The sequence below is a fragment of the Odocoileus virginianus genome, chromosome 11, assembly GCF_023699985.2.
Source record: "Odocoileus virginianus isolate 20LAN1187 ecotype Illinois chromosome 11, Ovbor_1.2, whole genome shotgun sequence".
Taxonomy (NCBI): Eukaryota; Metazoa; Chordata; class Mammalia; order Artiodactyla; family Cervidae; genus Odocoileus; species Odocoileus virginianus.
In genome coordinates this window covers 49,054,166-49,342,523 of record NC_069684.1, presented here as the reverse complement: position 1 = coordinate 49,342,523, position 288,358 = coordinate 49,054,166, and the positions used below count along the sequence as shown (strand labels likewise).

Here is a 288,358-nt window from a genome sequence, read left to right as displayed (position 1 = left end):
GTCATGAAGATCTTTTTTGCATAGTTCTTCCATGTATTCTTGCCTCCTCTTCTCAATATCTTCTGCTTCTGTTAGGTCCAGCTCTTTTCAACCCCCTGAATTGCAGCACGTCAGGCTTCCCTGTCCTTCACCATCCCCCAGACCTTGCTCAAGCTCGTGTCCATCAAGTTGGTGATGCCATCCAACCATCTCATCCTCTGTTTTCCCCTTCTCCTCCTGCCTTCAATTTTTCCCAGTATCAGGGTCTTTTCTAATGGGTCAGCTCTTCGCATCAGGTGGTGCCCACTGGTATGTGAGCAGCACTCAAAAAAGTTCTGGGGAGTGAATGAAGAGATGGACAAACTCTTTAAGGTAGATACTATATTTTCTCTATTTTATAGGTAAGATATTGATGTCTAAGGAGGGCAAACAGTTCACTGGAGGTGGAGAACCAGCACATGGCAAATAAGATTTGAGTGCAAGTCAAAACTCCAACCCTTCCACCATCTCCCAAGTGTGAAGTCATGGCCCAATACCCATCCAGTGTCATTTACCTGTGTAAGCTGGACTTGCTCCTGGCATGGTCTCCAGGGAGGGGGATTGTGAGCCCAGTGTGAGATTTGTCACTGGATTTTCACTGGTCCCACTCTCCATGGACCAAGGAGAGAGAGAGTGTAAAGAGCTATGCTCACTAAAATTCTCTGATTCAAAGGAATCAACTTGGTTTCTTCCAAATGCTTAAAACAGAAACCTCAACTCAAAATGACCTAGACAATATTATTTCTTGTAATAGAGCAGTTTACAGCTCATTAGACTCTCGGGCTTGATTTCAGGGCTCTTTCTGTCTCTTACTGTGCTGTCCTGAGGGTCGGCAGCTCCAGCTGTGATGAGCAGATGCAATTACTGGGACTGGCTTAGACAAGTCATTTGAGTGGAATGAGTGTTGGCGCATCAACAACTATGTTTCCACATCATCCGTGCACAGGCAGCCCTGCTTTAGGATCTCTTTGGAAAGCACTGCAGAAAGAGGCTGTTGTTCCTTCTCTGCCACGGGCCACCGTCCAGCCTGGGCAGCCTGAGGAGTCCAGCATATCACCGCAGTAGCAGTGGCCTTGGGGGCAGTGGTCCCAGAAGCAGCAGCGATGCAGCTTCTCGATTCGTGGTAGTCAGCCAAGGCTTCAGCAGCAGCTATTGCTGGAGCAGCCTGCATCTGGAGAGGAAGGGAAAGCGACAGCCAGGACTTGTTCCTTAGCACACCTGAGGTGCCCCTGGAGAACAACAGAAATAACTGGGGTTTCTGAAGGTGGCTGGTATCTGAGCCTAACAGATGGGAGAGGGTGAGCTAGCTGAGCTCGGTTCTTCTTACCCAAGTGATCCTATGGCCTGCAGACACTGATTATGTGTACAGTGTCTGCGAGGGCGCCCACCATGCAGGCTCTCTGCAGCTCTACCTGGGAAGGAGTTATGACCGCTGGGACACACAGCCGGGGAGACCTTGAACAGGTGCTCGTGATCACCAGTGTTACCACTGGCTGTGGTGCCCGGACATTGGCGGATTTTTCTCTTCTTCTCATTTCCCTCTCCTCCTTTTATTTATTTTTTGGGGGGGGGGAGGGGTGTATTTTTCTATACTGCTAAATTTAAATTTTTTTTCATAGAATTTTTCAAATAGATGTTATATCTCATGATCCCAAACTAAGAAAATAATTAAGACTCCCATGGTGGTCCAGTGATTGAGAGTCTGCCTGCCAGTGCAGAGGACATGGGTTCAATCACTGGTCCAGGAAGATCCCACATGCCGTGGGGCAATGAGGCCCATGAGCCACAGCTACTGAGCCTGAACTCCACAGCATGGGAGCTGCAACAAGAGAAGCCACTGCAATTAGAAGCTTGTGCACGGCAACTAGAGAGTAGCCCCCACTTGTCAAAACTAGAGAAAGCCAGCATGTAGCAAAGAAGACCCGGCATAGCCAAAAGTAAATAAAAATCAGTAATGAGTCTTCATTATAGGTCCGTCTGCCAGTTTCCCTTCAGGTTCCTTCTCTTTTTCATTATATCTTTTGGTTTATCCTAATATATAACAACATGTATATACTTCTAGAGTTTCTTTATGCATATATAAGTAAATGAAAAAAAATTTTTTTAAATGTCTTCTTTTTTCATACATACATACTGCTCTGTACCTTACCTTCACATAAGAATATATCTCAGAGGTCTTTATCAGTACAAAGGGCATCCTCAGTGTTTGTATGGTTGCCCTGTGTTTTATAATGTATTTTAATATCTGGGAGGCCAGATTTAGAACATGATAATACCATGATTTTAAAAAAGTCTCCTATTGATAAGCCTTTAGATTGTGTCCAAACTTTTGCTATTCCGAATGATGTTGCAGTAAAAAGCCTTGTATATATATTATTTTGCATATGCATAAGTATTCCTATAGGATAAATTCCTGGAAGCATAATTGCTAGGTCAAGGAATAGGAAGCAGTGCTGTGCTTACTCACTGAGTCGTGTCCAACTCTTTGCGAACCCATGGACTGTAGCTCGCAAGGCTCCTCTATCCATGGGGACTGTCTAGGCAAGAATATTGGAGTGGGTTGCCATTTCTTTCTCCAGAGGGTCTTCCGCACCCAAGGATGAAACCTAGGCCTCCCGCATTGCAGGCAGATTCTCTACTGTCTGAGCTACTAGGGAAGCCCCATATGAAGTTGTAATTTTGATTAATTCAGCAAATTGCCATCTGTAGATGTTGTATTAATTAATACTGATAAGAGTGGTTTTCCTCTTGCCAACAGAATGTGTTATCAAATTTTTGGAATTTTGTCAATCTGATAGGTGCAGCATATCTCAGCATAGCTTTAAAATCTTTATTGGACCAGATTTTCATACATAAAATGGACTCATTTTAATTGTACCCTTTAAAGAGTTTTTTCCTGAATAGTTAACATCATTCTTTTAAAAAAATTATTTATTTATTTTATTTATGACTGCACTGGGTCTTCATTGCTGCACACTGTCCTTCTCTAGTTGTAGCGAACAGGGGCTAGTCTCCAGCAGTGGCGCATGGACTTCTTATTGTTGTGGCCTCCACTGTTTTGGAGAACGGGCTTTAGGGCCCGTGTGCTTAGTAGTTGTAGCTTGGAGGCTCCAGTGTTCAGGGTCAGTAGTTGTGGTACCCAGATTTAGTTGTCCTGTGGCATGTGGAATCCTCTCAGACCAGGGATCGAACCTGTGTCCCCTGCGTTGGTTGGCAAGCTCTCAGTCACTGGACCACCGGGGACGTCCCTTTTAAAGAGTTTTGACAAATGTATATACCTGTGAAATCAATACCTCAATCTGATATGTATCTTTGAGTTCTGTAGGAAGTAAGGCCCCCACCCAGGTAGAGGATGGAAAGGTGATGTTGACCTTTTCAGATCCTTGTGACCTCAGTCAACTAAAGCTTGGACTCTGTCAGCCTATTCTCCAATTCTGCGCTGAATTCTCCTCTGCTTACACTCCTTCATGAATACGACTGTTCCCTTGGCTTAAAGCTTCCCCAGTTGTGTTGTTGGGGAGACACTGCTTTGGGAAAGATCTTTGGAACTTTCCTTTCTTGTTCCAAGTAATAAATCCTTCTTTCTTCCAATCTTTGCCTTGGTTTTGTCTTTTTTTCTCAACAGCCACCAAGAGGTGAATTCAATTTTTTGGGTAACATCCCAGAGATGGAGATAGTGGCTGGGGAAGCAGGCTAGGGCATCAGTGGCCAGTGTTCTCCACACAGCCAATAGCCCAAGCCTGACAGGTGAATGAACTGGACTCAGGATGTGTAATTTTAAGGTTCCTTTTTTACTTTTATTTGAAAATTTGATCTATTTGGAATTTATCTTGGATGTATGCTGTTGTGTGGTGTGAGGCACAGCTCCTACTTAATTATTTTTTCCAGATGGCTACCTGGTTTTCCCTATTCCATTTTTTTAATAGTTCATCTTCTCTTCCATCAATTTGAGGGCCTCTTTTATCATATACAAAATTCCTATATTTTGGGGCCCGTTAAAAACTTTCATTCTGTTCCATTGGTCTGTGTGTTTGAGTTGTTTTAATTACTAAAGCTTTATGATATATTTTAATATCTGGGAGGCCTCGTTTCCCATCATTGCTTTTCTTCTTCAGCATTTTCCTAGATATTCTTTTTCATTTTTTTCATATAAACTCTAACCAGTTCGTCTGGTTAAAAATATTAGTATTTCTTTTTGTTGTTTTGTTATTTGTAATGGGTTGTCTCAATTTTCTAAACTAAATTTTGAAGAATTTACATTTTTTATTATGAGTCTTCCTATCTAAAAAATGGTATAATATTCTATTGGTTCCAGCCTTCCTTTGTGACCTTCCATATGTTTTGAGATTTTGCCCAACTCTTGTTACATTCATTTCTAGTTGCTGGCAGGTAGTAGGATTTTTTTGCCTATTTCTTTTTAACTTGAATTTGAAAGAAAAAAGTTGAATATATAAAATTTTTGATTAAAAGTAGAAATCATTAATCTGTAAAAAGAAAAGGAGAAAAAAAAGGAATACATTAAAAAAAATAAAAGCCCCAAACCAAAGCTGGACTCTGAGGCAGGCTGAGTTCTGGTGGCTAAAAGTACTGATGGAGGCCACGCTGCTGCCCTCTCCTTAGTGAGTTTGGTCCTGGGGCTCTGGAGTCCTGGTTAGTGCTCAGCCTGGAAGGGAAGGGTGGGGAGAGGGTTGGGGCTTCCATCCACTCAGCTAATTTGGAGTCTATACTTGCCTGAGGCTATTCCCATGGCAATGGCACCCCACTCCAGTACTCTTGCCTGGAAAATCCCATGAAGGCAGGAGCCTGGTAGGCTGCAGTCCATGGGGTCGCGAAGAGTTGGACACGACTGAATGACTTCACTTTCACTTTTCACTTTCATGCATTGGAGAAGGAAATGGCAACCCACTCCAGTGTTCATGCCTGGAGAATCCCAGAGACAGGGGAACCTGGTGGGCTGCTGTCTATGGGGTCGCACAGGGTCAGACATGACTGAAGCGACTTAGCAGCATTCCCATGGCAGAGAATCCACTTCACCCAAACTCCTAAGCTAAACAACCTCTCCTCCCTGAAAAATAAACACACTTACTTTCTTACTCTTTGAGAACTGAACCTTGTTCAGTGAAACTTGGTTCCATTCATGGGGTGGGAAGGCCCAGGTAGGGGCTCATGTGAAACTTTGCCCTGGGATCCATTTTTAATATCTGCACAACACTGTGTGAACCAATAACCTTGCCAGCTGAATACCAGTCACAAAGAAGCTGCTCTGGCCAGTGCAGCACGTTGATTGGTGATTGGTGGGGAGATGGCAGGAGGCAGGGAGAAGAAAGCTTGGGAAGCATCCTGAGCTCTGGGGCCACATAGCAAGTCAGCTTTGCTCTACAAGACCTCTGTTAACGTGTCTCCTCTCAACATCTTCTCTTCAGGCCAAGTGTCATGGTAGAATCCTGAGCTCCGGGGCCACATAGCAAGTCAGCTTTGCTCTACAAGACCTCTGTTAATGTGTCTCCTCTCAACGTCTTCTCTTCAGGCCAAGTGTCATGGTAGAATCCTGAGCTCTGGGGCCACATAGCAAGTCAGCTTTGCTCTACAAGACCTCTGTTAACGTGTCTCCTCTCAACGTCTTCTCTTCAGGCCAAGTGTCATGGTAGAATCAGGGGAAGCCCTCTGACTGTCATGTAAAGTCTCTCACTTAATGTTTTTATGAAATGGAAGTTTCTTCCCGTAATTGGCTTACATACAACCTATAGCCAACTTTGTTTTACCTAGTCCATTCTTCATTACAATATTTTAACTTAAAAATATTTATAATTAAATTTTATTAAAAGATATTTTGGTGAATATTTATATTTTACAATTTTGTTGCAGGAAGGGGGACCCTTTCCAGGGCCCTAGAGTGGGCTCTCATTTAACACTCAGACTTCCCTGGTGGTCCAGTGGCTAAGACTCTGCACTCCCAATACTGACTCTGAACTCCCTGGTTCAATACCCGGTCAAGGAACTAGATCCCACATGCCACAGCTTGGAGTTCAAATACCACAACTAAGGAACCCACGTACCACAACTAAGACCCAGCACAGCCAAATTTAAAAAAAAAGCAAATATAAAAAAACAAACAAACAAAAAATAGCATTCAGAAATGAATTGTCTGAGGAGACACACGCGCTGACAAAGTGAAAGACTTTATTGGGAAAGAGCACCCAGGCAGAGAGCATCACAGTAAGGGAATCCGGGAGAGCTGCTCTGCCATGTGGCTCACAGTCTGAGGTTTCAAGGTGATGGGATTAGTTTCTGGGTAGTCTCTGGCCAGACATCTTGCTTGGAACATATTTGGTCTGACTCAGGGTTCCTGGTGACACATGCTTCTCTCAGCCTTTGCACGCCAGTGCAAAGGATTCTAGGAGGGTGATAGGACAATATGATGGGCTGGTGTCTCCTCCTTCCTTTTGGCCCCTCCTGAATTTTGGTTAATTTTCAGAGGCAGCCCCATGTTCCTCGCAGGGACCTTCAGTTGTGAGACAACAAATGTGAGTGATTATCATTGCTCTTTGCCAAGACGGGCAGTTTGGGTCAATTGCTCCCTAATAACTTACAAGTGTACAAGTGAAAGTCACTCAGTCGTGTCTTTGTGGACTCTCTGGGGACTCTTTGCGACCCCATGTTCTATACAGTCTATGGGATTCTCCAGACCAGAATACCGGAGTGGGTAGCCATTCCCTTCTCCAGGGGATCTTCCCAACCCAGGTCTCTGGCACCAGTGGATTCTTTACCAGCTGAGCCACAGTCTTATCTAAGAAGGATGAGGCAGGAGTCAGATGAAGAGGGGAGGTTCTGGATGCCTTAGGGCTGTCTTTGGACAGCTTGTTTTGAATAATGTAACTCTTGGTTCCTCCACCACCCCACCCCACCCACCCCCTGAGCATCAGTACCTTAGGCCAGGCCTGGAGAAGACCCACCTACCCCACAGGCTCCCTGAAGCTTTCATTTGATAAACTGCTCTATGTAAAACTCTCAAACTCTCCCCTGCACCAGTCATATTATTTCACCTTTTCCTCCTTCCTCTTTCTCTTGGGTTTGGAGAGTCTTTATGAATAGGAGGAAGTAAAGTGTATGAGTTAACTAATTAGGGATCTGATTGCGAGGATACTACAATCCACCTACATTTGTTCAGCGTCTAATCAAAAGACTGTTAAAGGAGATGAGTTTATTGTACTCTGCCCCAGGATACCAAACAAACACTCCTGTCTCTCCAAATAATCCTCAAATGAGGAAATGGTTCAGTTAGTTTGCCTGTGGCTGCGAATAATAAAAAACATAGCTTGACTCACTTAAACAATAAGGACATCTACTGTCTGGCATACTCAAGTCCTAATCTGGGGTCAGTGTCAGGGGAGACACCATCCATAGCCTCTGGCTCTGTTGCTCTGTGAGCCTCTTATTCAGACCTCCTGTGGGTGCTGGTTTCATCTTCAGGCTGGTGTCCAAGATGAAGCCTCAAATTCAGCCTCACGGTCAAATAGGAGAATATTCATAGGAGGGAAGTGAAGCTAACTTCCCAGAAGCCGCCACTCATTGGCTTAGATTAGGTCACATGCTTTTGTTGAAACCAATCACTTCAAGGGAGATGTGGGTGCCTGGAGACTAATCAGACCTGCTCCTAAGTTCAGTTCATTTCAGTCGCTCAGTCGTGTCGGACTCTTTGCGACCCCATGGACTGCAACACGCCAGGCCTCTCTGTCCATCACCACCTTCTGGAGTTTACTCAAACTCATGTCCGTTGGGTCGGTGATGCCATCCAACCATCTAGTCCTCTGTCATCCCCTTCTCCTCCTGCCTTCAATCTTTCCCAGCATCAGGGTCTTTCCCAAGGAGTCAGTTCTTCACTTCAGGTGGCCAGAGTATTGGAGTTTGAGCTTCAGCATCAGTCCTTCCAATGAATATTCAGGACTGATTTCCCTTAGGATGGACTGGTTGGATCTCCTTGCAGTCCAAGGGACTCTCAAGAGTCTTCTCCAACATCACAGTTCTAAAGCACCAATTCTTCAGCGCTCAGCTTTCTTTATAGTCCAACTCTCACATCCATACATGACTACTGGAAAAACCATAGCTTTGACTAGACAGACCTTTGTTGGTAAAGTAATGTCTCTGCTTTTCAATATGCTGTCTAGGTTGGTCATCACTTTTCTTCCAAGGAGCAAGCATCTTTTAATTTCAAGGCTGCAGTCACCATCTGCAGTGATTTTAGAGCCCCCCAATATAAAGCCAGCCACTGTTCCCACTGTCTCCCCATCAATTTGCCGTGAAGTGATGGGACCAGATGCCATGATCTTAGTTTCCTGAATGTTGAGCTTTAAGCCAACTTTTTCACTCTCCTCTTTCACTTTCATCAAGTGGCTCTTTAGTTCTTCTTCACTTTCTGCCATAATGGTGGCGTCATCTGCATATCTGAGGTTATTGATATTTCTCCCGGCAATCTTGATTCCAGACTGCTTTATCCAGCCCAGCATTTCTCATTATGTACTTTGCATATAAGTTAAGAAAGCAGGGTGACAATATACAGCCTTGACATACTCCTTTCCCTATTTGGAACCAGTCTGTTGTTCTATGTCCAGTTCTAACTGTTGCTTCCTGACCTGTATACAGATTTCTCAGAAGGTGGGTCAGGTGGTCTGGTCTTCCCATCTCTTTAAGGATTTTCCACAGTCTGCTATGGTCCACAGAGTCAAAGGCTTTGGCATAGTCAGTAAAGCAGAAGTAGATGTTTTTCTGGAACTCTCTTGCCTTTTTGATGATCCAGCGGATGTTGGCAATTTGATCTCTGGTTCCTCTGCCTTTTCTAAATCCATCTTGAACATCTGGAAGTTTACGGTTCATGCACTGTTGAAGCTTGGCTTGGAGAATTTTGAGCATTCCTTTGCTAATGTGTAAGATGAGTACAATTGTGCTGTAGTTTGAGCATCCTTTGGCATTGCCCTTCTTTGGGATTGGAATAAAAACTGACCTTTTCCAGTCCGTAGCCACTGCTGAGTTTTCCAAATTTGCTGACATATTAAGTGCAGCACTTTAACAGCATCATCTTTTAGGATTTGAAATAGCTCAGCTGGAATTCCATTGCCTTCACTAGTTTTGTTTATAGTGATGCTTCCTAAGGCCCACTTGACTTCACATTTCAAGATATCTGGCTCTAGGGGAGTGATCACATCATCGTGGTAATCTGGGTCATAAAGATCTTTTCTGTATAGTTCTTCTGTGTGTTCTTGCCACCTCTTCTTAATATCTTCTGCTTCTGTTAGGTCCATACCATTTCAGTCCTTTATTTTAGTGCCCATCCTTGCATGAAATATTCCCTTGGTATCTCTGATTTTCTTGAAGAGATTTCTAGCCTTTCCCATTATATTGTTTTCCTCTATTTCTTTGCATTGATCATTGAGGAAGGCTTTCTTATTTCTCCTTGCTATTCTTTGGAACTTTGCATTCAAATGGGTATATCTTTCCTTTTCTCCTTTGACTTTAGCTTTTCTTCATTTCTCAGCTATTTGTAAGGCTTCCTCAGACAACCATTTTGCCTTCTTGGCATTTCTTTTTCTTGGGATGGTCTTGATCACTGCCTCCTGTACAATGTCACAAACCTCTGTCCATAGTTCTTCAGGCTATCAGATCTAATCCCTTGAATCTGTTTGTCACTTCCACTGTATAATCGTAAGGGATTTGATTTAGGTCATGCCTAAATGGTGTAGTGGTTTTCCTACTTTCTTCAATTTAAGTCTGAAGTTTGCAATAAAGAGTTCATGTTTTGAGCCACAGTTAGCTCCTAGTCCTAGAGCTGCTCCTAGAGCTGGTGATAGTTTAACTTCCCCTGAAGCACATGGCAATGCCAAAGAATGATCAAACTACTGCACGATTGCACTCATCTCACATGCTAGTAAAGTAATGCTCAAAATTCTCCAAGTTAGGCTTCAATAGTGCATGAACTGTGAACTTCCAGATGTTCAAGCTGGATTTAGAAAAGGCAGAGGAACCAGAGATCAAATTGCCAACATCCACTGGATCATCAAAAAGGCAAGAGAGTTCCAGAAAAACATCTACTTCTGCTTTACTGACTATGCCAAAGCCTTTGACTCTGTGGACCATAGCAGACTGTGGAAAATCCTTAAAGAGATGGGAAGACCAGACCACCTGACCCACCTTCTGAGAAATCTGTATACAGGTCAGGAAGCAACAGTTAGAACTGGACATAGAACAACAGACTGGTTCCAAATAGGGAAAGGAGTATGTCAAGGCTGTATATTGTCACCCTGCTTTCTTAACTTATATGCAAAGTACATAATGAGAAATGCTGGGCTGGATAAAGCAGTCTGGAATCAAGATTGCCGGGAGAAATATCAATAACCTCAGATATGCAGATGACGCCACCATTATGGCAGAAAGTGAAGAAGAACTAAAGAGTCACTTGATGAAAGTGAAAGAGGAGAGTGAAAAAGTTGGCTTAAAGCTCAACATTCAGGAAACTAAGATCATGGCATCTGGTCCCATCACTTCACGGCAAATTGATGGGGAGACAGTGGGAACAGTGGCTGGCTTTATATTGGGGGGCTCTAAAATCACTGCAGATGGTGACTGCAGCCTTGAAATTAAAAGATGCTTGCTCCTTGGAAGAAAAGTGATGACCAACCTAGACAGCATATTGAAAAGCAGAGACATTACTTTACCAACAAAGGTCTGTCTAGTCAAAGCTATGGTTTTTCCAGTAGTCATGTATGGATGTGAGAGTTGGACTATAAAGAAAGCTGAGCGCTGAAGAATTGGTGCTTTAGAACTGTGATGTTGGAGAAGACTCTTGAGAGTCCCTTGGACTGCAAGGAGATCCAACCAGTCCATCCTAAGGGAAATCAGTCCTGAATATTCATTGGAAGGACTGATGCTGAAGCTCAAACTCCAATACTCTGGCCACCTGAAGTGAAGAACTGACTCCTTGGGAAAGACCCTGATGCTGGGAAAGATTGAAGGCAGGAGGAGAAGGGGATGACAGAGGACTAGATGGTTGGATGGCATCACCGACCCAACGGACATGAGTTTGAGTAAACTCCAGAAGGTGGTGATGGACAGAGAGGCCTGGCGTGTTGCAGTCCATGGGGTTGCAAAGAGTTGGACACGACTGAGCGACTGAAATGAACTGAACTGAACTGAAGCACATGGGCTACATGGAATGAGCATGGCCCCAGAACTCAGTTGGAGTTTTGTTAGGAGGGTGGGGTAGGCAACCAGTAAAGTCCACCAGAGAAGCTTCTAGATTCTTTCCATTCCTGGTTACTTTCTTCTGAGTCTTTTATTGAAATTGGCCTTGAGTGATGAGAACAACTTCAATGCCCAGAGAAGAAGGGTAAGAGGGAACTGTTATATGAAAATGGAAGGATTTCTTAGGAAGTCTGTGGCTCCATCTATTAGAGAGTGTGCTCTGACCTGCGGAAATGACCCTCTGACAACTGGACAAACATGAGTCATCTGGTCATTCCAGCCTGAGGAACATAAACAGTATGACTATCCAAGGCCATTAGTCTCATTTCATGTTTATCCAGTGGCCTCCTTAATTCAATTTTTCAAGTACATTTTCTTGCCAAGAAGACAATGTTCAGAGTAGACAATGTAAGTTCTCCGATCTTGTCAATTAAATGTTAAATGTCATGTTTCTCATTCTAAATTAATAAATAGTCATTCTAGTTCCTCAAGTCATTTCTTTGGAACTCCAGTTAAGTCAAATTTGCCAAGCCCTGATCATTCATGCTGAATTGAGGACACTTGGGCCTCCTGAACTGAATAACCAGAACTTTTGGTTAGAATTCTAGGTTAGAGAAGTGTAGATGTGTAGTATTTTCATGATTGTGATTGTCATTGTTGGTGTTAGATTCTGGATGACCATAAAAGAGGGACAACAGGATGAGTGGGCCCATCCTAAAAATTATTTCCTGTTTTTAATCTGGCTATACATATCTGGTTGGTCAAGGTGGCAAAAGATACGTTTACAGGTAATACTATCAATTCTTATCACCAGGACTGTCCAGGAGACATTTGTACATTTTCTATGTATGTTTCGAAAGGGCATGGTGGGAGCTATGGTAACCTATAGCTCATGGAACTATGTCTTGTGCCCTGGCCCCACAGGAATTAGCTTGGATGCCTTGGAGGACAATTGTGGTTGTAGAAAAACTTCAGCTATTGTGTACACCCTATATTTGTAAGTCAGTGAACACTGATAAATGTTCTGTGAGCACCATGAGGAGGTATGAAAATAATAGCATGAATATATAGCCATTATATTATCGTGAATTCTGGGTTTGACAGAAAAAACAAACTTTCTTGTAAATAGAAATTCTATTTGCTAATATAACAGGGTTGCTGTCCCTTTCAGCACAGCTAGGTCCAGTTGCTCAAAGTTCTTTGGGACATTCTCTCTTTTCATGCAGCCAAGCTGATCCCTGCTCTTGTTACCTCATAGTGGGCACCATAGATGCTGGTTGCCGTGGACTCACATCCTCCTGATGTGGTGACTCCTGGTGAAGGAGAGTCTCTCCCAGGGTTCTTTCATTTCAGGGAAGCCTATGTGTGGTTCTAATTAGGTCACATGTTTCATTGCTATGGCAGGAAGATGAAGTATAATCATTGGCCTTTCTGGGTCAGCTTTATCAGTACACATGGGATTCTGGTAGAGCCATGTTTTGCCATTATCATCCCAAATCCTTTTGCATCCCTGTGTAGGGGATGTCATGCTAGGGAGGCCTGGCAGACATGGTCCCGGCACCCCAGATGTTTACAAGCTCAGTCTTTGGCTGGGGGGAGGGAAGGACTGATTAGCATCTGACTTCATTTCCCACTCATTGAGGAGCTTCCTGGGAAGGGGCAGTTTGAGAAGAACTAATGGGACTGCCCTTAGAATTTTGGTTCTATGCTAAGGGAGACAAGAGCACATTTGTGCAGAAAGTATGGATTGTGAGTCAACACCAACCCATGAAGGCTGCCAGCTTCCTATTATGCAGGCCATCTTATCCTATTTATATTAATATTTTTGGTTTCCCTTCTCAGGTGGCTATCGTGGTAAAGAAGCTGCCGGGAGCCAGCACACGAGATCCCACCCGTGACAAGGTTGTGCGGAGAAGACCTGACAGGCAAGACGGATCAGGACTTCAGGGGTTTTGAAAAGCTGCCCCGGTGCTCACCTTAAAGATGATCTCTGTCTTTCTGATGCTTGCTGTATTAGACTACTCCCTAATTTCTGTGACACGGGTAGAAGGCCTTCCCCGATCTCTCTCCAAACAGAATCAACTTAGAACTTTAATCAATATGTCCCCCGGACAGTGTTATCCTATAAGATTATCCAGGATGAAAGGAGTGTTTCAGTTTAGACCCCTTTGCTGGCATTCTAGCCTGCTTGGCAAATGCGTACTAGTGCACATGACTGCTCACAACACCTTAATCATAAACAGCATAAAGAACCTCATCACACAAAAGGCCTTAATAGGCACAGAGCCCTTCGGGGGTGAGGAAGCCCCATTAGAGAACACAAAATATATTATTCTAAAAGTGGTTAGAGTTAAAGATTTAGAAAAATAAGAGTTCAGAATTGTTAATTTTAACTAGGAATGCTAAACAGGGGCTGCCTCACCGGAGCTGCAGTCTTTGTGTGGTAAACCTTTTAGATAAATTTAACCAATAATTTCTGCAAAAGGACTGACCTTTGTGTTCATTAAAGAATAGATTACGGAAAACAGCTTTGCATTCACCTAGGTCAAAAATGTCAATAGGCTCCATGGCCAGAAGATAATGTACAAGACTCTCACAAAGAAGTATGCAGAAAACACCCTGGTTTCATGAAGGATAAGCTGATGTAATGTTAAACTATCTTCCCCTTAAAAATGTACTAACTTAGAATATAAAAGCTACAGTAAAAAATAAAGATTTGCCAGACTCTGCTGCACCCCCCCGTCTGGTCACTCTCTCTCTCTCTTTGTCTCTCTCTCTCTATCTTTCTCTCGCCGACGCCGTTCATCCTGAGGGTACCCCTGGATCCTTCTGAGGCTGGACCCCGGCAAGAAGCCACCTACCGATGCAGGGGACATAAGAGACATGAGTTTGATCCTTGGGTTGAGAACATCCCCTTTAGAAGGCAATGGCAACCCACTCCAGTATTCTTGCCTGGAAAATTCCACGGACAGAGGAGGAGCCTGACAGGCTACAGTCCATGGGGTCAAAAAGACTTAGACATGACTGAGAGACTGAGCACAGTTTGCATGTACATAAAACCTACAACCAGTCGGTTGACAGAGCCAGAGTGTCACTGAGGGACAGGCAGCACATGCAGCTACCAAACCTAGAATCAACGTAACTGACCTTTCTGTTTTTGCATATAATCCATTGTCACTGACAAAAGTCTTCATATGGGATTCAGTCCACAGGTCGGCCTAGACAGCTGCTGATGGGAAGAGAGTTTCCATTTTACAAGTTGACCAGCCATCGCAGAAACCCACCTGGAAGTTAAGGTACACATGGTCTTTTATCCCAACTCCAAAAAATGTGTGTGTTGCATAAAAAGAATTATTTTAGGTAATTTTATACTGGGTGATCTTTGTTATGTTGAATAAGCCTGTAACAAATAGAATTTGAAAAGTGCCTTGGGTTGGTTTCCACTGATTACATGAAAGCTGGTACTGGGGTTTCCTGTAGGTTGACCGATCCAGACCCACCCTGCTCTGTCTCAACTGGGGCCCCCATTACACACACTTGGCTGAGTAAGGGAGTGAAGAGGAGGAGGAAGACCCGTTCAGCAGGGCTGGAGTTCAGCCCCAGCACTGCGGGCGCCCACACTCCCCTCCTCAGAGGCCCAGCTACACCAAGGCCAAGCTGGTCTCTCCAGTTTTCCTGGAGACTGAGGGCAAATCTCCTCCCACACCTGCTTCCACACAACCACTGAAGACAGTCTGTAGCTCCAACAGCTTTTATTACTCTGCAGAGGTGGCTCAGAGTAGTAGGAGGCATTTAGTAGGACACCGTCCCATTTGTCTTCAAGGCAGGCCTCAGAGGAGGGTAGAAGGGCTGTCATTTCAGATCTGAGGCATCAAGGGTAGGGACAGGGCCTGGTTTCAGAGTTGATACCAAGCAGGGCCCTGTGGGGCTCCCAGACATGGAGGCCTTTATGTCCCCCATTTCTTACAGGCAAAACTCCAGCCTCCGTGACCTTTTCTGAGTTCCAAAGAGCAGATTTGAACAGTTGCCAATCAAGGAGCAGCCAGGATTAAAGGGACCGGAGAAGCTCATCAAAATTAGGACCACCTGAGATCCTGCACACACCCTAATCTTGTCAGTGAGTGCTAAGTCACTTCAGTCTGTTTGACTTTGCGATTCCAGGGATCAAGGCCATCCCCATGGAAAAGGAATGCACAAAGGCAAAATGGTTGTCTGAGGAGGCCTTACAAATAGCTGTGAAAAGAAGAGAAGCGAAAAGCATAGGAGAAAGAGAAAGACATTCCCATTTGAATGCAGAGTTCCAAAGAATAGCAAGGAGAGATAAGAAAGCCTTCCTCAACGATCAATGCAAAGAAATAGAGGAAAACAACAGAATGGGAAAGACTAGAGATCTCTTCAAGAAAATGAGATACCAAGGGAACATTTCATGCAAAGATGGGTTCGATAAAGGACCGAAATGGCATGGACCTAACAGAAACAGAAGATATTAATAGGTGGCAAGAATTCACAGAAGCACTGGACAAGAAAGATCTTCACGACCCAGATAATCACAATGGTGTGATGACTCACCTAGAGCCAGACATCCTGGAATGTGGAGTCAAGTGGGCCTTAGAAAACATCACTATTAACAAAGCTAGTGAAGGTGATGGAATTCCAGTTGAGCTATTTCAAATCCTGAAAGATGATGCTGTGAAAGTGTCACACTCAGTATGCCAGCAAATTTAGAAAACTCAGCAGTGGCCACAAGACTGGAAAAGGTCAGGTTTCATTCCAATCCCAAAGAAAGGCAATGCCAAAGAATGCTCAAACAACCGCACAATTGCACTCATCTCACAGGCTAGGAAAGTAATGCTCAAAATTCTCCAAGCCAGGATTCAGCAATATGTGAACTGTCAACTTCCAGATGTTCAGGCTGGTTTTAGAAAAGGCAGAGGAAACAGAGATCAAATTGCCAGCATTCACTGGATCATCGAAAAAGCAAGAGAGTTACAGAAAAACATCTATTTATGCTTTATTGACTATGCCAAAGCCTTTGACTGTGTGGGTCACAATAATCTGTGGAAAATTCTGAAAGAGATGGGAAGACCAGACCACCTGACCTGCCTCTTGAGAAACCTATATGCTGGTCAGGAAGCAACAGTTAGAACTGGACATGGAACAACAGACTGGTTCCAAATAGAAAAAGGAGTACGTCAAGGCTGTATATTGTCATCCTGCTTATTTAACTTATATGCAGAGTACATAATGAGAAATGCTGGGCTGGAAGAAGCACAATCTGGAATCAAGATTGCCAGGAGAAATATCAATAATCTCAGATGTGCAGATGACACCACCCTTATGGCAGAAAGTGAAGAGGAACTAAAAAGCCTCTTGATGAAAGTGAAAGAGGAGAGCGAAAAAGTTGGTTTAAAGCTCAACATTCAGAAAACTAAGATCATGGCATCTGGTCCCATTACTTCATGGGAAATAGATGGGGAAACAGTGGAAACAGTGTCAGACTTTATGTTTGGGGGCTCCAAAATCACTGCAGATGGTGACTGCAGCCATGAAATTAAAAGACGCTTACTCCTTGGAAGGAAAGTTATGACCAACCTAGATAGCATATTAAAAAGCAGAGACATTACTTTGCCAACAAAGGTCCGTCTAGTCAAGGCTATGGTTTTTCCAGTGGTCATGTATGGATGTGAGAGTTGGACTGTGAAGAAAGCTGGGCGCCGAAAAAACTGATGCTTTTGAACTGTGGTGTTGGAGAAGACTCTTGAGAGTCCCTTGGACTGCAAGGAGATCCAACCAGTCCATCCTAGAGGAGATCATTCCTGGGTGTTCACTGGAAGGACTGATGCTGAAGCTGAAACTCCAATACTTTGGCCACCTCATGCGAAGAGTTGACTCATTGGAAAAGACCCTGATGCTGGGAGGAATTGGGGGCAGGAGGAGAAGGGTACAACAGAGGATGAGTTGGTTGGATGGCATCACCGATTCGATGGACATGGGTTTGGGTAGACTCTGGGAGTTGGTGATGGACAGGGAGGCCTGGCGTGCTCCGATTCATGGGGTCACAAAGAGTTGGACATGACTGAGGGACTGAACTGAACTGAACTGAACTGGACTGCAGCCCACCAGTCTCCTCTGTTCATGGGATTTCCTAGGCAAGAATACTGGAGTGGGTGCCCTCCACTCTTGGGATGCCCTCATCCAGGGGATCTTCCTGACCCAGGGATTGGACCAGAGTCTTTTCCACTCTTGCATTAGCAGGCAGATTCTTTACCACTTAGCACCACCTGGGAAGTCTATTCAACCTTGATACAGGTGTAATCCTCTCAAATCTTTAGCCAAAATCTTGTGGAAGAGGGTGAGGGGATTATTAAGTCCTTGTGGAGTCTGACATAGCTCAAAAAATTCATGTTTGCAACCTTGTCAGTAACCCCACCCTTTTGAAATTTAGCAGAAGAAAAATGCAACACTGTTACTACCTTGATCCTTATCTCATAGCCCTGCCTGACTATACAACCTCTCCCTATTCACCGGGGAGTGGGGAAGCATTCTTGAGGTGCTAGCCTATTGTGTTCCCCTTTTGTCTGGCAAAGAAATAAAGCCACTTTTTCCTTCTCCTCCATAACTCTCTGTATTTCTGTTTGGCAGTGGTGCACCAGGAGCCAAGGTTTTGGCAGCACAGTCAGTCTTGGGCTGTGACTGGGTTAGAACACTGAGACATTCCAGGTTCATTACCACCTGCAGCAGACAGCCTTTTACAGAAGAACCTTAGAAGCTGAGAGGTTTCTGAAAAGCAGAGAAGAGCCTCCTGGCCTTGGCCATGCCCTCCACTCCGCCTGGGGGTCCAGGGAGGGAGTCTCTTTGAGCCCATTAGGAACACTTCCTGCCCTGATGCTGTGAGCTTATCCTAAAGAGGGCGACTATCAGTGAATTGCAGAGGGAAAGAAGCATGTACATTTCTGCTCCAAGAACCCCTTTTCTGTTTTCAATAGTATTAGGACTTAAAGAGGAGAGCGGAGCACCTTAGGGCTTATTGGCTCAGCTATTTTTACTTCTCCCTTGCTAGCTTTTAGGCCTGAAGAACATTTACCTTAATAATAGTCACAACAGTCCTGATACCAGTAGGCTGCCTGTGTGACGGCCTTTTCTTTTCGAGCAGCCTCACAGCTTTCATCTCATTTGAACAATCCTGGTAATCCTCGCAGAAGTCTCTCAAGGGCTTCTAGAGCCAGAACTTCTGAGGCACTTTGAGGCCCAGGAAACTGGGGGGTGAGGAGGGGGACACGGCGGGTAATTTGACAAGGGCAGAATCTTCCCTGGAACTTTCAACTCCAGCCCCCTGCGCCCGGCCTTCAGGCTGAAGGCAGGTTAACAAGCCAAGTTGTATTTTCTTCTTATGCCCTGTAGTCCTTCCGGGGATGGTTTGTGTGTTCTCCGCTTCACATTTTGTTTGGTGATGTATCTATTTTGGGGTTGGGTGCTATTAGCATGGAAGGCTGGCTTTGCAGTTCCAATGGGGATACTGTTGGTGAGGCTCCTGGGCTGGTGGGGGAGAGAGGTGAGGGGTCAGGGCAGGGCTGCCCTGCTGCCTCCCACCATCACTCTGCACTGGAGACTGGGCAACTACAGGGACAGATGGGCAGAGAAGTAACAAATTGAAATATTCTTTTTTTATTTTTACTGTGCTGCACCGCTTGCAGGATCTCAATTCCCTGACCAGAGATTGAACCCTAGGCCAGGGGAGGTAGTGTGAGTGGTAAAGGACACCCCCTGCCAATGAAGGAGGCACAGGATATCTAGGTTCAATACCAGGTTGGGAAGATACCCTGAAGGAGGGCATGGCAACCCACTCCAGTATCCTTGCCTGGGAAATCTCATGGAGAGACGAACCTGGTGGACTACAGTCCATGGAACTGCAAAGAGTTGGACACGACTGAAGCAACTGAACACAGCACAGCACAGTGAAGTGAAAGCCTGGTATTGTAACCACTATGCCACCAGGAAATCCTCTGGAGCCAGGCCTGGGCCAGACCCTTAAAGACGAGTCAAATGAACAAGTTCAATTAGGAGGAATAGAGGAAATCAGTGGAAAAATTCTTTAAGTGCTTTTTTATAAAGCAGGTAAGTGTAGGTGAGTGAGCAAGAAAACAGTGACAGGTTCAAATAAGGTGGCACTCCCCCAGACCCGTGACAGAATTCATGCTCAGAATCACAAAAGAGGCTGTTAGGCATGCAGGGACAAAGGTACACTTTTCCTGGGAAGGGTGGAAGGGTAGGTTTGAAGAGAGGCTGGGGAAGAAATATCAGTGACTCTCAAAGCCTGTGCAGAAATACTGCAGTCATGTATATCAGGTGCAGATAAACTTCCAATTTCGCTTCCCACCTGTCTTAACCCTGCGTCTGTCTGGAGGGGAGGTGCAGAAATGGCTCCTGCAACCTGTCAGTGTAAACCGGACAGTCAGCTGGGCTGAGCAGTTTTCCCAGAAAGTCTGCACTGGGTCAGCCAGGGCGCCATTCAGATTCTGTTCTGCTTTCCCATTTGACAGAGCGGCCCCAAAGGCAGGAGGGCGGACATGACCAGCCCCCCAAAGTAGGAGGGCTAACTTGACCATGGGCTCGTTTATACTGTCGCACCCTGGTACCTACAGCTCCAGTGCTCAGCTCATCAGGCCGAGCTGAATGGTGCCAGGAGCCCTCACATAGGAGTCAAATGAGGTGGGCTGAAGCCCCAGCCCCACCGTTTCTGAGGCTGGTCCCTCCTCTCTGAGTCTTAGTAGTTCAGGTAGAGCTAGAGAATGGTGAGTCATCATCCCCCCCCCACCCCCCACCCTCCGCTACCGATGATGACTCCCCGTGTAACTGTGAGGGAGAGGGACTAAAAATGCCTCCCTGGTCACCTCCCTTTCCCAGCTTTCAAGATTTGAGAAAGGTGGAACACACCCAAAGTTTCTTTGACAAGTGTTATTACATTTCCTTTGTCAATTTCATGTCTGTAAAGCACAGGAAATTAGTAATAAAGACAGTAGTAGTGACTTTCATTTAGAGAGGCTTTTTGCTTTCAGGGCTCTGCTACCCCTATTATCTCATTTGAAACGGCCACATGATTCTATAATATTTTGGGGAGAAGGAGTTGCAGTTTATGTGCGTGTGTGTGCTCAGTTGTGTTGGACTCTTTGGGCAAGAATACTGGAGTGGGTTGCCAATTCTTTCTCCAGGGAATCTTCCCAACCCAGGGATCGAACCAGGGTCTCTTGCATCTCCTGCATTGGCAGCTGGGTCCTTTACCACTGTGCCACCTGGGAAGCCCTGGAGCTTTACCTGGTCCCAGGTAATTGTGATGGTGCTTCACTTGTGTACTCATTGAAAATCTTTGCAGCCTCACACCTGGTCACCCTCTGATACTTGGCGTCAGGAGCCCGATTTGTCAGATGAAGAAAATAAGACTCAGGGAGCTTAAGTGCACTTCCTTGCTTCACTAATGGTCCTTTCTTGGTTGGTGGTTTTTGTTGTTGCAAAGAGGCAGATGTAAATTAGTCAGTGCTAAATGAAAGCTGCCTGCCCGTGGCCACCCTGTGGGCCGCTTGACCCCTTTGGTTCCGACTTGAAGCTGGGACACATGGGAAGAATCACTTACAGAAACAGGTTGTAAATAATTTCAGAGAAATCGCACCGTGTACTTGAATCTCTTGAAGGGCATCAAGGAGGAGCCTATGTTTAATTCCCAAGCGATCCTCCAGCAGGCTCTTTCCTTGCCTCCGGATTCCATCCCAGACTCTCCTGGACTCCACTCCCCTCCCAACCTTTGCTCTCACCCAACTCGGGTGGTTTTGCGCCCCCTTCCTCTTCTCTGTTTTGTATTCTTATTGTCATTTACTTTTAAATTTTGTACCTGCTCTAAGAGGTCTCTCAGACTTAGACTTATGGCAACCTGTTTCATACCCATTTATGATTAACACTCCTTAAAAAATGGGCATAGAAGCAACCTACCTCAACATATTAAAGGCCATATGTGATAAGCCTACAGAAAACATTATTCTCAATGGTGAAAAACTGAAAGCATTCCCCCTAAGAGCAGGAACAAGACAAGGTGGTCCACTTTCACCAGTATTATCCAACATAGTTCTGGAAGTCCTAGCTATGGCAATCAGAGAAGAAAAAGAAATAAAAGGAATCCAGGTCAGAAAAGAAGAAATAAAGATCTCACTGTTTGCAGATGACATGATACTATATGTAGAAAACCCTAAAGATAGTATCAGAAAATTACAAGAGCTAATCAGTGAATTTAGCAAAGTTGCAGGATACAAAATCAACACACAGAAATCACTTGCATTTCTATATACTAACAATGAAAAATCAGACAGAGAATTTAAGAAATCAATGCCATTCACCACTGCAACAAAAAGAATTAAATATCTAGGAACAAACTTACCTAAGGAGACAAAAGAACTGTACACAGAAACTATAAGACACTAATGAAAGAAATCAAAGATGACATAAACAATGGAGAGATATTCCATGTTCCTGGGTAGGAAGAATCAATATTGTGAAAATGACTATCCTACCAAATGTAATCTACAGATTCAATGCGATTCCTATCAAATTACCAATGGCATTTTTCACAGAACTAGAACCAGAAATTTCACAATTCATAAGGAAACACAAAAGACCCTGGATAGCCAAAGCAGTCTTGAGAAAGAAGAATGGAGCTGGAGGAATCAGCCTTCCTGACTTCAGACTATACTACAAAGCTACAGGCATCAAGACAGTATGGTACTGGCGCAAAAACAGAAATATAGACCAATGGAACAAGACAGAAAGCCCAGAAACAAACCCATGCACTTATGGGTACCCTATTTTTGACAAAGGAGGCAAGAATATACAATGGGGCAAAGACAGCCTCTTCAATAAATGGTGCTGAGAAAACTGAATAGCTACATGTAAAAGAATGAAATTAGAATACTTCCTAACAGCATACACAAAGATAAAATCAAAATGGTTCAAAGGACCTAAATGTAAGACCAGGAACTATAAAACTTATAGGAAAACATAGGCAGAACATTCGATGACATAAATCAAAGCAAGATCCTCTATGACCCACCTCCTAGGTTAATGAAAATAAAAACAAAAGTAAACAAGTGGGACCTGATTAAACTTAAAAGCTTTTGCACAGCAAAGGAAACTATAAGCAAGGTGAAAAGACAACCCTCAGAATGAGAGAAAATAATAGAAAATGAAACAACTGACAAAAGATTAATTTCCAAAATATATAAGCAGCTCATATAACTCAATGCCAGAAAAACAAACAATGCAATCAAAAAGTGGGAAAAAGACTTAAACAGACATTTCTCCAAAGAAGACATACAGATGGCTAACAAACACATGAAAAGATGCTCAACATCACTCATTATCAGAGAAATGCAAATCAAAACCACAATGAGGTACCATTACACTCCAGTCAGGATGGCTGCTATCCAAAAGTCTACAAGCAATAAATGCTAGAGAGGGTGTGGAGAAAAGGGAACCCTCTTACACTGTTGGTGGGAATGCAAACTAGTACAGCCACTATGAAGAACAGTGTGGAGATTTCTTAAAAAACTGGAAATAGAACTGCCATATGACCCAGCAATCCCACTTCTGGGCATACACACTGAGGAAACCAGATCTGAAAGAGACACATGCACCCCAGTGTTCATTGCAGCACTGTTTATAATAGCCAGGACATGGAAGCAACCTAGATGCCCATCAGCAGATGAATGGATAAGGAAGCTATGGTACATATACACCATGGAATATTACTCAGCCATTAAAAAGAATTCATTTGAATCAGTTCTAATGAGATGGATGGAACAGGAGCCCATTCAGACTTTTGGACTCTGTGGGAGAAGGCGAGGGTGGGATGTTCTGAGAGAATAGCATTGAAACAAGAATACTATCAAGGGTGAAGCAGATCACCAGCCCAGGCTGGATGCATGAGACAAGTGCTCAGGGCTGGTGCACTGGGAAGACCCAGAGGGATCAGATGGGGAGGGAGGCAGGAGGGGGGATCGGGAGGGGGAACACATGTAAATCCATGGCTGATTCATGTCGATGTATGGAAAAACCCACTACAATATTGTAAAGTAATTAGCCTCCAACTAATAAACATAAATGAAAAAAATAAAAAACAAAAATAAACAAGTGGGACCTGATTAAACTTAAAAGCTTTTGCACAGCAAAGGAAACTATAAGCAAGGTGAAAAGACAACCCTCAGAATGAGAGAAAATAATAGAAAATGAAACAACTGACAAAAGATTAATTTCCAAAATATACAAGCAGCTCATACAATTCAATGCCAGAAAAACAAACAATGTAATCAAAAAGTGGGAAAAAGACTTAAACAGACATTTCTCCAAAGAAGACATACAGATGGCTAACAAACATGAAAAGATGCTCAACATCGCTCATTATTAGAGACATGCAAATCAAAACTATAATGAGATATCACCTCACACCAGTCAGAATGGCCCTCATCAAAAAGTTTATAAACAATAAATGCTGGAGCAGTTGTGGAGAAAAAGGAACACTCTTGCAATGTTGGTGGGAATGTAAATTGATAGTCACTATAGAAGACAGTACAGAGATTCCTTTAAAAACTGGGAATAAAACCACCATATGACCCAGCAATCCTACTCCTAGGCATATACCTTGAGGAAGCCAAAATTGAAAAAGACACATGTATCCCATTGTTCATTGCAGCACTATTTACAATAGTCAGAACATGTAAGCAACCTAGATGTCCATCAACAGATGAATGGATAAAGAAGTTGTACATATACACAATAGAATATCACTCAGCCACTAAAAGGAACACCTTTGAGTCAGTTCTGATGAGGTGGATGAACCTAGAACCTATTATACAGAGTGAAGTGAGTCAGAAAGAGAAAGATAAATATCATATTCTAATGCTGCTGCTGCTGCTAAGTCACTTCAGTTGCGTCTGACTCTGTGTAATCCCATAGACGGCAGCCCACCAGGCTCCCCCGTCCCTGGGATTCTCCAGGCAAGAACACTGGAGTGGGTTGCCATTTCCTCCTCCAATGTGTGAAAGTGAAAAGTGAAACTGAAATCGCTCAATCGTGTCCGACTCTTAGCGATCCCATGGACCTCAGCCTACCAGGCTCCTCCATCCATGGGATTTTCCAGGCAAGTGTCCTGGAGTGGGGTGCCATTGCCTTCTCCAATTCTAACGCATATATACAGAATCTAGAAAACTGGTATTGAAGAATTTACTTACAGGGCAGCAATGGAGTAACAGACATAGAGAATAGACTTATGGACATGGGGAAAGGGTAGGAGAGGGTGAGATGTATGGAAAGAGTAACATGTGAGATGTATGGAAAGAGTAACATGAAAACTTGCATTACTGTATGTAAAATAGATAGTCAATGGGAATTTGCTGTATGGCTCAGGAAACTCAAACAGGGGCTCTGTATCAACCTATAGGGGTGGGATGAGTGGGAGATGGGAGGGAGGTTCAAAAGGGACAGGATATATGTGTACCTATGGCTGATTCATGTTGAGGTTTGACAGAAAACAACAAAATTCTATAAAGCAATTATCCTTCAATAAAAAATAAATTTAAAAAATTGAACATCATGTGAGATTTGTCCACACAAATGTGTAAAGCTGCTATTAATTTCCACTGTAGCCTATATTCTCTGTGCATTAGATGACCATTGAAGCTCTTCTCAGTGCTTTGCTATTGCAGATTATTTTGCCAAAAAGATTCTTGTGGTTTCTCCTGGAGCACATATGTGAAGGTTTCTCCAGGAGTGGAACTGCAGAAGATAGAAGCTTCCATGGGCTTCCCTGGTAGCTCAGCTGGTAAATAATCTGCAATGCAGGAGACCCTGGTTCAATTCCTGGGTTAGAAAGATCCCCTGGGGGAGGGCATGGCAACCCACTCAAGTATTCCTGCCTGGAGAATCCCATAGACAGAGGAGCCTGGTGGGCTACTGTCCATGGGATTGAAAAGAATCAGACACGACTGAGCGACTAAGCACACAGCACAGAACCTTCCATAGTGATGGAAACGTTTGATTCTCAGTGACTGGTTGTCACATGTGACTTTTGAACACTCAAAATGTGGTTTGTGCAACTGAGCAGTTGAATTTTAAACTTTATCTAATTTTAATTCATTTAGATTTAAATAGCCATTGATGGCTCATGACTGCTGTATTGGAGGAGCAGCTGTCTAGATAGAATTCCTCCTATTGCCAGCAAAGGCTGCTGGTGCTTCCTTCCTGCCCTGAATATCCTGAGGGAACACGAGTTCTGTTCTTGCTAAATCTGTGGATTGAATGTCTAGGTTCAGGGACTTTCACAGAGAAAGAAAGGAAAAGGAGGAAGAGGAGGGGTCATGTGGCGGGCTACAACCTTCAGGCTGTGACTTTCAGCCCTAGCCACCAAAGAGGACACAAACAGATGGAGAAATACACCGTGTTCATGGATTGGAAGAATCAATATTATCAAAAGGGCTATTCTGCCCAAAGCAATCTATAGATTCAATGCAATCCCTATTAAGCTACCAGCGGTATTTTTCACAGAACTAGAACAAATAATTTCACAGTTTGTATGGAAATATAAAAAACCTCAAATAGCCAAAGCAATCTTGAGAAAGAAGAATGGAACTGGAGGAATCAACCTGCCTGACTTCAGACTATACTACAGAGCCACAGTCATCAAGACAGTATGGTACTGGCACAAAGACAGAAATATAGATCAATGGAACAGAATAGAAAGCCCAGAGATAAATCCATGAACCTATGGACACCTTATCTTTGACAAAGGAGTCAAGGATATACAATGGAAAAAAGACAACCTCTTTAACAAGTGGTGCTGGGAAAACTGCTCAACCACTTGTAAAAGAATGAAACTAGAACACTTTCTAACACCATACACAAGAATAAACTCAAAATGGACTAAAGATCTAAATGTAAGACCAGAAATTATAAAACTCCTAGAGGAGAACATAGGCAAAACACTCTCCAACATAAATCACAGCAGGATCCTCCATGACCCATATCCCAGAATATTGGAAATAAAAGCAAAAATAAACAAATGGGACCTAATGAAACTTAAAAGCTTTTGCACAACAAAGGAAACTAAGCAAGGTGAAAAGACAACCCTCAGATTGGGAGAAAATAATAGCAAATGAAGCAACAGACAAAGGATTAATCTCAAAAATATACAAGCAACTCCTGCAGTTCAACTCCAGAAAAATAAATGACCCAATCAAAAAATGGGCCAAAGAACTAAACAGACATTTCTCCAAAGAAGACATACAGATGGCTAACAAACACATGAAAAGATGCTCAACATCACTCATCATCAGAGAAATGCAAATCAAAACCACAATGAGGTACCATTACACGCCAGTCAGGATGGCTGCTATCCAAAAGTCTACAAGCAATAAATGCTAGAGAGGGTGTGGAGAAAAGGGAACCCTCTTACACTGCTGGTGGGCATGCAAACTAGTACAGCCATTATGGAGAACAGTGTGGAGATTTCTTAAAAAACTAGAAATAGAACTGCCATATGACCCAGCAATCCCACTCCCAGGCATACACACTGAGGAAAGAAGATCTGAAAGAGACACGTCCACCCCAATGTTCATCGCAGCACTGTTTATAATAGCCAGGACATGGAAGCAACCTAGATGCCCATCAACAGACGAATGGATAAGGAAGCTGTGGTACATATACACCACGGAATATTACTCAGCCATTAAAAAGAATTCATTTGAATCAGTTCTAATGAGATGGATGAAACTGGAGCCCATTATTCAGAGTGAACTAAGCCAGAAAGATAAAGACCATTACAGCATACTAACACATATATATGGGATTTAGAAAGATGGTAATGATAACCCTATATGCAAGACAGAAAAAGAGACACAGATGTATAGAACAGACTTGTGGACTCTGTGGGAGAAGGCGAGGGTGGGATGTTTCGAGAGAACAGCATCAAAACATGTATATTATCTATGGTGAAACAGATCACCAGCCCAGGTTGGATGCATGAGACAAGTGCTCGAGCCTGGTGCACTGGGAAGACCCAGAGGGATCGGGTAGAGAGGGAGGTGGGAGGGGGGGATCAGGATGGGGAATACATGTAAATTCATGGCTGATTCATGTCAATGTGTGACAAGACCCACTGCGGTATTGTAAAGTGATTAGCCTCCAACTGATAAAAAATAAATGAAAAAAAAAAAAAAAAAAAAGCCAGAATGAGTTGAGGCCGGGGGACACTCCTGTGGTTCTGCTGAGCAGCGGTGCTGAGGTGGACTCTGCTTCACGTTGAATTTTGGGGTCTCAGACACAGCCGACATCACAGAATCCACTCTGAGGGCACACTAGACTGGGCAACATGGGATTTCAAACAGAAGACAGCATCCCATCACTTGTTATTTAGTTAAGCTGGGATGAGAGAGGGGGAATGGGTTCTTCAGGGACACTTATTTGAGCCCTGGTCCCCTCTTTGGCCTCCTGCTCTGATGTCAGAGGTCACTGTGTCCTCGGTCTCAGATGTCACAGTACCGAGATCTCCAGCCCTCGCTGCCGTACGTGCCTCCCTGATGGCTTCTGGGCTGCTCTCTCCACTACATTAGCCATGACATCACCTCTGTATCATGTTCTGGGAATACTGTCTGGGTCTGAAGTTCCTAAGAAAGAGCTAACCCTGATGCATCTCTCTTCTTTAAAAAAAAATTTATTGGGGTATAGTTGAGTTACAATGTCAGGTTAGTTTCTTCTATACAGTAAAGTGAATCAGTTATACACACACACACATCCACCCTTTTTTAGATTCTTTTCCCAAGTAGGTTATTACAATTAATGAGTATTGAGTAGAGTTCCCTGTTGGAAACATAAATTGCTATAGGATTACCATATGATCCAGCAATCCAACTCCTGGCATGCAATTGGAATTTGAAAGGATACTTGCACCCCAGTGCTCATTGCAGTACTGTTTACAATAGCCAGGACACAGATGCAGCCTGATAGATCTCTTTCTTGCTGAACCTGAACTAATTGTGTGACATCCTTGATGCCTCTGTGGAGGGACCGTGGTGGCTGCTCTGGGAGGGGGTGGTTGTGTGCTCTGTCTGCTGGGCCGCTGCAGCGTTTTTTCCTTTTGTCCCCTGGAGTGGGTCCACAGCTGGCTTCGTGCTGGAGGGAAGATGATTTGAGGGTTGGCTTGTCCCTTTCTTCCTCTTTCTTTCTTTATAGTGTTGTGTTAGTTTCACGGATATAACAGAGTGACTCAGTTACATATATATATATGTATATATATATAATTTTGTTTTTCTTTTTCATATTGTTTTCCACTGTGTTTGTTACAAGATACTGAGTATAGTTCCCAGCGCTAAACTCCTACTCCCTCTCACATTACCCGCCCTGTCCTGGGGGCAAAAGATTCTCCTCCTCACAGGAGTTCTGTCCGTCCCCCTCCTCTCCTTTCCTTCTAAGCCTGGGGCTGTCAAGAGTGGCTTGTGGTCACCATCCAGGCACAATTATCCACATGTCATAGCAACTCTTGCTGATCTGGATCAATGGCCCTCAAACACAGGTGTTCCTTTTTTTATTTTAATGTTTTTTTTTTTTAATTTTGGACATGTACATACTGCTTTATTTATATTTATTTATTTGTTTTCGGCTGCATTGGATCTTTCCTAACTCTGTACGGGCTTTCTCTAGTTGTAGAGGGGGTGGGGGGCTCCTCTCCAGGTACTATGCGAAAGCTTCTCATTGCAATGGCTTCTCTTATTGGGAGCGCAAGCTCTAGGCACCGGGGCTTCAGTAGTTGCACACAAGGGCTAATTAATTGTGGCTTGAGGGCCCTAGAGTATGCGGGCTTCAGTAGTTGCAGCTCGCGGGCTCTAGAGCTCTGGCTCAGAAGTTCTGGCGCCGGTCTTAGCTGCGCCAGGGAATAAACACAGCTGTTCTGGATCACGTTCCTCTGACAGCGCGGCCTCAGCTCCTCCCTGGACACGTTGGTCGCGCCCACTGCATGACCACGTTCATCCTCTGCGCCCTGGGGGACCTGCAGGGATACACATCTCTTATCCCTCAGCCTCCAACAGCTGCTCTCCTGGGCAGGGCATGGACCAACCCCCGCCCCGCATCCTCTCCCCACCCCACACAAGGCCTCCACCATAGCCCAGTCCTGAAGGGCAAGTGGGTATTTTTCCTTCTCTTTCTGCAGACGTCTTAAACCTCCCTCTTCCCGTCTGCCCCCTCTCCCAGGGCCTCTCTGGGCTTTCTTTGGCCCCTTCTCAGATTCCTTCTGCACCTCAGGAAGTCTTGGGTCAGATCTTTCATGGAGGATAATGATTTCAGTGAGCTATCCCAGGGCTCTCTTTGGGGCTTGGAGAGGGGGCTCAGTGAGGATTCCCTCCAGTTTCTGTGGGAATTTATTCAAACTCAGGCGCCTTTGATTTCAGCTGAAGGTCTCCTCGTTGCCCTCACTGCCCCGGTACTCAGGGAGCCCTGTGGTGTGCTCAGCGCCGGGCAGAGAGGGAAGAAAGGGAGACCGGGTTTGAGGGGAAAAAAGGGATCATTCTTATCTTGAGAACTTGCAGTCTAACTGGGAACCCTAGATGACCACACAATAAAAGAATACAAATAAGAGTAACCTTTCTGTTTGTTTAGCGCTTAGTGGTTTGCTGGGTATATCCACATGATGCAGCTTGTCTCAGCTATGCCCCAGGATGTGCCCCTAACGGCCCAAGCACGGGACGGCAGAGGATGGCGATTTGTTCTCAGGGGTCTGTGGTGCAGCCACATGTGGTCTGTATGCAGCTTTGAAATCTCTCCTAAGTCTGGTATCATCTTAAATCATCTGGAGATTTCTCATTCCATTCCGTACTAAGCCTGTGTTGACACCAATATAAAAACAACATGCTAACTGATTGTCCTTAGAGTAAAACAGAGGCACCTATTGATCCTGCCATTGGAGAGACAGGGACACTCCCAACTAACTTCAGCCCAACCTGGGGGATGCTCCCTGCTGTTGGAGAGGGAGATAGGGCTGGTGATCCCTACTCTAGGGGCTCCCTGGGCGAAGTGTGAACCCTCTCTTGTAAACAGACTGGCAGGATCAGCCCAGTTTCCTGGCTCAGAAGTGGTGGGGCTGTGACTTCATTCCAGCTCTTTGGACTCTCCTGATCTGAGGCTCTCTGCATGTGCAACCGCCCTGAACAGCAGCGAGCCAGAGGTACAAAGCAAGAGCACTCTTCTCTCTGCCTGACAGTGGGAGTGCATTTTTTTTTTTTTTTTTTGATGAGAGATGGGCAGTTAGTGACTTTTTCTTCCATGGTTAGAGCAGTTTGCAAAGACAAAGAACAAGCCCTCAGTAATTTAGTTTTGATCATATTGAGAGTTGCAAGTGGACATTTAAAAAAAAATAATTTTATAATTTATTTTTTCTGTGACTGTGCTGGATTAATTTTGAGCTTCCCAGCTGGCACAGTGGCAAAGAATCTGTCTGCTAATGCAGGAGACCCAGAGATTCGGGATAGATCCCTGAGTCAGATAGATCCCCTGGAGGGGAAAACGGCAACCCACTTCAGTGTTCTTGCCTGGAAAACTGTGCTGGGTCTTTGTTGCTATGTGGGCTTTTCTCTAGTCGCGGCAAGTGGGGGCTACTCTTTAGTTGTGGTGCAAAAGCTTTTCATTGCGGTGACTTCTCTTGTTTCAGAGCATGAGCTCTAGGGCACAAGGGCTTCAGTCATTTCAACTCTTGGCTCTAGGGCACAGGCTCAATAGTTGTGGCACAGGGATTTAGTTGCTCTGAGGCCTGTGCGATCTTCCCAGACCAGGGATTGAACCCATGTCTCCTGCATTGGCAGGCAGTTTTTTTACCACTGAGCCACCAAGGGAGTCTACCAGTGGACCTTTGGAGGCTTGAGTGACAGCTGCAGAAGGGCTTTCTTCCTCACTTCCCTCCCACCAGCTCTGATATCCTCATTTTTATCCATTCTAGTTAACCCCCAGCCTCTGAAACACAATACAGCTCTGGGAAAGCCTTGTGTAGGGCCCCCAGCCTGTGGGCCCTAATGCCCCAACTACACTGCCGGGGTCCCACAACTGCCTCAGGTATGCTCCCAAGGTGAGGATTTGTAGAGGCCTTCTTACTATCCTCTGCTTAGTTCACGCACCCAACTGACCATCACTCTCCACACCCTCTCCACCCACAACCCACCAGCACCCTGCACACTTGCTCCTGTGAGGGGAACCACTGATTGAAACCATATACCCTGGTCAGGCGCCACAGTAACTATTTGCAGGAGTTATCTTGCAATAGGAGGTCCATGGAACTAACAAGCTACCATCAGCTCAAATAATTCAGGCAAGGTTAAAAGGAGACCAGTTCACATGTCCTCCCAGAATCCTTCTTGCCGGAATCCATCTTGGCTAAGCCATGTGTGCACCACCAGGAAGGACCTTGAGCCAGATGATTGGCCAGAGACAATCCAGAAGCTAGTCCCATCACCAAGACTGCAAGTCACATGGCAGAGCAGTTCTTGTGGGTTCCCTTATCCTGCTGCTCTACACCCGGACACCTCTTCCCAATAAGTTCTCTTGCTCTGTCAGCACGTGTCTCCTCGGACAATTCATTTCCAAGCATTAGGCAAGAGCCCACTTTCACGCCCTGGAAAGGCCTTCCTGCAACACTTCCATAGTTGACATATAATTTTACTCAGAATTATTTGTGCCCAAACCAGATTGTGACGTGTTGCGGCACTTTGTTATTGTTTAGTCACTGAGTCCTGTCCAACTCTTTGCAACCTCATGGACTGCAGCACACCAGGCTTCCCTGTCCTTCACTATCTCCCAGAGTTTGCTCAAACTCAAATTCATGTCCACTGAGTCAGTGATGCTGTCCAACCATCTCATCCTGTGTCGCCCCCTTCTCCTGCCCTCAATCTTTCTCAGCATCAAGGTCTTTTCCAATGAGTTGGCTCTTCACATTAGGCAGCCAAAGTATTGGAGCTTCAGCTTTAGCATCAGTCCTTCCAATGAATATTCAGAGTTGATTTCCTTTTGGATGGATTGGTTTTATCTCCTTGCAGTCCAAGGGACTCTCAAGAGTCTTCTCCAGAACCACATAATTACTTAATTTGATTATTATGTAAACTGATAAAACCTAAGTGCAAAAGGTTTTCTTGGAAAACTAACCTAAATGCTTTGGAGGGATTTAATAAAGGCAAATCATATGAAACAATTTTAGATGGAGATGAGAAAAAAGATAGAGGGAAAGATATTGAAGAGCCAGGATTCTGAACTCAGATAGCCTCACAAGCATCTTTACCACTTCCCCTCACTTTAAAGAAGTGGAGACTGGAAATCCTCAGGGATGAATTACAGATATGCTTCCTGTGGGAAGGAAGACTCATAACTCCCAAGGGCAGATCTACAAGCACTGCCTTGACTCCATGGTAAAAAAAATGGAGGAATATTTATGCGATTTACATAAAAATAAAATGTTTAAGGACAATTCATTTTTAGTAATTTCACTCTTTGACTGTTTTGATTAACACAACAGCTTCCAGGTTTGAGTGTGTTGGATGAGAGAGCTCTGATTCACTGCAGTTATTGGAGGATGTGGGGGTGCTGACTTGCCAGATCCCTGGACTTCAGAGAGTGACTTGCACAGGAGCCTGTGGAGTCAGTGGTGCTGTGACTAAGTCTTAAAGGAAGCTCAGCTCTGGAGGCCACCATTCTCATAGAGCCACCTTCCTTTCCTTCCTGCTTTCATTGTGCAGGGTCTACTCCTCCCACTTGTGCATGAGCAGCATCAAAGCAGGGAGTAGGGATGGTTTTGCTCCCCATGGCATCTCCATAGTGCTAGATCCTCAGCTAACAATGACCCATGAATGAATACATGAAAGGGTCTCAGGAACACCACAGAAGTTCCTAGGTCACCTGCGTGTGTGTTTTAAGAAGGACTTTTTTTTTTTTAAGAGCAGTTTTTGGTTCACAGCAAAATGAGAGGAAGGTATGGAGGTTTCCCATACGTGTCTGCCACCCCGTAGGCTTAGTCACCTCCTACCTCTTTGTCAATATCCCCCGTAGAGTGGTGCATTTGTTACAAACAACTGTTGAACCTACATAGACACATCATCATCAACCAAAGTCCATAGTTTACATTAAGGTTCAGTCTTGGTGTTGTATATCCCATGGGTTTGAACCAACGTTTAATGACAGATACCCATCTGTATAGCATCATAAAGACAATTTTCGCTGCCTCAAAAACTCTCTGTACTCTGTCTCTTACTGCTCCTAACCCCTGACCACTACTGGTCTTACTGTCTCCACAGTTTTGCCTTTCCCAGAATGTCAGCGAGTTCAAATCATATAGTATGTAGCCTTTTCAGATGGGCTCTTTACAGTTAAAGTTCCTTTTTGTCCTTTCACAGCTCGATAGCTCCTTTTTTTTAAGTGTTGAATAATATTCCATTGTTTGGATGTTTATTTATGCATTCACCTACTGAAGGGCATCTTTGTTGCTTCCAGGTTTTGACAATTATAAATAAAGCTGCTATAAGCAGTTTTATAGTGCTATAAACAATATGCAAGTTTTTGTATGGGCATAAGTTTTCAACTCATTTGGGTAAATACCAAGGAGTGCAATTGCTAGATCATATGGTAAGAGTATGTTTAGTTTTGTAAGAAACTGCCAAGCTGTCTTCCAAAGTGGCTGTACCACTTTGCATACCCACCAGCGATGGATGAAATCATTCCTCTTGTTTTTATATTCTCACCAGTATTTGATGTTGTCAGAGTTTCAGATATTGGCCCTTCTAATAGGTATGTAGTGCTGTCTCATTATTTGTTTAATTTATGCTCCCCTGATGGCATGCGAGGTATAACATCTTTTTATATGCTCCTTTGCCATCTGTATATTTTCTATGGTGAGGTGTGCTTGTGCATGCAAAGTTGCTTCAGTTGTGTAAAATTCTTTTCAACCCTATAGACTGTAGCCTGCCAGGCTCCTCTGTCCATGGGATTCTCCAGGCAAGAGTACTGGAGTGGGTTGCCATGCCCTCCTCCATGGAATCCTCCCGATCCAGAGACTGAACCCTCGTCTCTTGTATCTCCTGCATTCGCAGGGCAGATTCTTTACCACTAGGGCCACCTAGCCATAGGAAACTTTGTACAATATGTAAATCAAATAGCACAGTGCCTGGATACAGAGAGTGTTTAGGAATCCAATAGATCTTGGTTTGTATTATCTCCCCATCTACTTGCTATGTGACTTTGGGTCAATTACTTAATCTCGGTATAAATCTTAAGTTTTTCACCTGCAAAATGGGTTTTTCGCAGTCTCACCGGATTATTGTGAGAATTAAATTAGAAAATATAAGTTGCTTAGGGTAGAGCAGAGTTTCCCAACCTTGGCACTATGAACATTTTGGGCTGGTTAATTCTGTATTGTAGGGGCAGTGCTGAGCATTCCAGGATGTTTAGCAGCATGCCTGAGCTTTACATACTCAGTGCTGTAGGACCCTCACACAGTGGTGAAAGCCAAAAATGTCTCCTGGACTTCCCTGGTGGTCAGGTGGTTAAGAATCCACCTGCCGATGCAGGGGACATGGGTTCGATCCCTGGTTCGGGAAGATCCCACATGCTGTGGGGCCACTAAGCCAGTGCACAACTACTGAACCCAGGAGCCAGCGACTGAAGCCTGGGCGCCCGAGAACCCGTGCTCCACAGCAAGAGAAGCCAGCACAATGAGAAGCCCACGCACCACAACTAGGGAGCAACTCCCCGCTCTCCACAACTAGAGAAAAGCCTGCGCAGCAGTGAAGACCCGGTGCAGCCAAAAAGAAAATAAACAAAAACTTTAAAAAATGACTCATTTTGGACTCACAGAAAGTGCTCAATAGACAGTAACTATTATTATTTGCTGAATGAGCGGGCTGTTTAGGAGGAAAGTGGAGCGTGGTGTTTAAGCGCATGGGCTGCGGCCTCAGACTCTCTTGAGTTCTGGTCCCAACTGTACCACCTACCAGCTCTGAGACCTCAAGCACATTATTTAACATCTCTATGCCTCTGTTTCTCATCTGTAAAAGAGGGAAAATGTTATCTACTCTATTGGGCTACTGTAAGAATTAGAGGAGATGATCTGGATCCAGCATTTAGAATAGAGTCTGTCATATCGTAAGCCTCAATAACAAGAATCAGAATAATCGCTATTTTTGTTTACTATCTCTGAACAAGCAGTTGGGAATCAGAGTGTGAACACGGCTTGGGCATACAGTCCTCAGCCAGCCACCCAAGAATGAGGCAGCTCTTCCTCATTTTACTGTGAATCCCAGCTCTGCAGGAAGTCTGTCCAGCTTGCCTCTTGTCTCAGTAGCTTCTCAGGGCCTTGCTCATGGCAAGTAATCGGTCACTGCATTTAGAAGGAGTCCATGTCATGGGCAGAATTTGCCCATACTGTTGTTTCCGTTCTGCCTGGTCAGCCGTCTGCAGTCCGGTCCTCCAGGCTTCTTGTATAGAGGTGCTTGAGACCAGACATATGGCCAAGGGGGCCAGGATTCCATGTTTAATAATAAAGATTGGGGCACCAAGTTTCCTGTGCAGGGTACTGACCTAGGCACTAAACTCATGCTGGGAACTGGAACTGCTTTCCTGTACCGCATCATCACATAGGAATACAGACAAGAAGATATGGACAAGTATTCACAGGACCGTGATCTCAGTAGGCTGATGGTGGAGGCACGGGTGCTTGGCACGCATCTAGGAAAGTAAATAACCCCATTCTGGGGCATGGTGTCTTAATCAGGGTCAGGTTCACCTGCATAAAACAATACAGTGAATCCCTACACATAAGTGAGTTCCACTCCGAGAGAGTGTGTTCTTAAGTCCAGCAAAGTGAGCCAAGGTACCCAACTAACACAACTGGAATTGTTGTTGTTGTTCAGTCACTAAGTCTTGTCCAACTCTTTGTGACCCCATGGACTATAGCCCGCCAGGTTCCTCTGTCTATGGAATTTTCCAGGCAAAAATACTGGAGTGGGTTGCTATATATTTCCTTCTGCAGGGGATCAAGGTGCAATTTCACTCACACCTGACATTGACAGAGTGCATATTCATATCTTTGAAAGTTCAAAACTTGAAGGTGAAGGGGATTTGCTGTATAGAAAATAATAGGGGCTCAGAAAATTTATTTCTCTCTTACTACAAAAGCAGTCTTGAGCTAGGCAGTCCAGGGTAACAGGATGTATCATCAGCTGTTAAGCCCCAGTTCATAGCTTAAGTTTCCTTAACCCCAGTCATTGCTTAAAAACTAAACTTAATCTTAACTGACTTGATTCCTATCCTAAACTTAACCCATAATTTCAACCCAACCCTAACCCTATTCCTACTCTGACCTGAATCCTAAGTGTATCCTTCATGCTAACCCTATCTCAGACTCAACCTGAACATCAACTCTAACCCCATCTTCCTCTTAACCCTAATCTCAACCTTAACTCTAACCCTGCCCTAATATTAACCCTAACTTTAACCTGAACCCCAATCACAACTCTAACCTTGTATTAGTCAGGTTCTCCAAAGAAAGTCAATTTGAGTGTGTATATACAAAGAAATTGTCAGGAATTGCTCACATGATTATGGAGGTTGGCAAGTCCAACATCTGCAGGCTGCAGACCCAGGAAGAGCCGATGTTGCAGCTCAAGTCCAAAGGCTGTCTGTTGGCAGAATTCTCTCTGGCTCAGGTGAGGTCAGTCTTGTTCTGGACAGACTGATTCGATGAGCCCTACCCACACTGGTGATTCCCAGGTGGCCCAGTCGTAAAGAATCTGCCTGACAATGCAGGAGACGAAAGAAAAGTGGCTTCGATCCCTGAGTCAGGAAGATCTGAAGTAGGAAATGGCACCCTACTCCAGTACTTTTGCCTGGAGAATCTCATGGGCAAAGGAGCCTGGCGGGCTACAGTTTCAAGAGGCTGCAGAGAATGGGACATGAGTTAGTGACTAAGCACAATGTACATATGATACAATACACCCACATTATGGAGAGCAATCTGTTTTACTAAAAGCCCCTGATTTAAACGTCAATCTCATGCAAAAACACCCTTACAGACACATTCAGGGTAATGTCTGACCATATACCTGGGCACCACCACCCAGCCAAGTTAACACATAAAATTAACCATCACAAACATCAACCCACATCCCAGACCTAACCCTAATCTCCTCTGTTAAGAGTCCGTTCTCCCTACCAAGCTGACTGTCTCTGCAATAGGCTAGATGACCAGACTCAAGGGGCCCACCCGGTGGGTGGAGTGGGTGGGAACACCACCGGCCTCATGCAGCCAGCTCGCCTTGGCACAGGGGATTATTAACAGCCAGTGGTAAGGGGAGGTGGGCAGAACCACAGCAGGAATGTTATGTTCTCAGACCCTGGGCCCAGCAGGCAGCATGAATATAGGTGGTATTTGCTGTACAGAGTGGTGTGACTTCAGAATGTTGTTTTACCATTTGGCCTTCATGTTGCATTTAAGTACAATTGTAGCAAATTATGCTGATTTCTATTTCATAGACTTAGATTTAATGGATTTTGAATATGTCTTCTCAATCTATGTAAATTATGTACTCTGGCCTCAAATCCAGCGATCTTTATAAGAGGACTCTGGTGGGGGTTTTTCTCTTTTGAGGACTGTGATTTCTGTAGGAGGATTTTATACCAGCTTCTGTTAGCACTGGTTCACTGGGCATGGACCCAAGAAAGATTCAAAGGAAGAATGAAAGAGCATTAGTGAAATTCATCAGAACAAGGGAACACTTTGTAGAGAGCAGAAGAAAAGCAATAGATGGCCCTGATTGCTTATGAGTCAACGCATGTGTTTTGGATACATGCAAAGAACCAGGATTGGCACTGCAGGAAATCAAATACAAGAGAGATGGTTACCAGGCATGGGGTGGGGAAACTGGAGAGGGGGCGGCAGGACCAACACACAAATTGCTTCCTCCTCCCTCATCCTGTGCTCTATCAGAAAAGCCTTCCCGTGCACTCTATGAAAAGAGGCAACTCTCCTGTATGAGTCTGGGTAGCCTGGGGAAACAGGAGGTCCATTCCATAGGGATTTTGAAGAGCATTAATGAAGAGTTAGGAGCAGGGAAAGGAAACTAACCAGTGACAGTGAGGCACCCAGGGGCGAGCATCCCTGCGAAGCAGTTCCCAATCCCAGGCCTGAAGCGGTGGTAGGAAGGAACGAGAGTATCAGCATCTCACTGGAGCTGGGGTGGCCCGAGAGGCACTGTTGTCTCGAGCTGCAGTCCAGTAGGGCATGCTGCAGCCCCTGCCAGGGCTGAGGACAAGAAGAAGCTAAGAAGATGCTCCCACACTTCCCTCTGCTCCCATCAATGGTGTGTTGAATCCAGTTAATATTTCAAGAGGGCCCACTGTATTCAACTCTTTTAAGCTCTAATATTAAGCTAGTTTGAAATCTCTCAAGGTGGAGTATTTGCACCACAGAAATGGGCCAATGCTACAAATCAGGATGTTTTTCTTTGGTGAGTTGGCCAATAAACATTTGCTAGACTCCACTGCCTCCTGCTTTCTCATCTCCTTTTTCAGCCTAAGCCAACAGGAAGGCAGAGGGTGGGGGAGCTTGGGTGAAAGAATCCCTATGGGCCAGTCCATGGGGCATGGAACAGGGTTGGGAGGGAGGGTGGTGCGGGAATTGTATGGGAGGAAGGGGCAGCAAACAGAGAATAAACAGCACATCCCACTGTCACTTAAAAAGATAAAATTGGCTGTGCGAGGTCTTCCTTGTGGGGTGAAGGGGCTTCTCTAGTTGCATCGCATGAGCTTAGTTGCCCCATGGCATGTGGAATCTTATTTCCCCAATCAGGGATAGAAAGAATTTGCATCCCTTGCATTAGAAGTTGGATTCTTAACCACTGGACCACCAGGGAAGTTCCTGCTGTCACTTTTGATCCTCTTGTATGCATGCGTGCATGCTAAGTCGATTCAATCATGTCCGACTCCTTGTGACCCTATAGACTGCAGCCCACTAGGCTTCTCTGTCCATGGGATTCTCCAGGCAAGAATATTGGAGTGTGTTGTCATGCCCTCCTCCAGGGGATCTTTCCAACCCAGGGATCAAACCTGTGTCTCCCCATTGGCAGGCAAATTCTTTACCACTAGTGCCACCTGGGAAGTCCATTGATCCTCTTATCCTGCTCTAATTGTTTTAAGAAACTCATCACCACCCGCCATATTGCAGGCTCACGTTGACCCCTCTGGCTCTCTCACTAGAAGGGAAGCTTTGGAGTGAAGGGAGGGACGCTCTTGGAGAGAAGGGACTTTGATTTCTTTTCTACCAAGTCTTTAGTACGTCAAACAGCTAGCAGATTCTCAATAACCTTTTAAAAAAATTTTCAGATTACTTATTAATCAGTGTAAACCCCAACACAATACACCAACATGATTTTGTGCATTTAAGGGGATCTATTCCCTGGCTAAGCAATAAATTGTGCAGATGGCTTCTGGAAGACCTTCATTCTAAGCAGCTTTATAGTGAAACATTTCATTTAGGAATCTGGACCTTCTATCTTCAGGTTGCTGTAATCTACATTAATTGGGTAGAACTTGTACTGATCATTGAGACCCAGTTTGTTCTAGGGCTCTGGGTTATTCTTTCTGTCCCAACTGACATCTGGATTGAGCAACGCCAGGCGCAGGATATCTGCTGCTGCTCCAGTACCTCCGGCTCCAGTAAATATGAGAAAGGGAATCAAACGAGGATGCTCCTTGGCCTGACCAATCATCTAAAGGTGAAAGTGAAAGTCACTCAGTTGTGTCCAACTCTTTGCGACCCCATGGACTTTACAGTCCTTGGAATTCCCCAGGCCAGAATACTGGAGTGGGTAGCCTTTCCCTTCTCCAGGGGATATTCTCAACCCAGGGGTCGAACCCAGGTCTCCCACATTGTAGGCGGATTCTTTACCAGCTGAGCCACAAGGGAAGCCCAAGAATACTGGAGTGGGTAGCCTTTCCCTTCTCCAGCAGATCTTCCCAACCCAGGAATCAAACTGGGGTCTCCTGCACTGCAGGCAGATTCTTTACCAACTTAGCTGTGAGAGAAGACCAATTATCTAGTGGAGTCAATAACTTTTGTTGAATGAAAGTGTACACGGCAGAATTTAAGTGACTTAAGAGAAGTGCTGAGCTGTGCAGAAGAGAGATTCCACTTAGTGTGGCATGTCAGGTACCTGGTCAACACCCAGGAGGAAAGGTCTAGCAGACAGTTGGAGAAACAGAGGTTGGAGTTGAAGATTTGTTGTTGTTGTTCAGGTGCTAAGTTGTGTCTGACTCTTTGTGACCCCATGGATTGCAACACACCAGGCTCCTCTGTCCTCCACTATCTCCGAGAGTTTGCTCAAATTCATGTCCATTGAGTTGGCAATGTTATCTAAGATACAACCTGATTATGTTCTATCAGATTGAGAGCCTAATCATGGAGGACACCAGTCTGCTGATATCACTGGAAGAATGTCAGAGAAGGGGACAGATGCCAACGACAAGCCTTGGAGAGGGGAAGGGAGAATGAAAGAAGCAGACACAGATAGCCCAGACAGGGAAACAGGAGAATGAGCATGAGGTGTGGAATCTAAGGAAGGGGCATGTCAGGGAGAAGGAGGTGAGTGAAGCCCATGGAAACTAGCATTCAGTTAATACTCAACCCATGTTTGTGCTGAATGAGGTCAAAGTGAAGCCTGAGAAATGGCTGCTAGACTGTATAATGAGGAATCACTTGTAGCCAACACATTTTAATAAAGTGATAGATTTAGAAGCCAGATTCCAGTGAGTTGAGGGATGAATGGATCATTTTAAAAATTCAGTGTATAATGCTACAACACAGATGAAACTTGAAAACATGCTAACTGAAAAATGTCAGTCATAAAAGACTATAAACTGTGTGATTGCATATCTCTATGAATATACCATTGAATTGTATACTTCAAATAGGTGAATGTATTGTATGTGAATTATATGTCAGTAGAGATGCTACTTTAAAATATGCTATGCTCATATAACTGAATATAAAAAAACAGAGCAAGCCAATCAAAATATGGGCAGAAGACCTAAATAGACATTTCTCCAAAGAAGACATACAGATGGCCAGTAGACACATGAAAAGATGCTCAACATCACCATTAGAGAAATGCAAATCAAAACTACAATGAGGTATTACCTCACACTGATCAGAATGGCCATCATCAAAATGTTTACAAATAATAAATACTGGAAAGGGTATGGAGAAAAGGGAACCCTCCTACACTACTGGTGCAGCCACTATGGAAAACAGTATGGAGGTTCCTTAAAAAACTTAAAATAGAGAGATGCCATATGATCCAGCATTCCCACTTCTGGGTCTGTATCTGGAGAAAACCCTACTTAGAAAAGATACACGTACCTCAGTGTTCATATCAGCACTATTTACAACAGCCAAAACATGGAGGCAACCCAAGTGTTTGAGAGGATAACAGGCAGGAAGGCCAGGGGTCTCCAAACAGAGGAAATAGGCTGCAAGCGTCAGACATTTTTTCTCTCCCTTAAGCGGCAGGAAGAAACAAACTGCAAGTGTCAGACTTTTTTTTTCCTTCTCCATACAAAATTAAAAGGAGGTTTCTCTATGGAAATGTTTTTCTTAAGCTATGTTCATGAAACTATGTATTTGCTATGGAATTTGTCTTTCTTCAAAATGGTTCCACCTAAGACTAACTTTTTTTCTTTTCTCAAACCTTGGGCTGATAATAGCTCAACAAGCCAGTATTCATATCAATTGTTTCATGGGTGGGGGATGACACACCTTGTACCATCCTATGTCAACAATGCATATTGTGGGAGAGGGGTCTGATGAAACGCTGTCAGCCTTGAGGCGTTTCTCTTATCTGATTAACAGCTTTCTAACAGACAGAAAACAGCTTGGGAAAGACCAGCAGTGGGGCACTCTCCGTCCCCCTTCTGATGTCTAAGTCAGAAGCTCTCTCTGTTCTTTTTCATACTTTAATAAAACTCTGCTACACAAAAGCTCTTGAGTGACCAAGTCTGGTCCCTGCTCCCAAAGCTAAATCTTCTTCGGAGATCACGAATCCAACATCGTTCACCATACGCTATCATGTTCATCAATAGATGATTGGATAAAGAAGATGTGACATATATATATATATTTATATATGCCATAAAAAATGAAATAATATCAAATGCAGCAACGTGGATGGACCTAGAGATTATCATACTAAGTAAAGTAAGTCAGACAGAAAAAACAAATATCATATGCTATCACTTACATGTGGAATCTAAAATATGATACAAATGAACCTATTTACAAAACAGAAACAGACTTACAGAGATAGAAAATAGATTTTTGGTTACCAAAGGGGAAAGGTGAGTGATAAAGAATAAACTAGGAGTTTAGGATTAGCAGATACAACAAGGACCTACTGTGTAGCACAGGCAACCATATTCAATATCTTGTAATAAACTATAATGGAAAAGAATATATACATACATACATACATACATACATATATATATATAACTACCTGAAACTAACACATCGTAAATCAACTATGAAGTGAAGTGAAGTGAAGTCGCTCAGTCCTGTCTGACTCTTCGCGACCCCGTGGACTGTGGTCTACCAAGCTCCTCCGTCCATGGAATTCTCCAGGCAAGAATATTGGAGTGGGTTGCCATTTCCTTCTCCAGGGGATCTTCCTGACCCAGGGATTGAACCTGGGTTTCCTGCATTGGAGGCAGACGCTTTAACCTCTGAGCAACCAGGGAAATCAACTATACTTCAATAAAAAATAAATAAAAATTTATTATGAAATATTTTTGCTTACATACCCTGTATCTCATCTACTCTTAGGCACCATCATCAGAAGTATCTTTTTTTTATTGGTCGTGCTGTGTCACATGCAGGATCTTAGTTCCCTGGACAGGATCTTAGTTCCCTGACCTGGGACTGAACCCATGCCCCCTGAAGTAGAAGCATGGAGTCTTAACCACTGGACATCCAGAGAAGTCCCAGAAGCATTATTGTTTTACACACCACAGAGAAAGATAACAGCCTACCATGTAAACTATGGCACAAAGATATTTTTCTTACCACATTGATTGTGAGATGCATTTTGATTTCAGAGAGATTAAATTTTTTAAGATGTGTGCTTTAGAACCCGTGAAATAAGGTACATAGTATACATGTGTGGTTGCAGAGGAGGCAGGCATATATAGGCAATATATATAGGCATATGTAGGCAGGCCGGATATAGGCAATGTACTAAACAAGTATAATAGTCTGAGTACCTGGGTACTTGCCCTTGGTACAGTTGTAGCCCTTTCTAGCCCTTTCTTTTTTCTCCTTCTGTAGTGCTCACCATCTTGTCTTTTGTTTTTGTTTATTTGTTTAATGTGGTACAATATACATAACATAAAAGTTTCCATTCTAATCATTTTTAAATGTACAATTCAGTGGCATTAAGAACATTCACATTGTTGTGCAACTATTATCAGTATCCATCTCCAGAACTTTATCATACTCCCAAACTAAAGTTAAATAAGCTGAGTTAAACAATACTTCTTCATTCTTCTCTCCCCCAGCCTTGGTAACCACTGTTTTACTTTCTTTCTCTATAAATTTGGCTACTCTAGGTATTTCACATAAGTAGATTCATACAATGTTTGTCCTTTGGTGACTGGTTTACGTTTACTCAGCATAATGTCATCCAGGTTCAATCTTGTTGTAGCCTGTGTCTTAATTTTCTACTTTTTAAAGGCTGAATAATATTCTATTGCATGTTTACATCTTATTTTACTATTTATTTATGTATTCATCCACTGAAGCATGTCTGGGTTGTTTTCACCTTTCACTATAGTTAAACAGTGCTGCTATGAACACTAGTACATAATGGTTGAGTCCCAGCATACCCAGAACTGAGAATTGCTGAATTAAATGTTATTCGACGTTTAATATTTTGAGGAATTGCTGTATGGTTTTCTGCAGTGGCTGCACCATTTTACATTTTCACCAGCAACACACAAGGGTACCAATTTCTCCACAGCCAACGTTTGTTTTTCTCCGTGTGCTTGTTTTAACAGCTATTCTACCGGGTATGACTTCCATCCTGATTTTGAGTGTGCAACTCTTTGGATCTTCTTTATCATCGTATTAAATACATCTACCTCTAAATAATACATTGCTCAGTTTTGCAAGTTTTAAAACTTCATTTCCAGAAGTCAGGCGGAGTAGGATGTAAATCACTGAGTGCAGGCCCCAGCGGCAGTGATTCCTGCCTTTTTGCAGGGAACTTGGGAGGGGTGGCTTTTGGGGGCAGGAGGCAGTAGGTGGTTCTCAGGATTCTCAGGTGGGGGCCTGAGAATCTTGCGCTTCTTAGCCCTGCAGCCTCACTCCCGGGGGCCTTTGTGGGATCTCCTGGAACTCAGAAAAGGCAGACCGTGAATGAAGACGCTCAGCTGCAGTGGGCTGAGGGATGCAGGCGAAGGGAAGTGGCGGCGTCCACAGCCGGAGTCTCTCACCACCGCGGAACACGACAGAGGAGCCGCTCCACCCACGCGTGCCATCTGCCGCGTGGTCACCCTTCCGCCTCGTTCTATTGATAGGCTCGGGGAGAGTGTTCCACCTCAGCACAAAACAAGTTGAGTCCAGTAAAAATCTGGACTCAAAAAATCTAGAGCTCATGGTACTCAGAGTCTTAGCAGTCAGGGCAGGAGTTAGGGCCAGGGCTTCCCGGCCCTTCCAGCGTGCCCCAGAGCCTAAGGCGTGGAGCTAGAAGGGAAGGTCAAAGGCATCCTGAGACCAGGTGCCCAGAGGGAAAACAGCACATGCAGTATAGCTCAGTGGAGGGAGTTCAAATCCTAACTCTTCCACTTACCTGCTGCGTGACCTGTGGCAAGGTACTTAACTTTTCTGAGCCTTGCTTGTCTCAGCTGTAAAGTGGAGATTCCCATTCTAGTTGCAGATCAATTTGAGGACTAAAAAAGATAATGCATGTGAATTCACCAGTACAGTTCCTGCTGTTTGTTGTTGTTTAGTCACTAAGTTATATCCAACTCTTTGCCACCCCCATGGATTATAGCCGGCCACGCTCCTCTGTCCATGAGATTCTTCAGGCAAGAATACTGGAGTGGGTTGCCATTTCCTTCTTCAGGGGATCTTCCTTTCTCAGGGATGGAGCCCCCATCTCCAGCTTTAGTAGGTGGATTCTTTACTGCTGAGCCACCAGAGAAGCCCTCCTGGTGTTTAGGAAGTACTTAATAAAAAATAATTATGTTCCTATAATGGAATGCCACTCAGTAATAAAAAGGTATAAACTATTAATACAAGCAGCAACCCTACTTCCTGGGAGACGCTCCCCCCCGAGTCCACCCATGGTTGAGGGACAGGCTGCAGGGTACTGAGGGGTATCATTGCACCCCTTTGATTTGGCAGTTTCAAGCAGGTGTGGGAGTTCTCTGGACCTCCTTGCAGCTGTGCTTCACTTCCTTTGTTTATGTTTTGACATACCTGTCATGACCATGGCCACCCTGCATTCACAGTGGTGGTCACTGAAGTCATGATTCTAAGGCAAGAGGGCATCAGAGAGGGTGGGAGGCAGAAGGGACCTATCTGATTCAAGGTCATTTTTGCTCAAGGGAGAAGAGGCCCAAGAAGTGGGGAGCCTCTCATGGTCCACGGCTGGCTCCTTCTGCTCCCTCCTCCAAGCAGAGGCTGAGCCCCCAGTGCTGTGCACGAGCGTGGACCCTGGGTTTCTTCCTTGAAGACTTTTGTGTGAACCCTTCTTTCCCTGGCTGGCCACTGTTCTCCCTGCATTGATCCTTGCCAGGTGAGAAGGACAGCTGGCCCCTTGTTGGGCTCAAGGGCTCATGTAAAGTCCCTGGAGTGCTTCCAGAGTCGTGTGTGTGTGTGTGTGTGTGTGTGTGTGTGTGTGTGTGTGTGTGTAGGGGTGTGGGACACAAGGAGGTTTGGAAGACTGTCACAACCATGTTCCTAATCCCCAGAAGTCACAGGATCCCTGGCACAGAGCTTTTGCCGAAATCTCCGGGGCTGAGCACGTAGGCCTGAGGGTGGCCCATGGACTGATTTCATCTGGTCCACGCAGCCATTGGTTTTTGTTCTAATTGCATTAGTTGCCAAATGGAAAAAAGGAGAGATTTTTAAACAAAACTCCAGATTTGCAGCTTCTTTGACAAACTGGTAAATCTAGCATCACTACATCTGCCTTGTTGAAGGACAGTGGTTGTCTGGGGTTGAGTCACAGCTGCTTCTCTAATAATAGTGATAATAATGCTGATGATGATCTTAATAATAATAACAATAACTAACACTTGGGGAGCTCTGCTGATGTGCCAGGCATACTTCGCATGCAATTCATTTATCACGTCCCCCAGGACCAACTTTGCCTATTTAGAGTCTTGGCCTGACGCCTACAGGCTTCAGTTTGCAGCCCTGCTCCAGAGGAGGAGGAAGAGCTTGGAGGGAGGAACCGGGGGCCCTACTGCATCTTTCAGGCTGCCGCCCTGGGCGAATGGGAGAGTGTATCTCCTCACCGCTGTTCCAGCCCCTTTCTGGGCCCATTTTAATCTCATTTCTGCCACTTGGCAGCAGCCATCACACTTCACACTACTTCGTCCCACTGCCCACTGTTGCTTCCAAACCCCACCAACCTTTTTGATTTGGTTTTCAGGAGGGTGGAGGAGTACCTTGATCTGGGCCAGGTCAACTTGCTAGATATAACAGCACAGAAGACTCAGGGAGGGGTGGGAAGGCTTGCTGGGTGTTGGTTTATTGTTTCGGGGAGCCTTGGGAGGTAAAGTTGCGATGAAATTTCTTGTTGGAATGCAGCCTTGATTTTTGCAAAGCATCTGATGAAATGCCTCAAGTCCTTACAGCCAAGCTGAAGAAATGTGGGCACGTTGATGGTGGACTAAGTGGATTTAAAAAAATATAGTTGATTTACAATGTTGTGTTAGTTTCAGGTAGGTGTACAGCAAAGTGAATCAGATATATATATATATATATATTGCAGGCAGAGTCTTTATCATCTGAGCCATCAGGGAAGTCTATGTATATTTATAGGTAGGAGACTGCCAGTGACTATCACTCTGATGGAGATCAAGTTCATCATGGTGCATTGTTATGGAGAAATGAAGTAAGAAGGCATAGTCTTTTCCCAGTTAAAACAGGTGTGTGCCCTTCTCATGGGCAAACACTAGACTCTGTTATCTCCTGGGTCAAAGGGAGATGGCAGGTGGAGGGTCACAGGGTCTCAGCCCCCCGTGGACACTCAGGGATGTGGCTAAAGCCAAGATCCCTGGATGAGGAGAAGAAAAGGAGAAACAATTGTGATGAAGGAAAACAACTGGAATTAGAGGAGGAAGGGGGCAGGCAAAGGTGATGTCGACTGAAAAGATGCACAATATGAGAGATGTGAGCTCAGTTGTATTTGGGGCAAAATGAGGACTGCAGCCTGGGAGATAGCACTTCAGATAGCTCTGAGAGTCTGCCCCAAAGAGGCAGTGGGGGAAGGTCAAAACATAAGATTTTGGTGAAAGGGGAGTTCAATGCACTCAATCGCTTACTTAACAAAAGATTTTCTGCTAGTCACGAGGAGCTGATGTCACCATGAAGGGATCCAGCGCTTTTCTAGATATGAAGAGATGCAAGGATTAGGATCATGAGATCAGTTCCCGAAAATATCTATCTGAAAACCTGTTCTACCAGTTTCCCTAAAGCACAGAGTGCCTCACTCTCCACCCTGAACTCCTTCGAAGGATGCTGAAGTTCAGCAGCTGCAGCAGCACAAGAATCAGTCTCTGCAGAAGCAGATGGCAAATGCCCTTGGCAAGCACCAATTTGTAGTTGACAGTGAGGGGCAGGGAATGAGGGAGGCATGGAGGGTCTCTCTAGCTTTGCCCTTTTATGGGGGGGGGAGGTCATCTTACAAGGTGACAAATGGGGACCTCCAGGGGGCTGGCAGTGTTCCAGAAGTGACTGCTGGGGCTGCAGAGGATGGAGTGGGTGACTGACAAGGGAAGCTGCGGCACTGCCCCTCACACCCACTGGAACGTAGAACTTAAACAGCAAACAATTCCCAAGCTCCCCAGCGTGGAGGTGGCTGCTGCCGGTGTTCTTCCTGCAGTCTGGGAGCAGCTCTGGCTCTGGCTGAAGGGGCTGGAAGCCCGTTTCTCTCCCGAGAGCTCAGGAGAACTGTGTGCCTGTTTACTCTCATATATTAAGAGGGGCAAGTGGAATATTTCTCTGGAGCTCCAGTCTCTGGGTTCTTGGTATGCAGCAGATGCTCAATAAGTGCTAAGAAAGGAAAAGAATGAAGCCTGAGTGGGAATAAGTACTGGCAGCTCAGAGGGACTTGGAAGCCTGTTCTGAAGGTCGAGAGGGCAGGAGGAGCCTCCCATGGAGCCAGCCTCACCCCTCGAACAGATCACACAGCCCTCTTAAACAGTTTCCCAGGTAATATGTGCACACGGTTAAAAAGATCAAGTGGTACACAAGGCTTAACATGAGAGCAATAGATCCCTGCCCTTTCCTGTCCCACTCCCCACTCCCCAGAGGCAACACTATCAGTAAAATGACCTCCCCTCAGACGTCATTTTAAAAAATATTTAGGAGTTACTTGGACTGCAAGGAGATCCAACCAGCTCATCCGAAAGGAAATCAGTCCTTAATATTCATTGAAAGGACTGATGGTAAAGCTGAAACTCCAATACTTTGGCCACCTGATGCAAAGAACTGACTTGTTTGAAAAGACCCTGGTGCTGGGAAAGATTGAAGGTGGGAGGAGAAGGGGACAACAGAGAATGAGACGGTTGGGTGGCATCACTGACTCAGTGGACATTAGTTTGAGTAAACTCTGGGAGTTGGTGATGGACAGGGAGGCCTGGCGTGTTGCAGTCCATGGGGTCACAAAGAGTCGGACACAACTGAGTGACTGAACTGAACTGAACTATTACTGTTTTCTCAGAGATGGCAGGAAATTCAGATTTGAGAGACTAGTGCCCCGTGCTCTTCTCCAGACAGGGATCGAAACTGTGTTCTATGGCAATGGATCAGCAGAAACCACCAGGGAAGTGCCTCAGAGATGTTATTGCAGCACTGCATAATGAAGCATTGAATGCCGAGCCATCATCAGTCATATTCTTTCACAGCAGAAACGTGAAGATCTCTATGACCTTTAAGGACTCAGGGTATATGAGCACTAAGCAGATACAGGTGCTGTTGAAGCTGTACCAGTTTACGCAAAGGAAATAAAGGTGTTTCGATTGTTCACCATTTTTAAACGCTAGGAAAGATGGTACATGAGTGGGTGAAGAGTGAGGTCAAGATGCTAGTGTGCACTTCTTAATGACACAGACACATGTCATTGTAATTAATGGAAAACTGCTTAACTTTGTTGCCTCAGGGAGATGGTGTTGCTTTAGGAAGGTGCAGAATTTCAATTCATCCTTTATGGAACCCTTTTTTAATTAATTAATTTTTGGCTGTGCTGGGTCTTCGTTGCTGAGCTCGGGCTTTCTCTAGGTGTGATGTGCTGGCTTCTCTCATCGCACAGCCGGGCTCTAGAGGGTTCAGGCCTCAGTAGCTGCAGCAGGAAGTCTCAGCAGTTGTGACGCAAGAGGGGCTCAGTTGCCCCTCAGCATGCGGGGTCTTCTCAGACCAGGGATCGAACCTGTGTCCCCTCTATTGGCAAGTGGATTCCTAGCCACTGAACCACCAGGGAAGTCCAGCCCTCAGAGATATTTATTGCAGCACTAGAAATATCTAACTTCACAATAGAAAAGCATTGGAAATGACCGAACCGTCCATCAAAGGGTCAATGAATGCTTTACCACAGCAGAAAAAACAGTGAAGAACCTCTTCATGTACCAATTTAAAATGATCTCAGGGTATATGAAGCATAAAGAGAGATACAGGTGTGTTTGTATAGCATGCTACCAGTTACGCAAAAAAGGGAAAAAAAGATATGTATGTATCATCATTTTTATAGAACGCTTAGGAAAGACCTGGTACATTTGAGTAAAGAGCTGAAAGAGTGAGGAATAAAGTATGCATGTGTGCACACTTTATATACACAGAATCATTTGTTAAGTTATGAGTGAAACTGATTATATTTGTTGCCTCCCAGGGAAGAGATGGTGTTGGCTAGGAAATGGGTGGAAGGCTTTCATTCATCCTCTTTTATGTAATCTGCATGACTTACTTATCAAAAAACATTTAAGGACCTCTTTGTGCCGTATAGAATTTAGGGTGATCCCAGTGGTCTCAGCCTGCTGGAGTTCACATCTCCTGCCTCCCATGGCAAGATGATGGGAGATTACTCCCATGATTATGCTGTGTTATATAAGACTCTTTCTTGGCAGCCTGGAGTCAGAGTCTCTCTCTATGGGTTTGATAGTCAGTGGCTATGTTGGAGAAGCCCTCATGGTAAGGAACTGTGGTCTCTAGGGATTTTAGGTGGCCTAGAAGCTTGAGGATGACTGCCAGCTAAGAGCCAATAAAAAGCAGGGGTTTTCGGTCATACAACCACAAGGAAATTAATGCTGCCAGCAACCTGAATGAGTTTGGAAGATGATTCTTTCTTAGTTAAGTTTCAGATAAAACACAGTTCCAGCTGATGCCTTGATTTCATCTTAGTGAGACTCTATACAAGATTCATGCCCAGACTCCTGACCCAAGGGAATTGTGAGATAACAAACATGTTGTTTTAAACTGTTAAGTTTATGGTGATTTGTTATGCAGCAATAGAAAACAAATATACTCTTTGAGATGTTTCTTCTGGTATTTATCTTCATATTTCTAAGTAATGTGCTTATATTTCTTTCCTTGATCTGCCAAATTTAGAATTTATTCACTGATGTTCTGATATGGCAAAGATTTCTTCTCTTCTCATGCCCTTCCTTCCCCTTGCAGGATAATGGCCTCGATACTTTCAATTAATATAGGTAGTCAGTGTTTAATTATTGTACTGTGTAAATATTGTTTATAGCAGATCAAGTAATATACATTGATTATATTTCCTATCTTTGTTTATCCCAGGATTAAAAATGATCTCATTTAAAAATTTTACCTAGTGCTTTTTTCGATGGAATGGCCACTCCAAGCGCTACAGTGAGAAGTGTCCTGGTTTGGCTGCCTTGGGCACCAAGGGCAGCTGCCCTGACTGCTCCGTAGGTTGCTTGGAGGTGAGAAACTATGCTTAATGGATATTCATTCATCATGGCTTAGAAAGATGGAATGTTTTCAGGCCATTCTTATTGGAAAAAGACAGTGAACCTTAAAGTCAGAAGTACAGACCCAGTTTCAGGTGGTACTACAGTTTTGTTTTATTCCCAAAGGTGATTTGACGAAGCAAGGTTGTTAAAGAAATTTAAAAGTATGTTTTTAAAAAGAAGCACAGTAAAATGTGCCACCCTAACTCAGGAAAGCCCTGTTTCCTGTCACTGGCCTAGACTGCAACACTTGGCATAGTTGGCCCCTGAGTATAGCTACATTCTGCTAGCCCAACTCCTGCCATGGGGATCAGCTGAGATTTATCTCTGGGATGCAAGGATAGTTTGTTGTTGTTGTCCAGTTACTCAGTCATGTCCGACTCTTTGCGACACTGTGGTCTGCAGCGTGCCAGGTTTCCCTGTCAGCTGCAGCACAGTTGGCTTCCCTGTTCTTCACTATCTCCTGGAGTTTGCTCAGACTCACGTCCATTGAGTCGATGATGCCATCCAACAATTTCATCCTCTGTCGCCCCCTTTTCTTCCTGCCCTCAATCTTTCCTAGCATCAGGATAGTTTAGCATACACGAATTAATCAATATGCCATGTTAACAAACTGAAGAATAAAAAACATATGAACATCTCAAGAGATGTATAAAAAGCTTTTGACAAAATTAACATCGATTTATAATAAAAATTCTCAACAACATGCATATAGAGGGAACATACCTCAACATAATAAAGTCTGTATAAGACAAGTACACAGTGACTACCATACTCAAAGGTGAACAGCTGAAGGCATTTTCTTTAAGATCAGGAACAAGACACAGATGCCTGCTCTCATCGCTTTTATTCAACATCATATTGAAAGTCCTAGTCACAGCAATCAGACAAGAGAAAGAAAGAGAAGGAATCCAAACTGGAAGGGAAAAAGCAGAACTGTCACTGTTTGTAGGTGGCATGATATTATATACAGAAAATCCTAGAGACATCACCAAAAAACTACTAGAACTCCTCAATTAATATGGTAAAGTTGCAGGATACAGAATTAATGTACATAACTCTGCTGTATTTCAATACTCTAGCAATGAACTGTCAGAAAGAGAAATTAAGGAAACAATCCCACTTATAAAATACTATATTATTAAAATAACTTTATTTTTGTAGTTATATTTTGAAATTAAGAAGTATGATTCCTCCTGCTGTATTCTTCTTTCTGAATATTACATTGTGTGTTCTGGGTCTTTTATGGTTTTATATGAGTTTTAACATTCATTTTTTAATTTCTGTAAAAATTGCCAGTATGGTTTTTGATGGAGATAGCATTGAATCACTTTGGGCAGTATGGACATTTTAATAGCATGAAGTTTTTTAATGCCTGAACACAGAATGTGTTTTCCTTTATTTCTGTCTCCTTACATTGCAGGGAAGATTGAAGCTGTAATTCTAGGGGGAAAAAATCTGGCCTTTTAGGTGACATAAATCTTACTCAAATCCCAGCTCTACCAGCTAGTATTTGTCAGTGAGTATTTGTCAGAGCTTGGGCCAACTCTCCTCTTAGTCGCAATTCTCCTTTTTGTAAAACAAGGATGATAATAACTAAAAAGGATTTAGAGGAATAAATTGAGATAATACTTGCCAATGCATGCAAAGTAGTATAGTGCTTGACATACAGCATGCAGTAGATATTATTATCATAGTTCAACAGATGTTTTCAATGCCATTTAGCTCTGTATAAATACTTGCTACTCAAAGTATGACCCACAGACAGCAGCATCCACCAGGGGACTTGTTTACAATGCAGTATCTCAGGTCCCACCCCAAAACTACTGAATCAGAGGCTATGTTTTATGCTAAATGTTTCATATGCATATTGAACTTGGATAAGCACTGGTCTAAACCACCTTAGATTACAAGTGGGGTTCATGTTTATATATTTATCTTTTCCCTTATAAAAAAATATCCATTTACCTTCTTTCTGTCATTCTGGACATGTAAATGCTTAGGACAATATTATCGGGTAAAAATGTTCATTTTGATGAAGAAGCATTCACCATGACTGTGAAGAAACTTGAATTTGTGGAATGAAATTGGATGGAAAATGTATAAATTGAGTGTAAATTAGCTGTCTGCCTCTATTAAAATATACCTGCTTTATTATCCACCCCCTAAAAAAAAATTCACCTACTTTTCTATGTACCTTGCTCCTTCAGTTCTGGCAAACGCTTAACAGCGTAATTTCTGACTGGTGAGACCTATCATTTAATGCATGGATCCCATTTTTCCCCCGGTGGTCTCCCTCCGGGAGCAGCTCTTCCTCCGACTCCATACCACAAGCTTGCTCTCCAGCCTGCCGCACAGCTGTCATCCAGGGCCTTGCATTCAATGCTTTTCTCAGTCCCAGCTCTGCTGTGTCCTTGGGCCCATACCTTCTTTCTTGATTTACAGCCTAGTTTCCAGCAGCTTCTTATGACAGGGTACATGGGAGGCCAATTTGGTTGAGGCTGTTTACATCTGAGAAATCTTTTTTTCCTGCCCTCCCACTCCCTGAGAGTGGCTGAACATAGAATCCAAGTTGAAAATAATCTTTCCACCCTGAGGATACTAAAGGCATTGTTTCCTTACCTCCTGGTTTCTAGTGCCGCTGAGAAATGGGTGCCATTCTGATTCCCGTTTCTGTTATTACTGTGTCCTATTTCAGCTTTCACGTCCAAACTTTTGGGATCCTCTCTTTATCTTTGGTGTTCTGACATTTCAAAATTGGTTGCAGGTATTTTTTTCACTTGTCATGGTAAACTCTCAAGTGGCCCTTTCAGTATGGCAATTCATGCCCTTCTGTTCTAGGAGTATTTGTATAGATATTTTAAAATTATTTCCTCCCACTTGTCTTCTTTATCACTTCTTTGATTCTTTAAATTTTTAGAAAGTCTCATTTGTCCAGTTTTCTCTCTTTGTCTTTTAGTTTTCTTTTCTGGAAAGTTTCCCTTTATTGAATTTTAATTTCAACTACTATATATATTTTTAATCTCCAAGAAGTCTTTCTTGTTTTCCGATTATTTCCTTTCCCATAAGGGCAATGTCTGCTCTTGCTTTTTAGAATTTTCACTAGAATTCGTTTTGAAATTGCCCTCTGGTCCTTGCCTCATCTCTGAGATGCTCTGATACCTACTGTAGGCCTGCTTTTGTTTTGATCTCTTTTTCATGTTGGAGTCTTTCCTCAATTCTTTCCTCCACTAATCCTTGATTATCTGTTCATATTTCCAAAAGGCTCTGTAAAGTGGATTGAAAGTTCTAAATGCTTGGGTGGAATGTGAAGACCAGTAGGGCTTTTTACATTGGAAATTGCCAAATGTCAGTATTTAGAGATCTTTTTCTCTGGGGTAGTTCAGCTACTCAGGAGGAGAATCCCCTAATCACTTGCCTGGGAGCAGGATGTATGTAGTAAGACCAGAAAATGGACCCAGAAACCCACTGTGCAGTGTTTAGACTGCAGTTCTGAGCCTCTCTCCACCCCTTGCCTTGCCTGGTCTCCCCAAATTTGGAAATTTCCCTCTGCTTCACCAGAGAGCAAGCCTTGGACATCTTGCTCGGGTAGGGGTGAACAAATCATGTGACCTGCCCAGTTGTACGGGGCAAAGGAGAGTATCTGGAGAGTCTTGCTCAGTGTAGATGCCCACACCAATCTCCTCTTCCCAACCCTACTCTTGTCCACAGCTTTCTGTCCCTGTTTTCTCCACGTGCTGAACATCCTCAGCTTTCTGCTGGGCAAATGTGTTCGCTTCTCATCTGGAACCTCCTTTGCAGGCATCTCAGCTTCTATTTCCTCTGCTAATTTTCCTTCTCCATCTGCTTTCTGTCTTCTAAACTTTGTCAAAAATCTGTCTATAATTGTCTCCTCTCAAATCCTCTAAGTCTTTGGGTTTATACTTTCAAAAAAATGCATTTGCTTTCATTTCAGTGGAGTTTTCAGAGAAAGACAGGATAAACATTTGTAGTCATGTTTGGGAGGCAACACATTTCTTGTTCCTTGGCCTGGGTTCCAGGGCTTCTCTGTCACCACCTGGTAGCTGAGCTCTTGGGGGGTCAGGATAGCTGCTGGCCCAGGACCAGAGTTCTTCCTTGCCTTCTGGATGGTATCCTGTCTTTGGAGTCTCATGTCAGAGTGTTAGAGCCTGTGGAAAATAAAATACCACCTCTGCTCCCACCCTGGGGACATTGTGACATTGTTTAGCAGAAGCCAGAAGCTTTTCTCTGTCAGGGCCACTTTTAGGTACACTTTTGTCCCACGGCAATAACAGGGTTGCTCAGAAATGTCCTAGTCTGGGCTTAGGGTGGCAGGTGGAGCTGGATGGGGGAAGATGGCCCCAGGGTAGGTGATGTGAGGGACCCTGGCAGCAGGTGGTAGCGAGGCTGGGGAGGCAGGAAGCTGACGGCCCTCAAACACTCAGTTGTCACAGGGAGACAGGGGTCCCAGGCAGCAGGCACTTGGTACGGAGTCAGGCACATACGGTAGCAGGCAGGGCCAGACGTTTGGGCTGACAGTTGTTCCCGACGAGGTCCAACCTCTGGGAGCCAGCTTAAGCTAGAGGACTGAGGTTTGAGTTGGGTGAAGTGGGATGCTTGTTCCCAGGGGATGGCTCAAGGCATGGATACTGAGGCAGATTGTGTTAACAGGGGGGACAGTTCTTGAGACTGAAGCTATAGGAAGGGGAGGGACAAGGGGACAAATGACAAGGGCCCTGGAATCTGAGCTGAAATAACAGCAAGTCAGGCAATCAGGTCTCCTTGGGACAGACCATTCCCGAGCACATGTCCGTCATGACCCTGGATGTGATGTCAGGTGGGCACAAGACCATGGGAGCCAGTAACTACAGAGGAGTCTCATTCACCAGCAGGACCTAGATGCAATAGAATTTGCCCCTCTCAGTGGACCATTCTCCAAGTGGGAGCAGACTTTGACCTCTCACTAGCTCCGCAGCAGAGCAAACAGGTGGGAGATGCACCGTCCTCTGCCTGTCAACCCCGAGAGCAAGCTCCCTGGGGTGGGCTTGAGCCCCGCCCCTCCCCACTGCACCCCCGGGGGCGGTCCCACCCAGGTCCTGCCACCTACCAGCTGCCCCAGTTACGGGGCTGAGCCCAGCCAAGTTCCACGATCTCACACTCTGTCTCCCTCTCCCCACAGACCCTTCCCTGTAACCACATGAGTCCTGGCAATACCCACGACTGCAGGACCCCCAAGCCATAATTTATAACCCCTTTCAGCAGGTTTTGCTGCCCTTAGGACCTCAGAGCAACAGAAAAGTAAAAGGATGATCCCCTTCAGCGATACCTGGATGATGGGAGGGAGACCCTGGGTTTCAGCTTTCCTGAGTTCAGTGGTGGCCCTGAGAGCCTGGCCCTGGCCCAGCCCACCACGTCTCCTACCTGTTGGGGGGGTGGCGAGTTGCCTCTGAAGCCCCCTCATGGGCACGAGCTGGGGGAGGAAGCCTCAAAGGGAAAGACTGAGAGGAACGTCATCACCAGGCCCTGCTGGGCGCTTCAGTACATCCTGCAATTCTAGAACCAGACCGGCTCTGTTATTTCCTTTGATTAAACTTCTGTTTTCCCTCAACCCACTGGATCCATCTTTCACTTATTTAATTCCAACTGTAATAAAAAATCTATTGAACTGCACACGAACACAATATGAGGCTGGGAAGCAAACAGCAGGCCTGTGAGGGTGGTAATGAGCAGAGAGGAATCCACAGGGCTTTGTCATCTTTACATGCTCTGGTGCAGAGCATATGAAGTCTGATTACACTTTGACTCAGAATGCGGGGATGGCAGATGCACTCAGTACAAGCTGGGGGCTTGGGGCGGGGGCAGGGGAGAGACCTTCGAGGACCTTGCTGATAGCAAAGTGTTCTTTTCCTTAGTCACAGCTCCCCTCCTTACAGCTTGGCTTGCGTCCAGGTCCTGGGCCTCCACCCAGCCTGCAGGCCACATACCAGTGCCATGTGAAACAGGCCTCAGGCCCCTTATAATATTGATATCGTTAGACTGAAATTACACGCTCTCATTGAGAGTCCCTTGGACAGCAAGGAGATCAAACCAGTCAATTTTAAAGGAAATCACCCCTGAATATTCATTGGAAGCACTGATGCTGAAGCTGAAACTTTAATACTTTGGCCACCTGATGTGAAGAGCCAACTTACTGGAAAGGACTCTGATACTGGGAAAGATTAAGGGTAGAAGAGAAGGGGGTGACAGAGGAAGACGGTTGGATGTCATCACTGACTCAATGGACATGACTTTGAGCAAACTCCAGGAGATAGTGAAGGACAGGGAAGGCTGGTGTGCTGTGGTCCACGGGGTCGCAGTCAGACACGACTGACCACTGAACAACGATGACAACAGCACGTGCTCTGACCCACCTCCCAAGCCTCTAACCGAGTTGTCCTTACTCTTCCAGCTTCTGTCTTTGAGGCTCGTTTCTCTGTCTGGCCTTGCCCCGCACCCACAGACCCACACTCACAGCTGATGCTCCAGCTTTGACTTCCTAAGTGGTTGGTCCCTTCTGGGCCACCATAGACTTCTTCCCTGGACCATTCTTCCAACCCTCCTGGTTCACCAGAATACCTCTGTTGGTTCAGGCATGCTTGACTGTTGCTCAACCTGGTTATGGGGGTCTCTGAAGGAGCGATGGCTGCCTTGGTCAACTCTTTACCTTGGGGGCCACCCTTCTGTGTTGGAGAGCCTGACACCCCGCCATCCCCCACCAGATGCAGCTTCCCTAGGGGAATTTGGGTAAGAAGGACTGTTTTATTGCAGGGGCCTAGGAGATGCTGAAGATGCCCTTTCAGACCAGCAGTTCCCAAGAGAGGACAGAATCCAAAGGAGAATTCCCAAATGATGAAAAGTGGTATGCACAGGAATGAACCCAGCATTGACCAAGCCCCAGTCCACCTCTGGAGTAGGACCTGGAGGCCCCATGCAGGGCCAGGCATTAATCCTGGGGTTGTGGGATCAGGGGAAGCTCCCGGGTTCCCATAGGGGCTCCTGAACCATCAGGGTGTTGGGGCCCAGGCAGAAGATATCAGCACAGAAGCTATTTGCCAACATATGTGAATGTATTTCAACATTTTACCAACAGGTACAGCTGTACCGGTGCACACCAGCTGGTTAGCAGTCCTGGTTGGTTCTGCTGAATGACAGTTGGGTAGAAAAACAGGCCTAAATTATAAGACTCCTTTGTGGAGGCAGATGCTTTGTCTGAAGCCTTGGAGCCACGTTCCCTCAAGGCTTCCCCAGGGAGTGGTTACGTTGCTGACCTCAGGTTTCTGGTCTTGCCCCTGTTTGTTTTTTTCTGAGAGGGGTGGGGGTGTGAAGGGAGAGGTACATCAGAGTCAGAAACTCAGGTTCTGGGCTCAGACTGCCCTGGGTTTGACAGCTATGTCATAAGCTGTGTGGCCTTGGGAAAGTTGCTTAACCCCTCTTAAGTCTAAAACATGAGACTTAGAATATCTTTCTTCCTAGTGGGTCCATAAGGGTTGATCATGTTAGAAGTCGGTATAGAGTCAGTGCTTGATTAATGGTAACTAATATTATTTTAGAAAAATTTTATTTATTTCTGGCTGCAGTCCTTGTTGCTGTGTGCAAGCTTTCTCTAGTTGTGGCGAGCAGGGGCTACTCTTGGTGGTAGCAGGGTGGTTTCCCACTGTAGTGGCTTCTCCTGTTGTGGAGCACGGGCTTAGTTGCCCCGAGGCACGTGGGAGCTTCCCATACCAGGGACTGAACTCACATCCTCTGCATTGGCAGGCCGATTCTTAACCACTGGACCACCAGGGAAGTCCAGTAACTAATACTATTGTTATTGATAGGACTCTGATGGATCAAGCTGACAGGTTACCCCCAGCCCACCTGATCATGCCTACATTCAGGCCCAGCAACTCCTGGGAACTTGCCACATGACATGCACTGTGCTAGACCTTAGGCTTCAGAAATGAACACTACAGGTTACATACTAAGTGCTATGTAGAGCTTAAATAAATGAACGAGGTACTGGCTATTCACCCCTCCCTCCCATCACACCAACCCCTCTGCTATCTTGCATTGGAATACCCCTACCTATTATGATTTATGACCCTCATTCCCACATAGAGGCCTAGAGGGAAGAGGACCCATGTCACACATGGCAGATACCTACACAAAAAGTCAAGGGCTTGTTGGCACAGAGGGGTCTTTGACCCTCCTCGAAGGTTATCCATCCTCAGGGAGAGGGCTCTTCATGGCTGAGGCAGGGGGTGGTACAGCAGGGTTCCTGAGCAAAAGCCAAGGATAGGTCACTAGTATTCGTGCAGGGTAGGGGCTAGCCTGGGGGTGGGGGTGAGCAGGCTCTCTCTGCCCTGAGGACAAGACGTCTATGGTTCTTTGGGTGACAGCCAGACATTCACTACATGGAACAGGTTCTGTCCCTGGGATTCTCCAGGCAAGAATACTGGAGTGGGTTGCCATTTACTCCTTCAGATCTTCCCAAGCCAGGGATCAAACCGGTGTTTTCTGTGTCTCCTGAATCGCAGGCGAATTCTTTACCTGCTGAGTCATGGGGGAAGCTGTTTCAAATGGACACTTACATTAGAGTTGATTTTTCTTCTTTTTTTAAAGAGTTTTTCAAATGCATGCACTTTAGTGGACCATCTCATTTGTCTTCCCATCTACTTACCTATCTAAGTTTCAAGTAGGGATCATGACTCAGATCTGGTCACCCTGCTGAAACTGACAGGGTACGATCTACCACGTCTGAAAGAATAAAAACCATATGCCTGGCAGCACTGCCCTTATAAACTCAATGTTGTTGTTCGTAATAGGGATGAGAAGACTTCTCGTACCTTTGAAATGGAGATAATTACTTGATTTTCTGATACTGATAATTTGTAAAACAAGATTTGTACTCACTGCGGGAGGCTGATGTCACAAGCTGACCACATCATTTTAGAGACGCCCTCATCACGGCCTGCCGGTCCACCTGTGTCCTTGGTGTGGTGCACCTGCAAGAAGGCAGGCCAGATGGCCCACACGTACACAGAGCCGGTCTGCTTCTCCCATGAGGAATGTAAATAGATGAGGCTGCATTTTCTACTTGTCAAGCACTAAAGCTTAATTGGGCCAGAAATACTCTCTTGGTTCTTGATTCTCGGAGACAGATCTCAGCCTTCACTAAGCATCTGTGGTGCCTGGAAGGGACGAGAGAAGTTCTGTGGGCTGGAGGCTTTGAGAAGGAGATTTTTACCTCTGTGCCAATTACGTGCATGGCGTTTGGTTTTCTTTGTCTGAACCATCACGTCTGAACCTCTGGCCCTGGGGCTGACGTTCTGTGTACATCTTAGTCCCCAGCACTGCTACTGCTGTGTCTCAAAGGGAAGCCAGTGATTGAAGCCTGGTCCTGCAGGCAGGCATTAGAGTGAAGGTGGGGTTCAGAGCTGGGGAGGCCTCCAGAGGCAGGTGAGGGGAGACTTGAAGAGGTGATGATCTTGGATCTTGCAGGGAGGTGGGGGCAACAGCGCAGCCATGGGCACTGAGGCACGGGGTTATCTGCTGTGTGTTGCAGTGATCGGGTGGACCCTGATCCTGCCATCTGAGAGGTGAGACAGGCGGACAGCAAACTCATAGACTTGGTGGTGTCCGGTGGTGAAGTGGGCTTTGGAGAAAAATAGAGGAAGGTAATGGGAGAGAGAGGGAGTAGGAGGCTGGTTTGGAGGGGGCAGAAATAGTGGCAGGCCTGAAGGGGGGCTGCCAAACTAGCAAGGTGTTTGGAGGACAGGGGAGGGGGCGGTTAGCAGGCTGCAGTTCTGGGAATGGGATATAGGCTGGAGAATTATGGGCTTGACGGGCAGTGTGGGGTACTTACTGATGTAACCCACAGGCCAGGGAGGGTGATGCCAGCTGTTTGGACCGAGCCCTCTACTCTGCAAAGGAACTGTTAACTTTATTCCACCCAAACCCTCCAAGTCAGCCCAGAGGTGTCCATCTGTGACAGCATCCAATGAGCTCACCACTATTTAATGGAGGAGGGACCTGAACCCAGAGAAGGGAGGTGACTCACCCAAGGCCACTGGCTCAGAGAGCTGCCCTTACCTGGGAGGAAAGGCGCTGCCGGCCTGACTCATCTGCTGAAGAAGGTGGGGAGCGAGGGGAGCGGCTGTCCCGGAGCCTGGGGACAGTTCTGGGTGGGGGTACAGCTTGGCGTCGCTTGGGGTGAGCTTCCCCACTGGACCAGAGGACCTTCCCCAGTCCCCTGCCCTCTGCCCTTTGCCTTCCTTAATTCTTGCATTTTCCTCTTCTCTCTAAAGGCTCTTCCTGAATTTCCCACCTGAGGGCCCATGGGTATGGTATGGTGGGTCCAACAGTGACTGGATTCCCTTGGCCCCTCTGTGAGGAAAGTCCCAGATTCTGGGACTTCTGAGGGGAGGGTCTGCCAGGAAACACCAGCCCCACCCTGGGCCAAGGAGGAGCCTGTCCCTGGCGAGTCTGCAGCCCTGCATGAATGGTACAGAGTTCCAGGGGTGTGCATATTCCCGGCAGGTAGAGGATCGGACTTTTTCCTCTTTATTAACTCCCATGGGGGCCATTGAACAGAAGACCTACTCTGGTAGAAATTGCCGGTGTCTTGAAGGGCCTATTAACGCCACATGCCAAAGGCAGGCGGCCACTGGCATTGTAGCTGCCCACTGGGGTGATCCTTCAATCCACATGAAAGTCACAAAGCCTCTCCTTCAAGACATTCATTAGCCTTCCATTAATGTAAGACAGAAGCTCACCCTGGAGTGAGCAGGGCTCACTCCAGGTCTGGAGCCTGTCCCTCACCCGCCTGCCAAGGGCCCAGAAAATCATGACGAGGTCTCAGTCCTTCCTTATCAAAACAGCCAGATAACTGAATGCCAAACTTAAAGGGCCTTTGGAGGTTCATTTACGTCTTAGGCTTGTCATCGGAGAGTCCTGTCACTGTGGGCCCAGCCGTGCCTCTGTCTTTATCCCCGCTCCTCACTGTGGCCTCACCCCAGCACACAGACAGCCCTCCTGTGCAGCAGCTCAGGGCTTTAATTAGCAGTTCTGGAACTAATTAACGCAATGGAGATGCAAGGTTTCCCTAAGAATGATCCTTAGCGGGTTGTACCAGGGTATCTGAGGCGAGCGGTGCTGTTGCGGTGACCCCTTTGACCCCAAGAAGAGGAACTTGCTGGCCAGTGCGGGAAGAGAAACCAAGATGTGGTTCCTAAGTGGGCTTCGCTCACACCACAGGCAGCCCTGGGGTTGTGAGTGGCTGGGGCACGGAACAATGAATCAAGTTGCTGTTGAGAAGGGCAGTCAGCCCTGCATGAAAATGACATCAGGGAGGCTGAGGCCGATGGCAGAGCCTCACACCACCTCTGCTCTGGGAGGACAGGGTGTAGTCGGCCAGCTCACTCAGCCCTTCTTTCTCTTTATCTCACCCCAGGACTGTGCTGTCAGGACTCTGGTCTCCCGGGGTGCAGGAAAGAGGGAGCAGGAGCCCGAGATTCTGTCTCCACTGTGGACAGAGGTGTAGCTCATGATCTTTCCCACCCACTCCCGCCCCAGCAACCCAGATGGAAGAGGCTGTGGGGCAGGAACAGGGCAGGGCCTCTAAACACTTTAATAGTTAAAGGCATAGAAGTGTGAATGGGAAAAAGGAAAAGGTCAGGACAATGAAAGGACAGGGTGTGTGTGAGACACCAGCCTCCCTCCCCTGACTCTCACTAGCACTCCAACACGCACACGCATGTCCCTGCGTACACACTGCATACACGGGTGTGCACACGCGCACACACTCAGATGCAGAGAGGGGGAAGGGAGGAGTGCGAAAAAAGACAGAGACAGGAGGAGGATGGAAGGCAGTATGACGGGATAAACACTCGTTCCTCAACAGTCACTCAAGCTCTAAAAACACAGCAAATGTGGCCCCTTTATCAGTGTTTTGAAATATGACTGTAGGTAGCGAACATCAAGAGTCTTCTAGGCTGGCCTGCTAAGAGCTGGGTAAAAGAGAGCTGCCCTGAAGCCATCTGAAGTCTCTCTGGGGAGAACTGTCCGTGGAGAGCTAAAGTAAGTCCTCTACATTCAAACAAGTTCCCATCTGAGTCCAACTTGTTTGTAAGTCCAACAAAGTTACCTTAGATACCCAACTAACACAATCTACTGTATAGTATGGAACTGTAATAGGTTTATAATCCTTTTCACACAAATAATACATAAAAACAAACATAAAAAATGAAGAAAACATTTTAAATTTTACAGCACAGTACCTTGAAAAGTACAGCACAGTACCAGTTACATCACTGATGCTTTCATGCTTGCTTCCAGACATCCTAGGCTTGAAATAAAGATACTGTACTCTATCCAATACTGTATAGTAAGGTACACAGAAGCACAGCCACTTGTAGAGGATGCATATGTGTGACAATGTACGCCAGACATGTGAATTAACTTACTAGACTGGACATGCATCTTTGAAAGTTCTCAACTTGAAGGTTCGTATGTAGGAAGTTTATTGTATGTACAATCCAGCCCATGGTGAGTGCTGAACAAGCGAGGCTTAATCAACTGAAAACATGACTTGTGCATTGAAAAATAGCTTGTCTGTTTGCATTTTAATATTTCTGGCATTTAGTTTTGAATTAGATTTATTTTTCAATTGAATTCTAAAGAAAGATTTGGGTTTAGATAGTTTTCTTGGGCTGGGAGGGCCTGGGTCATTTCCCTCATTATCATGACACTGTAGGCGTCTCAAAGCCAAGGACAGGGTGGGGGAGATTGGAGGGGGCTGGGCTGAGTGTTCCCTGTCACCACCTTTAGGGTTCAGGTCATTGGTGGCCCTAGAAGTTGAAAAGGGAAGGGGAATCACCTCATTTAGAATTACTTCCACTTTCTTTCATCTTGCACCCAGGTAATTTAATCCCCCCCAATTATTTCATCTCTTAGAATACTGTCAGCATGGGAATTCCAAACAGCTTCTCATCTTACAAATACAGATCCTGCAACACTTAGGCAACCAATCTCATTGCTCAGATGAGGTGTGCCAAATCTCTTCCGGGCTGACTGGAGGGCATTTCTACTCTTAAAAAAAATCTGGGAGTATGTAGTGATGCTGCATGTGCAAGAAGCTATGTGAATAAATCATAAGACATTGCAGATTACGAATGTAGTACAGATTAATACACACATTTTAAATAAATACAAATACATTTTATACAAATGCAATAAAACACGCTAGTTAAAACTAGGATTGAAACAAGTCTGTAGGGGACGCTCTCATGCCCCACCATGCATCCTCAATCATTCCAAACAGGAAGAGATGTACACTTACATGTCACACAGGAAGTTCTTGACTACTTTACTTTCTAGCAGAAAGAAGACAATTTCTCTTTATTGGAGGACAGTCAAGCCAATCAAAGACTGCAGCAGTCCAACCAATAAGAATCCTCCATACTTTGGACTCCTGGCTCCTCCAATGGACTCTGGTTATTACAGTCTCTTCGAAACTCCTTCCGCCTTCTGTATAAAAGCAAGTTCCCCTTCCTTGTTCTCTGGATTTGTATGTGGTCCGCCATAGTTTGTATATCTAAGTTCAAGTTCCTCTGGCTGTTTATGAATAAGCTCATTTTTCCTGCTGAAATAACTGGCTACTGTATTATTAAATGGGGCAAAAGCAATGCAACATTATTCTAATACATATTCAATGATATGTGTGTGTGTGTGTGAGCGTAATAGAAAATTTCACATATTTAGTTTAGTACTTTAACCCTCACCCTAGGGGTCATTTAGTCTCCGTCACAGGCTCCTGTCATGCCCTACCCTCTGGGCTTGATCTGTCTTGTTCTGGGTTGGGGCATGTCCAGAGCTTGGATGCCAGTGCAGGGACCCCCTCCAAATTGGATTTGGGTTCTGGAATGTGCCCCTGCTGTTCCTAAGCTTAGGAGTCTCTTGTAACGTGAGTTAGTAGTTAATTTTCATTATTGATGAAATTATCTGATGATGTTGTGTGGCAGTCCCAGGGCAGAAGCCTTTCTGTTTTTTCTTTTTTTTTTTAAATTAATTAATTTTTTTAATCGAGGATTAATTGCTTTACAGAATTTTGTTGTTTTCTGTCAAACCTCAACATGAATCAGCCATAGGTGTACATATGTCCCCTCACTTTTGAATGGGAGGAAGCCTTTCTTCACTATTGCCAGCCCCTTGTTTTGTCCTTAAACACCCCTCCTGCCCCCTCCTCAGGCCTGAGACCCTGCGGCCAGTGGAGGACAGGTTTCTTCCCCAAGGATGTCTGAATGTTGCCTTATTTCCTGGAGGCAACCCCATGCCTGTTCACCTACACCTATTTGCAGTGACATTATCTTCCGTTTCTTGCGATCTGCCTGTTTGCCTGGGCTCCTCTCTCTGCTCAGCAGCTGAGCTGGGCTTCTTTTCTCTGCCTGTGCTTTGACCACTGGGCCTAGTCCAGTCCTTTTGGTTGGTACCTGATCCAGCTTTTGCGAGTCCTTCTTTCCCAGAGAATCAGATGCCACCTTCCTCATGCTTCAGTCTGTAACTCAGGTCTGATGATGATAACGATGGCTGCTACCATTGTGCATACATCGATTCTTTTTTCATTCTCTTATGAAAAAAATTTTAAAAGAGAGAGACTAATGTAACAAGCAGCCGTGTGTCCATTACCTAACTTCAACAGTCATCAACTCGTGGATAGTCTTGTCTTTATTCTATTGACTTTGGTAGCTTCTTCATTTGTTTACTGGCATATTTTAAAACAAATCCTAGGAGTCATGACATTTCAGTCAGAAATAATTTTAGTCATTTTGAACTGACTTTATTTTTGTTCAGACATGAAGTTGTGTCTGACTCTTGTGACCCCCATGGACTGCAGCATGCCTGGCTTCCCTGTCCTCCACTATCTCCCACAGTTTGCTCAAATTCACGTCCATTGAGTCAGTGATGCTATCTAAACATGCCATCCTCTGCTGCCCTCTTCACCTCTTGCCTTCAATCTTTCCCAGCATCAGGATCTTTTCCAATGAGTTGTCTCTTTGCATCAGGTGGCCAAAGTATTGGAGCTTCAGCTTCAGCATCAGTCCTTCCAATGAATATTCAGGGTTGATTTCCTTTAAGATTGACTGGTTTGATCTTCTTGTAGTCCAAGGGACTCTCAAGAGTCTTCTCCAGCACCACAATTTGAAAGCACCAGTTCTTCGGTGCTCAGCTTTCCTTATGGTCTAATTCTCACATCTGTACATGACTATGGAAAAAGCACAGCTTTGACTATATGGATCTTTGTCAACAAAGTGATGTCTTTGCTTTTTAATATGCTGTCTAGGTTTGTCATAGCTTTCCTCACATAGCGTCTTTTAATTTCATGGCTGCAGTCAACATCCAGTTATTTTGGAACTCAAGAAAATAAAAGCTGTCACTGCTTCACTTTTTCTCTTTGCATTTTCCTTGAAGTGACGAGACCGGATGCCATGATCTTAGTTTTTTTAAAGAGATCATTATATAATATGAGACTTTATATATACATATAAAAATATATCCGTCATGTCCTTATCACAGCTAGCATAGTTAATTACCTTTCTACAATTATCTTTAACCAGTTGGTTTGTCCAAATCAGGAGCCACATGGTCTGCATATTCGTTCATTTAGCTAAGTCTCCTTAGATGCCTCCATTCCTCTGTCTGTAACAACCCCCCTTCCCTCCCTTCCATGCTTTTGATTTTCTAGAGAACCTGGGTGATTTGTTGAGTAGAATGCTCCTTATTCTAGATTGGGATGAATGCTTCCTTATGATGTCATTTAATTTGTTCTCCCATATTCTGTATTTTCTGTAAACTGTTATTTATGTCTAGAAACTTGATTCGTTTCAGGCAATGGTGTATCAAGGACAGAGAACCATTAGGAACAGACAGCTGGGAGGAAAGGGGTATTTTATCACTGACATTGTTTTGAATTGCTGGTGTCTGGCAGTAAAAAAAGCAGACTGATTTTTAGTTGGTTTATTATCGGTTTAAAATTCTCTTCAAAGTAACATTGCACACAGGTGGACACTTCCCTCTCCCAACCTCTTCTTTGACAGGCCACTGGATTCCTTGTTTTAGGCAAGAATATTTCAAAGGTGGTGCTCTACACTTAAAATTGCATGACTGCATTAAGGCATCCGGTCTGGTTTGTTTCCTTCTGTTACCTAGTGGGTTCAAGTGGTGCAGCCTGATTGTTGTAGCAACTCAGATTCATTATTTGTAAGGGTTGTGAAGTAGTAACTTTTCAATTTTATCATCTCTTCTGATTTATTATCTAATTGTTACCTTCTATAAAGAAGAATTTCTCTCCTTTCAGTCAGTTATCTGAGTAAGGAGTTGGTGCCTGGAAAGTGAATGTGTTAGTTGCTCAGTCCTGTCCTACTTCTTGTGATCCCATGGACAGTAACCCGCCAGACTCCTCTGTGCATGGAATTCTCCAGGCCAGAATACTGGAATGGGTAGCTGTTCCCTTTTCCAGGGGATCTTCCCAACCCAGAGATCAAACCTAGGTCTCCTGCATTGCAGGCGGATTCTTTACCATCTGAGCCACTAGTGATGCCCAAGAATACTGGAGTGGGTAGCCATGCCCTTCTCCAGGGGATCTTCTCGATTTAGGGATTGAACCCAGGTGACCTGCATTGCAGGCAGACTCTACCATCTGAGTCACCAGGAAAGCCCTATGCTGGATTAGAGAGGCAACAAACTCTTTGTTGCTCTCACCCTTGAGAGATGCAGTGTTCTCCCCCTCCCCTTAAACTTGAGTTGATCCTGTGACTGCCTTAACCAATAGAATGCAGGAGAAGCGACCCTCTGCCAGTTCTAGGCCTATGAGGACTGGCAGCTTTCATTTCCTCTTTGGCACATTTACCCTTGGGATTTAGGATTCAGGATTCAGTTGCCAAAATATAAGTCCAAGCCAGTTATGTGGAGATTGAGAAGTCCAAGCCTCTCATCATCCCTCCAACACACCAGACATATGCGTGAGTCATCTTGGACCATTCAGCTCAGCAGCCATTTGACTGTGGCAGCATGAGAGTCCACCTCTCCCCCCACCCCCAACCCAGGAAAAAATTACAGAAGAATCACTCAGTGAACTCAGATTCATGAGAGATAATCTAATGTTTGTTGATGTGTTAAACCATTAAGTTTTGGGAGGTTTTGTTGTACATTAGTAGATAACCTCCTTGGAAGGAAAGTTATGACCAACCTAGACAGAATATTAAAAAGCAGAGAAATTACTTTGCCAGCAAAGGTCCATCTAGTCAAGGCTATGGTTTTTCCAGTAGTCATGTATGAATGTGAGAATTGGGCCATAAAGAAAGCTGAGCGCCGAAGAATTGATGCTTTTGAACTGTGGTGTTGGAGGAGACTCTTGAGAGTCCCTTGGACTGCAAGGAGATCCAACCAGTCCATCCTAAAGGAGATCAGTCCTGGGTGTTCATTGGAAGGACTGATGTTGAAGCTGAAACTCCAATACTTTGGCCACCTGATTTCAAGAGCTGACTCATTTGAAAAGACCCTGATGCTGGGAAAGATTGAAGGTGGAAGGAGAAGGGGACAACAGAGGATGAGATGGTTGAATGGCATCACCAACTCAATAGACATGAGTTTGAGTAAACTCTAGGAGTTGGTGATGGACAGGGAAGCCTGGTGTGCTGCAGTCCATGGGGTCGCAAAGAGTCGGACATGACTGAGCGACTGAACTGAACTGAGTAGATAACCAAAATATCTTTTTCACACAGAGGAAGCATTCTAGCTATGCTACTTTGCACCTTGATTTAACCACTTACTGAATGCTGTGCCGGAGAAGGCAATGGCACCCCACTCCAGTACTCTTGCCTGGAAAATCCCATGGATGCAGGAGCCTGCTAGGCTGCAGTCCATGGGGTCGCTAAGAGTCAGACACAACTGAGCAACTTCACTTTTACTTTTCACTTTCATGCAGTGGAGAAGGAAATGGTAACCCACTCCAGTGTTCTTGCCTGGAGAATCCCAGGGATGGGAGAGCCTGGTGGGCTACTGTCGATGGGGTCGCACAGAGTTGGACACGACTGAAGCGACTTAGCAGCAGCAGAATGCTGTGCATGTGTGCTCAGTCGTTCAGTCGTGTCTGACTCTTTCTGACCCTATGGACTGTATCCCACCAGGCTCCTCTGTCCATGGGATTTCTCAGGCAAGAATACTGGAGTGGGTTGCCGTTCCCTTCTCCAGGGGATCTTCCCAACCCAGAGATCAAACCCGCATCTCCTGCATTGGCAGGTGGGTTCTTTACCACTAAGCCACCTGGGAAGCCCAATGAATGCTAGATATCACTATGTATCACTTACGTTGATTCTTATCTTTGTGATGACTCAGCTTGTGGATGGAAATCTGAGGTTCCGAAAGGGTGAGTGACTTGCCCAAGGCTGCACAACTGTTGTATTAGTTTGCTAGGGCTGCCATGGCAAAATACCCACCAGCCTGGGTGGCTAAACAACAGCAATTTATTTTCTCACAGTTCCAGAGGCTGGAAGCCCAAGTCTGAGGTGTCAGCAGGCTTGCTTTCTCCTGAGTACTCTCCCATTGCCTTGCAGATGGCTGCTTTCTCCCATGGTCTTTCCTGTGCGTGGGCACGTTTCTGGTGTCGGTGTGTGTCCAGACCTCCTCTTCTTACAAGGACATCAGTCATATTGGAGTTGGGCTTAAACTAATGACCTCATTATAACTGAATCACCACTTTAATGGCCCTGCCTCCAACACAGTTTCTTTCTGGGGAACTGGAGGTTAGGAATTCAACAGGTGAATTTTGGGGAGACATAAAAATCTGTCCCAGAATTTTTGACCATCTTCAATCTGCCACATTGGGTTTAACTTGCACATTTGCATAAGACCTGCTTTTCGTGAGGCTATTGGACATATTAGAGAATGAAATTGTAATCTCTCAAAGTAATATGATTATGATGAAAAAGAAGTCAAATATAAATAAAGAATTGATTTGGAAAGCATGGGAAGAGAGAGCGAGAGACTCTCCCCTCACCATATGATAATAGTTCAAGAGAATGAATTTCAGGGGAAACTTAGCTAGGAGGTTAAGAAGGATAGTTCTTTTACTAAGAATACCTCTATGTTGTGATAATTGCCATTTTACTTAACACCTATTTACCTCTAGCCTCTTAAACCAGAAGAAAGTAAAAGATGTTAAGTGAGGCATACGTGTTCCCAAAATGTTAATGTCAGTTGTCTCTGAGTAGTCAAACAATGGGTAAATTCTTTCTTTTTAAAACTTTCCTGTACATTGCCATGCTTTCTCTGAGTTAAGGGAAAAAAATAAACATCACAGACATGTTTTGAGATGGATGGGACCATTCCCTTTCCCTTTCTTTTGTGCTGATGAAGTCTGCTGAGAGACCCAAAAACAGCACCTGGCCCACAGCATATCAATAAAACCCCAGGGCAAGGCGTGGCTGTGGTGATGGGCAACCCTGGTCAGGAAACAGGGCCGTGATGGATGCTTTCATGGGGGGAGCTGGTCGCGCTCATCCAGCACAAAGCAGCCTCAAGGCTGTGTGCTCGGCCGTCCCAGGGAGGGTGTCCAGGGCCCCCCACTTTTTGGCAGCTCAGGGCGGCCCACGGCCAGGGTATGGCACGTCCACATAACATAACAAGCTGCCACATGTTAACTGGCTTCGACCCCCGCAGCCCGCTTGCCTTCCCACCCTCGGAGCTGCCTCAGTTTCCTTGCACTACCCTGACTCCTGAATCTACTTCCTGTTTTCATAGGAATTCAAGATGTGGTGTTTTATTTGCTTGATGTCTTCTCCCTCCCTTCCTTCTTTCCTTCCCTCCTTCCCCTTTTCCCATTCTCCTTTCTCCCTTTCTTCTTTCCTTCTAGTGGGGAAGGAGGGAAAGGGGGAAAGAGAATGGGCAAGCGGACAAAGCACCAACCCTTTCTCTGTAGGGAACGGGCCACCTAACCTTACGATCCCTCTGATCTGGTGCTCAGACATCCCTTAGGGTCTTGTAGAGAAAGTCTCCCTGTGTTTAATCCAGAGCAGGGCCTGGCTGGCCTGTCCAGCAGAAGGGGCCTCCTAGACTTTCCATGCAGGAGCCAGGAGGGGCCCCGTGTGATGGCGAGGCAGCCTGTCTGGCTCAGGCCTGTGCATCCAGAACAGGAAAGAAGCAAAGGCAGGGATGCTGTGCTGGGAGGCACCAGGCACACAGGATTTCTTACTTTTGAACTTCGCAGCTGGGGCTGCTGGAGCCCACCTGCTCACTGCCGGGAGCAACGGAGGAGCTGGGCTGGGAGGATGAGCAGAGCACACTGATGGAGGCGAGGACCTGCCGGAGGGGACAGCTGGCCACGAGACGCTCCTGCCAGCCGTGACAGTGATGCCTTGCTCCTGAGTGCTGCTGCCTGGCCACCAAGGGCTCTCACATTGGGCTGCCTGCCCAGAAGCAAATCTAGAAAGTTCTGTTTGAATGCCAACATGAGAGCACTCACCAGGAGCCTGCAACTCATGATGCCTTTGATGTAAAATTTTTCTAAGAAGCTTGGGAACTTCTTAGGCTGTGTAGAAAGCACATGTCACACATCTGCTGGCTCTTGCGCTTCTCTGGAGCCACATCCTGGGGCTTGAGGCAGGGTCATGGCAGCACAGGTGTGCTGGCGGCACTGTGGTCCAGGTCGTGAGGCAGGGTCATGGGGGCACAGGTGTGCTGGAGGCACCGTGGTCCAGGTCGTGAAGCAGAATTGCAGGGGCACAGGTGTGCTGGAAGCACCGTGGTCCGTGGACTCTGAGGAATGATAGCGAGCAGGGAAGGTGCTGGACAAACACATCCAGCTCTTTTTAAAGGGAACAGGATGGATTTTAACATCTACATTGAATACGATGTCAAGCCACAAGAAAATGCTATCAAATATTGCTTAGTTGATTTTTTTAAAGTATTTAGTGGTTAAAATCAGTCCTCTCTAGGTACCACTGATTAATAAAAATGAACTTTCAAAGATTTCTGTGTAAAGATATTTAACCCGGATTACAGCATCTTCCTCTTCCAAAACTGATACCAAAACCAAAGATTTTATCAGGAAAGAAAAGCATGGTCCCAATTCACTCATGAATACAGATACGAGAACACTAAACAAAATATTGGCAAATAAAATACCAGCAGGGCATTAAAAAATACCACATTTAGTTAGGTAAAATCCCAGATGTTGAGGATGTCTTTTTTACTAGAACATGGCCTGTACAATTTATCATATTAACAGATTAAAAGAGAAAAACCATCTAATCATCTCAAGGGGTGCAATAGATTTAGTTTCGATGAATTTGAGCACTATCATGCTAAAAATAGTTTCTAAAGTAAAGACAATTTTTTTCCTGAAAATAAATATCCATGAAAACTAAACAGATAAAATCCTAATACAGAATATAAAAGAAGCACTTCCTTTTAAATTGAAGTGTTGTTGATTTATAATGTGGTGTTAACTTCGGCTGTATAGCAAAGTCACCGAGTCCACTTCTTAAACATCTCTCAGAGCTGCCCTCCCCAGCTTCTCTGCCTTGCCCCTCCTACTCAGGGCTGTATCATCTTTTACCTGGATCCTGCAGGATTCCTTACCAGACTTCCTGGCCTCTAGTTTCTACCTTTACATTCTCTTCCCAGAATTGCCATCTGAACTTTAAAAAATGTTATTTTATTTTATTTACTTACTTGGCTCCATTGGGTCTTAGTTGCAGTTCATGGGGCCTTTGCTGCATCATCTCAGATCGTTTCTTGTGGTACATGGACTCTCTAGTTATGGCATGTGGGCTTAGTCGCTTTGAGGCATGTGGAATCTTTCCAGACCAGGGATCCAACCCTGGTCCCCTGCCTGACAATGTGGATTCGTAACCATTGGACCACCAGGGAGTCCCACCATCTGAATTTTTTAAAATGTGCATCTGGTTAAGGACCATCTGCATCTATGGAGTGGGGATTCATTGTCCCCAAAAGGGACAGGGAAACATGCTGGGAAAACACCACAGCAGAGGGAAGGAGTCCTATATATAATGGAATATTACTCAACCATAAAAAAAGAATGAAATAATGTTACTTGCAGTAACATGAGTGGACCCAGAGATTATCAAATTAAGTGAAGTAAATTAGAGAAAGACAAATATCATATGATGTCATTTATATGTGGAATTTTAAAAAATGGTACCAAAAAATGGTACATATTTACAGAACAGAAATAGACTCACAGACAGAAAAAAACATATGGTTGCCAAAGGGGAAATGGGGCAGGGAGGGATAAATTAAGGGTTCAGGATTAGCAGGTACACACTACTACATATATAGTAGATAAACAACAAGGACCTACTGTAAACCACAGGGAACTATACTCACTACCTTGTACTAACCTATAATGAGAAAAAAAGACATGCACAGATTGTCAATAGGGAGCTCTCAGAGACTGGAGACCCACGTGGAGGTGTGAAAGTCAAGGAGAAGCCTCCTGCTTGCATGATAAGTACAGAGAATGACCCATGATTTTATAATCCCTTCTTTTCTACCTCCCTCTTTACTATTTCCATCGGCTTCCTTGATGGCTCAGTGGCTAAAGAATCTGCCAGCAATGCAGGAGACACAGAGACGTGGGTTTGATCCCTGGATCGGGAAGACCCCCTGGAGAATGAAATGGCAACCCATTCCAGTATTCTTGCCTGGAAAATCCCACGGACAGAGGAACCTGGCAGGCTACAGCCCAAAGGATCTCAAAGAGTCTGACATGATTAAGCATGCAGGCACCGCTTTGCCCTTTGTTTCTGAGACATTCAATTCTAGTTAACCTTTCTGCTGGGTGAAGGGAAAGTGAGAAAAAGGGTGGGGAAAAAAAAGAATTAATTAAGATAAGTTAACCAGGATAACCATCATTAGAGGGGTTTTAGAAGAGTTACTATAGTGGCTGCTGCTGGATATGGAGAGCTGGGGGGTACCAGTTCCCTCTTTGCTGTGGACTCTGTGGCCACCAGATGTAAAGAGTCTACTTGTTGGGAAAGACCCCGATGCTGGAAAGATTGAAGGCAAAAGGAGAAGGAGTTGGCAGAGGATAAGATGGTTAGATAGCATCACTGACTCAATGGACGTGAATTTGAGCAAACTCTGGGACATAGTGGAGAGAGGAGCCTGGCATGCTGCAGTCCATGGGGTCACAAAAAGTTAGACAAGACTTCGCAACTGAACAACTACAACTGTGGTCTTAGGAGGGTGCTCATCCGTTCCTACGTCACCTCAGATACTCAGCACTTCCTGCTCATCAGTGAGTCCACGAGAAATGAGCATAGATGGCTGTTATAGTTTTCCTGTGAGGATGTTTTTGAAGCTTTACTTTCAAAAGCAAAGCATTTGGAAGAAAGTTTGACTCTTATTTTTTTAGTAAAAATATTGTAACATGCCTGGGGCTGGGACTCAGAAGAGAGAGTTGCTCACGGGGACCTTTTCCAGATAAGGACAATGTCCTAAAATCCAATTGTGGTGATGGTTGCACAACTGTTACTCAAAGACATTGAATACAATGCAAATGATACTTCAACAAAGCAGTTAAAAATGATGACAAAATTCTGGAAACATCTACCCTAAATAACCCAGTTGCCTTACAGATAAGGCAGTTTGTGGCAGGCATTCTGGGCAGGCAGTGCAAGCAGACTGTGAAAGAGCACCTGGTGACCCAGCTGGAACAGATAGGCCCAGAGTGGCCACGGGGAGGGTCACACAGTCCCTGGCCATTTGGAGTGCCTGCAAGGCTGGGCTTCAAAACAGGAGGGACCAACACAACATGCCTGCGTGCTAAGTTGCTTCAGTCGTGTCCAACTCTGCAACCCTATGGACTGTAGCCCACCAAGCTCCTTTGTCCATGGGAATCTCCAGGCTATAATACTGGAGTGAGTTGCCATGCCCTCCTCCAGGGGATCATCCCAACCCAGGGATCGAACTCACGTCCCTTATGTCTCCTGCATTGGCAGGCGGGTTCTTTACCACTAGCAGCACCTGGTAAGCCCAACCAATGTAACATTTTAAAGCAATTACCTTCCAATTAAAAAAAAAAAAAACTGGGGAGGATGAGGTTTTGCCACTTACTCACCAGCTGCTGCTGCTAATTCACTTCAGTTGTGTCCGACTGTGCGACCCCATAGATGGCAGCCCACCAGGCTCCCCCATCCCTGGGATTCTCAAGGCAAGAACACTGGAGTGGGTTGCCATTTCCTTCTCCAACGCATGAAAGTGAAAAGTGAAAGTGAAGTCACTCAGTCGTGTCTGACTCTTAGCGACCCCATGGACTGCAGCCTACCAGGCTCCTCTGTCCATGGGATTTTCCAGGCAAGAGTACTGGAGTGGGGTGCCATTGCCTTCACCACTCACCAGCTAGTAAGTGGCAAACCAGGATTTGGATTCTAGAAGTATGGTTCTTGCCCTTGGCCTTCAACCACAACCCCGTGTTGTCTGTCTTACTAGATAGGAGACCAAAGCTCAGAGAGGCTGATTGAGCTACCCAAGGTCACACAGTAGAAAGTGGTAGGACTGAGATCGAGTCCCAAGTCCTCCAGCCCCATTGCTGAGGCTGATCCCACTAGTCCCATCTTCCCCGTGCCAAGGGGGACATGAGAACTTGGCTCATCCTGCTTTCTCCCTGGCAGGACCATGGCTGCCTGAAGGGGGCCGTGGCGCCGAGGGGGAGGGTCATTCTTCCAGCTGCAGTCAGGGAGCTGGGGAGGGGGTGAAGAAACCCTTGTCAACATGGCTGTCTCTAAAGAGGAGACTTAAATCTCCTTCAAATACCCCTTTTGATGCGGTAGTCATTCTCCCAGCAGGAAATGGCTTGACAGGCACCTGTTCAGCATCTGAAAAGACTGCCAGCCGCCTGACCAAGAAGAGAGCCTAGGCTACTTCAACCAGGGAAAAGCTTTCCATTTTCCTCCTCCAGGCTGTCCTTTCTCTTATTTGCTTGAAGAATTCTCGTTCCCTTATTTAGCATGACAACACACATTGACTACATTCTAGAGTCAATGTTCAGTCATGGCTCGAGGTTCACACTTAGCCTGGAACTGGTGAGGGTTCCCAGCCAAGGGTACCAGCGTTAGGCACAGCATTCCCTTTCCTGGGGGTTCTGGGGAGACATAGGGCAGTGTGTGAGGAAGGCCTCGGACGACCCCACAGGGGTCCGGAGAGCAGTGTTATCACCCCCGCTTCATATGAGGGTCACGATTCGTCCCTTGCTCATCCTCATGTCCCTGGTACCTGACGCAGCACACCTGGAACCTCTATGAGTGAAGCAGAGTGGCCAATGGGAGAGGCTGGTTCAGCGAGATGCCCCCACCCCATTCATACTCCAGAGCAGATCAACAGCTGTCTCCTGGGCTACATACGCTGATCAGCTGGCACCAAAACAGAGAAAATTCATCCCTGCTCTCTGCATTCTAAAATCCTGCGTCGGGAGATGAAACTCAAAATGCAGGCCATTCAGTCCTCTACAGGGAAGTTTCCATGGTGACGGCAGTCCTTGCCGAGTCGGGGCAGCCTGCCTCACTGGAGCAGACCCTGTGATAACAAGGGCCCCCGCCCTCTCTCCACTAGGGCAGGTGTTCACCTGTTTCCAAGTCTCTCGTCTCCTACTCCACACGCTGAATAGCAGTTAAGACCCTGAGCTTCCCCACAGAGTCGAGAGCTTGGGAAAGGGTGGCACTAACCTTGAGGGACAGGCGTGCCGCCATGCACCCTAGACTCCCTTCAACACCATGTCAGCCGGGTGGAGCCAGGGGCTGTTCAGTGTTTTCTTCTGTGATGTGGTCTCAGGGAGATGTGTCAACATAATTGTCAATGTTTCTCACCTCTAGCCCACCCCTCTGGGATACGGGTGAGCTCTGTGGCCAAGAACTGGCCCTTTGGGGTCTGAATGGTCTCATCTGAACCCTGAAAGTGTCAGATGCAATGTTATTAAATTGTAATTACACTGTATTTCCATGTCTGCCAGCTCCCTCTCCCTCCCTTCCTCCCTCCTCTTCACTCTCCCCGCTTTCCCGTGCCCAACCTTCCTTCCCATCCCCCTTTCCTATCCTACTGGCTGCAGGTGGCCCAGACCTCCCAGTTCTGCCCACTAACCTCTCGGTCTCTCGGGAGTGAAGTCCTCTCGGGAGTCTCTTCGTCTTTTGTCTCTCTCCTCTTTCTCCCTAGTCCATCCTCAAATGAAGAAGAGGGTAAGGGAGGAAAGTGAACAGACCAGGCTGGTACCTGGCCAGGGTGCCCACCAAATTATAAAGAAATCTCTCAGGGTACCCGCCCCTCAACCCCAACTCAGCTGTGCCTCTTTCTCTTGCCTTTCCCCACCATCTCCTGTCACAACGTGCCCTGCCTGCAGGCTCTCTTGCTGGTCATTAGCCCCGCAGGGGCCAGCTCAGCACCCCTCTCTCAGGGATGTTTGTTCTGTGAGTCTGGGTGCTTTCGTTCCTGCCTTATATGGTCTAAGAAGGTTAAATGAGATGATGCTTATCTGGTGCCAGCTCAGGGCTAGGGAATGGAGCCTGGCACTCAGTGGGGAGGAGCTCTCACTATTTCGCATCCTCTTTACAGGTGGGTTTAAAGCTTTTGTGGAAAAGCGTGTCTCAGGCCACTCTGTCCCCCTACCCTCACAAGGGTCAGGAAGCCCCCCTTGAAGACCGTTTTGGGGGTGGAGGCTGAAAGAGAAGCGAAGGGCCATGGGGCTGGGGGGCAGGGGGCAAAGGCAGACACAGCCAGGATGCCCGAGATGGGCTTGAGCTGCTCTATCTCACCATGGCTCTGTGTGACCTCTTAGCCCTGTATCTTCTTCATCTGTAGAAAAAGCAGATAATACCTACTTCACATGGTTGTCTAGACAGAGACTTAACAAGATGACAATGAGAAAGCACCAGGCATAAAACCAATGTCTGATGTCCAGCTTTTAAACTTCTTCTCCGAGGGGAAGATTTCAGAGAAGACATGAGCCAGAGGACACCCTCAGGTGCTCAGCAATTTCTCCAGCCGCAGGGGATCCTCCAGCCCACGTGGAGACCCTGCACAAGAGAGAGTGGCAAAGCAAAGGCCAGTGGCCCTGAGTGAGGACCGGAGTGGCCCCCAACTTGGAAATTCACAGCCTCCCTCTCACGTCATGACTGCTCAGCGGTCTCTTGTTCAGGTCTTGTTCACTCTGTAATGATTGGCTGCTCCAGCCTCTCCCACTCTTATATCCCATTTCATAGCTGAGCAAACTGAGGCGCAGAGAAATTAAGTAACTTGCAACTAGTAATTGGCAGAGCTGGGATTCAACCAAGGCTGTCTGATTTCAGCACTGACGATCTTAACCACAATGATATTTTGCCTATGCTTAAAAAAAAAAAAAGGCTAAAAAGAAATCCCCTTTTCCCAGCTTCATCCTCGAGTCACCTTTCCTTCTCTGACTTTCTTGCTGGTTCTCTCAGCAGAGTCTGGCTGAACTTTCCCTCCTCCAGGCTTTGCAATTTGGGGATAATCCATGACTTCTGGAGAAGTATATGAGAACTTACTCCAGTATTCTTACCTGGAGAATCCCATGGGCAGAAGAGCTTGGGGGGCTATAGTCCACGGGGTCGCAAAGAATCGGACACGACTGAGTAACTGACGGCCAACAACCAACATGACTTTCCTGAATCAACTCCCTTGAAAACTCCTTTGATATCAACTCCTTTGATATTCAAAGTCTTTTAAAGTCTGCAAACTGTAAAACCCAATGGTTTTGCTCAGTTCTCATCCTTCCCAAGGAAGTGGCATCTTCTTTGCCTCACCCAGCATTGTGTAAAAGAGCTTGTTGGGCTCCGAGAACATGCCCACATGCTTTCTGGAATATTCTTGCTGCTATCCCCTCCCATGCATCCTCACTCTCTTCAGCATGGTGTTGTCTCTGGAGGACCATATCCTAAGAAGCCCTGCTTGCTCTGCCCTGCAGAGACCCCCCCGGCTGACCAGCAAGGACAGAATAAGTTGTGGTTCCCAGTGCCGGAGTGGAAAGCTGCTGCTCTTCCTGTTTCCATGACATCAGAGTCATCACAGACTAAGCTCCTTCTCCTCTTCATCCCCCTCCTCCTCCTCTTTCTTCTTTAGCATCTTGGGATATATTTACTCAGAACAGGGTGGTTTCTTTCTATCCTTATCTCCTCCATGAGTTTTCCCTTTCGTTTTTCAGTTTCGAAATAATGAATTGGTTTATTAGCATCCTCAGTGGATAACCAATGAGTGTCTCTTTTTAAAAAGATATCACTACAGACTCGAAGACTTAAATGTATTTTACCTGTTTCAATCTCTCAAGGTCACTATCCTTACTGATACACACTATTGTGTCTCTGGCCAAGGAGAGCCTTTCAGCCTGACTTCCAAGTCCTTCAGCCCTGGCTCTTGTGGTCTTTGATCCCTTCCTCGCTGTCTGCTGTGACAAGTTGCTCAAGGCTGCATCGTTTTCAGGGGCCTCCTCTGCCAGTGATGGTGGGAGGCACATAATTGAGTTTTCAAAAAAGATCCTTACAACATTCTTTCCCCCGGGGCAGGGAGAAAGGATTGAAAGGTTGGAAGAAAATCTCTTTTGTGACTGAAGCTTACTCCAGAGATTCAAGCTGAGTTCCTTTGGGTTGGAGGAGGGAGGGGCCAGAGCTGATGCTTGGAGGGGTTGGTCCAGAAGGAGGTGAGGAAGTTTCCCCAAGGAAGGTGAGGGACTGTGTTTGGGGATATCTGAGGGTGGCAGGGAGCAAGGCCTGCTCCCCTTGGAGTCTGGGCACTGTCAACCTCTGCAGGTGAGGCTCATGGTTGCAAGAGGCTATTGACAGTGAGCGGTGGACCTGGGCTCCTCCATGAGCGTCATTGTTCCCAGGCTTTGCTGGGCAGAAATGAAGCTGCCCATGGACCATGCCAGCCTGGCAGTGGGCATCTCAGATATGCTACCTCAATGGAAGGCTAGAATTCTTGCTGGTTTTCTGCAAGTTCTGATCTCTAATTTCTTGCCTCCCTTGGGAAAGGGAGGTTGATGACACGACCCTGGAAAAGGGCTCGCAGCCACACTGAATGCAGCTTAGGAGAAGTCATGAGGGCAGTCATCTGTGTCCAGGTCTCCAACTTTGAGACACACACTTTGACTTAGGACATTTTGTTTTTGAGAAATGGAACATTTCCTGCCATATCAGAAAACAAAGGGCATCACGTGTGTGTTTATGCTAAGTTGCTTTAATTGTGTCTGATTCTTTGTGACCCTATGGGTGCATCGGCAATTGCAGCCACCACAGAAGGTGAGCTGGTGAGCCGGGGTCGGGGCGGAACTCAGGAAGGAAAGAAGCCCTGTTATCTAGCAGCCATCAAACTGCAGCCATTCCCCAAGGCAAGTCCTGAGGAAGCTCAGAATGTGAAAATCACAGGATACTGGCCCCAGATAGCTGAGGTGCATATCAAAGGAATGACTTCAGTGAGTCCAGACTCTTGCATCTTCCATATCTGTTAGAACTTGTTATGCTGCAACAATAATGCCAATAAGTAGTTTGAATATGGCATTATTTCTCTTGTATGTGAAAGAAAGTACATGGGAGGCTACATGGGAGGCTCTCCAGGGTTGGCCCAGCTGCCTCACAGTTGTCAGCGGCCCAGACTCCTTTTAACTTTCCTCTCTACCATTCTCAGCTGTTGGTTTTCATCCTCAAGTTTGCTTGACGGTAAAAAAATGGCTGCTGGGATTCCAGCCATCAGGTACATGTTCTAGGCAGGTCCTAAGTGAGACAGAATTCCTTCCAAGAATCTGTATAAACTTCCATTTATATCTCATTATTAATTATTAGTGACAAGGGAGTGTTTTAGCTGGACACGTTGCCCATCATGACAAGGTGATAGTCTAATCATAAGGACGTGACAGATGGATATTGGACAGGAACTAGTAATCTTTTCTTTCTTTTTGTTCAGCTATTCTATTGACCCTTTGTTTTCAGCTTAGATAGAGCTTCTTTAGGAGTCAGGCTTCATCTAGGTGCTTCCCTAACCCCAACCTGTTACCACATCACAATGCATCTGCTGGTTCACCTGTCAGTCTTTCCCCTCGAACAGAAAGCTCTGGGAAGGCAGAGACTATAGATGCTCAAATAACGCTTATGGAGTGAATGCATGGAGGTTAAGGAAGTGTTTATTCTAGAACATTTTACACTGATTTTCCCTATTCAAAATGCTGTTATAATCCCCAATTGATCTTGCTGTTTTTTCCACTTCTAAGTCATTACCACAACATGTACCCAAATTGCTTTTTTTGAAAGAGAAGGCATTTCTTCCCAAACCACTGGGGATGGCACATGATTTGCACCTTCACAGCTTTGGAAAGAAACTGGCGTATCCAAAACAACATTCAAGCCGGGCTGGATGGTGGTTTGGAGGGTAATAAAATAAAAAGCAATTTATAAGTGGCAAAGAATTTGAGCCGAAACAGAATTCCATTTTCTGCAGAAAGCCAAGCTGTTCTGCATGATTTGTCATCCAGCCAGGGCTCTCTGACTTGCTCAAACCAAAGGCTCCTAATTCCTCCCCTTCTCTGACCGGTTCCTTCTAATTTAATTCCAAGTGGCAGGACTCCCAGTGTTCCCAGTGAAGATGCTTGTTATCTCCTAGCTGAGCCAGCTGGTCTCTGTTCTTTGTAAATGTCTGACCTGGGATGAAGACTCATGGCTATTCTATCTCAGAAACTTACTCCCAGAAAAAGCCTGTTGGTGGTTTTCAGTTACCTCTCACTGCATAACAACCGCTCCAAAAAGCAGTGGCTTAAAGGAATGAGTTATTATTTCTCACGGTTCTGTGGGTTGGCTAAGCCCAGCTGGGCAATGCTGCTCCATGTGTATTATTTAGGTCACTTGTGTGGTGGCACTTAGCTGGACGCCCACCTACGGCTGGAACATTCAAAATGGTGTCCTGTCCTCCAGAACTTCTCTCCTCACGGCCTCGCATCATTCAACAACCTATCTTATTCTTCCGTCAGCATGGTAGCTGGCTTCTAAGAAGGAACTTTGTAAGAAGGCAAGCCCCAATTTGCAAGCATTAATCAAGCCTCATGTGGCTAATATCTCAATTGGCCAAAGCAAGTCACATGGCCAATCTGAGAGTCAGTGAGACAAGATGTACAGGCCATGGATACTGGGAGACATGGTTCCTTGCGCCACCAATGTACCAGTCTATACAGAAGTCTCTGAGGAGAGTGGTGTAGGAGAGGAACAGACTGGCCTGAGTGAGCTATGTTTCTTTTAGTAAAGGTTACATAACTTATTCTTTGAGCTCCAGATGCAGGGCCATTGGGGGGAGTGGTACAGAGAGACCAACTGGAGTTTTAATAGGAGCTGCCCAACAGGGAGATGCCTGCTTTGTGAGAATAGTGAGCTTCCCATCAAGGGAGGTGTCCAAAGAGAGTCTGGCGGGGATGTATAGTGAATTCTTACCTGAGTTGGGAGCTGGATTAAGTAATCACATGCTTCCTTTCAACTCTGAATCTATTTAAAACTGTCCTTGGCAGGTCAGGAAGAACATTTGTCTCATAGGTAACAAGTTCAGGTGTCAGGCCACCTGTGAGGCAGGTGAGGGGACAGGGATCATAATCTTCCACATGAAAAATATCTTTTTTAAAAATTGAAGTATAGTTCATTTACAATGTTGTGTTAATTTCTGCTATATGGCAAAGTGATTCACTTGTATATGTGTGTGTATGCGTACATTCTTTTTTCATATTCTTTTCTATTATGGTTTATCCCAGGAGACTGGATATAGTTCCCTATGCTATACAGTAGGATCTTGTGTTTATCCATTCTAAATGTATTAGCTTGCATCTGCTAACCTCAAACTCCCAGTTCTGCCTTCTCCCTCCCTACTCCCCCTTGACAATCACAAGTCTGTTCTCTATGTTTGTGAGTCTGTTTCTGTTTTGTAGATATGTTCATTTTTGCCATATTTTAGATTTTACATATAAGTGATATCACATGGTATTTGTCTTTCTCTTCCTGACTTACTTCACTTAATATGATAATCTCTAGTTGCATCCATGTTGCTGCAAATGGCATTATTTTGTTCTTTTTTAGGTTGAGTAGTATCCCGTTGTATATGTATACTACCTCTTCTTTTCCATCCATTTGCTGATGGACATTTAGGCTGTTTCTATGTTCTGGCTGTTGTGAATAGTGGTGTTATGAACATAGGGTGCATGTATTTTTTTGAATTATAGTTTTGTCCAGGTATATGCCCAGAAGTCGGATTGCTGGCTTATATGGTAATTCTATTTTTAGTTTTCTGAGGAACCTCCAGAGTACTTTCCACAGTGGCTGTACCAACTTACATTCCCACCAGGTGGAAAATATCTTAGTGACTGTTTATTTAGGGACTCAGTCTTTATGGACTGGGAACGTTCTTTGTGTTTATAGATTGACAGTTGTGCTGGGGATAAGAGGGTGGAACTTCCTGTCCTGGCCAGCCCTGCAGAAGACAAACAGGAAGTCCTGACTGGGTCCTGGGCAGGAGGGTCTAAACAACCTTCCAAGAAGCACTTCAGCTGAAGCTGGGGAGGGGACAGGACTGTGCATGGCCTCTACCCACTCACCTCCCTTCACTTAACCAGACTTGCTCCACTTTTGTGTCCCTGCAGATTGAGATTTCTTGCATGATTTTGTGTATGTGTGTGAAGAAAGGATTCTAAGGCTAAGAAAATAAAAGCTTAAAAGTCACTCAGAGAGATTTCATCCATAAGAAATATGAAGTCAGGTCAAGGGCAATGTTGCCTGTGGGGACACAGGATGGGGTGGTGTCATATACAGGGTCCGGCATGGGAAGCAGGCTGCACAGGTCTTTGCCATGGAAGGAGGGAGGCAGACAGCTGAGGTGAGCAGGGTCCAGTGTCAGCTCCAGAACCAAGTGCTTGGCTACTTACCCAGGGGTGGCCTCGCGTCTACCTAAAGGTGGTGTGAGGTCTCAGGTGACAGAGCCCCAGGCCAGCAATGCTAGGATGACCACTCCCTGGGAGCATGGACACAGAGAGAGGCCCACTGGCCTGGGACCAGGTCTGACTTGGAGAATCTGTAGCTCCCCCTGAGCCCCAGCATCTCCCTCCCTGGGTTGGCCTGGCAGTGCAGGCATTCTACCTCAGAGCATTTGGCTTCCCCTCAGGGCAAGAGGTATTGGCAGTGTGACTCCAGGGGCCAATCTCCTCATAGCAGATTCAGGAAAGGGTCCTTAGCGGGCAGGCCACACAGACAGGGCCCCTTTTCACCTCAAGTCAAAAATAGAGTGGGGCCAGGAAGGTGATCAGGGTTGAATATTTTGGCCCAAGCAGGCACTTCTTGGAGTCTTACAGTTGGATGCTGTCTTCAGCTCCCAGACGTTTCCCTCCGTGATGTTAGTTTTCTGTTAACCATCACAGATCACACAAGTTTAACAAGATGAACAACACACACTATTCTATCACAATGTTCATGGCTCAGGAGTCTGCGTGTGGCCTTTCTGGGTCCTTTGCTCAGGGGCCCACTGGGCTGCAACCCAGGTGTTGGCTGGCCTCATTCTCCTATAGAGGATCAACTGGGGAAGAACCCACTTCCAAGTTCACTTGAGCTGTTGGCAAAGGTTTATTTCCTTGCAGTGATATGATCGAGACTTCCTGCTTTTTGCTGACTTTGCAGCCTGCAGGCCCTAGAAGGTCAGCTCCTGCCATGGCAGCCTCATCAACATGGTCACTGACTTTACCCCCAGGCTACAGGGAGAGCATCTCACCTCGGGCAGGGCCCAGTCCCCCTTTAAGGGTTTCCACCTGATGAAGTCAGGTTCACCCAGGACAATCCTCCTTTTATTCAAAATCAACTGATTTGGTACCTTAGTTCCATCTACAAAATCCCTTCACCTTTGCTTATACCTTGAGCTAGAATAAGTTACAGTTCTCATCCAGGCTCAGAGAGTGTCAACAGCAGGGGGCAGGAATCATGGCGGCCACCCTGGAGTGTGTCCCCTACACCCTCTTTTGGAAACCCCAGGCTCCATGACTTAGCTTGCTGGGACCCATACTCTCCCCACCCCCAATCCTCTCCCTGCCTCCCCCACCCCCCCTCCCCATGCCCAACTCCAGACCTGCTCTTCTCATCGGGTAATCAAAGACTCAACCCTCATCTTGGTTCAGCACAACTTTTCTCCCTGCTGCCCGACCAGGCATCAGTGATCAGATAAAAAATGAAAGGCCCCCAAAGATGACTCAAGGCCTTTTCTTTGTCCGGGGATCTGCCTTACCCCTAAGAAGTGACCTGTGATGGACATTTTAGGGACCCATGACTGGTGAGTGATAAAGATGGTTTATTGAGATGCCAGGAAGGTCACTCTTAATTATATTGCTTAGGTCACCACCTACTTTGCTACTTTATAGGGTTATCTCTTATAGGGTTCTAGGGTCATGTCTCCCTCCTCCCACCTCTCAAGAGGACAATGGGCATGATAAATCACCTGAACTTATGAGCTTGTATTTTGGAAATAGGATGACTAACACTAATTGGTATCCGTCCCTTCTAGAAAGTGTCAGTAGTGATAATAGTAATAAATACAATTTATCGAGCACTTGCTATGTGCAAGCGTTGTGCTAAGCCTTCTCTCTGCAGCTCTCGGGGCAACCTTATGAGGTGAATACTATCATTGGCTCCGTTTTACAGCTGCAGAAACAGAGTCTCTGAGAGTCTGTCTCTTGCTGCGAGTTGCAGAGTTGGTATGTGACAGAGGTAGGGTTGTCCCTCCCTGGAAGGTCCAACTCCAGAGCCCATGCAACAGTGCATCTCAGGGACCCTAGCATGTCCCCTCCTGGTATCTGGTGTGTGTGTGAGCCTCCCCTGGGGCTCTCCAAGGCTCCCCGGGGACCCTGGGAGGGTGGGGTGGGGAATGGGGCCCAGGCCTGAGGGCCTCCTGGGGGTGCTCTTTGTAGCATGATAGCCCCTACAGCCCTCTGAAGCCTCGGAGGCACTGCCATCAGTGCTGGGTGGTTTAGGGTGAAGCAAAGCAACCTACGCCCGGGAACGAAGTGCAGAGGGAGACCAGCCTGTGATGCCTGCCAGGACAACAGCCTCTTGTCCCCATGTGTCATCACAGGAAGTGTGAGACCAGGCAACTGCGAGAAGCAGCCTGGGCCCGGGGAGGGGCCCCTCGAAAGGGAAAAGCGGGCAGCGGGGAGCGGGAGCCAGCCAGCTGGGCTGCAGTGAGGGGCTGCTGGGCTCATCCTCCCTGCTTTAGGGCTGAGGGAATTCAGTTGATGGGCACGGAAGCAGCTCAGTAGAAGACACAGGTCTCTGCCTGGTATCTAGTGTGCGTGGTTTGAGGGTGTCCAGGGCTGATATGCTTGCCTGCTAGGTTGGCTGGACTTTGGGGTTGTGTTCTTCTGTTTGTTTTCTAGTCTGTTACTCTCTTAGTTGTGAGTATAAGGGCACACGATTCACCCTTTGCCCTGGCTCAGGTCACCTTTTAGGTGAAAGGCAATATCTCTCCATCTCTGTCTCACCTTTCCTCTCCCAAACCCTCCTCTCTCTTTCTTTCTCTCTCTTCTTCCCTTTTTCTCTTTTGATTCCCCCTGGTTTCTCATCCTGTATCGAGTCATCAGTCCTAGGACTCCCACTGCTTCCGAAAAGACATCAGTGAATTGGGGGATGTCTGGGACAGCTGAATAATAAAAACTGCATGTGGATATATGAGTTGATCAGCGCCTGAATGAGTAGGCGATTCAATTCACATTGATTGAACACCCAGGATGCGCCAGCCTCTGTGTATGGGGGTGGGAGGGTATTGCAAGGAAGAGGAGTTGCGGGTTGGCGAGCGGGGCAGGGGAGGTGAAGGCCACAGAAGTCTAAGTTTGATGGTGAGGAACCTCACAGGAGCGTGAGAAGAAAGGTCAGCATCCCTGCCTGGACCAAGTGCTCTAGCACCAACCCCACTTGGGCCCCTGGAAAGAAAGGAGAGGCAGATGGGTTTTCAGTTTCCAAGGCATTTCCACCACCTGTCATCCTAGCACCCCTCCCCCATCTTTGGTCTCCACTGTCACGTGCCCTGCTGCCTACCATCTCCTTCTGATTCTGTCAAAAATAGCCAAAATCAAGAGAGTTTCCAGACGAGTTATGGGATTGACACTTCTCAAAAAGACCCCCTCTCTCCCACTTCTTTACACAAGTGGAGGGAGAGAAACCCCAGGAAACTAGAGGAGGGAGAAATCACCCAGACCCACAGGAGGAGAGAGGATGCGTAGTAAGATGAGAGCTCTGGAAGATTCTGGCCCATCTTGGAGACCCCTTTTCTCCTGTGACCTTCAGGATCTTGACCTCCAGCCCGAGGTCAGAGTCTGGTCTGGCCCTCAGCAACGAAGCAGGTCATCTGTGGTTGGGGCCTGGCCGGACAAACCACAGGAGAGGAGATGCAAGGTGTTTTGAGGTAACCCCATTTTTTCTGTCAGTCAGTTTGATTCATTGCTCAGGTCTTCAGCTATAATTACAGAGAAATGCAAACCTAATCCCCACCAGGTTTCCTCAGGAGAGCTGATATATAGATTGATTACAACTTAACAGATTTATTAGGAGCTGAGTGAAGCCAGGCTGTTACACTGGGAGACAGAAAAGAATAACCGCCTAAAATGCAGGGGAGGGAAGATGGGTTAGGCTGGGAAGAGAGAGAGAGAGGCAGAGAAGAGAATCTGAGGAGAAGGAGAGACTTGGGCTGAGGGTGTGGGGGGAAGAGGAAGAAGCAGGTGAAATTTAGTGACTATGGGGAGAAAGCTTTCAGGACCAATCTAGTCCAGCTCATTATTTAACTTTCCTGAGTCACAATGTCTTCATCTGTCATATAGGTACAATTAATACCTCCCTCACAAGGCGGCTGTGATGGTAAAATGAGATTGTGTATGTGAAATTGGGGCATATGGGGCCCGCTGCATAGAAGGGGGTGCCACAGGGAGTGGGGTAGAAGGAGGAGGGAGGAAACAGGAAAGTATCAGGATGGAGAACAGAGAGAAGGGTTACAAGAAAGAGAAAACTAGAAGAAATGGATTTCAGGGCCACATCTGCCATGGAAGAGATGGCTGCATGCCCCCAACATCCACTCCTTCTCCCATAAGAATAAACTTCTAATTTTTGACCGGAATAAAATTTCCCAGCTTCCCTTGTAGTTAGGTGAGGCCATGAGGAAAAATGGGGCCAATGGATTAAGTGGAAGTGATCGATGCTGGCTGAGGTGATGCCTTTGAAAGGAGCAGGGATGCTCACCCCCACTCCTCTTCCCCGGCTGGGGCACCAGCCTCAACCCTGTGGACCAGGAAACACCCTGCTGCGGCAGAACATCAAGATGGAAGGATCCTGGATCCCTGACTATGTGGACACCACATGAGTGTAACCAGTCTTGATGACTCTGGGTAACGGAGCTACTTTATTGACATAGAATTTTATAAAAGAGGGAAGTAAACTAATATCTTGGTGTTGCATCTTTTAAACATACAGCTCAATCCTATTCTAACTCAATGCTGTCCAAACTTTCTGGGATGAGAAAATGTTCTCTAGCCACATCATCCAGGTGGCCATCGGGCACCTGAAAGGAGACTAGTGCAGCTGAGAAACTGAAGTTTAAGTTTTGCTGAATTTTAACTAGCTTTAAGTAGCCACAGGTAGCTACAGCTCCTATTTGAGCAGGATGTTAGCTTTTTTGTGTCTGAGGTGGTTGCTCAGGTTGCTCAGTCCTCTCTGGAGAAAACTTTTTTACCTTTACAACTACTTCCCCATGTATAGAAGAGGCCCCTGGGGTAGGGCTCTCTCCACCTCTTGTGGTTCAGAATTTGGTCCATTCTTCAGTGTGCAGGAATCTAGGAGTGCTTGGTTATTAAGAGGGTGTAGATCTGCCTACTTTTAGATCAGAAAGCCCTTTGCTAGCTCTTCTTGTTTCTCTTAACAGCATTCTGCACTTTTCTTAGTAACCTGGCCTGCAGTACAGCCTGACCAACTTTAGGAAACTGTGAAAGTGTTTGCACAAGAAGCAGGACTTGCCAAGGTAAAGCTCTAGCTACAAGTGTCTGCTGAGGACTCTTAAAGAGATAGAGCAGTCTCCTTAGGACTTCCTTGGTGGCGCAGTAGTTGGAACTCCACGCTTCCAATGCAAAGAGTATAGGTTTGATTCCTGGTGGGGGAAATAAGATCCAACATGCTGTGTAGTGTGGCCAATTTTTTTTTTTAAAGAGAGATAGCAGTCTGTCCCCTCCCCAAGTCTTGCTTGAGTTCATCTTAACATGTTTGTTTATTTGTTTGTTTCAGATCATCGAGACTCTAAATTCAATATGATAATAATTCTTCCCTTGATCCTTAAAGACAGTGTAGGGCAAGCAGCAAGATTGTTTAATAGTAATTCTGACTTCCAGGTCCTTCTTTCCCCACTTGGGGATGCTGTACCCAAGCTCACTTTCCTACCTGGGGGATAGGTAGCTTCTGCCATGCTTTATCCTTCCCTATGAGAGGGTGACTTCCTAAGAGCACTAGTTTCCAAATTCTGTAAACAGTCTCAAATCTAAACAGCCTGGTCTGGTTATCCCTTCATGGTCAAAGTTGCTACCGTTACCCTACTAAATAAAAAAGAATACCTGTGATGGAGAGGACCCCTCCACTAGAACAAGAACCCTCACTGGAGTCCAGCAGAGAACACTGCTTCCAGCATGGCAAGATGGGAGAGTGGGGAAGCCCATACCTCCACTTCTCTGTTTGACCTTGGCATTATAAACATTCCTTTTCTCTCATTATATTCCTCTGCAAACATTATACCATATGGCTTCAGGGGAGGAGTAGGGAGGGCAAATGTCACTTTAGGAAGGAGGATGAGAAGTTCATCTACAGAGGAAGCAGGGAAGTGATCCACCTGATCCCAAGACTTGAAATAATACTACAGTTCTAATGTATGATTTAGGTTCACATGCCTGGTCTTTTAGAATAGAAAATTCCTATTCAATAAATGGGTAAATGGAGGCACAGAGAGATGACTTGCTCTGATTGACAGCACACAGTTGGCTAGAAGTGCAGTTATGAGTAGAAGCCAGGCTGGGTCCTGTCTTTAAGACCACACTTCACAGGAGTGTATTGTGCCTGGGAAAAGCAACAAGAAGTGTCAGTGGAAGTCCGCGTGTGGATGGAAGTTCAAACACATGACTCGTGCAGATCAAGATCCGTGATTTAGAAGGCTCATCACCAAGAATTCCACCAACCGTCTTTGTGGTAGACTGTGGTCACTACAGCTATGTTTGTCTAATAGGCATCCCCAGACACCTGTTCTGGTTACAGTAGCGCCATTTTACGGGGAGGTGCTTCTACCCACTCTTTAAGGCTTGCTGGGGGCTGTCAATCACAGAATCCTACCTCTCACAAGCCTGGTCAAATTTAACACAGTATCCTGGCAACAGTGACTAATTCAAGAGATGGGCCAATCAGAACCCCTTTTCTGTAGGAAAGAAAGAAGTCTCTTTCTGCTTGGCTTGATTGGGAAGATGTGAATCTAAAGTGTTCAGAGGCCATCTTCCTCACCACATGGGAAGCACCAGCCTACAGAATGAAGCCACCACACACAGAGGGAAGCAGAGCTGAGAGATGGAGGGAGGTGGGAAATTGATTTGATGACTCATTGTTATAGTTTGAGCCCTTCCCTGGACTTCCCCGACTCACAATCCCATTGTATCAATTGGGGTTCAACCAGAGAAGTAGAACCAGCAGAATCATAGATGATTGATAGATTAAGGATGTAAATATGGATTTATTGCAAGGAATTGGCTTGCACAGCTGTAGGGACTGGCTAAACAAATCTGGTAGATGCAGGTTCAACCCCTGGGTCGGGAAGATCCCCTCGAGGAAGAAATGGCAACCCACTCCAGTATTTTTGCCTAGGAAATCCCTTGGGCAGAGACTGGCAGGCTACAGTCCATACAGTTGCAAAGAGTGGGACATGACTGAGCACACACACAAGCAAATCTAAAGTCCAGGCAGACAGGGTGAGAAGATCACAAGCAAGAGCTGAACCTTGATGTTCACAGGTTTCAGTCACAGAGGAAGATCTAGAAGGAAGGGAGCGCAGTTGCTGACCTAACAGTCACTGTGAGTTTCTCCTTCAGATAAGCCCTTAAAGCACTTGTAATTGATGAAGTCAGGCCCACCCGGGATACTCTCTCATAGATTAACTTAAGGTTGACTGATTAGGGACTTTAATCACATATGCAGAATTCCTTTATCACAACACCTAGATTAACATTTGATGAAATACCACAAAGAAGGTGCGTGTATGGTATAAAGTGGCCACTGACTGCTGCTGTCCTTCAATTCTTGAGAGAGATCATCACCTTCAGTCCACTCTAAATGGAAACAAATTAGAAAGAGAATTCTGGAAGCCGAAATTCAGCTTTGCCAAATTCATATATCAAAAAGCCATCATACCCATAAATTCCTTGTCTTCCCTGTAAGCTAAATTTGAGTTAGGACTTTCTATTTTTGCTGTTTAGTGGCTAAGGCATGTCTGACTCTTTGTGACCCCATGGGCTGTAGCCTGCCAGGCTCCTGTGTCCATGGGATTTCCCAGGCAAGAATACTGGAATGAGTTACCCTTTCCTTTTCTAGGGGATCTTCCCAATCCAGGGATTGAACCCTTGTCAGCTTGGCAGGCAGATTCTTTACTGTTGAGCCACCAGATTACTCCTGGGAATGAAAGTCTCCTGACTCAGTGGCCATTTATTGAGTAGCTTGCACATATTTTCTCCCTTAATCCTGACACATACACCAATGAGATAAGTATTATTTACAATTCTGGAGACCGAGGCTCAAAGAGGTTAAGAAATCATTCAGACACAGAGCTCCAAATAAGGTGTTTCTCTACTGCCAAAGCTACAATATAATCTTTGCCAAAAGGAGCCATCCTGGTTGATATATGAATTCCTTGTACAGTTTGGAAGCTGACTTAAGCAAAAAAAAAAAAAATTTTGGCTAAAAAGAGGTCCAAAGCTGAAGTACTTTATTCAGCTGATGACAGAACAAGGCCAAACCACAGATTTTATCTTTATGACCCAATGCCTGGCCCAGATATATTTGGCTGATGCAATCAACGATTTGATTTTTTTCTGTTGTTATATTTGTATCTGATTTTGGGGGGGAGATAATTTTTTAAGGTTTTAACCTTTTTGGAGACCTCTTCCTATGTGAAATAACTTAGATCTTAAACTCTGCTTCAAATACCAGTTGTGGTCACAATGTCAAGCAGAAAAATCCCTTGCAAGAGGGATTAAGAAGAAAGAGAAAGCACAAATATCAGGACTGAAAGAGGAGACATCATCACAGATTTCACAGACATTAAAAAGACAATAAAAGGATATTATGAATAATTTTATCCTAGCAAATTCAACAGTTTAGATGAAATGGACAAATTCCTTGAAAACAGACACAGTGGGTGAGATGTCTGAGTTGGGATTCCAGGGAGTGGAACCTCCTAACTGCCAAACCCCATAGGTAATTTTGAGGCCTTCCTTGGTCCTTCCATGGCATTTGACACTGCTGACCACTCCTCCTTAAAAATCTTCCTCTTTGACTTCCATGAAACATTCCTAGTGTTTCTTCTTTAAAACCTCCTCCTTCCTCCTTCCTTTCTGCTTAATTTCAGTAACTTCTGATGGCTCTCCTGGGCCCTCCACTGTTCTTAGTCCATGTCTGTTTTACTCCACAGGGCTTTAACTGTTATTCATACGCTGATAGCTCCCAAAGCTGCAGCCCAAATTGCTTTACTGAGCCTCACAATGACTGACAGTCAAGACAGCTGGTTATTTAATCAGCAAGTGCCCACCACCCCTTGGCTGCCCTCAGTCCTTCACACTCAACTTTTCCTTTTGGTCTGTTAATGAAAACTACCCCTGCCTTGTTCCCCATAGTGGGAGGTCAGGAAGAGGTTCCCCTCTCATGAGACCTAATTTTACACAGTCAAGTGAAAAAAAAAAAAGAACCTCAACCAACCAACCAAACAACAACAACAAACAAAATAAAAAACTGCACAACCTGAAAGTTGAGTTATGTTGTATTAGGGGACTTTCCTGAGGACTAAAGCCTAGGAAATAGCCTCTCAGATAACTCTGAAGAACTGTTCCAAAGAGGTAAGGAAGGAGCAATGATAAATAGGATTTTTGGCTAAATAAATAGGTGTAGTTGAATATCAAAAGATTATGGCAAATCACAAAAAACAGGCATCTGGAGTTAATAATGGAGTTAATAATTTTAGTGCTTATCTATGTATGGAAGATGCAAGAGTCTGGGCTCGTTGAAATTATTCCCTTGTTATGCATCTTAACTACCCAGGGCCAGTATCTCACTTTTTCTTGATCCTGAACCCTCAGGGCGCACCATCAGGTGGCTGCAGTAGCTGACCACTTGATGGAGATCAGAGTTTGTTGTTGACTGAAATGGCAGGCAACATTTTTTTTTTTTGTCCACAACCTCCTAGAATCCATCCTCCACATGGTTGACTGAGCAGTCCTTCCAACAAACCATATCTCATTTGTTACTGTTGTTGTTTAGTTGCTAAGTCGGGTCTGACTCTTTGGCCTGCAGCACGCCAGGCTTTCCTATCCTTCACTATCTCCTGGAGTTTATTCAAACTCATCTCTGCTGAGTCAGTGATGCTATAAAACCATCTTACCCTCTGCTGCTCCCTTCTTCTACCCTCAATCTTTCCCAGCGTTGGAGTTTTTTCCAATGAGTCAGCTCTTCACATTAGGTGGCCAAAGTATTGGAGCTTCAGCTTCAGCAACAGTCCTTCTAATGAATATTCAGGGTTGATTTCCTTTAGGATGGACTGGTTTGATCTCCTTGCTGTCCAAGGGACTCTCAAGAGTCTTCTCCAGCACCACAGTTCTAAAGCATCAATTCTTTGGCACTCAGCCTTCTTTATTGTCCCACTCTCACATCCATACATGACTACTGGAAAAACCATAGCTTTGACTAGACAGACCTTCGTCAGCATATCTCATTAGGATGGTTTTAAAATCAGGGCTCAAATTCTTGACATTACTCCGTTGAGAGGTGGGGTGTCCTCCATTTGAATCTAAGCAAGTTTGTGACAGCCTCGACTAATAGAGCCCACAGAACTGACACTGTATGACTTCTGATGTTAGGGCAGAAGGTTCATGCAGCTTCCTCTGGTCCTGCCATGGCCTCTTTGGGGAAGTTTCCTCTCAGAAACCAGCCTGCACATTGTGAAAAGTCCAAGTCATGTAGAAAGGCCCTGTGTAGGGGCTCTACAGAACAGTCCCAGTGGAGCCAGCTGTCAAGTTATCCCAGTCAAGATATCAGAGTTGAGGATCCTTTTGGAAGTGGATCCTTTAGCCACAGCTATTCCAGCTGTCACTGTTTGAGTCCTCTCAGCTCCAGACATATTTTAAAGCAATGAAGACCTGTCTCAGCTGTGTTCTGTCCAATCTGACCCAAAGAATCTGTCATCTTAATAAAATAGCTATGTCTGGGGGTAGTTTGTTATATAGTAACTGTAACACTCAGGTCATGCCACATGCCTGCTTAGAATGTTGCACTGATTCCATACAATCAAATTGTTCCCAGATCATTACTTAGTTCTTGCCCATCCCACCACCACCATCTCCAGCCCCAGCCCACATCAGTCCTAGTCCTGCCATACTTCTATTTCTGGACTGTTCCTACAAGTCTAGGTTTCCATGCCTTTGTATATGCTGTTGCTCTATCTATATATCTTTCTGATATCCAGATATTAAGCACATCATTTAGAAAATTGGAAGATGTAAATCCATTTCTCTCCCTGAAATCCTTTCAGTGGCCCTGAAACCATTTAGGTTCTCCGTGAAAGCATGTTCAGAGAATGCTTACTTAACCTCTCTGTGCACCCATGGCCCCACTGGTAAAATGGGGTAATGAATAATACAGGATAGAGTGTGGTAAGGCTTAAATGAGTTAAAATGTGTAAAGTGCTTAGTGGCTGGCACAGTGCTTGGATAAATTGTGTTTATTTAAAATAAAATAAATGTCCTGCAACCAATTAACTGCAGTCATTTTGCAAGTCTCATTCACTATCACCTTCTTTGGGAGACCTTCTGATGCCTCCCCTCTCGAGGTGGTTTCACAGATGGGTCCATGTTCTCTCTGCACTTTCTGCTTACTGCAGCTACAGCATTCATCACCATCTATAATTCTGTCCTTGTAGTTGTTAGTATCTGTCAGTTCATCTATTAGACCCTTGAAGTCAGGGACTGAGTTTTACCTCTCTCCAGAATCCAAGTCATATTAGACCTCTGATAAATGCATATTAAACTGAATATTGATTTGAATCACAGTAACTCAAGCCCATAAAAGGCTTGATGAGTTCTTTTGAGTCATACAGGTAGTTCGTGGTCAGACAGAGACAAGTATTTCAGTTTTGTTTACTTATGACTGCCAGGCCTAACTAGTTACTAGTATGTGCTCATTAGTATCACCATTATCCCCTGCTGACCATCTACTTTTAAAATTATTCTATTCGGGGACTTCCCTGTTGGTGGTCCAGTGGCTAACACTCCTCCTTCCCAATGCAGGGGGCCCGGGTTCCCTCCTTGGTCAGAGAACTACAGTCCATACTCCTCAACTTAAGATCCGCTCCACCAGCCCTCCCCACCACCCCTCCCAACCCCCACTCCCCCCCCCCATCCACACCCCACTGCAACTAAGACCTGCCCCAACCAAATATTTTTTTAAAAATAAAATAAAATAAAATAATTTAATTCAGATACCCCCAAAATAATACACGGTTTTTTAGTATCCTTCCCCAGAGTCTCTGGGCTGTTTGGGGATTATTCAATCACCATTGGAGAAAGAGGGTTGCTGGGAAAGGAAGTGGGTTTGCATCCTTCCAATTATTCAGACGATTTGCTGAATATCAGGATAATTCTGATGCCTTGAATCCCTCCCTAACGTAAGTAGTGGTTGCTTTGATCCCTTCACTTTTTCCAGATGTGGAGGTGAAGGCGGCGTTATTCAGAAAATCTGATTAAATATGGGGCCTCCTGTTGACCGCTTGCACTCGGCTAGCCAAATCCTTCTGCGTCTACCAACTGCGGCATCATCAACAGCAGAGGGCGCTGTGTCTTCGTTGGCTTCTTCACCAGGCCAGCTCACAAAAAACCCAGGTTTTCCCCAGAAGTGCTCGGGGACAGTTCCGAACAGCCCCCCTTCCGAGCAACAGGCTCATTTCTTTTAGTTTTCGCGTCTCTCTCGCTCTCTGTCTCTCTCTCTCTGTCTGTCTGTGTGTGTAAGGAAGGGTTCCATTTTAACTAGCTTCATGAAGACCTGTTTGAATAGCTGGGTCTCCTGCTTTCAGCCCGATCGATCCTAAAATCGCTTTTTCACTGACTTGAAATCCATTCAAATCAGAATGAATTTAAAGCACACGAGGCAGCAGGCGCGGCTGCCTCCATCTCCCTAGCGTTAAAACGCAACCTCCAGATTAGAAGACTCAGTCTCGAAGCCTTTCCCCTCGGTGCGAGCCAAACGCACGCTCCCAATTCACTGTCCGCGGCGGAGGTCCCCGGCCGGTTCACCTGTCTGGGGCGTGAGAGGTGTGTCCGTGCCTCCCAGTATCTGGACAGCCAGCTCCCTCCGCGGTCCTCTTCTGCTGGCTTCCCTCCGCCCAGGTTTGTAAGTGGTATTTGCGGGGCGGGGGGACGTGGGGGAGCGGAAAGGAGGGCGGGGAAGGGGCCTCGCGGGGAGGGGCGTCGGAGCGCTGTCACCGGGTGTCACGCCGCCCTCCCCGCCCCTCCGCCGGGGGTGTGGGAGCGCAGCCGAGCGCGCGGCAGAGGGCCGGGCGCGTGGGGACGCGGGCGTGCGGGGTTCCGGGCGAGCCGCGCCGCACCCGGAGCGCGCTGGCCGCCTGAGCTCGGCGCGGATCCCAGTGCCCAGAAAGCCGCCCGCCACCCGCCCCCTGTGCATTGGGCGGCAGCCCCGGCCGCGGCAGCCCGGCTCCCGGGGAGGGGAGCGCGCCCGGCCATGGAGCCTTCGCACAAGGACGCCGAGACGGCGGCGGCGGCGGCGGCCGTGGCGGCGGCGGAGCGGGGGGCGTCCTCGTCCAGCGGGGTGGTGGTGCAAGTCCGCGAGAAGAAGGGCCCCCTGCGCGCCGCCATCCCCTACATGCCCTTCCCGGTGGCCGTCATCTGCCTCTTCCTCAACACTTTCGTGCCGGGACTGGGTAAGACGCGACGGCCGCGACCCTTGCGCCCCGGGAGCTGAGGGCGGCAGCGGAGGGGTTAGGGAGGGGCCCAAGGGCCGCGCCCACGGGCTGCAAGTCCCGCGCCGGCGCTCCTAGCGCCCTCTGGCAGGTGGCAGAAGCGCGTGGAGGGGGCGCCAGGAGGGAGGAGCAGGGCTCCCTGACACGCCTTTCACCTTCTCCGACCTGGGAGCCAGGTGATCCGGCCTCGAGGAGCCGGAAACTTTGACGCGAATGTTGGAGTCTGCCCGCAAGCCGCCCGGGCGGCTCTCTCGGCCCGGGCTAATCCTGCCTCTTCTCTCCGCCGCGCGCGCCCTCCCACGAGCTCCATCCTCCGAGGGGCGCGGGGCCCCAGCAAGACCAGCGTTGGGGCCGCGGGTGGGGATGACCAAGCTCCTGGGCATTGGAGAAGTCTGGTCGAGCTGGGGAAAAAAGGGAGATGAGTTGGGACAGAAGACACCCCTCAGCCCCGCCTGCCTTCGCGCGGTGAGGGGCGTGTGGGGGCGAGAGCTCTTTAGCCAGAGTCTCCTCCACCGCCTTCCGGCGTCCGGGCGATTCCACCAGCACCCCCGCAGGACACAGAGGCGAAGAGGGACGATTTTATTAGTTCAGATGCCTGTGGCTTTGAACCGCACTTGGCCAGAACTGACCCCATAACTCCCCCCATCGCTTTCGTTCCTGAGAACATGGAGCGCCCGCGGGTGTCGGGCTTTGGACGGTCTCTGATGGCACCAGTGTCCCAAATTTTAAAACAGAGGCCAATCATAGAGATAGGAGTGCCCAGTGGGGGCATAAAGGGAGGAAATGCGAAGTTTTCTTGACCCTCCCTCTCCTAACCCCACACCCAAATCTGTCTGCATCCCCTCCCCGCTCACTCCCAGCTTGCCAACTTGGCACCGGCTGTTCTTCCGAGCTAAGAGCACCCCACCCTCCAATTCTGCGCGGGACTGGAGAGGCAGGCACCTCTGTGCCCAGGAGAAAAGCTTGCCGCTGCAAGGCTCCAAGTTCCCAAGAACAGAGGTCAGCTAGAAGTGGCTTTCTGTTTTGCTTTGGCCTTTCTCACGGCCCCGCTCTTAACCAGCTTTGCAGGGGTTTCTGGGGTGCTGATAGCGAAGATCACACCCACCCACACCGGTCGGGTTCACTTTCCCCTTCCTGCTCATCTTTCTGCCCCCGAGGGGGAGTTGGAGGGGATGCTGCTGGAGAAGCGTATGTGTCTGAGCAGACAGCTAGGTGGCCTTCAGTTGGGCGTCCCCTGGTCGGTGCCTTCAGCGGCCTGGTTGGTGTCGTCAGGCCGGCTCTCTGTGCACGTGCAGACCCTGTGAGAAGGCAAGCCGAGGCTAATTTAGCTGTGCCAGAAAGTCCTACCTGCTGGAGTGAAGAACACACTGCCAGTCCATCTCTCTGGGGCTGTGAAGATCACTGGCAGGGCTGTGTCTTGATTCTCCTTTTCTTTAAGTGGTGAGGTAAATGCCATCTTATGGTCTTTGAGGAAAGAAGCCCATTGGTGCCAGGTGGGCAGAGCTACATCGAGTCTCTGCTGGGTCAGGCCACAGCCCTGTTCATCTGGGCCCCTCCTGGGTCTGCCTCACTAGGTCCCCTTCCCACCCTTAGGCCCGCTGCCACACCCCCTGCCCTCCTGCCAACTCCTCCCCCCTTTCTCCCAGTTTTTCTCTCTTTACATAGGTGGCTGGGTGATAAAAAATCTTGCCTACCAATGCAGAAGGCACAGTAGATGAGGTTGCATCCCGGGGTTGGAAAGATATACCCTGGAGGAGGAAATGGCAACCCACTCCAGAATTCTTGACTAGAGAATTCCATGGACAGAGGACCCTGGCTGGCTACAGTCCAGAGGGTCACAAAGAGTCAGACATGACTGAGCATGCATGCTCGTGCCCTTGATAACATTTTTTTACTGTTATTGTTAGATCAGAATCCTATGGGATTCTTAGAAACCTTTCTAAGAAGCCAGAATAAAAGAAAGAGAGAGAGAGGAAAAAAGCAAACTACAAAAGTAATAAAACAGGCTGAGGTGAGCCATGGGTACACAGACTTCTGAATTTTCAGTGACTGAAAATCCAGGCATTTTATTGTTTTGTATTGGCTGTCATTGTACAACTAACTGGGTGCATGGGTCCCTGCCTCCCCCCCCACCCCCCCCACCCCCACCCCCACACACTGAAGGGAATTCTTGATCTTTGCTGGTATTTCTCATCTGTCAGTCAGGGATGCCTGTCCCTCTGGGATGCTGGGAGGATGAAATGAGATTACATAAAGCTTGGGGGCTGGCCATTAGAGAGTGTTCTGGAGACCGTGGGTCCCTCTTGCTCTTTGACCCTCTGCAGAGCTGAGCACTGCCCCCATCTCTGGTGTATGAGGGGGGGCGGTGCCCTCTGGGACCTTTCTTCTGAATATTTATTGACCTCTCTGCTTCCCTTGACCTGCAGTGGAATCCTGGACAACAAAACAGCACAGGCAAAATCTCCAGGCTTTTTTTTTTGCCACCCCCCCCCCCCCCCCCCAACTGACCCTGTTGGGGTTTGAATGGCCCCAGCGCTTAGAAAATTTTCCCTTAGCTCAGATCCATTTTTCCAGGTCCTCCAGCTTATCTGATGCTCCTGTGAAAACTGAATATTCATGTCTGGCCCTGCCCTTTGAGGAAATGAAGTTTCTTTTAATCTGTTCACTCTTTCATTCGACAAACACAGAGCACCCACCAGTGCGTGCCTGGCACTGGGGATGTGATGATGAATAAATCAGTCAAGATGTCATAGATTGTTGAGGAAAACTGATGCAAACGTTGTTTAAATTTGTTATTGCTATAATGGCAGCAGGAACAGTATTTGAGCAGTAATTGATTCTTCCAGGGCTGGGATGGGAGTTCAGAGGATGCCTTCCAAAAGGAGTAGTATTAGGTTAGACCCTGCTAAGAGTTTCCATCATGTGGCTCCAAGCACTTGCCATCCTCACATCACTCCTGCTCTCTGGAAACTGGTAGCAGCACGGGCCTGAAGAGCTGTTCTTTTTTCTGGAAACTTCCTTACCTGCAAGTGTTCTCCTCATTCGCAAATAGGATGGGTGTGCCAGTGCTGGGCTGAATGAAGTCACCATTTTTCTCTGACAGCATTTCAGGTTCATCCAGTCTGCAGGGCCCACCATGGAGAAGCCCAGTCCTTACAATTTCCTGGTGTTGCCTTGGTTCAAGCAGAAGGGCTGTTGGGGTAAAATACATCAGAGGGATGTTTCCTCTCTTGGGGAGTCAATGGGAAGGGGAAGTGATTTATGATGATTCTGGATCCTCATTGGAACAATGCAAAATGAATTTGAAAAATGGATGATGGTAGTTTCCTGTTCAGTGAAACTCTACTAACAAAGACCATGGCCAATACTTTCATAGTCCAACAGGTATAGCATTTATAAGTATACACAATTGCTCATACATGTAGTGGAAGTTCACTGTTATGCCCCAAAGTGTTTGTTTATGAGAAAAACTATACTAGACTTTCATATTTGAAAATTGTTTCTATCTTGATTGACTTGGTGAAATGAAAATGTTGATAACTCTGTGGCAGGGAAAGTGGGACAGAGGAGAACTTCACTGACTGTTAACTATTCCATCAGGTTAATGTTGGCTATTAATCTACTGTTGAATATTCATAAATAATTAATGCCCCCCTAATATACTGCCTGCTCTTTGGCACTCAGCTAAGATCTCCTTTTCCTGGTCAGCGCATCACAGGCTGGCTCAGCTTCTTTCTCTTTCCTTTCAGTCTGAGCCTCTAGTTGATGATGAATCATGCCCTGCCTTGTGGCATCTTTTGCATTGTTACCTTTTTATTACTGTTACAAGAGTTTATTCTTTGTCTATCCAAGTAGATTATAAGTTCCTTAGCACAAAAACCATTTAAAGTCTCTCCTTGATATAGTATACTATTTATAGAATGCACACTGACCAACCAGAATTATGTTCCTTGAATAGGCATTAGAGATCGTCTGGTCCAAGGCCTTTATTTTATATAGAAGTGAGGCAGTCCCAAGAGTGAAAGAACCAAGGAAGTTTACATCCTAGTCAATCTTTTTAAGGAAATCATTTGAGGATGTATCTCAGCAAAACAAGAGAGTAAACCAAAAAAGAAGGTGTGAAAAAAAAAAAAAAAAAAAGGTATGAGATCCAGGGAACAGTGCATCCAGTTGAGAGCAGACATGAAAAACAACCCAGGATAAAATTGTTCAGCAAGCCTGGAGGGCAGTCCATCTTTGTTGCTGTAGGAGAGCAGAAAGCTCCAGGAATGAGGTTTCTGAGGAAGATGGGAGAAGGGGACATTCCACAGAATAGAGAGCATCATTGGTACACTGTCAGAGATTAAAGTGGTGATACAAAACAGAAAGCAAGAAAAACAGAAGGCAATTAGTAACTGCAGTAAAGACAAAAAGCTATGTAAAAGTATTAAGATCTCCAAATGAAGCAATCTACCCAATTATATCAGGAAGTCAGTAGGCTTCAAAAAGAATAGAGGATTCCAAACACGAAATGAGAAAGAGTTTGAGGACATTAGGGATATGATGTAGAAGGCAGATGTTTCTTCTATCAACAATTAAAAAAAAAAGAAAAAATAACAACTTTGGGAAAAATAAAAAACACTGTATTAAAGGTATAACTTAAATAGGAAGCAAATCAAACTGTGACCTGGTTTTAGGCAAGTGGTGGAATATAAGAAAGGTTCTTTTAAGTGCATAGAATCTGTCTGTGAACAGTAGTGCACAATATGGGTCTCTTTGATTCTGTAGTGAAGAATATTTGCTTAGTCATAATGATATAAATGCATCTCAGTGGTTTTTAACTTCTAAAACCAACCACAGGCAAAGCTCTGAAGGCTACTTAATAATAGCTATAAAGGTGGATGTAAGATTTTTTCCCTTGGCAATATAAAATTTAAAAAAAAAACAGCTTATAGAAATTGACAGGTAAACTGTGATAGAATAAATTGTTATTTCCATTTATCCACTGAAAGATAAGCTGTGACTTTATGGATAAGCTATGACCAACCTAGACAGCCTATTAAAAAGCAGAGACATTACTTTACCAACAAAGGTCCATCTAGTCAAAGCTATGGTTTTTCCATTAGTCATGTATGGATGTGAGAGTTGGACTATATAGAAAGCTGAGTGCTGAAGAATTGGTGCTTTAGAACTGTGGTGTTGGAGAAGACTCTTGAGAGTCCCTTGGACTGCAAGGAGATCCAACCAATCAATCCTAACGGAAATTGGTCCTAAATATTCAATGGAAGGACTGATGCTGAAGCTGAAACTCCAGTGCTTTGACCACCTGATGTGAAGAACTGACTCATTGGAAAAGACCTTGATGCTGGGAAAGACTGAAGGTGGGAGGAGAAGGGGATAACAGAGGATGAGATGGTTGGACAGCATCACCGACTCAATGGACGTGAATTTGAGTAGACTCTGGGAACTGGTGATGGAGAAGGAAGCCTGCTGTGCTGCAGTTCATGGGGTCTCAAAGAGTCGGACAAAACTGAGTGACTGAACTGAAAGATGATGTCACATACCCACTTAATGCCATAATTCCTGTGGGAGGAGACTATTTCCTTCCCTGCCCAATGTTATCAGGCTTGGCCATGTGACTCACTTTGGCCAACTGAGTGAGTGGAAGTGACACATGCTGGGCCTGAGCAGACATTTTCAGAGGCATTGTGAGGTTCTGCCATTGTTCTGTTCTTTCTCTCATGAGAATGGCAGGTCTCAGATGTGCTCTTCTACCTGGTTCTCAGAATAAAGAAGACAACGGAAGCAGGGCATGACCTGTCACACGAGTGAGAAATAAACCTGAGTCACTGAGATTTTTCTGCTGTTGTGTTAATGTTATTTCCCAACACAACCTACCACAACTGACTAATGTGTCGAGGGTAGGGTAGAGGTGTGAATACCCTCATAGGAAGAAAGTGATAAAGACATGCTGTCTGAATTTGATAGACCAAGAAATAAAGGCTACCAAGGAAATCAGCAGATGCACTGAAATAGTAATGTATCAGGACAATGGGGTCATGTTGAGATAAGAGTGGAAAGGAATAAGGAATGATAAAAGTAAGCTAGCTCTTACGCATCATAGCAGGAAGTCAATAAATGACATCTATAGTTGTCAAGACAGAAAATGCAATGTAAGCATACTTTGGAGATTAGGAAAACACCAGAAGAGTTGCCACTCTTTCTGATATCATCCATTTTCTTTTGTTGAATGACTCATTCTTAGCACATATACATACTGAAATTGTCTCTCATCTTTTTAAAATAGGCTCTCTTGATCCTACCCTCACCTCTGCCCATTGCCCACCTCTCTGTTCCCCTTTATGGTGCAGTTCCCTGGAAGGGTTGTCTAAATTTGTTGTCATCAATCCCCCTTTAACCCCCTCTAAGCATGTTTTTACCTCCATCACTTGCCTGAACTGTGCTTATCAGGATCACCAGTCTCCTCCAAATTTGCTGAATCCAGTGGTCATTTCTGTCTTCATCTTCCCACACTTTGCAGTTGCATTGGACACAGTTGCTCACTCCCTCCTTGAAAACACTGTCTTTACTTGGCTTCTGGAACACGACACTCCCTAGTTTTCTTTATACCTTGTGAATCCGTCTCCGTTTCCTTTGCTCATCTCATCAGCTTTTAAACTTGGGAGATCCCCAGGCACTCGATCTTCTTGATCTTGATTTTCTCTTTGATCTTGTTCTCTTTTCCACCCCCACTCACCCCTCTGATGTTCTCGCTCAGTCTCCTGGCTTTAAATTAAATCCTCGTGATGATAACTCCCAGATCCAGATCTCCAGCTCAGACTCTCCCCTGACCTCCAGACTCATATCCACCTGACTTCTCAACATCTCTCCTTGGAAACCAAAGGGCATCATAGACTTAACTCATCCAAAACCAGCCTTCTGATTTTCTTCCCCAAATCTACTTCTCCCTCATCTTTCTCCGTCTCAGCAATGGCATCCTTCCAGTAGCTCAGGCCAGAGTCTGGGATTCATCCTTGACTCCTCTTTTTCTCATACCCCACACCCAGTCTGTCAGGAAATACTTGGCTCTGCTTTCAAAATATAGTCAGTATCTGATCACTTCTGCCTACCTTGTGTCTGCCTTGCTGGACCAGTCCTCCATCTTCTCCGGAATGCAATGGCCTCTTAATGGGCTGCTTGCCTTTACTGACCTTGTTCATAGTCTGTCCTCAATACGGCAGTAACAGCGATCCTTTTAAAAATCCAAATGAATCAGATCCTGTCACTTGGAAACCCTCCAATGGCTCTCATATCATTCAAGTAAAAGCTCATGTCCTCATCATGAGCCACCAGACCTTAGGCCAGAAATTTTCAAAAGAAATACAACATGATCCACAAGTATAATCTAAAATTTTCTAGTACCTATGTTATAAAAAAGAAAAAGGTGAAATTATTAGTATACTGTACTTAACTGTATCCAAAGTTTTATCCTTCAATGCGTATCAATATAAAAATTATTGACAAGATATTTTATGCTTCTTTTTTTGTGTGTACTAGGTTCTCAAAAATCTGTTGTGAATTTTACACTGGCGTTGAATCTCAGTTTGGACTAACCCCATTCAAGTGCCTACTAGCCACAGTGGCCATCATATTGGATAAGACAGCACCATTGTGGTGTGGGGGACAGCATCTCTCCCACTGTCTTTCTCATTTCATCTCCTCTCCTTCTTGCTTACTGTACTCCAGCCCACTGGCCTCTTCATTATTTCCCGACTACGTCGGAAGCATCTTCTCACCTCAAGGCTTTTGCATTTGTTGGAGTACTTGTTCTACAGACATCTATGTGGATTCCTTGTTCATATCCTCTATCTTTGCTCAAATGTCACCAGCTCACTGAGGCCTGTAATGGTTTGTTCAGGCTGCCATAACGCATACCATGGACCAGGTGGCTTAAAGAAGAGAAACTGTCAAAGATCAAGGTGTTAGCAGCACTGGTTTCTCCTGAGTTCTCTCTCCTTGGCTTGTAGGTGACCACTTTTTCCGTGTGTCTTCACAGGATCTTCCTTTTGTGTGTCTTTGTGTCCACATCTCTCTTCTTACAAGGATACCAGTCATACTGAGTTAGAGCCCATCCTAAAAACCTCGATTTCAGTTATTTACCTCTTTAAAGACCTTATCTCCAAACACAGTCACGTTCAGAGGCACTGGGAGTTAGGACTTCAGAGGGGACACAGTTTATCCCATAACACCTTCCAGATGATCTTATTAAGAGTGTGGCTTTCTCTGTCCTCCCCAGACTTCCTTTCTTTGGTGAGTTTGTGTTTCTTAAGAGCACTGTCTCTATCAAACATACAGTGTACAGGGACCTCATCCCCGTTGACTTTGCATCTCAGCTGAAGCACAGACCTGCCAACAGCAGGAGGGGCATGCTGTAGAAGGCACCAAGTCAGTTCTCCTCTGCTAGGCACACTCCTGGGTCTACACTTGAGCCTAACACAAACTTCCTCAGGATCACCTGCTGGCTGACCATGTCTGCTCCCCACAGCAGCTCCGATTCTTGCAACATCTCAGAAGAAACATGGATGCAATTCATGTTATTGAACCTGACCTGGTCACTCCTCAAAGTGTCATTTCCCAGGCTGTGACCCCACCCACGAATGGATATGTCCCACGGGAGACTTGCTGAACAGGTGTCACTTGACACAGTGACTTTTATACATTGGCTTGTAAGTGGTCCTGCAATGTACAGGTCAAGGGGAAGGGTAAATACAGCGGGTGACCTGGAGGGCACTGGACTTAGTCACATCTCTAGTGCGTCAGATTCACAAAGCCCCGGGGAGTTAGGAGGCCCCAGGGCTAGATCTGGTTCTTCATGTGTGTGTAGTTCTGAGCCCCTTCCTGTCTGAGCCTGTTTCCCCATCTGTGAAATGGAAATAACCTCTACTCTACCATCTCACAAGGCTATTGTGTTCTGTTTAACCACGAAGCAATCCATGGTCAGAAAGGGGGTTATCACTACCAGTTAACATGAACAAAATTTCCTTTGTTTCCAAGATCAGTCCTGGAGTTTTCCTTTCAGTGTCATTAGGGCGGGCAGCCGAGCCCTAAGCAGGGCAGGCTTTATCAACCTCTGGTCCCAGGTAGCTCAGAGCCAAGACCTGGGACCTCCTGCTGGGCCCTGCCCATCTCACACACTTGACATGCTGGAGGCGAGGGAGGAACAGTGCCTGGCCCCTAGGGCTTGGTTTGCTATTTATGAGAAGGTTCTGCCATTATAACCCCCAAACCCTGGGCCTCTGCAAGGCACATGTCTCTGAGGACAACTTTACCATTTGCTAAGAGGCTGTGGGAGCATCAGGTTGGTGTGTGAGTGTGCATGCAAGTGTGTGCACACACACAGGCGCACACACAAAAACCCCATAAGTTTTACCTGATTATCTTACTATAGAAGTTGGGCAGTTCTTAGGTTTGTGCTTAAACTTCCCAGTTCATGAGTCCAAGGAAACCATTCATTCATCTTGGAGGCCATATTGGTGGTTTGTAGCCTTGAAACCCCATCACCTGGGCAAGAGGTAGGCTTGGCCTTGGGAGAGTGTATTTTTATTGAAGTATAGTAGATTTATAATATTAGTTTCAGGTATGCAAAATAGTGATTCAGCACATTTATAGATTATACTCCATTTAAAGTTATTGCAAAGTGTTGGCTGTATTCCCTGTGCTGTACAATACATCCTTGTAGCTTATTTTATACATAGTAGTTTGTATCTCTTAATCCCCTACCCCCGTCTTGCCCCTCTCCCGTTCCCTCTCTCCACTGATAACCACTAGTTTGTTCCCTCTGTGTTTCTGTTTTGTTATGTTCATTTCTTTTTTTAGATTTCACATATAAGTGATAATGTTACAGTATTTATCTTTGACATTTCACTAAGCATAATAACCTTCAGGTCAATCCACACTGTTGAAAATGACAGAATTTCATTTTTAAAATTAATTTTATTGAAGTAAAATTGATTTACAATGTTGTGTGAATTTCTGCTGTACAGAAAAATGATTCCCATTCTTTTCCATTATGGTTTATCAGAAGATACTGAATATAGTTCTCTGTGCTATTCAGTAGGACCTTGCCGTTTATCCATCCTATATTTAATAGTTTGTATCTGCTAATCCCAAATTCCCAAGCCTCTGCACACCCCCCATGAAACCACAAGTCTGTTCTCTGTCTGGTGGATATGTTTGATAGATATGTTCATTTGTGTTGTATTTTAGATTCCACATATTAGTGATATCATATGGTATTTGTTTTTCTCTTTTTTACCTACTTCGCTTAGTATGATAGTCTTTAGGTCCATCCATGTTGCTGCAAATGGCATATTTCATTCTTTTCTTATGTCTGAGTAACATTCCATCATATATATATATACCACATCTTCATCCATTTGTCTGTTGATGGATACTTTATATGCGTTTATTTTATGAAAAGTCTTAAGTTCATTGAATAAGTCATTTTTCTTGAAAAGAATAAAATGACATGAGACTAGGGCTGTCCTAGAACCTGGAATGTGTAGGGTCCATGGCCAGGCCTTCTGTAGGCTTTGATCTTTACTGAATGAGTTTAACCCTGAAGCCGAGAGTGATTTGGTGTTTGCGGAGAAGAGCCTGTCACTTGTCCTGAAACTACAATAAAGAAAATGGTCCACCTTTCCCAGGGTCAGGAAGCTTTAGGGCCATCTGACCACTTCAGTTTACAGAGGACAGGCCTCCTCCAGGACCCAAGGCTTTTACCCACAACCTCACATCACTTTCCCCAGCCCCAGGCCTTCCTGCCCACCTTGGTGCCTGGTGCGCGTGTGTGTATGTGTGTGTGTGTGTGTGTGAGCTCACATGTGTGCTCAGTTGTGTCCAACTTTTTGCAGCCCCATGGACTATAACCTGCCAGACTCCTTTGTCTATGGAATTTTCCAGGCAAGAATACTAGAGTGGGTTGTCATTTCCTTTTCCAGGAGATCTCAACCCAGGGATCGAACACACGTCTCCAGAGTCTCCTGCATCGGCAGACAAATTCTTTACCACCATACCTGGGAAGCCCTATACTAGAGGGTTAATTACTTATTTGTCAAATTAAACGAGTGTGCAGGTATTATAAAGACTTGATGAGGGCTGCAGGGGACAACACATGACTCGTCAGTGACCACATCCAGTCCCATCACCTGGAGTCCCTTCTTCTCACTGCCCCAGCCTTTCCCCCTCGTGAGCTTTACTGAGATATAGCTACATACCATAACTATCCCTTTCAGCATGGGCAGCTCAGTGGTTTTTTAGCAAATTCAGAGCCTCTTGCTCCTTTCCCTGCCCTGCCTTCCAGTCTCACCACTTGGAACTTTCTGTTTAGAACCTCGGAAGCTTCCTATGACAGGAACACCTTCAGGCAGGTGCTTCTGAGGAAGGGAGATTGTTGGGGCACCTTTTGGTCATGACGGCCTCCAAGTTCTGCTAGTCAGGGATCCGCGTCTCAGAAGGCGAGGGCCAGATGGGCGAGACGCAAGCCACCTGGAGGCTTCCGGAACAAACATTGTTTGGGAGGTTGTCATGTTTTATTTTCTGTTTTGTTTAAAAAAGAAACATCTCACCAAGAAGGAAAACTTTCTCAGTGAAAACACAAAAACACCGCACCGGTGGTAGAAATTGAAACGTGGGCCGTTTCTGAGGTGGAAATGTCCCCTCTCCCTGGGGACACATGGGCTCTGGCCCTGGTCATGGATGTTGCACGGGCCTGAGAAGAGTCACCCTTCGGCCAGGCGGCAGAAAGGCACGCCCATAGCACCTCAGATGGATGTGGGTCTTCCTGGGCTACAGCCCAGTGCGCCTGTGGTTTTAATAGGATTTCTATGTTAGCAGATTAAGCCCATCCCTGCCCATAGCTCAGCTCTGCCCATTTCCTTCTGCTTCTCTGAAACCTGCAATAGCTCTCTATTGTCCACGGACCAAGTTCACATTCCACCTTGGACCCACCAGGATTCAACAAACTTCACTTCTTCTTTCCCTCCCTTTAATTTAGTCAAACTGAACCACATGGTTTTATGGTGCCCCTCTGTACCCCTGCCTGGAGCATCCTCCCACACCATCAGGTCTAAATCCTGCCCACCTCCCAGGCCCATCTCCAATGCCCTGCTCTTCCAAGCCCTTCTTGACCATTCCCATGTGGGGTGCTCCTCCTTCCTGGGACTGTCAGGCCATTTAGGACATTTCTCTTGTTTTCCTTAAATTCTTTTCTTCTGTTGTCTTAATCTTTGTACCTGAATCATCTCCCTGAAGGGTGGGGCCATGCTGTATCGCCTTCCACCTCCCACAGCACCTGGCAGGGTCCAGTAGGCACTTGTCGGAGGGGAGATGTGTGTGCGGCTGACTTCTGGGTGTGAGGTGGGGTCGAGAGCACATCCTCACTCCCTCAACCTGGTAACTGTGTCCCTTACCCAAGGGACACGGGCGTTCATGTCAGTTCTTAGCCTTCCTGGCTCAGAAGGAAGGGATTCAGTTCCCAGGTCTGAGACAGGACTAGAGGAGGGCTGTGCCACAGCAAGTGTGTCTCTTGAGGGTCCTTGGTGTTCCAGCTACTCAGGAGAGGGATGTGGGGCAGAGGCAGGATGTTGGCCTCCCCATCACTGGGCCAGAGGGCTTGCTCTGGCGGATTCGTTGAGGACAGCCACCATGGGACTGGGATGAGCCGGGTCAGCAGCCAACCATGGCTACGTGTAGGTGGGGAGGGAGGGGGGAGCAGGGGAGGCAATTAATCTTAGTAAACCATTTTAATAAAGATTTGTTTGGGCAATAGCCATCAAATTAAATCTAGGGGGATATTTTGATGAGAAGCAGGATATCTGCATGATCTTAGAGTGCTTCTCTACAGAGTGCTTCTTAATTGCAAGAGGAAGAATCATAGTGGAGAAACCAGACAGCCTCTTGGCTGGGTGAACAAAATAACATTACCTGGACCTTGAAAACCTGCTGGATGAAAGAAGCCAGTCACAAAAGACCATACACTATGTGATTCCATTTGCATGATATGTCCAGAATAGGCCAATCCGTAGAGACAGGAAATAGTTGTGGGGGAGGAGTGATGTGGTTGGGAGGTCAGGGGCAATAATTGGTAATGAGTATAGGGTTTCTTTTGGGAGTGACAAAAACATTCTAAAATTGATCAGTGGTGGTGGTGGCACCACCTGAATATGCTGAAAGCCATTGCGTGATTAAATGGGTGAATGCCACGGCATGTGACTTACATCTCCATAAAGCTGTTTAAAAATCTAGCATCATCAAGGATGGACAGACAGACATTGCATGCCTCTGGACGTGATATCCTGAGAGGGACGCAACATTACTTTTGTGGTATTCTAATCAGGGGTGCATAATCTGAATCTATTCATGAGGAAATATCAGATAAGCCCCAAATTGAGGGACATTCTACAAAATACCTGTCATGTGGTATTTCACAATATCATCATTGTGAAAGATTATAGGATACAAAAAAGCATGATCATTAAATATAAGGTATAATTTTAAGGGTATTGGGTTCTGTACTGGAGGGAAAAAGAATACCAATAAGGACATTACTGGGACAATTGACAAAATTGGAATATGGACTGTAGATTAGAAGAAAACATTGTATCCATATTATGTTCCTAAAATTGGTAATAGTGCTGTGGAAACTCAAGCGAATACTTTGTCTTTGGAAACACACTAAAGTATTAAGGAATAAAAAACCATGATGTATGCAGCCTGTTTACAAATGGTTCAGAAAAAGAGATAATAAAATGTAAAGATAAAGAGAGAGAAGGACAAAACAAATCTAGTCCAGTGTTAAAAAAAACTGGTAATCTGGGTAAAGAGTAGACAAGATTTTTCTGTATTATTCTTGAAACTTTTCTGTTAGGTTTGAAAGTATTTTAAAATAAGAAGTTAAAAATTATACGGTTAAAAGTCGAACGTTCTGAACTCATATAGTTTAGGTATAGCAGCTGCACCTAAAGCCAGGTGGCTACACCCAGTGTGAGTGCTTTCCTTCACTTGAGGTCTACCAGCTCTGCCTCGGTCAGGGGCCACCTGGGGCCATGGGAAAAAAAAGTCATGGTTCAAGGTGGCATTGGCTTGCAGGCCCGGGACCCCCAAGAGGGATTTTCTCAGGAATGCCAAACATTAAAACCCCAAGGTGGTGCAGAAGCTTACTGCAGCCATTTGGAAGTGTGAGTCATTTCTCTGCTCCACCAGCACATCAATCAGGAAATACAGGCTTGGTTATAACAAAGTGAGTTTCTGGGGAGGCTGGGGCCAGTGGGCAGTGCACATAACTGGCCTGCCCTGCAGTGGCTGGTTGAGACTGACCGGCTGCCTTCCCAGCCTTCCCTGGGGGCCCATCAGGCATCTGAGTGCTTCAGCCAGAGCTGGAGTAGGTCCCAATGCTGCAGAGCTATTTTGGAGAAGTCCCTCTGGTATTGGTAATTCCTCTTTTTGACATCTCAGTGTGAAGTCCAAGAATCACTTGTGGACCTCAAAGAAACCAGCCTCAAGCCAGCAATCAATGATTGCACCACGCTAGGAGGGCATGGGAGAGCCGCCTTTCGCCCTTCAGCCTGGGCTACTCTGAGAGGTCATATGGATTGAACGTAGAAGTGGAATCTTTCCAGGGATCGCGCTGTGGCCTGACTCAGGAAGAGAAAAATAAACATAACCATCTTAGGCCCTACAGCTGAGGTTCTGTGTTTCAAGGCAGAAAGGGGGACAGTGGCTGATGTACAAAAATTCCCAGGTTGGGCGTGGTCAGGTTTCCAAGGTCTGGGGCCTCAGTGCCTGTGGTCTCTGGACTCTTGAGTCCATTCTGAGGAGAGGTGCGTCACCCTGGGGCTTGGGAATTGATTTAGGGTAAAGAAAAGCAAAGAAAAGCCATGACCTTGGCAAGATGCCTGATTGCTTGGGCCCACACTTGGGTGGGATGGCTGTGTGTTTTATTTTCCCTGCCGGCTTCTCCTCTGAGCTTAATGCAGAACCTCCCACAAGGTACCATCAGTGTTCTTGTGTGGGTTCCCCTGAGGACTAAGAGCTGGTCTGCCCCATGCCAGGATGTAAGGACTTGGAGGTAGACTCACGCACTCCTTAAAGGAAGACCCAGGAAGAAAGGAGTGAGCAGTTACGTCTCCCCAGGGCTGTTTGCGTCCCATCGTTTCATATTCTGCATGGAGTCCATCACCCACCACCCCTAGGCGTCAGGGCATTGGCACTATCACCAACCATGGGGGAGATGCACGTGGTTCTTAGTGTAAGTTTGAAGATGGTCAACACAGACTGGAGGGAGAGGATAGGTTTGCCGGGTAGAATATGCATTAAAATCGAGAATTTATTTACTCTTTTGGACTACCTGGCCTACCCATCACTCAGACTTTGGGTTTTTTAATCTATCACATGCTGACATAGTCAAAGCTGTGGTTTTTCCAGTGGTCATGTATAGATGTAAGAGTTGGACCGTAAAGAAGGCTGAGTGCTGAAGAATTGATGCTTTCAAACTGTGGTATTGGAGAAGACTCTTGAGAGTCCCTTGGACTGCAAGGACATCCAATCAGTCAATCCTAAAGAAAGTCAACCCTGAATATTCATTGGAAGGACTGATGCTGAAGTTGAAGCTCCAATATTTGGCCACCTGATGTGAAGAACTGACTTGTTGGAAAAGACCCTGATGCTGGGAGAGATTGAGGATGAGATAGTTAAACAGCATCACTGACTCAATGGACATGAATTTGAGCAAACTCTGAGAGATAGTGGAAGACAGAGGAGCCTGGCGTGCTGCAGTCCATGGGGTCACAGAGTCAGACATGACTTAGCGATTGAACACCAACAAATCTATCACATGGGTTAGTCTTGTCTCCTCAACTCCTCCTCTCTTACGTCCCCTGGAGTGTGGCCCAGCCCACAGCATGGGGCAGGATCCCAGCCACACCTGCTGACTGATAATGAGCTGGGAAGGAGCATGGCCCCTGCCAGGCTGCGATCCCAAATCCTGGCTTCTGGTTCCAGATCTGTGTAACAGCACCCTTGGCCCAATGGTGTTCCCCCCACCCCCACCACCATGGGCCCCACTTTGTACTCATCCAAAGGAAAGTGATTATTGTTCTTGCCTCCTTGTTTGTGCCGAGATAGTTAATGAAATAAGATCAAGCTCCCACGACCATGTCCCTGTCAGTCAGGAAGTCTCACTGCTGCCACCTGGTTCATCTCCTGCTTTCATGCTCGGGGGGCCTGAGTGAGGCTTGCCCTTTCCGAGGTGGGCAGGACAGGAGGCTACCCCCTCCTTTTCCCCCAGCCGCCACCCATTCTCCACTCATCCCTGGCTTTGAGGCTGACCTCCATGTGACCTCACCTGCTCAGGTGTGTCGGCCAATGGGAGGCACTGGCAGGGGTCAGGGGAGGAAAGCGGTTGGGTGTTGGCCCTTCCAGCGCCCTCTGGCTTGGCTGTGACTGCAGCTTCAGTCCAGCACTCCCTCTGCCTGTACCCAGCCCTCTCCAGACTCAGAGAACACCCCCCTTCTCATCCTTCTGTTGCAAAACAGCAGCATTTCACTCTCCCTGTTGGTCCTCCTGGTCCTGCCCAGACCTCTGTCAATGGGCCCTGACCCCGACTGGCAGAGACCCCCCACCCGGGCTGTGGGAACCTGAGCCACTAGCTTGACACCACTACCGCCTCTGTCCACACCCCGCTCCCCCCGCAGCCCAGTTTTGCTAAGAAGTTGGTTTCTGACACAGTCTTCCTCCTGGAAGCTCTGGAACAGCCAGTACACGAAGCCAGAAAAGCGTGGGCGTCCAGCTTCCAAATGGCTCTCGTGCTCGTGAGATGCCACATTCCTGAGAGTGTCGGGGGGAGGGGGTGGGCCAGGGAGGGGGTGTTGACACGGTGCTGAGCGGCACCCCCACCCCCCACCCCGGGGCCAGGAATCTGCCTTCTGTGTTTTCCTTTATGGGTTTTCATCAACAGACAGCAGTCCCAGCTCCTCCCTGGACAGTCACGGAACCTGGCTCAGAGATCTCTGGGCTGCCCCGCCTTCCCCAGCAGCAGAAGCCATGGTTCTACCTTCCCCTCACCCCCACCTCCCACCGCTCCCCGCCTTTGGTCCCCTCCTCAGACTCTGATTGCTGGAAGCATCATCGCTGCCTCGGGAACCACCACCCTCCTTCACCCTGGAGCCTGTTGGCCACTCAGCCCACTCTCTCTCTCTCCCTCTTTCCCTGATGTGAGTCTGAATACTGTTCGCCTTTTAAGAACTAGCTCTCCATTCACAAGCAACTGTTTGCTGTTTCTCCATCTTTATGATCACTTTGGAAGATGCAGCATCAGGCCAGGCTGTTGGAACAGCTATTCTACCTTACTGTCCTGTGTCCTGTGAAAGTTGCTCAGTCATGTCCGACTGTTTGTGACCTCATGGACGGGTAGCCCACCAGGTTCCTCTGTCCATGGAATTCTCCAGGCCAGAATACTGGAGTGGGTATCGGTTCCCTTCTCCACCTTTCGCTTCCGGCTATAAGTGCAAGACACGGAGAGCAAATCATCACTTGAATCCAGTGTGTGTTCTGCTCTGGAGGACCCATCATTTTGCTTTTTGCACCGCCCCCAACTCACAATTTCATTTGTCTATCCCTGCTCCCCTCCACCACACTTTGGAGGATGAGACCAGCTAAAGAAAGAAGTTGTCAGGTACATGGTTTGATTATTCTTCCTCCACTCTCAAAAAGAACCTCCACTGTTTGAGTTGTTAAAACCCTCAATGATTCCTTGTTATGAGAAGAGTCATCAAAATACGCCTATTGCGTTTTAAGTCTTTACAAAAGTCACCAAAAATTAATGCATCATCTACTTAAAAGGATCCCCTTTGATAGCCATACCAATTACATTTTTAAAAAGAAAAAAGGTTTTGGTTGGATACCTCTGAATCTGGTTTTTTTTTTTTTCCTCCTCCTCTGTGATTTGTGTGCAGACTTTTGAGAAGCAGGTTTTATAATAGAGATTCAGCCAGGCTAAATCACAGCAGCAGAAGCTTATGCAACTGTTAAAAACCTATGAGTTAAAAATGGAATAGTCTTGCAGAGTGGGGAAGGTAATAATATCAGTGATGTGAAAATAGAAAGTAAGAAATTAGTATTTCAGCAATTCAGATCTGTTTCCCATATTTTTCTGCACCAGAAGATCTTGGTGTTATTTTCTAGAATATATCCAAGGTGCAACCTCTTATTAGAAAAATCAAACTTTGCTCTCACAGATCCAACCCTCTGTCCTCAGTTAATCCAAGATCAGGAGCACTTTTTACAGACATTCGGCCATCATGTCACAAAACACAGTTGGTATTTGTTAGAATCTGTGTGTTCACTAATGCCCATAAAGGAACAGATTTTAGATTTTTATGAGTGGGTTTTGTTAATTTGCTATTTTAAAAATACTTGTGAGACCTTTACAGTTGCCATGGCGATATAATTTCCATAAACATGATTTTTGTGGAGATTTTTGCACATTGAAGGCTGAGGTTGATATGGCTGGGGGAAAGTAGGAGGTGAATTTGGCAGCCACCAGTGGCTGCTCCCTCAAATGTTACAAATCTGATTCCAAGAATCCATGTGATGGCAGAGACCTGGGTCTCTAAACAATGCAATTGACTTGAGAGGCTTCTGGGAAGTGGACGTGGTTAGCGGAAAAGCAGGCCAGTCTGCTCTCCAGATGAAACCAGTGCAGTGCTGGACTGTGGGCGTGGTCTCCGCTGGTTAATGGTCCTGTCCGGGTCGCGCTGACCTGAAGTCTCTCTAAATGTGGATTTCATGAAACCTTTAAGAACTGGACACTCTGGAGCTGCCCAAAGAATGGTGAAGAGCCTGAGGGCTTTTATTCCTTTTATAAAATCAGATTTGTTAAAAATAAAAAATCCCATTTAATGCACAATACTGTTAAAATGCTGAAGTCTGTAATGGAAAATAATAGAAAGTCAAAACAAAGCAATATTCCTGTTAAACAAAAGAAGAACATATTGAACCAGAAATAGTTTTATAGTCATCTTGAACACTAGCAGTTAAGGAAAAGCAGATTTAATTAGAAGAAGAGGTAGAGGGTCCCAGTGGCACCCAACTTTTTACCAGTAATGCTAGATATTTGCTCAGCTCACAAATGGAGGGGCTTCTCAGTGAAACTTCATCTCCCAGAAAATGAAATATACAAAGCCATCAAGGGAGAAGCAGAATGAATAAGAGAGGATTTTCTAGAAACTAAAAATATTTTGGAAGAGAAATGACCAGTGAGAGGAGTTAAAAGTGGAAGTGTGTCAGCGTGAGATGAATTCCACTGAGGGCTCTCTAGTGAGCAGGCTGGGCACTCGGTGCCAGGAACTGCCTAATCGAGCACCTGGACACAGCCGAGGGGTTTGAATCACACAGAATTATGAATCATAAGGAATTATGAATTACTAGAAAGCCATTGTGTTGACTGTTATTATTTGTGTAGCCCCGGAAATACGAACAGGGCCACCCAGGGGACGTGCCAGACTCCCTGTCTGGCAGAGTGCTGATCTCCATTCCTTGAAAGTCGAACTGTGATGCCCGGAGCGGGCTGTGTCTGCTCATCCAGTGTGTGCACACGTGAGCCTGCACGGGGGTGCCCCCAGTGTGCAGAGGACAAGGGCATGTTCAGTTTGCATAGGCTGGGAAGGTGCAGAACCCCAGCCACACCACCCATCGTCTCCCCCTCACCCAGCGGGCTGTCTGTGTGCAGACTGGAGACAGCAACCGCTGCTACCTTGTTGTTAAGGGTGTTTATTGAAAAAGAGTGTGAAGGAGAGATGTGAAGCGCCCTTTGGTGCTTCTAGAGTAAGCGAGGCTTGGGGCAAGGCTCATTCTGGGGGGCGACTTGGGCTGGGTCCACTTGTGGATGCCAGGCGGAGAGCTGGCACTTTTGTGGCTGGGACTTCCCTGTCGGGTGCCTGGGATGTGCCTAGCCATCAACCGTGGGTGGAGTGACTTGTTTAGGACCAGGGGACCCTCCTGCAGTGATGCCTTCCAGGACTGCTCAGAGGGCTTCCCAGGCATTCTTATTTGCCCTGAAATAGCCCAGAGGAATTTGGCATGGAGAGCTGCTGGAAAGTGGCTCACTGCCCTGTCCAGAGTAGGAATCAGAACCAGGACGGTGCCTGGAGCACTGTTCCAGCCTCTTCCCTTAGCACATATTTAATTTAGAGGGTTTTTTCCCCACTCTTTTCTTTTAACAATGCATCAGTAGCAGGCAGCATGGCAGGGGCTGGTGGGCGGCTTGGAGAGGATAGGAGCCTGCTGAGCCAAGAACGCAGCAGCCGCGGGACCGGAGCCTTTCTGCCCCTGGCCCCCTCTAGCGGCCGCTGCCCTGCTGTGGGGCGGAGGCCCAGGTGCGCACTGCGGTGGGGAGCTTTGCCCTAGGGCATTGCCATCTGAGATGCTCAGGGTGCAGGAAGGCCAGGCTGGCCCTTACTCTCCCTGCCAGGAATGGGAAGATTTCACTCTCAGAGTGCGAAAAATAAATTAGAAGCAGAACCACCTGCTGCACTGCCCAGAAATGGGGGTGTGGGAGGGAGAGGCCCCTTTGGGTTCGGGAACAAGAAAGGCATTTGATGATGGGGAGTTGGGGATCCCCAATTTTTTGTGTGTGCTTTCCCGAATCCTGGTGATCTTTTTCAGGATATTGCTTCTTTATTTTGCTGAGGGCCAAGATTCCACTCTACCATGTGATAGCTGTGTGACATTGAGCAAGTTACTTAACGGCTTGTGCCTCAGTTTCTTCATCTGCAAAGTGGGAATAATAATAGTACCTACTTCGTAGAAGATGAAATGAGCTATTACACATAAAGTCTTAGAACTGTGCTTGGAACACAGTGAGGATTACATTTTCCCCCAAGCTATAAAGAGATTAATGTTTTTTTACCTCTCCTTTTCTCCTATGTCCCAGCCTTGGTAACTTGGTAACTACCATTCTCCTCTCTTACTAGGAATTTAGTTTTTAGTTTTTTTATGATTCTGTGCATATGTGAGACCACACAATATTTGCTTTCCTGTGTCTGTCTCACTCAGCATAGTGCCTTCATGTTCCATTCATGTTGTCACAAATGGCAGGATTTCCTTCTTTTTTAAAGGCTCAATAACATTCATATATATGTGAATATATATATGACATTTTCTCATCCATTCACTCATTGACAGACATTTAGGCTATTTTCATATCTTGACTATAATACTGTGATGAATATGAGAATGCAGCTATCTCTTTGAGATAATGATTTTGTTTCCTTCAGATAAAAACACCGAAGTGGAATTGCTGGATCATATCGTAGTTCTATTTTTAATTTTTTGAGGAACCTTCATACTGTTATCCATAGTGACTGCACCAATTTATATTCTGACCAAGAATGATCAAGGGTTCCCTTTTCTTCACACCCTCTCCAACACTTGTTATCTCTTGTCTTCTTGATAACAGCCATTCTGACAGGTGTGAGGTGATATATCATTGATTTACACTTTCCTGATAATTAGGGATTTCAGCACTTTTTGCTGTACCTGCTGGCCATTTGTTTGTCTTCTTTGGAGAAATCTCTAGGGTTTTTTTTTTTTTTTGCCTATTTTTAAATTGCTTAACAAAATAAATATTATCATCCTTGGAATTTGTACTGGGATGAAGCCAATCCTCCCATTCCAGCTCTGAGAGGACCGATGCTGTGTGAGCCAGCAGGGCCTCTAGACTGAGCGCCTACTGAACACAGGACCCGTCTTCACTCAGCTCTGCCCTCTGGGGCTGGTATAATGCCTGGCTCCCAGCAGGTCCTCAGTAATTTAATATCAGAACAGCCAGCTGGCGACATGGCTGGTGCATGGTCTTACACGGTGGTTCTTCAACCTCAGGGTGTATCAGAAACCCTGGAAAGCTTGTGAGCTGTCACATCCCAACTCTTGTCCCCAGAGAGTTTGTGTTAGTATTAGTAGGAGTTGGGTGGGGCTGGGGAAGTTGCATTTTTAAAACAGAACCCCATTTGATAAACTCCTGGGCAGCCTCAGTCCGTGGTGTCCCTGGAGCCAGGCCTTGGGGGGGAAGACGGGAACTGGGGCGACCACTACCAGCAGGGCCTGCCTGCAGGACCTCCTGCCTTTGGGGCTGGGAGGGGAAGGTGGTGTCGTCCCTGTCTGGAGCCCTTGCTCTGCGCTGGCTGGTGGACACACCGGGGAAGACTGGAGCCTTCCAGGGAGAGAGGTTGTGGTTGAACTCTGTCTAAAGCCTGTTTAAGCTTGGAACCGCTCTGCAGGAAGTGGTGAGGTCAGGGGTTTCTAGAAATCCTAAAAGGAGCCCCCAGGATGTAGGTGGGTACATGGGTTCCTCAAGGCGTTTCTGCACTCAGGGCCCTGTTCATCCCCTCAACCTGTGCCGGTCCCTCCAAGGAGACCTTCCTTCACCAGCCACCAGCTTGGAGTCTGCAGGCAGCTTTGGCCAGGGTGGTGCCCTCCTTTCTGCCCGGGGCCACCACCCCAAGCACTGAAAGCGGCTCCCCTGTTTGGGTCATTGGAACAGTTCAAAGGGTTATCCTTGAGGCTCAAAATGAGGCCTTTGGAAAACAGCTGCTAGTTGAACCTAAGCGGCCCCGAGAAGAGACACCCTGGAGTTGAGCGAGGAGGAATGTGCTTTTATGGGGCTGTGTGTTGAAAGATACCTCTGGGGTTTGTTTCTTAGCAACAGGGCTCATCCAGAACATGCTGGCAGTGTCGGAACATCCAACAATGCCCACAAGCACCGTAGAAAACACAATAAAAATCTGTAGAGTATGCGAGGAAAGTCTGAGCGTAGCGCCTCCAGTGGGTAGAGAAACTCAGAGCCCAGAACAGATGCAGCAGCCCTTGGTTTCCATTGGAGAGCTCCGAGGAAAAAAAGTTCCTACCCAGGGACACCAAGCCACCTTCCTCCAGGCGGCTTCATTCCGGGCAGTGAATCAAACATCACCTGGAAGGCTCTCCCCTCCTCACACCTCCCTCCTTCCCCGCCACCTGGAGACCCAGCATCCAATCAAATGGCCTTCTATAGTTTGTAATCGGAGAGTGGCAGATTTGTGCCTGGAGGGGGATATTAGACCCAGATCCAGGGGTTCTGAAGCCGTTGGACCCTTTAGCAGTCTGGTAAAAGGTTCAATTCCTTCTTAAAATGATTGTAATACACTTTTAGTACACAGACTTATAAAGAAGACTATCATATTAAAAAACAGTTATCAAAATATTAAAAACAAATCTGTGTAGAGAAACAGCATGCTTCTGTATTAATACCCTAAATAAGAAGATCCAGCAGTGAGTCTAATAAGGGCTATAACTTTGAAATAGTAATAACTGTCAGTGATAGTTTGAGAAATCTACTTCTCAGCCTCAGTGTGGTATGGAAATATCCATGATTTTGATTGATGATGAAGACCAGGTTCTGCTAATATTATTGTAGCTGTCATCTACATTTATAACGAAAGGAAATGCTAAAATTAAGTTGAAGGTTAGTGAAAATAAAGAAGTAAGTTTTTCCAGTCCTAGTTCATGGATCCCCAGAGGGTTTGTAGCCCCCAGTTCACCCTTGAGAACCTCTTCCCTTTCTAATCTTCCTACTTTGCACTTCTGTGTACAAGCAGCAAGACACTGTTGAACAAACAGTCAATAAGTAAGTGTTGATGTCCTGGCGGTGTTAGGGTTGCTGTGAGAACCTGTGACCTGTGTCATCCAGGAGGCTGGTGCCCTCACTTTCCTCTGCCGGGGGGCATTTACAACCCAGTTGTCCCGGGTCAAGGTCATTGAGATGTAATTTGACCTTGGAAAGAGAAGAGCTTTTGACTATGAGATTCTTGAGGGACAGGTATGGGGCTTTTTCAGTTTTCTCTAATATTTACTATATGCATTTAACAGTTTTGAATATGTGTGTATGAAGTGCCAAAAATTTAGTCACTCAAATAAATCCTGGGTCTGCAGTGCTGGTCTCATGAAGCTGGGTTTCAGTCCTCCAGGGGATCTTCTCCAGTGAATCCTCCTGACTCAGGGATCAAACCTGTGTCTCTTGCATTGGCAGTGGGTTCTTCACCAGCTGAGCCTTTGGGGAGGCCTCTGGGTTTCAGTGGAAAACAGGAAAATCAAGGTGGGGAGGTTGACGGAGCTGTGCGGCCAGGTGCCACCAGGAGATGGAGGACAGAGCCAGTCGGGAGGCACCAGGAGCAGATCCCCCCACGGCAGAGCCCCCGAGACCGGGGGGTCAGAGGGGGAGATGCTCTTTCTTGAGCCGTGCCCAGTGCACAGGTCTGCAGGCGGATTAGGCGGGCAGGGAAACCTCTGTGTTCCCAGTGTCCCTGAGTCAGTCACTGGGCAGAGTTCCTGGGGCCCAAGCACTCTCTGCCAGCTACAGGGAAAACCTATCTGTAGATGACCCCACCAACATCTGAGCAAATGTGCAAAAGCACCCCTCCCCATCCCAGTGGTTCTGCCGCATCGCTGAGCGGGAAAGTCGTGGGCCCCATGGTGTCAGTTCTGCCAGAATGGCTTTCTTCAGTTTCACAGGACCAGGGTCACCAAAAGTTAGACCTGAAAGGGCTCTTGAGAACATGCCGTCCAAGCATCTCAATTTACAGACTCAGACACCAAGGTTCAGAGGTGAAAGGGACTCTTCCAGGCTGTGGGGCAGTGGCAGGAGGCAGGGGGAGAGCCCAAGTCTCCTGACTGCGAGCCCTGAGCAGTGAGGTGTGACCACATCTTCCTTCTCTCGCCCTACAGGGATGCAGGATGGAGGTCACGCCTGAGTCCTGAACCTGTTGCAGGTTATAAAGTTCAGCTTGCTGTTTTAATACAACTATCTGAAAGTCAGTTCAGTACCTGCAGTTCAGTACCTGTTCAGTACCTGTTCAGTACCTTACATGGACTGTTCTGATAAGATTATCTGGATTGCCCCCTTGGTTACTTATTGCAGACTGAGGTTCTCCCAAGTGGTGCTTCAGCCCCCCACTCCTGACTCTGCTCTTCTTAACCTCATGCAGGTCACTTAAGTTCTTTGTGCCTCAGTTCAAACAACTTGATGTTACTAGTACCTACTTCATAGGCTTAGTGTCATACGTGAGTTAATACACATAGAGCTCTTGGAACATATGGTGGTGGGTTACTGTCTTTCAATCAGAAATATCAAAAAGCCAATTCAACTGGCTTAAGAAGAAGAGAAAATGTATTGCCTTGTAGAACTGTGGAATCTTGTGGTACAGTGGGTTTCAGGCCTTGTTGGATCCAGGTGCTCAAAGATGTTCTCAGGACTCAGTTTCTCTTCCCCACTCTTGGCCCTAATTCCATTCCTCTATGTTTGATTTTTAGGTGGGTTCTTTCTCCACGGTGGCTCCCAGGTGTTCCGTGTTGATGTCTTTTGCACTAGCAAGTCCAGTCAAAAGAGGATCTGTTTCCTCCCAGTTGGTAGTAATCTCCTGGAACTGAATCTCATAGACCTGGTTTGAGTCATGTGCCCATCTCTGTGGCCCAGGGAGTAGAATGTCTGGATGGTCCAGGTCTGTATCACGCTTCTGCCTTGGGAGTTGGGAGGGGTAGTCAAGGTTAGTCCCATCCTAACTTCAAGGCCTGACTGTGGGAGAGAGGAAGGTCCCAGAGGAAGCAACAGGCACTGTTTCCAGAAGAACTGATACGAAGCAGGTAAAAATTACAGATAAGCGGACAGGTGAGGGATGTGGTGACCTCGCAGAAACATGTCCATCTAGGGTGCGAGAGTGGGGACATCACCACCTGAAACACTCAGAATGAAGGGAGCTGAGTGGAGGAAGGGGCCACAGGGGCTGCAGCCGACTTGCAGGCCAAGCCAAAGGACAAAGTATTAGAGAAATTGCCCCTGATGTAAACCCGAGGCAAGGTCAAGGGGTTTCCTTGGGGATTTACTCATGTTAGTAGATTTGGGTCCATAAGTCCAGTTCCTGTCTACCAGTCTGTGCCCTGTGTGACAGGAAGCACCTTTCTGGAGGAGCTGTGGAGCAGGCAGCCGGTGAGGTGTGCTTCAGAAATCTGTTATGGAGTCTGAAGACTAAACATCCCCAGGGCTGCACCTCAGCTGGGGCTGTGAGAGGACTCCTGAAGCCTGGAGTGGGTAGGAGTCAGGCTCTGACAGTGAAATGGAAGGGGGCACCAGGCTGGGTCTCAGGGGACCCTGGGGCTGCAGACCTCATCACCCTCCAGGGGAAGGCCTGCCGGGCACTCACAGGGGACAAGCTCACAGAACAGATATGGACTGTCACCCCCCACCCCATCCCATGTTATAAGCAGAGTGGAGAGTGTGCCAGGCCTGGCACAGGTGAGCCCCAGGTGAAGGTGAGCACTGTGCCCTACCCCATTGCGCACAGGATGGGGAGATGCAGGAAGGGGAGCAGGAAGCTAGCAAACACCCCAGCTGGGAGCTGAGGGTTCTTAGAGAGACGGATTGGCCTGGCCTGGGTCTCTCACAGGCCACTCTCCAGCCCCCACCCCAGCAGAGCATCCAGGGTGGGTAGCATGAGAGAGAGGCAGGACAGAAGAGAGCCAGGCCCCTGAGCTCAGCAGCCAGGCCTGGCTGGCCCTTGGGTAGCAAAGTAGGGGATGGCTAAGAGGCAACAGGGAAGTTTGGGGCAGCGGCCCTGGGCCAGCCTCTGCCTACACCACCCCTGCTGGGGAGAACAGAATGGGGATTCCTGGGAGTCCATCACATACAAGGTTTCCCAAAGTGCTAGTTCCAAAGTTAAAAAGCAACCAGCTGTTTCTACAGAACTGTATGCCTTACCCACTCACCCGTGTTCCAGTCCCCTTTTAGGTGACTGGGACGCACAGTGGCTAGTTTGAACTTCCAAAATATCAGAGGCAATAGCATAGTGACCACAGATTCGGCTTTTCACATCTGCAGAGCCTTCTTGCCCTAATAGGCAATGTCTGGTGGTGAGCTGTCCCCAGAGCCCGCCTGGGAGCTGGCCTGGGGCCGAGTCCCGCCCCCCCAGCTCCTGGGCTGCCCACTCCATCATTCTTCTGCTTGTTTAGACTGGGAAAGAGAACCTTCTGCTGAGGATGCAAAGCCCCACATAAGACTCCCTCCATGTGATGACTTCTGCTCCCAGAAATCCATGAGCTGCAGAAGCAACTCTGTCTGACCCTGTGCTTTTCTCCTGGCTCGGTAGTCAGACGGGGATCACCAGAAAAGAACACGACTCCTCTCCCAGCTGCCTCTGGCAGGTAGATTGATGGTCTCTTCTTGCTCCAGGTCTCAGAAGCACCTCATTAAAGGGAGTGACATACCATCTCCTGGAGCCTCTGAGTAGGGTGACTGCAGGGGAAGAGTTAGAGGGACTGAGCTATACTAGGGGGCAGGGGGCAGGCTGTGTGTTCTGGGGTCCCCAAGCTGTGAGTGCCCTTATCTAGGGGCCCTCATTTTGGCATTCACATGCTGCCTCCCTGTGGGTTGGGCCTCATTAATCAGCATGGCATTCAAATCAGAGAAGAAAAGGGGATTCTTCCTGTATGCCCAAAGGCGTGATGAAGTTAAATTGTGGTGGGATTACAGAGGATTCCAAGTGGTTGCTCTGTGGGGTGTGAACGTCCCTGGTAAAGACTCAATTTTCACTAAGGCTGCCAGCGACTAGTGAATTAGTAGACATCCAGAGCGAACTTTTCTTGTTCTGGTAAAATGTCCATAACATAAGATTGACCATATTAACTGTTTTTACATGTACAACCTTGCGGCGGTAAGTATATTCACGATGCCGTGCAACCTTCACCGCTCTCCATCTTTAGAACTTTATCATCTGAAAGCGAAACTCAGTCTCCATTCAGCAGCTCCTCCTCATTCCCGCTCCCTTATCCCCTGGTAACCTCTGTTCTACTCTCTGTCTCTGCGTGAAATCATACCATATTTGTCCTTTTGCGACTGGGCTTCCTTGGTGGCCCAGACGGTAAAGAATCTGCCTGGAATGCAGAAGACCCAGGTTCGATCCCTGGGTCAGAAAGTTCCCCTGGAGAAGGGAATGGCTACCCACTCCATTGTTCTTGCCTGGAGAATCCCATGGACAGAGGAGCCTGGCAGGCTGTAGTCCACGGGGGTCACCAAGAGTTGGACACCACTGAGCAACTAACACTTATTCAGGTTAGCATAATGTCGTCGAGGTTTATCCATGTCATATCACGTGTCAGCATTTCCTTCCCTTTTAAGATTGAATAACATTCCACTGTAAATATTCCACATTTTGTGCCTCCCTTCATCAGTGATGGACACTTGGGCAGGACATGTTTGAAATGCAGTGGTTGTTCTGAGGGACTCTCTAGACGTCTGGCTGTGACATTGCACCCCGGTGGTCTCTGGGGTTGATTTGGAGCACCTGGCTGTCTAGGAGGAGGTGTGCCCAGAGGTGAAGAGGAGAGAGGCCCACTGCTCCCAGGTAAAGGCCTTGTGTGATGGGCAGGGAGGTTGACCCCCAGCATCCTTTCCACCAAGATGACTCATTCAAGCCAGTTTTGTGACTCCAACCTCGTATGGGTGACTGGTTCAGAAATTGACAGGTGACTCATTGATCATTAATCAGGGAAATGTTTCCTCATGCCTGAAACAGGGCTGCAGGAAGAGGCTCTCTTTATTTTTGCAGACATTGTCATGTCTGGATTGAGATTCCTGGAGCTGCTGCAGCCGTCTGGATATGGCCTTGGGTTGAAGTGTGGGCGTGCAGAGATGGGTAGAGCCTTGGGGGCACAATTGAACTGCTTTGGACTTCTCATTTGTGATGATGTCACTCAGGCTAGTTTGAGTTGGCTTTGTGTCACATTCAGCCCAAAGCAAATCAAGAGGTACCATCTCTGGTATATGAGATGTTCCCCAACTAGACTTTCCAAGTGGTTATCTTTGGAAACAAAGCATACAGGGAAATTTACAAGCCTCAAGAATGACATGAGCCTGCCATTAACTGTAGGCATAGATATACTGTGACAAATAACCACTTGTGGTTGGTACCTCAGCCCGTTGCACTGTCCACCCACTGTGATATCCCCAGGACCTTGGCTGATGTGACTGCCATTCTGTCAGCCAGGATTCATTCCCTGGGTCAAGAAGATCCCCTGAAGGGGATGGCTACCTACTCCAGTATTCTTACCTGGAGAATTCCATGGACAGAGGAGCCTGGCGGTTTTCTCTCCATTTGCATCTGCTTCTTCCAGCCCTGCAGAGGTGGGCTGGATCACTGCAACAGGTAATGTCCTGGGTCTCGGAGTGCAGGATAAACCTGACTCTGTGCTGATCTCATCTCTAGAGATGAGGTTGGTGATGCTGAAGTTGGCAACTGCCCTTCAGTATCCAAATGTCCAGGCATTTATCTCCACTGATGAAGCACAGGAAAGGGACAATAAGGGAACAAGACTGCATTTTTAACCAACACTTTGTGCTCTGCTTTGGGACACCGTTGCCTGTGAGGGGGTGGCTGGGAAATGAAATAAGTTCTCCTCTGTTTATGGGTGATTCTCTTGTCCTCCATGTCATCGGTCTCTGAGGGGTGGCTGCTGCTCAGAACAAGCTCATCCCCAGGGATCTGCTCTTAAGGTCAGCAGCACATTATTATTATTATTTAATTTCAAATCACTCCCAGAAAGCACACTCAAAGAGGGTGAAATTCATTTCTGGAAAGAGCCAATTTGCAGCCAAGTGAAGAAGTGAATAAAGTGGGTGATGGAGCCGAGTATTCTGACTTCTAGCAGGGTGAACCAGAACCCGTGAGTCTGAATCCTGATGTGGGTTCTGGGGGGCTGCTGCTTCAGATTTCATGCCCTGACAGTGTGGGTGCAAGAGTCACAGCCTTGCAGGGAAAGAAGCATGTACTTTGGGTCTACTGTCTGTGTGGATTGGTTGTTACATATCTTGAAATGTTCCTGGCATTTCATTGCAGGGAGGGAGCTGTAGCCCCCTAAACCCTTTAAGGACATTTTCCCTGATGTGTGCTTGGATCTGTTTGTGTTCACTTTGGGGGTGTGGGGTGCTCTGGGACACAGTCCTTATGCAGTTCACGTAGCTCCTTCTCAACAGGACTTTGGTCTCTTGTTGTCAGGCTGTCCCCCAAGGGCTTCTGTCCTTTCCCTGTCCTGTTCTCAGACCCTGATGGGTCTGCGGGAAGAATGGGAAGATACTTCGTGAACTGCACATCCCCTCCCAAGAAGCTGGGTCATTTCCATTTCAGAAGGCAAAGTGATTAAGTATCCTGGGGACTGAATCCTGCAGGTGCCAAAGACAAGAACATCAATAATAATAACCACCCCGAGAGTGGAAGGGTGCTCAGAAAGGGGAAGTGCTGGCCGAGGTCCCGCAGTGAGTGCTAAGTGCTCAAGCCGGGCCGGAAGGCCACAGTGTGACTCTGCTCTCCTTTACCACTCGGCCTTTCCTAGGGAGTTTGGAGCACTTGTAGGCAGCTGCTTTGTCTTCCCAGGACCTCAGCCTGTCTCTTATCCATAGGGGCTGTGAAAAGCAGATCTGTCTCCTCAGCTTGTATAACCATCAGCTTCTCAGCTAAGGTGGTCCCACGAGGGCTCTGCTTTAATGTGAGCTGTGTACAGACTGCAGAAGCGGGTCAGGGCATGGGATGGGAGCCCAATGGAGATGGACTTACCTGTAAGCTAACCACCCAGGCTTGCCCTCAAGCAGCTCATGGTTCATTCAAGGTCAACCACGTGATCCCTGAGAAAAGACAGGAGGGCAGCAGAAACAGCAGAAACCCACAAACACACCTTGCCCAGTTCTATAGACACACGTCTTTGGGCCTTAGCTGATGCCTCTGTGGAGATCTATTTATATAATAAACTCTTACTAAAGGCCTGCCACATGCCAGGCATTGTAGCGGTGCCTGGAAGATACAGGGGAGAAAAATGCAAACCCTATTTCTAATGTACTGATAGTTACAGCACTTTCATAGCACTTGCTGGGAGCACCAAAGAATTGATGCTTTCAAACTGTGGTGTTGGAGAAGACTCTTGAGAGCTCCTTGGACAGCAAGGAGATCCAACCAGTCAATCCTAAAGGAAATCAACCCTGAATATTCATTGGAAGGACTGATGCTGAAGCTGAAATGCCAGTACTTTGGCCACCTGATGCGAAGAACTGACTCATTGGAAAAGACCCTGATGCTGGGAAAGATTGAAGGCAGGAGGAGAAGGGGGAGACAGAGGATGAGATGGTTGGATGGCATCACTGACTCAATGGACATGGGTTTGAGCAAACTCTGGGAAATAGTAAAGGATAAGAAAGCCTGGCGTGCTGCAGTTCATGGTGTCTCAAAGAGTCACACATGACTAAATGACTGAACAACAATAATGAGTGGGTGCCCTGCACTGTTCTAAGCACCGAACGCTTCCTGTAAAGTTGATGACAACATAGGAGAGGTAGGGATTATTGCTCTCATTCTCAGATGAAGAAACTGAGGCCCAGAGAGGTTGAGAGATTGTCCAAGGTCACACAGGTGGTAAGGGGCAGAGCCATGGCTCAGACCCAGGGAGGCTGTGTTCAGAGTCAGCTTTCTTACCTTTTGGCTACACCCTTCAAAATGCTCGTAGCTTGTGCAGGGGGAGAGTGTACCTTCTTAGGACCACTCTCCACCCAGGAATTGTCCTCCATTCAGCTTCATCAGATACTTGAGTGCCTCCTATGAGCCAGTTATGCTTCTAGGCAGTGTAGAGACCTCGAAGGTGGACCAGACGAGGCTGGGGCCCCTGAAAGCCTTCCACTGTGGCGAGAGAGCTGCGTGCAAGTAGTACATAGTGGCGATCAGAGGCCTGTGGGGGCCCCAGTGGAGCGTGGGCTGGCAGCCCTGGGCTCCGAGCTGGAGTGCCTGGGGAGGTTGTACAGCGAGAGGGAGTGTAAGCAGAGAAGACGGTGGGGGAGGACGGACAGCGAGCTAGTGGGCGGGCGAAGAATAGGAAACCAGCAAAATCAGGTGAGAAGAGGGGGCCTGTGGGTAGGAAGCACAGCATGTGGGGAGGAGCCAGTGCTGCAGGGCTTGCCACCCATTAGTGAGTTCCCTCCTGAGCCTGGCCTGGCCCCCTCCGGTCACAGTGGCTTGGGCAGAGCCTTCTCTGGACTGATCATGGCCAGTCTCCTGGTTGGTAACACAGACGTCCCCTCCACAGCTGAGGTTTCTCTGAGATTCCACTGAAATCTCATTTCCATTTTCAACCCCCTAGCCTTTCCTGCCTTTCCCTCCCTCCCCACTCATGTGTCTGCCCCATTGAGCATCACAGCTTCCGCGTCCCTTCCCCGTGGCCCCCTCGGCTGAGTCAGCCTACAATCACCATAGAAGTTCCCAGCCTTCTCTTGGAAGCTCTGGTCCCAGGGGTGCCCCTGCAACCCCACTGATACCAAGGCTGCAGTTGGGACGACTGTGTGATCCCATGTACTGTAGGGGTCAGGTCCAAGCCTCCCAGACCTACAGGAAGGCCTCCATCAGGCCAGCTGGTTTAAATTCTTGGCCCTTTCCTGAATTAAGTTGATTTATTAAATCCATTGTGCTCTTTGCCCCTTTAAGAAACTAGCAAGCAAAAAAAGAAAGAAAGAAAGAAAGAAACTAGCAAGTGGTGCAAAGTGCAGTGCCAGAGGTGGTCTCTCTAGAGAACAATCCATGGGGAGCCAGACCAATTCTGTCTGGCTCCTGTTTTCTGGAAAAGCTTTCTCAGGTCCTAGGAGAGGGTTTGAAGCCAAACCTGGGTCCATCCCCTCCCTCCTGTTCTCTTCATGGAGCGGAGAGTCTCCAGTCCTCCAGCCTCTCATTCCCCTTTCCTGGTGGCCACCGGGTTTCCGAAAACAGGTCCAGTTGGTGTTTAGCTAGCTTTTGCTGTGTAACAAACCTCCCCTAGATGTAGTGGCTTAAAATAGCAGGCTGTGGGTTGCGATGTGGGCTGGGTTCAGGAGGGCTGCACGGCTGGAGCCTCCTCCATGTGGTTGCATCCCCCAACAGATGGCCTGGGCCTGTTCATGTGGTGCCTGGACAGAGCTATATGAGAGCAAGTGCAGGCACCTGTGGTTCTTGCTCTTGGCTCGAAACTGGTATGATGCCACTTCTAGCACATGTATCAGCCCGTGAAAGTCACAAGGCCAGTCTGGATTCAAAGGGTGGGGAAACAGGTTCTTTTCATGGGAGGAGTTGCAAAGCACATTGCAAAGAACATGGGTTCAGAGAGAACTGGGGCCCCTCCACAGCTGCTGAGGTTTATCTGAGATTCCACTGAAGTCTCATTTCCATTTCCAACCCCCTGGCTCCTGCCTTCTGCAATTGATTACAGTTGGTTGTGTGTGTGTTAGTTGCTCAGTAGTATCTGATTCTTTGCGACTCCATGGACTATAGCCCACCGGGCTCCTCTGTCCAAGGAATTCTCCAGGCAAGAATGCTGGAATGAGTTGCCATTCCCTTTGCCAGGGGATCTTCCCAACCCAGGGATCAAACCTAGGTCACCTGCATTGCAGACAAATTCTTTACTCTCTGAACTACCAGGGAAGCCCGACTACAGTTGGTCAATTCGACTTTAGGTCCTGTCTGCTAAATGAGGATAAAGATGTGGATTGTTGTGGAAAGCTGGTGAGGTAATACAGTAAAATGTTAATCTTTAATGCATGCTTGATACATTATAGATCCATCATCAGAGCTGTTAGTAATGAGTGTTGGAGGGTTGGGAAGGGATCTGTCTTTAGACATCAAGCACACATGTCTGGCCAAAAGGAAAGTAGAGGCATTTCTCCCTTCTTCCTCCCCAGTGCTTATTAGTCTGTCCCTGTCCACTTGGAGTGGTATCAGGGAGACCCTCCTCACTGGCCCCTTCATCTGTCTTTCCCATGGCCTTGTGGTCACCATAGTCCTGCTCTCTGTCTCTGACTCAGCCTGTCATCCCTCAATGGGAGGTGGGGCAAGAGACATTGGTTCTGTGCCCAGAGGCACAGAAGTCAGATGGCCCTGCTACAGGGCCAATGAGCCTTTCTCATCCTAGGCTGCTGCCTCCAGTTGTGTGGGTCAAAGGTGACACCACATGTGGCTGGCACCTTTATGCTTTGATAATAACATGTTCTGTTGGCCAGCCACAGAGCACAGTTTAAGATGAAGGAATGTAGACCTCCACCCCTTGATGGAAGAGTGTCAAAGAATTTGGGGCTACCTTTTGAAATCACACCTTCATTTTTAAAAAGATGGTCCAATTTGTCATTTCTCTGCTAGATTTTGTAACACATTTCTCCTCTGTTAGTGAACATCATGGACAATTTACCAGCCTCATATTACCCTCTTTTCACTCCCCGCCCCCAAACTAAGATTTTCACTCAGGAATCCACACCCCAATGCAATCTGGGCATTATAAAGAAAGCTGACCCTACTTCTGGCTCCAGGGGTGAGCCCAATTGCTTAAGACAGTAAGTACCTTCCATCTTCTGCCAAATCGTTGATTCAAAGGTGGGAATGTGACAGTCCACTCTGGGTAAATTTCAAGACTCTTGATTGGAATACTAGGACAGAAATGTCCTGTCTTCTCTGGGCAAGTGGTATGTGGATGTGAAAACTGGCACTGCTACCATCATTTTGTCACCATAAGAGAAGTTGGTCTTGCGGTAAAGTTGATGCCATGGAAGACAGAGAGGTGGAAGACATTGGGTCTGTGTTGAATCACTGAGTCATGGAATCAAACTAATCCTGAATTCTTTAATAATAATACAGTGAACAGTGGTTAAGGACTCAGTGTGTTCCAGGCACTTTAAATGCATAATTTCTATTATGTGTTACCAAGAGCCTGGATAAGGGTATTATTATAACTCCTACCTTACAGATGAAGAAATAGGTCAACAAATTTTTGATTAGGAGATAGGCCTCTGGAGGCAGAGTAATTTGCCCACGTCCCCACAGCCAGTAAACAATAATCAGGAATCGCGCTCAGCGGTCTGACCCTCAAGCCCACTTTTTCTAACCACTGCTCACACTGCCTTTCTGAACTTTTCCAATTATGTAAGCCAATGACTCCCTTTGTCATTTGAGCCTATTGAGTTGCTTACTTCCAAAATGAAGAACCGCAGCAGACACCCCCTCTCTGCAGGCGTAGCATGCTCCCATGACATGAGCTGCAACGTCAGCCCTGCGTGGGGAGAGCTGACCTGAGCCCAGCCTCAGTAGCTCCAGCAGGAAGCTGTCCCTGGCATGAAGCACGCATTGGGGCCACTCCGCAAGGCCCAGCTCCAGGAAGGAGCAGGTGTGTCTGATGGCCGGCCCTACAGGGAGGCCCCCGCCAGACAGGGCGCATCTGAGCACCAACCCCAAACAGGCCTCCTGCTGCTCTCCCTCGGCCTCCCTGGCCCTCTGGGAGGCTGGGGCACCAGCTCCGCTTTTCCACTGTTACTGTTGTGTGACTGCGGAATCCACTGTGGCTTCTCCAGGTCTCTTGGGACTGGAGTCCTTTCCTGGCTTCCAAACAGGAGCCCTCAGCTTCCTCCTTCTCCTCCCACCTCCAACAGGTGAGCCTGACCCTACCATCTAAGAGCCCGGCTTTGCCAGCTTCACTGGGAAAGATGCTCTAGGACTGGGGGCTGCATTCCAGAGATGTTTCTGGATGTTCAGGGGCTTTTGTCACAGCCCAGGTGTGGTCACACAGCATCATTTCTTTTCTGTGTTAGGTGTCTGCGTGCCATCTGTCCTCTGGTTTAATTGACTGCAACATGATTTTCCCTGTCACCAATCATGTTACCGAAAGGAATATGTGAAATCTGGTTGCTTGCTGCTCAAAAGCCAAGAAATAGGCCAGGTTGGTGGAAGGGAAAGTTTGCTTTACTTCAGATGCCGACAACTGAGGAGGGGCTAGAGGATGGTGGACATCTGTCCAAAGGCCGATTCTCCCTGCACACCACCCTCCCGCCACCTGCCGCAGCAACCAGCAGGGCAAGAGCTTTTGTAGACAGAAGTAGGAGGGGAGACTACACGCAGAAACAATACAGCCATCTCTGACCATCATCTTCAGATTGATCGTCAGTGGTCTGACCAGTGTCATCTTGATTGTTTTAGATACAGTTAATCTTCAGTTCCAGGGTCCATTTGTTCCCATTTCTCTGAGGCCAGTTCTCAGAATTGTGACAGCTTATGTCATGAGTACAGTCTGGTCGTCATGCAGTTCACTTCTCCTCCTGGTGTTTTAGTGTCTGTAAGCCAGCTCACAGGATATGGCTCAGAACATTAGCTATAGCCCTTGAGAACTGAAGGTCCTTGACTGTGCTTAATGACTGTGTTATTATTATCTAGTCTCCTTTGAATGTTTTCTTTGTTCCGTATTTCTCACTTCTCTGGTTAAACTTACTCTTTTGACTTAAGTGTTCCACAGACAAAAGGCAAGCAGAGGACATGGAGGGGGTGCAGGGACCATAGGGTCCTGCTCCGTTTCAGTAAGACACTGTTTTGGTGGGCAACAGAGTCAGATCTTAACAGCTGCCTGAAACTTTTTCTAACTGAAAAAAGGATTTGTTTTTATTTATTTATTTTGTCTGTGCTAGATTTTCTTTGCTGTGCGTGGGCTTTTCTCTAGTTGCAGCAACCAGAGGCTATTCTTCATTGAGGGGCTCCAACTTCTCATTGTGTGACTTCTCTTTTGCTTCAAAGCACAGACTCTAGGCGTGCGGGCTTCAGTAGCTACAGCACATGGGCTCGGGAGTTGTGGAATCTTCCCGTACCAGGAATCCAACCTGGGTCCTCTGCAGCGGCAGGCAGCTTCTTATCCACTGAGCCACCAGGGAAGTCCCAAGAGAATTTGTTTCTGAAAATAGAGAAAAAGTTACCTCAAATTCTTCCATGTGCTTTCTTGGTGGCTCAGATGGTAAAGAATCCACTTGCAATGCGGGAGACCTGGGTTCAATCTCTGGGTTGAGAAGATCCCCTGGAGGAGGGCATGGCAACCCACTCCAGTAGTCTTGCCTGGAAAATCCCCATGGACAGAGGAGCCTAGTGGGCTGCAGTCCATGGGGTCTCAAAGAGTCGGACACGACTGAGCGACTAAGCACAGTTCTGCCACGGCAAAACAATTTCCATCTGCTTAATACGCTTCAATCCTTGTCCACAGATGTAAATATTTTAAAATAGACCACTGTACAGTGTACATACTATTTTTGTAGTTTCACTTAAAGCACTTGTGTGGCTTGCTGCAGAGTCATCATGATTGTAATTTTACTGGCCGCTTAGTACTGTGACATATGGATGCATACAGAGCCTCCGTCTCCATGAGGTTGACATCGTGAACTCAGCAGTTATAATAAATCGTGTTTTAAGGTGGAATGAAGAGTAGTACCATTGGCTGCAAGCCACTAGGAGGGCAGGATTCTTTGAGATTTTCAGCTTCACTCATGTTCAAGAATAACTCTTTGTTCATCAGGATTCTGCTCTGGCATCACCTCCTGGGGAAGATTCTCTGGGTCTCCCTGCTTGGGGTGAAGGTTCTCCCCTTGCTCCTTGTTCCATGTACTTTATATGCTCGAATTCAGTCCTCACATCCCTATGAGGCAGGCTACTATCATTACTTAACTTCAGATGGGGAAACTGAAGCCTAAAGAGGTTCAGTCACTTGTCAGGATCTCATGGCTTCTGCGGGGGGGTGGGGGGGTGGGGTGCAACCATTTTTGACTCCAGAGTCCCTTTTATAATGTGGGGTTCTCCTCCCTCTGCCCTGTCCCCCAGGACTGACCTCACGGATTGTGTCCATGACTTCTGTCTCTTACCACCTTGTGAGATTCGTCAGGGTTGGGACACTCCTGTTTGGTGCATGTGGTTTTAGCCCAGTTCTTGGCACCCAGCAGGTGCTTCATAAATGCTGCCTGAATCCATGGAGGAAATGAGTGGATGAAATGAATCGGTATGATTTTGAGGAAGGGGCGACTTTGCACCCGAGAATTCGTGCCTCCAGGCCTGGGTGTCCTGATGGGGGGAGTTCCACCACACCTGTGGTGCACAGGTCAGGGGTCTCTGAGGTCTCTGCTGCCGAGGGCTTCAGGCAGGATGCCAGGCCGAGCTGTCCTCCATCCCGCCCCGTCTGGGGGACCACCTCGGGGCACCTGGGTCAGCTCCCCCAGCATCACAGCGCCCTCGGGTGCTGGCACACCTGGCTTTCTGCTCACTTGGGTGCCACAGGCCCAGGACAGCCTTGTCCCCTCACTTGACTCAATGAGGAGAGAGTGACTCCAGTTCAACGATCTCAATGCAAGCAGATGGCAGCCGCCACAAAGATGTTATTTGTCATTTGGGTGATCGAATGAGGGTCAACCGTGAGCCCAGAGGCCTTGCCCATGTGGATGAGATGCCCATTGAGTTCAGGGGTGGATGCCGGGCTCGAGTTCCCGAGTCTGTTGCTTCAGCAGTGTCCTCGGAGCAGCGCCTCAGGTTTCACCTCATTGCAGGTTCTCACCGCGGTGATCTCAGAAGGGCTCCCCGGCAGCTGTGACCCTGGGCAGAGTCCCTCTCTGTTTCTAATCTCAGTGTCTACCCATCCGTGGAAATTGCATCTTGTCAGGTTGCAAATTCTGAAGAGATGGAAGCTGTGTTGTCTCCTCCAGCAAATGTCACTGCTGCTGCCCTTGCCCATCCGTCCACCTGACTGACCACCCTGAACGCGGGTCCTGCTGGAAGGCAGGAGGGATGAAGCTCGGTCCCCTGGGGCCTCCGTGCCAGCCCGGGCTCCTTGCCCTGGTCAGTACACCGCTGCCCTCCTGGTCCCATCCCCACTTCCTTGGTTTATCCTCTGCCATTTAAGTCAGAATGTGTTGTGACAGGGCTCAAAACTGAGGAACTGAGAAATTTGCACGTGGTTACATTTCTGCTCAGGCTGAAGATCTTAGGGAAAGCCTGGGGCCCCCGAGAGTCCAAGGGGTCCAGTTCAGTCCTGCAGCTTGTCCAGGGCTGGGAGTGTGTCTTGGAGCACGTCAGGGATCTGGCAGGGGAGGCTGAGGGCAGAGGAGATTTGCTAACAAGCACAGAGAGGCTGATGCAGTGCCCAGCGCCATTAAAATTAATTGTCAGTTGCAGTCAACCTGCCCCCTCACTCCCATCAGCTTGATGTCACGGTGACAGCAGTAAGAAGGACAGAGGAGGGAGCTGGTCTCGTTTTCTCTGTCCTCAAAGGAAGGATGACAGATTTATTAGTGGTAGACGTGGGGGCTCCCTGTCCTCCTTCCTTTAAACCATGGAGCCTTTTCCATTGGAAAATCTAAGGCCCCATAGTGGCTGTAGTCTCGAGCCAGGACTGTTACCTACGGAAGTCTCGCTTGTAAACCCCCTTATCCACCCGAAGGCTTCTTCCTGGCTGCCTTTCCCCGAGTTCCTCAATCCTCAAGTTCCCCAGTGACTCCTCAGCGTTTGCCTGAGGCCCAGGGAGGAATACAGAGTGGTGTCCTAGTCCTTTCTGACTAGGGAGAGGGGAGAGGAGGGGGACCCGGGTGTGGGGTAGCAGCTGGGGCTAAGGGCAAAGTGGTCCTGGGTACCTTACACCTTCTCTTTACTGGGGGGACTGAAAGCTCACCTGTTCACCCTTCATTATTTTTCTTCCTTGAAACTGATGCTCGGAAAGGTTGTAATAAACTCATTTTCCCATCTCTAATTGGTCAGAGATGGATAGAATGTCATCTGAGAGCTGCTGACAACAGGAGCAAACACCCCATTACCGCACTGAAATGATTAGCTTCCAACTTATAAGCCACCTTCTGATGAACTGTTGCCACCTCATTAGGGGTGGAATGGTGAGAACAGTTCACAAAGCCTTTTGCCACAAGTCCAGGATCGATGGGGCAAAGACACTGGCAGATTTTTTTTTAATGCATTTTTATTTCGGTTGTATTGAGATATAACTGACATACAGTATTGTATAATGATATGACTTACACACATCATGAAATGAATGTCCATCCTCTCATAAAGAAACAAAATTAAAGAAATAGAAAAAAAATATCCTTTGTGATAAGAACTCTTAGGATTTATTCTCTCAACAACTTTCATATATAACATGTTGTTGTTGTTTAGTTGCTAAGTTGTGTCCAACTCTACAATCCCATGGATTGTAGCCCACCAGGCTCCTCTGTCCATGGGATTTTCCAGGCAAGAATACTGGAGTGGGTTGCCATTTCCTTCTCCAGGGGAGCTTCCTGACCTGAAAATGAAACCTCCTTCTCCTGCATCTCCTGCATTGGCAGGTGGGTTTTTTACCACTGAGCCACCTGGGAAGCCCCATGTATAGCATAGGTCAGGGTTAATTATATTTATCACATTGTACATTGCATCCCTAATACTTATTTATCTTATAACTGACTGGAATTTGGTACCTTTTAACTACCTTCATCCAGTTCCACCTTCTCCCACTCTGTCTCTGGTAACCACAAATCTCTTTTCTTGTGAATGTGTTTGTTTTTGAAGTATAATTGACCTATAACACTATATTAGTTCCCGTTACACAACATAGTGATTTGATATTTCTTACATTTCAAAATGATCATGATAAGTCTAGTTATCATCTGTTGCCATATAAAGATATTATATACTTATTGATTGTATTACCCACAACGTACATTTCATACCAATGACTCATTTATTTTGCAACTGGAAGTTTGTACCTCTTAATTTCCCTCACCTATTTCTCTCCTCCCCCTCTGGCAACCACCAGTTTGTTCTCTGTGTTTTTGACTCTGTTTCTGTTTTGTTATGTTTGTTCATTTGCTTTGTTTTTTTAAGATTCTACATATAAGCGAAATCACACAGTATTTGGCTTTCTCTGACTTATTTCACTTAGCATTAATACCCTCTAGGTTTATTCATATTGTTGCAAATGGCAAGATTTCATTCTCTTTTTATGGCTGAGTAGAATTCAATTTATCCATTCCTTATCCATTCATTTGTTGGTGGACACCTAGGTTCCTTCTTTACCTTGGCTATTGTAAATAATGCTGCAATGAACATAGACTATATCTTTTCTAATTAGTGTTTTCATTTTCTTCAGATAAATACTCATAAGTAGAAATGCTAGCTCATATGGTAGTTCTATTTTAAATTCGTTGAGGATCTTCCATACTGTCTTTCACAGTGGTTGCACCAACTTGCATTCTCCCAAGGAAGAGTTCATGAGCGTTTCCTTTTCTCCACATCCTCACCAGCACTTTTTTTTTTTTTCTGATGATAGCCATTCTGACAGGTGTGAGGTGATATCTCATTGTGGTTTTGATTTGCATTTCCCTGATGGTTAGTGATGTTGAACATCTTTCTGTGTGCCTATTGGCCATCTGTATATCTTCTTTGGAATTCAGTCTGTCCAGAAATTTCCCAGATAAGAATACTAAAGTGGGTTGCCATTTCCTGACCCAGGGATCGAACCCACATCTCCTGCATTGGCAGGTGGATTCTTTATCACTGAGCCACCAGGGAAGCCCTACTTAGGCCACGGGCACTTTGAAACTATCTTGATTCTGTCTTCCTAGGGCTTTTGTCCAGAATCGTTTATGAACTTCGGTCACTTGGTCACTTCTTTTTCCTTTCCTTTTCCATTTCCAGTTGCAATGATTGCATAATGATGAAAACTTGATGACCAGACCAGCTGAATTAGAATCTCAGTGTGGTTTGACCCAGGAAGATGTATTTTTAGCACAATTTCCATTGCTTCTTATGCTGCCCCCCCCCACCCGGTTTGAGAAATGGAATCTTATAGAACTGGGTTTGACTGTGAACGTGATCTCCCATTTATCTCATTCTGGCTCTGAGTTGGACACGGTCAGCAGTGGGCTGTGTTCTGTAGGGTGTGGCTTGTCCTTTCACTAGGCTGTGAAGTCCAGACCAAGGCTTCCCTTACATTTCTTTCTTGAGGCTCACATTCAAAGTTTTGCTGAGAAAGAGCCGTGCTCAACCAACCCTCCCTGGAGGAGTGATGGAGGGCATCCAGATGTAAGTCTCAGCCACTGGGAGCGGCACATCTTAATGACCACAGAGCCAGCTGCAGGTGATGCCTGGAATCCAACTGGACTTCCTGGCCTCCGTCCCAGAGGAGCACATTTTCTTGGGAGCAGCTGCTTCGGAGGAAATCTTTACCCTTCTCCCCGTTGTGACCCTCCCCATTGCCCCACCCAGCTGCTTTAAGCTCAGAACCTTCCACCACCCCCTTGTGAGTCATGAGAAAACCTGAGCCTGATGGGACTCCTGAAGGATAATTTCAGCTCCCAGGCTCCATCCTGATGGGAGACTGCCAGCTCGCTTTGCCTTGCTTCTCCTCCTCCTGTCCCCACCACCTCCCCAGGACCCTATGGGACATTCAGGGTGGAAGTGAAAGAACCCTTCCCCTCCCACTGCCCACTCCTGGAGCCTCAGCCCGAGCTCCTTGGGGAAGCCAGTGATCTCAGCAGAGCCCTGATGGCCAGAGAGGACTGTGGCCGCAAAGCCCTCTGGCTGCAAAGCCCTCTGGCGTCTTTGCTGTAAGTCTCTATGGGCTGGGGGCAGGGTCCTCCTCAGGCTTCTCCACCCATCTGTCTCCATGTAGGACACAGAATGCATATGTCTGCACCTAGCTTCCAGGTGTCTTTCAGCAAACTGATTATTGTAGTTGACAGTTCAGTTCGTTACCATCATTTTCCTTTGTGCCAGTTAGTGTTTGGCTGGACCTTGTTGCTGTTTAATCAGTCAGTCATGTCCAACTCTTTGTGAAGTCATGGATTATAGCCAGCCAGGCTCCTCTGTTCTATGAGATTCTCCAGGCAAGGGAATACTAGAGTTGGTTGCCATTTCCTTCTGGGAATCTTCCCAACCCATGGATTGAAACTGCATCACCTACATTACATGTGGGTTCTTTACCACTGAGCCCCCAGGGAAGCCCTGATTGGACCTTGGCCCCTGCCAGCAACACTGTGGCCAGGCTCCTGCCTCTGCTGTGGAGGACAGCTTCCCTGACTGAGATCTGAGTCTTGTGGGGGATGCTTTGGGACAGAGTTAAAGGCCAGAATTGTGGGCTAATTTCCTACCAGGTTGTGTGGTTCTCTGGTTCTCTATCTGGGAGGTCAGTCTCTCCACCTATCAGGGAAGAATTCTCAAGCCTGATTGTGTGTTGGAATCAGCTGGGGGAATGCTTCTTTTCTGATCGCAAACAAGCAGTCCCTGGACCCATCCCTGTGCCTCTGGTGGCCTGGAGGCACCCTGCAGGCACTCTGCAACCTGCGTTTGTATAAACCTCAGTTCAGTTCAGCTCAGTCACTCCGTCGTGTCCGAATCTTTGTGATCCCATGGACTGCAGCATGCCCGGCTTCCCTGTCCATCACCAACTCCCAGAGCTTGCTCAAACTCATGTCCATTGAGTTGGTGATGCCATCCAACCATCTCATCCTCTGTCACCCCCTTCTCCTCCTGCCTTCAGTCTTTCCCAGCATCAAGGTCTTTTCCAATGAGTCAGTTCTTCACATCATGTGGCCAAAGTATTGGAGTTTCAGCTTCAGCCTCAGTCCTTCCAGTGAGTATTCAGGACTGATTTCCTTTAGGATGGACTGGCTGGATCTCCTTGCAGTCTAAGGGACTCTCAAGAGTCTTCTCCAACCCCACAGTTCAAAAGCAACAGTTCTTTGGCGCTCAGCTTTCTTTATAGTCCAACTCTCACATCCACACATGACTACTGGAAAAACCATAGCTTTGACTAGATGGGCCTTTTTCGGCAAAATAATGTCTCTGCTTTTTAATATTCTGTCTAGGTTGATCATAGCTTTTCTTCCAAGGAGCAAGCATCTTTTAATTTCATGGCTGCAGTCACCATCTGCAGTGGTTTTGGAGCCCCAAAAAATAAAGTCTCCCACTGTTTCCATTGTTTCCCCATCTATTTTCCATGAGGTGATGGGACTGGATGCCATGATCTTAGTTTTCTGAATGTTGAGTTTTAAGCCAACTTTTCCACTCTCCTCTTTCACTTTCATTAAGAGGCTCTTTAGTTCTTCTTTGCTTTCTGCCATAAGGGTGGTGTCATCTGCATATCTGAGGTTATTGATATTTCTCCCAGCAATCTTGATTCCAGCTTGTGCTTCATCCAGCCCAGCATTTCACATGTTGTACTCTGCATAGAAGTTAAATAAGCAGGGTGACAATATACAGCCTTGACATACTCCTTTCCCAATTGGGAAATAAATTTCCATTTGGAAATAAATAAACCTCAGTTGGAGAATCCTAATGTGTGAACCAGTTTGGAAAATCTGCAGTAGATCCCCCCCCAACTCACCTTTTCACCTGGTCAAAAACCTTGCTACCTGCTTCTCTGGTCTGGTTATATCCTCATCCTCTCCCTCCCCGCCAGCTTCTCCTCAGCAGCCATACAAGCTTGAGTTTATCCCAAGGACTTTGGAGAGAGGGGTCCTCTCCCATGTTCTCGAATCCTCACCTCTTTTTCTCCCTGAAACTCTGATATCCTGCTCCCTGCTCTCAGCCCCTCAGCTTCTCAGACTCTCCCTGAGGCCACTGGTGACTTAATTCGACTCGGGACCCACCTGTCCCCACTCCATCTCTGCAGCAGGTGACCCTGTCCACCAGCTCCTCTTCCTTGAGACTCCTCTGTGTCTGGGACACACACTCTCACCTCTCTCTGATCAGCCCCCCTCTGTCCCCTTTGTGGTCTTGATGTCCCCTGGGTCTTTCCTTGAATTCCACCCCCTCCTGGGTGACCCTATTCATTTTGATGACTTCTGCTACCCTCAGGCGACCCTCCTGAGCCTGTCTCCAGCTCGGCTCTGGTCAGCCCATGGGTACCGCCCTCACTGGGCTCCCCCCCCTCCCCGGTTTATGGCTCCACACTCACCACATAGTGTGGGAGACCAGACCCCCAGACCCGACTGTGCCCCCTTCTCCCTTCTCTGAAATGAACAGGCCCCTCAATCCCCAGGACACCCCCTCCTCCTCCTGGGGGTCCTTCTCTTGCCTGCACCCACTACCGTGCCTCCCTGCCCACCTCATCTCACCTCACCTCCCAGACTCTGCCTTTTCCCTTCTGCCCTGTCCTCCCCTTGGGGGTCTCAACCCTGACCTGTGATTCCCCACTGAAACCAGCCTTCCCAGGGGCTGCCTGGTTGCCTGGAAGAGGAAGCCAGGCCCCATAGCAAGGCCCTCAGGGCCCCCTCCAGTCTGACAGCTGCCCACCTCCAGCCCCGTTTTTCATCCCTGCCTGGCACGCGGCACCCTGTGCTCAGTGCCCTATACCCTCAAAGTCCCCTGCCACCCTCTGGGCTTCTGGACAGACATGCTAGGTTGTCTCTGGGGTATTCTTCCCCTCCTCCCCTTGACTCTTTCCCGTTGGCTTTCTAGACCTTTCCCCTCATCACGTTTTCTTCTGTGACGTCTTTCCTGATAAACCAAACTTGATTCGTCACTGTTCTTTCTGGAACCCAGTGTCCCCACCAGAGCGTGAGCTCCCTGCAAGGGACCCAGGCAGCCTCCAGCACCAGCCTGCACTCTCTGTTCCAGGGCCTGGCACTGGCTCGGGGTTGGTGCTCATGGAATAAACTAGAACTAACTGGTTGCTGTTGGGAGTGGGGGGCTCTTTCTTTAGCAAAAGACTCATTTAAATAATACCTCTTCATATGCAGTTGTGCTAAACTCATTCTTTTAATTTCCTGTTGAGTAGATTAAAATGATGTTTGTATGTTGAAAATCCATTCGCTTAATGCTTACCTTCTATGGCATGTGCATGCGTGTGTGCTAAGTCGCTTCAGTCGTGTCCAACTCTGCAGCACTATGGACTGTAGCCCACCAGGCTCCTCTGTCCATGGGATTCTCCAGGCAAGAATACTGGAGTGGGTTGTCATGCCCTCCTCTGGGGCATCTTCCCAACCCAGGGATCCAACCCACATCTCTTGTCTCCTACATTGGCAGGTGGATTCTTTACCACTAGTGCCACCTGAGAAGCCCTTCTGTGGCATATGTTACCTTATATGGCAAAAGGGGTGACATCACCAACTCAATGGACATGAGTCTGAGCAAACTCCATGAGATGGTGAGGGACAGGGCAGCCTGGTGTGCTGGCAGTCCAGGGGGTCACAAAGTGTTGGACATGACTGAGTGACTGAACAAAAACAACAAATGGCTAAAGGGACCTACCATCATTGTTTCCTAGTAAATGAAATTATTTATCCAAATTAATAATTTATCCAAATTGATGCAACTGCAGGTAATATATGTACATATTGTACAAGTTGGTATGTGAATAATGTGCTCTTATTTTTATACATGTCTTAGTTTGTCAATGTGGGTAAAAGAATAGTGCCTGAAAGTCCCTCCCACACCACACCTGTGTTGTCTTTTAAATAAAATGTGGGTCAGCCCAGCTTCCCCAGCAGATAAGCCTTCCTTTTTGCTGATGTTGCTTGTCCCCAGAGCAGCAGGCTGGCTAGACCTCCCTGCCTCCGTGGCAAGCAACTAGATGCATGAAGAGGCTCACTGGCTTCTAATCCGTTTGGTAATTCTGGTGAGATTCCATTTTTTGGCAGAGGATGGATTAGATGACCTTTTAACTAAGAATCTCTGAGTTCAGGGGTTTCCTTATGCTCAAATTTTTCATATCAGATACATGTTAGGCTGAGCCATATGAAATTTCTGTTATTCAGCTACTCTGACCTACAAAGATGGTGATTTCTTATGGTTCAGTCTAGCAAAAACTTGTTCCCATTTCCTAGGCAGGACGACCATGGCGAGGCCACAGCTATAAAGATACGGGGTCACCGAACCTCAGCCAGATCCCACTGAGTCAGGACACTGTTGGCCAGAGTCAGGGCACCGTCTGCTTCCATGAAGGACATTGGCCGGGGCAGGGGTCGGGGCATGTGGAGAGGTTCAAGAATATTTTGAAAATCACTGAGGATAAAGTTTCTTTCCTTTTCCCCTCCAATTCTTTTTATTGTAGTAAACTACACAGAATGTGAAATTTGCCATCTTATCCATTCTTAAGTGCACAATTCAGGGGCATTAGGCACATTCAAATTGCTGTGCACCCATTACCACCATCTGTCTCCAGAACTCTTTTATCTTACAATACTGAGACTCTGTACACATTAAACAATAGCTCCTCATACCTCCTCCCCCAGACCTTGGCAACCAGCATCCTATTTCCTATTCCTATGATTCTGACTACTCTAGGTAACTCATATAAGTGAAATAATACATTTGTCTTTTTGTAACTGGCTTATTTCACTTTAGCATAATGTCATCAGGGCTCATCTATGTTGTAGCACGTGTCAGAATTTCCTCCCTTTTTAAGGATGTATACTATTCCATGATATGCATAGATCATGTTCTGCTTGTCCATTCATCCATCTATAGACATTTGGGTTGCCTCCATGTTTCAGCTATTGTGAATAATACTGCAATGAACACAGGCATACTAATATCTCTTTGAGACCTTACTTTCAATTCTTTTGGGTATATACCCGGAAGTGGAATTCCTGGTTATGTGGCAACTCTATTTTTAATTTTATTGAGGAAGGGCCATACTGTTTTCCATAACTTTCCTTAATTTTTAATGTAAGGCTGGAACATCCTAGACTGAAAAGAGCTCAGGCTTCCACTGTGGACAAATCTGGGTTTAAATCTGGGTTCTACTCTGTGGACAAGTCATTTAGCCTCTTTGATCTTTGGTTTCCCCATCTGGAAAGTGTGGATAATAATAACCATCAGGAACTGTCATAAGACTTAGAGGTAGTGTGGGTCGGAGAGGGTGGTAGCATGTTGTAATGCCCTATAGGGATGCATTAAATGACACCTGTGTTAATTTTACTTAGTATTTCCCCCACATGCTCCTGTTCACCCTCTACCATATTGCCACTTTGGCTGTGTTTCTTTAATGGTGTCATCTAGTGTTTATCTCATGTCTCACAGCATGATACATAAGCAGAGGCAATGGATGGTGACATATACATTCTAATGGTCCCTACATCCTATTTCCTTCCATGTCCACTACTAAGCCCTGCATTCATGTCCCCATCACTTTTCAGTTCTCCTTTCTCCAAGTTTGTCTTTCTCATCAGACAGTGGTGGGGTCAATGCCTACCCATGTGTGAGACCTTGGACAAGATACTTAATCCTCTTTTTAAAATTAATTAATTTATTTATTTTTGGTTGTGCAGGCTCTTTCACTAGTTGTGGCGAGTGGGAGCTACTCTTTGGTTGTGGTGCACAGGCTTCTCATTGTGGTGGCTTCTCTTGTTGTGGAGCACTCCGGCTCTGGAGCACTCAGGCTCAGTAATTGTGGGGCCCGGGCTTTGTTGCTCCAAGGCATGTGGGATCTTCCCAGACCAGGAAGCAAACCTGTGTCTTCTGCATTGGCTGGAGAATTCTTAACCACTGGACCACCAGGGAAGTCTGAGATGCTTAATTCTTGACTCTGAGTGTGTGTGCGCACTTTAAAATGTAGGTTTTGTTACTATTAATAGTGAGGTATGGTGAGGCCAACAGATCAGGAAATGACAGTCATTGGAAAGATAGTTTGTTACTCACAGTTCCTAAGAGGAGAGGGCGTACCACACTTTGGAGGTACACATGTGGAAGGACCAGAGACCATTAGGAGGCAGAGGAAGTTAGGGGGAGACTTGGGCAGGAAATTTTGCTGTGATTTCCATGGGAAGGAATGTCAAGACAGGTCAAGCAGGCGTAGGATGGGCTGGTGTTCACCAGGGTGTAGGGACACCCTGAGCTGTCTGGTGCCTGGCTCTGAGTGATTAGGACAGAGAAGAGTGACCCCGAGGGTGAGGGTCTATAAAAGAGCAGTCTGGGTGTGCATTCTCAATTGTTCGTCTTGCATAAGAAAGTCATTTGCTATCGCTAGTAATTGGCTAGCCCTGGGAGGGGATCTCTACAGAGTCAGCCAGTCTCCAGATACCAAAGCATCAGAAACTCCAGGTTAATGCAATATGTAAGATAGTGTGATAGACAGAATGATGCCCACCCCCAGAGATATCCATATCCTGATCCCAGAACCTGCAAAGATGCTACCTTACATAAAAAGGAAGGACTTTTCAGATGTGACTAATTTGAGGATCTTAAAAATATGGGGCTTACCCTGGATTATCCAGTGGGCCCAGGATAATCAGAAGGGTCCCTATAAGAGGGAGACAGGAGGATCATAGTCAGAGAGAGAAGATGTAAGGATGGAAGCTGAGGTCTGAGAGGAGAGATGTACAGCTCCTGGCTTTGATGACGAAGGAAGGGGCCATGAGCCAAGGAATGTGGGCAACCTTGAGAAAATGGAAAAGGCAAGGAAACCATTGTCCCCCAGAGCCTCCAGAAAGGACCCAGCCCTGAGGACCCATTTCAGACTTCTGATCTCCAGCATTGTGTTGCTTTAAGCCACTAAGTTTGCAGTAACTTGTTACGGCAGCCATAGGGAACTCACATAGATAGGAGGAAGGCCAACTAACTTGCAGGGTTATTACAAGGCTCAGAGCCCTTGTAGAAAAGAGCCTGGCTTGAGAGAAGTGTCAGTAAAAATGTAGCGATATTATTAATACCTGCAGGGCTCTGTGAAATGTGGGATGAGGTAAGGACCATGGACACACCCACCACGTTGCTTTGTGCCTTGTGGCTGCTCAGAAAATCTCGGGCTCTCTGTCCCTCCTCTTACAGGTCTGGGGTGTCTGGGAGAGCCCCTTGAAGGAAGGGTTCTCCCCCGCCCTCTGACCACCACCGGCCCCAGCCCCCCAAAAAAGAGGCTCAACAGGAAGGGTTCTGGGAGATGCACCTTGGCCTGAGCTTACTCCCCTCTGCAAGCACCGTGGTCAGTGTGTGTGCTGGGGGTCGTTTCCTGAATTTACCCTCTGGGTGGCTTCCCTGTCCCCCCAATGACTCCAGCTCCTACCTCTGAACTCTTAGGCCCTAAGCATCTTTGCCACACGAGGTTGGTGTCCCTTCCACCTGTTGCCTGTTGTCCTTTCAAGGGGCTGCACTGTGGCTCCTTAAAGGCAGGGATGGATTGTTAGGTGACATCTGTGTTCCCCTGAGGCCTCAGGACTATGCTGGGTCCTTGGCCAGCCAAGGTCATGCCTCCTCCAGTTTGGTACATTGGCATCTCTAGCATGGGCACCAGTGGTCTGAGCAGCAAAGTGCTGGACGTGAGCTGTTCCTCTCGGAGCTCCCAGAGGGCGAGCCGCTGGGGCCCCAGCTCATGACGGGCACATGTGCCGCTGTGTCTCCCAGCGCCCTCCAAAGGCTGTCCCCTCTGGCCTCTCACAGGGACGTTCGTCTCGGCCTTCACCGTGCTGTGTGGCGCCCGCACGGACCTCCCGGACAGGCACGTGTGCTGTGTCTTCTGGCTGAACATCGCTGCGGCCCTCATCCAGATCCTCACGGCCATCGTCATGGTGGGCTGGATCATGAGCATCTTCTGGGGCATGGACATGGTCATCCTCGCCAGTGAGTAGCTGTTGGTGCCCCACCTCCCTGTGGGGCTGGGGCTGGGCCGGGATGCGGGGAGCAGGGCTGGAGGAGGGGCGGGGGCTGGTTGTTTGTTTGTGATCCTGTTGGGGGGCAGGTGGGGGCTTCGCAGGGAGATCTGCATGGCTGGGCCTGCTCCTCCCCCAAGGGCTCACTGGTGTCCGTGGCCGCCTGGCCTAGGGGACTCTCCCCGCATTCCCAGCCCTGGGGCCTGCAGGGTATCATGAGAGCACCAGGCAGAGACCTGAGCCAGAGGGCATGAATAAGGGAGGGAGAGAGTGCCTGTTCAGCTCAGACACACCAGGCATCACGTTTGTCAAGGAAACAGCCCGCTTGACAACACTGGGGTAGCAAGGGTGTGGCCCATGTGAGCTCCGTCCCTTGTGCCTCCATCATGCCATTTCCAGAAAGAAGGAACAGGCCACCGGGCCTACTTGTGCTCAGGAAACCCTGTAACTGCTTTTTACTTAGCAGCCAGAACAGCATAATTTCAACTTCTTTTAAAGTAAGCTCTTTGTTCCTTGATGCCAAAGCCTTCCTCTTCCTGATTTGTATTCAGTGGACCTTCACCAGTCACTTAACACAAACTTGATCCCGACACAAAACTGCCAAAGAAGTCTTGATTAACATTTTAAAAATAACCCAGCGAGATCTTAAGACAGACACACCTATTTTAAGCAGCCGCTCTCCTCACCCCGTGCCCCCGTGCGGGTCCCTGTGTTTTCACATGTTCTGTCTACCTCATTAGGCCGAAGCTCCTCACTCATATGGAGCACGTCCTTGCAGGCCCTTGGCCCTTCTTCCCACAGCCCATGCTCCTCCTGTGCCCCACACCTGACAAGAGCATTTGCAGGTGGAGTGCCTGTGCCAGAGGTGAGCTGTGTCGGGGAAGAACAGCGGGGGCAAACCACCAGGCCGGAGAAAAGGCAGGTCCCTGAGCCTGAGCAAGCCCAGCAGAGCTGGTGGACTGGTTAGACTGGCTGGTGGAAGCATCTCCTTTCCCCCTTGGGGTGCTGGACTGCCAGGGCATCTCAGAAGTAGAGCTGGGAGACAGGGGCAGCCAGAGAACAGGGAGATGAACACTGGGCAGTGGGGACACCCGGGGAAGCTGAGGAACAGTTGGAAGATGTCCAATCCCTCCTGGGGAGAGCTGCTCCCAGGGCAGGGGCTGCCCATCAGCAAGGGGGTCGGTGAGCCTACAGAGAGGCAGGCGCGTCCAGCTCCCTCAGGGGAGCCCCGCCCTGGGGGCAGGTCCACGGACCACTTCCATTTGTTGGGGTTGGGGCGGAGCATTGCTGATAAGACAGGCATGCCGCCAATCATCCTGTGAGTCTGGAGAAGCCAAGTCTGACCATTTCCCAGAGGGTGTTTGGTGCTTCCCTGAGAGGCCTGTTCCCATCTGTAACCTGGAAGGGGCCCTCTGCTCTCAGAGGCTTCCTCAGTGGCTGATGGAAAGCCTGGGAAGGCTGCCCCGTCTCCGCCCAGTATGAGCCCCGGACCCCTCTTACTGAGTCAGTCATCTCATCACTCAGCTGTTGGGCCAGGCACCCGGGCATGTTAGTGAGGAGACTTTCTGTTACAGTGGCACAAAGCTATGTCACAATAATTGTATTGATGCCTAACCTGGTGCCTAGAGCTTTCTGGCATTCTCTTTTTGGGTCACGCTTGATACTAGACCCCACAGGGTCTGGGTCTTAGAGATAGCTTCAAGAACTCCCCTTTATCACCTCCTAGAGGAGGAAGCAGAGACCCGAGAAGGGCAGATGGGAACCTATCGCTTCCTCACCTTCTACCACTCTAGCTGTTGACTCAGCATCACCCCCTCTCTCATGGCTGGTGTGGGGGCCATAGCTGGGCTGCAGGCTACTCAAGTGCTGGAACCCACCACCGCTCCCTTCCTGCCCTCTTCCTCCCAGCCCACACCTTCACGGTGGGTCACCTCCTTGGTTCCAGGAATGCTGTCTTTGTGTCAGACTTTTTAGAACACTGGGGGATGGACTTGAGGGCTGCACCAGAAAACCCACCACCCCTCACTGCTACCCACTTATCCCACTTAGGCACCAGACTCGCTCACCCATCTCAGCAACAGGTGCCTCTGCCCCTTTTTCCAGAAAGTTAACCCACCTGCAAAGGATCAGTAATTGCCACTGTTGAGATGGTGCTGTGGGCTGAGATCACCCCAAGCAACAGTGGAGTGTGCACGTCTCAGGAATACTGCATTGAAAAGAATAGTCACAATGGACTGTCTTGGCACAATGTCTGCCCTAGTAGATAGTTGGATAAGTGGCTGTTATTTCTCATGTCACTCCACCTTCTTCCTGTAAAAATGAAGGAGACTTTCCAATTGTCACAACACAGGGTAATTTTTTTACCTAGCATTTCGTGAGTGTCCCCAAGAAACGTACCATGGGAAAGGATAGATTGGGAGTTTGGAACTGACATGTACATACTACTAAATTTAAAATAGATTACCAACAAGGACCTACTATAAAGAATTTATTAATTAATTAAAACAATAACAACAAAAGAAACACACCATCAAGAAAAACCTCCTACTGGAAATCAGAGAACTCTAAATCAAAGTAGCAGTTAAAATTAGGAACTTGCGAGGCTATTGCTCTGTTTATATTAATAAAAATAATCAATAACAGTTAACAGTAGCCTGTATTGGTTGTGGGTCAATAAATACTTGATAATTGTACAGGAGCCTTTTTCAGCTGCCATACCCATGGCTGCTGCTGCTGCTAAGTCACTTCAGTCGTGTCCAACTCTGTGATCCCATAGACAGCAACCCACCAGGCTCCCCCGTCCCTGGGATTCTCCAGGCGAGAACACTGGGGAGGGTTGCCATTTCCTTCTCCAATGTGTGAAAGTGAGAAGTGAAAGTGAAGTCGCTCAGTCGTGTCCGACTCTTAGCGACCCCATGGACCGCAGTCTACCAGGCTCCTCCATCCATGGGATTTTCCAGGCAAGAGTACTGGAGTGGGATGCCATTGCCTTCTCCAATACCCATGGCAGACATTGGTAATCTATCCTGACACTTTCTGCTGAATAGTCTTACCCATTTTCAACACAGGGCTTCAGGCAGTCACTACTAATGGATCCAAGATGTCTACAAGATAAAAGTCTGTCTGTCATTCCCTGCCTGAGTCTTTCCCAAAGCATTAGGTTTTATACATGTGACTCCTGTCCACATAAAAGGTGAACCCCATGGCTTAGACAGGGGCCAGGATGGGTCACTTCAACAGCAGGCTGTCACAGTCAAACCTGTCCTGGAGCTGTCCCTCCTTGGAACCATCCAGAATTCGTCTCGCGGCAAACATGGGTTGGGGGCAGAAGAAGAGTAAGGGGTAGGAGGTGAGCAGAAGAGTGACCTTGGCTGAGATTCGGAGGGAAGAGGAGAGAGCTCCTTGGTGGTGTCTCATGGAGTGTGACTCCCAGGGAGGGGAGAATGCTCACTCTGACTCCTGCCCACACACCCTCTGGGGCTGCCCACTGGCCGCAGTGGCTGGTCACTGTGGATGCAGACTGCAGCCCTCTTCCATCTCCCAGTCCCCACCATGCAGCCTCTCCCTTTAAAAATTTCAGGCCGTCCCTCTGTTACCGACCAGGGTTCTTGGCCTCCTTAATCAGTAGAAACTGGTAAGAAGCCAGATGAGAAATCAGGCAAGGTTTTACTGGGGGCCCCTGTTGCAGTAGAGGAGAGTGAGAACAAATAATAGGTTCCTTTGGTCGCTTCCTGAGCAGAAAGGTGAACTGATTCCTTACGCGGGATGAAGGTAGGGGCAGGTCCAGGGGTCTGGCTGGAGGGGTGGCTTAGGTGGTGGTGTGTGCAGAGGACATGCATGATACCCTGCTTTTGCTCCATGCTCTTCAGAAGAGACAGTTGGTTCTTTTGGTCTTTTTGTATCTTCTTGTCCATAATTTGCCCCTACTGCTCACGCACATGCGCGCAGTTATTTTTGATCCCTCATAGTGTCTTTGCATTTTGTTGCTCAAAGAGAGTTTGTCCAGGTGCCAGCACTGCAGTAAAGGTCCCAGGTGCCAGGTCCCAGCTTGTCTCATGTCTGGCCTCTTTTTTTAGACTGTTTTCTCTTTCTCTTTTTCTCCTCTTCCTCATGCTGCCTCATATTCCTGTGTTTCTCTGAAGTTTCCCAAGGTGAGTCTATTGGGGTATGCACAGGTCTCATGCCTGGGCTGCCTGGACCCTCCCCTTCACTGCCCTTCCCTCACCTCACACTGCTACCCTCCTAGTCCCCTGCCTACCCCCCACTCCCCGCACACAAACACCCCCTCTCCCAGTTGGTCAACAAGCTTCCATTTTTAGTTTTTTATTTTGGAAAATATTTAATCATAGACACAAATAGAAGGCCTAGTATAGTGAATCTCTAAATGCCTATACCAGCTTCGACCATCATCCACTCATGGCCACTCTGTTTTCATCTATTACTGCCTGTGTCTGTCTCCACCCCAACACCTTAACTTAACCAGTAACCTGGTAAATAAAGAGAGAGGGAAAAAAAAACAAGTCCTCTGATGCTCCTCTGTGGGCTGAGTTACCAGCTAATAGTTACTCAGCAAACCCAGATGAAAATTTCACCCTTAAATATCCCAGTAGATGTCTTTAAAAAAAAAAAAGGAACCACAGTACCTTTTCATGCTCAAATAAACTAGCATCAGTTCCTTAATATCAACAGTGATCAAGTTTTTCTCATGTCCTCATAGTCACCACCGAGGCTTTAAAAGGCTCGAAGCCAGCAGTCACCTTGGCCTGTGTCACCGATGTCCAGCTGATGGAGCACGCCGGCTTGGCTCCTCCCTTCTCTATGCTGTCTTCCTTTTCTCTTCCTTCCTCTTTTCCGTCCACACGTACCAGATGCCCATCACTTGGGGAAGTCTTCCTGGCACCTTCTCCCAAGGCACCGCGTTAGGAAATGGCAGCAGGCCAGTTGGCCGGGGCCACGTTTGAGCAGTGGCTTCAGGGGTGTGGATTCAGGAGCACATTGATAACCTTTCAACCCCCAGCAGGTCTGTAACAGAAACCCTTCTCTCATGTCTCCCCCACTAAACCCCAAAATCCACTCTCTCCACTCATCCCCTTGTTCCCCATTAAGAAGCCAACACCCTTGGGAAAAGCTGGACCTTGGCTGTAGCAGTCATTCACGCGTCTGTGTGAATAAGTTCTAGCATATTCGAGTCCGGGGGCACCGCCTGGAGAAATGGTGGGGGAAGTGGGTGTCTGACCATCTCTCCTCTGCTTCTCCCTCACAGGCTACAAGGAGCAGGGCATCCCACAGCAGCTGTGAGCCCGGGCGAGCCGCTGAGAAGCCCGGTGCCCAGGAGGGCCACGTCAGGCAGCGGCCGGCCCGGGGTCTTCACGTGTTCTCTTCTGCCGCTTCCTGGGTTTGGAGTGGAAAGAAGGGGATTTGAGAATACTATTTATTTTGAAAACGCACCTGCTTTTCTCAGCAGGCTCTGAGAGCTGCCAGCTCCTCCTGCTGCTCCAGAGAGTCTTGTAGCGCAGACGCCCAGAGGGCATCTGGGCTGGGTGGGGAGTCGGGTGGAGGTGGGAATGCTGATGCAAGAAGCTGGAGCACCCCAGGCTCAGGCCACCTCGCCTCGTCTGCTGCCCACCGTGCGGGCGTGCGGGGTGGCCAGGCCAGGCAGCAGTGACCCCGTCCAGGCGAGCAGGGCTCGTCAAGGGGCAGGACTGCAGGGGACACCTCCTCCGGGCCCCTGTGGGAGTGGTCTCCTGGGGGCAACACCGGGGTGTGAGTAAGGATAGACAGATTCCTGCCCGGTGTGGAAAAGCCTGCTGTGCCCTCAGCTGTACGCAGGGACGGGTCCCTACAGGTGTCTGCTGGCCCCATGGCCGCTCCATCTCCTCACCACTGAAGTCTCCAGGTCTGGGCGGATCTGACCTTTGTTTCCCTGGGAAGGAAGGCAGTGGCTCCATTCCTGGGACAAAACTGCTGGAATTGCCAGATGTTCATGTACACGTTCACCAACCCAGGTCCGCGTGGGCAGCCTTCCCCGTTATACTCAACACTGTCTGGGGCCCGCAGTCCTTTCTCTGAAATCCTTAGGGCTGACAGGTCTCTGACTTCACACGTTTTAGATCTGAGGAAGAGAGGAAGAAATGTTTGCCATCTATTTCGTGACAGCCCAGCGGAGTATAGACCTGCTCACACCATGAAACACGGGACCATTTCTGCAGAGGAGCATGTGAATAATCAGACTTATTAGGATCAATAAAACTGTAAATAGCTTCGCCTCAGTACAGGTCAGATTTTGCCACTAAATACGTAAGGGGAGAAAACTCACCATTTGAGAGTTTTAGGGGTTTTAGAATTGCAAAAAAAATAATAATAATTGCAGGGGGTGGTGGATCCCTCTCTGAAAAGCCTTCTTCTGCAAAAATCCTGCAAACAGAGGCATTCAGGCGACCTCGCTGGTGTTACACGGGGATTCCTCCTGTCGCAAAGGGATGATCGGGCCCTTTGTGACACCTAAGTGATTGTTACAGAGCCACAACCACCAGAAGATGTCTGACTCAAGATCAATCAGCAGTTAAGAGAAAGGAGATCTAAATGACAGTGACAAGGTAGACATTCACATGCCTGCTTTCTTGTCATTTTTATTCTAACGTAGGGGTTGTTAAAATGTGGGACTGGCCCAAAGCCAAGTTTCTGGCCTCACTGGACTTTGTGCCATTGGGTGTGTTTCTCTGCAAGGGGCTTTTCCTATCTATCAGGGACTCAGTCAGAATTTGGCCAGGGATGGAAGAGTGGCCTGTGGCACTAGTGGTAAAGAATCCACTTGCCAATGCAGGAGACAGAGACGCAGTTTCGATCCCTGAGCTGGGAGAATCCCCTGGAGGAGGACACAGCACCTACTCCAGTATTCTTGCCTGGAGAATCCCATGGACAGAGGAGCCTGGGGGCTGTGGTCCATAGGGGCCACAGAGATTCGGACATGACTGAAGCAAAGCAGCACAGAAGAGAGGCCTTTTCTGGTCGTTTTCCCCTTAATGGATGGGAAGGCTTGGGGAACCGGCAGCTGGGCAGGCCCCTCGCTCCGCCATGAGCCCCTTTGGGGGCCACTGCATGCCTAGTCTCTGTTCCTGAACTCTCCACCTGGGGCAGTGGCCCACCCACCCCATCCACTGAACTTTCTAGTTATAGTCCTGCTGGGAGGTGGGTCTCGGGCTCCCTGTGGCCTGGACAGCAAACTGGCATCCTTGAAGAAATGGAATTCCCTCAGCCACTTGCTGCTCCCCACCTCCATCCCGGGCCCCGACTCAGAGGTGGGCTCTCCGCTTCTGGGCCTGATCCTACCCGCCTCCCACCTCCCCATCCATCCCTTACTTCCTTCCGGTGAGCTGCCTGGGGCCAGGTTACATGTCCTGGACGCCTGGCAGTGTCTGTCTCTTACCCCTCCTTTCTTCCTGGCCCCAACCCAAGCCTTTGCAGCTTCTTTCACGTTTGGAAGCGTCTGTGTGGTCAAGGCGTGGGCTCGGATTTGGCTTTATCCAGAAAGTCAGAACCTTCCGCTGTGAGAAGACAGCATCCCCTGGGCCAAGAGGAGAGCAGGCTGGTGGCTGGTTGCTCTCGAGGAAGCGGCATCGGCGCGTGGAGCCTCCCCTGAAGTCAGATAAAAACAGCTCCAGTGGAGTGAAGGGAGGCCAGCCCACAGCCCGTCACCCCCAGACAGCTCCCCTGAGTTTGCAATGACAGATGTCAGGTGGGGGCAGCACCCACAGGGAGAGGAGGGTCTTATTTTCCTGGCATGGCTGGGGGTGGCTGCTGAGGGGGGCAGAGAAGAGCTAGCAATTTATGTCTCGTGTTTAGTGACACAATTCAGACACGGCGGTGGGGGGGGTGCGTTTTCTTGAGTGACAGGTGTCACCACGAGTCCCAGTGTGGGCTGGCTTCAAGCAGGGGTGTGTGTGCCTGGAAGGACATCTCCCGTCCTATGCCCCCTTGCCCAGATCCTTCCCTCACCTGTGGCTGCTTCTCCCAACTTGAGAACACGGCAACCTCAGCAGGCAGGCCTTTTCCAGGTAGATCCCCGCCCATCTTCTGAACAATGAGTCTGTGAAGACTGCCTGGCAGGCGGATCAGTGCAAAATAGCTTCTTTCTAAGTGAGACCACAGTCTCAGCATCATGTTGTCGTTAGATAAGGACAGTGGCCAGTGTACTCCGAGTCCGCTGAGCTGGCCGCTCAGGTTGTTAGCCTGTCCAGTCGCCAAGTTGTGTCTGACTCTTTGCAGCCTTGTGGACTGCAACACGCCAGGCTTCCCTGTCCTTCACCATCTCCCCGAGTTTGCTCAAAGTCATGTCCACTGGCTGTTAGATTAGATGGCCGGAGTTAATCTATGAAGCACTTGCCAGCTGAAACGCAGGAACCTTGTATGAGCCAGTGCTTGGTTGACGCCCAACACTCTGGTTGGGTCTTGTCTCAAGGATGATGGTCCAAAAACCCCAGGGTGCATTTCAGGTCCAGCCGTCAATCTGTCAGAATTCCGTAGGACATTCCTAGGCCATGGGTGCTCGGGACAGGGATCACAGGCACACAGAGAACCTCAAAGTGAATGAGAAACTTGGATCACAGCGGCAATTCCCTCGGGCCAGAGCAGGATCCTACAGCCAGCATGAGCCATCTGGCAGCCTGGGAGTGTCTTGTGGACAGCGGAGACAGTCCACCTGGATCTTAAGATCTGAGTCCCAGACAAGACTTCGGGAAGGGCGGGGTTCCTGTGGGAGCTGCAGGGACAGATGGCTCCTGGCTCTGGTCCAGCACCCCTCCTGCCTTCTGTGGTGCTGGGGTAACAGGCAGGAGCTACCCCACTGTGGCCTCGAAGCCAGCCTCTTGGCTGCATGTGAGGGGACGGGAGGAGGGGACACAGGGCCCTCCCCTGCTGCCCTGGACCCACATGTCTGTCCCCTTGGCAAGGACAGCCTCCAGACACTGGGCCCTTGCCAGGCACTGTGTGCTGGGTTTTCAAATGTCAGAACTGAGGCACCAAGAGAGGAGGCCATGGGTCCCCCATCACACGCTCATGGCACGGAGCTGACTTCAGTGGCTAAGAGGGAGTCCTCGGCAGGGGGTGGGTGGTGCCTGGCCCACTCAGCAGTAACAGGGCGCCAGCCTGCCGTCAGCATCTCAGCTGGCCCTCAGACCCACGCTCCTCGTTGAAGGCAGACCCGAAGGGCGCCCCAAATGGCAGTGTAAGAGAACGGCGGACCTGATATGAGGGGCTGCCTGGTCCTAACATGCAGGACCACTTCAGTTTTGTCGCTATTCAGCTTGTCTGAGTCCCTGGGCCTGAGCTGGGGCGGATCCCCTCCTGGGGGAGAGCAGGCCCACCTCGGGATTTAATGACACCAGCTGTTTTTATCGTGTTAGTGATATTGGCAAAGAAAGCCTCTTGCACTGTGTGAACCGCTTGGGGATATAGAATTTAGATGTAAATTCTCCAGTTGGTGTCTGCAGGAGCTGTTCACTGTTGTTATTCCTCCCTGTTGCTGGTTGGTTTAGAGGATTTTCAACAGGCAGGCTGGAGGTGGCTGAGCCCTTTTTTGCTATGTTTTTTAAAATTTATTTATTTTTAATTGGAGGATAATTGCTTTACAATATTGTGTTGGTTTCTGCCAAACATCAACATGAATCAGCCACAGGTATACCTATGTCCCCTCCCTCTTGAACCTTCTCCCACCGCCCTCCCCATCCCAAGGTGGCAGAGCACTTTTAAAGGACCAGTCCCCGCTCCCCACAGACCATGTCCTCGTCTCTGGGATGAGCAATTTGAAGCAGTTGCTGACCATTTGCTGACACACGCTCCTCCATGGAACCCAGCCTTTGTCTCCACAGGCTCCCTGTGCCAGCTTCCTGCAGTCCTATGTGTGGGGGCTCCCTGTTTTGCTTTTGTGCATCAGCAAGCCCTCAGTAGGCACCAAATGGACCAAGTAGGTCCTGAGCGTGGCTTTAGAGAAGCTGATCAAAGGTGCTGTCTTCCTGGTGAGCAGCATCCCAGGTGGGATGGCAAGGTGAGTGGAGGTCAGAGAGGGGAGATGCTCGCCAAGGCCTAGGGCTGAGCCCCGAGAGAGTTTGGCGTGTGCTAGAGGAGATAGGAAACCAGGCTGTCAGCAGAAGGGAGGCTGAGGTCAGCCTGAGTAGGTGGTGATGCTTGGGGGCCTGTATTTTTCATCACTTTTGTTCCCTTCAGATTCTTAGAGCGTCAGAAAGTTCTTGAACTCACAGAGTGTGAAGGATTATGCTCAGATTTTCATGGATCCACCCCAAATCCCATGTGGAGAGAGGATGAGCCCCTCTGGTGATGGGTGGGGAAAACCCCAAACCAAGGTGACCCCAAATGCCCCGCAAGCCTGGAGAGGGTGAGTTCCACCCTCAGCACTCTGTCTCTCCTACTGTCTTGTGCCTCGGTTTAACCATCTGTAGCTTGGGTACAAGGAGGGGCTGGGCAGCTGTCGTTCTTCCCGTTTCTTTCAGAGCAAAGGGCTTGGAGGATGAGCCTTGCCAGGTGAGGGACAGGGAGAGGGAGCAGCAGGCCCCATGGACTCTTCCTAGTAAAACCAAAATACTGCCCCCCCTCCAATTCCACTCTCCCTTCCTGATCCTGTCCAGGGCAGGGAGGGGGGAGGTTGACTACAGGGTCCCACTCGTGCATCCTGATTTCTGGTACTAGTTGTCTCTCGCCTTGGATCTAGCTGTGAAATCTCCATTCCCCACCCCTCTTCCTCCTTTCCTGGATTTGTTGAAATGCCAGTCACCCAGGCTGGTCCAGACTCCACGATCTGCCTCCGCACCTGCACTTTCACCCTGGAGCGAGCAGACGCACCCACACAAGCACACCCCCGCCTGTGCACACACTCACACCCACACACAGCACACATGTGCACACACAGCTCCCTTCAGGCTGGGAGGAGGCAGGCCAGGGTCTGTCTGGAGACTCAGGGTTGGGAATTAATGTCTCCAGAGGAGCCCGGTGCCCCATCCGGGGGCCATCTCCCTCCAGCGTGGGCTCTGGTGGATGGCACATTTGTCCTCATCACCCCCATCCCATGCCCAGATACCTACGCTATTTCTTCTCTCTGCAGGACCCCTGGTCTTGGATCTTTTCCTCCCAGGGCCCGCGGGCTCGGCATCCCCACCTTACCAAACCCGGCCCTGCCCATGCCCTCACTCAGTTTGGCCTCCTGCAGGAAGGGGAATCTGCTCAGAGAGGAGGAGACAATGGTCTCTTTCCCGGCTCTTGTAGGGCTGCATACAACCCTCTCTTCTAAGGTCTTTTTCTGTTCCCACCGACCCCCCGCCAGCAGCCCGGGTACAGGAACCAGTAAGAAGAGAAGGGGGACAGAGGTCACATCTGCCCCCACTTTCTGGGTTAGCACTTGACCCCTGTTCCAAGCGGGGAGAGAGTGTTTGTGGTTGTAAGTGGCCTGGACACCCTGTGGGAGCATATGACTGCCCCCCTACAGGCTAGGCTCCATACCGCTGTACATGATACCATCTTTAAAAAAAAGCAACATACATAGAAAAAAGACTGGTCTGTGTGTCTCGGCAGAATTCATATTTGAATAAGTGTTGTATTTGATTTGTAATTTCTGATACCAAGATTGGCTTTGTTTGGGTCTCTCTTCTTTATGTTAGATGAATCACCGTACATTTCTATTGTTCTCCAGCAAGACCCACTCTCTGATCTCCCAGGGCTTTCTTGTCTCACTTCTGCCCAGACCACTGGGAGCCCATCCCCCCACCACAGACTTCCCCTGGGATCCAGTGCTCCTATATTTTCCAGCCCACTGCACAGCCTTCCTCCCTTCTGAGAGAGGAAGAAAGCTTTAATGTCACAGACCTAGGGACGTTTCCAGACTTACCTTGGCCCAAACCTTGCAGCCTGGGTCCCAGCCCTGCCTGCAGCTTAGCTCCCTCATATCCTCACAACCCTGCCTCCCTCCCCCACGCCCACCTTGGCGGGCCTGCCTGACCTGGCTGAGTCTCCCCAGCACCCTCTAGGCACTCACTGAAGAGGGTTCCAATTTCTTCAGCCTTCTCCCGGCTTCAAATGCGTCCTTCAAGCTCCATTACTGTACATGTATTGAAAAATACCATGTATGACAATAAAAACTTGTGTACATATCTCCATGTACATATTTATATAGTCCTATTATAAATACAGATAGCATGGCATCTCTTTGACATTCCAAGTTTGTGTGTGTTTTTTTAATCCCAGAGTTACGGCTTTGGAAGCCTTTTCTTCCTTTCCTTCTTTTCTATGTAATAAACATTCATGTGACCTTTGATGGCTTCTCACCTGCCTGTGTCCTCTCGAGCTCAGAACTGGACAGATCTCTGGCCCTTGAGTGCCTCCCTCCCATTCCCTCAGCAGTGTTTGCTGCTGGCGTCCTTCCTGCTGTGAAGGTTGCCCTTCTCCAAGGTGGGTCTTGCCTTCCTTCAGACTTCTTCCTCAACCCCTTCTCCTGGGAGGCTTGGGCAAGTTAGTTCTCAAAGGCCCACATGTTTGGTAATCTGATTGCTTTGCAACCACAAGTTGGTGAGTTAAATTGAGCCTGGGACCCAGACCGGGTTCACCAAGAATAAGGGCACAGATGAAACTCATTTCCTTCCCTTGATTGGAGACTGGTTGATGAAGGACGTGTGTGTGGCATACTCATTCGTCCAAGTCTCCTATATAAATGAGAAGCAGAGTAGGGGTGGTTAGGAGAACTTACAACTCACTGTTGAGCTGTAGCAAGGGACTGGTTGAACTGATGTTACTTACCTTGGAGGGAATTTAAGGGCATGGCCGGTGGCCCTGCCTATGTTCTCTTTAATAATTGGATGAAGACCTGGAGAGCTTATCAAATTTATGGATGAAGGGAACTAAATCTATTAGACAAATCAGAATTCAAAAAGCTCTTGGCAGGCAGAGGCCATATAACAAGATGAAATCTAATAATGTTAAATGAAGAAGTCGTGCTTGGAATTAAGAAAGCTCCAGACTCTCCCTGGTGCTCAGGGAGGCATACGACAGGTGGCGTGACATTCAGGAGCACTGAGTGTGGATGATGGAACAGACGGTCTGATTTCATATGCCTTAGGAGCAGCAGGCTGGGGTCCAGAGAGAGCCTGCATCTGCAGTGCTGCATTCAGTCCCAGAGGCCATGGGAGGCGAGTCTCCAGGTGTCACCCCAGTACTCACACCCAAGGGCAAGGCCTTGCCTCTCACTCTTTCCTCACATCACTCCAGGACCCTAGGGGTCGCCAGTCTGGTCCTGGTCCACTGGCTGCAGCTATTCTTGTGTGTCCACCGAGAGATACTGCCATCTCAGGGCCTTGGTGCTGCTGTTGCCCCAAAGAGTGAATCTGCTGCAAAATACAACTTTGCAAGGAGACAGCAGGCTCAACCTCAGGGACCCTTCAAGGCCCCAGAAATGGCATCTGAGTCTAAGGGTTGATTTTTGTTTATTTTTTTTTATTTTTGTTTATTGCTGTTTAGTCACTAAGTCATGTCTTTGCAACCCCCTAGACTGTAGCCCACCAAGTTCCTCTGTCCATGGGATTTTTCAGGCAAGAGTATTGGAGCAGGTTATTATTTCCTTCTCCAGGGGAATCTTCTTGACCCAGGGATCGAACCCATGTCTTCTGTATTGGCAGGCAGATTCTTTACCACTGAGCCACCTGGGAAATAAAAGGGTTGACTTTACTCACTGCTAAAACCAGGATGCAAAGCCTGAGGCAATATAATGACCCAAGATACATCATGGTCACCCAGATCCCGCCCAGGGAGCATTTCTTGACCATGTGCATCTTCCGGTAATTACTACGCTCAGCTTATGCCAGGAATGTTCTTGGCCAGAGACTTCTTCCTGCAGAGGGTTCCGGCTTCAGATGGGCTGTCGGGAAGGAACAGTGGAGATGAAGCTAGCAGCACCCTCCAGCCCTGCTGCATCATCACAGGAAAGAACCCTCAGGGGGCACTGAGATCTCTCCCCTCCCAGCCCCCATCTGTTCATGTTCAGGAGGGGTGAGCTGGTCGAAGCCTCCAGCGCTTCTCCTGCAGGGTGAGGAAAGGGATCTCCCACAGAGACAGTCCTCCTCAGACCCAGAGGAAAGGGGCTGTGACAAACACAAAGGCAACCGCTCCCCAGAAATCTCCGCACTCGCAGACCGCAGGCTCTGAGACAGGTTTGTGGTTGCTGCGGTCAGTCCCAGCAGGGGATGTGGGAAGAGGCGCTGGGGACTGGTGGGGTGGGAGGGCCATGGCTGGGTTTGTAGACTGGGTTTCGGATCTATTCTGAAGATGCGTGACCTACAGAGCCAGAAGGGAGCAGAAACCTAGGGCAGGGTGTCCTGGGAACAAGGACTTGGCTAAGATTTGTTATTACCGGTAAGAGGGACTCCACTTAAATCAGTTTATGGGAAAGGAGAGTGGGGGGAGGGAGGGAGGGTGGAAAGCAGCAGGCCTGGGCAGCTCCTTGAGTAGGAAGATGTGTCCTAAATGCACAGCTCCTCTCAGTCACCACCAGCTGGCCAGTGGCCTGAGGTGCTGGAGGATGGCTGCCAGCTGGGTCACTGAGACCTTCTCACACAGCGACATAAATTGGGCATTACTGAAATGGTCACTTGGCTGGTAGGAGGAGGAGAAGCGGGAACTTCCCTCCAAGAAAGGAGACAGAGCGATGTCTGGCCCTGTGAGTGGGGTACTCTTTCAGGGTAGCCCCTTGTCCTGGGCTCAGGACACCCCGGGCACTTCTGGTGTCCACCCACTTCCTGGTTCCTCCAGGGCACAGCGGTGCAGCCGCTCCTGTGGCCTTGTGGCTCTGAGGTCCTTGTGGAAAGCCTGGAAACCTGAATGGGCCCTTGGCTAGTGCTGCCTCCAGCCACAAGTCTGAGTCCAGGCCCCCTGATGGGTTCTGGCTGGCTCTGTGGAGGGTAATGGGGGTGGGGGCTGTGCTAAGAGCTGGAGCCGGCAGCTGTCTCTCCAGTCAGCCTGGTGGATATTTATACTTTCGTCAAAAATAGCTACGTGGAAAAAAAAAAAAAGACTCTAGAAAGCAAAGAAACTTTTAAAACTAGGAATGTTGTCAGTGGAGGAAATAAGCACTTTCCAAACACTTAGAAGCTGTCTCCATCTCCTGAGGTTCCAGGCCAGGAGGGGAACCCAGCAGTCAGGGGAAAGAGCATTCGCTTCTGCTGTGGGTTTCAAGTTTCTGGGGAAACCTGACACATGTCCAGAATCTTTGGAAGGAGTGGAGGTGGTGATATATAGATTTTATTGTGAAGAGATCAGTGCTGTGGCTTTGGGCATGGCGGTGCCCCTAGAGTCTGCAGCCTGCTCCCTCTCCTCAAGCGCAGAGCAGCCCTCCTCCCCTCTCCATTCAAATCCTCCCTGGCTCTCAGGGCCCAGCGCAGGCACCGCATCCATTGTGGTGAGGATGCAAGACTGGGATCTTGTTTGATCTGCTGTCCACCTGCCCTTCCCAGGGGCCAGCTCCTCTCCTGCTTGGCCCATGGGATTCTGGGAAAGATGTTCACTCACAAAATCCACCCCACCCCAGACAGGCCTGTCCTGCGGGTTAGGGATAGGCTGTGGTGGACTAATCCGCAGAGATCCGGGTCCTTCCTGCCTGGGGCCCTCGGCAGTGAAAGGGCGGAGTTCTAACCACTGGACCATTGGAGAATCCCCCTGAGATCTTCCTAACTAGAATATGGGAAAGCTTTTTTCCCTCTCTGGTCTTCAGGTGGTGGTTCATCAGCCCAAAGCGACCGATGGCCAAGGTCCCCCACCCCCTCCCCCAACATGGAGTCATGAGAATGAAGCAAGACATCAGCAGCAAGGGGAAGAGCAGAGATGAGAGAGGGAGGGAGGGTGTCACCTCCATCACCCCCAGGCAGCAGCAGCCCTGTCCGTAGTACAGCTTAAATGCGGGAGCCATCTGTGAGCTCCTCCCAGATGAGGAGAGTGAGCTCCTCCCCCTTCCCCTCCCCCACTCCTGGCATTTTTTTTCCTTTCTTCCTTTCCATAAACGGGTTCAAGCTGAAGTTCTCTAACAAGAAAAAAACCCTAAGTAAATATTTGTTCCCAAAGCCTCGTGTGACTCATCCTGTCCTCACTGATCTTCCCACCCATGAAGAGCCACCACCTACTGCGCTTCTACAACGTGTCACACACAGACAAAATCCTTACGTATGTCACACGTTCACACACACACACACACACGTGAGCCCACACCAGGCCTGAGCACACGTGTGGTTGCTTCCTACTTGTGACAAGTGATGCGTCTAGCTCTTTCGTGTTTCAGGTTTTCATCTCTTCCAGCCCCGTCCTCCCAGCCCCTGACCCTGCCTTATCTCAACAGTGACAGAGAACGGTCTTTAGAAGAAAAAAATGTAGGTGTATATATGCACATGATTTTAATGAAAACTTTTTCATGTCAATGAAAAGTTCCAGGAAATTCCCTGGTGGCCCAATGGCTAGGGCTTGGTGCTTTTACTTCTAGGATTCAGGTTCAAGCCCTGGTCAGGGAACTAAGATCCTGCAAAAATCGAGGTGCTGCCGAATCAATCAGTCAACAAATAAAAATTAAAAGTTCCAGAAAAGGTTAACATACATGCAAAAAACCCCTTTCTCTTCCCACCTAGAAAAGATTGTAAGTGTGGCACCTCTGGGTGGGTGTAGGGCCTTTGAGCATGTGACGAGGCACCAAAACCATGCTGGGAGTTGCTATCTGGCTAGCAAGAGGCCAGTTAAGGAATAAGAAACTAAGGCTGAAGGCTCAGGACTTAGGTCTAATTTCTTCCTTATTAGCCCTTCTGAAAACTGAACACAGAGGTTAGTTTTCCAAAGTCCCTGGGAATTCTCTGCGATTGTAGACCCTCAGCTAGTATCATGCCGTCCAGCCCCACTAAACTCTCCACAAAGCAAAGCCAGTGGCCCAAGTCACTTCACAGAGGGAACTAGGTTTCTCAGACATGACACTCTCCCCCAAATAGCACCAGCTCCAATAATATTTTTATTTCCCGCATGCCATCTCTGGCCCTGTTCCAGGGAAATTTCTTTGCTTGGGGAAGGTGGAATTAGAAGCAGCAAGTTGCTAATTGACATGAGGCACACCTGCATATTGGCCCCCTCTTCCCACCTCCTACCTTCTACCTAAAAAGGGAAATATTCTGTGCCAAAGATCCTCTCAGAACCCAGTACAGAAGCAAAGTTTGTGTCCATTGGCTTCCTGCCCATCTGAAGTGCTGGATACTAGCCATGAAAATAAGAACAAACCAATAGGCCTAGGGGCTCAAAGAATTTCATTTGGACAGGAAAGAATCGAGACAGAAAGACAGTGAACACATGGAAGAAGGTCAACAGCCAAGCATCAGGAAGTGGTGGTGGCCTGACTTCAGAGAAAGCAGTAACCTGCAAACTCTGTTCTCTCTCTGTCGTGAGACCCAAGAGGCATTGTTTTCTGTGGCCAAACAGCAGCCCCGAGTCGTGAGGCCCCAAGTCACTTGGAGGTGAGTCTGGGAGCTTCTAAGGGAGTCACACTTTGCACAGGTGGGGAGCGCTGCGTGTGCCAAGGACCACAAAAGAAGATCGCTGGCCTCGCCTGCTGCCTTGGCCTCGAGGTCTCAGCCTGGGAATGGGTCTGGCCTGCCCCGAGGAGGAGGCCTGCCCTGAGCACCCAGTTGGAATGATCTAATTCTCTACTGACAGTAGTGTGGTTTGAGTGGTGAAAGTCAAGACCATCCCATTCAGTCTTCCCTGGTGGCACAGTGGATAAGAATGTGCCTGCCAATGCAAGGGACACGGGTTTGATCCCTGGTCCAGGAAGATTCCGCATGCCTCAGTGCAGCTAAGCCCATGAGCCACAATTACTTAGCCTGTGTGCTGCAATTACTGAAGCTCACTCGCCTAGAGCCTGTGCTCCATAACAAGAGAAGACACCCCAATGAGAAGCCTGCGCACCGCCATGAAGCATATCCCCTGCTCACTACAACTGGAGAAAGTCCGATGAAAGTAACGGAGGCCCAGCACAACCAAAAATCAAATAAATGAAATTTTTTAAAAAGACCATCCTATTCAAAATCCACATCCCCAGATTGCTTTCCAGATTGACTTCTTGTCAGTCACTCCATTATCACATCCTCCTCAGAACCCAGGCAGCCCAGTTGGTTTTGCAGGATGTAGAAAACTTGAACCTTTAAATGTATCTTTTTCAGTACAAAGCAGGTAACATAAAAGCATATTTGTTAGTTGAAAACCATGAATGTCAAGTGGCTCTTCATAAAATCTTAGAGTTGGGAAGGAGCTTGGAGGTCATGGTACCCAATTCCCTACCTCTTTAAGAATTCCTGCCTCCCGTCTGCCAGATGATTGGTCAAGGGACTTTTATGTAAATTCCTCTAATGACCAGGGACTCACTAGCTTGTTCCTCTGTGGGGCGGAAAGAGTTGGTTGAGTCGTAACCTATTTCCATGTAACTTCTCCCCATCAGTCCCAGTGGTCCCTCCAGAACTAAAGAATGAGGATGAGATGGGATGCAGGAGTTCCTCTCCCTCTTCAACGAGACAGGCAGCCCCTCAGTCATCTCGGGGTGTGTCTCTTGTCTCTATCTCCCCTTCTCTTCTCTTCTCTTCTGCAGAGTGTATGCCTTAGGTACTTTCAACCATCACCCATGTGACCTGGATTTCTGGACATGCCCATGTTTTAGATAAGAAATCCTAGTTCCTCAAAAAATGTGTTTTGGGCTTCGCTGGTGGCTCAGGGGTAAAGAATTCTCTTGCCAATGCAGGAGACAGGATTTTGATCCCTGACCCAAGAAGATCCCACATACCTTGGAGCAAAAAAGTCTGTGCGCCACAGCTATTGAGCCTGTGCTCTGAAGCCCAGGAGCTGCAACTACTGAGCTCATGTGCCATAACTACTGAAGCCTGCATGTCCTAGAGCCTGGGCTCCACAACAGGAGAAGTCACTGCAGTGAGAATTCTGCTCACTGAAACTAGGGGTACCCCCGCTCGCTGCAACTAGAGAAAAGCCCAAGAAGCAACGAAGACCCTGCACAGACCCCCGGAAACAAATAAATTAACTTATTTCTTTTAAATGTGTTTTGATGAGCATATGTATGTGTGTGTGGGGGGGTGTGTACGGATTGGGTACCCGCAGCTCTGTCCTTACAACTCACCTCACTGCCCAACACAGGTTTAGATAGGCCCACAAAATAATGAGTCCCTGGCACCCACCTTGGCCTCCCTTCCTGAGTGATCACAGCCCCAGTGCAAAGCAGGTGCAGGTCTAAGACCCGACACACGCCCCAACACCCCCAGCTCTGAGGAGCTTGAGCCTGCAGATGCTAGAACTTTCAGCCCTGCCACTTCTGGAATCTTCACTTTGTTCTCTCCTGGGTGAACCGGTCAAGAGAAGGAGCCTCTTCCACAGCCACTGTCGCCTGCCAGAGGCGGGTGAGAAAAGAGCGATGGTGGAGGAGGGGGATGACGGTCGGGAGGACTCCAGGTCGTCTCTGGAAGGCCCTGCTGCGGGAAAGTCCTCAGCTGTTTCACCAGAGGAGGGGCTCTAGTCAATCTAGTGCAGGGGGAGCCAGACACTGGGTGGGGAGAAGGGAGGAAGAAGCTTAAAAGAAAGAAGGGGCCCCAGAGAGAGAATTCACAGCCAGGGATTTTGCAGAGGAAATAGGGTAGGAGGGAGGGAGGGAATGTCCAGGATCCTATTCCTTTCTTTTTTAAACTGAGAAGCAAGTCAAAATGTTCCTTTCTAATAATCTGAAAGAGAAGACAGGTTGAGGTGTGAGTGAGGTGAGAAATCTGGGACTAAACTCCCTGAATTAGATTATCTCCACTTCACGGGAGAGAAATGCTAGTACCTCCTTACCGGCTCCAAGGTAATTCTGACGTCAAATCTAGAAAAGGAGCTTGAGGGGGAAAAATTGATGTATTCAGGCATTCATTGCAGACAGATATGCCCAATTCTCAACTACAGAATTGTGTAATATTTTAACAATTTAAACGTAATTCATTTAAATAAATAAAAAAAGGAGGCATATACAAAACAAACAAAACCCCCAAATGTTCTTCTCTCCTGTCTCTGATTGGGGTAAAGCAGTGGGAAAGAGCAGGACCCATGAGCTACTAACTTGCTGAGTAAACTGATGCCTGTCTGTGACGTCTCTGAGTATTGGTGTGTCTTTCAGACGTACCAACCAGAGAAGCAGAACCAGTGGGACACACAGGTAGCAAGGAATTGGTTCAGGCAATTGTGGCAAATCCCATAATTTCGGGGCAGGCTACCAGAAAGGACAGGCTAGAACTCTTGGTCATGAGCAGAAACTCCCAGGTACAGGTGACATTTCTTTCCTGGAGTCTCAGATCTGCTTCTTCGGCCTGTCAACTGATTGAAACTGGCCCTCCCAGGTTATCCCAGGAGGAGCACATGGCAACCCACTCCAGTATTCTTGCCTGGAGAATCCCCAGGCACAGAGGAGACTGGCGGGCTGCAGTCCACGGGGTGACAGAGTCAGGTATGACTGAGGCAACATCACACACCCAGGTTATCGAGGATAGTCTTCCTTACCTTAAAGTTAACTGATGATGGACTTTAAACACATCTATAAAATACCTTCACAGAAACATGAGGTGGGCTCACAGAATATGGTTTCTGTAATTAATAACCATGTTTAAGGATGAATGAAATAACATGTGCACAATACCTAGCACAGAGCTGATATAGAGCAGGCACAAAAAAGAATGTAGAAAGAGTTAGTGCAAGACACTAACAGTGATACTGGGTGATTTATTTATGTTTCATGTGTTTTTTATTCATAAGGGAAATCAATTAATTTTTCATTCAGGTTTTTTGAGAAATAACTTACATAATTCACCCTTTGTAGCAAATAATTCTATATACAAGCCTATGTACCATTTGTCAAACACATACAGCTATACAGTTTTTACATTTCCAGGATGTTATATCACGAGAGTCACGTGTGCCTGCTACAACCCTTGTCGCGTCCGACTCTTCATGATCCCAAGGGCTGTAGTCGCCAGGCTCCTCTCTCCATGGGGATTCTCCAGGCAAGAATACTGGAGTGGGTTGCCATGTGCTCCTCTAGGGGATCTTCCCAAACCAGGGATTGAACCCACATCTTTTATGTCTCCTGCATTGGCAGATGTGTTCTTTACCACTAGAGCAACTTGGGAAGTTCATATATAATTATAACTAGAATCATGGTTGCTTTCACTTAGCATAATGCATTTCTTTTTTTTTTTTTAAAGTATTGAATCTGTTACAATATTGCTTCTGGTGTTTTGGTTTTTTTTTTTTTTTTTTTTTTAAATATTTTGGCTTTTTCATCCTGAGGCATGGAGGATCTTAGCTCCCCAACCAGAGATCAAATCCACACCCCCTGCATTGGAAAGCAAAGCCTTAGCCCCTAGACTGCCAGGGAAGTCCCAGCACAATGCATTTCTGCTTTATCCAGGTTGTTGCCTGCACCAGTACTTTGTTCCTGTTCACTGCTGAGTAGTATACCACTGTAAGGATAACCACATTTTTCACGTATTCACAAATTGAAGGAGATTTGCACAGTTTTCAGGTTCTTATGATAATGAATAAAGCTGTTATACGCATTTGAGAATGTTTTTATGTGAACATAAAATGTTCATTTCTTGTGGGTAGATACCTAGGATTGTGGAATTGTTGGATTGTACAATAAGCATATGTTTAATTTCTTTTTTTTTTGCATATGTTTAATTTCATATGAAGTTCTCTTCACTTTCACTGTTTTCTAGAGTTACCATGTTATTCTCTTCAGCAGTGAGTCAGAGTCCCCCTTGCTCTGTACCCTCACCAGCACTTGCTATCATAGTTTTTTTTTAAGCCTATCATTCTAATACGTGAGTAGTAGCAGCTCACTGTGGTTTTAATTTGCATTTTCCTTATGACTAATGATGTTAAGTATCTTTTATGTACTTATTTCCTGTCTTATTTTGTGAGATGTTTGTTCAGATGTTTTGCCCATTTGGTGGAAGGTTGTTTTCTTACTGGTCAGTTTCAAGAGTTTCTGATGTCTATCAATGGATAAATGGACAAAGAAAACATGGAATATACATGCAGTGGAATAGTATTCAGTCTGAAAAAGTAGGAAATCCTGTCATGTGCTATAACATGAATGAAACTTGAGTACATTTTGCTAAGTAAAATAAGCCAATCACAGACTGACAAATACTGCATGATTCCACTTACACGTGGTATCTTAAGTAGTCAGACTCACAGAAGCAGAGCATAGAACGGTGGTTACAAAGGGCTGTATGGAGAAGGAAATGGGAATTGTTTAATGAATATAGATGTTCAGTCATGCAAGATGAAAAACTTCTAGAGTTTGTTGTACAACAATGTGCATAGAGTTAACAACAGTATAATGTAACATTTAAAATTTTGTTAAGAGGGTAGATTTCATGTTATGTGGCTTTTTTACCACAATTGAAAAAACATGTTTGGATATAGTGGTTGCATCCTTTGTCAGATATGTGTTTTGCAAATATTTTTTCTCAATTTGTGGCTTGTTTTTTCATTTTCTTAACAAAGTTGTTAAAATAGCAGAAGCTTTAAATTTTAGGGAAGTCCAATGTATCATATTTTTCTTTTATGGTGACATATCCAAGAAAATCTCTGCCTAACCTTAAATCACAAAGATGTTATCCCATATTTTCTTCTGGAAGTTTTATAATTTTAGGTTTTACTTGAGTTCAGTTTACATGAGTTAGTTTTTGTATGTGATGCAAAATTTGAGTCAAAGTTCAGTTTATTTTGTATATGGATGTCCAATTGTTCCAGCACCTTTTGTTGAAAACACTGTCCCTTCTTCATGGAATTACTTTTGCATTTTTTTTTTGTTGAAAAAGAATTCGTGACGTGTATAGATCTCTTTCTGAACTCTCTCGTGTCCTATTGCATTGCGTCTATTCCTTTTTGTCTATTTTTAATTGAAGTATGGTTGATTTACAATGTTGTGTTAATTTCTGCTATACAGAAAAATGATTCATATATACATACATATATATACAGCTTCCCAGCTGGTGCTAGTAGTAAAGAACCTGCTGGTCAATGCAGGAGACATAAGAGATGCAGGTTCTATCCCTAAGTCGGGAAGATCCCCTGGAGGAGGGCCTGGCAACCCACTCCAGTATTCTTTCCTGGAGAATCCCATGGACAGAGGAGCCTGGTGGGCTGCAGTCCATAGAGAGGCAAAGAGTCCGACACGACTGAGGTGAGTGTGTATATATATGCACACTCTTTAAAATGCTTTTCCATTCTGGTTTACCAGAGGCTATTAAAGATAGTTCCCTGTGCTGTACAGTAGGATCTTGTTGTTTATCCATTTTAAACATGATAGTTTGCATCTACTAATCTCAAATTCCCAGTTCATTCCCCTCCCAGCCACCCCCATCCCCATGGCAATCACAACTCTGTTCTATATGTCTGTGAGTCTGTTTCTGTTTCATAGATAGGTTCATTTGCATAATATTTAACAGCTGCATTGGAAAGGGCTCGTTTAGCCTGGCCCCACAATGACATGGAAGGCATTTGTAATCTTTGGCTGTCCTGGATTGAATTTTCCTGTGCCAGTGTGATCGGACATATGGGCTATGGTATCTGTAAATAAATACCTGGACAGTTTTGCTCAGTCAGCGGATATGTGCTTTAAAAAGTTGAGACTATTTACTGCCAAACTGTCCTCTATAAAATTAGTCTTGCTTTTTATGAGCTCATTTATGAACTAATATATTATTCATTGCTGATCCTTATAATTAATACTAGCATTTCATGAGCATTTACAAATAGTTAGATTTTTTTCTTTATAAACAGATTTTGCCAAGGATTGAGAGCTCTATGACTAGCAAGTTCCTGTCCCCTGCCTAGCCTAAGATCCTGCAGGCACTTTCAGGGCTCCTGGGGGCCCCTGGTCTTGTCTGGCCGTCTGGGTACATGATTTGTGGTAGGCCTTCTAAGTTTCTTTTTCCATTCATGCAAGACTTCTCATTCTGCCTCTATGTGCCAGGCTCTGGACTGGAGCTGAGGACCCCAGGGTAACGAGGACTCAGGCTCTCCCACAGGTGAACAAATATAACAGTGTGTGATAAGCGCCCAAAGAGCAGGGCTGGGGGGCTCGGAAGGGGACACCCACCCCTGCCGGGAGGGTTACAGACATTTTGGTTTCAGAGGTAGTGACTAAAAACAAAACACATTGTTGTTCATTTGCTAAGTTGTGTCCAGTTCTTTGTGACCCCAAAATACATACACACATACTTATTTTTGATTATGAAAGCAAATTATGTCTGCTGGGAAATTTTTTATTAAACTGAAAACTGTAAGGAAGGAAATACAAAACACAATCCCATCACTCAAAAAAAGCACTGTGAGTAATCTGAGGTTTTCCTTTTAACTCTAAAACTTGGGCCAAATAGCATATACAATTCTGAATTCTGCTTTTGTCAGTTAACACGATATTGTGAATGTTCTCCCCGCTCCAGCCTCCTTGGGGAAGCCCACAGTCTATTCCCATGACTCCAGAAGCCCGTGCCTCACCCAGGCCTGCTCTTGAACTCCAGGCCCGTGGGTGCAGCTGCCGGCCGACGGCTCCATCTGCAAATGTCGCCCAGGTACCTCTGCCTCAAGTCATCCAAACTAAACTCACCTTCTCCCCTCCTCACCCACCCCCTTCCTGCTTCTCCTCCTGACTTTCCCCTGCCCCAGTCTACCAGCTGGTCACCCTTGGGCACCCAGGCCCAGCCCTCCCACAGCCATGTGTGGATGGGCACCCACACCACGCCTCTCACATTTCTTCAGTCCATGGTCTCCACCTCTTTCCAGGACCCTCTGGCTTATCCTCACCTCCTATTGAGTTCCCTCACCTCGTCTGTCCCCTCCACTCTCCCCCAAGGCACAGGCAGCCAGAGCCATCTACCACTACAAATGTGATCTCATCACGTCCTGGCATAAAAGCCTCTGGGCGGTGGGAGAAAGTCCGCACACTGCACCAGAGTTGTGCCTGGCCCTGCCCTTCTCCCATCCTATCCTCTCGTGTTCCCCCCATCCCCACCCCGGGCTCCATACAGACCCTCTGCTCCTGCCGCCTGGAGTGACAGCTGACCCGTGTCCTCCTGTGTGCCTCGTGGCTCCGCAGGTTCTATTCCATCTGCCCCCAAGCCTTCCGGATAATTCCTACTAGGTCTGTCAGCCGACCTTGGGTGGCCTCCTCTGCAAAGCCTCTGTCCTGCGGCCTCCTTGCCCCTCTCCTGGAGCAGGGGCCCTCTCTGTGTGCTGGCAGAGCCCCATGCGTTCCCCTGCACGGCCCTCTTCACACTGCATTGCACGCGCCCGCTCACCTGCCCACCTGCATGCCTCGCTTTACACCTGGCTCTGGTATTTTCTTGCCGTATAATCTTGGTCAAATTATCTAGCTTCTCTTAAGCCTCAGTTTTCTGATTTAGACAACATGGGCAATAATACTAATAGTACCTCCCTCAGCTGGGTGTTTCAAGGATTAAGTGAGGCAATGTATACACCATGCTCACCATCATGCCCCCCAACCGGCCCCAGCAAACCCTCTGTGATGGCCACTGGTGATTCCTTCATCACTGCCATGGCCACTGTGTCCGCGTTAGTTAAAGACATAACTAGGCTGGAAGAATAATGGAAACAGTGAGAGACTTTATTTTCTTGGGCTCCAAAACCACTGCAGATGGTGACTGTAGCCATGAAATTAAAAGATGTTTGCTCCTTGGAAGAAAAGCTATGACCAACCTAGACAGCATATTAAAAAGCAGAGACATTACTTCGCCAACAAAAGTCCATCTATTCAGTGGCAGCTTCTTGTTCCATAGGGTTAAGGAAGATTTTGAGGAAATAAAAGTTGTTTGGAAAACTCCAGGTGTAGTTGCTTTGTATGTTGTGATGGGTAGAAAGGATGAAGTGAAGTGTGAATGCCCCTCACACCCTCCATCTTGCCTCAGACTATGAATAGGGCCCAGTATAGGGGCTACTTTGTTTTCTACTCCCTCCCCCCAATATAAAAAAATATATATTTATTTTTTAAAAGTTCATCTAGGCAAAGCTATGATTTTTCCAGTAGTTATGCATGGATGTGAGAGTTGGACCATAAAGAAAGCTGAACGCTGAAGAATTGATGCTTTTGAACTGTGGTGCTGGAGAAGACTCTTGAGAGGCCCTTGGACTGCAAGGAGATCCAACCAGTCCATCCTAAAGGAGATCAGTCCTGGGTGTTCATTGGAAGGACTGACGTTGAAGCTGAAACTCCAATACTTTGGCCACCTGATGCGAAGAGCTGACTCATTTGAAAAGACCCTGATGCTGGGAAAGATTGAAAGCAGGAGGCGAAGGGGACAACAGAGGATGAGATGGTTGTATGGCATCACTGACTCAATGGACATGAGTTTGAGCAAGCTCCGGGAGTTGATAATGGACAGGGAAGCCTGGCATGCTGCAGTCCATGGGGTCACAAAGAGCTCAGCACGACTGAGCAACTGAACTGAACTAAGGCTGGAAGAAGCCATGAAAGGAAGGGAACTTTCTCTTCTCCAGGGCATTCCTGGAGGAAGGAGGCTCGCTGAGCAGCTGGGCTCCCAGACCTGTGGGTTAAGTGAACTCCCCACCTATCTTCCATCATCTCCATTTCTTCCTGTACATTGTAATGCACATGTCTGTCCAGAAGGAGGCACCCTCCTCTGACTGCTCTCTACTTCAGGAGCCTCTGTAGGCTGCAGTCTTTATTTCACTCTAGCACGTGTTCTCTAAAGCATGACTAAACTTGGGCATTTTCTCCCATTGAAATAAAACAGGGCTGCTGTCAACAGCAAATTGTCTCAGTAAGATACTGCCTGTCCATGATTTGCAGAAACTATTTTTAAAATAACCCAAATACATGTTGCCACATTGCAAACCACAGAAATTAGCATTGCATGCCCAGTCACTACCCCTCAAATTGCTTTATTAATTCACGAGTTTGGAAGGCTCGGGACTGGAAGGTGGAGTTGGAAATAGCCCCAGGTGTTAGGTAGCACAGGGGCTCTGTTATGGACTGAATGTTTGTGTGTTTCCACCCCCCACACCCCCTCTCACAGCACCCCTACCCCACCCCATTTATATGCCGAAGCCCTAACCCCCAATGTGACTGTATTTGGAAATGGGGCCTATGAGGACCTGATAAAGGTTATGTGAGGTCATAATGGTGGGGACCTCATCAGATAGGGTTGGTGCCTTTAGAAGGCGAGAAAGAGACACAAGAGCTGACTCCTCCCCACCTGCTGCTCGGGTGAGGACACAGAGAGAAGGCAGCTGTCTGCAAGCCGGGAAGCGAGCTCACCCCAGACACCAGTCCCTGCCAGACCTTCATCCCGGACTTCCAGAACTTGGATAAACTCCTGTTGTTGAAGCCGCCCTGTGTATGGCTTTGGGTTATGCTTTGAGACAGGCACCTACCCAGGGAAGCCCTTCCCTTTCTTATGTTATCATTGTTGTTAGTATTATATCAAGCTAGTTATTTTCTCATTGGAAAAAGATAACCTCAAGCCCTCACCTTTTGCTAAAGTGTGAAAGCCCTCTTCTCACTCAGCACTTTCCACTGCCTCCCTGATTTCTCGGCTGAATATGTCATCTCAGGCCTCTGTGTGTCACGCTGAAGCCAGGAGCGGGCCAACGCCATCACAGTAAAGAGAAAAAAAATGACACATGAGCGGTGTCCTGGTGTTTTCAAAAGTTAGGATGCATTTTCTGTTTTTCTGTGGAAAGGCCCCCTGTGAGCCAGCACAGGCACTTGGCCCTGCACAGGCTACTGGGGTGGGGTGGGCTGAGCAGTGATGTCATGCTGCTGCGTAGGCTGCGCTTCCCTGAAGGGTCACCTAGAATCTAGAACAAACAGTGCCTCATCAGACAGCTCCTGATCCAGGGACCCCCGCCAACCCCCTAAGGCTGGCTGGAGACCAGGTGCAGCCTCTTGTTCTTGGGGGCTCTGCAGCTCAGCACCCACCCCTAGGAGAAGCCGTGCTTGGGATGAACATCCCCAGGGCCTGGTCAGGTTTATAGTCACCGACACCAGGACTCATGGCTTGACAACAAGCCATCCCAGCACTCCTGTGATGCAGCCAGTGTGGGGACAAATGTGGCTGCTTGGGAGGCTCGGGCATGTAGGGTCATGGAAAGATCTAGAGCTTTAGTTCAAAGGCTGATTCAACTGCGTGACCTTAGGTAAGTTATCCACCCTCTCTGTGCCTCTTGTGTACAAAATGGGATTAACAAAGCCCATTTTGTGAAGTTTTTATAAGTTTTTAGGTAGCCTTAAGTCACCTGATATGGTGCCTGACAGGTGGCAATTTTTCACCACAAGCGTTGGAGGACGTTTTGGTGAAGGGCCAGATAGTAAATATTTTAGGTTTTGCAGCTGTTCAGTCTCTGGCAACTACTCAACTCTGCTGTTTGGTACGAAAGCAGCCATATGCAGTACATGAAGGAGCGGGCATGGCTGTTTCCCATAAAGCTCTGCTTAGAGACAGGTGGGCTGCAGTTCTAAGATGACGCCTGTTTAGAAGGTCTCCTGGTTAAAGGAGAGGATGGAGGGGGTACAGAGGCCGGGCAAGTCTCCCATGCAGAGACGTCCTTGCAGTGAGGGGAGGGGTGGGACACATGTCCATGATGTATTGTTGGGAAGGGCAATTACAGTGCAAGAGTTCTTAAGCCAGGGCCCACGTACTATCTGGGAATTTCTCAAGGGGCTTTGTGGAGTGTCTGGAAGTCCCTGCATTCATATATAAATTTGTCTGTGCATTTGCTTATGGAAATTTTTCTGAGAAGAGGGTTCATAGCTCCCTCTAGATCAGGGGTCCCTAACCTCTGGGCCATAGACCCTTACCTCCTGTTAGATCAATGGCGGCATTAGATTAAAGTGCACAATAAACGCAACGCACTTGAATCATCCTGAAACACCACCCCCCGAAGTCCAACCGCACCCCAAGTCCCTGGAAAAATTGGCTTCCACAAAAACTGGTCCCTGGTGCCAAAAACATTAAGAGTCCACTGCTCTAGATTATCTCAGGCATCCATGATCCTCAAAAGGTGAAAAGCCAGTGTTAAGCCACATGACTCCCCTGATTTCAGTGGCATTCTTGGGGAGACCCCAGGGCCATGTCAGATGTGGGAAGGGAGGTCCCTTGGCTAAGCAGGCCGCATCTGCTTAGGGGGCCTACAACCCCCAAGAACTCCCCCTAACTGCTGGGCCCCATACTATCTCAAGGAGGTGTCCTGCTGGTCTCTGGGGCAGAGACAGCCTCCATGTTGTCCAGACAGCTGAGAACTCTCCAGCCGGCCCTCTGGAGACTCTCAGAGAGCGCTGTTCTTTTCAACCTCTCTCGCCTCCCCAGACCTGGAACATCTGCAGGGCCGTTTGACACGTCCAGCTTCCTGCCCAGCTGGGTGTGGGGGTAAGTCCCTCAGCCAGGGAAATGCAAGAGAAAGAAGAGAGGATTGTCAAATGGGAGCTGCCCTGCTGGTGTTTATGGAAAAAAAGCTCCTCACCAGACTTAGTTCCCACAGCACCCTAGAAACTGGAGCAACCCAGCAAAGTCCTGTGTTGCCCCCCACAGTGCAGGATCCACGACGTCCCCCGGCCCCCACTCCTACCCAGCGTTGACCCAGCACGGGCACCTGTGCTCAGGTTGCTGAAGGAGCTGGAGTGTCATCCCAGAGATGCACACAGACAACCATTGGGAATATCCATTCCTTCCTGCCCCCCAGGACCGACCCCTGACCCTAGCGTGAAGGCCTCTGTAAGCTTCCCTCCTGTCCACGTTGCCCTCATCCCTGCCTCGATTACCCCACCCCCACCTTTGCCCTCAGGGACTGCTCTTCTTAATGAAGTGTCAGCGCATCAGCCTTTACCTTGGCGTCTGTGTTTCAGGGAAGCCAGCCAAAGCAGCTGGTATCACAAGTGGTTCTGGGAAGTGGCAGGGTGACTGACCTTCCAGTTCCCCACCACACAGGTCCCCGACAGCTGGTCGCCCTTAGGAAGCAGAACCTCAGGGTGGGGTGGTGATATCAGCTTGCCCACCAGGCCATGTCTGTGCCCAGGGCTCTCCCACTTTGTTCCGGTCGAGTGCGGGTGGAAGGTGAGCAGGGGCAGGCCCGTGACTGGCCGAGGTACGTGAGCTGACTTAGTTCTGGAAGGGTCCATACTTACTTGCTGCGCCAAGGTCAAACCCCCCTGAGGCACTGGAGTGATCCCCACCACCCCACTGCCGCCTCATCCTGTCTCCACCTATGAAGTGTGTGGCCTGCTGGTAGCAGGGTCCCTGAGCTCCACTGGTTCACGTGCTGACTCTCCTTCCCCAGGACAGGCAGGGTTTGACGGGCCACCTTGGCCACTGAAGCTTGTCTGAAGCAGGCAGAAAGACCCAAGATCCCACTAACTGAGTCAGAGGATGGCTATTCCCCACCCAGGGGCACATGTACCCTGGTGGTACACATGCTTGTCTAAAAGTGTCCCCACGGCCTGGGGTCTGGTCCTTTCTCTGTGGCCCAAGCCTCTAGGGGACACGTAGGGTCCACTCCAAGTCAGCAGGATGAGGAGTGCAGAAGCTGAGAAGGCCTGGATGCTCCTGGTCCCCTGACCGCAGAGCTGAGAGGAGCCCCGGTCGAGTGGGTGGCCCAGGTCCCAGGCAGGGGGTAGGGATGGCACCTCTGGTGGGTTGTAGCGATGTCTCCATCAGTCTATGCAGGAGACACAGGAGGCTGAGTAGGGAGACCAGGTGGACACAAAAGGCCAGGGTTTCACGGCCACAGGAGCTGCACATGGGTTGGGAGTGATCACAAAGCCTGGTGGGGGGAGGGGTGATGATGGTGAGGAGAGGGAGTGACACTCATCCGTCCCAGAAAGTGCTTGTTGAGGGCCTTCATTGTTGTTCTTTAGTCTCTCAGTCCTGTCCGGCTCTGCAACCCCATGGACTAGAGCCAGCCAGGCTCCTCTCTGTCCGTGGGACTTCCCAGGCAAGAATACTGGAGTATTCTCCATGAGTGCCTCTACTGGGCAATTATTGGCAACGGCAAAATCTAAAGAAAGACACTGAGAACGGATGGCTGAAGGAGGCACAGACAAGAAGGCAGGAGAGGGTGGAGGCCAGGTAATCCATGCCAGCTGGGAGCAGCTCTTCTCCCGCCCAAGGAGGGGCATCTGTGTCCCCGACAGCCATGGTCACTGGGGGTGCTCAGGGACCCCATCAACATTGCCTGAGCACCTGCCGTGTCTGGCCCTGCAAAACGTCATTAAAAGGTCAAGTCTCTGCTCTCGGAATGGAGGAGACAGACCCCAAGTCCTGTAGACGGTCTGGAGCACTGCGCAGCGTGCGGGAGATGAGTGTGGCTGGGATACACTTGCTTTAGCCAGGGGTTCAGAGACTTTTCCAAGGAGTTAACATGGGAGCCAAGAGCTAAAGGATGCTATCTCTGCTGAAGTTCCCCGGAGAGCAAAGCCTGAGGAGGAGGCTTGTTTCCTGCTTCTTCGTCAGAATGAAGCCCCACTGGATCCTCCAACTTACAAAGATGCCCTTGCCCCCACCCCCAGACACCCCTCAAGGACGTGGGGTGGGAAGGACAGCACACACAGCACCCAGCACCATGGTCTCCAGGGCCTTTATTCAGGAAGGTACAGAGCCTGTGAAGTCTGTGTGACAGGCACGGTGCAGGGGTCTGGAACAGCTCACTTTTCTCCAGTGAAGCTTCTGTGTCAGAATGAAGACCAGCGCTGGTCTCATCTAATAGGACCTTTGGTTAGCTGCATCCGTCAGGCAGGTGGGTGTGTGGTGCAGGAGCAGGGACCCAGTGACCTGTTCCTGTCTCCCATTGGGGAAAGGTTTGTACCTCAGGGACAAGGGGTGTTAAATTCCCCTGACTTCAGAGTTATACAGGCACAGGCCTGGGCACGTCCCAGGGAAGGAAGGGCAGGAAGCAGGTGGGATGAACCTGGTTGGAGCCCCACGAAGCCAGTGCGGGGCATGGACAGGAAGGAGATCCAGGTGTGAGAATGAGCAGTCACCACGGGGTAACCTGGGGAGAGCAGTCCAGGGACAGAAGGTGCACAGGCACTGTGGCTTTTTGTGCTTCTGTCCTGTCACTTTTCAAAATGATAACGAAGGATGAACCAGCCCCCTGGATACAGAATGCTGGGTTCTGCAAATGAAGCTGCCAGCAATCCAGAGCTGGGAGGGGCCTAAGGGAAGGGCATGGCGAATCCTTGATGCGCTGCCGGGGCTCCTGCTCTCAGTGGTCTTCCTCAGCCAACCCAGCCACACGGCCATTCGTTAGCCCACCAAACCCTCGCTGGGCAGCTATTATGTGCCAGGCTTGGTGCTCAGTGCCTGGGATGCATGGCAAAGATAAGACAAGCTCTCTGTCCTCCAGATGTCCTCCCAGGGAGGGAGGAAGACAGAACTGGTTTTGAAAACAGGCAAATTCTGGATCTGAATCCCTGCTTCCCACTTATTACCCAGGACAAGGTGCTTGTTCTAAGCCTCAGTTTCCCCACTGGTAGACTATACAGCCTTACTCATGGAGCCGATACCAGGATCCAAGGGGACTGGAGACGCGAGCATCCAGAGCCAGGCTCTGTAAGCAAAGGCTGCTGGCAGCTCTGCCAGCTCCGGGGCAGAGCAGACTGTGGCTTCGTCCCTGAGTTACTATGTGAAGTTTTCATGGGAAGAGTAGAAAAGAGTTTTGAAAAGCATTTAAAATCCTTTGCCGATTAAAATATTACCCAATCTGACACCCCACACCTGGGAGTTGTCATAGCCCCACTGGATCCTCCAACTTACAAAGATACCCTTGCCCCCGCCCCCAGACACCCCTCAAGGACATGGGGAGGGAAGGACAGCACACACAGATGGCACCCAGCACCATGGTCTCCAGGGCCTTTATTCAGGAAGGTACAGAGCGTGTGAAGTCTGTGTGACAGGCACGGTGCGGGGGTCTGTAACAGCTTTTCTCCAAAGGTGTGGCGAGGAGAGGGGTGCAGAGGGAAGGAGGACACCCGGGGGAGTCGTCTTCTCCAGAAAAAGGCACTGGCAGGGGGTGAGCACCTCGCCTCTTCCCAAGCAAGGGCCTGGGTTATATACACACGGGGGTTGACCAGACGCAGAGAAACTCCAAGCTAAATACAGCTAACGGTGGAAAGAGTTCATGGGGAGTGGGGAGGGGAGGGGCACAGTGGCCAAGGCTACATCCGGGTTCTTTCCACTGGGTGGGAAAAGGCGTTCAGAAAGAAGGCAGAGCTTTAAAGGAGAAGTAGCATCCAGCCTCTCAGACTTAGTGTTCTGTGCAATTGAAAAACCCACAAAATAAATATAACTTAAAAACCTCTTACATGACACTAAAAGCACATTTGGGACAAGCAGTTGAGAACCCCCCTCCACTGCTGAGCAGTGCTGAACCCCAGGAGCCCCGGGGCCCCACGGGGCCACCCACTCACTCGTATGCAGGTGTGCACACCTCATCCCTCCCTCCTGACACCTGCAGGGCCAGGACCGGGCTGGCTGGGGGAGGTTTCCAGACTGCCTGAATCCCACTCCAGGATCCATCCATCCCACTTGGACAACGGAGGAGTGGGGGACAGCGGGGAGAATGGGGTGAGAGAGGAGCTGTGCAGCAGAACTAGCATGGGAAATACAAAACCCTCAAACCCCTAAGTAATAGAATAACCCCACAGATATACCACTTTCTACCATTCACATATATACTTGTAACCCAAAGCAAAGAATTGCCAAGAGGAGGCCCTCTGGGGCACCTTTAATGAACAAATCACTTGTATATTAGCACATTGTTTGCAAACAACTGGTGTCTGCTTAAAGTGCTTGGAAAGTTTGTTCTCTTCAATCGGTTAAGCTGGTCCCCTGTAATTTTTGTTCATAGCATTATTATTTTGCTTTAGCAAACTTTTTTTCATAGATAGAATGAGGGTAACTTGGCCAGCCCCTAGTGGCGCTTTACATCTGAATTCATGATGTCCCAGAACCCCCCCACCCCCACCCCAGACAGTTGCAGCACAGACCCCGGGGGTCCCTTCTGACCTAGCTGACCACAGCTCCCAGACCCCAAGCTGACTTTGGCGCTTCTGCCTTCTGGGGTCACGTGGTGTCACGAGCTCTCTAGTGCTCAGCCAGGCGGGGGTGCGACCTTTAGCAAGTCTGCCCACACTGGAGCTCACTGCTGTTTTGAACAAGAGCCAGGAAGTTGAAAAGTGATTTCCTTTTTTAAAATCTGTACTTACACATCCTCGTGTGTCCCACCCTCCACCCCCACCAACTGTCACTCACCCAAGATGAAAAGGGAAATGTAAGTCATGCGGGCAAGTTGACAGTACCCCCAGAGACCCAGGGGTGACAGGGGGCAGCCCAAGAAGCCCTCCCTGTGGACTGGTCCTCCAGGCACACACACCTGGGGACACATCCTCTCCACATGTCCCCGGAGCATCTCCCTGCAGAGCAATGGGCCCAACCTCCTGCAGCACAGGTGAGCACCTGGGGCACAGCACCAAATGGCCAGAGAGCTGGAGTTTTGTTCTTTAAAAGTCATGCGAGATCTACATCCTTCTCAGTAATACAGACCTACTTGCTTTACAACTAAAATAAGGCTTACAACCCTAACCCTAACCCTATGAATCTTCAAGCAACCTAGCAACCCCAGGAAGAGATGCCTGGCACCTTCCACACATTCAGGAAGTTGCCCCCACCACATTTGGGAAATGGGTCTAAGCCCTCCAGGCTACTAAGAGTATTTCAGGGGGAAAATGATGCCAGTGAGCCAATGTCCTGCTTCCTCCTTGCTCAGCACTGGCCCGAGGCTCTGCCCCCTAACTGCTGGGCACTCTGGGTTTCACGAGAGCCCCGGGTGTGCATCAGGGGGGGCAGCTGGCACTAGGAAGTGGGGAGGCGAGAGAACAGGAGAGGAATGTCCTCTGCAGGTTCCTTCTCCCCGTGACGCTGCCTGGGCCCTGGCCCGCTGCCCTCCAGCCCTCACGACCTCTCAAAGTAAGGTGGGAAGTGGGAGGCGCAGGTGGGAGGCCCCAGGGGTCAGGGGACATCTCTGAAAGCTCAGGTTTGCAGAGTGTCCCCCTGAATTCATGCCAAGACCACAGAAGGAAGAACAAAGCTCCTGCCTGCGCCCTCCCGGGAAGGTCAATGTCAGAGAGCTCAGTCAAGTGGGATCTGGGACCTTTGGATCCTGGGTCTATCCCAGTGCTGGGGCGTTGCAATACCCAATGGGAGGGGTCCCTGCTTTGGCAGACCTACAAAGGCCACCAGGGCATCTCTGGGAGTCCCTCGGCTGATAAACAGAGCATCTTTTATTCACAACTGACATTCTGTTCCCAGTAGTTTTGTGCCCCAAATACCAGAAAGCCTGGCAGCAGGTCGCCACGTCCAGAGAAACAGTGGACCCATCCCCTTAAAGGGTAAGGCAGAAGTGGGCTACACCTAACAGTGCCATCACAGGCACCAGCCACCAGGGGGCAGCAGGCCCCCACAGGTAACCTGCCCAGAGGCTGGGGGGCTCTTCTGCTAGGGTCCCCTCTGGAGCCAGGAACCCCATGGCTGCCTAAGCCTCCCTCCAGCTCTAGACCCTACTGGCCTCCCAGCAGGCAGCCAAGCCTGGGTTTGGGCATTTCTCTGCTAGTAGGAGACCCTACTGACAAAGAAAGTGGAAACCCCAGCTTCAAGCCCTTCAATAAGGAAGTAACTAGAAAATCTCATCTCTTCTACAAAGTGTCTTGTAGTGCCGATCGACCAGGAGGGTCAGTGCTGGGGCTTCCACCCAGCGGGGGAGTGAAGGAAAAATTCAGAAGGAGAAGGAAAGCAAGGAGGCAAAGAGGCCAGGGCGGTGGTGAGGCGGGGCAGAGGGTGGCCTCAGGCGAGCGGGGCACTGGGGCACATTTCCGTCAGGATGTCGATGAGGTTGTTCAGGCCCGAGAGGTAACCGTCCTCCCGGTTCCCTTCCTGCCACGGGATGTCATGCTGCAGGGTCTGGCCCTCGGGCAGGGGCGTGGTTTTCCCAAAGTCGATCATCCACACCTTGGCCTGTTCCTTCTTGTCGTGGATGAAGAGGAGGGAGCTGCCGATGACCTGGAGGGGAGCAGGGAGATGAGGCCGGGAAGGGCCAGGCCCCGCCCTGACCTCCCCCTGCTGCAGACCAGGCTCGGGAAAGCCGGAGACCTCAGTGTGAGGTGGGCAGAGCTGCACTCAGGTGAGGCCCAGAGCCCACGGCTCCATTCCCGCATTCTCTCCTGGGCAGCAGAGCCCAGGAGGGTGGCCATGCCCAGGGCAGAGTGCATGGGATCCAGAACAAGACCACCCACAGTGTGAACAGAGCCACGGAGGAATGTCCAGGGTGGCAGACCCTGTGCATGTGTGTGCATGTTCTCACGTGGGCCTGGGCTCCCCAGCAAGTCAGGGTCTCATGAGCCCCTCTGGGTACTGCTGTCAATCCCCAAATCCTCTCTCTCTCAGGCTCCTTGCGTGCTGCTCTCTGCCCGCAGAGAAAGGCAGGAGCCCTGCTCCAGAGTGGTACCCTGAGACCTGCCTGCCCTTCCTAAAGATCTCGGGGTGGTGATGGAGGGCTACCTGGCTACTCCAGAGGCTCAGGGAGCCTCCGGTGTGGGAGACACAAGTCTGCCACAGCCACTCAGAACGGCGGAGCCCCCGCGGCCGGGAGGGAGAGGGAGGAGAGGGCGACGGGACCACAGCTCAGTCCCCGTGGCCGTCCCGGGGAACCTGGCAGATGGCTGCAGTGTGGTTCGTGCGTGGAGTGAGGGGCCTGACCCGGCTGCAGTCAGCCTAAGGATGGCCCCCAGGCTTCAGGAGCAGGTCTGCTGGCGTGGGGGGCAGGCCCACAACTCAGGCAGGTGCGCCCCGAGGCCATGGCCCACCACACAGAGCACAGGTCTCCACCCCTGAGGACAAACGCCTGACACCTACCTCGTGGCACTTAAAGAAGGGAGAGATTTCCAGGGTGGCCCGGATGTCCTTCAGCCGGTCCCGGTAGGCAATCTGAGAACAGAAAGATGCCCAGATTTTTAAATATATCGGGGTGGGGGGTGTGGTGGCTAGGTGTCATTTAGCCCGTTAAGAGTTGCTGACGTCAGCATGAGAGGGTCCTTACACTCTGATTATTTCAACCTCCTCATCTAGAAATGAAGAAACTGAGGCGCCATGAGGGCACGGCAGCCGGGGCCCTGATCCCACGCTCCCTCTACTCCACACTGCCTCGTGACAGGAGGTGCCGGGGTGGAGGGGAGTCAGCTCCAGACGCCCCTCGCACAGGGGTTAAGTCTATTCTGGAATGCCAGCAGTGTGGAGGCAGCACCCAGAGAGCCCGGTTGCCATGGTGCGAACTTCCTGACACAAACTTAAGTGCCCTGAACTTTTGAAAAGAACAGCATAGAAGAGCCAAAGCCACAAATCCCTCTTCCAGTGGCTTCTCCGCAGAGCTGTGCTGGCCCTGGGGTGTCCAGACTCCTGGGGGGCTGCGAGAAGGGAAGCCCGCTGCACACAAGCACTTAGGGTCCCCTCGACGCCCATGTGGAGCAGCGCCAGCCTGGGGCTGAGCGCCAGCAACAAACCCTCCTTGTCCGGGCGCGGGCACAGTGCACTCTGCAGCAGCTCTACTGAGCTGGGGCACCTGTCCCACGCCTGAAGCCTCAGCTCTTACCACGGGCCAAAGTCTCTCGGCTGGAGAAGGCAAGAGGGAGATGCCCCAGTACCAGCTGGTGCCAAGTCTCCTTGGAGAAGGGCTGTCTGGGTCCAGCCCTCTAGCTCAGCAGTCCTGGGGAGCCCGTGCAGGAGAAGGCACCTCTCAAGCGGGATCCAGGGCCCACCTCCCTGGTGTAGTCAAGTCCTTGACGGTCACAGGGTGCCCTGTAATTGGGGTGTGGGGGCTCAACACGCCCTATCTCACATGATCCCAGGGCTCAGAGCATCTGTCCAGCCTGCCTACAGCAAATGAAGTCATCTGTCACGAACTTCTGCCACCCACACCTCCAGGCGCAGAGAGCCCGTCAGTTCTTGCAGGGGAGCATGATGTGACATCTCAGCCCCAACCCCCGCACACTTCCGTCACTCCGTCTCAGCCTGGTGGAGGGCTGGCCAGGCCTAGAAGTGCAGGGACCAGCAGGCCGCCGGCCCACTGGGTGTGTGCCCCACCTCCTCCGCTTTCCTAGCTGCGTGCCCTTGACCACTCAGTCTCCTCATCTGGAAAATGGGGACAAGGATGCCGAGCCGCTGCAGGCGGCTGCTGTGAGGGTTTGGTGAGCACTTGGCGTAATACTTGGCAGGCAGTGGGCAGGGGGGCGGGGGGGAGGCTAGGGGAACACAGTGTTGGAAAGGACTGCTCTGAAGGGGATGGAGACGTTTTGGGGAGCTGAGTTTCTGGCGAAGGGAAAAAACGAGCACATGTTCACCTGCAGACAGGCTGACAACCACACCACCTCCCTCTCTACCTTCCAAGCAGAAGTTTGAGGCCAGGGTTTTCTGCATGGGTACCACGGCTCAGTCTTGGGCTGGGCAAGAACCCCCAGAGAGGGCCCAGCCCCTTTGCGGGGGGCACCTGACTCACCAGGATGTTTGGGTTTCCTTTAGTGAATTCTCTGAAGGCCTCAATCACCTGCTCCCTCGTTTTGGTCTTCTTGAAGTCCCGGTTCACAGAGCCGTCTTCTTTCTGAGGAGAACGACACCCACCCGGGAGGCAGGTCAGCAGACAGCCCACAGGTGGGCACTGCACTCATTCCCCCGCCCCGTGCTTCAGAGCCAGGAGCCCCAAACTGACCCCCAGGCAGTGAGGTGCCCGCGTGCAGCACCAGGAGGCAGGCGCCGGACTGACCGGGCACAGGGCGGTTAATCGGACGCACAGCAGAGGGTGCCTGGCCTGGGTCCTGGCTGAGGAGGAGTGGATGGCACCAGCGTCTCAGGCAGAGGAAGAGCATTAGGAAGGCCTGGAGGCCTGAGGGGCGCTTGGGCCAAGATGGGGGAGCAAGGCCGTGACAGTTGCCCATCCTGAGGATCCCGAGTGTGAGCAGCGGGGTTCTGAGGGAGCCGCACGGGCCTCCGCTGCCCCTAGAGGCCGGGATCCTGGAACCGGGGTGCCAGAAGGTCCCTGCTGCCCAGGGACACCCTTGCTCACCACAGGAGAGAGGCGCCCCTTGCCCCACGTTCAGATTCCCTTTGTAACTACAGGTATCTGACTTAGGTTCCCTGAAAGCTGAGGTTTAACAGCCCACCCGGCTCCCAGCCCCGCCCAGCACACAAAATGGGTCCATTTCCTGAGCCCGGTGCTAAGTCTGTTCCAGGAAGACCAGGCAACTCGTGGGGCTTATTTAGCACCTCCATGAGGAAATCTGTTCCTTAAGATCAAAGAGTGAGCAAGGATGGCTCCCCTAGGAGCCCCCAGACGTGGGTCTGTGCACCCCAGGAGCTGAGCTTAAGGCACTGTGGCTGCCTCTGCAAGAACAGGCAGGACCCTGGGCAGCGTGAGACAGCTGTGGGCTGGGCCTTCCCCACCCCACAGAGGGTCTCTGCGGGGGCCCTTTCCTGGACTAAGGGAGGGGAGAGGCTGGCGGAGAGCTGGTGAAGGCAGCTGGCTTCTCTCAGAGCCCGAGAAGACGGGCTGCGGGCTGCTCCCACACAGCTGGATGACAGAGACCAGAAGACCCAGCTTGAGATGGAGAGAGAGGTGAAGGGGAAAGCAGACTGCCTCAGACAGATCCAGAAAGGAAAAGGAGCGCTGAGAGGGAGAGGATGTGCATATAACAACACTGGACGCAGAGCACAGCATAAGCTGATTTCAGAAGACAAGGGAGGGGCAAGTGGCTTTCTCAGCTCGTAAAGCAGCTGTCCTGGGGGCCACTGCCCAGCAGAAACTTCCACCCAATGCCATCTGCAAGGAAGCTGCCCTGGTTTCACTCACTCGGGACTCACGCCCTACTCTGGGCAAGGGCCGGCCAACATGAGCCAAGAATGGACAGAGCAGAGACACCCAAGAACGCTCAGGGACTGTCCTCCACTGACAGGGATGGCTGCCTGAGACCTAGGGGCCAGCACCTCACACCATGCTGCTTGAGGCGAAACACACGTCTGAGCTGACCCCCAGATCCAACAGCAAGGGCGGCGTCTAGGAGCCAGGGTCTGGGGAAAGCATTCTCAGGCCCTACTCAGATGAGTGAAAGGGAAAGAAAGGAGAATGAGGTGGCTCGGAAGTTGGGAGGTGGCCTCGGTGCAGGCTCCCCAGAGGTGTTTGGTGACTTGGACGGAACAGTGCCTAGTCCTGCCCGCCTGGGCAGATGACTCGGATGTCAAAGCAGCTAGCAGGCTCCCTCCCTTGCCTGCATCTCACTGTAAGTCCTCATTTTGGGACCCTGGGGAGAATGAGCCAGCTCCCAGCCCTGATATCCAGGCAGGGACCTCCTGGGTGGGTACTCAGGGCAGGGCATGGTCTAGACTGAAGGCAGGGTCATTTGTAGAGAGCTTACTGCTGGGCAGGGCTAGAAGCTACCCCTGCTCCAAGGCCCCAGCCCCCTCCATGGCCATCCTACCCGGACTCAGATCAAGGAGTAGGCCAATTTCCCCAAACGTCTGCCCCTGGGGTTGGCTGCCCATGCCCTGGGTCTATACTGGGAGGAATCTTACAGCCTCTGAAGGACTAACCCCTGGGGTGAATGTTGGTAGGATCTAAGGACCCAGTCCTTTCCCATCCAGGAGCTGGGCAGCTCAGGCAGCTTCAGGCCCCACCGGGCCGTCCTCACCTTGATGCCCTCGATCCTGAACCCGAGGGTGGCCGTGGAGCTGATGGTTTCCCTCCACTGCATGTACCGCGGCTTGGTCACGGCCCGCTGGGCTTTCTCCTCCTCGGTCGGGGCCTCTGGGTCCACCTCAATCATCTTCTGGTACATGTCCTTCCGGAGGCTGGGCTTCTTCCGGGCCTTGGTGAGCTCCTCCTCCAGGTAGGTCCTGCGAGGGAAGGGAGGCCTCATGAGGGCCACTGGCTGGACCGAGGCCCACTGGCGCCTTGCCAGAGGGCTGCAGTCAGCTTGGCCAAGCCAGGCTCACCCAGGGCGGGCACATGTTGGGTTGGGCTGGGCCTGGCTCTTTACAGAGACCGGGGCAGCCGTGCCTAATGGGGGCAACTTCATTCTGAGACCACTGGGATGGCCTGACAAAGCCCAAGGAGCCCTTCCTTCTTGGGGAAGCTCAAAGGATCTGCGGGGGAGGAGGAGGCAGGGCAGCTTGGGAGCTCGTCCTGCTGGGGTGAGGATGGGGAGGGGGCTGAGGGCAGGTCCATTCAGGGCCCAGCCTCCCCGCCCCCCATGGCTGCCTGGGACGCTCCCAAGAAGCGAGGGCTTCGGAAGCCAGCACCTGTGTGGGTCTGGAAGCATGTTCTGTCCCTCTACCCTGCCCATCTCCCTGGTGCTCTTGAGGGCTCTCTCTGAAGAGAGAACACTTTCTTGAGTAAAAAGGCCAGGCCAGAAGGCGGTCTCTGAAGGAGCCACAGTGCTGGAGGGAGAAGCATGATGGAGGGGAGGAGAGGGGAGCCTTGGGGCTCCTTTTGCTACAGAAGAGACATGCTGGGCTTTTCCTGACTCTCAGACACCAGGCCTCGAGAAGATGCAGTTAGGCAAACTGTTCGCCGCCGCGCCCTCTGCACAGGTGCTGGGGGCGGGGCAGCGCGGGTCAGGGGGGTACCTGCAGGACCAACTGGCAGGGGTTCCCTAGAAATCAGCAGACGTTACAGAAGCGGGGATGGTACAGACTCTGAGCAGCCTGGCACTGAATTCCTGGCCCCAGGCTGCTTCCCTGACCCCCAGGGCCAACGGGGTGAGTCACCCCCCTGCTGCACACCCCAGGGCCAACGGGGTGAGTCACCCCCCTGCTGCACACCCCAGGGCCAACGGGGTGAGTCAACTCTCCTGCTGCATATCAGACGCCCACCCTCCTCCCTGCTACTATTTCAAACTCCCCGTCACCCCCGACAATGAGTTCAGCAGCTGTCTGTGACCCTTCTTGAAACAGAAACCTGCAGCGTCAGTTAAGCAGACGGAAGTTTTCTCCCTGGGCCGGTGTGGGTGGGCATTGCCCACACAGTGGCCTGTGACAACCGGCCTGGCCTCCACCTGCCATCTGTCCCCAGGGGCTTTGCTCCACTGACACCCACCACACCTCCAACCGGCCAGCGTGGGACTCAGAACACACTAGTCAAATCTACATCTATTAAAAAGTTTCCAGAACCACTGGACCAACTCTTAACAAGAAAAAAGCAAATCTCTGGGTGTGAACTTGGGCCTGGTCATTTAGGACCTTCCAGGGAGTGACGAGGGCTTCCTAGGTAGCTCCGCTGGTAAAGAATCCGCCTGCAACGCAGGAAAGCCCGGTTCGGGAAGTTCCTATGGAAAAGGGATGGGCTACCCACTCTAGTATTCTTGGGCTTCCCAGGCGGCTCAGACGGTAAAGAAGTCACTGCAATGTGGGAGACTTGGGTTTGATCCCTGGGTTGGGAAGATCCCCTGGAGGAGGGCATGGCAATCCACTCCAGAATTCTTGCGTGGAGAATCCCATGCACGGAGGAGCCTGGCGGGCTACAGTCCCTGGGATCGCAGAAAGTCGGACACAACTGAGCGACTAAGCGCAGCACAGCACAGGGAATGATGACCAGAAGGAGGCAGTCTGCCTCAGTTGTGTCTACACACACACACATGCATGCACACACCACTATATGTACGCCCGTGCACACACACACCACCGTGTGCAGAGCCAGGTCAGTGATGATGACAGCTTCAGGGCAGAGGCTGTGGGCAGGCGGCTTCTGCGTGGACTTGCGTCATGCCCGTGTTGTGTATTTGTGTGTGTGGTGTGGAAGGGGCTGCCATCCCAATGCTCCTGAGAGCACTGCAGAGGCCTGCAGTGGATGCACTTCTGCAAAGGTTTCTCAGTAGCTCCTTAAACAGGAAGCAAGCCTCAACGTCAAATCCCTCTCCACATGGGGCTTTCTCCAAAAAGAGGCCCGCGTAGCTCAGTTTGGGCAGAGTTGCTCACCTTTCAGGGAGGAAAGGGGCTGGGCAGATGCCTATAAGGGTCACAAGCTGGATGGTGGGGTCAGGGGTCCACTGGGAAGTGTCCTGACACTGGCCCAGCCCACCTCGTCCACCCCTGTGGGAAGGTCACGCCTCCCTGTCATGTGGAGGAGCAGAGGCCCAGGGGCGAAGTCACAAGATGAAACAGAGGGAGGGCGCCTCTCAGGAAGGCAGCTGGCTCATGGGGAGCCAACAGGTGACACACCAAAGTCACCCATGCCCACCACCCTCCCCAACCTGCTTCCACAAGGGCAGAGGTGCTAAGGCAGCTCGGTCTCTGCCTGCCAGCCCCTGGCCCGAACGTCAGGAAGACACTCCTGAGTTTCCAGACACAGAGTTACAGGTTAAATCAAAGAAAACTCCCTAGAGCAAAGCAGGCTGATGTCCTTGTGGAACCGGGGTCCCAAGAATGCCCCTCGTTAGGACACCACAGGTGCCTCCATCACCCTTTCCTCAGGCCCCACCGTGACTGAGGCTCAGTCTGCTGACCAGCCCTTCCACCACAGTGACGAGTCTGTGACGAATCTGAACCCGTCCTGCTTGGGATGCAGGGTCTGTGGTGGCCCCGGCTCTGGCCTCCTCCCTCTGACAACCAGAGCCCCTGGGAAGGGCCAAGCTGCAGCCCAGGCTAGACTGGCAGTCAGAGGCCGGCTGCAGAGGTGGGCGGTGTGTCTGTCTGGCTGCGTGGCCCTGGTGAATCTCTTAGGCTCTGGTGGCCGAGGCCTACTGCCTCAGACTGGCCTGAGGCCCATCTGCCAGGACGGCTGGAAGAAGTCCCCAACACTCGGAGCACAGAAGGGCCCTCCACGCTCAGGACCCAGGAGACAGGGAAGGTGGGGCTGGAGGGGGACTGGTTTGGGGGAGACTTATCCCTTTCCCTCCACTCGGGCCCTCACTTGCCCACACTTTCAGTCTCCAAGCTCTGCCCAGGACTGAGCTAACTGTGTCTCAGCCCTGCTGGTGGCTCCCGAGAGCCCTGAGTACAATGGGACAGAGGCTCCAGGTGGCAGGGGGAAGGGGAAGCCTTGGTGAGAGGGGAGGCTCCTGTCCCCCCAGCCTGCCAGGGAACAAGACAGGCACACCGGCAGCCTTTCGGAACTGACTAGCCAGGCATTCTTCCCACGGGGTGTACTTTTTTTTGGCCGTGGTCTGACTGTACAGTGGGTGGGATGGAAGAGCAGTGGCCAAGTGGTGGCTGAAGGGACGTTCTGTCTCCTCCCTGGTGGACTGGAGATGGTGAGACCCCTGGATGGAGGGAGGAGAAGGCTGGGGACAGTGCCACAGCAAAGACTAGGACCTATACTTACCCACCAATTCGTCCCCGCCCTCGGGGCAATGCCAAGGGGACACAGCGGGCCAGCTTGCAGGGTCTGATTTTATGACACAACTCCCAGGAGGAATGAAGAGGGAAAGAAAACTGACCAGCTTGCCTGCTTCTCTCCTGCACGGACGCACACACGCACGCATGCACACACTCTCACACACACTCCTCTTTCTCAATCTCCTCTTTTAAGAAATAAAACTGCTTAAACCATCCAAAGCAAACACAGGCTCCAGCTGTGAGCTCTGCGGCTGGGAGCCTGGTCTCCCCAGCGGGCAGCGGGTGGGATGGAGGAGCCGGCGTCTGGCCGCCTCCTCTCGGCACCTGCAGCGGGGCGGCTCTCTGAGGCCTGCGGGGACTTCCCCACCCGCTGCCCTGCTGGGGAGAAGGAGTTACCCTGTGACTCCTGAGGTGAGATGGTCAGAGTCTGAGAGATGAGAAAACCCGACCAGCAAAGCAGGGACGGCGGCCAGGTCTCAGGCCCTCTGGGCTCTGCTCGCCACCTTGTCTCCTCCAGCCCACTCTTCCTGTCTCCTTCCCTCCTGGGTCCTGTCTGGGCAGAGTCTGGGATGCGGTGGGGGGCCCCGATTCCACACACAGGCCGCCCACATACACATCTGGCCATGTGTCCTGCCCCTGACCCGGGAACATGCAGCTGCCAGGCTGGGGCCACCACCAGCCCCAGTCCAGAAGGCAGAAAGCTGGTGCCTGCTGTCAGGGGGCAGGGGCGGGAGAATGGGATAACAAGAGCCTCCCTCCCGTCGCCCCTCTTGTAGCCCGTGTAACAGGAAGCCACCCCCCTGCTCGCCCCAGCAATCCCGCCTGACCAAACGTGCTGCCCTCTCCGTGGGGAGGCTCCACACTCCTCCAGGTCCCCTCGGCCCCTGGCTCACTGGAGAAGGAAAGGTGTCGTCCTGGGCAGAGCCAGCCTCCCTGTCCCCTCCACACATATGCAAGATGACCGGGGTTGGGGTCCACCCAGACCCCTGGCCTCTCCTTGCACACATGAGGCCTCAGGGACCACCCAGAAAGCCTCGCCTCCTGGGATCCCTGAGCGCCGCCGTGCCCAGGATCTGCTGCCCGGCCAGCTGGGTGCCGAGGAGCGGGCGGGCCCCGTCCCAGAAGCCTGGCTCACCTGACGCCCATCTTGCAGTCCATCACACACGGCGAGTCGAAGTCAGCCAGCAGGTCGTCCATCTGGTTGTAGCGCTCTCCATCCTTGACCACGTCCCCGTGGTAGGCAGGCACGAAGGGCTTCAGCACGTCGCCCATCAGCCTGTCCAGGCAACGCTGCTCCGACTCGCAGTGCTTCTTCAGGATCCTGCCGTTGGCAGCCGCCTTGAAGCTCCCTGCGGAGCAAGGTGGAGGAGACCCTGGGTCTCTGGCCCGGGCCCTCCCCGCCCTGACCTCCCCCTGTGGCACACACGCCCCTCCATCACAGGGGATGCTGCGGGGTTGGCTAAGCATAGGGCTCAGGGTGTGCCCAGGTCCCCGCTGGCGGAACGAGCCCTTTAAGGGGACTGGGGGCAAGTCCCAGTCTCCCCTACACCCAGATGGGAACTCTGGGCTGGTTCTCCGACTTCCCAGACCCCAGGCTCCTCCTCTGAGGTTGGGAACAGAGCAGTGCTCACAGCTGGAGGGTGAGCAAGACTAGCAGAGGTTCTGGGCAGGACCTACGCACCCCACTCTATGCAATTTCTACCCCCCACCCCACCATCAACCCTTACCAGCCACGAAGGTGTCTCCACTCTCAGTGGAGAAGCCCTGATAGGATGGGACTTAGTGCCAGGACAGGGAGAAAACTTGGGGACTCCACATTTCTGAGCCACACCCTCAGGCAAGTACTGAGGAAGGATGTCCATCGGCCTGCCTTGAGCTAGGCCAACGTGGTTGAGGATATAAAAAAAAATGTCAGACCTTGCGCTGCCCTGAAGTCCACAGGCAGCCACTGAAAACCCCCCTGATGATGGATGGATCATCATTACAAAGGACGATGCATGACAAAGGGCCACGGCTAGTGGGCTAGACAGCTCTAGATGTCCTCCCCTGTCACTGAGGGCCACCTGGAGACCTCACAGCTAGCCCAGGGCCTGGCCACTGCAACCAGCACTCCACACCATCTAACACTCGTGGAGTGACCTGCCCGTCTCTCCCACCAGCTACGAGTCTCCGCTGGGGCAGACACTGTATCTGCATTTGTGCTGTTACCCCGAGGAGCACGGTGAGGTGAGCATAAAACAGGCACTCAGGGAAGCACTTAGCTCTGTCTCTTTGTCCAGGGTGACAAATGGCAGGCGAGCTAAAAAGACGGAGGACTTTGTTTTATTGAGTTAAAATGAAAGCTAGATTGAGAGAAAGAGATTGAAAGAGACAGAGTCTGAAGGGAGAGATGTGTGATCTGTGAAGGGGTGACGTAGACTAGGGAGAGGGCGATTGTCATGTGCATTTTCAAGGCAGTGTTAGGGCCCTTCTCTTGGAGAGCATCTCTGTTCGGAACCTTGAACTCTCAGAATATCCAGGGCCACCCCCGACACGTGTTGGTCGCCTCCCCAGAGAGCCAGATGTCCCAGGAGAGCCGCAGCTACCTGCGTGTCCTGCCAGCTGGATCCAGGGGTACTTCTTCTTGAAGGACATGACAAAGGGAGACCAGTGCACCATGTTTTTTATTTTCCTCCATGATTTGCTCTAGAAACAAGCAAACGAAAAACTCTAAGTTAGACAGAGTTTAACTCTACGTTAGACAGCAGAACTACTACTTTCTGGTGAGGATGAATTCAAAGCCAGGTAAGCTCTGGCCACAGGATGAGAGGTGAGTGCCACACCCCAAAGCAGGCAGCTCTGAGGAACTCACCTCCAACATCTATGTGGCATGTATCTAGGTGGCTTTGCCCCCTTGTACTAACAGGCTGAGCAAAACACCCCGAATCAAGGGGACAGGCTCTGAGGCACTGTGAGGACAGGACAGGGAGAGCAGAGGTTCTCCCTCCAGGGCTGACCCCATCCCACGCCAGTCCCCTATCAGGGGACAGCTAAACCAATACTGCTGTTCTTCATGCCGCTCTCGGGGCTTCAGTTTCTTCATCTGTCTAGGGAGGGTTTAGCTGCTCCCCAGGCTCTTTGGATCAGTGGACACTCTAGGACTCTGGGAAATGACCTCTCTCATCCCAAGAGCAAGGGCTCGTAAGGGGAAGACCAGCGAGCCTGTGGTCGCCCCACGGCAGCATGCCATCTCACTCCGCGCTGGCAGAGGCGGCGGCAGCAAAGGCAGCTCTCGCCTGTGAGAAGGATGAGGCGACTTTAAAGGGAATTCCCCGGGACTGCAGTGCCCCCAAGGCTCTGGTGCACACCGGGGTGAGCAAGCCCGTGAGACTCCTTCTCCACTGTACTTCTCCTTCTCAGGACGCTTCTTAAATGAAAACTGTGTGTGTGTCTCTGTGTGTGTGTGTATAGGAGGGGCTCCTTGGGCAGAAAAGAGAACTAACCTTTATTGAGCACCTTATTTTATTTTCTCAGCAAGCACGGTAATCATTGTCATTTCGATTTGCAGAACCCCAGCCTCAGACAAGTAAGTAACACAGCAGCATTTAAACTCTCACCTACATGACTACTTTAAAAAAAAAATCCTTTTTATCCCCAGAAATAAACATTTCTCTGTATAAAAATATCTCTAAGTGAACTTTAATAAGAATGGGTTGTAGACCTGAAGATCAAGTGTCCCCAGACTAGAGCCCCTGAAGGGGGTGATGAGAAATGAACTGAGAAACATTTCAACTTCCTGAGAAGCGGATCCCTGAACCAGCAAAATCACAGACAGTAAACCCCCAAGACTCTGTGCTGGGAAGGGGAAGCTGGGAATTCTGCAGAAGAGGGAGTCCTGCCTGGACAGGGCACCCTGGAGAGGCAGCTCCTCCTTCCCCGTCCTGCACCGTCTGCCAGCAGCCGCCCAGAGGATGCTGAACGGACTCCCCAAGGTTAAATCAAGGTTAAATTGGTCTCCTTTGTTTTTTTTCTCCATGGTGAGACTCAGCTACTTCTGTTGTCAAGTTTTCAAGTTGAAATCTGTTTAAGGAGAAAAATTCCTCCCTACGTGAACCTGGTAATGTTTGCCCCATCCCAGAAACCCTGGCTCTACCGTCAAGACCTACTCTATCCTTAAGTGAGGGCAGTGCTCTGCCAGGCCACATGACAAAGGGCTGGCCTCATCAACAAGGGTGTTTTTCCTAGATTCTTTTGATGGAGATCACCAAAGAAGGCTAAGGAAAGTCAGTGTTTCTTATCTAAGCACCCAGAAGGCTGCATAAACACTCAGGGCAGACAATGCATGAGGGCAGCAATGGTAAAATCTAGTTACATGAGACAACCAACCAAGTGATGGCCTGTTTGACCCAGGGGGAAGACATTTAGGTGGGTCCAAAAGAAAAGTGCAAGTGATCACCATCCTCTGGTCACACTCCTGCAACAAAGCTCAGAGGGGACGAGGGTCCCACAGGTTCAGAGCCGGGTCGGAGGCAGAAGGTAGAGTGCTCTCCATCCAGGGCTGAGCTGACCCCATCCCACACCACTTACTCATAAGGGGTCAACTAAACCCGCACTGACCTTTTTCTTTTTTGGCCTTGCGGGTTTAGTTGCTCCATGGCATGTGGGATCTTAGTTCCCTGACCAGGGATCGAACCTGCATCTCTCATACTGAGAGTTGGGTTCTTAACCACTGGACCACCAGGGAAGTCCCCCCACATTGCCCTTCTTCACGAACCCTCTTGGGGCCTCAGTTTTCTCATCTGTCTAGGGAGAGATGGACAACTGGTCCCCCATGCTCTTTGGTCCTGTGGACACTCTAGCAGTTCCCTGAAAAACGACCCCTCTCACATCCCAAGATCAAGGGGCCCTCAGAGGAAGACGAGAGGCCCCGATCACCCCACTGCAGCGTGTCATCTCATGCTAGATTTGCAGATGTGGAGATAGCAGAGGACCCAGGGAGGACTGTCAGCTGCCAGGGTGGGGCTGGAGGTGGGGGGATGCAAAGACTGAGGCCTGCTGGGAAGGAAGGCTGTGACGGAGGCTGACCCCCAGAGGCGGTCTGGGGCAGACTCGAGGGGGCAGAAGACTCCTGCAGGCAGCGGAGCCTGCGGGAACAGAGGCCTAGGACTGAGATTTAGAGCAACTGGGCCATGTGTGCTGGAAACAAGAGCTGGAAGCAGTGGTTGATAAGCATGAGTGAGGGCTGAGATGGCTGGACTCAGGGGACTGTGGTATGGGGGAGACAGGCTGCCCTGGGCCTGAGTCCTGGCTCCATCCAGTCCTCACTGACCTGGGACATGTTCTGGACCCTCCCTGAGGCCCTATTATCTCACCTGTAAAATGGGAATAACACATAGCTTCCTTTGACCCCAGGAGGTAAAGCCATTAGAAGTTCACAGGCACAGAGGTGTTTGTGGAAGAGTCTTAGCGGTCTGAGTTCAAGGAAGAGTGTCCTTGAAGTCACCCCAGGAATAGTCAGTCTGGAGCTAAGTTTACTAAAGAATAAAGGCCATGGAGCTGGGGCTGGGCCAGACCCACCCAGTTGGGAGGCAGCTCTTTGGGGACCCACTGGGACCCACTGGGCAGTGGGCCTGGGATGCAGGAGACAGGAGGGAACTGATGCTGGCTGAGAAAAGCCAGGCTCCGGCCCAGCAGAGGCATCTGAGCTGTGAATCCTCTAGGTCCAGGGGTCCAAAAAGGAGAAGGGTGCTCCAGGGCAGGGGTCCTCTGACAGCTTATGGGACCCAAGAGCTTCCCAGCATGACCGAGCTCTGAGTAAACGGGGCCTTTTTCTGGGTAGCTTCCCTTTTCCCACACCTCCTCCACAAGGAAGCAATTCTTCAACGTGAAAATGGGCCCCACGTGGCCAAGGCCAGAGAGCCCGCCCCTTCCAAGGTGGAATATTCCACTGGGCCGAGTGTGCACACCAGGGGATTTCTCAACTGCGCTGGCAGCAGCATGCAGGGGATTTTCCTGTGGTTTTAAATAGCAGCACCCAGGCCGTGCCTAAGGTCGCTGCCAAACATTAAACAGAAAAGCAGATCCCGGTCGAGGCCCAGGAAAGGAGGCTGCAGGGTGATCATGGCGCCCCCCCACCCCCAGCCCATAGGAGAGGAGAGAACAGAAAGGTGGGAGGTCGCAGAGAATTGGTTCCCCTACGATGATGCCAGAGACCCCAGCACCCATCCAGGAACCACCTGCTCCAGGTAGAAGCCATGTCCCAGGCAGCCAGTTCCAGAAGGCAGGCGGGGGGGCTAGCAGTCTCCCTCCGAGCCCCTTGCTGGAGGAAGCCACAGTCCTCAGAAGTGGAGGCCAGGCCTCTCCCCCAAACCAAGACAGGAGGCCAGCAAGACAGGAGAACAGCCCGACAATCTGGAAGAATTTCATCTCGAGGAGTTGATCACCTTTTCTCTCCGGGGAGAGCCTCAAGAGCATCAGTCGCTGGAATCAGACCACAGCCCCAAGTCTCGAGTTTCTTGAGCCCAGCTTTGTCAGACACACAGGCAGCCCTCACAGGCCTTGAAGGTGGTGTGGCCAAGCGCGCCTGGTCCCTCCTCCAGGGCAGCGCTGCCTGCCTGCTCATCTTGCTGGTCCCGGTCCTCCATCACCTCCCAGTCACCAGGACTATCTGGACACCCTCTGCTGACCTTCCTTGGAACGCCCCCAAAGCTCCACCTGCCTGACACGCCCCCTGACCTCTCTGGGCGGCGGGGTCCTCATATGTCAATCTGAGGAGTCCGCTAGCTGACTCAGGCAAGCTCAGCTCTAATGCACTCCTTACTCACACACGGATCTGGAACTGGCTTAACTAAACGGATAAGCCAGGGTGTTCCTTGCCAGTCTGCTGAGCATGACAGAGCAAAGGGGGCGGCTCTCAGAAACTGCCTGCAAGCTGGCATCGTCTGTCACCTCACCAGGAGGGCTCATTTCCCTAGACGTGCAACAGGATGGGTGCCAGCTGCCCCAGCACTGGGCCTGGTGTGCGCATTCCTGACTCATCACTTATGGGCTCTCACTATGTGACAGGAGCTGGGCCGGGCACTTTATGGCCTCATTTCTCATCTTCAAACCACCCCATGGTGGACAGGAGTCTTTCCTCTGGAAGATGAAGAATCTTACTAGTTGAATTGTTTCCCAGTCATTCCAATCTCCTCCCAGCCCACAGGTGCCAGTTCACCCTGGGAACCTCACAGCAAGCTACCAACAGCGGTGTCTATCCACAAGTAGGGCCCCTTCCAGCCCAGAGCATTCTGGACAAGGTGACGGGGATAGAAAACTGGGCAGGAAGGACAAGATTTCTACACGGCGGTTCCCCTGGGTGGCCAAGGCACAAGGCTGCTCAGGGGGACGGGTTGTTCAGGCTGCTTCTTCAACAAAGGGGTCCAGAGTCTTTGGGAGACGCTCCACGACCGGCCACCAAAACCCCAGACAGGTCTCATTCCGGAGCTGGGCAGGGGCCACTTCCAGCTCAGCCAGCAGGTGACCAGGGGCTCGCCCATGAGTCAGATCAGACTGGCTAATCATTCCTAGACTGTGGCTAGGATTCTGTACTGGGGGTGTTCTTGGGCAGCATTCCAAGGGGAAATTAAGCCCCACAAAGCTGATGGCCTGTCAAGCAGGGTGGCAGAGGGGCGGGGGGAGGGGGGTGGAGCGGGGGCGCAGAGGCGCACATCTCTCACCTTGAATCTGTGCTGGATATAAGTCAACTGCAGACCGGAAGTAAGGTTTTTTGTAGGCTTGGACAACCTGGCTCCACAAATCCCTAGATGACTGCCTGCACGCCTGGGCTAAATAAGCTCTGGTCTGGGTTTTGCTCTGTTTTCTTACCTGTGTGCAGGGCAGGAAGGCCTCCCACTGATGTTTGCTACAGCCCTGACCTCGCTCTGTGAGAGGTGGGGTCTTGTTCTCTACTCTGGCTGCATGGGAAAAGGCGTGGATCCCTAATGCACTCAGAGAAGTCCAGAAGGATCGGGAAACAGCCAGCCCCAGCGGGCAGATGCTGGTCCTTTAAGACTCAAGAGATGTGTGGTGCTCTGACACTGCTCTGGCCAGTTCCCTCCTTTCATACCTGATTTGACAGGAGCTCAAATATTCAGAGAATGTGGAGAGGGATTTGCAGCGGGATAAAAAAAAACCCAACAACAACAAAACCCCAACCCTCTTCAAGCTTGAGGTGTCAGAAGTCACCCGGAAAGGGAGTTTCAGAACCTGGCAGACACGCACCAAGCCCTCTCCAGCCACTAGGTGCCTTTGGAAGGCTCGGGGCCTAACACATTCCGTCTCATTTTTCCCTCCGCATCTTTGCCCAAAGGTTCCAGGCCTCAGGGCAGATGTGAGTTTACTCCCTATAAGCGACTCCTCCACCCAACACACGGAGCCTCAGAGCACCCAGGGCAGCCGTGGCCAGGAAAGCTGCTCCTCACCCCCACTCTGGCCTGGACTCGAATCACCCGGAGCCCTTGAGAGCCCAGTGCAGAAACGATCCACTGGCTGGTGGGGCTGCTGGGGCCCCAGGGAGGAAGCCTGGGCAGCGTCTCTGATTCTGTGTTTATCTTAACAAGACTCCAAGCTTCCCAGTGATGCTAATGGCTCCTGGGCAAATGCTGCCCTCTGGCTGGTTCCCCCAGCCAGTTATCCGCCTTGTGCTGCATGGAACATCGCCGTAAGACAAATAAAAGGGCTAAATGGGATGACCTCAAAGCCGGGCCATCAAACAGGCAAAAAGGACTGGTGGAGATGAGGAGGAGGAAGATGAAGGCAGGAAAGCAGGGACCCAGAGCCGAGGTTAGGGGATGAGGGGGCCTCTGGCCACCCCACCCACAGCTGCCGTCAAGATCGGCTGTATGATACACAGGGCTCAGTGCAAAGTAAAATTCAGGCCCTGGGTCCAGAACTTGTTAAGAATATCAGGATGGGGAGGCAGAGCATGTAGCAAGCGTAGGGCCCCTTTGAGGGCCCTCGGGGGCTGCATGCTCTCACTCCCCCCGGGAAGCCGGCCCTGCCTCCTGGAGTGGAAAACGCCCCTGCTGTTAGGCGGCAGGTGACTTGGGGCTTACAAGGCCTTCCAGCTCCTGACCTGCTCCCTCTCTGCCAATGACCACAGACTGCTGGGAGGGGAGGGCTGGAGATTGAAGGTGTCTAATGTTCTCCTTGGGGGGCTCCCAGCAGTACACCCCAAAAATCTCAGAAGGGGAGTGATGTCCTCAGCTCCCCCTTCATTCACCCTCTGCACATTCCTCAGGGCCTGGCCTTGCTCTCTCCTTCCTCGTGGCCTCTTTCTCGTCCACTGAGGGGGGAGTGGGCCCGGTAGCGGCGTCGGAGCCGAGTACCAGTCCAGCGCCTGCTACAGGAGGGCGGGCTGCCCAGGATCAACACCATCTTCTCCTCAGCTTGGCCCACACTGCCCTCTGGGGCCTGCTTCCTGTCTTCTTTCGAGCCACCGCCTGCCCCTCCAAACCAACGTTGTGTCTCTCCACAGAAGTTGGGGTGAGTGGAGGAAAACAGGGTAGTGACCTGGGGGAGCAGATACCCTTTTGCTAGAGGGCTGCCTCACACGTAGCAGGAGGTTTCCAGGCCTGGTGCCCCTCCCCCACTCACACATGGAGGTATCTGCAGGTCACTAAACAGCTTCGGGCTTTGCTGGTGGCTAAGATGGTAAATAATCTGCAATGCAGACCTGGATTCCATCCCTGGGTTGAAAAGATCCCCTGGAGAAGGGAATGGCAACCCACTCCAGTTACCTGGAAAATCCCAGACAGAGGAGCCTGATGGGCTACAGTCATAGGGTCACAAAGAGTCAGACACGACGGAGTCACTAAACATACACACACACAAACTCACCTTCTCCCAGGACCGTGAGATTCTGCAGGCAACTCCTGGCTCCATAAATCCCTCCCCACCCGCCCTCAACACTTTCAGCCACCAGGGATTTTTCACAAGCATGGGTGCAGAAGCAAAGGACTCCGCTAACACCTAGGCAGCTCAGAGACCCCTTTCCCCAGAGGCTGTTCCTCTGAGTGGGATGTTCCCAAGGTGCCCTGGGCACACCTGCTCCCCACTTTTCCTCTGGGTGAGTGTAACCCTCCAGAGACCCAGGAGCCCCTGCACCTAGCTCCTCCAGATACTCAGCCAATGCTTGCTGAGCGGGTCCCCAGAGAGGGCACCACCATTAGCTAGGTCTGCAGCTGCAAGAGGTCCCCCATGGCTCAGGAGGAGGGTGACCACATCCAACGTCACCCATCAGAAACCTAGTCAAAGTCGCTCGAAGCAAGATGAAGTTGCAGGCTGCTGAGCGCTCTGCTCGCCTCCTGATAGCCGCAGCAAAGCCTGGACTGTCTCAGACAAGCTGGCCTCCTGAAGACAGCTCCTCACAACCCCACTTCATCCACGGCAGCTGGCCTTCCTGCAGCTTCCCTTCCCGTTGGCCCTGCTACGCCTGCCGCTGTTTCTGCTCCGCAGATTCTCTGTACTCCCTCCCTCCACCTTGAGTCTGTCCTAAGTCCTCTGCCTCTGAGGCAGCCCACAGCATTGGATTTTGTTTCCAAAAGGCACACGACCTAGGTTTTGGAGCTAGAATGATCCCTTGCTCTGCCACTTCCCAGCTGCAGCTGTGAGCAAGTCTTCAAACCTCCCCTGCCTCAGTGTTCTCATCTGTAAACTGGACATGATAACCTCTCACTGGCCACCCCACCAGGTTAGAGAGAGAACTGATGAAGCGGTAACACATACACATGGGTGCTCTGTATACTGTCATCGAACAGGTGAACCTTAGATGTTCACTTTGTTTGTACTTCTGTGTACAAGCTTTTTTCTTTCTTTCCTTTTTAAAAAAAAAATGAATGGTTTTCTCCTCCGAGGCATAAGAGACTGGAAGAAAATCCACTGGGCACTTCTAGAGGGTCAATCATTGCCAGTGGCAAGAAGATGAGCTAACTGTGTGATTAATTGCTTACAACGCCTCCCTTTGGATGTTCGAGGTAGCTGGGAACCCGCAGGGCGGCTCCCGGGGCCTCTGAGCTCCATGACTCGGGGAGCAGAGGCGGCCAGCGCCCAGGTGTCTTGACACCAGTTTCTGGTTCAGAAAGTCAGTAACATTGCTAAAAAGAGAAAGAAGAGCTTCCCAAAGAACCCACTTCACACATGTGTAACTCTGCCAGGCTCCAATGAAGAAAATAATAAACAGTGAGACTGCTGAACGGATTTCATTTTATACTGGGGTTTACACACTCTGTTTAACCCCTTTCCCAACTGAGTTGTTCCCTCAATAGTCTACTCTTTCCTCTAGCACTTCCCTTTCCATTTAAGTAGATCACTTGGCTAATTTTTATTTTCAGATAATTATAAACAGTATCCTTTTCTTTCTTCCCTGATTGAAAGAGATGAAGGGAAATCTCTAAAATATCAGAAAAAGGAAATTATCTCTGTACCCCATGACTCTCCAAAGCAATACTGCTAGAATCCTTTGCCTTGCTGCACATGTGTGTGTGCAAGTATGCCTGTGTATATGTGTGTTGGTTAGTGAGGATAACCTGGCTTGTCCGGGAAAAGAGGCAGAGAAATCACCTATTAAATGCCTAACATGTCATTAGGTACCATGCTAATATTTCATGTAATCCTCACTCACTACATGCATCTAGTTATCTCCATCTGCAAATGGTGCAACATGTTCAGAGAGGTTAAGTAACTTGCCCAAGGTCACACAGCTTCCCGGTGTGTTCCAAGGATCTCGTTTTGTTTCAGCCAACAGGATAACTGGGCCCCCATCGTCCCTCCTCCAGTTAAAAAACAATCTCGGATAAACAGCAAGTGCTTTGTCAGAAGAGTGACCTTTCAGATGAAGCAGGTCTGAATAAAGACCTGCTTTGCCCTCCTTTCCAAGCTGTTCCCAGAACAGCCTCCCTGACACACACTGCGGGAAGGCACAGCGACAAAGCGCTGAAAGTGGGTGAAGACGCCCCTGCCCCGGGAGGTTCGTTCTGTGTGAGCGCCTCTGTTCTGCTCTTGCAGAAGTCTGAGCGAAAGGCATTGAGTTGTCCATGTTTGGAAAAAATGCTTTTTTCTTCTTTCTTCTTTTGGTCTTTCTAAAAAAGCAGCTTGGGTTTCCCTAGTGATCATTCTTTCCTCCGCTGGGGAAAAGCCTGAGCTTCTCCCAGGCGGCAGAGCTGAGGCCAGCCAACTTTGTTCATTGTACTTGCCTGGCAGAGCCTGCCTGTGACGGCAGCTGGGTGCAGGCCCAGGCAGGTAGGGGCCCCTGGCTCAACAGCTCCGTCCCGAAGCCCTGGTTAGAAACCTGACTGGGGCCAAAAGCGAAACCCGCCCCTGCCAAAGGGAGCTGGGAGCCTGGAGGGGAGGAGGGAAGGCCTTTCAAAACCTAGACACCAAGGATCGGAAAAATGAAGCCCAAAGACTTGGCAGGGCAGGTAGCTCCGGCTGAAAATAAGGATCTGCATTTGAAGACTAACCGTCTTCCTCCTTTAACAAACAAGACAACTCCCCTAAAAGCCAAATGCAAAAACACTTTTTGAGAAAGATCCGAGTAGAGTTGACTTCAATCTGTACTCCCTCCTCCTGCCCCTACATGATGCTCCCACAAGCTGGGTGGTTCAGAACACCTTTCACAGGGTCTATGCCTGGCACGCTGTTGCCTCACCTGTCCTGCAAAAAGCCCACAGCAGAGAGTGAGAATCACGCTGAGGGGTGGCGTGGGTGGAGTACCTCCCCCAGAACCAACGGCTGCTCTAGGGCAGGACGCCGAGAACAGCTGGCCCTCGCCAGCCCCGGCAGGCCCGGACCCCTCGGCTCCGGCAAGCCCGAGAGGCGGGCTCTGGCTCCATGTTCTCAGGGGCAGTGCTCTGTCCTCTCCACTCCTGGTCGGATTCGAGGGCTGCTCTGCTCCGGGTCTGGAGGGCAGGACCTGCTCAGGACCCAGAGCTCCTGACAGGAGTGTGCAGCTCAGCCTGGCCCTCCCTGAGGGAGGTCCACCTCCGTCGGTCAACTCCTAGTGGCACGTTCTGGCCAAAGCCAGGAAAACCCTGAGCAGCGGCCCAGATGTTCTCTCCGGAGCAACAGCCTTTGTCGTGTTGCAACCGGAAGCCCAGATTTGGGGACGAGGGTAGCACCTGGTATGGCACACAGGGTCCTCCCTCACAGCCACTCTCCTTCCTCGAGCATCACCCAGAGTCCCTGCCCGAGGAGGCTGCCCAGGCCCAGCTGGCCAGGGCAGGTCCCACCGAGCGCTCCCTGAACACCTGCAGGCAGGATCCAGGCCCCACAGGCACACGCGGCCCCCCAGACACCTGTGCGCCCTCCTTGCCCACACTCACGCTCTTTGCCGCCCTCTCTGATTCCCCAGGGCCATCTTCTCGTCCCACGACTGCTCCACCCCCAGGTCCTCGCTCATGCAGGTGCTCTGCCTGCAAAGCCCTCTGCCCTCCTTTCCTTGATCCACATTTGACCTCTGGCTGCAGCCGACAGTGCTAGAATCTGTGAGCCGGCTTTATCTTCTCCATAAAGCTTCCCAGACCAGCCACGTACTATTCCTGGAAGCCTCTCCCTAGCAGGATAGGTTTTGAGAGCTTCGGGATTCTTGTGGGCTGCACAGAGGGTATCAGAGGGTACGCTTCTGGAGAACCGGGAGTGTGTCCTCACACTGCTAGACAGCCCCCAGGCTAGAGAGAGTGGAGTACAATACAACCAACCATATGACTGATGAGAAAAGTTTACAGACCCAGCCACATGGCAAGGGCTGAGGCTCTGCTACATCCTACCTCCTAGAAACTACATGCATGCATGCTAAGTCACTTCAGTCGTGTCCGATTCTTTGCAACCCTATGGACTGTAGCCCGCCAGGCTCCTCTGTCCATGGGATACTCCCGGCAAGAATACTGGAGTGGGTTGCGGTGCCCTCCTCCACGGGATCTTCCCGACCCAGGGATCGAATGTGCGTCTGTCTCCTGTGGCTCTCGCACTGCAGGCAGATTCTTTCCCACTGAACGACTGGGGAAGTCCCATAGGAGCTGAGACCTAAACCAGCTCCTACCTCTTTACACTCACGTGCTTGACCTTGGATCTTCCCAGAGACATCTCCGGGGGGTATACTTGTGGGGATTTCCTGTCCCATCTGCCTGGGGTTCACCACACACCGCTAGGCTCCAGCACGGCAGACCCGGCCCCGGGGCCTTTTCACATGCACTCCTGAGGGTCTGGAGGCTGTTCTTTCGCTCTGGTTCCTGAAGAACTTCTACCAATAATTGTTCCAGATCCACCCTCTTCCCCTCTTCCTAACTTTACAGGAGCTGGCAATCAAGGGGCTCACAATCCTGCCAAACCAGCCTTCTTTTTTTGGTTTGTTACCCAGGAATGGAGGTATCCTTCACCCAAAATGGAAATGCTCCGAACACTCCCTACCAGGCAGCCCCGGCAAATGCTCTATCTCTGATAGAGAAGGTCACGGGCTTGGCTCCTCCTTCCTCCTCCCTCCTGGACTTCATCCTCTTAAGAACTAAAAATAATGGAGCGCTAGAGGAAAGAGGCAAGACGGGGGAAGCAGCTGAAAGCATAGGAAATGCTTTGGTGCGCAAGGGCCTAGCCCACCTCTCCCACCAGGAGCCTGCTGGGGCCGCAGGAGCAGAGGCTGGGGGGGAGCCAACAATTGCAGGAAACAGGGAGTGGTCAGGGGGCAGGCGAAGAGCCCTGGGGGTGGGGGTAGCAGCTTCTAGCAGCTGACTTCCTAATGGACAAAGCTCAGAGGACAGAAAGGTTCAGCCTTTCCTCTGGGAAAGGGCACCCGGGGCCCTGCCCAGCTCGTGGGGGCCGCCCCTCAACACACACCAGGTCCCTTCCCTCCCGTCGTCTCGTCCACCCCTCCCCAGAGATTTTATTTTTACTTTGGTTAAAATGCAAAAAAAAAGTTGCAGAGGGTGGAAATTTACTGAGGTCTTTACTGGTCAACAGACAATTGGCACTGAAGGCTGAGCACCCCCAGTGCCCCTCCCGGAGCCACTTCCTCACAGGGACCAGTTAGGACAACCGCAGCTCCAACACACCTCCTTCAGCCCGGTCCCTCCTTCTCAGCTTCTGGGATGTAAGGCTGGGCAGGCAGTGGGGTGGAGCCAAGAGCACACAGAAATACGTGGTATGTCTCCAGTGTTTAGGCTTCCCAGGTGGCTCAGTGGTAAAAGAATACTCCTGCCAATGCGGGCGACACAGGAGATGCTAGTTCGATCCCTGGGTGGAGAAGATCCCCTGGAGGGGGAATGGCAACTCACTCCAGTACTCTTCCCCAGAAAATCCCGTGGACAGAGGAGGCTGGTGGGCTACAGTCCATGGGGCTGCAAAGAGTCAGATATGACTGAGCACGCACGCATGTATGCTCGTGTGTTTACTATAGCTAGACACACTGCTAAGTGCTTCCTAAGTATCGTGTATACATAATACGTGTATCTCAACCTGTCACCTAGTTCATTTCATTAGCCCAATTTACAGTTGGGGAAACTGAGAAACAGAGATTAAGCAACTTGCCCAAGACTGCAACTTGCCCAATTACAAATGGTACTTGGCAAAGCTAAAATTTGAACCCAGGCAGTCTGGCTTCAGGGTCCAAGCTGTCCATCCCTCTGCTAGGCTGCCTCATTGGTCATCTGTAACATGTACCATTATTCCAGATAAACCCAGGTTTAGGTCCTGTTATTCCTGGCTAGGGGTATTAGGCCAGTTATCAAACCTCTCTGAGCTTCAGTTGCCTCCTCATTTGTAAAATGGGAATACCACCTACCGGCAGGGTTATTTTCAGGATTAAAGTCTCTCTACACAGTGCCTGCTACAGAAGAAGGCCTCAGTAGAGGTAGTACTGCAGACCTCTCGTGTGTCCAGTCTGGTCTGTGAGCCTCCTGAGGACAGGAGCCCATCCATGGGATGAAGCACATGGAAAGGGGTTCTGCACAGATCAGCAGGGTCTGATCACCTCCTTCTCTACCCCAGCCCTGGCCTTCGAAAGCCACCTTTCCAAGAGGAAAGTGCAGAGGGTGAAGGCCACAGACATCAGGCAGTGGATCCCCAGGAACAGGTCGATTCTTTCCTTCAGCAGAGACTTCCTGGAAGTCCAGAACTCCCAGGAGCCCTTCTAGGACAGGTAATGAGAGGCAGCCTTGCCCAGCAACCACCAGCAGTTCCTCTATTTACTGCTGACCCTCCCCTCCCACCACCCCAGTCTTCCCCCAGGGACCCAAGGTGTGAAAGAAGTCACTCTGCCTGTTCCCAGGCAACAGGCCCCAGGCAGCTCTGACAGGTGGCCCATGTGGAACAGACTTCTTCACCCCATGCTTTCTTGCTCCGTTGCTAAGTCGTGTTTGACTCTTTGCAACCCATGGACTAAAGCACGCCAGGCTCCCCTGTTCTTCACTATCTCCCAGAGTTTGCTCAGATTCATGTCCATTGAGTCAATGATGCCATCTAACCATCTCATGCTCGGTTGCCCCCTTCTCCTTTCTGCGTGCTAAGTCACTTCAGTCATGTCCGACTCTGTGTGACCCTGTGGACTGTAGCCTAGCAGCCTCCTCTGTCCATGGGATCTCTCCAGGCAAAAACACTGAAGTGGATTGCCATGCCCTCCTCCAGGGGATCTTCCCAATCCAGGGATCGAACCTGAGTCTCTTAGGTCTTCTGCACTGGCAGGCGGGTTCTTTACCACTAGCGCCACCTGGGAAGCCCCTTCTCCTTTCTAGAAGATGACATTTAAAAGGCCAGGAATCTGAAAGGAAGTTTTCTGCAAAATGTGGAAGAATGGAGAATGTCCTCTTCTCTCCCTCCAGAGCTCACAAGCACAACAGCGCTGCTCATGGAAACAAGCTTCTCCTGCGTCAGCAGCTCACATTTTCCCTGTATTTTCTCAAAGATGCTCTGAGACTGAAATCTTCTGGTTATAAACTTAAGAACCCAAGGATCCTACTGTGTACATTGTATTAATAGAAGAGACAAGGACTCCTCACTCCTCGGCTTGATAAAAGTTTTCTTCTCTAGGGAAGAACATTCACAAATTAAAAACTACCGTTTAAATAGTTTCTGAGACCCCAGAAAGCACTTGTAAGGGTGTTGGTAAGAAAGAGGATACTCTGGACTGACTCCAAAGTCAGATTTTGGGGGAACTCCCACCGAAGGCATTTCTAACAAGGAAACTTTTCAGGAAGAGCGTGAATACCACATGAGAACAAATCATGTGCAGTATCAAATATTTAGCTATATTTAGAAAATATTTCCAAGCAAGACACACGGGTGCAATTCATGTTTCTGACAGATGACACTGATTTGCCTGTGGCTGAACGGCGCTCAGCAAATAGGAAGGCGGGCTTGCAGAGGCTCGGAACTCAACTGCGGCGGCCCTGCCCACCAGAGCTGAGGCAGAGCTCTGAGTCACCCAGCCTGCCTCTCCCGACCAGGGCTGTTCTGGGTAGAGGCCTGTCTCAGTGAGGCAGTCATGCATTTGTTCACGTGCAGACTGCTGGAGGCACAGGAAATGGGTTGCCAGAAAGACACACCAGTGAACCCCCAAGTATGAGCAAGACTTGTCAGCTATCAGAGGTGCAGCTGTCCCCCGGGTCATCCTGACGTCTGTCGGTATGTGTGATTTTCATAAACAGATTGACTCATCGCCCGTCCCCATGCCTCTCTGTCAACTGGGGCCCTGAGTGCTTACTTGGCACTTTACTGCATAACAGGAGCCTCCCAGGGCACCTCTCATTCCCTGAGCAGCCTCCAGGGGCCAAGGGGTTCAGCCAGGCTCAGATCCCAATCAGGGGACAGACCTGGGGCTCCTGCCCCAACTCCCATCCCTGGCAGCCCACATGCCCAACTGCAGGGGGGTCTCCCACACACCCCACGACCGTTTCCTTCACTTTTCTGCTTTAGGCTACAATGCATTAATGTTTATCTCACACTGAAGTATTTTCAGCAGCTCTTGGGATAATTAAGTTACTCAGGGAACGGATCCTAACACCGCCTTGGGGATCTGCCGTGTTAAGACACGGGCAGTTGGTGATGGACAGGGAAACCAGGTGTGCTGGAGTCCATGGGGTCCCAAAGAGTCGGACACAACTGAGTGACTGAACTGAACTGAAAGCCAACTTCTGCCACAGTCTCTCCCAGCTTCTCCCTCAGATGTATAGAGGAGCTAACCCACAACCCAGCATCAGCACCTGCATATGGATGGTAAAGGGTTTTCTACATAAGGGACACCCCACCCTCTGCCTCAAAGCTTGACCTACAAAACTCCCCCCTCTTGCCAACATGGCTTACAGAATGCTTCTGATTCCCTTAGACGTGTTTCCAGCCCCTTCCAACTAAGTTGGGGGAAGTGAAACATTATTGAGAGATGCAAGTGGGTTGTCTGGAAAACGTATTCTCAAGATGGCAGAAGCTGAGGAACAGGCTTAATGACCAAGGGTCCTTCCAGCCAGCGGGCCTGAGCCAAAGCAACCAGAGAGACCCTTGGAAGACTGGCTGCTCCAGACAGACTGGGCTTAGGTCTCGCCAAGTTCCAAGCCTCTGGGCACAGGGAAAAGGCAGGAGTTGAGAAAGCGCTCTGTCTGCCAATCCACGCCAAGTGCAAACCTCCGTTGCACCGTCCACCTGCCATGTGCCGGGAGCCCAGCAGCTGAGCTGGGTGCCCGGACGAGGCGTGAGAGCTTCCCTCCAGGGTAAACACAGTCGCAGGGACTCCATCCCAGAGAGGGGGGCACTCCGGAGTCTCATGGTTACCCCGGCCCTGTCACAGGCTCTGCCTCCACCCCAGGTCCCTGGGGACAGCCCACATTTGGGAACTGTAACATAACTTCTAGGGAACAGAACCAGCTGGCTCATCTATCCCCCTCGACTTTCGATGCTATTATTAGGGCACATCTGTCTCCGAGTGAGGTCACCAAGGAAAAACCCAAATGGAGAAAATATTTTCAAGCCGCCGTCATTTCAATCTTTGGAAAAGGAAGCGAGGCAATAAACTGCCAGAGAACCCCAGAATTCATGGTGACCCAAGAGGAAAATGGAAAGTATTTGCCCTGGGAATGCAAGCGGATGAGCTATTTACAGGGTGCTTGGCCAGCAGGGCGCGGATGGACCGGCAGCTCCTGGGACAGTTTCCTCTTCCCCGACTTCCCAAACCCTTGGCTGGGGAAGTCAGGCGGCGGAGTTCCCCCTCAGCCCCAAACCAGACCCAGAGGAAAGCCACGAGCAGCTGGAGGACGCAGGACCGAGCTTCCAGCCAGTGGCCAGCAGACTCGCTTTCTTTGCCAACAATTTGTTTTGTTCGAAACTAGCTGCCAACATTTAAAAATCAGGACATTTCACACAAACATCCAGATTTCCAGCTTTCTTTGAAATACTGTGCTTCACACCGCGCCCCCACCCCCCGCCCCAATTTGGGGTGATGACCGTCTGTGGGCAGGAGCTAAACTTTACACCTTGAGATGGGCCTCCTGTCACCTGTCACTGGGTGTTCACCTGCGTTACCTGCCTGGCCTCCGACAGCATTCAAGCTGAGTTTCTAGATGACAGACAAAGGGGATCAGGCTCCAAGGATGCCTTAGGACCTTAACTGGTTGTAAGAGAACTACTCATTGCCATGTAAAATGGTCAAGTCACCTACTCCCCGAGTGTCTATTTCTCCATCTGCAGACAGTGCAGAGCACCACCCTGCCTCTCGGACTGTAGGAAGGATGATGTGGGAGAATGAGGGGAATGCTTTGAACACCTGCCCACCCCACAGGCAAGGTGAGACATGGCCATTTAAGTCTAAAGGATAAAATGAAACACTCAAAGAAAGGTGCCCTCTCTGATTAGATTAGTAGCCAGGGAGACGGAGGCAAGAGGTGGGCTCAGTGGTTACTTAGGGAAGCTGAAGGAGAACCCAAGACTTCTGAGCCACACAACCAGGCCCAGCCTCCTCACCAGAGAGGTGCGGCATCACTGGGTCATGGCTGAAAAGAACAGGCTCTGATGGGCTTCAAATCAGAGCAGAATTTAGAAATAGGGGTGCCCAGCACTTGGGATTGCCAGCTATGGCCCAGCCTTGGGGAGGAGACGTTCACCATGGCATCACCATGGTGGGTCAGGAGGAAGCTTAATAGCTTAGCCACAAAACTTAACACTCAAAATGCTAGGGGAATCCAAAAAAAGTGGGGATATATGTATAGCTGATTCACTTTGCTGTACAGTAGAAAGCAACACAACTTTGTAAAGCTTTTGAACTGTGGTGTTGGAGAAGACTCCTGAGAGTCCCTTGGACTGCAAGGAAATCCAACCAGTCCACCCTAAAGGAAATCAGTCCTAAATATTCATTGGAAGGGCTGATGCTGAAGCTGAAACTTCAATACTTTGGCCACCTGATGCGAAGAACTGACTCACTGGAAAAGGCCCTGATGCTGGGAAAGATTGAAGGTGGAAGGAGAAGGGGACAACAGAGGATGAGATGGTTGGATGGCATCACCGACTCGATGGACATGAGTTTGAGTAAGCTCCAAGAACTGGTGATGGACAGGGAAGCCTGGAGTGCTGCAGTCCGTGGGGTCACAAAGAGTCAGACACAACTGAGTGACTGAACTGAAATGAAAGCAACTATATTCCGATTAAGCATGGGCGTCACTGGTGGCTCAGATGGTAAAGAATCCACCTGCAATGCAGGAGATCTGGGTTCAATCCCTGGGTTGGGGAGATCCTCTGGAGAAGGGAATGGCTACCCACTCCAGTATTCTTGCCTGAAGAATCAAGGAACAGAGGAGCCTGGCGGGCTACAGTCCATGGGGTCACAAAAATTCAGACACGACTCAGCAACTAATGCACACATAGATACTCCAATTAAAGTTTTAAAAAAAGAATGCTAGGAGAAACCAGAGGGTCCCATGGCCTCTGATTATTTCACAGGGCAGTGCCAGCTGCACTTTTAGGTGTAGACCCACACCAGAGCCAAAGCTCCTGCCCAACCTCTCTCTCTTCCCCTAAACCTGGTAAAAATGAGAAAAAAATGATAAACTGGATGGTAGAGGGCCAGCCACCAAGGGGCTTCTCCTGGACAAGGAGAGGTGTGAGTGATAAATGCCTTGGTCTCATGTCCACCCTGCAGTCCTCCCGAAGGTGATGCATAAAGCATAGGCTATCTGCAGGGAAGGCTGGTGAGAGACTGGCTATGAAACAAGAAGAGCAGGGACCACCGGATGGGATCCTGTGGCCAGAGCGCCTGTGGTTGGGGGCTGGGGATGCCGAGGTGACCAAGCCACCCAATCAGGGTGCCTCCCCCAAAGCCAGAGGCTCTCAGAAGCCAGAGCCCAACTGCTCACTGCTCCCAAGACAACCAGCTCCTTCAGAGAGCATCAAGAAGATAGGAGTCCCACTGTTTGTCCACATACCTAACTGATTTCCTGGTGGCTGGGGACTTAAGGGGCTTTGGGCAGAGTCCTGTCCTGACACCCGTTCAGCAGGCCTGACAGGAACTAATGAGGATCACAAACTATGTGGGAGACCTAGGGATCTCCCCTCAGGGGAGCTAAGGAGACTCTGGCCTGGTGTTTTCAGGACATTCAGCAGATGGTCCAAGGCCCCCGATTTTATCTCCCTTACAGCTCTCCCATCCTTATCTGCACCACCCTGTGCTTATCCCATCTTACCTGGATTAGACGGCCTTCCCTTTCTCCAGGTGTGCCTTCCTCCAATTCCCCCTCTGCATCTCTTTCTACAATGTAAAGCTCATCTTGCCAATTTCAGCAGACCCCTGCCTGCTTTAAACCCTCAACAGCTTCCCCAAAGTCTTCAGAACAGAGACCAAACTCCTTCAGAGGGGCTCTTGAGAGCTCTGGCCCGGCCACACCCCTTCATCCCCTGTGCTGAAGAAGAAAATCTGACCTTTCCGCCAAGACACATCGTGTGGCTTCATGCTTCTGAGCCTTTCATGCTGTTCCCTCTGGCTGGAGAGCCACCCTCCTAACTTGCCCAGACAGCTGGTCTCTATTCTCCCAAACCCTGCTCACTTATCACCTCCTCTCTGCCCTTCCCCAGACCCCCACGTCCCCTTGCCCAACACATGAAGAAGCTCATCACTTTCTTCCCTGGAGAACTGCTCCTCCACACCCTGCACATTCATTTATGGCTCCCTTTAGAGTACAATCAAATTATCTGGTTGTACCACGGGTGTCACTCAAACTACAGCGAGCAATCCGTGAGGTCAGAGAACGGCTGAAAGCCTAGGCCCTATAGCTCATGACTTTCCCAGAGTCAAGAAGCAATCAGTGCCCATTACACTAAAGGGCTAGTGCCCTCCGAGACTCTGAGGCTGCTTGGGAAGGCAAGAGGGGGGCTTCTCCAGAAGCCCCAGTCCTCACTGTGGAGTCTGGCTGAAAGCTGTGATTCCGGAAGCAGGAGGAGGAGCCTCACACACACCCAGAAGTCAAGATCCAGAGGTGGCAGCCTCTGAGGCCTTCATGAGGTCCTGCCGCCAGGGCCAGCCCCTCAGGGAGAACCCCAGACCCAGGACCCAGGCAGGTCACCCTGAGCGGGCTCCCTGGCCTCTCCCATCCCCATCAGAGGCTGGTCCAGGCTGCACACAACTCCCAGAAGGGGTTGGCTTCCTCCCACAGACCCAGAGCACGGCTGGCCAGGGACCTGGACACAAAAGGGAGGCGGAGCCCCTAAAGGCACCTAAAGTTCACCTTGTGAACGCTGGCGCAAGAAGCAGCTAGAGTTCAGGCCACTCTGTGCAGGCCCCTCACTGCAGAGAATGCCCAGAGCGAAGGGACCTGCCCAGATCCCAAACTCAACAGAGAAGAATCCAGGTTTCTACAAACCCAGGCCAAAGCTGGTTCCACAAGTGTGCCCCCTCCCTTTGTCAGCTGTCCTCTCCAGAAGCTTCTATCCTGACTGAGAGCAAACAGTCCAGCTTTGCTCTCTCCTTGGCCCTGTCCCGACAAAAAACAGCCTCCACTCACCTCCCCTGCTTGTGAAATCCAAAATCCTGTGATCTCTCCTGCCTATCCCTCCTCGTTTTGCCCTCTACCACCCAGGACAGTTTGTACTCATTCCAATTCAGCAAGGTACACCAACCCTAATAGTATGTCCTAGGTTCAGTGCTGAGTCCTTTATGGGGGATAAAAAACTACATTAGAGGATAGAAAATGTTGGTGATTTTACAGAGGTTCAGATATGGGCTATAGGAAGTTAGCTTAGTTGGGAATCAGGGGAAGTACATTAAGGAAGCTCTATAGGAAAGGTGGCATTTAGGCTACGTCCTGGAAGATGAGGATGGTGCAGAGGGTGTGTGTGTGTTTCAGGTAAGATTTCAGCCCTGGGAAAAACATAAGCAAAACAGAGAAATAAAAGCACATACAGAACAGCAAGCAGTTTAGCTCAACACCAAACCCAGGCGAAGGGGGGCAGTTTGCCTCAGAGGCAAGCAATTAAGAGGGTTAACGGTCTGCTGGGAATTTACAACAATAATAAAACTGATCAGCTTTTTATTATCACCACAAGCTGGCAACTCCGATTGAACATATTCCTGACCTAACATTTTGTCTAATTCCTCCAAGCCTCTTATATCTAACTCTAAACAACTGAGCACATGACCGTTTAATTTTTAATAACATATGTAAGCTTCAAATTCACTGATTTATTACTTATCCTTTACCCTCTGAGCCACCAAGCAAGCCCCAAGAAGACTGGAGTAGGTAGCCATTCCCTTCTCCAGGGGATCGTCCTGACCCAGGGGATCGAACCTGGGTCTTCCACACTGCAGGCAGATTCTTTACTGTCTGAGCCGCCAGGGAAGCCCATTACTTATCCTTTAATAAATTTATTGTATTCTACACAGAAGTTGGCTTCCTTGTGACTCAGATGGTAAGGAATCCGCCTGCAGTGCAGGAGACCCAGGTTCCATCCCTGGGTCGGGAAGATCCCCTGGAGAAGGGAATGCAACCCACTCCAGTATTCTTGCCTGGAGAATCCCATGGACAGAGGAGCCTGGCGGGTTACAGTCCATACGATAACAAAGAGTTGAGCACAACAGAACAACTAGTGCACACAGAAGTTAAATCAGAGAACTCGTAGTGACACAGTCAGCCTCAACACACATTCCAAGGGCAAGTTCACAGGATTCAGAATCATTCCAGCTCAATGTGGGACAAAGTTTGTGTCCCCAAATCCTGTGGAACTACAGGTTCCTAAGAGCAGCTCAGAAATCAATGATGGTAGCACAGGAAAGAGACAAAGAAATAGAACCTGGGCTACCTGCATCTTGTCATTCTGTTAAGACCACCTGTGGAGGGTTGTTTTTTTTTTTAATGTTTAAATTTTTTCAACAGCAGAGACATATAATCAACCCCAAAGATAGGGCAGTCTTACAGTTTCTGGATTTACTGTGAAATGGGAAATTGGTGAATTTCTGCCAAACATATCTTTATGTTTAAGATTTTTGTATACCTGACATTTCAATTGAAAAAACTTTCAAAATTAAAATGAATAAAGTTCTCTACAACCAACTACAAGCGAAGACAGATGAAGAAATCTGACTCTGTCTACCTAACATGAATATGCAAAGGAGGTCAGTTTTTATGAAGTCTGACAAATTTATACAAGCCTCAGAAATAGAAGACTTCCCCAGTAGCTCAGCGATAAAAAATCCACCCACCAGTGCAGGAGATGAGGGTTCAATCCCTGGGTCAGGAAGGTCCCCTGAAGAAGCAAATGGCAATCCACTCCGGTATTCTTGCCTGGGGAATACCAGACACAGAGGAACCTGGCAGGCTACAGTCCATGAGGTCGCAAAAGAATCTGATACGACTTAGCAACTAAACAACAACAGCAACAGAAATAGAAGCTATAATGTTCTTAGTCATTACAGCTACAGACCAATATGTAAGTGCAAATTTTTCCTTTTTCCCAAAGGATGCATTAATGTCTTTAACAAGTACTAAATCCACTACTCATCTCTGCCTCTACCCTCCACCCCCCACCACCACCACCACACACAGTTTTTACTGACTGGCATGATCATATATACAAAATTCAATAATAGAAAAGTTTTATTGTCTGCAAATCTTTCCTGGCCATTTTTATTATTTATTTCTTTATTATCATTGAAAATAACTTTGTCATACAGAAGAGTGTTTAAAAAAAAAATCCATGCCAGATGCCAACTATGCTAGATATGCCACTGGTTAGCTTTCTGATAAGACGGTTTCAAGAGAAGAAGAGAAGGTGAGGCTTTGGGAGAGGAAAACAAACCAAGATCACTAAGACCTGGACTGCTGGGCTAATGAACTTGGACTATAGTCTCTAGGGAAATGGGTAGAAATGACAGAGGAAATGAACAGAGCTTTGACTATCCCGAATATAAAACTTCCAAGTATTAAGAGCAAAGCAACCCCCAAATGTAAGTAAAAGTCAGACTGGAAATAATATTTTACAGAATACATTATGATGGAAGGGTTGACACATTTTGTACATAAAGAACTCACAGAAATAGGTGAAAAAAACCTCTAAGATGCCAATAGATAACTTGGCAACATAAATTCAACCAACACATAATGAAAAAAAACAATATAAGATTTCCCCATTAAGTTAGCAAAAAACAGAGACATAATCAATACAAGTGCTTGTGAGGAGCAGTGCACAGTGGGAGGCTGCTGGAGACACCCCAAGTGTGTAGGATCTTGAGGGAAATCAGTTCACAAATAGGATTTAAAGGCCATAAAAAATGTCTGAAGCTTTCATTAGTTATTTTACCTCTGGAAATCTACTTAAGGAAATACTCTAAAATATGGAAAAACTTACAAGCACAAAGATGTTAATTAGGCCATTGTTTATTTAACAATAGCATTGAAAATAACCCAAGATCTAACAATAGAGGAATGATTAAATAAATTAGGGGTACGTCCTTGGGATTCATCATTCCGTGTTGAACAATAACAGTTAAAAGGAAACATGGAAAATTTGGTATAGTGTTAAGTAGTGGCAGGAGGGAAAGCAGAAGAGTCTATGAAGAATGTGCATAATTAAAAGGCCAGGAGGAAATACATGAATTTACATGAATAGTTACATTAATATGCATTTCTGCATATTGTTTATATTGACTTCCATAAACCTATTTAAGCCTTTGTTCTGATTTCTTAGTTATTTATTATATTCTATTGTACTACATATAAGCTTGTAAGCATCCTCAAACCTCTTCGAATTAAGATGAAATGCAGGGATTTGCCTGTTGGTCCAGTGGTTAAGAATCCACCTTGCCATAAAGGGAACACTGGCTTGATCCCTGGGCAGGGAACTAAGATGCCACATACCCTGGAGCCTGGGCAGGGAACTAAGATCCAATATACCTTGGGGCAGCTAAGTCCACATGCTAAGTTGCCCCAAAGGTAAGCTCCAACTAAGACCTGATGCAGCTAAATAAATTGTTTTTAAAAAAGAAGATGGAATATAAATTAATCAATTAATTAATAATCAACAAATCAATAGACTTAGTTAAAATTTTAGGGTTATGATGATAGCAGGGTTATAGGTTCTTTAACTTTATTTCTAAAATGTCTGTGACACAGTTCGTTGGCTTTTACAATTTTAAAAATGTACAGATCACAAGCAAGCTAAGTCGTATCTGACTCTTTGCGACCCCATGGACTGCAGCCCGCCAGGCTTCTTCTGTCCATAGGATTCTCCAGGCAAGAATACTAGAGTAGGTTGCCATGCACCTTCTCCAGGGGATCTTCCCAATCCAGGGATCAAACCCGCGTCTCACGTCTCCTGCATTGGCAGGCAGGTTCTTTACCACTAGCACCACTTGGGAAGCCCAGATCACACACACACACAACAGGCGACATGCATACCCTGCTGTTCTGTCTCCTCCAGCACCTTCAGTGCTTCTCCTCGCATTTGATCCAAGAACACAGCCGCCTCCAAAATACCCCTTCATCTGAGGGAGAAGCAGCCTTCCTTCCCCTCTGGGTAGGCTCCTCAAGGTCCAGACTGGATACTGTTCCCTGAATGGGGCCCCGTGGAACTCTGGAAGCCCAGGAACATTAGAGGAGGATAACAGCTAGAATAACAGGGTAAGTGGCCTCTCCTATACTCAGAAAGTGCAGGTAGGAGCAGTAGTGAGGGACAGTTATGTGTCCCAAAGAGAAGAGATCAAGATGGTGCAAGCAGGACCATGAGAGTCATCTTTGTACCCCTTGCCACAAACACGGTGCCCAATCAAGAGCTCAATAAATGCTGCTGCTGGTGGGTTCATTTCTCTGCTGGCCTTTGGACAAATATTTATAGAGTATCTGCCACATGCTGTGTCCGAGGCACAGCGGCCACAGCGGTGAACACAGCAGAGCCCCTCCCTTCCCAGTGGAAAAAGGCATAAATATATAAAGGGTACATCATATAAATAAATACCGGGTACATCGGATGGCAGTGAGTGTTTTGAAGAAAGATAAAGGGAGGCAGAGGAAAGGGTGTGGCTCAAGGCAGGGGGAGGGTTTGCTATCTGGGCCAGGCGCTCAGGGAAGGCCTTCCTGCAGGAAGTGAGGAGCTAAGCCCTGCACACAGCCTGGTCCTGGCCAAGGTCAAGAGAGCAGCCGAGTTCCGGGGCCTGAGACACAGTGAGCTGGGCAGGATCGAAGGTCAGCAAGAGCTACAAGAGGCCGAATGGAACGAGCAAAGGGGGATGGCGAAAGAAACCAGGTCCATTCGGGCAGCACTCCTCAGCCTGCCTTGAGGATCTTGGCTTCTACTTGAGGGATATGGGAAGGCAGTGGGGGTTCTGGGAGAGGAGCATTGTGATCAGCTTTGGGTTTTAAAGATCTCATTCAGCCTGTGTGAAGAGCAGACCTGGGGAAGAGAAAGCAGGGCAGAGAAGAGAGATCAGTTTTGAGGTTGTGTGATCATCCAGGTAAGAGAGGAAGATGGACTAAAAAACAAACACCCAACACTCTCTGCTTTGGACCATGACTGTTTTATCTCTGGGTATGAGAGCACGACTCTTTCACATGCCCACTCCAGCCTGGAGGCAAGATCCCTGTTCACAGGAAGTGCTTGCAAAGGCCTTGGGATCCTGACAACATGGAAACTGGAAGGAATTCTGGACCAGAGATAAGAACCTGTCTGTGGGCTGATGAGGGGTGCTGCCCTGGGTGTGCCTCTGAGGGAGGCGAAAGGAATTTCAGGTTTGATGAGGGGGTGTAGATATCCCTGGTGGCTGAGACGGTAAAGCGTCTGTCTACAATGCAGGAGACCCAGGTTCAAACCCTAGCTCGGGAAGATCTCCTGGAGAAGGAAATGGTAACCCACTCCAGTATTCTTGCCTGGAAAATCCCATGGACGGAGGAGCCTGGTAGGCTACAGTCCACGGGGTCGCAAAGAGTCGGACACGACTGAGCGACTTCACTTTCACTTTGTAGATATCTCGCTCCAGACTGCAGCTCCTGATGAGAGGTGTGAACTCGGGCAGACAAACAGGAAGACGGTCTAGGGGACAGAGCTTGCACTTGGTTTCTGCCCCCCAATTCCACTGATTAGAAATACCCACTACCCTCAGGACACTGGTCCTTGCTAACCAGAAACCTGCTTCTGACAAGTGGAGAACATGGAGAACGTGCTTTAAATTGTGCCAAGTGTATGGCAAGAATGTTCTTCTAGATATTCCTGTTTTAAAAAAGGGAAGCACTGGAGCAATTGTGAAAACACCTTCAGTCTTATTGAGAAGTAGGGATGACATGAAGAAGACCAACACAGAGACCTCGGCAGTCTAAACACAGTCACAGGAACTGTGACTCCAGCCAACTCCCAACCTGCAGCTGGAGTCTCAACTCTTACCTATCAAGGGATCCTTCTAAATTCTCAAGATGTATGGAAATTTTGATAGATCTTTGGCGCCTATAGAGTACAGAATATAGCACAGCATAGACTGATACATAATGCACGTCATATACATGAGATATATGTCATATATTTCTATTTCTTGGCCTTTCAGCTTTTTTATCTATCTGCACAAAGTGGGAAATATTACAAGCCTGTGTGCAATTTAAGTTTCTATATCTGGATGTCCTGCAAACTCGCCCGAGTTGCAGGAAGCTCCCGCTTGTTCTGCTGAGATCTCTCTTCCAGATAGGCTCAGAGACCTGCTCTTTTATTGTTCTGTTTAATAATGGATAAAGATTAAGCACAAATTCACAAAGAGTGGTTTTACTTTTTCCCCTTCTTTGGCTCAGTCACTGCATAACTGGAGGACAGAGTCAGGAGGTTTTATGGCTCAAACATGCCTCAAGCTCACCCACATGCCACTCCACCTCAGCTGCTGCCCTCCAAAGTTGGCGTGATCAGCTCTACATCACGAGCATTTTCTGGGGGTGGGATTCCATGGTCTTCAAGGCTCTACGAAGGACTGGGGTGGATTCAGAAGTTCTTGTACCAAGTGTATGGCAAACCAGCAATTATAAATATATTTTTTTAAGTATTAGTTTTAAAATATCTAAAATCAACAGCCCCTCTTCAAACACCTTACTCATTCTTTACTGATCCCTTCCTTATATCCCCCACACTCTTTTCATTTCTCTAGAATCCCTATTTGCTTCCTTTTCATCGTTACATAACCACCAAGTCCTGCTCTACTCCCCTGAAAATCTTCAAAAAAACCCTGCAGGGTCTGTTCCTTTTCATTCCTAGCAACCTGATGCAGTGTGCTCCCCCCAACTCCTGATAATTAACGGCTCCGTATTCCTACTAGGTGGAACGCCAACCCAGTTTCCTCCAAAATGAAGCAGGATGACAAAGCACCTTGGGAGACCTGCAGTTGACCTGCATGTGGGTTTTCTGTATTCCCCAAGCCCTGTATCAGAGGGGAAGGAGACCTATCCTTCAGACCCTGTGTGTATTACAAGACAAGAGGAAAAAAAGGAACCCTGCTCTCGGAAGGGAATACTCTGCTCTACTGGTGTTTACCACGTTCCACTGGGTGCTGAGAAGGAAGTGGTTACTATAACCCCAAGGGGGAAATGCTCGCTTGAAACAGGAAAATGGAACTCTTACTACTTTCCACTAGCAGTGTGCAAGAAGCCCGGCCACACTTGGAAATGCTTGCACAGCACTCTCCGGAGAAGAGTGTCTAGAGCTCAGCCCCATTACCCCCAAAAAGCACAGATCAGGATCCAGATACAGGTCCACTCCTTTCCAGAAACATCTCAGCATTGGAAAACTTCTCACTATCGCTTCCCTTACCTCTAAGCAGACAGATGGTCAGGAGCCCCTGAGCAGCTGAGGGGAGGAAGAGGGGGAAGAGGCTGGATGGATGGTGGATTAGAAAAAATACTCAACTGAGCAAGGGTCGGACAACCTGGGCTCTGGGCCCAGCTCTGCCATTTACTAGCTGTGGAACTTTGGGCAAATTACTCAACCTTCCTGCTTCTCGCTTTCTACTTCCCCTATAAAACGGGGATATTATTAACTGCTCTGCTCACATCTTTGGTTGTGAGAGTGATACGGAGTAAGTCATAAAGGTGAAGGTTCTCAGGACACTCCAAAGTGCCATGCAAATGCAGGCTTTTACCATCAACAAAAATCAAGTCCGTACAAAGCTTTCTTGAGCACTGAACTCTGGCTCCTCCAGTTTATCCCCTCAGCTATATTTCCACTTGAGTACTTCCCCAACTCATCCTTCTGAGCCTTGTTTATTATTACTGCCCACAGTTCTGCAGGATTTTGGTAGAATATTCTGTAAAGTCTGGCCAGAGGAATCTAAGCAAGACCAAACAGAAGAAGTGGGGAGAAATAAACAGAACTACCTGACCCTGGGCCCCCTGGCTCCCACATCCTCTACAATCGATCCAAAGACAAAGACTTTACCCTCAAGGGCTAATTTGCCTGCCTGGAGGGTCAGAGTGGCCCCAGTTCTGAGTCATATTTTCCATTTATTAAAATGAACATCTGGCTGCTGCCTGATGCCTTTTGTGTACCGTCTTTTAACTCACGATTACCTGCCGGGCAATTTTGATGTGTAAAGCAATGCAGAAAGGAGAATCATGGACACGCCCATGCTAATTCATGCCATTGTGCACAGTCTGACACAAAGTCAGCCATCTTGGCTTACCTGCAAATTCTAATGAAGCAAAAAAGTAGCCACAACCAGCCAGTCCATACACTCATAAAGAAGAACTATGAATTAATTTAATCTAAGAACATTCCCCCTAACTCCATCCCCCCACACCCCAAATCTTGGGTCCCAGGAACCATCCTGCTATTTCATCTCAGTGGGAAGTAGGCCAATTAAGAGAAGTCTGAGCTCTAGGGCCCTCTCCACCCCTGTGTGACCTTGAGCAGGCCACTCAACCTTCCAAAACCATGGCTTCCTCATCTGTGAAACAAGGATAATAACAAGACATGCCCTGCCTGGTTCCCAAGGTTATTGTGACAGCTAAGTGAGAAAACAGATGTGAAAGTGCTTTGCAAACCACAAAACATCATCCAAGTGCAAGGTATCTAGCAAAAGTGCCTGGAGAATAACCCCCAAGTCTGGAAGTGTTTCATTTATTCCATTAATGGACAGATATCCTACCTTGAAATTTAAAAAGAATTTAAGGTAGTTGCCCAGACGGGTGCTGAAACAATTTCTAAAGAAGTTTATACAAGCAAGTTACAAGAACTATCTACTGCATTGGGTAGGTAGGCTTTGGGGATTCTTGCTTGTTTTTAATAGGAAAACTGTAGATCTTTTACTTTTCTTCTTTCACTCTGATTTCTGCTCTGGAGCCTTGAAAAGGATAAGCATATCGTGTTGCCTTATAGGTAGATCTAAGAAGAGTAGCCATCTTGCAGTGTCCCTTCCCAGCCCCCAGATGGCCTGGAAGTCTAGGGCTGTTGGAAACCAGGTTTCCCTAAGATTTCTAGGCCAAAGGCATCCCCATCACCCTTCCAGGAGGGTGCTGCCCTCAGGGAGGGATGGCAGAAGTTTCTAGGACACACAAAGGCTTATTCTGCTCACAAGGGCTATTTCCCAAGTCAGCCCTGCCCGTTTGCCAGGATCACGGTGAAAGAGCAGAGCTGGGACGGTCTCCTGAATGCACTGCCTGGCAGACTTACTCCTGTCTATTATTAGCACCCAGGCAAGACGCCACCTGGCTGGGGAGAGACCTGTGCATCCAGGTGGAGAAGGCAGGAAGAGGTGCATGTGCAAGAGGAAGCACAAGGAGCTGTCTGAGGTTTGAGGGGGGAGGGAGGGGGGGTTAAGGCAGTCTCTCCTTCCTCTTCAGTCCTCTAACTTCATTTGAATCTCACACAAGCCCAGCCCCAGGATCAGAAGGCCTGGAACTCAGACCCAGACTCACTCTGACTACTGCTCATGGTTGGGGAAGAGAACTCCACCTGCCTTCTGGGCCTGGCTGGGGGTTCCCAGGAGCAGCTGCCCACTCAAGCTCTGGGCTGTACCATAGGCTGCAAGACAGAGGAGACTGGAGAAACTGAGCGAGCAGGAAAGTTGATGAACCCTTCTTTCCATGGCAAAAACACAACTTACTGCAGCCAGAACGGAGGTATGTTCCCAACACATAATAACTACCATTTTATTTGCTTATGTCATTGAAATATAATAGTTGACTTACAATGTTTCAGGTGCACTAACAAAGTGATTCAGTTATACACACACACACACACACACACACACACACACACACATATATAATTTCCTTTTCACACTCTTTTCCATTATAGGTTATTAGAAGATATTGATTACAGTTCCCTGAACTATACAATAGGTCCTTGCTATCTATTTTATATATAGTAGATTGTATCTGCTAATCCCAAACTCCTAATTTATCCCCCTTACCCCCACTTTCACCCCACTTTTCAATGTGTATTAGTCACTCAGTCATGTCCAACTGTTTACGACCCTGTGGACTGTAGACCACCAGACTCCTCTGTCCATAGAATTCTCCAGGTAAGAATACTGGAGTGGGTTTCCATTTCCTTCTCCAGGGGATCTTCCCAACCCAGGGATCAAACCTAGGTCTCCTTCATTGCAGGCAGATTCTTTACTGTCTGTGACACCAGAGAAGCCAGTTTTCCCCTGGGGTAATCATAAATTTGTTTTCTATGTCTGTGAGTCTATTTCTGTTTTGTAAATAAGATCCTTTGTATCATTCTTTTAGGTTCCGCAAACAACTACCATTTAAAGAGAACCTTCTACATAAATTACGCTCAGTCCTCTACAAAATGGGGCATCATCCTTGTGTTACTGATAAGAAAACAAGCTTGGAGAGGCCAAGTAAACTGCCCAGTAGAAGAAAGTATCTAACAGTGATTAAGAGGGACAGAGCTGAAGCAGGAGATGACCAACTTCACTTCTCTACATCTTGTATTATCCCACCTGTATGGGTATTTCACTTATATCACAAGCTATATCAAGCTTGTATAAGCATTACTTGAACAGTATGAAAAACATCAAACGAAGGAATTTTTTAAAAAGATATGTTGCTGGTCACTGGTAGGATTTATATTTAAACAGATCTGTCCAATCCCGTAACACACTCTCTCTGGTCACACATTTGCACTTGTCCAAACCCAAACTAGGACATGGAAGCTAACGAAGATTATTTTTCTAACATTATTGGTATGAAAAGTTTTACAAAAGTTACTCAGTGACAAATTAGTTCTTAAACATGACAAAAACATCCTATGGAAAAGAAAACAAAATGACACAAAATGAAAACTGCTGCCACATAAACTTAGGACAGGACATAGAACAAAGGCTTCTAACTTAGTGTTGGAAAGATCACAGCGTCTGGCTCAGGAAAGAAGAAAAGAAAATCCCTGTGCAGCTGGTTGAGACCTCTTCTAGCATACTGCCCCTCGGGGAAAGGGCTGAGCCCATAAAGGAAATCAATTCGCCTAGTCTGATGGTTAGAAATACCATCTCTGGAGCCAGGCGTGTGAGCTCTGGCTCTGCCATTCACTAGCTCTATGACTTCAGGTAAGCCTGTCTGTGCCTCATCCATTGCTTTATCTATGAAATGAGCTTGGGACATGGTGAGATAGCATTAAACGCTCTCTAGGTGTTGTAGGAAAAAACAAGGCACGAGACGATGGTCACGTTCCAGGTCTCATGTGGGTCCTCGGCATGGGACTCCAAGTGCAGTCTCTTTGGCTTCGTGCAGGAAAAAATTTAAGAGTGACCCACAGTAAAGGGAAAACAGTCTTATTTAGTGAGATACCCACTCCATAGAGAGAGAAAGGGCCACCAGAGAAGGGAAGAGCTGTAGCCCCAGGATAGTGGGTCCAGGCCTCTTAAAAGGCACTGGGTGAAACACATTCCATAGACAGAATGCTGTCTGGTCTGACTTAAAAGGCCCGATGTGTGGGGGTGGTAAGTTTTTATGGGCTGGGTAATTTCACAGGCTCATGAGTGGGAGGAATATTCTAGCAAGTCATTTAATATATGCTAATATATTATAGTGAGCGTATAATGAGGCTCAAGGTCCACTGGAAAGCAAATTTTCCACCATCTTGGGCCTAGGAGGTTCTAACCAGTTTTTGTGGTATCCTGTTCTTCTTAATGGTTGTGTCATTTTTTTTAATCCTTGTGCTTTGCCCCCTTCCTTCCTGTCTCTTAGGTGTTCACTTGTATTATCATTACAGTCCCAGTCTGGGAGAAAAAGAGTGAGTTATCTATTCCAAAAAAAGCAACTTTGGGCTTTGGTCAGGTTTTCACATGGTCTTGAGAACCCTACTCACATTAGGCTTACTCTAGGCTGCTGTGTGAAGAGCAGGCCTCCCAGGAAGTGGCAAGGAGTCGTCAATTAACACTCCCAGCAGGAGAAACGGGGGGCTGAGGAACAGTCCTAGTGGAGGTACTAAAAATGGAGGAAGGAAGAACGGCGGCTGCCCAGCAGAAGGCATTGTCAAGACTTACAGAACAGACTCTTGGACTCTGTGGGAAGAGGAAAGGATGGGATGATCTGAGAGAACAGCACTGAAACACATACATTACCATATGTGAAACAGACAATCTGTGCCAGTTTGATGCACGAAGCAGGGCACCCAGAGGCAGTGAGTGCTCTGTGACAACCTGGAGGGATGGGTTGGGGAGGAAGGTAGGAGGGGAGTTCAGGAGGGAGGAGACACATGTATACCTATGGTTGATTCATACTGATACATGGCAAAAAACCATCACAATACTGTAAAGTAATTATCCTCCAATTAAAATAAATTTTTTAAAAAGTCTTAGGCTGGAGGAGATCGGGACTGACTTCTTCCCAGATTGGTCCATGTATCCCAAAGAAACGCGTGCCTCTCTAAGACAGCACCCTCTGCCTCTCTATGTATCTGTCTCCTTGTTTTCTTCCATGGAGGGATAATGTCTATCAACATTTAGAATTTTAGAACATGTCACTTTAACTCCATTTGTTAAAAAAAAAAAAGAATGCATCAAAATTCCAAAGAAAACTGCCCCTTTTTAATGTGACTGCCTACCTCACCTCTACCCTTCTCAGCCTTTCTTTTTTAAATCTCCAACCTGAAAATGAGTTGCCCTATTCTGTGCTCTTAAGAGTCTGGGGAGCTAATTTGGCAACCCCAAGCAAGTCATGTCACTTCTGAGCCTCAGTCCATAAAACAAAAGAATTCACCACATAAACTCAAAAATAACAGCTGGCTCTGAAATTCTGTGGTCTTGGGATACTCTCAAAAAAGGATGAATTGTGGTTACTGATCTGCGTTAATATTCTGCTTTCCTTTTAAAGTGGTTTTTAAGGGAGAAAGCAGATAAGAAAATGGAAATTTTCTACCTTATAAGAGTAACTCGAAGCATATACTTTAAACTGTATTTTGACAGTATGAAAGCAATTTTTCAAAAAACGCTTTTAAGTGTCTAGCACGATGAGTATAGGTGATTTTTATTTCTTTATAGTTTTCTGGATTTATCCAATTATCTACAATAGACGTATAACGTTTTACGTTACTAAGTGCCAGAGACAGGGTTAAGAATTTGACTTAAGAAATCCCCTCTTTACCAGTGTAAGCTGCCGTCACTCGCGCAACAAGGCAGAAACCAGAGAATTAAAGTGATGCCAGGCGTGGGAGAAAGGGAAATGCGAAAAGTCCCCCAAAACCTGTTTTCCTATTGTTAGGGACACCCTGGCCCTACGTCTGCGCTTCTAACCTGCCTGCAGAGACCACCTCCAAGCATAAGACAGATCTCAGAAGTGCTGGTCAACTCCTCGGCCTCCCTAGATTCAGCAGAGGGGCTGAAATTTAACCCAGAAGTCAGAGGGCGGGGCCTCTAGGCCTCGGAACAACCACTTGAGCGCGGCTCCGCCCCTACCTTTTGGAGCCGCGGCACCGGAGGCTCCGGCGGAGCGCGAGAGGGCGGGGCGGAGCGCGAGAGGGCGGGGCGGAGCGCAGAGGGCGGGGCCGGAGTGCAACTAGCCGCCCGAAACAGCGTGACCCCGAAAGAGCCCCGGGCTGCTGCAAATTTTAATTCTCATTCCTTTGAGGTTTGAAAGGCAGCATCGATGTTCTCAATCCCTTTTGGCCGCGAGGCGGAAGGCAGGAAATCCCGAGGGCAGCTGAGTGCCGACAGGAGGAACAGAAATTCGTCCTCTAAGGAGATAAGGCTGAATTGAAAAGGAAAGCCAAGTCTCACAATTTGCGGAGGAAGCAAAAAGGGGGACCCAGGCTTTTCAGCTTAGTTAGGATGCAACTCAAACTAAAGAAAAGTCAGAGCAAGGGCACTTAGCCAGGAGTGCCCTGTTGTCCGGGATACATTTTTAAGTGTCTTCTCTCAGCACAGGGATTTATGCTGCCCTCTTGCCTCAAAGCCCACTGGACACAAGACAGCTAGCCTGTCCCTGCGATAAACAGGGAAGAATGTTCCACCTCATGCTGGGTGAATGCAAGACCATACTCCATCCCACCACATACACATACCTTGTGGATAAGCTAGGTGTGTGTGAGTGTTTCTTCATATGCTGGGAGAAAGTCCCCCCATAGCAAATGGTCAGCCTGTGAGGTGACATCATTGTGCCTGAGGGTGCCTTTGAGAGGCACTGTCCTCTGAAACTAAAATTCACCAGGGATGGCAAAATTATTAGTGCCACTTCAGGTGGCCTTTCAGCTGAGCACCTTGGTCAGAAAATTAACCATCTGCTTCCTTTTACCAAGTCAGACCTGGTGGTCTTGAGAGAAGATCGAACACCAGGTGGTGGGCTGTTGGCACCTTTCTTCCCAGCCTGTGGATCTTTTTTTTTTTATTATTATTAGTTGGAGGCTAATTACTTTACAATATTGTAGTGGTTTTTGTCATACATTGACATGAATCAGCCACCAGCCTGTGGATCTTGTCTAGACCAGCCCCTTCTGCTCTTGAGGGGTCTTACTTCACTTACCATCAGGTTGACCAGCAGGTTTACTATTGTAGACTAGTGAACCTCATCTTTACCCATCTTGCCCCACTGGGCAGAGAAGAAAGGGAAAGAATTCATGTGTTGGGTGTGCACTGTTGCCTGGCCCTGTGCGAGAGGGGCTGCGTCTATCCCCTCAGTCTTATCAGCCACTGTGGCAAGGGCACAGAGTGGGTAAGTGCAGAAATTTTGATAAATCCAGAGTCAAGATCTAACCCAGGTCTGCTAGATGTCAGCTTGCCTTCCTTCAATTGCTTGGAACACCTACATCAAGGCAGAAGATTTGATTTAAAAATTAGTCTTTTATTTTGAAACCCAATTTGCATCTCTTTGCATTGTACAGATTTGGATCTGTGCTTACCCTGTCCCACCTGCAATGACATTTACATGCCTCAACCTGAGTGCTGAAAAAGGGAGTGAATGCAGGTTTCCTGGCTCCCCTACAGGACACAGCTCTCCTGGACAATACTGCACCTCCCCCTTCAAAACAAATACCTGCACTCCCACATCTGTCTTGAGAGGCCCAAGCTGGGAGTTCCAGATGCTGCTTAGAAAGTTTATAGGCTGACTGACACCATTAAATAAAAAGGCAGTGGCAGAGCTATCTAGAAAGAGTGGCGCTGCCATTGAGGTAAGTCACCTAAAGGGCTGAAGAATTTCTCAGCCTCCTGAAGGATCCGAGTCACCTTTCACCTCATTTACTCAAAGGAGCACCATCAGCTCGAGGCCTGGGGGACAAGTGCAACATCCTTTATCCTTGGCTGCACATCACCTGGGAGTTTTACAACCATTGTTGCCTGGGTCCCCCTCCCAGAGACGCTGACTTACTCGGTTTGGACTGTGGTTTGGCATCAGGATTGGTTAATGCTCCCACATTTCCAATGTGCAGCCTAGGGAAGAACGTTGGAGCTAGTGTTTGGTCATAGTGGCCCCGAAGAGCCGGGAAAATGGAAGTAACATTCATGAAGCAAGCCATTCAGGACTTCTGCTGACTGGCAGTGAAGAGGTGTAGAGGGTAGGTTTTGGAGCCAAGTAAGCAGAAATCTGGACCCTAACTCCAGCATTTGGCCCACTGCGTGACCTACGCCAAGCCACTTCATGGTTCTGAGCCTTAGTTTCCTGGTCTATAAAATGGGAGTGATAATAATACCTCCCTCACAGGACTATGTTAGGAGCTAGTTGTACTAGGACCTTGTGTGGCACGTACTAGGTCCTCAGTAGGTGATGCCTGTGACTGTTAACAAACCACCTGGGATTCACTTGCAGTTGGCATGAAGAGAAGGGATGTGGTGGGCAGACAGTACCCTTCAAAGGGGCCCTCTTGAGTGAGTAAGAGTCATATTTCTTTGGGGAGGAGCCCCACGAAGCTGAAAGTGGCGTGGGAGACAGGCAGGACAACCTTCCAAGTCTCCAGGACACATCCCACTTTGGTTGCCCATGTCCAGTCCCCTTTTCACTTCCAAGTTCAGCCTTAAAGGGAGGTGGCAACTTAGGGGGAGAGTCCAAAGGCATGTGGCTACAGCTCTGCCTCCCAAAGTGGGTGGCCATCAGGCTGGATTATGTCACCCTCGGTTACGTCACCCACGCATGGCAGCTCTGCTCGGACAGGTGTGTCCGCCCAAGGACCCACACCTCCTCCCTCCCTCCTACTTTAGGCTATGATGCCATGATGCTCTAAGGAAAGCCAGGTCCCAGGGGGCAGCCAAACCACTGCAACCTGGCCCCTGTTCTGTACAAAGGTGTGCATACCTGGGTGGAGGAGACAGAGCTTGGCAATCTGTGTCAGGTGTCCCAAGGCAGGGACAAGGGGGAATCCCAACTCTGGAACAACAGTTGCCAATTCATGCTCTGAGCAGCCCAGCATAAAAGATCCTGCTTCCAACATAATTGTTTCTCCTTTCCTCTCCTCTCCCTCCTCCCCATCCGCAGAGTTGATGGGGCTTTTTGCATATATTATATCCTATGAAGCTCAAAACAGCCGTGGGAGGCAGGAGATGCAGGGACTAAATTACCCCCTATTCACCGACAAGAAAGTCGAAGCTCAGCAGATCCCATGATTTGCTCAAGCTCACAGAACTTATCGGGGGCAGAACCAGGACTTGAATCCATGTCTGTGTACTAAGAACCCATTTCTCTCCACCATGCTATGTCCCCTTGCCCATACCCATTTCAAAAGCCCTCCCACTTGCTGTGCAGTATAAGCCAATTGTGAAATGGCGGGGAGAGGAGGGTGAGGAGTGGTAGCTGGTTTGATTTTCAATTCCGAAATTGTAAGTTTAAGCAACACGTCATTCCCTCTCTCCTACCCTCATCTGAGATATGGCAAGGCTACCAATGCAAAGCCAGATTAAAGGAGGACTAAAAAAACTAAACTCCAAGCCCCTTACAAGGTCTATGCCCCCCAGAACAGAGCTTTAATCTTACCAAACGTCATTTTAAAAAATTAAGGAAATGAGGGACTTCCCGAGCTGTCCAGTGGTTAAGACTTCCTGCACTTCCAGTGCAGGGGGCACAGAGTCAATCCCTGGCTGGGAAACTAAGAGCACACATGCCGTGCGGCACGGTCAAAAAAAAAAAAAGAACAAAAAAACTAAGGAAATGAGGATAGTGCAAGGTATTTTGCAAACAGATTTTATTAGTTGCTGGCCCAAAGCGGGAAATGTTAAGTTCCAGCTGCAGAAGGCACAGATATCCTGCTAATTCCCCAAGGCGTGCTCTGTATTGACAAACCATCTGGCTTTCCCGGTCTCGGGGAAATGTCCAAAACAAAGAGTAAATGAATTTAAACTAGTAGAAAAATAGCTCCTGTGTAGCACCCAAGTCTCATCAATGGAACGCTCACCCTTAGCATCAAGTATGGATGTTGGGCTATTAGGAACAAAACCAAGGGGAAGAAATGGAAGCAGCACAAGCATTAGCAGAAGGAAATGAGGGCGAACAGCAGACTCGTCCCCAAAGAACTCAGGGAAGGAGAAATTTCTGCTCGTCTACTACCAGCTTCTCTCCAGCCCACCCTCCTGGCACGAGGCTTCCAGGAGAGCCACACCAGCCAGGGAGTCAATCTTTCTTGAAACCCTGTGTGGAATGCCTACACTTGTAGTCACACAGTCTGTCAATGAGGGGGCAAGAGTGGAAAAAAGGTAGCATTTTTTTTTTCCTTAAACCCAAAAGGGAGACCCATAGGTACAGTCCACACAAACCCGAAATCATACTTGGCCTAGAGCTGGGGTCTCTAAGAGCCCTTCTCCTGAGGCAGAATGTTCTTTCCATAATGGAGGAAACCGGTGTAAGCCCTTGGGAGGGGCCACTACAGGGCTGCAAATGAACACGTTCCGGGGTATCATCTGCTGCTCAGGGAGAATCCAGAGAGAAGGCAGTCATTCACATCCTCAGAGAAGAAAACCAAGGCACAGGGGCTGAAACGACTTGTCCAGGAGGACACACAGGTGGGTTCAGAGGCCATGAGCTAGCTCCTCCATCCTGGCACCTGCCTCCTGCCCTCTGCCGCTCATGCCCATGGGCCAGCATTCCCGGGGCAAGAGAATACAGAACTCAGGATCAGACTGATTCCTGGTCCATTGAAACCAAGGTGAGGTTCCCACGTACCACGAGGAAACAGTCTTCTACAGGAACAACACACAGAGTGGCCTCTCTACACTCAGGTATATTGATGATGTTCCCCAAACTTGACATGTTCTCTCATCACCCACAGGATATCTTAATGTCCTGAGAGTGTAGCCTGCCAAAGTGCAACTCCTCAGCAGCTTAGTATCCAGTATGCCTGGTACGGCAGTACAGACACCCCAGCTGGTCCCCACCCCTGCCCCCCAGTCCCGGATACTCACTCACTCACCATTTCCCGGTCCTGCCACATTCTCTCAGCTTTCTTGGTTGTTGGATCTTTCGACATGGAATCCGACTTCCCTCCCCCGTCCAGGCACTGATGTCCAGCTCACCACCGAAGACGTGGCTCCACGGTCACCACATCCAGGGAGCCTTCGGGGATGGCTCTGGGCTGGAGGTTTCCCAGCATGCCCCACAGCCCTGCCCTGCCACTCCCAGGCTCCTGATCTGATTGGACCTGAGACCAGCTACTTCTCCAGTTCCTCCAGGGCCTCACTCAGCTGGAATGTTTAGCATGTAACAGGTGTTTAGTTCAGTGTTTATAAAATGAACTAATGAAAAGTCCAAACGCACTGTAGAGGGGGGAAATAAATCCCCTTTCTTGATTACAAAGCTCTAGACTTGGGGAAGTGAAGTGGCTTCTTCTGGGTGCCAGAAGGGCAAGGGACTGACAGGCAGTCTTTAGGAAGAGACTTTCCCTGAGCAGGTAAACGCAGAGCAACATGGGAGCTGATGACAGCTCTGTGGCAACTGGGCAAAGATAAGCTGGGGGAGGATAAAGATATCCACCCCTGATGAACAGGACCAGCTGCCACCAGAAAGCAAAGAGCTCCTCCAGCATGGTAGATAAGGCCCATGCCCACAGGGAACTTCAGGAGAACCCATGGGAAAGCCATGTGGGCTAGCAGGCTTTTGAACCGGTTTTGTCTGCTGTAATGAGGCAGTGGAGGTAGGTGAGGAGGGGGGCAGGTCACAGAAGCATCTACCCTTAGATGAGCAGTGAGTCTCCAGTGGCTGGAGAATCTCTCTAATTCTTTAGCCACCCACTGGATCTAATTTCACCTATGGTCATGCTTGGTACTGATGTAAAAAGAGGTCATGTTTAGTTACTAATGGACATGGAAAAATTCCCTCAGCTTCACAGGGACAGCATTACTGGACTCAGGTCCTCACCAGCATTTTGCAGGCCAGAGCTGGGGATCCACCTTGTGTTTTGCAATAAGTGAAGAGTGAAAGTGTTAGTTGCTCAGCCTTCTCCGACTCTTCACGACCCCATGGACTGTAGCTCACCAGGATCCTCAGTACATGGCAAGAATACTGGGGTGGGGAGACATTTTCTTCTCCAGGGAATCTTCCCAACCCAGAGATTGAATCCATCCGGGTCCCCTACATTCCAGGCAGATTCTTTACCATCTGAGCCACCAAAGAAGCCCCGGGCTTTGGGAAAAATGGGAGAAATTTTAAAAGATCAGCCCTTTCAAGTTTCCTTATACCCAGCCCTTCCTCAGCCTCTGAGAGAGCCCAGTCTCCTCCAGCCTGAGCTGTGAGCACCCTCCACCCAATACAGGCCAACCCAGTGTTAAATGTCCCCCCTGCCTACCTACAACTTCTTTCTGAAATATACTATTAACTACGTACGATGTTGGAAAAGGGCACTCAAAGGGTTTGGCTGTATATCCAGTCTTCCTAAAGGTTGTTCTGTATGCCAAGTATGAACTGGCCACTGTAACCAGGGGGCCACTTGTGGCTGGCTTATGGTGATGGGAGGGGCTGAAGAGGAGCAGAGGTGCAGACGGACACATGGGGAGAAGAAAGGTGCTGGTCAGCAGGATCTGACTGTGTAACAACAAACACCCCCGGAGCGCTCTCCGGCCTGGATGCACCCAAGGAGCACTGCGGCCCTGGACCAACTCCTGCCTCACTGATGCGGCTGAAGTCATCTGCTGCCTTGCATTTCCAGTTCTACAGTCAGTGAGCAAGAAGGAATACCTTAAAAAGGAATCTTCCTATAGTGTAATTTACACGTGGACTGAAATAAGTTCAGGGTGGAACAACATAAATTCTGGTCAAGAGGCGAAGGCAGAAACAGCACAGAGGAACAGGAAACAGGAATGCCGCCAAATAGACCATGAGCTACAGGACCATAAATTATCTGCGAAGAGAGCTCTTTCGAAGTCAAGAGTCTACAGCTCCCATCCTGCGATGAAAACAAAAACCTCACCCACTGCCCACACCGAGCTGCCAAAAGTGGGCTGAAAAAGGGGTCATTTGAGGGTCTCAGCTGCCACCTGCCATGGCCTGTGTCCCTCGCAGCTCCCTGGTTTTTGTTCTCCAGCTCAGGGGTCAGCCCAGGAAACAGCTTCCCAGACTGCAAAGGAACGTGAGCGAGCGATGACACGAAGCCTGCTCCTGAACTTGCCGATGTGAAGCTAGTGAAACCGATGAGATCCCTGAAGTCTTGCCCTGGCAGCTCCACTCACCCAGAGATCAGTGCCTCCCGTGGCTCGGCCTGGAGTAGACACAGCAAGCAGAGGCCAGCGGGGGCCTGCGCAGCTCTGGGATCACTCCTCGGTTTCCAGGGCCCCTGACACATGGCCCTCAGCGAGGCAACGGAGGCTGAGCTCAAAAGACACCATCCCTCCACCTCTTTGAGGACCTCACCAGCTCCCCTGGGCATCTAGGGAGAGGAAAGAGCTGCTCCCAAGAACAAGGACCAGTCAAGGGTCTGCAACCAGACCAGTCTGCAACAACCACCTCCCCTACCCTTTTTTCTAAACAAGATACAGGAGAAAACACCAATCTCCATAAATTTCCCTGAGGATAAAGAAAAGTGGAAGCTCATACACTAGCCTGCCCCAAATCCAAAGCAAGGAAAAAAACAAACTGGGTTTAACCCATTAAATGATAGCACCAATTCTGAGTCCCTCTGAAACGACAAATCAGACTAGTGATATCACTGTAAAGAAGATCCTTACAGCCCTGAGTCTCAGAAAAGAAGGGTTAGTGCGTTAGTCACTCAGTCGTGTCTGACGTCTGACTCTGTGACCTCCATGGACTGCAGCCCACCAGCACCTCTGCCCATGGGATTCTCCAGGCAAGAATACTGGAGTGGGTTGCCATTTCCTTCTCCAGGAGATCTTCCCGAACCAGGTATGGAACCTGAGTCTACTGCAATGCACACAAATTCTTTACCGTCTGAGCTACCAGGGAGAGAAAAGAAGAGCACCCCCTTAATCAGTCCTATAGGGGACACATGCTATGCTGTGCACAGCTGCTCCTGGAGACCCAGCATGCAAACCCCCGGCACTGCGGGACGGTCCCATATGTTTAGGGTCTCCCGTAAGACAGAGAGAAGAGCCATCCCATCCTGCTACATCTGGCATTACATGAAGGCCACGAGGAGAAAGGAGGAAGGAAAGTTTTGTCACCAAAGCAACCCTGATGGCAGAGATGCTGCTGATGCTAACGAGGACCATCGCCATGAGCAGAAGGCTCAGAGCCACCAGATGGATCTCAGAGCTAGTACAACATTCCCATGAGTGAGAGCAGCCTGTCCAGTGCAGGACAGAGCTTTTATGCTAGAACTTTCTCCTCTGCCTTCTACCTGGCTCCTGGAACCCCACCAACAACCCCTGCATCTTCCTGTCTGCCCAAGCCGCAAACCGTCCACACAGGCTGGTATGATGCATTGGTCAAACCAAAGACAGATGCCCTTAGTGGGGGTGGGAGTGAGGGTGGTGGTCTGGAAAGAATGATCGGAACCCCTTCTGTTCCCCATCACCAATCCATCCATCCCCACCCCCGACACACAAGCCCTCCCAACTTGACTGACCTTCAGATTCCACACCACTAGCTAGGGAGGGGTTGAATTTGTTCTCTGACCTCCTCAGAGTATTTAGTGACTTTTCATCAAAACAGCTCTCTCCAAGGAGAGATGTTTAGCTTTATGAAAATACCTAAAGCTATTGGGATATGTTTTCTTGCCAAGACATCTGACAACTGGCCTATTTTTAAAATCCCAACTAATAATCTTTGAGAAGTGCTCTACACACAGCCAAGGAGGCGACGACCAAAAAAGCAACAAGACCAATATCAGGTTTTGGTTTTTAATCCGGCCAGAATCTACCCATCTAAATAATATTTCTTCAAAGTATTCTCCTTAGGAGGCCCTGTCCTCATTCCACTGGTACTGTGTTTGTTCAGAATACTTCTGGAAAGCCTGATTGTAGCAGAGCCTTTGTTTTGCATATAGTCCAGCATATTATTAGTAAGCACTGAACTAGCTGCCACTGCAGTGAGCTCTGCACTGTTTAGGCCCCGAGGCCAAACAGGTAAGTAAAACAAGGCCTGTCCTGGCCAGGTGCACACTACCTGGTGGAAAAGGAAGGAGAAAGGGAACGAAGATTTTTTGGGAACTGTATACCATAAGCCAAGTTCTGTGCTAACAGCTTCTGATATGTTGCCTTTAATTCGCACACCAGAAAAAAAAGAAAAGTCTTCTTAAATGCAAAGACTGAGACTGAGCGAGGTTCAGTGATTTAGCCAATGTCATACAACCCAGGAACTGCAGGACTGGTGCTGGCCCCAGGCTGTCAGGCTCCCAGCTAGGATTTCCCACCCCTGCAGCACCCGGCAGTATACAGGCCATCATAGTACACGAGGCTTCCCAGGTGGCGCTAGTGGTAAAGAACCACTCTGCCAGTGCAGGTAGACATGAGAGGCCGGTTCAATTCCTGGATCGGGAAGATCCCCTAGACTAAGAAATGGCAACATGCTCCAGTATCCTTGCCTGGAAAATTCCACGGACAGAGGAGTCTTGTGGGCTACAGTCCACGGGGTCGCACAGAGTCGGCGAAGTGGGATAGGGCACTTGGCAGGGACTGCTCAGAGCAGGGAGACTTGATCTGGGCACCCAGGATCTGAGGGAGGAGCCTGTCATGTATGCCTCGTCTTGCATCAGGAGCTGGCCTCGCACGTGTCTACTGTTTACCCTTTCTTAAAGGGTCTTAGACAAGTCAGGTGGGCAGGAAGAGTTTTTCCAGATATAAAATAGGACGTGGTGATGTTTAGTCGTTAAGTCACATCTCTGTCGCTAAGTCACTAAGTCACTGACTCTGTGACCCCATGGACTGTAGTCCACCAGGTTCCTCTGTCGGTGGGATTTCCCAGGCAAGAATACTGGAGAGGGTTGCCATTTCCTTTTCCAGGGGATCTTCCTGACCCAGGGATGGAGCCCAAGTCTCCTGCATTGCAGGCAGATTCTTTACCACTGAGCCAGGAGGTTTATCTCCTAACTATTTATGTAAACATAGACAGATAGACTTCCAAACACATCCAGACGTGTCTCACTCACTCACACAGAGTACTGTCCATGCAACTTGTCAACCTCACAAGAAGGCAGGGAAAGCAGGCCTTCATCCTAACACATCAAAACTATTGTATTACAATAGCCACGAGGTGGAAACCATCCAAGTGTCCATCAATGGATGAATGCATGAATGAAATGTATTCTACATGTACAATGGAATATTATTCAGCCCTAAACAGGAAGAGAATTCTGAAACATGGAAGAACCTTGAAGACAATATGCTAAGTGAAATAAGCTGGTCACAAAAAGACAAATACTAAATGACTCCACTGATGTGAGGGATCTAGAACGGTCCAATTCATAGAGACAGAAAGTAGAATGGTGGTTGCCAGGGGCTAGGAGGGAGGATGAGGAGTTGGTATTTAATGGGTACAGAATTTGAGAAGATGAAAAAGTTCTGAATATGGGTGGTTCTGGTATTGGTTACACAGCAATGTGAATGTAATTAATGCTACAGAAATGCATACTTTCAAACGGTTAAGATGGTAAATTTTACGCTGAAGAGGACATAGAGAAAAGAGAACCCTCCTACACTTTTGGTGGGAATGTAAACTGATGTAGTCACTCTGAGAAACAGTATGGAGGTGCCTCAAAAAACTAAAAACAGAGTTATCATGTGATCTAGCAATCCCACTCCTAGGCCTATATCCAGGGAAAACTCTAAATCATAAAGATACATGCACACCAATGTTCACAGCAGCACTATTTACAATAGCCAAGGCATGAAAGAAACCTAAATGTCTATTGACAAATGAATGGATAAAGGTGTGGTGCATATATTACAATGGACTATTACTCAGCCATAAAAAGAATGAAATAATGCCATTTGCAGCAACACAGATGGACCTAGAGATTATCATAATAAGTGAAGTCAGAGAAAGACAAATACATGATATCACTTAAACATGGAATCTAAAACATGATACAAGTGGACTTATTTACAAAACAGAAATAGACTCACAGACATGGAAAACAAATTTATGGTTACCACAGGGGAAAGGCAGTGGGGGAGGGATAAATTAGGAGTCTGAGATTAACAGATACAAACTATTATATATAGACCAGAAACCAACAAGGACCTACTGCATAGTACAGGGAACTATATTCAATTTCTTATAATAACACATAATAAAAAGAATATATATAATGTGTGTATATGTGTCTATATATAGTATATAACTATATAGCTATTTATACAGTAATAAACTGTTCATAAGATCAGTTTCTTCTATTCTCTTCCCAACCTCAGGCCATAAGGCTTCCAGTAACAGCAGCGTGAGACTGGTTGTGGCCAAATGTGACTGTACAGTCATCAGACATTCTAAAATCAGCCCCAGAAAAATCCCCCAAATATATATAAATGCCTTAGCCCAAGCCTGAATCAACAGGAGGAAAGGGAGGACCTAAAATTAGCAGACATACACCCCTTCCCAATTTGCAAAGCAGTACTTTGGCTTGTATATTTGGCCCAGTAGAAAGCACAGCAAATAATTTCAACACAGGAACAATGAAAAGAGATTTCTGGTATTAAGACTGATGTGTTAAGGAAAACTTTGTTCTCTGACCAAGCTCAACTTTCCCTAATAAATAATAATGCCGTAATGCCCAGCAGCCTGCCCTGTCACCGCACCCGCTGTGCACTCTGCTTCCAAATGATCCTTCTGTGTTGCTTCCATCTCTCCCCATCGAGTCTTTGCACATGATGGGTTCAATTTTAAATGACCCCCAAACGAAAAATAAACACGGAAGGGCTCTGGGAGCAGCACTAGGTTGTACCAGCGCTAATCCTGAAGGCAGATTTCAGTGGGTCCCAGCAGCCCTAACCAGGACCCACCCAAGTCCAGAGCGGGCACTCTTTGTCCCGGGTTCCCAGGTACCAGCTGGAGCCCAAATGGGTGACCTGTGACGGGCCACAGTAAAACATAACCGCTCTGGAAAAACAAGGATAAAAGTCCTGGGAGGGAATCAGTATTTATCAAGAGCCTACTATGTGCAAGGGGCTAGGCCTTTATTTTTCACGAGCCATCACAGCCCTGTAATTGTCCAGTTTAATGAAAGGGAAGAAATTCTGCAGTCCGCCCAAGGAGCAGAGCTAGAACTCAATTCCAAGTCATCTGACTCCAGGGTTTACACTCTTTCCATTACGCTCGGCTGCCTTTCAGAATGACTTTTATTTTATTTTTTTTAAATCTCACTTGACTGGCTGCTCTGCTTTCCCAAGTTTTCTGTAGGCCCCAACCCAGTCCAACTTTCCATTTGGGTAAAAAGAACATCATCCCAGCTGCTGTGTCCCAAGTCACATGAAATGGCGGGAAGAGATTTTATAAACACAAGTCCAAAAGCCTCTTTAAATAAATAGGAAAGTGGAAATTATTTTTAAAGGGGTAAGTTTCTAAACAAAGTACCTCCCTACTGCAGCCCTGGAATCCCAGGGCTGATCTTCACCCTACCCGCCCCCCAGAGGCTGAACTTGGCCTCCAGAGAGCCTGGGGGTCTGGGCCATGGTGGCTAATTCTGAGCCACCACTGTAAGGAAAAGTCACATCACACCAGCACCTAGCTTATCCCCAAAAAAAGAGCTGGAGGGCGTGTGGCATTCTAGAGACAGCCTTCACCTGCAAAACTGTTAATGCCCAGAATATAAATACTCAGGTTTGAGAAAGATGCCAACTTCTTAAAAAAATGGAAAGAAAGAGAAAAAGACCAGCACACCAAGTGACACTACTCTGTAGAAATACTTCTGCCAATGCAAACACTGTCTCTCATTTCTCCTCTTCTTCTCCTCACACGTACCAACAACCAGCAGACAACACACTCTCAATATCTGGCCCTAAGTCCAGGGCTTTAGTCTCCTGACCGTGGAACTGCTTCAGACCCGAGTAGAATACAGCTCACTGGTCATGGTACGAAGCAGGCATTTCGATCCAGTCTGCTTCTTTAATCTGGAGACCAAAGAGCCCTTCAAGGCAACTGTTCCAATAAATCCTCCAGTCAACTGCTAGGAGCAGACAGTGCAGAGCCTTACTTTTCCAGAAGCTGAACTCAAGTTCCTATTGGGGATGGGGAGGCCCAAGAGCCCAAGAGCAGAAGAGCACAGAAAACATTGAGCTAGGAATGCCTTGGGCTTCTTGATGGAGTCGGGCCCCTCCATCACCCTCTTCCTCCTCTCCTGCCTCTTCCTCACTGGTCTAAACCAAACCACCATCAAGCAATGCTGAGAATCTCTTTACACAAAGAGATCAGGGAAACCCTTGTCCAAGAGTCATGGTTTTAGAATTTAATTTCTAGACTTTAGCACCACTTCCTATGTGGGTCTAGAGACCACTGCCTGCTGCTTGGCCAAACTTTTCATTGTGACCCTTTTGGGGCCATCAAATTTACAGCATGCCCCAATGCATCCCTCACATACACACACACACAAACTAGAAAACAGACGTTTCGCAAAACACACACACACCTGAAAACTGACGTTTCACAAAACATACTTACCATTGCTCTGTGTGATGCTTTTCTGACATCTCTATTCGACTCTATTCATTAAAACATGTTGGTTGCAACCATCTATGCCAACCCCCACGGAGGTCATGCTCTGTAGTTCTAAAACCGCTGTGCTTCACAGGAGCCAGGCCTCACATTCCAACACCATGGGTCAGATGGAAGGTCTACATCATGGGGCTCATCTGTACCTTATTCCTCTTTCCTGGATAACTAACCCTAACCCCACAAAGCCTCACGCTGGTGCTTTTAGGAAAATTCAAGTTATCCAAAGGCCCCAGTCACAGAGGATATCCCAGCACACATTGCTGACTATCCTTGTCTTCAGGGACAGCCCCAAAGAACTCAACTACGTGTTCACAGAACCGTTGGTAGTAACCTTTAAGACAGCACAGAGAATAGGAGAAGGGTCAGAGGACTAAAGACAGGTCAATATTTGCCTACTGTTCTGCCAAACTGGATTCTGGAAGCTTCCAACTGGCAAACATAGGGCTGGTTTATAGAACAAGTGAGTTGTAAGCATTTACAGAGAAAAGTAGACATCACTACCACTCTAATGGGTTCCGCAAGAAAAAAAATCTCAGCAAATCACTCTCATCTCTTCTTTGGATGCAGGCTAGAATGGAAGAATGCTACAGAGAATGAGTTTATATCTCAAGTTGCATGAAAAAACAGAGAAATAGAATCTGTACTGGACAGATTAGTTCTGAAGCTGTTTGAATTATATCCTGGGGGCTAATGACAGCAGAAATTTAACCTCAAGGAACGCTTCTGTTAAGGCCCCAGAGGGTTCCTTCTTAAGTCAAATCCTAGGCAACCTTTTCTTAATTTTTATTTATTTACTTACTACTTATTTTTGGCTGTGTTGGGTGTTCTTCACACCAGCTGCAGCAAGCCGGGGCTACTATTCATTGCAGAGCACTGGCTCCAGGTGCTTGGACTCAGTAGTTGCAGCACATGGGCTTAGCTGCTCTGCAACACGTGGGATCCTCCCAGACCAGGTATCAAACCCGCGTCCCCTGCAGCGGCAGCAGGTTCTTAATGACTGGACCACCAGGGAAGTCCCAGGCAACCTGTTGATCACTGACTTCTTTAACTGGTGAATACAGCAGGACTAACTGGTCTAGAGCGGCCTCAATCATAATCAATAAATGAATGAACTGGACACCTAATATTGCACTTGACAAGTTTTAACAAGTACTTTCACATATTTTATCTCACTGGAGCCCCCCCGAGGTGAGGGAGCCTGGGATCATGACGTTAATTTTGCAGTTGAAGAAGCTCAGACTCGGCCACCAGGGTTTCTCCACCTCTGCCACATTCATGGCGCAGATGGAGTAGCTTTTGGCTTTGCTGTGCACTGCAGGTGACGCGCAGCATCCCTGACCTCCACCCACGCAATAGTAGTGTCTGTAGTTCTCCTCACCCTCTCAAAAAGTTGGGATGGACAGTGAGTGTGATAAAACACAGAAATCAGGAGTCAGAATTCTCTTGAGCAAAATGCTAGATCAAAACCAATAATAAAAGAAAATGGAGGTTCTACATTTTGGTGTTTAAGATACTCCCTATATAGTGAGGTGGGTGCTGGTTTCAGAACGGTTATCTATGGCAGATCCGGGGGCGGGGGGCCAAGTGTGTGAACAGCAACACAGGTGTCTCCCACCTTCCCACCCTCCACGGCCCCAGCACTGCCCTGTGGTCCTCTCTCCCCTCCCCCGCCCCCCGCGGCAGCGGGCCCCCAGACTCTGCAGAGCGCACACCGCCCCTGAACTTGCCGCCTCCCCATCCGCGCCCTGCCTTTCTGAGGAGTCTGGCATGCAGTGAAACCAGCAGACAGATGGCAAGAAGGAAGAGAGAGGAAAGGGCTGGGAGAAGAGGAGGTGGGGCACGCAGAAACCACGGTGAGGCCATCACAGGAGGGTGAGGAGAGGGAGGGACTGGGGGGGCCCTAAGTCTAGGACCAGGAAGAAAAGAGAGTAAGGTGGAGCATGTCCCCTAGGCCTCCTTCTCAGCCCTCCAATGTCATTCCCACTTTCATCATTTTCCCTCGTCCCCCAGCCTCTGCCTGGCCCCTCACCCAAGACACCCAGCTTCACCCACTACCCACTCATAATGCCCCTACCTGGGAGTCTCTGGAATTCAACACACTTGGTTAAAATCCTGGCTTTACCAATTACTAGCCTCTCTCTAAGCCTTAGTTTCCATATCTGTAAAATGGGGATAATAGCTTTGCTCTGGGATTAAATGAGAACTAAGCTGGCACACAGAAAGTGCTCCCTGTAGCTAGAATGAGATGTAATGGACACCCCTGGCAGGTAGAGAGTAACCTTATTCTACGGCCCCGAATGCCGGCTCCCACCTCTGACGAGGCCACGGCTAAGAGATGAAACAGGGGCGGGCCAGGCCCTGCACTTTCTCCTCTGTTTCCTGAGGACATTGTCTTCTTGTTGGAGCATTAACTGTTTCTACTTCTCAGGGTCCCTTCAGAGACAAAGTGCCCACTAAGGTGACTGATTTTCTCCCAAAAAAAGCCACTGTTGATATTAGCAATGAGAAAAACAACACGCCATGCCTTGATATCCAGTGAGGGATCTGCATAGTTTCTAAGCGCTTCATCACACTTACTAAAGTCATAGAACCTTAGAGCTGAGACACTGCAGAAGTGATACGGTCCCAGACTCCCCTGCAGGCTTGAGTACCTCCCACCCTCCTAGGGGCTGCCGGGGGGCTCAGCACAACCAGTCCCTACTCCCGGGAAACACCCACCACGGATCACACTTAGGGACACCAACTTCCTACATAAGGACAGACAGAGTGTCCTTAATTAAAAAGAGGACACACCCTGACGTTCATTCACCTGGCCTTCTTGGGAATAAATCATACCAGAAACCACTAAACAAACTGGTTCACTTGAATCTGGAGGTGTCATTATCTGAGAATAATGCCACATAGTTCACCGAACCAGAAAACACAGGCAAGTGTCAATTACCAGCTGGAGGTCCAGGAAGAGATCCACTGATTAAAGAGATGTGCCCGTCACCAGGTGGTTAACCTTTCTGCATCTGTTTCCTTGGCTGAGAGATGGCAGAAATAATCATCATGGGGCATGATGAAGGCATGACGCATTTAAGGGCACCGTGCAGTGTTCAGCAAATACTCAACAGAGGTTAAGTTTCTTTCCCCTTTCTTCACAAATAAGCAAATCGGAAAAGTTCACAAACACACAGCACAGCGAACACAAGGAATAGAATCCCTGCCTTAGAGACAAGTGAGCGCGGCAGATGGAGCCTTGGCTCGGGCCAGCAAGGGCGCTGGTTCCTCTTCTCGGCACCGTCACTGTACGGGCCTCGGGTAGGGGTTCCCTTCGCTCTGGCTGTCTGCAAATGACATCGCGCCGCTTCTACGCTGAGGAAGAAGAGCTGAAATGCAGCGTATCTCTTGTGAGGAGGGTCTGCATGCGGTTCCCCACACTCACTCACTTCTCGACATGACCGTGGGAGCTAGAGGCAGGTGACTACAGGGGAAGACACTGGCACCCCACTCCGGGCAGAGAGAGAGACAGAGCTCTCAGCATCTCTGCACAGAGCCCTGAGCTCTCCACGTGAGGGCTGCCCCTGCAAGGTTCTCTGTCCTCTCCCGGCACCCTGGGCCCCAGCCACGTCCCAGGCCGGGACCCTTAGCTAGGGTTGGTGGTTTCTCCTGGGAGACCTCACCAAGGTGAGTGCAGGCCTGAGGGGCGACGAGCTCCCAAGTCTGCCTTGCCCAAGCCAAGCCCTCAAGGGGAAAATATAATTGCCAAAACTGAACTCTAAAGGGACGGCAGACTGTGGTGATGCGTCCAGTCCTCTGCTACACATTATCCCTGAGAAGTGCCTTTCCTTGTGCATGAAGGCTAAACCATCTTCTCAGAGATCGTTCTAGGGATCGGTCCTGTCGGAACAAGCAAGAACAGAGAGCCACACAGGTGCCTTTACATCTGCAAGTAAAGGGCCCCAGAAAGGAATGAATGGACTCCTGGGGCAGCACTGATCACGGCCACCAAACCCACACACATGTGTCACGCTGCCCTCTCCAGACAGATGGGGGGCAGGGGCGCTTCCCCACGGCAGGATGGTACCACAGGCTAAAAGGCAGCTTGGGGTCTGTCTGCCCAACCAGATCAAATCTCATTTTCTGTCCCCCAAATGTCATGGGTATGACTCTCAAGGGCCAAGAGGACCCACAATGGACCATTTCCTAAGGCCAGAAGTTGTGTTGAATTTCTGTTTCTGCAGCACCTAGCATGGTGCCTGGAAAACAGGGTAGATGTTCAGGAAATCTCTGTTGATGTGCAAGACGAGAAAGGTCATTGAGTTGTTAAGGCCTCTAATGTGGCAGTCACAGCTCATTTCTGGACTGAACAGGGCTGACCTCAGAGCAGAGGGGCAGGGCTAGGAATGCTGAGCCCATGGGTGACGAGAAACCTCTCTTACCCGAAACACGGATGCTCTGAGCTAATGAGAGGAGAGCTTTTCAGAATCGTAAGGCTGGAGAGTGCAGACCTTCTCACTTCCCAGACACAGAGCAGGGCCCAGCTAAACCACATCTGGAAAGACAGAGGCCAGGGGACAGGTACGGTTCACTCACGTTTGAATGGGTCATGACTCAGTCACTCCAGCAGCTGGAGACAAACGGAAAAGACACACTCCTCCTGCAGGTGGCTGATCCCAAAGCCAGGGAGCCCCTGGCCAAGATCAGGGCATCAGGAAAAGGAGAGACATCATCTGCAGAAGGTTCTGGAAGGCTGCACCCCGATGGGGCAACCATCTCCTCATCAGGCCATGGAGCTGGAGCCCAGCTCTGCACCTGGCCTCTCCTCCTGTCCCGGTGACTCAGCACTCACAGGCCTGGCGCTGGGCTCCGGGAAGAGCACCCGGCCGCACCAGCTCTATTACTCCGGCCACGGCGCAGGCTGGTGCCCCCTCCAAACTGCTGCACTTACTTGCTTAAAATGAAGAAGGCTGAGCCTGGCAGCTCAAGAAAGAGCTGCAAAACCAGTATCAAACCAAGGTCGTGTGGAAACTCAAACATACTGCTGGGGAGGACCCAGGGAGGAGCTGATGGGCAAGAAACAATGCCTTAAGTTTTCCTCGGGTTCCTTGAACTCTCCATGGCCCTGTGGCCTCCACTCCCCTCCACCCCACCACCATCTCCCATAAAGAGCAGCCTTGACTTTCTAACACACTGATAATAAAGACCTATCAGGCCAAGAGAGAGGGAAAGGTCTCAGCCCAAAGGGGAGTATTCAGTGGGCCGCTGGCTCAATAGGAAGGCTGAATAAGCAGCCTTCTGGTCACAGCAGCTGTGAAACAGAGAAAGAAAGGTGCAAGCGCAGGACGCCTGGGGGATGACCTTTGAGGGTCTCAGCACCACCAGGCACCCACTAGCTGCTGACAACACTGATTCCCTAGCTACAGTCTGCACTGAGAGGTGGGGAGAGCAGAGTAGTTCTGACCCCAGACTCCAGAGCCAGGCTGCCTATGTTCACACACTAGAACTTTCCCTGACACTTGAGAAGTTACTTAACCTGTGTCTAAGTTTCATCATCTCCAAAATAGATATATTAACAGCCTGACCTCACAGGCCCATTATGAGGATTAAATAAGCCAGGATATTGAAAGCACCAAGAACAATGCCTGATGTTGTTCCATAAGAGTTAACTACCAGCACCTTTACTGACAACTTTCTGAGAGCAGTCCTTACTCAGATATTCTCCACAGCACCCAGCATGGCTTCATCAGTGTGAAACAAAACAATCAGTACCATTTACCACGTATGCATCATGGGGATTTACATCACTCAGTCCCCACATAAACCCAATGCAGGAAGTATTCTGACAGACGATAACTATCTTGCCTAAGATGATACTAGTAATTGGCCAGCTGGGACTGAAACTCAGCCTCTGACCCCAGAGCCACAGGCTACACTGCCTGACTGCTGACTACCACCTGCTCCGCACAGAGCGAGACAGCAGCAGAAGCCCAAACAGCAGTCAAATAAGAGAGCACAAGAATACAAAAAGAGATGCCGCAGACTTCAGAAGAAATTCACTATCTTGTAAACGCCTGTGTCCTTCTCTGGACCTAACTTTGTCATCATCTGCTGTTTTCCCTTTGACTCTGGAATTCTGACTGCACAGGATACTGCTCACGGCACCTTGGAGTCTTCGTGTGAACACACTTCCAAGAACTTCAAATGCTCTTGGCACTCTGATCAGAAGCCAGCCACACAGGATCGGTGGGAGCTGCAGGCGAGGCTCCCTGCTATACTAGCCAGGAACTTCCTGCTTTTGGAAGAAGTACCATTTCTACAGAACAGAGAGTACAATCCCCAAAGGAGAATTCCTGTAAGGCTCTGCGGATTCTAACATCTTCTAACAATTGTCGTACTTCAAAAACCTGACCTTCCCCATTTTCTCTAAGGACCTCATCTCTTAAGTGCGGCAGATACATGAAGACTTGCTCAGTGAACTGTCTGCATGGCAGGGAGTAAGAGAGGTGGTGAGTCCTCCCACTGTTCCCCAGACCTGAAAAGAGCACACTTTAGGGACACTCACTAACCCAGCTGCTTGTGACGGGAAGCCTCCTCCTTCCTTATGCACTGAATGCTCCTCACTGACCTCACACAGCATCAGCACCATAAACATCCCTACTTCTGCAGAACAACCAGTACCAAATAGCCATTTCCTGCTCACCAATTGCTCCCTTATCAGAAAGCTTCCTCCTCCTTCCTCCTCTAACACCCGTGTGCACACACACACTGAGAGGATCAGAAAAGGCAGGAAATGCTTGCCTAAGACCGGAGAAAATATCAGAGAACAGAAAGAGACCCAAAAAAAAAAAAAAAAAAAATCACCAGATATTCGTCTAGAAGGGCAACTGTTTCCCCAACAGAAAAATCAACTTGAGACTCCCCCTTGATCTCAACACAATGAAGCACCAGGAAGGAATTACTAATCTTCTGCTGGGCTGCCTATGTTCTTCCTAGGGCCTCACTGTATCTCTGTTAAAACGGCAGGACACAGCAGGCACCACGGCTAGAGAGAGATGAACTGAGCCAACTACACTTGCAGGGTAAGAGTGTAGATTTAAGTCAAATCATTTGGCCCTGAGAAACCCATGGAACAGCTCCTCACTATTTCTTTACTGGGCAGGTGTTCACACGGTTTCACTAACAGGGCACTTCCCTACTTCATCCGTCTAGAACTCAGGTCTTCAGTATAGAGTGGAGTCAGAACCAGGAAACTCAGAATCAAGGAACCTCCGTTCGTGTGCTAAGAGCAAGAAAGAGAATTTAAAGGAGGGTCATCACCAGGAACCAACATTTCAAAGGGTTTTCTTTAGTCCCTAATATGTTTTGTACTGATCTATAGAACCGTTCCTTGCCCCATCTGGTAATATCAAGGAACCAGGAGTCAGAATAATTTCATTCCTTTCTAATTAAACATTTTTTCCTCCAGTAGATAATCTACATTGACCCTATCGAGGAAAAAATCTGAACTGGTGTAACTGCAGGAGGTGGTTTATTTTCACAACAGTAAAATATCTAAACCAAATATGCCCTGTGTTTTAGCAGCTTAAACATTGAGGTCTGAGAAGGACCCAAGATTCCACTTCGCTTGCCAAGGGCTAAGTGTGTATGTTTAAGTAGGAGAAAGTGATTATGAAGAAAAATGGGAATGTCTGAGTAGGTGAAGGGGAAAGAGGTGCAGATATTGCTAGAAAAATGAGATTGCACTCTAAAGTTCCATCGCCTAAGCATGAGAAAAAGCAACGGTCAGTACCCCTGGGTGTTTAGGGCTGAGCCTCGCCTGAAACCAACGAAGCCTGCACCGGAGACCCAGGAGACCCGGCCTGACTTCATTTCCCACTCGAGTTGTTTACAATTAACCGACAGAGCGGCGGGCCTTCCGGCCTCCGTTAGGGTTCGCCCCACCAGAGAGGTCTGGGGAGGGCCGGCTCTCGGAGGGGCTCACCGCCTCGCGGTTCCTCCGGGCTCCCAGCCCCAACCCCCCAGCGCGGACTCCTCCCGGGCGCCCCGCCCGCCGCCCACGCGCGGAAGCCCGCGCCGGGGAGGGGTCGCCGCCTCCCGGCATGCTCGGCGGCGGGGCGCGCGCCCGTGGTGGTCACGTGACGGCAGGGGCGGGCCCGCGCTTCTGCACGCGGCGGCCGCGGCGGGGTGAATTTGCTTGCCTCCTCGGCGGTGGCAAAGACCTGGGGGCCTCCACTGCACGGTTTCAGAAGGAATCCCTGCACCGCTCTTTGCCAGCTCCGCGGTCTTTTCGAGAACTTACAGAAGTCTCAGTTTCCGCATTTGTAAAATGGGTACAATAGCTCTTTTGTAGGGATTTTGTGAGAAACGAAAGGGATAGTCTAAGTGTGCTGACCTAATTTACTGAGTTAGCAATAACTTGTGATTGATATTTTATGGCACGCTAAACGGGTTTATTCTGGAGTATTTGTACTGTTAATATTTATACCACTCAGTTGAGCAGCCTCCATTTTTCATATCGCCAAGTATGTGGAATTCAGCCTAGACTGAATTCCCGAAATTATCAGTTCTTATGCCTTCCCTGGTGGCTCAGTTGGTAAAGAGTGCTTGCAATGCAGCGAGACTTGGGTTCAATCCTTGGGTCAGGAAGATGCCCTGAAAAAGGAAATGGCAACCCCACTCCAGTATTTTTCCCTGGAGAATTTCATTGACTACAGTCGGCTACGGTCCATGGGGTCACAAAGAGTAGGACACGACTTAGTAACTATGTCTTACCCCATCTCTCTTACCCCCAGGAGCTTTTGGTCTGTTAGTTAACTTTGTGTAAGACTGATACTCAAAAAAATGCCACAAGTAAACAAAAACCTTCATTTCTTCAGAAAACGGTGCCCAACTCCTCGGACACCTTGTGAAAGATACTGACAAGTTCTGCATCCAAACCCAGCAGACTTAAGCTTCCCAAGACCTCAAACACTGAGAGGGTCAGGCCCTAATACTATTTGTTCACAGCCCAGAGAACTTTGAATAATTCAGTCTTAGGCTGAATTCAATATACTTTGGAGTATGAAAAACAGAGGCTGCTAAACTCAGAATTTAGAGTAGAATAAACATTAACAGTACAAGCACTTAAGAAAAGTGTATTTAGCATGCTCTAAAATATCAGTTACAAATTATTAACTTATTAAATTAGATCCCCAGTGTAACTGTACATGACTAAGAAAGTAATAATACAACTTATCTTTTTAAAAATTGCTGTATAATCTAGGCTAGCCAACCCCCCCCCCCTTTCAAAACAAATATAACTGATCAAAGTTGTGAGAATTCCCTGTATAAAGCTTGTGTGTGCTGATGAAAATGTATGAGACTGTAGGGGGATAAAAAAGACCCATCTAGTTTCTTTCCTGGGTCATTATGAAGAACTGAATGAGCAGACAGCACTGAAAACTGTCTTTCTGGGGAATGCAACGTTTTCTCATTCTACGGAAACAAATAGAAAGACCTAGACAAAAGCACTGGAGATAAAAATGACTGTGGGGAAAGAGTTTACGGTGGATTGAAACAAAGCAGTGCATCATTCTGGCAACTTTACAGCCAGGCTTTTTTCAGGGATCACTGGCTACTTAAACAGTAAGAAATAGAAGTTCAACAATGCAATGCCCAGTCTAGGAATAAGAGGCTTTCAGCTCCGCAGCTGATACAGGAAAACCTGTGACTTAACACAACTTCAACTTTGGAATTCTTGAGCTGTACTGAATTTTCTTAGTTGTAGGCTCCTTTACACTGTGAAAAAAAATTCTCCAAGTTTAGAACTGGGAGGGAGAACTACTGGCAAAATTGTTGGTGTGCTTTTTAGAAGAATCACTGCATTGCTCCTGCTTGGTCAGAGGTGCTAAATGTTCAGAGATGAGTTCTAGAAGAGGCAGGAAACAAGAACAGCATCAGCAGTATGGTTGAACCAGATCCATAGGTTCTCCACACTCAGGCCACTGTCCTACACAGTGAAATAATCCTAATATTTAGGGGCTAAATATACATCCTGTGAAATATTTAGGGGCTAATGCCTTTATCACTTGCCCTCCAATTTACAGAAACGTTCCAATGGCCAGAGGGAAAGAAGAGATCCCAGAAACATAAAGTCGGGGTTGAAGATTCTGATTCTCTCCCTTCTGCCCCAACTCCTGTTGACTTCCTGGGTTGTATCCAAGTATTGAGAAGCAGCAGTGCGCACATATATGCACACATACCTTTAACCTCCCACCAGAAGGATTTGTGACTGTCTCCACCCTATTGCAGGAGGCTTAGCTGGCCTGGACAGCTGGAGGCTCAGTTGGGGACCATGGGCATCTTCCCTCCAGCTAATACCAAATGATACTGGGACTTTTCTCCGACTCCTGAAGACACATTTTGAGGCCCGAGTCATTCCTTTCAGCTCCCTCTCAGGCAGGTCACTTGAGGAATTAGAAAAGTCCCTGGGAACTGGAGCAAAGCTTCTTAACCAAGTAAGCCCAGAAGTGCTGGGAAAGCACTCTGATCAACCAGAAGAAATTTTCCTCCCTCTCTTCCAACTCCCAAGGACCCATCTGTCCACAAAAACAACGCAACCAGCCCATTCTCTCATGTCCCAGGCTTTTAAAGGTGAAGGGTCAGCAGGCAAGGGTAAGGGCTGCTGGGAGTTGCCAGGGACATCTGGGCAGATGTTCCCCTCCCCATTCCTGTGATAGGAATGTCAAAAAGCATTTGGAACCCATCTACACCGCATACACTTGAAAGATTTCAATGGTTTCGGAGGCAGTACAAAATTTTCAAAGAATAAGATACAGGGAAATATATCAGAGTTGAACTCAGCCCTGGAAAATAACAAACACCACAAAACAAACCAACCAAAAACCCAGATAGTAAAACTCTGGGCTGGATAGTTGCTTTCTCCAAGTAAGTACAAGAGGCTCCTTTTTGCCCACTTCCAATCCCAGGTTCCTGGACCAGAAACTTTCTAGAACTTGGGCTTTCTGAGTTAAAAAGGGACCTCAGAGATCAACAGGTCTTTGGGTTCTACACCTGTAGACTGTGGACTGAAGTGGAGATGGGCTTCTAGCTATAAATGTCCTGAAAGAGCATACACAATGATTTGTGAAATGTGCACTTTTCCAGGGAAAGGACGTGCTACTTTCAACCCCTTTCCAAAACACAAGGTCCAAAACAGTGTTAAAAACCATCAATCTAGTCCAACTCTGGGGCTTCAGAGATAAGGCTCAGAAACTCGACTGAGTGCTCCAGGTGACAGAGCAAATTACATGCCACCTTCCAAAGCTGGTTGGGCCCGTGGGAGGGGAGGCCACCGCACACACTAACAGGCTCTTTCCCTTTCTAATTATAAGGATTCCATGAAGTCTCCAGCCGCCACTCTGTCTGGCTTTCTGGGCCTGGGTGTGTCGGTCATCACTTGGCTGCCAAGGTGTACAGATGGCCAGGGGACTGGGGGTGGCTGGATGTGGCCAGTTGCCAGCTAGCTAGCACCCGGGCACCAGCTTACATCACACTGCTTCCTGGAAGCTCAAAAGGGGGTTTTCAAAAAACCCAATTTTCACAGGGTGAGGCACAGTTCAGTCCTCTAAGGACCCATCACAAAGGTTGGTCGCATAAGCAAAATCAGTAAAAACCACTGCCCTCAAGTACCAGGTGGTCCCTATTTCCAGGCCAAGACAATTAAGAACAGTTTCACAAGGGGGCAAATAGAGATTGATTAGAATAAATTGCAATGAAACACTTTCTATTTTTTCAGAGAAAATCATGGAATAGAAATATATTTGTAATAACGGAACTAATAACTTCAAGCGCTATCAACATGGGCCATGAACACGGCAGTCTAATTACATGGTTGCTCAATGGGGCTAGACAGTCAGTTTGCACATGAGTAATTAAAGGCCATCATCACAAGGAAATGTGTAGAGTCTCACTTAAAGAATTACAAATTAAAACTCTTAAGGGAAAAAAAGATTAAAGGACAATTAGACAATACCAGACTAGAAAGAAAACCCAGTGGTGGTAGGGAAGCCAGAACATTTAGACCTTGCAGATGACCCTAAATTGGTTCAGTTTTTCCAGAGGGTAAGGTGGGACAATGACATAGTCATATGTTCTTCTTGGGCTCTGATCAACAATGCCACTAAGAAGACCATTTCCCAAGTTAGTAACTAACAGGAGTAGAGAAAAAGTAATCTTTAAGAAAATGCTCATTGCTGCATATAGCAACAGCTACAGTAAAGGCATGACCATGTAAATTATGTAGTGGTTCAAAGCTGAGACTCAAGATTGAGGCTGCAGTCCCTTTCTAGATACTCTGTGCCTCCGTTTCCTCACCTGAAAATGAGTTGCTTTGAGGATTAAGTAAAAGAATCCATGGAAAACACTTAAAACAGTGCCTGTTCTACAGTAAGTGCTTGATAAAAGTTAGGTGCTATTATTATTATATATTCACTTACAAACAGGACTTCCTTGGTGGTCCAGTGGCTAAGACTCCATGTTCCCAGTGCAAGGGGCCCGGGTTCAATTCCTGGTCAGGGAACTAGATCCCACATGCCATAACTAAAGATCCCACAAGCTGCAACTAAGACCTGGTGCAGTCAAATAAATAAATTAAAATTTTCTTCTTTTAAAAATTCACTTAAAATGACACACAGATGACCCCATGTCTGTTCCTGACAACGTGGGATGACATTCAAATGATAAAGTCAAAAGATAAAACTACTACAATAAATTATAAGTATGTAAAACAAAGTTATGCAGCTTATCAAAGTCCACTGAGAATAAAAAGTTAAATTGCTAGTTATTGTTAAGACTCTCTCTGTAATGTTTATGTTAAAAATTGCAAAGAATAAAGAAAATAATCAACACTGCCTCAAACCTTTGGTAGGATGAGGCAGGGAACAGAAACAGGGACCTGGTACTGTTTGGGTGTCTACACTGTGCCAGGGAACCCAGCAGCAAGTGTGCTGGGTGGAGCTCCCCAGGAGTAACCGCGTACTAATTAAGTTCCTCTCACACTGGAGGCGGACCTGGGCGACACATTCTGGTCAGTGAGACATTGGGGATATCTGCTGGTGCCTTTTGAGAAAGGTGCCTCAGACACAGAGAAGAATCACCCCCTTTCCCCTCCACGCGGGACACCTGGACCTGCGGCAGCTGTTCCGTCATCCCAGAGAAGAGGGGCGTCACCATGCTCTGGGGACGCGGCAGACTGATGCAAAGGACAGGAGTGACTCTGCAGCTCTAAGGAATTACCCAAGGCCACAGCTGCCTATGCTGCGGCCTGTGAATTAAGGTGAAAGAATACCTTTTCCTTATGGTCTTCCCAGGTGGATCAGTGGTAAAGAATCCACGTGCCATGCAGGAGACGCAGGTTCAATCTCTGGGTCGGGAAGATCCCCTGAAGAAGGAAATGGCAACCCACTCCAGTATTCCTGCCTGGGAAATCCCATGGACAGAGGAGCCTGGTGGGCTTCAGACCACGGGGTCACAAAAGAGTCAGACATGACTTAGCGAGTATACCACAACAGCAACAAAATACATTTTCCTTATGTTCAAGCCAGCAGAGTTGCAGTTTTCTGTTACTTGCAGCAAGAGCATCTTCACTGATGGGCAGGGAGCATGAGCAGCCTTCTGATGGAGGCCTGGCAGCCCCTCAAAGCCCTGCGCCCTGTGGATTCTGCAGGAGGCCTCGCTGGAGCCCATCCTGGAGAGCGCTCAGGGTGGAAGGAGAAAAGGCAGTGGCTCTTCTATCTCCATCCTACAGAAGATCTAAGGACAACTTAGGCTTTTACCCAACCTAAGGACATCCTACCCTGGCCTAACGACAACTCCAGATGGCGCAGCAAGCAGGTGACAGCACTGGGCGGCCGAGCTCCCAACATCTAGTCCCTTAAGAGGGGACCGGCAGAGGCCTCCTGGACTCCAGTGTTCATTTCTGGATTCACATGTTTCACGAAGCCTGTGATAAAACTGCCCTCTGGAGTAGGGCTGCCAGGAAATGCACAGGACACCCAGTTAAGTCTGAGTCAGATAAAGAATGGTAACTTTTTGTTCTGAGTATATCCCACATGTGAGGCTTCCATGCCTCTGCTCCAGCTCTCCCCTCTCTGCTAGTGCCAGACTCAGGACACAGGCCTCTGCCTGCACACTGGACACGGAGATGATCTTCCTGCCCCCTGCTCATCATCTGGGCATCCCTAAGTGGGTCTGGCCCAGAGGCAGGAGGATGGCCGGCGTCTGGCCTCACGAGGTCTCCGATGAGTCTAGGAAGGTCTGGTTCACGTGTTAGAGGAACAGACAAGTGGCTGATGCTTAAAAGGCAGGGGTGGGGCAGGCATCGCTCTGGTCTTAGGAGGTGGGCAGCTAGGCAGCAGGCGGTGGAGGACTTGGGGGAGCACAGTGGCTCCTGACTTCCAGCTTCCCCCATAAGAACTTCATTGATGAAGCAGAAGAGATGGTTCCCCCAGCCTGTTCTGTCTGAACGTGAGTCCCCTGACTCTGGTCTACTGTCTGTAGACTCCCCTCATCTGTGGTCATGACGGCAGCATGGTCTCCGTCCAGCAGATCATGTCTTATGGCACCACCCCCCAGGCCGAGGACAAGGTGTGTGTGATTTGCTTGGTGTGACACTGTCTACACCTGCTCACAAACTATCCCTTAATATAGCTGGCCCATGAGAGCAGAGCCTCATTTCCTGGAACCTGGCTTTATGGTTCCTGTCTGGTATCCCTCCAGTGTCCTGCCCGGCCAGCACTGGCCTAGAACTGGCACACAGTAAGTGCCTGTGAAAAAAACATCTCAGACTAAGGAAGACCTGACCAAAAACTCCAGCCATGGTTCAGTGACACGACAGATTTCCCTTCCCCAGCCCCTCTCTCCTGGTCCCAGGTTTGCTGCCTCTTGTAGAAGGGGCTATGCCAACAAGGTATCTTCAGAAAAGTTTGGGGCTGGTGACCACGAACATCAGAAGGACAGAAGGGAGAAAATGAATGGAGTCTCCTGCATTCACAGTGACCCCTTTTTTCTTCCAAGAAACAGGAAGGAGAACTAAACAGAAATGGCAGGTAAAAATGCTGTATTATTTGCAAGGCCTAGTGCAAAGTGAAAACAGCTGCACCTTGTATTCAAAAGGCGGGGAATAGGGCCAGGAATGGCAGTAAAATAGAAAACTTTTTTCCTCTCTTTCACAGTCTCTCTTTCTCTACCTGATACAGTGTCGATCTCTGCTGTCTAAACATCTCTAGGCTCGGGGAGACCCTCAGAGGACCCAGGGGTCTTGCCCTGTGACTCTGGCCACTCAAGGGGGCTGCTGGGTCCCCTCCCATCAGCCACCAGGTCAGGGAGGTCTCCTCCCCCCACAGGCCCGCCCCAGGAGAGGCGCATCCACAGGATCAGAACCTCCCCGTGGGACACACTTGGTTCCTGGATGGGGAGTGAGTGGGAGACTCAACCCCACTGAGTCATCACTTTGTGGCGCTGCCAGCCTGGGGTGGGATGGACGCCACACCCCCCCAGCGGCACAGACCCTGGCCCTCCCTGAGCCCTCCCCCAGGCCCCCGCTGGGATGTCACCAGTTGCTGGGGTGTGGGGTGGGGAGAGGGGGCAGATGGAGCCCCAGTCCAGGGGACCCAGTCTCCCGGGACTTCACTTACAAAACACAACTCAAAGACAGAATTTTTAAGAATTTCAAGATGGTGACCTCAGAGCATTAAGCCCAAGGGTGGGGGAGAGAGCAGGGGGCCCTGTGTGACTGGTCGTGCACTCAGGAAGCCAGCCCTGAAGTCACAGTGCAGATTGAGAGAGGATGCAATGAAACAAAAGAAAACAGACACAAAAGATCCTCCAGCTAACGGAGGGTGCCCCAGTGCTCATGAACAGGATGAAAAATTAAACTTGATCACTTCAAAAAAAATTGGGCCCGTACCTGGCCCAAGGTAACAAGGCACTTCTCAGCCTAACACCCTACCCCTGTCTCCTCCCCACTGCCCCTAAAATCCTCTGGCTCCATCTGATATCCTCCTGAGATGCTGCCCAAGTAAATGATTCCTTTCACTGGTTCTTAACTAGCAGCAATACCTGGTTGGGCCCAGTGGATATCTGGAAGAGGGGTGCACAGTAGACAAGGGGATTACTACCGGCAAAAGGGCAGAAGGTATTAGATGACCAGTAGTGTGCTGGGCAGTCCCAAACCATGAGACAGGTCCCCCCACCACAGCAGTGACACCCACTTAGAAAAACCACACAGGGGAATTTCAAGCCACCGAAGCTTCAGTGGAAACCTGCCCGTCAGGGCCTCCTCCTCTCCTTTGTTGTGGAGGCGACAACAGAAATCCCTCTGGAGTCCTGCCTGTTGTCCCCTTGAGTTCTGTGCTGAACCTGCTGGGGTGGCTGCCAGTGCTGAGTACCACTCACCCACGGCGCCCATCCCTGGCCCCAAGGCCCCACGTTAAAAGGCAAGAAAGAGGAGTTTCACTGTAGGTTGGGACCATGCAGGAGCTGGAGTGTGAGGTTGGTCATTTTTCTAGATGCCCTTCATTGCCCTCCTCTCTCCTCCTCCTCCCAAGCAAGCCCTACTAGGGCTGCCCTGGGAGGGGTGGGGGAGGGTCCCACGGATGCCCAGGGCTGGGAGGAGGGCTTCAGGAAATCTCCCTGCGGTGGCTGCAGTGAGCCACCAGGGTGGAAACTTAGCAAGCGTGAGATAATCGCCCAGTTTTATATATAGCACCTGTGTCTTCCGGAGACCTCAGAGCGGGGAAGGGCATGTTTAACCACCGCGCGCCTCCCCAGGGGCGGGCAGGGCTCACTGGGAAGCAGAGACCTACCTTCTCGGAGCCCTGCTGGGAAGGGTCGGGCCCTTGGGAGGGGCACAGAGCCTGGGTTCCCTGCCCTCCTGGCCGCTGTGGGCGCAGGGCCAGTCTGAGGACGAGTGATGGGTGAGCAAGACTCCCCACACTACGTGGGCAACTGAGAAAGATGGTGAGGGGCAGATGGGCTACCGGCTTCCTCTGCCTGAACAGATCCCTAGAGCCCATGCACTTGCACACAATTCCTGCTCAGCTGTCTGCCACATGACCGCTTTACAGCTGAGAAAAAGGTGTTGAAGGGACAGTGGTCCTGGTGAGGGGAACACGGCCTGGGAGGAGAGAGGGCTGGCTGGGCCCTGGCCCTGCACTCAGCAGGCCCACTGTCCGTTCCCCTCTGGTCCTGCCTAACCTGCTAAAGGGCACCACAGACCTTGATGCTCCCCGAGGGAGGAAGAACAGGAAAGGCTGGGGCTTTGAAAAATGTGAGGGAGCCCTGGTGCATCGTGGAGCACCCTGGGGTACCTAACTACTGCAGAGGGAGGAAGCTAATACAGCCCAGGTTAGGCAGCTGTCAGCAAACCACAGGCCTGTCGGGAGTGCTCCCCCACTGCACACCTGGTGTGGCACCCCTCCCTCGGGCACAGGCCCCCACGTGCACGCCTACAGCCATGCAGCGAGATGCTCCACCAAGACCCCAGAGGTGAAGAGACTCTGGACCTAGCTGGCTACTCTCCACTCTCTGGTCTCTGGAGGCCCCCTCCACCACGTTCCCAGACTGTCGACTTATCCTGTCTCCCCGTGAGTTGACGCCTATGAGTCCCCCGCCGTCCCCCACCATTTCTCTCCACCCCTCTTGCCCTGGCTCCCTACACACACCACGGTGAGAAATAGCTCGGAAACAGAAGGGAAACCAGGTTTGGAAAGAGCGCTTCACTGGGGAGGGAAGTGGCCAACAACTGCTATATTTATTTCTATTTTTCTAAGACCTCTGTGCCCCCTCTGCCTAGGGGTGACAAGGACTGCATCCTCCCCGCAGATTTCCGTTCTTTTCCCATTTTAGATCCACGGCAGCCTGTCTCTGTGTCTATCTCCTCGCCCCAGGGCCCAGGACAGAGGCGCGGTCTGAGTGAGTTTCCAACAAGGAAAATTTCTCCTGGGTTATTTATAAGGCACCGGTGGAGACTTTCTAAAACCATCCCAAATGCTCTCGGTGGCTCCTGCTCTCATTCAGTGCTTCCTTCTATCTCAGAACAGCCCATGAAGGAGACCATCTTTCTACTTAGCTCAGGCTTGAAAGCTCTTCTACTTACTTACTATAGAGACAGCCAGCATCCTGAATGTTGAAGACAACTACCTGTGTGCATACTGAACACCCACACCCACTTCCATAAAACAACCTACTGCATCCAGGCCATATTTACTGGAATCCTTTCTCCCCATCTCACCCCTCAACATCCTAACTCTAAAATGAGGGCCTGTGACTTGGTCCTAACCCACAAAGACCTCTCTGACTTACTCAGAGAATTAAAACTTTTTGGACTCTTGATTGTCTAATTTTCTCTTTTTGCTCGGCGATTTCACAGTGGCTTTGGCAGTAGGCCTTGGTTGAAAGCCAAGTAGGAGGCCCTCGGGGAGAGGATGAGGTGTCCATGCTCACACATCCCAGGTGTGGGCCTCTGACATCTGTGGGAGGTGTGAGTGCTGTCTCCAGCACATTTCCAGTTCTTCTCCCGGGCACGTGGTAGGTCTTAAGTCCTCTGTCCCCTTAAAGTTAGGTGAGGGCATGAGACTTTCTTGGCCAACTGAATATAAACACAAGTGGCAGGTGCTACTTCTGGGGTGAACCTTTACAAGCCAGGACAGGATCTGCCACATTCTCATCCGCTCTGTCCTGGTGGTGCCCAGCGGAGCTCCAGACAGTGGTAGCACCACCGGCTGGGTCACAGGGTGGGCACAACAAACAGCAGAGCCCACAGCTGACCCAGGTCAGGTAGGCAGCATGAGCAAGACACACACCTTTGTTGTTTTAGGGGCTATTTGTTATGCAATAAAACCTAGCTCATCCTGACTAATACAACACCTTTGATTGAAAGTAAAAATTATATGGCTGCTGTGAACCAAGCTTGCTGCTAAGACAAGAAAACAGCAACAGAGAGGGAAGTGAAGGGTCCGGAGGGAATTATCTGTCATCCCTTAAGCCAGATTTGTTTTCTCACGTTTCATGCTTTTGTGCAAGGGGGTCCTTCTACTCCAAATATCCTTCCCCTTTTTCTGCCTAAGTGAATTCCTCCAAAATTTAACTCAAACAGCACCATCTAGGAGATTTCTCTTCCCAACAATCCCAGATGGAGTAGCATCTGTCCTTGGCTTCCAGCAGGACTCCAAATGGACTTATCATTCTAAACACACAGATACTGTGCTGAACACTATTACCCAGGTAGGCAGTATGGAGCCATGGTTACTAGGACAAGCTCTAGAGTGGTGACTCAACCAGAGGTGATCTGCCCCTCAGGAGACATTTGGCAACGCCTGAACATATTTTTGGTTGTCATAATCTGGGGAAGGCACAACTGGTCAGGGATGCTGATAAACCCCCTACAGTGCACAGAACAGCCCCTCAAACAAATATATATATTATGGCCCAAAATGTCAAAACTGTCAAAGTTGAGAAAACCTATTCTAGAGCTGGATTCAGAGTCATATTCTGACTCTTCTATTACTGTGATTTTAGGCAGATTAACTCCTCATTCAATGCTGACCACATAATAAAAGCATAGTTAAGAACTTCCCTGGCAGTCCGATGGTTAAGATTCTGTTTCTCCACTACAGGGACTGTGGGTTCGATCCTGGTCAGAGAACTAAGATCACACAAGTCATGAGTGTGAGGGAAAAAAAAAGGACTGAAATAAATTATTGTATAATAGGTGTTACATATTGTCATTTGCATCCTTGATTGAACTGAAAATTCCTAGAGGGAAGGAACTAAGGTTCACTAATACACAGATCCATTATCTGCCAGGACAACCTGGATGCAGTCAGCACACAATAAATACTGTGGGCTGTATGAATAAAGAGTTATTAAGAGTTCACCCTTCCCTGAAAGTTAACAAGTTGCAAATAGTAGATAAAACCCTTCACCTGGTCCCAAGAAGACAAAGTCTATGCACTTAGCAAAACCGCTGCTGGTTTTTATGCCAAGTATTTTATTACTTCTAGTTCACTGCAGAGTACTATTGCAAGTATAGTAACTCTCATTAACCAGAATATTTAAGAAATGAGATCAACACACACACCATCCTGGAAGAATGCAAGTACATGGGATATGAGTTTTATAACAGTGATGCTATCTGGAGAAGTGACTTGAATCAAAATGAACTTCTCACCAATAGCCATAATACTTTTTATTTATTCAAACTCAAACCAAGGGCAAATATCAGCTTTTAATTTAAAACCAGGAATGTAACAAGAGGTGTTTTTCCCTTTCTTAACTCTATTGAACAAGTTCAAACCAGACATAAACCTAGATTTTCAAAAAGTACCAAATCACAAAAACATTTTGGGACCAAACCATCATGTGATTCAGCTCCATCTTTGATCTCAGGCCCAATCAAATGACCCGCTGAAATGTGCTGGAATATTCTAATGGGCCCCAGTGACTGTGTGGAAAGCCTGTGACCATCCACTGTCTTCACTGCCCGGGTTGGGCTCAAGGGACACGTGTAAAAATCCTCTGTTCTTTTTCCAACACTCCTCTAAGGCCATGTAGAAAACAATTCCTTCTTTGTGATAGATTGTTTGTGCACATTCACCAAAGGAGATTTTGCAAATATTATACTTCATTAGACCAAGGGCGAAACAACCATGTCCTTTCATTTCTTATGACTCACTGACGTGAAGATTAAGGATGCTTATTTCACGTGCTGTGAAGTCCCGTATACATCATCAGGCAGAAACACAAAAATAAATGCATTCTTCAGTCATCTACCCTGCCTCCCAGGGGAGCCCAAACACCCCTGCGGGTCCTCAAACTGGCAGCAATCCCATCAACACTCAGGACCACTTCCTGCCACCACCCCTACCCCCCAGGAGGCAAAAGACAAAACATCAACAACACTTCCAAGCAGCTGAGGGTGAGAGGATGCCATTCAGGGCACCCTGAAAAATGACTGCAGTCGCCACTGTCTTCAACGGTTTTAAATGATACACACACTTTTCTCTCTTTGTTTAATTAATATAAAAAGGGAAGCATATCTGGGACCTTCAGGATGACCGTGGGCAAAACTAAACCACACAGAACAGGCGCCACCAAAGAGACAAAGAATGAAAAAGCATCTCAGGGAGGGGGACTTGCTGGGCCCCAGCCTTCCAGGAGGCCCACAGAGGCCAGGGAGGCGGCGGAGACACTCGGCAGTCCTTCCTTTGTTTTTCCAGGCCCGACAACACCTTTCCCTAAATACAGCACCCGCTGAGTCAGCCTGGGTGGGAGCCTAAGGAGACAGAGCTGTGTGCGTAGGGGCGCCCTGGGTCTTCTGCACACCGCGGTCCCGCCGTGGAGGCGGCTGCTCCGGGTCACCACGCTTTTTTTGGAATCAAGAGATGGCTGGAGCCGGAAGGGACCTCAGAGATGACCAAGCACCACCCCCCGCCCCCCACCAAAGTCCTAAGAGAGGAAGCTTACGCCAGGGTGGGGGACCAGTGCCCAGGGCTTTTGACTCTTGTTTGACAGCATCTCTGTGGAATTTTCTTTCAAAGCCAGATCATTTCAGCAAAGAGGATATACAGATGGCAGCTAAGCACATGGAAAGATGTTCAACACCATTTGTTGTTGTTTGGTCGCTAAGTTATGTCTGACTCTTTTGCGACCCCATGGACTGCAGCTCACCAGGTTCCTCTGTCCACAGGACTTCCCAGGCAAGAATACTGGAGTGGGTTGCCATTTCCTTCTCCAGGGGATCTTCCCGACCCAGGGATCGAACCCCTGTCCCCTGCATTTCCAGCTAGATTCTTTACCACTGCGCCACCTGGGCAGCCCACCATTAGGGAAAAACACAACCACCATGAGACAGCCCTGCCTGGCTATCAGAGTGGCTAGAAAAAAAGAGAGTAACACCACCATGTGCTGGTGAGGATGCAGAGAAACGGGATCACTGCTGGTAGGAGCACGCAAGAGTGAGGGCATGCTGGAAACAATTCGGCAGTTTCTTAAAGAACTGAATAAACAGGCAACAGTCTAGGCCCCAGAGACTGCATTCCTAGATATTCAATGCAGAGAAATAAAAGCTTACGGCCACAAAAATAACCTGTACATGAAGGTTCACGTCAGCTCTATATAAATTGCCAAATGATGGAAACCACCCAGATGTCCCCTCCTAAAAGTGAGAGTTTCTTCAACGTCTCAGAAGCCACATCGAGGGTGAGAATTCCAACTGCCAAGCTAAGGGACCCCTGAGAGCGTGGCGCTCGCTCCACCCCACGCCTGTGACCCGTGGCGGCCGCCCACTGCCCCACGTGGCCCCTATACAGTGCCACCTTCACTGGTGACAGTGCTGTGCTCCTCTCCAAGAAGGCGCTGAGAGCTCACGCCCTCTGGTCTCGGCTCTGCCCACTGAGGCTATACCAACAAAGAGGTCCCTTCCTGTAGGTCAGCAACCCCGAGGCAATCATCTGTGGAAAGCTGGGGCCTCCTGGCCACCTGCCCCTTTGGAATAAACTTCTTCCCTCTGCTCATCCGGTGTCTCCTAATTTAACTGAAGTCTGTAGGCAGGTGATGCAACCTGATGCACCCACTTCTAGTTTAGGTGCTAATGTTATGTTTGAAATATAAACCCCGGCCAGGCTTTTACCTGTGCCGTTTGAAAGGAGCCAGAAAGCCTGGGGCTGTGCAGTGTAATCAATCCAGGAACCGTTGAAATGGAGAGGCCCGTGACACCTGCGCTGGGTGGCCTGGGGAACCGGGACACTAGAGAGCAGAGCTCTGTACCTACAGGACCCCTGCCCTCTGGCAGCAGTGTCCTCTCTCTCCTATGGGAGGAGGCAGGAGAGATCCCAGGCTGCAAGAACCAAGGCCTGATGCCCTCCCCTCCCGCCACGGTCAGAGGTTCACCGGCTGAGCAGTGAGCAGGTTTTTCACGTTTTATTGCCCTTTTGGGTTAGGAGTTCTTCACTTTTCCCCTCCCTCAGGCCAGGTGCAGAGAGACGGCTCCAGAAACTCACTTCTGCTACAGTTCCATCAACCCATCTGTTTCTGCACAAAAGCCTATTCATTAGAAGGAAAAGACTCCTCTCTTAGTTCCACCTCTGTGAACAGAAAACTTATCTCACACCGACTAAAGCGCTACTCCAAGGCGCCTGTGTGAAGACAATTCTCTTGCCCCCCAGGTGGAATAAGTCCAAAGCAGCAAGCAACTCTAGTTCCCTCCACCTGTGGTTCAAACCTGTGGTTCAAACCTCTCATCAGCCCAGCATCTTCCTCTGCTTTGATGTTTGGTAGCTAGGTCTGACTCTTTGTAACCCCATGACAATAGCCCACCAGGCTGCTCTGTCCATGGGATTTCCCAGGCAAGAATACTGGAGTGGGTAGCCACTTCCTTCTCCAGGGGATCTTCCCAACCCAGGGATCGAACTTGCGTCTCCTGCATTGCAGGCTGACTCTTTACCACTAAGCCATGGGGGAAACCCATGTTCCTCTGCACTCAGTACAGTTAGTCCTCATCTTCCAAAAGCATGAGGCCTGGAAATAAGCTCAGCACCCCTCTGCATGGAGCTCCACCCACTTCATCTTTTCTCCAGGTAAGATACAACGGAAGGAGCAGGGACCTGGGAGACACTGATAGGTTCAAATCCCAGCCCTGCCACTGACCAGCTGTGTCCTTGGAACTGGCAACCTCGTCAGCCTGATCCCCAGCCTGCTCGCTGCAAAAGGAGAAAACTAACAGACGCCTTGAAGAAATTAAATGAAGTAACTTATGGAACATGCCTGGTACATAACATAAACTTCAGAAATCACAGCTGCTGTTACTTCATCATTACCATGTAGCCTAAGACTGCATTTGTAACAGACGTGCCACCAACTAGTGCATGCTGAACATCTGTTGACATTATAACTCCTGGTGAACATCAAAAGAAAAATTTCTGAGCCAGGTCCCTGCCATCCTATCCTTCGTGCAGTTGACTTTGTAAAACTTCTATTCAGGACTTACATTCTTTTGTTTTTAGAATTTTATTTATTCATTAATTATTTTTGGCTGTGCTGGGTCTTCGTCGGTGTGCGGGCTTCTCTCTAGTTTGGAGAGCGGGGGCTACTCTTGAGTTGCGGTGCGTGGGCTTCTCATCGCGGTGGCTTCTCTTGTTGCAGCCGGCTCCAGGGCATGGGGGTTTCAGCTCTTGTGGCTCCCAGGCTCAAAGGCACAGACTCAATAGTTGTGCTGCACGGGGGATCTGGGGGATCTTCACGGACCAGGATCGAACCAGTGACTCCTGCATCGGCAGGCAGATTTTCTTTACCTGAGGCACCAAAGACCTTACATTCTCTTTTACAATACCTGGTCACGGAGTCATACTGAACTATTTTCTGAAGTTCTTGAAATCTTCTTTCCAAGGTCACATGTCTGCAAGCCACAGTCAGAAGCCCCCAGACTAATAATCCCCAGCAATGTGCCACCTGGGACATTCAGGGCACTTCCCACCAAGCTAACCCACACCGACCTTTAGGGCCAGCTCCCTTCCTCTGCACCTCCTGGTGAGACTCACTGCCTTCCTCTGGGGATGTGGTATTTGAGGCCAATGGTGACAGACCAGAAAATCTAGGCCAGTCCAGAATGCCAAAAAAAGGATGCCAGGAAGAACCTCTGACCTGCAAGAGTTTGTTCAGTTTCTCAGCATGAACCAGCAGCCCGCAGTGAGGCTGGAGGCGGTTCCCTGGAGGGAGCGGGCTGATGCTTAATGTACAGTGTGATACCGCAAGGTAAACAGCGTCCCAGACACTGCTCCATATGGCCTTAGCCTGGGATGGAAACTAATTACCGTCCTGTGTATATTTCCAGGTCGGAGCAATAAGGGAGCTACTGTCCAGCACACTCACCATCCAGACCGCCTCTGAGGTCAAGGCTGCCACATGCTAACAAGTTCTTTTCGTGGTTTCATTCCTCCCAGACATCAGCCCCTCCATCGTGCAAAAAGCAGAAGGAGACTGGGGCTCAGGGGGATGTTATCACAGGCCAGCCCTGAGACCCATCTCTCTGGAAGGGTATGTGGTCCAGTAACATCACAGGAAGGACTCAACAGTTCAGGGCTTGAAACTCTACCTGGACATCGAGTGGCCGACCTGGGGGTGAGCGAGTGGCTGACCTAGGGGTGAGCGAATGGCCGACCTGGGGGTGAGCAAATGGCCGACCTGGGGGTGAGAAGGTGAGTGTGGACCAGAGGCAGGCAGGAAAGATGTGAACCCCGAGAAATCACACCATAAGCCGTCATCCCATATTATAGTCAAGAAGGAAAGGGGGATTTCCACATTGGCAGTACAGAAGAAGAGAGGCCCGTGTTGGGCAAGCAGGGTACCCAAGACGGTGGTGATGTGTGGCCCCAGAACAGTCTGTGCTCCTCGGTGGGTTGGGGGAGGGGACCCACACAGCCCCAGCTCCTGGGAGAGTCTACACAGGCTCCTACATGCCCTCCTGCAACGCCAAAGTGTCCTGGTGTGCCCCGGGCGGTCCAGCTCAGCCTGGCCACCTGACTGAGTTCTGCCACCACACCACCCTCTGCCCTCCCGGCCCCAAGAGCAGCCCAGCAGGCCCAGGGTCTGCTGAGCCAGGACAATGGCAAAAAGCAGCTGTGGGGCTGGGAAATGCTGGGCAAGCTCTCCTGTGCTCACTCTCCTTTGGGGTGTGCAAAGCGGGCTGCAGAGATCCAGCCTGGGCCTCAAGGCCTCCACTGGGTCTGCATCTCTTAAATCTCAGAAAAAGTGAAAAAAGTGCAAGTGTTAGTCTCTCAGTTGTGTCCAGCTCTTTTCGACACCATGGACTGTAGCCTCCGTCCATGGGATTCTCCAGGCAAGAATACTGGAGTAGGTTGCCATTTCCTCCTCCAGGGGATCTTCCCAACCCGGGGATGGAACCTGGGTCCCCTGCATTGCTGATTCTTTACCCTCTGAGCCACCTAAGAAAGATCCTGTCTTCTTTTTTTTTTTTAAGTCTTTATTGAATTTGTTACAATACTGCTTCTGTTTTATGTTTCAGTTTTTTGGCTGTGAGGCATCTTAGCTCCCCCAGGGGTGGAACCTTCACTCCCTGCATTGAAAGGGGAAGTCTTCACTACTGGACTGGCAGGGAAGCCCTAAGAAAGATCCTGTCTTAATAAGCATGTGCCCATCCCACCAGCAGACACAGTACAGGGAAGCAATGAAGGCCAATCGAACCACACACAAGTTCAAAGACCTCCCTGGTGGGAAGAGCCACAGGTAGACAAAGTGGTGGTGTTTCTTGCATATACACAGGCACACACACACACTCCATCCTCTCTCTTATGTGTGATGGTGACTCTAAAAGATGCAGCAAGAAAGCCGAGGAGTGAGGGGCGGGGAGAGAGGAGGTGGACAGTTCCTCACCCACAGAAGGCTGGGTCTCCCCTGCCTGGGTGACCTCAGTCAGTTTCCACCTCCTAAACAGAAGGAAAAGAGGCAGGTCCCAGGTGAGTAACCTGATACCTCTTGCCCAGCAGCTGGATCTAATGGACTGTTTTCTGCACTTGAAGCTCTGAGCCCTGGTGACAAAGTGAGGCCTCTCCTACAACCAAGAAACCTTCTTGGAAAAATAAATCCTGCCACCTATTTTGTCACCATCCTTCACAACTAACGGTACTCTGGGGTGAGGTGGCCGGGACCACTCCGTGAAGGCAAGTTAATGTCCTGGCTGGGGACGAAGGGCCATAGATGCGCTGCCTCTATCCCTGCCTGTTCTGTGTCAGGACCTTGAGACACACAATCTCAGCTCATCAGCACCAGAGCCCACGAGGAAGGGTGGTCATCCTCACTTGGGAGATGAGGAAACCGAGGCTCAGAGAGGTGAGGTTCTTGCCAAGTTCTGGGACAGAGTGAGGGTGTGACTTCACCTGTGGCTGGCCGGAGCCCTCTTCCCCAGCAGACCCCCCTTAACTTTTTCCCTACACTTCCCACTAGCCTCAGCATCCAAGAGACCCCAGGCCCTGTTTTTTCCTCCAGGGGAAGCAGGGCACCAGCAGGCAATATTCCCTTGGGTACCCTTATCACTTTCACCTAAACAAAGAGAATGGTGGCCACTGCAAGTTCAGCTTAATATGCTCAGGAGCAAGAGCATGGCTACCTCTAAACCCTCCCAGCTTGCTATCTGCTGAGCATTTCATACGTCTAGACACGGTGCCAGGCACTTCACACATGGCCTCATTTAAGGCTCACAACCTTAAGGCTGGTATTATCAGCCCCACTGCACAGATGCTGAAACCGAGGAACAGAAAAAGAAAAGTAAGACATTTCTCTCGGGTCACACAGTCAGGAGGTGGCAGAGCTTAGACTCAAACCCAGGACTGTTCTGACTCCACACCAGGGCTCTCTCCCTGGAAGGGTCTACACAGCCCCTAATCCAGCCAGCCTCCCCAGAACTCTTCCAAAGATTCAGACTCAAGCTTCTCTGGTAGCTCAAAGAGTAAAGAATCTACCTGTAATGCAGGAGACATGGGTTCAATCCCTGGATTGGGAAGATCCCCTGGAGAAGGGCATGGCAACTCACTCCAGTATTCTTGCCTGGAGAATGCCCCTGGACAGAGAAGCCTGGCGAGCTACAGTGCATGGGATCGCAAAAAGTCAGACACAACTGAGCAACTAAGCACAGCACAGATACTAAGTAGGAGCCCCTCCCAAGTTTTCCTGACCATGTCCCTCTGGTCGACTGGGGTGAGGATGGAGGGGTCCCCCAAGACCCCATCTTAGCCTCACAAGCGCATATTTACAGCACAGTCATTTAAGCATTGCATTAAGGTGGGTGCCCCCATCCTCTCCAACCTCCAAGAGCCTTTGGATCCAGAATAGTGTCTTTGCTTGCCCACTTTTAACAGAGATAGCAAACCCTTCAAGACCTTGACTGTCTTCAGTGGCTGCTGCCCAGATTCAATTCCTCTATTTCTGGTTCCACGACATGCACTGAAGCTTCCTGCATTTTCCATGCCAACACCAATTCATTATTTATTAACTCATATTTAATGACTGTGCTTGTTTAATGGTTAGACAACTTGTTCTTGCGTTTCACAAATCTCAAGTACGTCTGTTGGCATCCACTTTGCTTTAGAGGGCACATACCCAAGGACAGGGATCACATCAACTGAGCCATTCTCCTCAGCAGAGGTAGCTATAGACAGAGATGGTAGACCAATGCCTGTTGTTTGGGCAGCCACGGGGGTGCCACCTCCACCTCTCAACATGGGCAGTCACTGGAAGGGAGGTCCAGCTCTGGGCACGGGTTTCAGGATCTAGCCATGGCCCAGCCATACTTCAGAAGTGCCTAGCATCTAACTACCGAATGAAATGTCTGTTTTAAAGACTCAAGATTTTGCTGAATTCTTCTCTTTCACTTCCTAGGACACAGGAGAAAACCACCATTTGGTACTGGAAAAATCAATGCCCCCATTAAGCATCCCTGGACTCCAGATGGAGTTGTGGTCCGCTTTCAGTTATTCAGGAGCTGACAGCCCTGCTCCAGATACATCAGACCCCTGCTCTATCACCAGCCGTTCCTCGTGTCCGTAACATTCTCAGGATTAGCAAACCACAGAAGCATGAAGTGCACTGGCCGTGATGGTCACTCAGGCAGGAAGAGGCTCTGCTGAGCAGCTGCAGTGAAACTAGGATGCAATTCCAAGTGTCTGCTCATCCCTGCTCCCCAGCCCCACCGTCACGCCCATGTCAGAACTGGCTCTTGCCATTGACATAAAGGTTGTCTCTGACACAGTCCTTAGCAATTTCTCCTCCAGCAACACAGATGTGGGCGTATCTTGCATTGGTACAGTGCATGCCCTCATCCACCCACTTTTGGAAAGATTTAAAAAACAACATCACATTTCTACACCTGAAAGTAATATGATACTGTAAGGTAACTATATATCAACTTTAAAAAATAATATAGATCATTGTTTATGAAAAAAACAAGTATACGTAAGAGTATGCATGACAGAAATGAGTATTGGAGAAATAAGGAGAAAACTTGGGGGGTGGGGGAGCAACATCATAGTATTCATAATAAAAAACTTAGGCGGGAAAGCATACACTCTCAAAATGACTCTACAAACACAATGTCATTTGAGACTCACAAAGACCACATGAGATCGGAAGATGATCGATATACCCATTTTACAAATGACGTCACCAAAACCCAGAGAAGCCAAGGACCGAATCTGAGCGTCCTAGTCTTTCCAGCACACTGCACTCCTGGAGCAAGACCTTCTTAGAACATCTTGTGTGTCCTAAATTACTAGAATTAGCTAAATGCTGAATACTAATGAGTACTTAATGCCGTGACAAAGATGATGACAACGGTGAAGAGGAGGAAAAGGTTTCGATGGTCTCATACAGACTAAAATATCCAGTTACAACGCATTCAAAATGTCCCGTACGTCAGCACATTTTTCTATCTGTAAGGATTTTCCAGAAGTCTCTCAAACCAGTGTCTTCCCAACCTCCCAGCTTGAACACACAGCAACCCATTTTCCTATGCTTGGGTCAGCAACCTGGGTCCCAACAAAACCTCCTAGCCATTTCTTAAGAGCCATTTCTTAAGCTACTGGCTGCGGTTGGATTTTCCACTTGACTTTGTTAACAGATTAAACTGTTTATCTCATTGTCATACACAGGCCTTTTCAGTTTCCTGCTAATAGATTCAGGTTAGATAAGGATTACAGAAGTGATACTCCCTGAGCTCCTCTCTGTACCCCAGCCGGTATCCTTTCCCCAAAGTTATGAGGTGTATTTTCTTTTTTTTTTTTGAGGTGTATTTTCTTAAACCTACTCTTCAGATAGCTAACTTGCAAAAAGAAAACCTTACACACCCATGCATGGCAGAGGACTAGCCAATCACCAGCTGCTACACAACTGTGGAAGAAGCACTTCACACGAGATCCTGCTGAATTATACATTTTACGACTCAGTCATCAATTGCCATAGAGAAGAAGAAAACAAATTGAGCTGAGCCTGGAAAGAATGTCAGCGAAACTGGAAAAACACTCGCTGGGAACTGCCTGGGGGTGCAGGGACCTCCCCAGTAACTGCCAGGGTCCCACAAACTCACAGCATACCAAGAGAGATTGCGGGGTGAGCTGGTGGATGGCTGGTCACCAGGGAACCAAATCCCTCCATTCCGAGGCACGCTGAAGACTCCCCATAGTGAATGAAAATATTAAGTGCTGTTAATATAAAATGTATTACAGCTTCTTCTTGGGAAACAGTACAATCAGTTTATTCATCCTGATTAAATGGATGGTGGGGGGAGTAGGAAGCAGAGGAGACGGGTAAAGAAAGAAAAACTGCTGTCACATTTCCAAAAGCCCAAAGCAAAAGTACCTCGTTCCTGCCTTCTGGACGCATTAAGATCAGTTTTATAAACGTGCACAAATGGACCAGGTCCTGCCTGGCCAAGGAAAGGGCTTACCCTGCATCATAATGCTTATATCATCTCTGGGTTGTTGTTGTTCAGTTGCTAAGTCGTGTCTGCCTCTTTTGCGACACCACGGACTGCAGCCACCAGGCCTGTGCCCATGGCATTTCCCAGTCAAGAATACTAGGGTGGGTTGCCATTTCCTTCTCCAGGGGATCTTCCTTTTCCAGGGATGGAACCGGTGTCTCCTGCATTGGCAGGCGGATTCTTTACCACTGAGCCACCATGGAAGCCCCATCTCTGGGTTAGGCAAACCCTAATCTTAGTCACCAGGTCAATGGAAATGATCTCAATGCCTTTGTTTGACATGCTGTATCATTTTATTTTCCCTTTCCACCCAGAACCTTACCACAAAGGTAAAAAGCTAGACTAACAGAATAATAGTGACTTTCAAGAGGGTGGGATCTCTTCAGTCCAATATTTGTCACCACCAAATCAAACGAGTTTTTTTTCTACTTATTCTATGATGGGAAAATAAAAATGTATCCTCCCCCTCCATGTTCCACCCCTGCCCCTTTAAATCCTACATAAATATGAACTGCAAAGATTCATTCTGCTTGCTTACTGTCAGTACCTCCTCCTTTCTGGTTACTTATAAAACTTAACAGCTGGTTTGGAGCAAAACAGAAGAAAACTTTTTGGCAAATTAAACATGTAGTACTGGCTAGTGGCCTGAAGAGATATCTTTTGTTGAATGGGTTTCTATTCAGTAATATCAAGTCAGTAAAATGCCTAAGTAAAACCCAACAGAGGGGAAAGATCAGATCTCTAAGAATGAATTCTTAATGAAATTGTTTTAGAAACACTCCAGACAAGTTAGTCAAAAGCCTGCGTGTTGGCTTACCAGTAAAATGACGATCATATGTCATTCCTCATCAGAGAAAGCTTGGAGGGGCCCTGCCTTCCCGTGAGAATCATCAGAGTGGTCTTCTCTGCTCAGACACTCCGGGAGATCTTGCTCCCTGAGACCTGTGGTGGTCTTTGATTCCCAACCCCATCACTGAATCAAAGGAAACTACACTAGAAGACAGAGACAGAAGGTAAGACCAGCCTTCTCACTCTTCTATGAACTGCACTGCAAGAAGCTGCTGTGGTCCCACAGTAGCATGTGCATACACACAGAGAGAGTGAAGTTGCTCAGTCGTGTCCGACTCTTTGCCATCCCATGGACTGTAGCCTACCAGGCTCCTCCGTCCATGGAATTTTCCAGGCAAGATTACTAGAGCGGGTTGCCATTTCCTTCTCCAGGGGATCTTCCCAACCTAGGGATCAAACCCAGGTCTCCTGTCTCCTGCAGACACTTTACCATCTGAGCCACCAGGGAAGTCTAGTGAATTCACAAGTAGAGTGTAAACACCGGGTTTTGAGAAATCAATTTCATTCTAGCCTTATTGGGTGAGGCAGAATCATTTTCTAGGATTGTACTGGGTGAATGTAGTACCGAAACAAAATCTTAAGCTGCTACCAAGCATTTCTTCCAAGAGGCCCAGTGGATTTTCCAGACATTACTACTCAAGATGTCTCCTAACTCCACCTCCACTAACATTACCTGAGCCTCTACTACATTCCGGGAACCATCTAAGGCACTTTCAAATCACGGCATCCCTGAACTTTCATCCCCTACCCTGCAAGGTCATGCCTCCTCTCCCCATTTTTCAGAGGGTCTGCAGGCACATGCGTTCTTGGATTTCACCCAGTTCTCCGAAGCCTCGGTCAGGTACCCCTACTCCTGTGGCAGAAAGGTCTCAGGAATGAACAGTGAGCTTGCCTTCACTGTTCTTTCCCCGCTTTCTTTGTCCCTCCCCTTGCAGATGGCTCAGTTCTTCTACAGGGAGACAATGCAGCAGAGCCACTGTCTGTCATTCATGCATTCATCCATCCCATTAACCAACATTTTAAAAACATGTCCTATGTGTAAAGCCAAGGTGGATCTTCCCAGGTGAGGAAGGAGTGTATTCACTAATGAAGTTTTCTAAGTGAAAAGAAAAATGTAAACCTGACTGTATTGAATACTCTCTGGCCTAACCTTTCTCATCTGTAAAACGTGGATATCGGAGGAAAGGAGCTCTAAAGCCTCTCCCAGAGTCAGATTTATATTATGATAATTATGCAGGTCATAGAAAAAGTTTGGTTATTTTTTTAAATTCTAAGAACAGAGGCCTACCTTCCTAATGAGATCATATTTATATATATTGCCTTTTAGCCCAGGAGAACTGAATTGTCTTTAAAATAATTCACCTCTGGAAAAATGAATGCCCAGGTATCTGGTGGGACCACAATGAGAGAGTTGAGGGCACAACTACAGCAAGATGAGTTTGACTACAGGGTCATAGGACCAGGTTGGTAGATTCTTCCCCCACCCCGGTGGCGTCCACAGTCAAGCAGACTGGACCCATTGGTCTGAGGGAACGCTATAAGGCTGAGTGTTTCTATGTTGTTGAGGTCACCTATAGTGCCACAATCCTTAGTTAACTAAGTTAACAGTATGCAACCACAGAATGGCACACAGTCTCAGGAGAACTGGACTTACAAAACCTCAATATTCCAATGAGACAATGGCCACTGGCACTCTAAATGGCTTTTCATGTTACCAATAAGTTCACGGTTGGGTTTGCTGTGATTTTGTAAACAGTACGCTCCCCGATTCATGAAAATTAAATCATTCACAATGTCAATTCCACCTAGTCAGGAAAAAAATAATTACAAGACACATTTGTCATGAACTGGGGGACATGACATACATAACCTACCATGCCAGTATTTCATCTCTTAACAAAACCCATAGATGGGAATTCTCTGACAGTTCAATGGTTAAGACTTTGCCTTTCAATGCAGGGGATGCGGGTTTGACCCCTAGTCCAAAAGCTAAGATCCCACAAGGCTTCCAGCCAAAAAAACAAAACATAAAACAGAAGCAATATTGTAACAAACTGAATACAGATAAAAAAATTAAAAAAAACTATAGACCCTTCCATGCTGAGGGCATGCCCATAGAACAATACAGAAGAGTTCATGAGTTAATCCCGAATCTCTGATTATCTGAAGTCTAGAAAGTTTGTTCAACCAAGACATAAAATTATTTCCATTAACTGCTTTAAATTCTAACTTTAGATAACTAAATTGAAACCTCACAAAATAAAATAAGCCTAAACAATGTTATCAATGCTCCTAGGAATATAAATAAACTACAGAGGACTAATCTAATCTGTAACTACGTTTACCTGGCATGTGCCAACAAAAATCAGAAAAGGGACTCAGTAATAACTCAGCACTAAAAACAAAAGTTCTGAAAATGCTTTATGTAACACCTGAAATACACTTCTCTAAAAGCACAAACTGTCCAGTTTAATGTTGGGGGGTTTTTTGTTGTTGTTAAACCTAAAAGCGTGGTAAATCTTGAGGTGTGTTTCTGTGATGCCTAAATACCCATCTCTTGTTTCTCTCTGTCCCATCTTTACTTGAAGGATTTTAAGCTGGATGAATTATACTTTCATCTTTGATAAAATGAGTTCTTTGAAGTGATATTTTGGCTCTGTACAGGCGAAACCTCAATTTCCAAACTTAAATATCTGAGGAGGCCAAAGCCCTCAGATAACAGAATGCATTTCTTACTTTTCAGGTTAGCATGCTGGCATCCTACCAGCACAGCCTCTACTATCAGTCTAATCATTAACAAGAATCTTGGGTATAGTGCTGATTTATTTTGATGAGGCTTTTTCAATGTGAAATTATAAAGAACCACTCTTCCAGGTAAGAGAAGCAAGAGAAACAGATCAATGAATGGGTCTGAAAGGAAAGCACAGTCTGTTTCAGACTCAACTGCCTGAGGTCCACACCACAGAAATCTTGTCACTTTTCCAGACACTCTGATACCTGTTTCATAAACAGCAGGTTTTGAATCCAATCTCTAAAATTACATAGTCACACAGAGTTAAGAGAGAGAGATCATTCTCAAGCAGAGTGCATATTTTAAAAGGAGGAATCTGAGGCAGAGCTGCAGTTTTTAGGTTCCTTTGCCTCTCTGAGTCTTGGTCTCCTCCCTAAACAGATCTGGGTAACAGTCAGAACCTCACATAAATGACTTGGGGTTCTCTCAGATCTGAAAGATCCTGAGCCCTTTCCAGAAAGACCCTTGCCACACACCTGAGGTGGAAGGGTGCCCCATCTTAGGAAAACAACATATGTAACCTGAACTCTTGACCCCATAAATCTGGGCCTTCAATATTCTCTTCCAGAATTTTCCACTTAAAAGAACTTACCACTAGATTCATTTTCCCCCCAAAGATCCCTCTACGACTTTTAAATTTTAATTGGAAAAATTTCACACTTTTAAAAACCACATAAAACCATTTTAAAATGTTCAAATTTTTTACCATGTATATTAGTTTGCTTTTTGAACCTGAAAAAAAAGACAACAAAACTAGTTAACACAAAAAAAGTAAAGGAAACAAAATTTCAAAGGCCCTGAAAAAGTCATAAAGTACCAAGAAGGCAAAGATTTTGTGTTATACTTCTTTATATGCCCCCCAGATAATCAGACCAACATTTTGTTTTCGTTATTGTGCACATGACTGATAGTATGATTTTGGAATAAATCAATAAAAAACTATTTTTTAAAGTAAAAAGCATGCTTTTCTTAATTTAGTGCTTAAACCTGGCATTTCAATGGCCCACTTACTTTTAAATGGATTAATAGAAGGAAGTCAAGAACTGTTGATTAATTTCTAGTTGCCTTAAAGAACAAGCGAGAACACCATTCTTCCTCAGGGCAATTCACTTCTCTTCAGATCTCAGAAAACAGTAAATGCAAACATGCCTGAATTTAAGCCATTGAACACAAAGCACGTACGACAAGTACTTCTGAGCAAATTTCAAGCGTCTGATCCTTTCTAAACAGACACACAGGTGCAAAAATTTGGAACATTCTATTTCCGAGACAAGCATATCTGTCAGGCTCCTCTGAAGCCTGAAGCCCAGGAAAGGCCTCAAGCACTTTGCATGTTTCTGAGGGTGTCTTTACAGCTCCTACCCAGGGAAGCAAATGAGCAGAGAAGGTTCTCACCACACACCCGTTCAGTAAAAAGGCCTCTGCTAATTTGCATAATCTAAATGGCTAAATAAGTTTCAGAGTGTGTTTCCAAAAGACTTGCTTTTCACTTTGTTTAAGTACTAGGACGTCTTCGAATCCCCCTGCACCGAAAGCTGGGGCTTCTCACAGGCAGGGAGCAGGCAGGGAAGCCAGACAGCAGAAGAGCTAACCTGGCAGGCAGGCTCCAGGCTTTGCGGGACTGTCACCTCCACCGGCAGACATGTCACACACAGTCACCCCTCATGCACAATGTCACAGTCACCCCTCACACGCGACACACACAGTCACCCCTCACACACATTACAGTCACCCCTCACACACAATGTCACACACAGTCACCCCTCACGCACAATGTCACACACAGTCACCCCTCACGCGCACCTCAGTCAACCCTCACTCACAATGTCACACAGTCACCCCTCACACACGTCACAGTCACCCCTCACACACATCACACACAGTCACCCCCCACAGGCATCCGTCACCCCTCACGCACAATGTCACACACAGTCACCCTTCACACACATAACACACAGTCACCCCTCACAGGCATCAGTCACCCCTCACGCACAATGTCACACACAGTCACCCCTCACACACATAACACACAGTCACCCCTCACACACACATCACACATAGTCACCCCTCACGCACAAGTCACACAGTCACCCCTCACACACAACATCACACACAGTCACCCCTCACACACAGTCACCCCTCACACACAACGTCACACACAGTCACCCCTCACACACAACGTCACACACAGTCACCCCTCCACAAAAGCACGAGAAGGTTTAACTCTGTGGAAAGGCAGGGTGGCACAAAAAAAATGATCTCAGCATGGGTCTGAGGGTTAGGGGTTGGTTGTGTGGCCGCCAGGCTAAACACTCAAGTTTCCCACCTGTGTGTCCCAGTCGGGTGTTGGGAGTGTGTGTGGGCATGTGTGTGCCTCTGAGTGAAGGGCAGCAGTGTAGACAGAAGCAGCACAGTTCAGAGGCGGGGACTGAGTGTTGACTGAACCTCAAACAGCACCAGCTCGGGTTTTGTCTGTAAAACACTGAACAGCCCAGCCGAAAGGCCCAGTCAATCAAGTTGTCTGGCCTTCTGTAGACAAAATATCCATCTCAGGTAATCAAGTGATTTTTGACCCAAGGAACAGATGTTGCGGTGTCACTGATAAGGCTCCACCATAACAATCTGTACAAAAAAAGAAAACTGAGTTTATCACTCAACCAAAAACTCAAAAGTCCCTAGGATCCCATCATTTCCAGCTGGCTACCCACCCTTCCCTCCCTCCACCGCCCCCCCCCCCCAACTCACCCTCAGCCTCATGTGATTCAGAAAACGAGGCTGGCAGGGGATTTTTTTCCCTGGCCCTATTCTGTGGGTGTCTGAAACCTTATTTAAAGGAGGGAGGTAAGCTGGACAGCCGGCAGGCCTCATTTCCACCTCTGGACCTGTTCGCTAACCTGACACCACTCAACCCTCTGGTTTCTCAGCTGGCATCCCTCTGGCAAATGAAAAAAAAAGAAAGAAAATGATCACCTGTCATTATTTATCTCCCCTTTAACTCACTTCCAGACAAGAGCCCTTTTCAAACATCAGGACACACAAAATACTTTGAGAGCCAGCCAATAGGAGCTGCTAATCCACCACTAGAAAGGGCAAATGGAAAGTTGGAGAACAAGTGAAAAAAAAAACTTGGCTGTACCGGCTATGCTTCACGGTTTAAAAAGCCAAAGAGAGGAGAGGAACAGAGGACCATCTCATGGGCCTTTAATTGTGGACAAGAGGGCAGAGAAATCTGGGCCATACCTTCAATGAGAAGCATATTCCACCTTCCCTTTACCACCATCCCCTTCCAGGTGAACCGTCCCTCCTCTAAATAATGTGTCCATGTCAGATGCCCTGTGCTGGCCACAAAATGCCAGGCTGATGGGGACCACATTTTGCATATACATTTTCCCCCCTACCATCAGCAGAAAGCCGAGTCTCATGAAAAGAAACGCTTGGTCTTCTAAGATTCAGACTGTGATTTCTGAAGTGGGAGTGTGATAGAAATATGCTTCAGAGTCCAAAATACCTTACAAAAGAATGTAACGTAGAAATATAAAGTTCTCAGCTGCTGTGGCTTAACATATTGAGTGAATAGTACATGATATTCAAGATTAAGTCGGAAGACTACCCACTACAATAAAAATGCAGACTTTCCCCCAAGGTAGCACAAGAACCCCTTCACACACTGAACGAGGAAATTCCCCAGACTCTGGAAAAGCTTAGAGAAAGTCCAGACCTTTTCAGAAGCGCTAGCTTCAACTCTTACGTCTTCCGTACGATGCTCTGATCCTCCTAAGAGTGAAAACAGCCTCACACTGAGATAAACCGTGTACAGAAATAAACCCCTGTCTACCGCCATAGCCAGAACATGTCAGTGTGCTGAATCACAACAGATGCACTTGGAAATGTACTTGAAATGTACCTGTACCAGACAATAAGCATGTCCATGAAGAGGTATATACCCTAGGGGGTATCACCCAGGTGCTTATCTCAGACAATTCAACCTACTGTAATGTTCTTTCATTAAAGAAACTTACCTCAAAGCATGGTATTCATTTTAAATCATACAGCAAACTGTATCTTACTTCTGTTGGCCCCACAAATATTGCAACATCCTGACAATTTACTGAGATGAGGTGGTTCTTCACCCAATAGACACAGCCATTATCTACAGGTTTCAGGGACCTGTCACAGAATCACATCACTCATTTTCCTGGCCTATTAGTAGAGGCTGAGTTAATTTGCTGACGTCTTTGTCAGTTTCCCTTCTGCCTCAATGAATCACAGAATTAAAGTGTTTCGCCTGATCAGACAAAAGCTACAGCTCTGTTCTCTATTTCTGGAGATTAATCAGGAAGCCTTTGGGAACACTCATGAATATGATCTTCTCAAGAAGTGACTGGTGATCTACCAGAGGTACCTTTAAAAATGTCTTTTAAGATGTGCATGGAAATAATAACAGAAGTGACTCCAATTTGCTGTCCTAGCTACAAAGTGCAGGGCCAGGGCCTAGGCGCCTCCCCAGGAAATACACCTGGAGAGAATTACAGGTTAGGAGTGCCCCAGGGCCCTGGTCAGGGTCTTCCCAACTCAGTAGAAAGTAAGAAAAAGGGACACACGAGCATGAAAGCAGCACAAGTTCTAGAAAAATCTCAAGGCAAGACATACCACTCTGGGCTTCTGCTGGTCCAGGGTATGCAGGAAGGCAGAGTTGGGGTCCAGGCAGCGCTCAGGGTCACTGGAGATGTCCTCCTCCGAGTCCTCATAGGAGGAGGAGAAGCCAGTGGAGGAGGCAGAGGAAGAGGAGAGTTTCCTCAGCGGCAGGCTGCCCCGAGGGCTTCCCTGCGCCTCCTCCAAGGCCCTGTCCTCCTGGGCATCCGTGTCTGTACCCATGTCTGTGATGATGACGGCAGGGATGCTGTTTCGGCCGCAGGCCTCTCCCAGGGAAGGCTTGTCCTTCTGTGCTGGGGAGAGCCGCTCTGGGCTGAGGTGGGCGTCTCTGCCCTGTGGCTGGCCCCCCCAAGTCCCCTTGGATTGCACCGCTGTGCCACACGTCCAGGCCAGACAGGCTTCTTCCATGGGGCCCAGCCCAACCCTGGAGCTCCGGGGCTGCACGCCCACTGTGTCCCCAGGAAAGCACTGGGGTTCTTTCAGTTCTTTCGCTGCTTCCCAGTGGGGCAACGGCTCCAGCATTCCACCAGAGCAAACTCCAGCCTGCACTTCCCGGGTCCCTTGTTGTGCTGAGCAGCTGCCCCCAAGCAAGCCCAGCGTCGCGGACCCTTCATCCACTCTGTCAGAGGCCGGCGGTGCCCCCTTGACCACTAGGGCCCCACTCTGTGTCCCCTCAGAGCCTCTGGAACCCCCTCTGAACCAGGTCGGAGCTTCAGAGAGCTCTGCCGGACACTGCACGTTCCCAGCCCTCTCCTCCGGCCTCAGGTCCGCCACAGGCGCCCCGGAGTCCGGCATGCCACCGGACAGCGTTCCCCTCCCCACCTTTCCAGGGGGCTCTCCACGGCGGGGTCCGCCCCTCTCTGGGGCGAAGCTTGTCTCACTGCCAAGAGACTGCCCCTGACTCTTGGCCAGGGCCTCCACGGGGTGCGCACCCCCAAGTTCACGGGCCCTCTCAGACGGCTCAATGAGGGCAGGGTCGTGTGGATGCTGTGGAACGGTGGATGTGGCTCGAGCAGCCACATCTGTGTCCATGCTTAAGTTCACTCTGACCAGTCCCAAAGAGGGAGCTTGGGAGTTCTGAGTTCCCAACGGAGGAGACCCCCTCTTATCAACTTCCATGGCAGTGGGTGAGCCACAGTGGGGTCTGGCAGGGAGCACCTTCTCCATTCTCTCCGAAGCGCTGGGACCCTGAGCCCCTGATCCTGACGACGCCGCAGGGCACAGAAAAGGTGCCACTACTCCCTCCATGTCCTTGGAGAGGCGGACGCTGGGCGTGCCTCCTCTTCTCCCGGATTCGAGCTCGGAAGTCTCCGGACATTGTTCCCCCCAGGACTTGGTCCTCCGCTCCTCACTCTGAACCAGGACCCTTCCTGGGGGCTGACTGACGCTGCGCAAGGGGCACGGGGACGGCGAACGAGCCCTGCCCAGACGCGGGCTGCGGGGCGGCTGCGTGGCGGAGCTTTGCGCCTGGATGTGCGCCTCGAACATGCCCACTTTCTGGTTCACCTGCACGTTCTGCAGCTCACGTTGCAGGATTCGAAGCTTCCTCTTGGCCTCCTCCGGCCCGGGCGGGGAGAGGGTACCGGCGGTCACCACCTGCTGCCCTTCCCCTCTTAGACGACCGGCCCAGCCCGGACTGCCCACGCTGCTGCCGCTGCCGCTGCTGCTATTCAGCCTGCGCCGGCCACTCCGCCAGCCTGGGGGGCTCCCGGGGTCCTCCGGTGACAACGACTCAGCTGGGGGGAAGAGGAAAGAGGAGCCACTCCCGGGGCTGAAAACGCTGCCGGGGCTCAACACGGCCCTCCCGGGCGGCGGGGGCGTCTCGTTGCTGCTGGACCGAGGGCCGCCGCCGCTCTTCACCTGGTTGGCGCTATTCATGATCACCAGGCTGTTGAGGGCATAGCAGTACATGGCCATAGTACTGGGTCCTGCGCGCTGCCCGCCGCCGCCGCTCCCGTTCCGGCTCCGCCGCCGGCGTCTCCTCCTCCCGCGGCTCTCGGCTCCCGGCTCAGCCCCGGAGGCCCGGCGGCAGCGGCTCCGCGCGCAGATGGGGCGGCATGGCCTGGGCGGCGGGCGGGGGACAAGACAGCGGGCTCAGCCCCCGCCCAGAGGCCCATAAACAACAGCGCCGCTGTGAAGACACAAGGAAAAAAGTCAGGACCCCAGAGGGAGGGTGTGGGGGACGGCTAGGGGATTAGGACGGTCCCCGGCCAGCGGAACCCCAATCTGTCGGGGATCCGGTGCCACTGGATGTCTTATCTACAGGGGCAGTGCGGCACGGCTAGGACACAAACCTGGGGGTGGGTGGGGGGGCCTCGGTCGTCAGCGCGGTGGTGATGTGATGCGCTGTGTGTGATACGCTTGAAGGTCCCTTCCAATTTCAAGCGCTAAGAGTTGTCTCCAGAGCCACGCGGGACGGGCGGGGAACGATGTACAACTACTTGAATCCTATGTGCGGGGCGCGGCAGATTCTGAGCTTTCTGAGAGTGAGGACACCCTCTCCACCGTCTCGGGGTCTCCTCGGCTTTGCAAACACTGGCTATACCGGGTATAACGGGACAGCTTTTCGCCTCCTCCCTCCCCACCCCGCCCCCCCCTCCCCACCTTGGGCTTCAGGATGTCCTAGCTCCACCCTCTCCTGGCCATCAGGGACCGACTCGGAGGAAAGCTGATGTGAACCTGCTTTGCCCGGCCGCTGCTTGTGCCCGGGTCTGGGGCGACCCCTGCTTGCCTACCGTTTACCTTCCTGACCCTGGCCTTGATGCTGTGTCCCTCGGCCTACGACGGCCTGGGCGCTCGGCAGGGCGGCAGCCGAGGCATTTTAAGCACTGGCTTTGTCGCCAGTCCCCAAACAAGTGTGTTTTGTGAGTGTGGGCGCGTCTGCGCGCGCCCGGTGTCGAGGCGCTGCGCGTCCCTTGTACCGGAACCAATACTGCCGCCCCCCACCCCCACCCCGCCGTCGCCCCAGTGGAGGGGCGTGTGTGTGTCTGTGTGTGTGTGTGTCTGTGTGTGTGTGTGTGTCTGTGTGTGTACGCGCGCGCACGCGTGGGGACAACGAGTCCGCGCTACACACACATCCCGTGCCCGAGGACGCGGCTGCCTCTGCGGGCTTCGGGACTCGCGCCCACACCGATGGGTGTGCGTTGCTGCAGCAGCTCTGGAGCCCCGGCTCTGCAAACCTCCCGGGGTCCCGCTCTAAGCCTCGAGGCCGCGCGGCCGAGTGCAGGGCTTCTCCGCATCCAGGGCACCCTCGCCCGGAGCCAAGCCGGCCGCCCGGCGGCCCGAGCCCGCGGATGCCTGCAGCGCGCCGGGGGAGGCGGCGGAGAGCCAGCGGTCCGGAAGAGCAGAAGAGACGGCGAAAACTCGCCTCTCCCTCCTCTGCACGCCGCCCTCCCCTTGCCCGTCTCCCCGGCCCACCTCTCCGCGCTTTTTCGGATCCCAGATTCCTCAGATTCGCCCCAGAGCAGGCAGTGAGGGGAAAGAGGGTTTGGGAGGCGAGAGCCATTAAAAAGTCGCCAAGCTTACCTGCAGTTTCTCAGATTCCCGGGTCCTGTGCAGACTACATGACCCAGGGACGCAGACCTCGTAGGTGAAAGATGACTTTAAAAGTTTTTTTTAAAAGCTCAGAAACGATTTCCTCACTTCGTTTGGAAGACAAAAAAAAGGGGAGTGGGAAAGAAGAGAAACCGGTCGGCAGGGGCGGGAGATCCGGGCAGTGGCGACGCCGGCCGGCCCTGCACGCCCTTCTGGGCCGTGGAGATACTACCCTGTCAGTGTCTGCTCCCGGCTACTTCAGTGTTTGTTCAATGTGCGATTAAAAAAAAAATGTTGGGGCGGGGGGGTGGGGGATTGGGGGTGGAGGAGGGAGGAGGGAGAAAGGCGGGGGCTTGGGGGGAGGAAAGCAGGAAGGAAGTTGTGAGCCTGTCTGGGGTTGAACTCAGCGGAACAAGTTTTTCTTTTCTTCTTTTTTTTTCTATTGCTTGGCAAGACCGAGGGAGGGAAACACTTTAAAAAAAAAAAAGTTTCCATTGTTAGCTAACAACAAAAAAAAAACCTTTTAACTTCTGCGGGTTAAAGATATACGATCCATTTTCCACCCCCTATATCGAGCCTCGCTGATGGCTAGCTTTATGAAACTTTATTTTTTTTGAAAAATATTCTTAATAAAGTTTGAGTGTGCATTTTAAGCAGAGCAAATCATGGGGACCTTTTTAAGCATTTTAAACGGGCTAAAGCCTCACGTAAACGGTTCGTGTTCTTGTACACAAATATGCAAATTCGAAGAAGGTACTTTGTGGGCACCTTGTTGCAGAGTTGCAGATTTTAAATGCATCACAGTTGTATTTTGGAAGACTGGTTGGGCTGTGAGCTGCTGATGGTTTTGCAGTGCAATTGCTAGTTGTATAAACATGCCTTTGCATTGCACATTTTTCTGTTATTAAATGCACTCAGCAAATGTGACATAGGCATATTTTTTTGCATTTCATTCTCAAACTTATTTTAAGAAGAAGGATAGTCCTGAAACTAAGAAGGCCTGGGACCCCTTGCTCAGTCTCCTGCAACTGGATCACTTTCCAAAGACATTTTCCCCCACCATTATCAAATACTACCCACCAGGGCTATTACCCATTTAAGCTCTGGTGCTGTAGGGATGTTTTGCATAATTCCCTAAATCCTAAACTATAGTATTTAGTGGAAAGGAAAAACCAGGCTGCCAGGTTCAGGAAATGTAAAACACTAAAGCCTGAATCAGTCCTAATATTCCTATTAGTTATAATTTAGATAGAAATTTTGACTTTGCTTGTGGCAAACCTGTCTCTTAATTGTTAAAAAGCAGCCTGCTGCTCCAACAGGAAACGACTCATCTTAAATCTGAAACCAAGAGATCTTCTAGCTAAGAATTCCCAGGAATGAGACAATGTTGAGTCCTACTTGTTTTTGGTTAAATTTATTGATTGATTGATTTTTTGCTGTGCTGGGTCTTAATGGCTGTGAGCAGTCTTTCTCCAATTGCAGTGTGCAGGCTTCTCATTGCAGTGACTTCTCTTGTTGCAGAGTGTGGTCTCCAGGGCGATCGAGCTTCAATAATTGTGGCATGGCTTAGTTGCCCAGGGGCATGTAAAATCTTCCCAGACCAGGGAATGAGCTTGTGTCACGTGCATTGGAAGGCAGATTCTTAACCACTAGACCACCAGGGAGATCCGAGTCCACTTGTTGCCATGTTGAGAAGACTGAGCCTGAGTCCTTTCTCATCCCCTGTGTGAAGTGAGGTGAAGTGAGAGTCGCTCAGTCCGGTCAGACTCTTTGCGACTCCAGGGACTATACAGTCCACGGACTTCTCCAGGGCAGAATACTATAGTGGGTAGCCTTTTCCTTCTCCAGGTCCCATCCCCTATAGAAGTAAGAAGTGAAGTTGCTCAGTTGTGTCCGACTCTTTGCAACCCGATGGACTGTAGCCTACCAGGCTCCCCAATCCATGGAATTTTCCAGGCAAGAGTACTGGAGTGGGTTGCCATTTCCTTCTCCAGGGGATCTTCCCAACCCAGGGATTGAACCCAGGTCTCCCGCATTACAGGCAGACGCTTTACCATCTGAGTCACCAGGGAAGCCCACATCCCCTATGGGGCTAAATAAAAAGATCCCAGAGTTTATTCAGGTGTTAACTCAGGACTCGGGCAGTTGCTAAGGCATAGAAGTCAGCCCTACCCTTGTCCCAAATTCGCTTCCCTAGTGGCAAGAAACAGAAGCTGCCCGTTCTCAGGAGACCCATTCCATGGAGTTTATTTCTATCATAGGAGATGCAAACACCCATGTCAGTCAGGTGTTATGGTGGAAACAGCTGGAGGACCTAACAATGCATTCAGTGAACACAAAATCTTAGCTTTCCAGCCTCTGGGAACTCTCACTGTCACCTCACATACCAGATATCACTGACCTTCCCTAGAATTGAGAAATCCGGGCTTCCTGAATGTTCAGTGAGGCTGAAGAATTCTTGCTTAAAACGCAGCTAGCAACTGGTTAGGTGTGGCATGCTGAAGAAATTCCTGCCTTGGGCTGGCAGTAGAACTAAATGATCATTCTACCAGTCCAAAATTCTAACTGTGCCACTAAGGGTGACAGACATGAGAGGAAAGATGGAGCAAAAGCCGTATCTGGAAGCCAGCGTGGTTGGCTTGCATCTTGAAGCAGAATCTAGTAGCCTCCCTTGATTTTACATGAACAAAGAAAAAAAGTTATATAGCACTTAGTACTTAATATTATCCAGGCACTGTTTTAAGTACATTGTACATATTTACACATTTCAATCCTTATAACAATCCTATGAGATACATACTATTATTATCCTCATTTTATATGTGAAGAAATTAAAGCACAAAGTGGTAAGCAATTTGCCACATCTATTCAATATTGTACTGGAGGTCCTAGTCAGTGCAATTAGATGAGAAAAAGAAGTAAAAGGCATCCAGATTTGAAAGAAAGGAGTAAAACTGTATTGACTGACAATATGATTGCCTATGTAGACTATCCTATGGAGGCTACAAAGAAGCTACTAGAACTAATAAATGAATTTAACTTTTTAGTGTATTAGTTGCTAGGACTATTGTAACAAAGTGCCATAGATTGAGTGGCTTAGACAATAGAAATTTATTTTCTCATAATTCAGGAGGCAAGAAGTCTGAGATCAAAGTGTTAGTAGGTTTTGTTTCTTATAAGGCCTCTCTCCTTGGCTTTTAGATGGCTATT

General features: G+C 48.6%; 2 protein-coding genes and 1 pseudogene across 3 annotated transcripts; 1 reads left to right on the top strand and 2 right to left on the bottom strand.

The window, feature by feature from the left end:
* Positions 1 to 39,833: 39,833 nt before the first annotated feature.
* On the bottom strand, positions 39,834 to 40,070 carry LOC110151798 (cytochrome c oxidase subunit NDUFA4 pseudogene; annotated as a pseudogene).
* Positions 40,071 to 97,393: 57,323 nt separating this feature from the next.
* STUM (stum, mechanosensory transduction mediator homolog) lies at positions 97,394 to 160,671 on the top strand. Its single transcript, XM_070474432.1, has 3 exons — positions 97,394 to 97,848; positions 148,146 to 148,325; positions 153,618 to 160,671. The coding sequence occupies exons 1-3, from the start codon at positions 97,650 to 97,652 to the stop codon at positions 153,650 to 153,652; spliced, it is 414 nt and encodes a 137-aa protein (XP_070330533.1). The 5' UTR covers positions 97,394 to 97,649; the 3' UTR covers positions 153,653 to 160,671.
* A 20,665-nt stretch (positions 160,672 to 181,336) lies between these two features.
* Positions 181,337 to 285,419, bottom strand: ITPKB (inositol-trisphosphate 3-kinase B). Of its 2 annotated transcripts, none has more exons than XM_020915252.2 (8): positions 285,140 to 285,419; positions 281,612 to 283,745; positions 195,453 to 195,552; positions 194,003 to 194,216; positions 189,225 to 189,429; positions 187,043 to 187,144; positions 185,407 to 185,478; positions 181,337 to 184,554 (listed from the first exon to the last, which is right to left on the bottom strand). In XM_020915252.2, exons 2-8 carry the CDS (start codon positions 283,529 to 283,531, stop codon positions 184,339 to 184,341), a joined length of 2,829 nt encoding a protein of 942 aa, XP_020770911.2. In that variant the 5' UTR covers positions 283,532 to 283,745; positions 285,140 to 285,419; the 3' UTR covers positions 181,337 to 184,338. The 2 variants fall into 2 exon arrangements, with proteins under 2 accessions (XP_020770911.2, XP_070330532.1); XM_070474431.1 differs by lacking the exon at positions 285,140 to 285,419 and adding an exon at positions 284,350 to 284,463.
* Between the last annotated feature and the right edge of the window lie 2,939 nt (positions 285,420 to 288,358).

Excerpts from the sequence above, each read along its gene's own strand:
- STUM (XM_070474432.1), top strand. The coding sequence starts at position 97,650 with ATGGAGCCTTCGCACAAGGACGCCGAGACGGCGGCGGCGGCGGCGGCC. Across the intron at positions 97,849-148,145 it reads CACTTTCGTGCCGGGACTGG|GGACGTTCGTCTCGGCCTTC; the intron begins GTAAGACGCGAC and ends GGCCTCTCACAG. Across the intron at positions 148,326-153,617 it reads GGACATGGTCATCCTCGCCA|GCTACAAGGAGCAGGGCATC; the intron begins GTGAGTAGCTGT and ends TCTCCCTCACAG.
- ITPKB (XM_020915252.2), bottom strand. The coding sequence starts at position 283,531 with ATGGCCATGTACTGCTATGCCCTCAACAGCCTGGTGATCATGAATAGC. Across the intron at positions 189,430-194,002 it reads GACTGCAAGATGGGCGTCAG|GACCTACCTGGAGGAGGAGC; the intron begins GTGAGCCAGGCT and ends CTTCCCTCGCAG. Across the intron at positions 184,555-185,406 it reads CCTTCTTTAAGTGCCACGAG|GTCATCGGCAGCTCCCTCCT; the intron begins GTAGGTGTCAGG and ends GCTCCCCTCCAG.